The sequence below is a fragment of the Patella vulgata genome, chromosome 2 (genome assembly GCF_932274485.2).
Source record: "Patella vulgata chromosome 2, xgPatVulg1.2, whole genome shotgun sequence".
Taxonomy (NCBI): domain Eukaryota; kingdom Metazoa; phylum Mollusca; class Gastropoda; family Patellidae; genus Patella; species Patella vulgata.
Genome location: NC_065880.2, coordinates 28,247,390 through 28,535,191, shown reverse-complemented (window position 1 = coordinate 28,535,191; position 287,802 = coordinate 28,247,390). Strand labels below are relative to the sequence as shown.

At 36.1% G+C, this 287,802-nt stretch overlaps 4 protein-coding genes and 7 long non-coding RNA genes across 13 annotated transcripts; 8 read left to right on the top strand and 3 right to left on the bottom strand.

Annotated features, from left to right (window-relative positions):
* Positions 1 to 8,116: 8,116 nt before the first annotated feature.
* On the top strand, positions 8,117 to 21,960 carry LOC126809681 (uncharacterized). Its single transcript, XM_056099035.1, has 8 exons — positions 8,117 to 8,218; positions 10,784 to 10,868; positions 11,091 to 15,137; positions 15,932 to 16,013; positions 18,536 to 18,862; positions 19,078 to 19,278; positions 19,911 to 19,995; positions 20,321 to 21,960. The coding sequence occupies exons 3-8, from the start codon at positions 15,120 to 15,122 to the stop codon at positions 20,892 to 20,894; spliced, it is 1,287 nt and encodes a 428-aa protein (XP_055955010.1). The 5' UTR covers positions 8,117 to 8,218; positions 10,784 to 10,868; positions 11,091 to 15,119; the 3' UTR covers positions 20,895 to 21,960.
* Positions 21,961 to 23,707: 1,747 nt separating this feature from the next.
* LOC130010473 (uncharacterized) lies at positions 23,708 to 26,713 on the top strand. Its single transcript, XR_008786042.1, has 4 exons — positions 23,708 to 24,215; positions 24,760 to 24,840; positions 26,000 to 26,347; positions 26,648 to 26,713. It is a non-coding gene; the product is annotated as an uncharacterized LOC130010473 (long non-coding RNA).
* On the top strand, positions 26,712 to 29,737 carry LOC130010769 (uncharacterized). The gene is made up of 3 exons (XR_008786041.1): positions 26,712 to 26,790; positions 27,471 to 27,555; positions 27,910 to 29,737. It is a non-coding gene; the product is annotated as an uncharacterized LOC130010769 (long non-coding RNA).
* Positions 29,738 to 38,776: 9,039 nt separating this feature from the next.
* Positions 38,777 to 39,395, bottom strand: LOC130010929 (uncharacterized). Its single transcript, XR_008786216.1, has 2 exons — positions 39,206 to 39,395; positions 38,777 to 39,118 (listed from the first exon to the last, which is right to left on the bottom strand). It is a non-coding gene; the product is annotated as an uncharacterized LOC130010929 (long non-coding RNA).
* A 5,595-nt stretch (positions 39,396 to 44,990) lies between these two features.
* On the top strand, positions 44,991 to 97,028 carry LOC126809796 (neo-calmodulin). Its single transcript, XM_050534574.2, has 6 exons — positions 44,991 to 45,652; positions 68,663 to 68,772; positions 70,366 to 70,408; positions 88,947 to 89,090; positions 89,830 to 90,072; positions 91,037 to 97,028. The coding sequence occupies exons 2-6, from the start codon at positions 68,770 to 68,772 to the stop codon at positions 91,084 to 91,086; spliced, it is 483 nt and encodes a 160-aa protein (XP_050390531.1). The 5' UTR covers positions 44,991 to 45,652; positions 68,663 to 68,769; the 3' UTR covers positions 91,087 to 97,028.
* Positions 97,029 to 98,560: 1,532 nt separating this feature from the next.
* LOC126809619 (cytochrome P450 3A24) lies at positions 98,561 to 106,893 on the bottom strand. Its single transcript, XM_050534285.2, has 6 exons — positions 106,872 to 106,893; positions 102,406 to 102,574; positions 101,796 to 102,244; positions 100,936 to 101,315; positions 100,477 to 100,706; positions 98,561 to 99,116 (listed from the first exon to the last, which is right to left on the bottom strand). Exons 1-6 carry the CDS (start codon positions 106,891 to 106,893, stop codon positions 98,849 to 98,851), a joined length of 1,518 nt encoding a protein of 505 aa, XP_050390242.2. The 3' UTR covers positions 98,561 to 98,848.
* Positions 106,894 to 106,920: 27 nt separating this feature from the next.
* On the top strand, positions 106,921 to 115,894 carry LOC126809852 (uncharacterized). 3 transcript variants are annotated; one of them, XR_007674963.2, is made up of 6 exons: positions 106,921 to 107,061; positions 108,616 to 108,960; positions 109,677 to 110,009; positions 111,796 to 111,867; positions 112,440 to 112,524; positions 113,363 to 115,894. It is a non-coding gene; the product is annotated as an uncharacterized LOC126809852 (long non-coding RNA). The 3 variants fall into 3 exon arrangements; XR_008786048.1 differs by lacking the exon at positions 106,921 to 107,061 and adding an exon at positions 107,156 to 107,305; XR_007674962.2 differs by lacking the exon at positions 106,921 to 107,061 and adding an exon at positions 107,581 to 107,706.
* A 13,175-nt stretch (positions 115,895 to 129,069) lies between these two features.
* Positions 129,070 to 135,697, top strand: LOC126810616 (uncharacterized). The gene is made up of 4 exons (XR_008786207.1): positions 129,070 to 129,404; positions 129,688 to 129,720; positions 131,516 to 131,606; positions 133,353 to 135,697. It is a non-coding gene; the product is annotated as an uncharacterized LOC126810616 (long non-coding RNA).
* Positions 135,698 to 135,740: 43 nt separating this feature from the next.
* On the bottom strand, positions 135,741 to 139,842 carry LOC126810614 (uncharacterized). The gene is made up of 6 exons (XR_008786206.1): positions 139,758 to 139,842; positions 139,107 to 139,448; positions 138,640 to 138,684; positions 137,730 to 137,789; positions 137,290 to 137,389; positions 135,741 to 136,692 (listed from the first exon to the last, which is right to left on the bottom strand). It is a non-coding gene; the product is annotated as an uncharacterized LOC126810614 (long non-coding RNA).
* A 3,421-nt stretch (positions 139,843 to 143,263) lies between these two features.
* LOC126810617 (uncharacterized) lies at positions 143,264 to 152,279 on the top strand. Its single transcript, XR_008786258.1, has 4 exons — positions 143,264 to 143,295; positions 146,917 to 146,997; positions 147,798 to 147,897; positions 150,215 to 152,279. It is a non-coding gene; the product is annotated as an uncharacterized LOC126810617 (long non-coding RNA).
* Positions 152,280 to 157,772: 5,493 nt separating this feature from the next.
* Positions 157,773 to 199,538, top strand: LOC126810441 (integrator complex subunit 1). Its single transcript, XM_050535514.2, has 46 exons — positions 157,773 to 157,909; positions 159,006 to 159,269; positions 159,663 to 159,859; positions 160,635 to 160,772; positions 161,007 to 161,160; positions 161,460 to 161,568; positions 162,210 to 162,396; positions 163,265 to 163,410; positions 163,865 to 164,006; positions 164,133 to 164,306; positions 164,579 to 164,687; positions 165,016 to 165,136; positions 165,967 to 166,044; positions 166,533 to 166,690; positions 167,047 to 167,146; positions 168,007 to 168,098; positions 168,595 to 168,655; positions 168,845 to 168,920; positions 169,439 to 169,563; positions 169,948 to 170,077; positions 171,339 to 171,518; positions 171,995 to 172,144; positions 172,904 to 173,059; positions 173,782 to 173,886; positions 174,188 to 174,355; positions 174,528 to 174,639; positions 175,052 to 175,213; positions 175,491 to 175,736; positions 175,988 to 176,106; positions 176,336 to 176,398; positions 176,636 to 176,689; positions 177,567 to 177,662; positions 178,468 to 178,666; positions 180,478 to 180,631; positions 180,936 to 181,184; positions 181,852 to 181,939; positions 182,445 to 182,659; positions 183,084 to 183,213; positions 183,978 to 184,111; positions 184,508 to 184,697; positions 188,152 to 188,279; positions 189,321 to 189,523; positions 190,092 to 190,162; positions 194,597 to 194,688; positions 195,732 to 195,841; positions 198,600 to 199,538. The coding sequence occupies exons 1-46, from the start codon at positions 157,861 to 157,863 to the stop codon at positions 198,716 to 198,718; spliced, it is 6,303 nt and encodes a 2,100-aa protein (XP_050391471.2). The 5' UTR covers positions 157,773 to 157,860; the 3' UTR covers positions 198,719 to 199,538.
* The last annotated feature ends 88,264 nt before the right edge of the window (positions 199,539 to 287,802 follow it).

Here is a 287,802-nt window from a genome sequence, read left to right as displayed (position 1 = left end):
CAGCTAGATCCTTTTTTGACACAATCAAGAGTTCACATTCCTTTTAGTATCGAGTATAAAAACAGCATGACATTCTTAAGAGAAAAATGCTCACCAGTAGTACGGGGGACATAAATACCACCACCAATTAGTTGGGTCCATTTGATATCAAATGATGGCTTGCCGCATCACTGATAGGCGGTGTTACAACCCCTATTGTAATATTAACCCCTGTTGTAACAATAGCGATTGATGTAAATAAGGGCTGTAGTGTACAAATCGTAATTTAATATCAAACGCTATTGTAACAGTAAGGCTGATGTCCCCAGCCGCAATCCCAAAATAAATAGATGATAGTATTAATTTTTTTTTTAAAAATATCGAGCAATCGACCTGATTAATTATTTTTAGTCTAAGCAGAAAATGTTTACGATCGAACTCAGTCAAGGTTTTGACGTACCTGGCAGTGAAACTCTATGATAAGTTTCATCCCTCTCCATAAGTTAGAATCACAGTTATCTTGTCCCAAAACATCGACCAATGAAATTGCTTCGCTCTGCTTAACTTTAGCGGAACATGTTAATCAAACATTCAATACATTCATCTAATGAACAGCTACACCAAGTTTAAGCATTCTACTACCCCAATTAAAAGCAGGATTGTTACGTTCCAAAATATTGACCATACAAATTATTTATCGCTTATTGATATAATGAATCTATACTCGAAGTTTCATTGCTCTCACTCAATTAGAACCAAAGTTATCGTATTCCATAGTCTCAACCAGTTAAATTACTTATCTCTGCTTTGCCTTAGCGGAGAATGAGCATGATCGAACACAGTCAAGGCATTCACTGTCAATAGACACCTACACCAAGTTTGAACATTCTACCACAACTAGAAGGAGAGTTATCGTGTTCCAAACCGTCGACCAATCAGATTGCAGTCTCTACTTAGCCTAAGCGGAAAATGTTCACCATCGAACATAGTCAAGGCATTGATGTAAATGTAATCACAGGAATCTGACCTTCTATCCGTATATATATGCATACACCATGTCGTACCAGACAATATATAATAAAAAACAACAGGAATGCAATGCCTGTTGAAAACTCGATCTTACCTGCTCTCGCTTCGGCTCGTTTTTTTTTCAACAATTCGTAATGTCAGGCAACCAAACTTCTGTGATGTAATGAAACTATCTATACACGAAGTTTCACCACTCTCACTCAATCAGAATCATAGTTATCTAGTTCCAACGTCTCGATCAATCAAACTGCTTATCGCTCTGCTTACCCTGAGCAGTAAATAATCATTATTGAAATTAGTCAAGGTATTGTTGTAATGAAACTATACACAGGTTTGACCACTAATGAGAATCAAAGTCCCAAAGTATCAACCAATCAAATCGCTTAAAATCAAGACTCATAGATCCCATTATTAAACAGATCCACATGCTGAAATATTTTAATTCCCATTGAGAAAAATGGCAGCTTTTGTACCTAGGACACCTGTAGGAATCGAACGTGGTTACCTGAGAGTGAGAAAAGTATTACGCCATTAACCTATTACGCCCTTGCCTCAATGGCTATTCTCTTCCGGACAAACGTTTTCGGAGGAATTCATCGCATTTTGAAAGGTAAATAGTCACGTCGTAGGTGGATTTCGGTGGATTTTTAAAATGATATACAGGGAAAGGTGCTCAACAAGTTGGTACCAAAAAAAAATCCTTTTGGTTGGCCACCATATTGGCGTATCTTGAGTAGACTATAACGTCAATAAATAAAGTAAGGGTTAACGTCCTACTTTTCTATACCAAACGGGATATTGAAGATGGTAAATTCAATACACGGTATTTTATTTTAAAGTAATATTTTTTATAATCCCGAAAATAATTTCAGTGCTTGTGTTGGGCTGATTTTGTAGATTTTGCTTTTTACCTTTTTACCTTTTTACCAGTTAGCCTTATAATCATAATCCTCCTTCACTGCGCCAACTAATGGCTACATAAACACGTATACAATTTGGCCTCTGTAGTATGGTTAAATATGATTAGTATTTGATTTCCTACAATAATATTTCGAATATTCATTAAATGTATTGCATATCTTTTCACGTAAAAAAACGTTAGAATCTCTTGGAACGGATATTACAAGAAACAATGGGCACAAGAGCAAATAAGTTGATTTTAATATTGTTTTAAGGCATGGACTTTTTAACTCACGTTCACAATTATCTATACCATCAAAATACTAAAGTACTGATATAGCATAGATATTTTTGTTGTTTAAAATATTATTTTATAAATTGAACATGACAGTAGCAAATCTCTCTCATCGTCATCGTTATCTTACAACTTGACCACAGTTCACATAATATAGTATACGTGTATCACTTAGGGTACACAATTTATTAAATAATACCCATGAAATGTTAACTTAACCTATTAGGATGTTTAAATGGTCTTGCGACTATCTCTTATTCAAAGGGTTAATCTTTGTAAATTTATCTATAATCCCCTTAACATGTTTAATTTAGTGACAACTTGAAACAAGCTTACGTCTCGCTTTCAGCACTTTTGATGGACCAAATCCAACAGGCATCCATTATTGAACATACTCTTGAGGAATTTAAAGTGGGTATTTTTAGTCTTGTTCAGGGTAAATTATCGCCATTAATTATTGCTTCTAAATTCATCTCTCAAACTATTAATCATATTCAACACGGGCTTAACCGGAAATACACAGGCTTTCATGTGCTACAGACTGATCCAGCATTTTATTATCAACATGGAAAATATTTTTTCGCCAGGAGGCCGAACAATAAACTTTATCTTACTGTTAAATTTCCGATTTCGTCCATGCAAACCTCATTTAGGCTTTATAAGATTATTTCTCTTCCCGTGCCTTTAAAGGGACAATAACACTCTTGCTGGCTTGAAAGCTCCAGAAAATAAATAATATCTCTATCTAAGTACTAGATGTTTAAGTGTCCCACCTGTTGTGTAAATTATCCATTACATCCTATTTTACTTGTCCAGAGGGTTCGAAAATATTTTTAAATCGAAGTTTCATTTGAAAAGGTTTACGTTAGACGTTTCAAACCATTATGTTGAATTTTTCAAAATTTTTAAATAACGTGTGTTAAGATGAAATTTGTATCATCAATTAATTGAAATATTGTAAAATAGTACAATTTGTTGACCAGAATAAAGATTGGGACATATTATTCAGTTACAACAAGAGTGGTATTGAGCCTTTAAATGAATCAGCTGAACATGCTACACAAATTCTGGATCTTGCTACTTTGCTGTTTCATCAACTAATGGGTATTATTCGAAATTTGATACTAATGTGATACACGTGAACTGTGGTTTAATTTAGTTCCAAGTAAACTTCTGAACTGATGATAAGGTTTGCTTTATATACGACAGAAGACATACGGTCAGTATTCTTACTGTGCCAGTCTTTAATAAACGTTTGAACCTTCATCAGCCTATATAATTTATTTGGAACTCTATATTATTTTTAGGTGAGTTAATATTTCGTATTAGTAAAATTTGTATGTATTATTTTTTTGTTATTAAGGTTACTATCTTTATATTACGCATAGTATGTGAAATGTTATATTGAGAATTACATCACGTGATATATGCAATTTCATACATAGTTATGCACATACGTTTATTATCAAACGGCGCATACAATATGTTCTTTTGCTAAAGACATTAAATATATTTCGAATCGTAATATTGTAATTATGATGTATAATGTATTCTGAACCGTATTATAATAACTTGTCTTATCATTTATTATTCATGCATATTGTTTAAATATTTTGTATTCATTATATATGATTCTTACTGTGCCAGTCTTTAATAAACGTTTGAACCTTCATCAGCCTATATAATTTATTTGGAACTCTATATTAATTTTAGATCCCACAGAATATCCAGAATATACTGTGAGAACGTGAAAGATCCCCGAACTAATAGAACACTGAGCTACAACCAAAGTCATAACTAATACCAATTATTTAGCAAACGGATTCACGTTCTCAGTACTAAAAACAACAGTGTGGCAGCCATTCGACTCTAATCCTTGATCTAGAGAACGAGCAAACGCGTGTTTCTTTGAACTGATCTTTTCTTCCAAAATCTATCCCCCAAAAGATGACCGAATTTATTTATTAAAATATCTCCTTCTAAATATGTATTCTGTATTCACAGTCATTACCGATGGAAGAGGTTGCATAGTGTACACAACGGCGTGGAAATAATACGTATCTATTTAAATTTTAACTATTTAATGTACATACATATTCAGTGGATTATTCCAGATTTCTGAAGGCGATGGCAGGCGAAGGGGACAGGATTTTAAAATTAGATTAATTGAAATTAAAAGGGTACGTTATAGGGTTTGGAAACATACTTTATGCAGTTTAGGGACACACAGTAGAACGCTTTGAAAATATCGTATATGAAACGTGTTGGGTATAAGATTGTGTATTTTTAAAAAGGTGTTTCAATGTATCTTCAAAATATATTATAACCATATTCATATATATATATATATATATAATATTTGACATAGTATTATTACAAGTGAACTATACAACGCAGTATTGCGTGATGTAGGTTTTTAGTTTCAGTTTTCCATGTGATTTAATACTAAGATAGGAAGGAAGTCAATATGAAGTGCTATTACTCGCTGTGTCCGTTATATAGATATCAATATATTGAGAATTAAAGGGTGTTTGATCTAAGTCATTCTAATGCACGTTTTTAAAATGCAGAATTTATCTCTTTTAAATATCAGTACCATCTACCTATAACATATTAACAATGTGACACAATTTTATACTATAAAAACACCCGTTTGTTTCATTTGATATCTTTAGATGTCTAATTTGAGACCGCACACTGATAGAAGAAAATCCAGAATATCCTGTTCTAACCCCCCAAGCCCTACCCCCCATTCCAACACAGGAAACATGTTGATGTTTTGGCATATTCATATTTAATTTAAAGGCGGAAAGATAGCAGCTAGAGTTTAGGGGTGGTTTAAAGTGATGTGTCTAGTGGGTGGTTGCAGGTTTAGTAGCACACGTATACTACTTCCAATTTGTGTATCTCAAAATGTCCATGGTTAACCTCATATAAAATTTTGAGCAAGCCATTGACTGTTGTTCCGTCTTTGCTCGAAACGAATTTGCTACAACGTAAGTACCGGGAAAGGGGTGGGGTGAAATTAATGGGAAATCCAACTATTTACAATTACTGTATTGTTTAGTTCATGCCACCTTCAGTCATTTAACATGTTTTAGAAGTTTCCATGGATTTTGTGATTTAACAACGCGAAATGCGATATCATCTTAATGGAATAGCCTGTCATATTTTAATTTGAATGATCAAAAGTTAATGTGATTTGAAAGTCTCGAACAACAATTGCTTATCTCTGCTTCGACTCAGTAGAAAATGCTCATAGTAAGTGTCAAGGGACCACATCACACTTAAACAGAGAGAGAGAGAGAGAGAGAGAGAGAGATGGGGCTTAACATCCACTCGACATAAACTATGTCATTTCGGGACTAACATATGGTTCAATTTTATTGCAATAATTCTCTTGCGCGTAGGGTCTTTAGTAGTGGGAGGAAACCGGGTGACTCGGAGAAAACCCACGAGGTTGGACAGACGATCCTACTCCTTGTCACGTACAACCGGGGAATCGAAATCCCGCCAGTTGACTCAATAACAGACTTTATGATAAACAATTACACAAAACAAACCTCAAACAACAAACACAACATCGATATACAACAGGAGAAGATTATGCTTCCGGTATTCGAAGGTACAATAATACTTCCGGTATTGTGTATTCCATCATGCTTTCTAACCGGGCTTATTTTAACGGTCCCTTACGATGTCGGAAGTGACAGTGGACAGATCTTTCGCCACCCCCATCCAATTATAATGTCATGTCTAGCACATAGCTATTTCTATATATTTCTCTATATATTCAAATAATTTATGATTCAATACAATACTTCCCCGTTGATTTAAAGTCACGTTATAACATTGGCAACATCACAAAATCAATATTCCATCAATGACAAAAGTGATTTAAAATGTCAGTTTAATATCCAATTTTTTTTTAAAAAATCCACCAACTGTGATTAAAGGGTGGAACTGGATAAATACAATTAAACTGACCCCATGATTTCAGCTCTTTTTATATGCGACCTTTACCGCAAACTGGACATTGTTTATTGTGAACGTCAATTTGAATGCATCTTATCATGGCCCAGTCGACAAAATATAACACTGAATTTAAAATCATAAGTGCTATTGGTGTGTGTTTCTGGAGATTGCATATTTCACACATGTGGGTTGCTTGAACAAAGTTCATACCGGGAAGTTCAGGAAAATTCTGGCCTATTTAAGCGACAAAAACGAAAATACTGCTATTAGAGAAAGTGTAAGAACACATTGTCAAATCCACTAGAACATGCAGTCACAAGTCCAAAGGTCTAGCTCTAGTTTAAGCAGGCAGCTTATTTATCGCTTTAAAATGTAGAAATGTGATTAAAGCCATTTAACATCCTGGTCACAAGATACAACAGTATGCTGGTGCAAGTCGTTGTTATATAACTATACTAACCAACATCACAATAATATTAATTAGAATAGATATGTGTTTGATTAAAGTAATCCATGATACTAGCTAAAAAGGTAAGATTATCACGTATATTGGTTTTTCTCCGTTCTGGAAAACTATGGTTTAATGAAGAAGCTTCGTGGTGACTTTGTTAGGGGAAACATTCTTTGATATAACTTTTATTGTAAAGATAAGGCGTACGAATAATTCGTTGTAAATAACGTTCATTGGATTAACTCATTAAGAGTAACACAGAGTTCAGAATATACCGCAATGGTCTTGGTATTTCAATTATACCACTTTTCATCTGGTATTGACAACCAATATCCCCCCCCCCCCCCATCCCCCCACACCTGCACCAAACAAAAAACATATCAAAAAGTATCAAAAGTTTAAAACATCATTACTGTTTACGATGTGGAATGGTTTTATTATTATAGGACCATTATACCAAGGCATATTATAGGACCACCTCTTTTACCAAGAACTATTTTAATGGAGAAACGTGTTTTAGTGATCATCTTTCTTCTTCTTCCATCAGAAATAGGTTAGTTTCAGTATATATTATATGATTAATTGAATTTTTTTGCTCAATTATTCAAAGTGAATTAAAATTTTTTTTAGATAAAATAGAAACTTAATCCGAAGTCTATGTCAGGAGCAAGGGAACCATCGCAGTGGCGATCCAATTGATCTAATAATACGACTACAGTGCCACCGCCCCCCACCCCCACACCCACGCGTGCTGTGCATGGCCAGTGTGGAATGTATGTAGGCTAAGTGTGTTGTAATTGCTATTTGTATCTGTTTTAACACAAAATGAAGATATATGGCGCATGTTAATAAATTATTCCATTTTCTTCTTCCATTCTCGAATAGATTAAATGTTGCAGAGTACATAATTAACTCTTATATCTTAACAGATTCAAAAGGAAGTGATGCATGTACAAATGGAAAATGTAATACACACAGACTTATGTGTGATAATGGAAAACTTACACAGATATACCGGGCTTATTATGGCTTTACACGCTACGAGAAGACATGTACAAATTATTGTCAACATGCGATAGTTTCCATTTATGCAAGCTGCACTAAGGAGTTTAGAAAAGACCATTATAATGAGCTGATACAGAGATGTAACAAACAGCAAAATTGTAATTTTACTACTCCTGTCACGTCTAAGGGCATACCTTGCTCCCGGAATATGTATTACTATTACTACACATTTTCGAGGATATATTACAATTGTACAAAAGGTATGATTTGTAATCAATTTCCTTTCTTTCTTCAATAAATATAGCAAATACATGTACGTTTAGTACGTTTATAATCAAAACTACTGTATTTTGTGTCCCGCAGAAAATTTTCAAATCGATCTTTGGTTTTAAGGGGAATATTTTGTCAGTCTACAAGACTATTTTTAGTCATATCAGTATTTAATATGACGACTGTTTTAGTGTAATACATTGTCAATATTTAATCGAATGAAGAAGAAAAAAATAAAGAACCAGGCGGAATCGAAAGTGCTGATACCAGTGGTGCCCAAACTTTATCTCCCGAAACAGGAGTAGATTCAGCTGGTAAGTTGCGTATTAACAATATTGGACCATGGTTTAATCCTCTCTAATTTATTAAATGTGTGTCTGATATAGAAATTGTTTAGATGTAATTAGCAGCAATAAACTTACACGCTGTTTATCATTTTAGTTCTGGGTATATAGTCCTAATGTGCCGCTATTGATAATACGAAGTCAACGGTGACCTAAAATCATCCAAATATTTATAGATGGAACATACTAATTGTATATCTGAAAGTTACACCTTTGTAACCTTTTGGTTGGACGTTACGACGATTGTAGATATCTTTTACAAGACGTACCCCACCCCCTTCCCAATCTGTATTAAATAGTTACCCATTAATAGATTAATGTTAAGAACACGATAAGAATTGTCTGGCATAATATAATGATTATCGCTTAAGAGTAGATCAGTTCCAAGTGGAAAGGAACACGCAACCGTAACAATATGAACTGTGCCACCTGACGTTTGAGCTGCAGATGATCGTGACACACGATTCTTAGTCAAAACATCCGGGAAATAATTACAATAACCTAGACCCCTGCCCCTACTTATTGTGCAGACCTTTAGTCGCCAAAGGAGTAAAATTTTGGAATAGTCCAGTCAATCTAGCTGAAAAAAGGGTCCAACCCAAAACAAATTGCAACAGAATTTCTTTTGGTGGTATGCATTTCCGAAGGTCTCCTGTACATCATACTAAAAATGTTCCAAAATATTTTTGGTGGAAATGGGTCAAATTGCGTAATATGCTAATTAGCATAATTTCATATTTCAAAATTGATTTAATGCTATAATTTGGCTATCAAATGTTCAAATTTAATGGAAATTGTATCCAAACCCATGTTTTCGTGGCCAGGGACACAAATAAACACATTTAGAATATAATCACATAATTACCTGATGCACAATATGCAAATTAACATCCGCCATTAGTGAAAAACTTATTTTTCCCCCTAAATCTGAAACTTTTTAACTTAGCTCCAAGAAACCAGTACCTATGACCATAATTACAGTGTCAAGGGTGCTGAAAAGCACTAGAAGAACAGTACAGTTATATTGCATAATATAGAATATGCAAATTAGACACCTGGGCCATGACTGAAAAAACAAACTTTTAGTCCAATCTCAAAAACATTTGCAATAAGTATGACTTATTTGAAAAGCATGCTTTACTCAATAACTTCAATCAGTGCACTAATTTGTTTACGATTGTAATCATTACCGATTTTTATGGGGATTAGGAATCCAGTGAAAACTATTATAGTTCATTTAGGCGTTTGCGTTACAGAAATTATGGTCTTTAGACCCCCCACCCCACTCCAAATGACTTTCGTTGAGTACTAAGACCAATAGAAATAAATCAACGATATTCGTTTTTATACGCCCACATTTTCATGTGGACGTATATTGTCGTCGCCCCTGTCCGTCTGTCTGTCCGCCCACAATTTGTTTATCTACAAAAGATCTCGGTTCCTTTCAATATTGACATGTATCGCATCAAAACTTCATGGATTATGGCCCCTGAATGTACGAAAAATCATAATTTTTATCTGATTTTTATTAACCTTGAAATGCATGTTTATAACCCAAAGATCTTGGTTCCTTTCGATATTTGCGCATATCGGATCGTAACTTCATGAATTATGGTCACTGATTTTACGAAAATATCACCGTAATGACGGTTGAGTTCGAATGTCGTGAAATATCAAAGTTGTGGACCCTCTAGAGGTCACAATTTTTATATGATTTTAATGAAACTTGAAATACATGTTTATAACCCAAAAATCTAGGTTCTGTGCATTTTTAGCTTGTGGTGCCTCTAGGGGTAACAATTTTTATCCGATTTAAAAAAAAACCGTTTGAATATATCACCGGTACACCCTATTGATGGTTGAAAATCGCACCAAAACAGTCGGACAAAATGACCGCCCATCGTACGCAAATAGTGTAAAAGTATGTAATACCAAGGTTGTGGACTCTCCAGAAGTCACGATTTTTATCCAATTTTGATGAAACTTAAATATATATCTTTATATCCCAAATATCTCAGTCCATTCGATAAATATATGGTATATCAAGGTTATGGCCCTTGGTTGTACGAAAAATCACGTTTTTAGCTTGTAGTCCCTCTAGAGGTCACAATTTTTATCACGTTTACAAAAACGTTTGCATAAATCATTGTTACACCCTAATGAAGGTTGATTTCGAATTTTGTGCAAATCGGAACAAAACTGCCGGACAAAGTCACCGTCCCTCGCTCGCAAATACATGTAGTGTAAAAGTATATAATACCAACGTTGTGGACTCTCTAGAAGTCACGATTTTTATTCGAATTTATTAAAACTTAAATATGTATCTTTATATCCCAAATAATTCAGTCCATTTCGATATTCGCGCATTTCAGACCATAACTTTCTGGATTATGGCCCTCTTTTATTAGATTGTTCTCTATCCACATCTTGCAAAATGTGGGCGTATCTTGCCTGGCAACGACTGGTTGTCTCTAATGAGTACCAATTTTGAATTCTGTAGATTGTTGGTTCTATGTATTGTTGGTTGATTTCTAGATATACCCGTTATAGTAGGAAGTGTTACTGGATGTTTCATTTTGGTGATATTATTGGTTATAGTTATTCTGGTTGTAATAAAGAGGTAAGGGAAGCTGTTATCTTTCAGGTTGTGTTTCTTTTCGAACCACACCAGTCCTCGAAAATTATTATATTAAATACGTTTGTATATCTTAAGACAAACTGTAAAAGTTACCGTGATTAATACAAATATACTCTATTCTTACAATTCTATTGTAAATATTTATTTTATTTTCCACATAGCACACGTATGGATAGTCCAAGAAACTTACTTTATTTATTGCAGAAGAAGAGTTAGTCGTGTTATTGGTAACCATTTACAACATAGTGTTAGCCTGTCAAACACAGGATACGAAACTACTGGCGAAAGTTGCAATCATGTGACATTCACGCATGACAATTCGCCTTCTACACGAGGTATTGAGTCTGACGATTATAATCATTTGCATGACGCCAGGACCAACAACTCTACGGACAATGCTAATGACTATAACCATCTTAGAAGTGCGCCTGGTGAAGATAAACAGTTTAGTGACGACTACAACCATCTCGGTGACTTCACGAAGAACACCCACTTCGACCACAACGATGTCGGTGACTTAAGGAAGAAGACACACGCCGACTACAAACCCCGAGGTGATGTAAGAGAGAAACCGGATGCAGACTACAACCATGTCGGTAATATTAGGGAAAAGGAGATCCACGAAGACTACAACCATCTCGAAAAAGAAAGTGAGGTATAGGAGGTGAAGGAAAATGATGACTGCAACCATATTGGTGGCATAAAGGAGGAGAAGATTCACGCTGATTACAGCTATAATATTGTTGAAAACTAATCCAGTCACATGCAGCCTGGTGACTTAAAGAAGTGCAGATTCCTAATGGTGACCTTTATTACAAACAAATGCCGTTTAAAAGCGATATCTTTGCTTTGGTAGTCTCGTACTATGACTTAGTACTACTGCTATTCAGTGTATTTTATTACAAGGGTACCATAACTCAGCTAGTATAGCTATACTATTTTTCTGTAATTTTATTATTTGTTAAAGGGATATCTTTGCTTTGGTAAAAGATCTTTAGAAAAGACAAAGGCTTACGACATCACAGGCTACAGATTTTAGGCAGTGTGTCCACAGTTCAACACAATGCCACAGTTGCAGATTGGTATTAAGGTAATTTCGGTTGCTATCACCCATGCTAAACCTACAGACAGCTGGAGCTGCTCATGATCTGAGCCAAGCTGTTGCTGCTGAATCAGGCTTACAAAATATGTCATTGATGATACTTGTAATCTAACCGTAAATGTAGCTCACCCAGGTTCTATTAATTTCATTAGTGATAATTATGTTGATGAAGCACCACAGCCATGATGTCGTGCTTTCAACAAAAGATTTCAATCTTCTTTTAAACAATATTTATTCAATCAATATTTACATAATGTAAAAATACACATGGGATGTGAAAACAAGCCGGAGCTTATATAAATTACAGATATAAAAAACATTGTTTATAATTATACACATGATTTACATAATATGGTATACATTACAAAAGCAAAAATATTTACTCTCACCTAATTGAAATAGTTATCTTAGATTAGTACAAAATACTTAATATATAGAGGTTCATATACAGAAGGTAATGTACAGAGGTTAATATGGTTAGCGACACGATCATCTGATGTTGATTATAGCGTGGAAGGGTATGCGAAACTCGAGAGAAAGGGAAAGTCAAGTCTAAAGTCTTGGGCTAAGTGTTAAGGTGTTACGTAGTTGAAGATTGTCGTTAGATAGTAGTTTATATTTTTGGTATAAGCCTTCAGGATGGAAAAGGTATCATTAGTCATGATAATATTATCATAATATGTATCATCAAACAAGAGATGGTCGTGTAAAACCGTCCACATACAACACCAATCATTAAACAAGATATTCGCTGTATTCTACAGTTTTGATTTTAACTCTAAAATTTCTATCTCTTGTTGGGAAATTATATTGAGTACTGTCACTATAATTGACTTTTAATTATTTTAAGTGGTGATTGATTCATTTCTTTTTTCCTGTGTGAAGAATGCTTTTGGATTCCATAATCTTTATGGCGAAATATTTTAGATACCTCACATTGGCATAAAGTTAATTATTAATATTATATCCTCTAGGTTTTTCATTTTAGTACATATTAATTGTTCATAATATCATCTTATTAGTTATTCATACTTATTACTGCTTTTAATTTCATGTTGCATTTTCAATAAATGTCACCTTTGCAGTTTTGTTCAATTTCAATATGGTTTCCCCTTGTCAGTGGTGCAGAACAGAGGTCCCGTCTAAACATTGGAATGCACGTAAAAAATCCCTTGGCAGTTGGAATTCGATATAAAAGTAGGCGATAGTGCCGCTGCCCGGGCAAAATTTCTCTCATAGCACACTGTATGGCGCATGCCCGTCTTCATTAGCCCAGTATAGGAACAAAACAGTAGGACGTTAAACCCATTTCATTTCATTTCAATTTCAATATGGTGTTTGTTGTGATATGGAAATAGAGCATATACACAAAATAAAGAGTTTAAGACAACAATCAAGTGTACTATGTTTAAGAAACGTTCTGGTCCAAAATTTAATAATACTAACAAACGGTGTGGCCATTTACAGTTTACATTATTGTCTGTTCATTCATATCGCCATTGGTATGTGCCTTTGCCACAGCCACAGGTATACTGGTTTGCCGTTATATTCCAAATGTTCCACATAAGTAAATTATTTATTTCCATGTTTGTATATATAATACTGGAACCTATTGATGTTTGCTATATGCGAAATATGTAGGACGAAATATAGTTACATTTTACTAGGTATAAAATACATCAACCAAACAACCTTATAATTATCCATATCAAATTGCTTTTTAATAACCCAATACTATATTTCACACAAAATGTGTTACCATAAATTATGTGACTTGTGAAGTGAAGCTTTCTTGTAGGTATATAAGTATAAGATGATCTAACCTAGATCTCTTTCGTATTATACCATGGATATTAAACGAGAATAACACAAAATTGCAAGCCAACTTCCGCTTAAATTACTGTTAAATTTTAAGCTTTTAGTTTGGTTTATATGCTTTTGCTGACTATATATATATATATGTGTGGGGGGGGGGGCATATATTCGGCTGCTCGTGAAAAAAAGCATTCCTCTAATTTTTAAAAGCAAATGAAACGCCAAAAACTCCCCAAACCACCACTTCTTTAATGAATAAACCATTGGCATTTTACTTTTAATAATGCAGTTGAGTGAATTAAATATCTATCTTCAATACGTATCGCTTTATAAATACTACAATCTATCATAAAACTGGATTAATTAGAGAATGCGAATGCTCCATATCAACATATTATAAGGACAATCAATGAACGCAGATTTGTTCAGAGAGAGAGACTAACAAGCGGGGAATCGAAACCAAGCCCCCCCCCCCCCTCCAACTCCCCCGATATGTTTTAGTTTATACAATCAGCAATATACTGAAGCGATTTAAAAAGACAGAGACTGAACAAAAAATGGCCGGGATCGAAGCGGACTTATTTTCTCCTGCTTATCGTATTAATATTATGTGCTCGGAATATTTTTGTGTTCAGTGACTTGACATGTCTAATAATATATACATACATGCAGTTATTTCTATTTAGTATATATATTTCTATATAATGCTATACAAACCAGGTCATTGAAATAAAGTTTTTTATTTTATTACATCACTTCCTGATAGATTTAAAGTCACAGGACAACCTTTGTAACGTAAACGTCGAATAGTTTAATACGTTAGTTTAAAATCTGTTTAACGATCTACTGTACATAAAATAGTGGAACTGGATGCGATACAGCTAAATTGGTCTCATAATTTCAGTTTTTCCATAAACCGGCCTCCGGACTCTACGACCAAATGGATATGATCTGATACAAGCGTCAAATAGAATGTGCCTTATCACGGGGCAGCCGACAAAATAGCACACAGTTGTAAGAACATTCTTTCTATATATTGTTTAAGGGGAACCGTACAACAAAAATAAAAGGGGCGTTTCTAACTTATTCATCCGGTTCTGACTAAAAAGAAAATAAATACTGATATTTGTTTTTCACAGAGTTCGCTTTAAAGCGATGATCTGTTTGATGAAAGGTCGCTATAAAACCGTTTATAACATCCTGGTTGTGTTTACAACGATTGATACATCAGTGATGCGTACATTTTTTCTGTAACTGTGATAACCTAATGTAAAATCGCAATAGTTAGTTTTATTCAAGTTTTTAATAGGTAATGAATGAGACTGGATAACAAGGTAAGACTCTTTCTTGATTAACAATAAAATATATACCGCATTAAGAACGTTTGACTTGAAGATGGAAAGAATTACGACGAGCACCCTTATCTATAAAAAATATCTTCATGTACAATGGTTTAAAATGGCCAATTTATTAGTATTAAAAGGCCTAAAATACAAGATAAACTATACGCAAAGTATTTACTCGTGTGTTTTGGGGGTTGTGATGATTTGTAACCCCCCCCCCCCCAAAAAAAAAAACAAACAAAAAAACCCCAAACAAATCAATAATCTCAAATGTGTTTATTGAAAAATGTTATATCTCTATTTGAAATTAAATTTTAATATCTTAAATTTATTATTATTTCTTCATGAAGGCTTACGTTAATAACTTAATATAAATCAGAGAAGTTTTAGGTATTTGTCTTCCAATGAGTTCTGATGATATCTTTGCTAAGATCAGATTTGAACAGATTTGTTGATTTTTTGACACATAATTGGAAGGAACAGTTCAAGGCGCTGCCTTAAGAGATATGTTGGTAGGTAGTCGAGCTAACATGATTTGGAAGTTCCAGACGTAATGATTGAGTTCAGACCCGATTCAGTATTTACGACGGTCGTACTGAATGACAATTCTATAGGTGTTCTTACCCATTCAGCGCTCTGTTAACATTGTGGTAATATGTAATTTATCAGAGGGTCTGCGACATTTGACTCGACGTCAAACGTGAAAGGGGTACCCAGATTTGGTAATATCAATGTCCTGGTCATATCCATTGTATCACCCATGATAATTTTTTTTATTATTATAGGATTATTCATTTAACACCAGGACAATTTTAATGGAGAAACTGTTATTAGTGATTATCTTCTTTCGTCTTCCTTCAGAACTAGGTATATTTTATTTTTAAAAAAAAATGATTTAAAACGAACAAACAGAAACCTATAAAAGTACTTAAAAGATATTTTAATATCTTAAATACTTTTATAGGTTTCTGTTTGTTCGTTAAAAGCACGCATACCATTCTCATATATATTTTGTGTCTTATCTATTGTATCAGTAGTATAATGATAAACAATTCATGGAAAATACTGAATTGGTCGCTATTTCTTATTTCTTCCGCACTAATGTAGCGTAACATAAATACACACACAGACCACAATGAAAATACAATTACTTTTTATTACTATCCATAGTTTCATAAAGACCACAAAAGACCCGCCAAAACGCCACACGGTAATAAACAATAAATGTTACCTGTATATTTCCAGTTTGGATATTACATGCTATTGGATCAATTTACCGTAGTATATATAACTCCCTACCTCTATTTTACATTAAAGGGACAATAACACGCTTGCTGGCTTGACAGCCCCAGAAAATAAATAATAGCCTTATTCTAGGTACTAGATGTTTAAGTGTCCTATCTGTTGTGTAAATTATCCATTACATCCTATTTTACTTGTCCAGAGGGTTCGAAAATATTTTTAAATCCAAGTCACATTTGAAAAGGTTTACGTTAGGCTTTTCAAATCATTTAGTTGAATTTTTACAATTTTTTAAATTAGGTGTGATAAGATGAAATTTGTATCACCAATTAATTGGAATATTGTAAAATAGTACAATTTGTTGACCAGAATAAAGATTGGGACATATTATTCAGTTACAACAAGAGTGGTATTGAGCCTTTAAAGGGAATGTGGTTAAAGTTGCAATTGCAAATTTTCAAGTTATATTTTTAAAATGTATTAAATTAAAGCCTTAAAATAGATGGTATCCATAAACAGTCCTACCTTGTTAAAGAATAATCCTATTAATCCTATAATTCGCTATTGCCAGCTGAGAAATTGGCAAAAATATCATTTTTAACTTTAAATTCCAACGTTGGAAAATGGCTGCCCCATGTTGTCAATAGCAAAACAGGGGAGGTAATTGTGTTGTTATTTCCTGTGTCATAGATTTTTAAGGGTGGGAAATAATGCCCATGATCGTATAATAGTATTGAGCAAAAGACATAGAAATAATTATGTTTTGACTTTCTTAGAAAATTTGAAATTCTCGCTTTAAGGTCTTGATAACATGGTATGGTTCATTTTGAGACTAAACGTTATTATTCATTATAACCCCGGGCCCTAGTAATGATCGCTATACCATTTGCGCTGTGCATGGTCTGTGCGAAGATATTTATGTTGACCAGGATGTTACCAAGGATCGCATATGGGAATACAAAATAAAAACATAAGGTGCATTAATGCATTACACTATTTTCCTGAATCGTCGAATAAATTATTATCCATTATTTTCGAAATGTTGGCCCATTTCAATCAATATTAAAGATACATTATGGGAGATTAGATAAAGAGCTGTCAGTTATCACTATAATAGTTAAAATCTAGATAATGTAAAGCAAATTTGCTGAAAATTTTAGTCAAATTGATCCACTCTGAACCGAGATTTTAGCGATTGAATTTTCGGCCTAGCCTCGATCATCATTCCTAAAGTCGGAACGATAAAAAAACGTCGAACAAAAATCGGAACCTAATCAAATAAACATCTCAGAGTTAGCGATGACATCGAGAGTTGATTATGGTCTGGAAAAGTTAATTAATGTCTAATTAATAATTTAGATAACATTTCAGGCCCAAAGAAAGAACTGCAATAGACAGATTTATCTTTTGTATAATGTATGTTTAAAAGCAGTACACGGCATCATGTTCGCTATGGTTTCGGATGCCAGGTGTAATGAAGAAAGAAAAACACCCCCAACCTTGTGGCCACCAAACACTGTGAAAGTAATCAAAAATGGATGATTCACAAACGACAAAATAAAAAAAAAGCATGCAGAATCTACTGATGCAGGCGCAAACGACTGTCGTTCAATTAAACATGCATTATGCAAGAGCTAAATCTGTCTATTGCAGGTCTTTATTTAGGCCTGAAATGTTATCTAAATTATTAATTAGACATTAATTAACCTATCCAGACAATAATCAACTCTTGATGGCATCGCTAGCCTGCGATCTTTAGTGGATTATGAACCGATTTACTGCATAACTTTCCTTCACGATTTAACGAATAAGTGGAGAATCGTGACTATGCCGTTATCACGGCTAGCCGGAAATTTCAACCGCTTAGTTCTTGGTTAACAGTGGATCAATTTGAATGAAATGTTCAGCAAATTGCCTTTACATTATCTAGTTCTTAACTATTATAGTGAGAACTGCCAACTCGTTATCGAATCTACCATAATGTATCGTTAATTAATTGGAAATTAGATTAAAAATTAATGTAAACTACTATATACATTACTATGTGCCTTTAGATCCATTTTCGTCTGTTTTGAGATTCCCAAGAATAGAGCTATTATCCACTCAGCTATTGCAGACTACATAAATAACTCTTTTTATCTTAACAGACTCGTGGGTGATAAGTGATGCATGTACAGATGGAAGCTGTAATATACACCATCTTACTTGTAATAAAGGGAAAGGTATACAGTTAGGCCCTGCTTATTATGGATTTACTCGGTATGGGGTTGCATGTGACCGCCATTGTCGTGGTCAGAAAGTTTACAAGCCCTCAATTTGCTTTAAACTGTTTAGCAATGAAGATTATCATGACCTGAAACAGAAATGCAACAGACAAAAAATGTGTTACGTTACTACACCTGGCAAATCGAACAACATATCCTGCAAGAAGAAAATACACACCGTTTCCAGACTTTATTACTCTTGCGTTGAAGGTATTATAATCAAGTTTTCTTTTTGCAAATAGCAATAATATTAAAAAATGCATGATTAAGGCATGAACGTTCAGTAGGTTTATAAACAAAACAAACCCGTTAAACTGATCATAAGCGTAATATTTTGTCTAACTACATTGGTATTTTCAGCCATATCACTGTAACGTGATGTATTGCGATTGTTTTGAAGCCATACTATGTTAATATAATTTAAGCAACTAGACAAGAAACGGGAGAAACCGAATACACCGATGAGGGAATGTCAGGGTTCCCACTACCAACCAGCCTCAAAATTGGCGACATGACCGTCACTATAATTCACACAGTGGTCCCCACACCAATTGATGACTTAATGATCACGGAATCTACAGCAACAAGGGTTAGTACCAGCGGAGTAGACACAACTGGTACGTTAGGTATGTTGGATCATGAATCTATCTATTTTACATTCCTTTTGTTGACTTAATGGTCATTTAACGTGCACACAACGTTTTCTTCTATCCGAACGACTAGACGCTGTTCCTTGTCACATCATCTTTCCTGTATCACTGACAAGGTGAAACGACGCTGGCAAAACCAGAGGAAGTGAACAACCGCGTGGCTTACCGTCACAATAGGGGAGGGTCGGTTAGACTTATGTGCTGCAAATGATCCCGAGCAATGTACTCCCTTTTGGACACACAAATTAGGATCACTGGTCAAGTTTGTAACATAAATTAGTTACTGGAAAAAGAACACGAGATTGAATCCTTTGTAGCCCTGTTAAATAAGGCATTTATTTGCATTGAATTAGGGGTTTGGGATGGGTTATGCCAGGCTTTTTTTTAGACAAGATGAGGATTGATGCACCGAGCAGTTACTGGAATATCTACTATTTTTTGGGCAAATCATCCCATGAAGTCATATAACCAGGCTGCTTTCCTTACATGGCAGTACATTTTGCGCGTGGTTATAATCTTCGAAAAAGAGACAAAAAGTATGTAATGGAACAATGCTTGTCTTTATTCAGTGCAAATCATATACACACTTATTTTTGTTTAATTTCTAGATATACCCGATATAGTAGGAAGTGTTACTGGATGTTTCATTCTGGTGATATTATTGGCTATTATTATTCTGGTTGTAATAAAGAGGTAAGTAAACAATGTTAACCTCCGTTGGTAGCAGTATTTATTTTATTTCAATCTTGGATATTGTAAATTATACGTAATCTTGGCATAAACACCCATGGAGAAGAACCTATAATACGCAAACTAGTTATAAAGGCCTGACTCGTCATACGCGAAATGCCTAAAGAATGAGAAGGCGAGGAACTCAAGCGGCGGCTAGACCCCGCATGGTGATAGCACCACAGAGCGACAATATGCAAATCTTATACATTTGTATTATTTCGCAGTTTGTGTAAAACTTAATTCTCCATGGTTGCATAGTCCACGAAAAGTACTTTATTTTTTGCAGAAGAACAGTTAGTCGCCTTATTAGTAAACATATCCAAGGTAGTAGACTCGTGGAAAACCCAGGATACGAAACAACTGGCGAAAGTTATAACCATGTTATATTCTCGACAGACAACTCGTCATCAACAAGATGTATTGAGGCTGACGATTATAATCATTTACATGATGTCCGGAACAACAACTCTACGGACAATGCTAATAACTATAATCATCTTAGAATTCCGACTGGTAAAGATAAACAGTTTAGTGATGACTATAACCATCTCGGTGGGGATCAGGAGGAGAAGATAGATGATGATTACAGCCATATTGGTGTGGTGACGGGTGAGAAGGATGACTACAACCATATTGGTGGGATAAGGAGCGAGAAGATAAACGATGATTACAACCATATTGGTGCTGAAAACTTTCCCAGTCATGGAGAAAAGGATGATCATTACAATCACCTTGGTGATGTAAAGAAGCGAGTTTCTAATGGTGACATTAGCAGAGAAACAATTAATAAAGATGATTATCCTGATGAAACAAACTACACAAATATAAATATTTCTAATTACGAGAATTTTAGTCTTTAAACATAGAAAGAATTATATCCAACCCCGTACAATAAGTCCGTATTTCCCTTCAATTATCACACACAATTATGTTTAAATGTGTTCGCCCGTCTACAAGAGTTGTACATCGCGGGAAATATAATTCCTATTTATTTTAATTGTTGTCGCAGAAGTAATTCCAGATTTATTTTCCTTGACTGATATGATTATGAATTAAAAAACTTTATCGCAGTCCAACAGTTTCTACTGAGATTGGTTCTTGTCCGATTTTCCAAATCAGGTCAGGAATGGTTAATTATGAGTAACTATCATCCAAGAGAGGTAACTTTGTTACTAAACCTGGCAATATAAAATAATAAAAATTTAGGATTTTTCCCGCGCCACGTTACATATTATATGACGAGTTTGGTGGTATAAAACGTATTCTTCAAACTTAGTTTATTTTTTTATAATTTTTTGTTGTTAATTAACCATTTTGATTAAATATCGTCCATTTTTGGACAATATTTAATATTTTTTCACGACTTAAAATGTACTCAAATTGATTTTTTAAGTACACAGACCCCACTTAACAACGGTAGATAATCTCCATGTTTGAATTCAATCAAACAATTTGCCCAACACTTATAGGTGGCATTGTTTATATCCTCTGCAGAGGATGTCGAATTAGTTTTTTTCAGACCATAATATCTATAAATACTGAATAGGACGTTGAACCATTTTGGGGCTGATATTCCTTTTAAATTTAGTTCATAATATTATGCTTTTATTATTGTTTCTTAGGTATTAAATTATTATTTTATTATTACATATATATGATTATTGTTTTATTATTATTATTATTTTATTATTACATATATATGATTATTGTTTTATTATTATTAGTATTTAAACTTTTAATTGGGAGGATAACGGAACACACCCGATTAGAACACTGACTTTTAAACTTCCGTAAATCAACGAATAGACCCAATCATATATATTCTGTATACTTTATTGTTGATACTGTTGAATATAATAAAGAGTTGGTTATTTTCAGGGGACATTTTATTATTAATATTATTAAATAAAGAGTGTGAATGTTTTAGTTTCTCCCTCCTGTCAAATTCCGAGATAACAGATATGGGTGATTGTTTCTTTGTTATGTTTTCCGAACTAACTCCGTGAAACGGAAATATATTTTTCCAAGCTTAGCATGGTTAAAAACATAACAATAATGCAATTTGTCGGAACTTCCTGATGAACACCGGTTGTCTTACAGTGTGGATATGGGTTTTGGCTTCAACAATATTAAACAATAATTCCATTTTACGACAATAATTATGATATGCTTCACATAATTATATGGAAAAGTCAGGAGTAAGTGTCTGAAACTGAAAAAATAAAGTAAATAAGGCGAATTTCTATGTGCTCTCAAGTCTTTGAATTTGGCTGATATATTGTATATTCTACACCCTCGCTTTACAAGAACACCCCTGTGATAAAGTGTAATAATTACATGCAGCAGTTTAATTCAAATACCCCGTCATTGCAAACATGTCTACAATGGAGATAACTCCAGTGCTGCCATAGAAAATAAAGATATTCCATTTGATATTAGGCCCAGCTAACGAAGGTGGATATAGGGTTCATAACTATGAACTATTTCATAAATATTGTGTGTATTATTGTACATCTTCACGTTCAAATGCAAAGGAACGTTAAAAAGAAATACCCAGTATCAGATTAATTAACCCACAGTTACAGTACTATTATTTTTAAAAAAGAGTACAGTAAAGTGTCCTAGTAATTTATTAGAATTCTCATGAGAAAATTGTACCGTTAAAACCGTTACAAATATAATGCCCCTTAAAAGTTCCTACGGCAGATTATGAAACAGATTATGTCCACCGACTTCCCCCGTATCCACTCAAACGACATGTATGGTCATTTCGGAACTAACATATGGTTCAATTTTATTTCAATAATTCGCTTGCCCGTAGGGGACTTTAGTAGTAGGGGGAAACTGCAGGACCGGGAAAAAACCCACGAGGTTGACAGGCGACCCTATAACAGGGACAGACCTTATGAAACAACGTGCAAGCGCTAACCATTCGGCCATCCAACTCCCCGAGCCTTCATGATCCCGTAATTATATCTAATCAAAAATGCATATATAATTTTATTTATCTAATTAAAAATGGTTATTAGGTTCAGTTCTATGACCTATTTGTTGCCTATTATTTTATCAATACCTGTTCTGTAAGAAGGAACGGCATTGATGTTTTAAGGTTTAACTTAAAGCATAGAAGAAAATTTAAAAGGATTGAAATAGATCGAGTAATTGTTTTGGGACAGTCGCGCCCATTAAATAGACGTCGCAATTTAATTTGTCAAATCCCAATGAATAAATCTATAAGTAACATTATAAAGTTTTTATTGGTATGTGTCTAAGAATATATAGTAATAAATATTTTGCTGCGATGGTCGTAAAAGCTTGAAGTTTTTAAATTGTATAATGATACTAAATAGTGTTGATTTTTCTAAAGCCTGACAGTTCTCGATATAATAGTTAAAAACTAATGAAAAGAGCATATCTTGAAAGCTCCTTATCTAAATCTTGCATAATTCATCTTTAATGTGTTTTTAAGACTTTACGTGATTTATATTGCATGTGGGTAGTTATTTCTATTGATTGTATATCGGTTTTATCCCTATACAAGAATTGTCTATTCAAATACTGTGCGGTTTAATGTTACTTCCCTGTTGATTTAAAGTCACAAGATTGCTAACCTCAAAAACATTCATTTGCTTCTAATTGCTCTATGGAAAATAATGGCATCTTATACCGTTTCAATAAGCGTTTACCAGGTGGATTTATAATCACACTTGCCACTCGTTTCTTGTGATGAGATATTTCACATATGAATATAGATGTTGATATTATTGGGGTTTCAATGGATATGGATACGTCTCTAATTGGCACTTTGTTCTGGTTATCCTGGCCTTTCCAGAAAAATCTGCTTATTACCGTTCACCCGAATTTGGAAAAAATACAAACGGGTTCTCGCCATTCCAGACGGAGTAAGCACACATTGCTTCGTTGTCAACACATGTATCAGAAATTGCAGTCACAAGACTATCCATAATTTAAGAAGGCAACATATTGGTCCCTTTAAAACATACAATGACTTTTAAAACCTTTAAACGTCCTGGTTGTGTTAACACCACTATAAGACGCAGGACGTGCATGTATAACTGTGATACTCTGATATATAAATCACAATAATGTTTACTTCGGATATATACATGTACATTTGAGTCAAAGTTTTCATTAATTAATCAATAAGATTGGGTAACAAGGTAAGCATTTTAAAATTAATTATTCTCCATGTTTTCACATAGTTCAATGTCGCACAATGTGTTACATTAATTAAACCAGTTGCCAAACATTATGAACCGTAATTATGATGTATTATTAATCATAATTATAATATATTGTGAATCGTAATTATAACAACATGTATTATCATTTATTATTCATTGCACACATATTGTTTTAATATTTTGCCAGTCTACCAGTCTCCAATAAGAGTGTTAACATTCATTAGTGTATTATTTTTTATTTGGAACTCTACAATATTATTTTTAGACCCTCCCTCCACCCCGCACCCTCCGTCCCCCCCAACCGCATCCCAGTAGTCGTTTCCAATAGCAAGTACAGGACCAGACACAACTATTGGCGGTGGAAGAGACATAATTATAATTTGTAAATGCATGGCGTATGGAATATAAACCGGATTTGAAAGGTTAAATACACTGTATAATTATAACATGATTTGATAAAGACAAATTAGTAAAATATCAACAAATTAAAATATATCTCCATTTAATTTTGTTATTGTAGGATCGTCCATTTTACCAAGGAATATTTTAATGTGGCAACTGTTTTTAGTGATCACCCTTTTGCTGCTTCCAAAGGGACTAGGTTCGTTTTATTACTACACACATTTATTGTAGGTTTATTTGAGTTCATTTGCCTTGTTAGTATGCATTCGAAACTTACGCTGTTTGTCTTCAAACAGATACGAAGCTAGTTGACCGAAATTCTAATTCCAGCATGGAATTATGCCGCTTCCGTTTAATGGAATTGAGAGAGATTTTTCGACAAAAACTAGGTCATTTTGGGATTGACATATGGTTCAATTTTATTTCAATAATTCGTTTGCGCATAGGGGTCTGTAACAGTTGGAGGAAACCTGAGTACCCGCAGTAAACCCACGAGGCTGGACAAGCGATCTTACTCCTTGTCACGTACAAGCGGGGAATCGAAACCACGTCACTTGACTCAATGACAGGCCTTACGATTTCACGCGCAGGCATTAAACCACTAGACCACCCCTCACACACACACACACCATACTTGTTTATTTGGGCGACGTTTGGAAGAGTATTCTGTCAACGGTGTCAAGCTAATACAGTTTGAGTCTTGTCCATATTGCACATATCATCTAACCCATGATTTATGATTTACTAGGTGTACTCTGCCTATCATCTTGAGGCTAACCCATGATTTATGATTTACTAGGTGTACTCTGCCTTTTGTAATGTCAAATCCATTGATATATTCGAGGGAGCACAACACCTCGTCCCCGAACAACCGTTATGGGACCCTTTACGCTCATCATTTGGCTTTACAAACATGTGGTTATGGTCTTGTCGTCATTTTAAGACTAACCTGTAATGTATTATTTACTATGATGATGTGCATAGTGCGTTTGTGCCTAGACATAGTTTAATTTTAACTGCCATTAAGTCTATAATATTCTGGCAATATACCTTAAATGGGAACCGAGTTGGAGATGTCATGTCAGCAATGCTAGTGTTACCCTTTGCACACTGCATGGTCGCTACGTGTGTATGTAGATCAGGGTGTTACAGTGACCAGTGTTTGATTTATTAGTTAGGTTATACGTGTGCATGTACAGTATATAGGTTGTTGGTTGTATGATCTGAATTATTAACTTGTAACATAATTATGAAAACAGTAATATATTACACAAATTATTGAATTTCTTCTTACATTTTAAAGTTTTTGAAAAGAGTAACTGTTGCCGAATACAAAAACAACTCTTATATCTTAACAGACTCGTGGATAAGCGATGCATGTAAAGATGGAAAATATACTACACACAGTCTTACTTGTGATACAGGAGAACATATACAGCAGATAGACTGGGCGTATCATGGATATACACAGAATAGAGAGACCTGTAAACCTTTTTGTTCAAAAGGTTTAAATCCTCCATTATGCGTGTTTCAGTTTAGCAAAGATTACTACGATGAGTTGAAAAAGAAATGTATCAACCATCAAAGATGCAATATTACCACGCGTGTTCTGTCAGATGGTACATACTGCTCACTGGAAGGGGGGGATTACGATTACGACTACCACTATTACTGCTTTTCGAGTATTTATTACAGTTGTGCACAGGGTATAGTATTTAATTATTTTTTTCTTTTTGCATTAACTTTTTGCATTAATGAATGACAATTTTGCAAAACTATTACATTTTACAGAACAGCATGATTTCGTCGTGAACCTTTATAAACAAATCAAAACTGTTTTGTATTCAAATTGATATGTCGCTGGTTTTATGAAGGTGAACAACAACACACAATTGGAAACAAAGTTCAAATTGATACAAGGGTGTTTTAAATCATATTACTCAAACATGATACAGTGCGTCGGTTTTATTGTCATACTTTGTTATAAACGATAATTAATATTTAAGCACCTGAACAAGAAACAGAAATACAAGAAACCGAATATACAGGGTTCACACCAGAGGTCACCATGCTACAGAATCTACTACAAAAGCTTCTGGGACCAGCACAGTCCAGATTTTGTCTACAGAAAAACTAGAATATTCAGCTAGTATGTATAAACAATATTTGACCACGGTTATTTATCGAATGTTGACCTGTCTATTTTTCCTTTTTTAGATGACTTTTTTGATTGACAATTTCAAAAATTGCTGAAAAGCCTGTTTGATTTGGATAATAATCCCGAATTAAAGACGGAGGTATATGAACGTCAACATGTGTGACATGGGAAAGTGAATAACAGTATGCTATTATAGTGTTATGTATTTATATGTGTCTAGCTCATAATTCTAGAGTTTTGTCATGAAAACTAGCTGTGACACTAATATGGCTCTTTTGTAACCCCTAATGTGTCAGATATTTTAATACTATATGCGCCCAAGGAGCTGATATAGATTACGCTACTTTTTTTCAAGACCCACCCTATCCCATCTCTATCAAATACTTACTTATTGACAATAATATATTTATATCACAAGTTAAAAGTAACGTAATAACGAACTCATACATAAATTTTCTCGGTTACACCCCCTCCACCCACATACCACCCACCGGTTTTGTCAAATAATCCTAGTCTTAGACATAATAATAATGTTACTAACCTCACCTGGGTTCCACAGATAATAGGACAATCTCTATTGCGCAGGATATAGTATCTGTACAAACAGGTGGCATTATGTAAATAATACCGCGATGCATAAAAATTGATACATATTGTTGGTTAAATTCTAGATATACCCGTTATAGTAGGAAGTGTTACTGGGTGTTTAATTCTGGTGATATTATTGGTTATAATTATTCTGGTTATAATAAAGAGGTAAGGAAACAATTTTTTCGTTGGTATTTATTTCCTTTCCCAACTACCGTCCTTGAACATGTACCGTATATACTAATGATTACATTATGTTTACATATCTATATTACGTGTACCCAGGAGCAACGCCTTTGGAGGGACATTAACAGCACCATTGGTCACTGTATCTCAAAAGGCACGATTGCGCATTTAATAACAAATTGGGGAGGTAAAAACACTTTTTTAAATTGCTAGACGGGAATCTGATTTACGACTGTCCCATGGTAGAAGCGGGCGTTAACACCACAAATGAACGATCGATATTTATATTATTTTGCAAATTATATTAAATCGTCAGGTCTGCCTTATTTATTGCAGAAGAACAGTTAGTCGTCTTATTGGTAAACATTTAGAAGACAGTGCTAGCGTGTCAAACCCAAGATATGAAACAACTGGCGAAAGTTACAATCATGTTACATTCTCGAATGACGACCCGCCATCTACACGAGGTATTGAGGCTGACGATTATAATCATTTACATGAAGTCAGGAACAGCAACTCTACGGACAACGCTAAGAACTATAACCATCTTAGAATTCCGACTACTAAAGATAATCAGTTTCATGACCACTACAACCATCTCGGTGACGTAACGAAGAACAACCAACAAGGTAACGTAGGAGAGGTGCCCCACACTGACTACCACCATCTCGGCGATGTCAAGACAGAGGAGATCCAAGGTGACTACAATCATCTGAAATCGGAAAGGGAGCAAATGCACGTTGATTACAACCACAAGCAGATAATTGATGACTACAACCATATTGGCGAATTAAAGGAGCGGAAGATGAATGATGACTACAACCATATTGGCGAAGTAAAAGAGGAGAAGATCCACGGTGACTACAACCATATTGGAGTTGAAAACTATCCAATTAAGGTTTCCAATGGTGGCATTGATAGAGAAATAATACGTAAAGAAAATTATAAACTGAATTCTAATATTTCTAACTACGAGAACGTTTCTCTTTAAACATACAGGACGTATGATTAAGTAATAATTAAACTAACTCTGTTCAGTAAGTCAGTATTCAACATTAAATTTTTATACACCAGCATGTTGAATGTGGACTTGTATTGTCGGTTTCCGCCCGTCAAGACTATACCCACTCGATAGAGTTCCTAAATAAGTCTCCCCCAAAATGTGTTTATTGTTCTCCAAAGGTGGCTTAGTCGAGTTTCCAAATATGTTTAGGATTAGTTAATCTTGAATAAAGATAATCCCTATCCAGTGTTGTAAAACAACCGTGTTTTACACTGTCTGCAAACTGGCACGAAAAAACAAAAGGTAGCAATCTCCCTCGCTTTCGTTTTTAGTTATTGACTTTATTTTTATTTTTAATGATTCTTAACTTTATAAGTTTTGTTTTATTTATAACCTTGTTTTATTAACTATACGTTTTTAATTAGATATTTTTGTTTAAGAGGTGAGCCGATATTGTAGAATATAATAAGGGGTTTGATATTTTTATTTTCCTTAGAATTACCCCTTTTACGTTTCTGTCTCATTTCACCTATTTCCACGTGGTCTTAAGTCTTTACATTTGGTTAATAATTGTATAAGCTACACTATATACCACTAATATGCAGAGATAACATGACATATTAATTTCATATATTTTATTAACTTCATGCAACAGTTTCCTTGAAGTTTAATGTATTTTCTACAAGTTATATCATAAAACTATCACAATGATGGAAGAAATGGAAATTTATATATATTTGATAATTGATTAAACATTGAAATTACAATGTCAGCAAATATTTTATATTAATATATTCAAAACTTATCTGTGAAAACAGTTTAAACTTGGTGGTATGATATTCAATGCTAGAAAGATGATCACGTAATGGGGAGATAACTCCAATGTTGCTAAAGAAGATTCTGTCTATGAAAATGTTAAAAGTTTCCCTTTCAGTTGATCACAGATTCAACTAACGAAATTCCAAGTGTCCATAAATGTTAACTTTAGTGGCTGTTTGGTAAATATAATGCCATTTTGTATTATTGTTTTCTATAAACATCTACCACAAAATAGACGGTTGAAATAATAATCAATTCCTCAGTAAAATATGTCGTTAGTATAAATAGTACATCTTATTTGTATTACTGTGGTATATACACAAAATATAAAATCACAAGAAACTGCAAGTATTTATGTTCAATTGCAAATGAAATGAAATGGGGTTTAACGTCCTATTGTTCTGCTCCGGACTAGGCTAATGAAGACGGACACACGCCATACAGTGTGCTCATTCTGAACATCTGAGACACGCTACCTGCGGAGAAGTATCTCAGACACAGTCAGTTGCCATGATATCCATATCACGTGATCTACACATCACAGATCATGACATTGGCGTCAATGGGTCAAGAGGTCAACATTGTAAACAATAGGTTTATCTTCAGCATTGTGTCCGTTGCACCCATAAAGATTATATAATTCGTACAGTCCCAACATTTTCTCTCTTCTTCCAATGATTTTTCACAAAAATAACATCTACAACTCATAGAATTGACGTTGTCTTCAATGACCGCGTCTGCGAGGGTTGTTCATAGAGGCCGCCATATTGCACTATTTTGTGCGTCGGTCGGCACTCGGCAGACCTCGGCAGATTCCGGTACCTTACATCTAGCCTCGGCTGTATGACAGTAAGTGATATGTACCTACGCCTATACATTTGCGATGCGGCACTGGTTTACTTATAAGGGAAACTTGCCCGCGTTTAGAAAGAAGTTCTCAAAATTGCGTCGTTCGAAGAGTGTGTGAATTTTCAGTGCAAATTTGTCCTTGTCTAAAGAAAATCGGATAAACTTGAAAGATAAAACATTCTTCAAATACGTCGTCATCAATGACGTCATTGGTCGTCATGGACAACGCCATTGTAATCCGGGAACTTGAAAGTAGTTCTAATGGCGGACTTTGTCATACAGCCGAGATTAGATGTAGGGTACTGGAATCTGTTGAGGTTTGCCGAGTGCGTCGGTCGGGTCTATTTCAGATATACACAATCAATTCTGTTGATGTTTTTAGCGTTGGGATTGACTAATAGTTAATGTGTTTAATATTTTAAACTTTAACGCAAATTTAGAAAATAGCAAAAATCTGGCTGGGATTACTGAGCAAAATGGCCATTCACTGTATACGTGCGAAAAAAAAGCTAGCCACCAATTAATTTTCGTACGTTAGTTACGTACGACAGTGTGCTATGAGGGAAATTTTGCTCGGACAGCGGCACTACGGCTTACTCTTATATTGAATTCCAACTGTCAAGGATCTTTTACGTGTACGCCAATTTGTACACTGGACCACAGTTTTCCGTCCCACCCGAAAGACTAGACAGTTGTCCTTGCCAGGCCCTCCGCCCTGCATCACTGACAAGGGGGAACCACGCCGGAAAATCTGTATGAACTTTCTCGGCCAATGCAGAGGGATCGAACACCAGACCTTCAGGCTAGCGACCCAGCGTCTTACCCACTTAGCCACCGTGACCCCCCAATTGCAAAAGGAAAAGAGGATGCAATACACGACATCTACCAGTACGCTTTTACATATTAAGGGTAAACTCCCGTGCCCCACCCCCACCGTAAATACATTATAAATACGTTCATGCAAAAAGGGGAAATACCTGACCCATTTAGCGTACATTTTTAGCACCATTCTTTATACACCCCACCAAACCAACAGATATCATAGTGTTCCCTGTCAACCTCTTAATATTCATTTAGGAAAATCGTAGTGTTCTGGTCTGATATCCAGTAGCAGAATTCAGTAAGATCACAACCAAACTCCCAGAAATCGCCATGTGACTATTTTGGTATAATTTTAAATAGTGGTTACCATTGCCTTTATATCTATTGTTCTAGATTATATATTTCTACATTAAATTTTGTTTCTAGCTTAAAGTAAGGAATAAATACGTTTGTTTTAAACTGTATAAAATATAATCTTTAGGGAGAGGGGATCAGATGCTAGATTTTGTTTTAATTAAATGAAAGATTGATTGTGAGCGGTTTGATAGATTATACCTGTTTATTATTGTGACTTTCCAACAAACGATGGCTGCCACAGAGCACTGGGACATTCATCCTGTTTCATTTAAATCTATTTCAGAAAACTAATCTTGACTCTTCCAAAGACACAAGGAAGCCGTGGTGGCTCAGTGTGTATAACCAGCGGGTCTCGCTCCCGGTGTTGACCAAGAAAGTTCCTCGGGATTCGGATGGGACAAAAACGCGAGGTAACTTGTACACATTGGCGTGCGAGTAAAGGAACCCTTGGCAGTTGGAATTCGAAATAAGAGTATGGCGTAACGGCGTTGTCCGGGTCAAATTGCACACTGCTTGGTGTATGCCCGTCTTCATTAGCCCAGTCGGTGCAGAGATGTTCCTGGTGTTAAACTCCAATTCATTTCATATCCAAACAATCAAAACAAGACACAAAGATATATGTAGTCAATAAGTAAGCAGCAATCAGTCAATAAACTGGTTCGACTAGCATATCGTCCGACAATGTTCAACCGTACAACCTCTTCAGTTCCCCCACTAAGCTCAAGCGAATAATTGAAATTTAATTGTGCCACAGTATGTCCCGAAATGACCTTTGTTGTGTCGATTGGACGTTGAACCCTCTCCGGGATTAACGTATCGGCCAAGCGAAACTGATATATAATTCAACCTTAGACGTTGTTCAATGAGCTCCAAGTCGCGCCAAGAAAGATCAATTGATCAATTGATATTTCGTTCAGATAGCGGGTGTTCTGATGAATTGACAAGCGACATGGAATTTGAAGAATATTCTAAAGTAAAATCAAGGATGAATTGTGTATGGTCATCTTAGCCATACGAATAAACCCAAACTGGATGTTACACAGCTATACAACAGCAACTGTTGGTCCTACTCGGTCCATTCACGCAACCTGTTAACGTTGGGGGTGGGCACTGAGTCCAAAGTGTAAAACTGCGAAACAAAACGTATTAGTTCTTGAGTGTTCTCTAAAATACGAGAATAAACTTTGCCCGCGGATTACATGATAAAATAATTTATGCAGCTCATGCAGCACAAAGAAAAACCCTCCTATTCTACAGAAGACATTAAATTGAAAACATCAATTATCTCAACCTAAATCTATCTGCTAGTTCATTACTTTATAGTCCTGCAACTATGGCGGGAGCTTTAAATGTTATTACCGTAACACCTTCTCTACCTACAGCTACCTTACAATCCCTTATAAAATAAAAAAAAGACTCTTTCCCGGTTAAAGGTGCATTCTTAAATGTTCGCTCCATGAGGATTTTATCTCCACGAACTGGACTTATAACGACCGACATACCCTATGCAATGTGCTACTAGAGATTTTTTCTCGGACAGCGGTGCTAAAGCCTACACTTTATTTTGAATTTCAACTGTCAAGAATTATTTTACGAGTATGCCACGTGCACATCCAAACGACAATATCGTGTTCCTTGTCAGGCCTTTCGTCCTGTATCACTCACAAGAGGAAACAACGCTGGGAAATCCCGTGGGTTACCTGGTTAGAGAGCTCGTTCTATGAGTGTTGCGTGTAGGTTCGAAGGAAATCTATAAATATAAATGGAGAAAAAAATATGTTATATACATATTTTCATGTTACATCATGGCTGTTCCTACTATAATAGTTCAAAAATAGACAACAAGAAATGAACAGATTGAATATTTCAGTTAAATTACTGTATTCTGAGCGTATTTGCCGTATCTCGGCTAATGTTTACCATAAGGGGTCCAGATATGACAAAACACCACCTATTTCCGGTATGCAAATGAATCGGCAATTGGAAAACGTTGTTATTAAATTAACATCGGATAAAAATTTAGGTTATTTCAAACATTTTTCTATTCTATATTATCAAATTATTCGAAACGTTTTAATCATTTAAAAAAAATCAAATAATATATATATATATTATTTTTAAAAATCCTGTATCACGTGCAGATAATTGTGGGTTTTTTTACCATTATCCTCTAGCTTTGTAATGTTTGATCTTGAATAAACAAATTACGTCTGGGATATGATCTAAAATAAAGTAATCAGGTTTTTGTTTACCACATCAAAAATAAGCTCGGGGGCTACAAATTTTACCAGCATCGATGTTATTTTTAGATGGGGGGGTTGGATGGCTGAATGGTTAGCGTGCGCGCGCTGTATCATAAAGTCTGTCATTAAGTCGACTGGCGTGGTTTCGAATCCCCGGTTGTACGTGGCAAGGAGTAGGGTCGCCTGTCCAACCTCGTGGGTTTTCTCCGGGGCCTCCGGTTTCCTCCCACTGCTAAAGACCCCTACGCGCAAGCGAATTATGTAAATAAAAATTAAACCATATGTTAGTCCCGAAATGACCTAGTTTGTGTCGAGTGGACGTTAAACCCCATTTCTCTCTCTCTCTCTCTATTTTTAGATGTAACCATAGCCTTTAAAAGAAATCTAGATAACGCAAGGGGCGTAAGATACACCCTTGAAGCACTAAGGGCTTTAGGTGAACGAGTTGCCAAACGCGTGCGCTTTAGATCATAAGGTCTAAGTGTTGTGGCTTTGGTTCCAAAATTGCACTAGAGAAAAAGTATGGTCACCTGTCTTACCGCGTGGGTCTTCTCGTGGTAATCTGACTGATACAGACCTCTGGGGGCAAGCGAATTTTTAAGATAAAGATGAAAGTTAAATCACCCCCTTCTCTCTGAGCAATGAATCTTTTTTTTTCTTTTTTTTTTGATTTTGTGTAAATTGTTGCCCAATTTCCGTATTCTATTAGTTTAACGAAAGTAGAAATAGCAAAGGTGGGCGGTAAAATGGGGTTTAAAGTCCACGGGATAAAGTATATCTTTATTTCAGAAAACGATCCATGGGTCGTCTGTCAGACATGGAAAGCGGCGGACATACCCTAAAACCAATCGCCACATCCGGCGTATGATCCATGCACTCTTATCTTACTACATATCTTGGAACAATCATTGATCGTCTAATATTGTCTCTGGTTGTATTTGTAATGTCAGTCCTTGGGCCCCAGGTTGTATATCTTTAAATGTCACCTTGACATCCATACGTTGTTAATTTGTTATTTTATTCATGCCACAGCTAGTTTCTACATAAGTCATTCTCTCTTTCTCTCGATCCCACCAAATTCGTTAGTGCGAGTTTGCCGATAGAACTCGCTACGGCTAAATCTATTTGTTAAGGCTAGCTCAATTTTTGTCATTGTCGCCGAGACGTAAATACGGTTGATGACACCAAAATATATAACTACTTTCAGCACAACAACTATCTTGCTTCCAAGGATTCTATCAGTATACTAGAGTCTTGTAATGACATTCGAGGATGAATGACCAGAAGTAGGCTAAATCTTAACGATGACAAATCCGAATTTCTTGTCATATCATCAAAGTCACAATCCAATAAATTGTTTAAAGCGGATTCTATTCAGATCGATGATTGCTGTATATCTTCCAAGAAGCAGGCTAAAAATCGGCTATGTGACCGACGAATTTATGTCCCCAGTTCCCCAAATCAAGAGTATCATAAGGAAAATGCATTTTCAAATGAGAGCATTAGTAACATCGCATATGGACTATGTAGATTCACTTCTATTAGGAGCACCAGAAACAGCTTTAAACAGACTACAAATGGCACAAAACAATGCTGTACGTCTCATAATTAGAACACGAAAATTTGATGATATATCAGCTAAGTTACAGAAACTCCCAGTTCGAGCGAGGGTTCAATTTAAAGCTCTTGTAAATGTGTTTAAATTAATTTATTCTGACAATGCACCCAGTTATTTCTATACTCGCCGGCGATCCAACCTTTGTTCTTCAAGTGATCGTAACATAAGTATTGAGGATTCCTAAATATAATAAACGTTCTGGTGATTATGCTTTCTCCGTCAGAGCAGCTAAAATGTGGAATGATCTTAAAGACTAACTAAAAACATATTTATTTCAAAAAATGTTTTTGAACGGTTTTGTTGTGAATGCGCTTAGAAACACGCATGTGTAATGAAACGCTATATAAACCGAACAATAATAATAATAATAATTTAAAACACAGACGTTACACTACTCAGACACCCATCCACAATTTAAAGAACCATTAGTTGTGAAGAAAAGAAATTGCTCTGCCAATAATGGATTCAAATTGGCTAGCTCCTATTACATAACTAATGATGCAATTTCGTAGCCGATTGTTTCTTTTTAGATTGATTTGTCGATACGTCTATAATATATGCATTCACTATATAAACGTGGCTTTCGGGAACGTTAAGAGGGGAAACTGGTTATAAAGTGGTTAAAGCTTGAAAAGATACCTTCGGATATATTAGTGACATAATGCATATAAACACTGGGATTATTCACAAAAACATGTTTTCACTAAATAGCACCCGCATCTGTTCATTACTTGGATGTTGTTATGTAAGGGCTGAATCTGCCTATTAAAGGTATTTTCTCACTTGAAATGTTCACATCCCAAGCCCATAATCAACTCTCTGGAGCACTGGATTACTAAGATATTAGGTGAATTAGCACAAGAGTTTCCTCATATGGTCGTTAAACTGGAACATCGAGATTACATTTATTATCGATGTAATGGTACTTGGCAATCGAGAGTATTTAGCGTTCTTTGTTGTCAAAACTTCGAACATTTATAACATCGCTCAGAATAAAGTATTTTGACTGAAATTTGAAATATATTTATTGTTCCTTATCTGTTTTTTTTATAAGCAATATTTTATTCAGATTTGTATCTGAATAGGGATTGGGGAACAGGCATAGCCTATATTAAACCCCTCTCCCTAACCCCTCTGGTTACAACAAGAACCACCAGATCTTTATCTAAATCTTATATAATCCATATTTAATATAACCAATGATAAATTTAATCTCGGAATTTTCGAAAAGAAATATGAAATTGTAAAGTTACACAGTGCAATATATTCTATTCACAGGCACTTTGATTTTTAACTGTATGTGACGAGCATAAACTATTTGCTTCTTGTATGTATAATAAATCTTTAATTTAAATGCACAGCTATGGGTAGAACACAGATGCAGTTTTTAAGAGAAATGCCTAAACTTATTTTTTAACACATACCAAGACTGACATTTCGTCAAGCTGGTCATATATTTTTATACATGATACAGATTGATAATACACTATAATTTTACCTATCTAAATTTATTCTTAAATTTGTTAGTAAAGTTATCGGTTGTGCAGCTAGTGTTTTGATTATGCAGTTGAATATGCGTCAGCGTATATCAATCATATCAATGAATGGTTCCAATTTAAACGGATTTATCAACTATTCGCTGGGTTATATTGCCGACAAATACGTGAGAAAAATACATTATGAATGTGACAAATACGTGATAAATACATTATGAATGCGACATCATTTTAATTTTAATATATTATCATGCTGTCTTCTATCCACGAGCTTTAGAATAAGCTGGAATCTGAAAAAATTTCTTCAATTGTATTCGGTGTTATTGTCTTTGACTTAGTCAAAAATAAAGTCCATTGTAAACTGAGTCGGTTTGTGGATCTACATCCATGCGATCCCAGAATTGTATGCGGCGTTATTGTCCTTGACTTAGTCCAAAATAAAGTCTACACATTTCATTCGATTTTTAATATAAACTAAATCGGGTTGTGGGCCTATATCCATGCGATCCCAGAGTTATGTCCAGTTGTTACTTAAATTGAGGTTTATCCTTGTTTGCCTGTTGCCATTTCCGAAACTTCAAGTGGCCCTATGTTTTGAAGACGCCACAGGTTCAATATTTACTCAGAAATAAAAAGACGAAAGAAACGAAAGTATGTAACGAAATATGGCAACCTCAGTCTATATCGTAATTAGGCAGAGAACACATAAAAAAACTATCATTAACACATTCATAATATTAAAAAATACCAACTGCGAAAAGCGTATTTTACTAACCGAGGTCTTCATAAATTAGTAAAAGGTCTCAAATAGGTCTCTGCCAACAGTTTTTGTTTTGGCACAACTTTGATGATTTGTAATGACTTCAATCACCAGTTGCTCATTCAGCGCATTAAATGTCAAGCTGACCGGAGACAGAATGCAATCTAGAACAAATACCATCGATTCTATCAGATATTTCCCAATCCATCGTTGCTTCGTGAACCTTAAATTGCCTGTTCATTGATAAGCCTGCACGGTGATTATATAACCGCAGTCGGTATATCAGAATCTTGTTGACCTTAGCAGACAGAACAGAAAAATTATAGGTTAAATGGCAGTATCGTATCTATGTTACAACTGAATATATCAATATAACTGAAAGAGGGTTTTACATCTTACTATTCGACATCAACCGGTCAAATGAAGACAGACATATTCCATGCAGAGTTGTATAGAAGATATTTTCCAGGACAGTGGGCGTTTCCGCCTCTCTTCATGGAATTCCAACAGTCTCGTTTAGGCGTCCTTCCTTATCGGGCCCCCACCCTGCACCACTAACAAGGGGGAAACTAGACAGAAAATTTCGGATATTGAACCAGAGAGAGCTATAAATATAGCTTGCAGATAGGAATGTTAGGGCATAATGCGTTTTCCCGAAATGCAAGTATGTCACAATCATGTTGGCATTGGAGGTCTTGTAGGTGTTTCATCTGGGCCAGTTACTTTGTGGATATAACGTTTATTTTTATTTGAATAATGGATGTGGTCTGACAATATAGTCAGTATTATAGATATCACTTCATTTTCATTGTAGAACGTGAGAATTGGCGATTTAATATGTTGAATTTTGTTTCAATATGTTAATACAGTAAATGTGTACTGAGTCGATCCATCAATGACTTTGATTCCCAGGACATTTGTTAATTAGGATTTATGTATATTTGTATGTGTCCCTCCCTTCCCTTTAAGTGGACTGTATCTGCTTCTCATTTTGGTCTTGATAGTTGTTTCACTTTAATGAATCCATGGATGTTTAAATCTAAATGATGGCATTAGGGATGGTACTGTTTGCTCGCGGACTTTTAATAAGTCCAATTTTAGGAATTCCCACAGGAAATTGACTGTGATTTCTACATCAAATTATATTTTCATTTTTAATGGCTAGCTGATTTCTAATGTTATATCCAAATCGATGTATACGGTGTCAGGGTATGTGTAACATAATACATAAACTCATTTTATTAGAAATATACTTTAATGCTGGATAACATATTTACAGGTACAGATAATGCTGGATAACATATTTACAGGTACATATGGTGAAATCTATCTGGCTCTTGTCCCTAGGTCTGCGAAGACCTTATTTCCGGGGTCCAAGGGCAGACCCCTTGCCTCATGGTCTGAGGGCAAGTTCTCTACGTCTCTCTCTGCCCTCGTCTTATCTTGTTTTCCAAACTAGGCTTATTTATATCGGCTATGGTATGCCATAGTTAATACCATTAGTATTCAGAACAATGAGACTTAATTATTAAGATTCACACATCCTATCTCTAGACAATATGTGTTAATGCTTGTTACCTAAATCTTATATCATAATATACTTGTCGGCTAAACATTGTTTGAACAACCCATCACATCTTACATAATACTGTTAATGCTTGTTACCTAAATCTTATATCATAATATACTTGTCGGCTAAACATTGTTTGAACAACCCATCACATCTTACATAATACTATGTCATCAATCCCCACACATACAAATTAAATCTAACATGTACATGTACAACAAATAGTGCAAGTGCTTACATTGAATATGTAAAATAAACCATTATCAAAATACCCAACAGTATTTTGTAACATATGGTTCACGTCGGTTTATACTTTTAGGTCTTTTGGTTAAGAATAGATCTAATGCATGACCCTTCGTTGTGGTGAACGTAACTTCTTCCAAGCTGCTGTCTTATAGACAAGTACGGTGTTATTTGTTGGCAGTGCAGTAGTTGATTGTGATTTAATGGGTTTAGATCTCCCCCTGGCCTAGTGATTATTTCTTTCTCAAAAGATTGTCTATAGTTTGTCATGTCTTCATATCACTACTGTGTGAACTATAGATGCCATCGGTATTAAGACATTTGTAATTAGATAGTAGAATTTTAACAAAGCTCGATTCAGTGTCATTTTGTGTCTTTAAGATCTATCTCATGTTACTTTTTTCTATTATTAGTACCACTACGTATCCGGCCTTCCTGTCGACTGGACTGACATATCGGCTTCATAGGCTTTTAACGCTAGCCTTGACCCTAACCAAATCACATTCACATCTGTCTGCAAATGGAGTCTTGCTCCGAAAAGCATTTTCACGCTTCACGCTATCTATTTGATGGACACTTAGGAGAACGATGTTTAAACATCACAGACACGCATATGACATTAATGGTATACATATGCATATAATTCTAGCATTAGGTTCTACTTGAGTTTTAGCCAATTACATTGCACAAAAACGCTGAAATTTTTGCAAATGACATTGATGTTCGAATATATGTTAGGAACTATGATAATGAAAGCAGTGGCTATAATAATGAAGGTATTTCTACGTTTTATAAAAATCCATTCACTGCAAGTAAAGTGAAGTTTCAAGGAATTACAACAGTCCAAATAAATACAGGAGTCAATATAATTATGATGGAATGGGGTGCTATTTAGAAAGATTACTTCTTTATATCCTAATTGCTTGATACTACATCTGTCTTTCTCATCTCCTGGGTTTACTAGTTTCTCTTTTGTGTCGTTTGTAGCTCTAACGGCCTTACCAGATTGCGTGATATTAGTGTAATCAATAAATCTGCTTGTTTTTTAAACATCTCGACGGGTTTTAGAAAGCTAACGAAAACAAAACTACGAAAGAATAGAAAAATTTCACTTAAATATACCGTTATTTGAATTTTAGACATGTATCAGTATCCGGTTCACCCTAGATTTTAATTCTCCGATGGCTCAGGTAATATATAAAGGCTTGACAAGTAAAAATGCATAGTTGGAGTTGACATACAGCGAATTACAAAGAATTTCTATCGCAGTAGCACAAAAATTGAATTGTGTGTTTTCGGTAACTAAACTAGCAATATGGCAACGAAAGTATTTCTGATGAATCCACTGGGTGACGAAACGTAGATTTCGCACTTAAATCATTCTTTTATCATACCGTGAAGCTAAAACTCTGGCCGAAAATGAGGTCAGATCGAGAGAGGACATCGCAAACTATGTGTATGCCAATGTTCATGCTTTTGCAACAAAGTGAATGATTCTGTAAAAATCGCCCCGAATTTAGGCCATTCCACTAATGAGGCTTACTATCCCCACCCCCCACGAATAGTAGAAGAAAACCGAGGATGATGGCGGATGTTTTACAGTGCGTGGAGGAAAGGCTTATAGCAGTGTCGAAAATATTATACGCTTCAGCCTGCCAAGCCTATAGGTAAATCAGTCCGACACTGAGTATAGGGCAGTTTTTTCTTTAAATAGTAATTCTTTGGTTAAGACTGCAGTTTGTCATGCATTGTAAATATTACCTTAAATATTTAATATGTATCCTGTCGAGGTTAATTATATCAGCTGTATACATATTTCATGTTTCTAACAACCAGGAAAGATGTATAACGAATGCCTGTCTTGATGATTATGGTTGGGGCAGATATTAAGACTTTAAACCCCAACTTTATTTCATTTCTCTGTGACTTCCCTTTCCCATTGATCAGAGAATTGGATTTAATATGAATTGTATCACTGATGTTCTAACATCTAAATCAATGAATAACATTGCGAATAGTTGATATTCTGTGGCTTTAAAGTACAAATTTGACGTCAGCCTTTTATGTTGGCGTACATTATTTATAGTAGTTGAAATATTGGACCTGCGTGACGTATTTTATTTAAATGCGCGTGCTGGATAGTCTCTGTATTTTAAGATGAATAATGGTATTGTGCAAGACATTGCGTAATATATAGATATTGCCCCCTGGCTAACGTCCTCGTGCAATAGCAGCCTTCGGCTATTAAGTGCAGAGTAAAGTGAAGCCATCTTGTTGCAAATTAGCCTCGACACCAACAAGGCTAAACATATCTTTTTCCAATACAGAATAGTGGACCTTGGATACAAAAGTCCAAAATAAACTATATTACTCAAAATACACTATTCCATTGTCAGTACCCCTTTAAATGGTACACCCGTATGATATCATGTAAACGTAAATTTCAATTTCATCACTTTCTTGCCCAATCGCGGTTACACCTACAGACAAAACGATAAAATTTGGGGACAGCCAAATGTATTACAGTAGTCATGTCTTAGATTTTCGAGTTGCTTTCCTGTTCCTAAGTGAGATTTCCCCATCCTTACTACCACACTGTTGGGGTCCGCCATTTTTTTATGATCTTGAAAATGACCCTTCATATCTTTAGACGAGTGACGCGAATAATCGTTAAAGTGACAGCGTTTACAGGAACACTATATCAATATGTAAGTTTTCATCTACATCATCAAATACACGATTATGCCGTATTTCGTTTAATAATAAAACACTTCATTGTTTTATAAACGTAAACATTGCCTTGGGTAACTATCGTCGTCTCCGATTTCAAAACGTCATTGACCTTATGCTTACATCAATGAGCAATTCATAATACAACTTTTTAAATATTTAATTTCAACAACTACGGAATAAGATTAATTCATATCAGAATACAAATGAGGTGTCATTTACGTGATATTAAAAAAATAAATTATTCATGAACTTATTGTCGTAAACATCACTTCCGGTGAGCGGTAATTCGACACAGAAAGTTAAATAAAGATACAGTAAATACCTTTTGACTTATACTATCACAATTATCGATAAATCAGTTGGTAAATCGTGATGTTATAGCATGACCTTCATTTGCAAGAACTGTCACATTATTTAGTATTAGTATTATTTATATTGAGAGTTCTGTAAATTGATCAAAACAGAACTGTCAAAATCTAAGCTGTCGTGGCTGCCGTTGTCAAGTGTTGGTTAATGTTAGCAAAAAGGCTTGTTTCTACATTTTGGATAGATTATTATTCATTTATGTTAGAATTATTACCATTTTGAGGGTTTAATATAGAATTTGTTACCTGGATAATTTTTATGAGACAAATTCTTTTATATGGAGGAGTATCATTTGCAACACATATTTTCCAATCAATCATTCAGCTGGACATTTCCACATTCAATAGTGGACTATTTGTGTACAATCCAAGATTAAACAATGTATTAAGTGTGAATAGATATTGAATAAAATTAATCATAAAATATTTGACTGTAAAACTTAATAAATACGTCCAATGTTTAATTGTCAGTGTAACTTTATGCTTCCATGCACAAAGTTTGAAGGGTGGATTAGGAAATTATAAAATTGTTAATAACGTGAAAATTGTAATGATGCAGTATTTACTATTTTCCATACAGACCCGAAATATTTAATCCAAATAATGCAGAAGATGGTACTCCATACTAGAAGTCTGAAAGTAGTCCCTTGGGGATATTTGAAAGAAAAGTTTGATTATATGAACTTGGTTTGCTAAAATAAAGATAGTTGTAGTGTATATATTCAGGTATCTATGTGAGACTTTTTGATTTCTCATGTTGCGTTGTTTACCCTGTAGCTGCGCAGTGCTGAATGGTATATTTGCTTCATATTTTCCAAAGTTACAAATTCCCAAGTCATTATTTTTGATTTGCATCCATTTTTTTTATTGTTCAGTATCATCTCAAGTACATGTAGACAACAAAATACAGGCACTAAAGGTGTTGTGAATGTTTTTCAGAATCCCCCCCCCCCCCGCATTTTAGGTGATGTGACAGTTTTTGTCACTTTACCTTGCTCTTAAACTGCACATAACCCCTGTTGTAAATAATCCACTACAAGCGTATTCAACTTCTATTCACAGCAAAACGTTCAATCCCAAATTAAATATCTATTGCTGGCATGATTATGTCTACCTCTAAAAGTATTCCTTAGATGTTATTCAGTATATTATATTAAAGATTGAACACAGTATGTACTCTAATCCTGTCAAATATTCAAATATTGTAATTTAAAAAAGCACTATATAAGAATTAATTAAAGATGAATATATTTAAAATTACTTTATTCTGAGCAAAGTTATGAGTGTCTGACAATATAGTCTCGATTGCAAAGTACCATTGCTACAAGAATAAACAAATATCCTGTTTAACGTTAAATTATTAAATCGCGAGGGGTATTTTAATCCATTCAATTTCACGTTCATCCGTTGATCTGAATACCTAATTAATCATTTAATTCACATTTGAAGCGCTGTATCATAAGGTCTGTCATTGAGTCAACTGGCGTGGCTTCGATTCCCCGGCTGTACGTGACAAGGAGCAGGGTGGCCTGTCTAACCTCGGATGTTTTCTCCGCGTTCTCCGGTTTCCTCCCACTGCTAAAGCCCCCTACGCGCAAGAAAATTGGTGGAATAAAATGGAACCATGTGTTAATCCCGAAATGACCTAGTTTGTATCGAGTGTACGTTACCCTCTCCCCCTCCCCCCCCCCCCTCTCTCTCTCTCTTCTGGACCTGTGGTCACAGACTTTCCGAAAACTTATAGTCGACTTTAGCTTAATCTTTGGAAACAAATAATTACTCGTATGGAGCTTACCATCAATCCTCGTAATAACACATCTGATCAATCCATTTCTGTACTTTATTTTGCGCTAAATCAAACAGATTTACCTCCTTTAAGTCGACATAAAGACTTGACCGGGAAATATGTCCCAGCAAACATTATACGGTGTTATAATTCTGTTGTCATATTCACAAAAGAGAAATAAATTGAAATGGGGTTTCACATCCTATTTTTCTGCACCAACCGGGTTAATGACGACGTGTACGCAATAGAGAGAAAAATGGACGATAAGGGGTCATCACAAATGACATACGATATATCTTTTCTTAATTAATTCTCAGCTGGAAAAATTGTTGGAAGTCTTAAAACAGCGTTTCCTGATTCAAGCTGTCCTTTAATCTTTTATGTAATCATCGGCCAGCAGTTATGTATATTTAATTATTTCTTCTGTGTTATTGATCGTGGTCATATGGCTATTGGTAACTATAGTCTAGTCGGTATATAGAGCTACGCTATCCGTTGTCTGTATCAGAAAGGTACACTACTTCTAAACACATCATTTAATATTGTCGATGTTATAGCTATATCAGTGACAACAATAATAATATACGGATGAACTAATTTGTGTAGTGATATAAAAAAAACCCACCAAATTTCGGTAACCACCATAGAAAAAGCTGTACTTAGTCTTGTGTAAACCTATTATTCAGAGAAAGACTTATATTTTAGATGTTATGTAATTGTGCGTTGATTTTAATGGAATACATCCACTTTCTATAGACACGCGGCATACGTGCGTATAATGCATCAGTGATCCCAGAAGGACAAATTCGAACATCGAGTCGGTATTGCAGTACATGTAAACTGATAAATAACTTGCCTAGCGTTGTTAACACTACTAATAGACTAATATCTGACAATTGGCTTAGAAAACGGTTAGTGTTTTATGCTATGCACTGTTATGTACAGTTATAGTACAACTGTCATGTAATATATATCAATTTACGAGGCACGGAATATCCCGTCAAACAATAAGATAAATCAAAGAGAATTCTGGAATGACTGAGTGGAATCAAGCTAATTAACCTATATTTTGTATTAACTACACAGATACAGGATTTCTTAATATCAAGTAAATATACCCTTGTACATCGTGGAACAAATAATCACAGAGTACGTCACAGCCTGGAGTGATCTGATCTTAATAGACATATCCTGGTAGATAATAGACCAGTATATTGACTATAGTGGAATACGGACGGTGTACGGATCTCTCGGCAGAAAAAGTAGGACTTCGTGAACATACACGCTTATCGTGCTGGAAATATCTCGAGAGTAATATGAAGTAGTACACACTGCAGATCATAACAAATGCGTGACATTGCACTTTGAAACTACTACGGATGGTGGCGAGGGGAGTACCCTAATTGTGTCTAAAGGTATGTTATTCACATTTTTTTAAATCTTATAAAATCATAAATGTCTTCCTATTTTCATGACGGGATGAATTAAGTAGATAACGAAACAGATATTGACATTTTTTAACCTTAATTTCATTCACAATATCTGTTCATTCATTTCAATCAGCTCATCGATTCTTCTGCCGGACATCAGTGTACTACACGCTATATCACATATTATTGAATAAAACGTTATGATTCCGCCATGCAATGCTATTTTACAGACGCCTTAAATGTATCTACGCAGTTAAGGGTATAGGAACAGACACGAACTGATTTTCCCATCAACTTTTACAGTTCTGCTATACCGAGTTCATAAAAAATCTTAAAGGCTCAATACCACTCTTGTTGTAACTGAATAATATGTCCCAATCTTTATTCTGGTCAACAAATTGCACTATTTTACAATATTCCAATTAATTGATGATACAAATTTCATCGTAACACACCTAATTTAAAAAATTGGAAAAATTCAACTAAATGATTTGAAAAGCCCGACGTAAAGCTTTTCAAATGTGACTTGGATTTAAAAATATTTTTGAACCCTCTGGACAAGTAAAATAGGATTTAATGGATAATTTACACAACAGGTAGGACACTAACACATCTAGTAATTAGAATAAGGCTATTTTGTATTTTTTGGAGCTGTCAAGCCAGCAAGAGTGTTATTGTCCCTTTAAACCTTCATAGTAATGGGCCAGACTTACATCTGCGATAACCTGGTTATGATTCGAATGCATACCCCTCGATAAGTTAACAAGGTTTCGATTTCGTATATACCACATTTGGTAGGTATGTTGTTTGGGTAGTGTTTTTATTCAGATTCGTTCAAAAGATGCACACTGTAGGGGTAGGTAGGTTAGCAGGACCTTAAAAGAGCATGTTTTGACAGTTTCTTCCATTCTGTTTTTTTTTTCATAAAGCAAATAATAAACATCAATTATTATTATTTGTCTTGGGCGGTTCTAATAGATTTGAAAGAAGCAGAGAAGGGTTTAGCCGTTTTCAACCATTCAATCGATTCCAACCAAATTTATTTATTGCTACTAAAAGAACGTTTTGTAGGATTGTTGTTTTGGAGGTTCCTATAAAAGTATATAAATAAATTTAGACAACTTGTGATATTACGGATGACCTAAACCAACCTACCGACTGACGATTAAATCCACTTTGGCCCTTTTTTAAAGGTATTTTCTGTATAGGTTACATGTACGTCTAAATAGTTTTAAATAAAAGTAGCTGCCCATTAATATTTTATATAAAACAGAACGAATAACGTCTTGAATGTTCTAGTTGCTGACTTCTGGTTTGTGTTAATCTTGGTATGTACTAGTATACCTTACTATCTTTGTATACATTGTATATAATAATATATTTTTTGTTTTGCACTCTAAATTCCGTTGATAAATTGTTAACACTGTATTGAATAAAAGTATTTATAGAGCACGGTGTACAACTAAGTGGTGCTATTACATTTGGGATAATATAAAAATCGTACAAAAGTAAAGCAACAACATAAATTATAATCAGTTGTAGGTTCTTGCCTTGCTCGCTGGTTGGTATTTAATGCCCGATTCCACAATAGTGCTATTGTAGAAATTGTTCTTAACAGCATGATGAAGATTTTATTTAACTGCAATGGTGTCAATTTATGCGACAGAACGCTAGCTTAGTGACGGTCTTTTTGCAGCAAGATTTGTAGCTTATATCGTAGGTCTGCCGTCCAACCTATTCCATTGCATAGCACATTAAATAGTTTGTGCACGTCTTCAATTGCAATAACCTGATTATAGCAGAAAGGGGGGTCGTTAAATCTATTTTAGATATTAAACACTGGACAATTTGACTGAGGAAAACTACACAGCGATTAGGCAAGGTATCGAATACTTGTGTCTTTGAATAATAAAACACCAAAGAAACTATATCTCCATACTGCAGTCCACCCAGCTGCAGTTCGTTGCCGTTGCCACCATTTGTCTCGGTTCCTTGTGCATATAACGCAGGTGAAACGGTTACGTATCCATTTGGTCTCCCATTTTCACATTGCACATATTTCATAACAGCCGATAAGTGCTGTGAAAACATATTTGTTTATATCGTTGTCTGTACGGTGGGTATATCATGTAGGCCTACCATTTTATTTGGAATAATAATTAGATCGCATGTTATAATTTAAAAACATCCAGGACACAACGGATACAGTGTAGCAAAAGTATGTCTTCTCAGGGGATGTAAGACACGGGTAATGAAATGCATGTCATCACACGAATCCCAGAGCATGACAAAAGGACATTAAATTCACATTACATACTTTAGAACGTCGACGTAATGTAGGATAATGTAATGCTCAAATGCCCATTAGCCCACAGAAAAGAGTCACGGTTCTGTTCTAGTCAACGGACTTTTTAATTTAAAGTTTTGTATAGTTTCGTTGTATTATGAGACGGCTGGGACTGTGACGTAACGGGAAATCAAAGATATTTTTCAGTGAATTGTGTGGAACAATCTAGAAACCTTTTTCTAGTCTCAAGCATATATCTTAAAATATGTGACGAGCTTCGTGATTAAAAAAAATCACCTTATATCATGATAAATCTGTGTATTACTAAAGACGCATAATCCTCCTGCAAACCTTCAGTTAATAATATAATATTCTAGTTTATTACTACATTAAAATTAATAATATAATATTCTAGTTTATTGCTACATTAAAATTACCAAGAAGACAACAGTTTTCAAAAGAAATTGCATATTCGCGTTTACTCGGCTACTGAGAAATTGATGGAGAACACTTATGTAGACTCTATAGGCGATCCTCCTATCTACAATTTGAGTCGATTTTTTTTAACATCTCGTCTTTTGATTTGCATACCCTTTCCTCGGATAAAGCTATCTTAACTATACTTTCAGAATATTACACTCGTTTATTCTTTAAGTAAACGATCGATGCCAGAGCTAACCCAACCCAACCGATTTCTACCCTTCTCCTTGATTTGACGGACTATCTGACAGATCTCAATTCAAATGATGTAGCATCCCTGACATGTCTTTTCGTTCGTTAAACAGGCTCGTAGCTAGCCCAAATATATTGGGAGCGAGGGGGGGGGGGGCTTCTGGGGGCACCGATGTACCTACACTTGTCGCTCCACAGCGAACGGTACCGTGGACGCTCCTCATTTTGGAGAAGGGTCTAGGGTGCTCTCCCCCAGAAAATTTTGGAAAATAGGGTTTGCAACTATGAAAATGACTGAAAATTTCAATTTTGAGGCGCCCCCATCAATCAAGTTGTGGTGTTAATCGTGTGATTCATTGTGATTCATTATGAGGAGCCTCACCATTTGGGGAGCGCCTCATATATAACGACATGTGTGGCGACGTTCCCATAAAACTAAGTGACATTGGTTGGGCGCCCCACCAATCTCGTCGTGGGACCCCAACTAATGTCGGTCGGCTTTATGGGGAGCCCATACTGATGTGGGCACGTTGGTCGTTGGCTTCGTATTGCCTTCGACGCCCATTAAAGGTTTGCCTGTTGTTTTATGTGAAGTCTAATAAACGTTGATGTGGATTAGTTCCGCTTGTATCATGCTGATTGATAGCATAGAATAGAAGTGAATATAGAAGTCATTTGATGCTGAAAATGAAATAGAGTAGACAAGCTGCATAGATAAAGTCATGTCTGTTAAAATATAAAATATCTAGCGTACTTGTCAGATGTTATATCATTTAACATCGCTGTTCTCACATATTTTTTGGAGTCGCGGTGGCTCGCTAACCAGTTTCCCGGCTTTTTACGGCTCGCTCTCCCCTTCGCCCTGGTGTAGGATAGAAGGGCCAGGGAAGGATAGTGTCTAGCCGTTCGGACTGGACGAAACACCGAGGTCCCGTGTAAAATAACCCTTGACAGTTGAAATTCAAATACTAGTAGGCTGTAGCGCTCGTGTCCGGGCAAGATTTTCTTCATAGCACACTGTATGACGTAAGCCCGTCTTCATTAGCCTAGTCGGTGCAGAAAAATAGAACATTAAACCCCTATTTTATTTCTCCTATTTTTCTCCACCAAAGTTCCCTTACTTGTTTTTTCACAGTAACCATTGACTGATAACTCACCAATCGCCCTTACAAACAAAAGTTCTCAAAGATGATCTAGAAATTTATTGCTTACATATTTCATATTGTTCAAAACAAAGATATATTTGTTTAATATGTCGACCAGAGAAAACAATTATTCGGGTTGACAAGTCAAGATATAAGCTGACATAAAGCCTTTAAAGTGCTGGTATAAATGTATTTCTCTATTAAGTCCACAATTCTACTTGAAATGTGACATACTGGATTTGAATCAAGCCTTAAAGTAATATCGGGAGGTAAAGGTGCATGCTTCTTTAATTGTTATTTATAATTAGAAAATTAAACTAACTGGTGCGTGGAGAAAGAATATCTCCGTGACATTTTACAAAGGTCAGCTTACTCCAAGTCATCTTCAATAGAAGTCTTAATCTCGCTTTAACTACGTACATCTTATCCAGCCCTTAAAGTAATATCCTGCATATTTCGGCACTAATTTCGATTGGGTACAAGCCCAGCTTGAGAGCCTATCAGATTTCTCGATCGTCGCGAATACCAAGTCTCGCGCTTTCAAGCTAAAATGTCTAGCAGTGATAATCGAGTTGCAAAGTTCAAGGGTCGTTCAATGTCAAGGTTTCCGTGGTGGTCGTTATTTCACAACCTCTGATTGGACGCTACTGTGCTCTTTTAACGTGATCTTACCTCGGTACCAATAGTAACTTATTTCATACAATAAGGCAAATAATAATCGAGAATGAAAAATCCCGAGTTCTTCCCCGGCCAAGCCAAAACTCCTTTAACGGGGACGTGCATGGGGTCTTCTAGAATAGTAAGCATACCGTAACTAGAAAGTAAATCCATCCTTTTCACGTACAACATGTGCATCTATATGGTACTGAATAAGATGCGAAAGATTAACAGTTATAGAACTTGTGAAACATTAGTAATCTCTCTGTCACGAAACCTCCAGAAGCTATTAAACATTTCACTTAAGATATTAATATGAAGAAATATTGCAATCTTGAAATAATTCAGTTATTGAAACGACCTTATATGGTTTGTGTTCTGCAAAGCAGAGCAAATAATAAAATTACTTAAATGAATTATTTAATATTTGTATGCCGATGTGTGATTTTGGAATCTGCTAAACAGAACACTGTTCAATCTGGGTTCCCTGTTCCACACTTTTCAATCAAATGAATAATTTTCCAGTGTGTATTTTAATACATGTAACTGAAATAAGCCACCTTTGTCTTGTTTGTCTTTACGCTTTGATCGTTATGGTTCAGTTTAATATTAATAACACGCTAAAAAGTCTTTCGTCACGACTAAACACACTAAGTAGCTATCATTCAAGATATTAAATCTAACTATGGTCCTTCATTGCATTTAAAAAGCTGAAATTGTTTTTATAGAATGGGGAATTTTGGGTTGAGAGGGGCTCAAACCCAAAATCAAACAGATACAATAACCAAATCGAATTTAACGTTTATTAACACGTATAATTTTATTTAACACTCGATATTATTGATTGCTATCCATAACCACACTCGGTCAAGTCAAGACATTAACTTAATGAATAACTACACCAATTTTAAATATTCTAGCGCAATTACAATCTGATTAAAATACAGATCTATATTTCGTTTCGTTTTTTTATACTTTCGATGGCCTACACTACATGAAGTGCAGTAAAGACAAGTAAAACGAAATTTTGAACTATAAAAACGAAACGAAATTGGATCTGTGTTTTAACCAGATTGGCGAAATTAGAAACAGAGCCGGGAACGAAAAGCCAAAAACTGGCGATTTTTTCGTTGTTTTAATGTTCAGAAAAAATTGAATAAAAACAGAAACAATAGCCAAATCGAAATGGACGAACAGTTTTACCACATTTAATAATGTTCTATTAAAAAAAATCCCCCAAGTGATTCGTTCGTTCTTTGAGGCTTAACATCCGCTTCCACCTTTGGTGATATCGTATACAATAAGTTTTCCCATTAAATTACACACGTCCCTCCCGAATTGGACCAGTAAAACTTCCAATTTATCAAATCTGTAAAGATACAATAAGAACACCATTTCTATGAAAATATATAATTGAAATACAGTGTTATAGGAGATGAAGTTGGCCTCATGAAATACGGTAGACTATAAATGTAATGATTATAGTTTATCACCCGAGGTCTTCGACACTAATGTGCATGTTTATTTGAGAAGGCCCGTGATAGCAATCCATTTGGCGGTCGCCGTCACATCGATCCTATTCGTTGAAGAAGCTTACACGTTGATCCAAAGGGCCAACTTTGTATACCCAAAGAGGAGCTATGTTGGCCCAGTGTTTAAGGCGATGACCCACTAACCAGGGCGATCCCGGTGTTAGCCGAGGACGAACCACGGGATCTGTCCCTTTGTCAATAGTGCATGGCGGATGGCATGATAAGGAAAAGGGTTTAGTCGTTCGAATTGGCCGAGGTCCCGAGCACGTAAAAGAACTCTGACCTGGTGGATTTTGACGAAGAACAGGCGAAAAAGAGGGTTTCTGCACACGATGTCACTCGTAGCACACTACATGGCGTAATCCCGTCTTTAATAGCCCAGCTGGTTCAGAAAAGTGGGGCGTCAATTCCTATATTTCATTTCCGCCACTGCAATTGCAATGAACGAATGTCACAGAGGTAGTACATTGGACCCTATATCTATTGAATACATGTGTTATTGTAGACCGCCGGTAATATAATTTAGAAATGGCTTGTTGGTATTAACACATCCATTAAAGGTCATTTAATCAAAATAAATATGGTTACGCTAAAATGAACAGAAAGAATAAAATATCTTCCAGGCGGCGTTGCTCGAAGGGTTGTCAAAATCAAAAATAACATTGATTTGTCCACCGGGCAGTTTTAGCTGTTAAAAAACAGCATCAAAACATATTAAATGCGGTATACCAATCTTTCTTCTCTGATGGCTTTCTATCGACAGTTATATTGATAGTATTAAGTCATATTTATTCTAATATCACAAGTCTGGAATAGTTCTCCTGTCTATAATTATATCTACATAGACCGGAAAATAAACGACTACTTTTCCCTGTTCATGAAGACGAATGTTTAATCAAGTGTATATATATATATATTAAATTAAGAATTGGTGGATGGAATCAAATGTTGATATAAACAAATTACTATTGTAATAGATTATATGCGCGAATACAATAAAGGGAATCATCACTAGTCGAACACTACTAGTAGAGGTTAATGTTCTGGGATACGTGGATTAATAGACGAGAGTTCAAAATATGAAGCCTTGAAGGCCGTAAACGTTCTGGAATATGTTGATAATTAAGGCCGTAATCCTGATTTGGAGGCAGACCACTGACCCGTCTCTTTGTCTGGCAACATCATACCAAATTTTGATTGGGCTGAACGGTCTCCGACACAGACGGAGCAACATCTGGCAATATCTTAATTGCACCAAAGCTTGTATACAAAAATGCAATATCACCGTAACCAACCCCTTGGCGCTGTTGTCTTTCCGCCGAGAACATTCACCTGGACTTGACAGAAAGTGTCAATGCAAACAACCGTTCTTTTAAGATTCGAGACCAAAACGTTAGCAAAATTATTCATGCGAAAGGGGAGACCAAGAAGTTTAAGAAAATACGATTATAAATAGAAGGAACTACCGAGGTTGAGGAAATAATAGGTGGTCTGCCCCCATTTGGGCTAATCAGCGTTTAATATGTTCTCTATTCCCTCAGAAGAAAATACTGTTTAGCTCTGATCAGTGCCCAAGTTTATCTGAGAAGAAGTTAAAGAACACTTATACACCGATTCTGAAATTAAGTCTTTAGATCCCCATTACTTTGTACGATAAAAGATGATAAAATATATATTCATTTTGTCCGTACATCTTGCATGCTAGTCGAAGTCACTCAATACAGAAGGAGTTAAAGAACACTAAAACACTGATTCTGAAATGAGGTCCTTAGATACACCTCGCCTTAAATACTTATGATAAAAGATGGTAGAATACATGCGTAGTTGAAGCCAACCAATACAAAAATATCAGACAGAAATGACCCCCGTCGGCAATGGGCGATTGATTACAGACAATAATACTACAAATGTTAAGTAATCTGTATAGCAGTTCAACTGCTAAGGGACAAATCTGTCTGGTGTGCGCAACAAATTTCATTAAAAATACACTCAATCTTGTGATCTAGCCGTTGTTTTAAATCTAAATATTTTAGATTAGTTTACTGTTTCATGGTGAGTTGAGACGGACCACAGTGCACTGGAATTTAGAGACAACATGCATTCTACATTTATCAGCAATCCCATATGATAAATTACATTTATCAAGAACCTTTGGTATCAGGTGATCATCGGAATGAAATTAACAACAGAATATAGATCGTGGGTGTGGTATAGACAAAGCACGGAAAGAAGGAAAGGAGTACACAAAGTATGAACACAAACTTCTCTAATATAAAAGCTGTAAACAACTAGAACCCAAGACAGTGTAATATCCCGTTCGCAAACGACACCAGTGTTTTGGAAAGTGTTAGCGTCTCCTGCCAGGTGTACACAGCTGCCCAACTTTTAGCTGTCAAGAGAACGAGTCAGCAAGTAGAGTGTGTATGGACATGTTTAAAATGAGATTATAGTTTGTGCCAAATATGCAAGAAATGAAATGAAATGGCGTTTAACGTCCTACTGTTCTGCTCCGAACAGGGCTAATGGAGACGGGCATGAGCCGTACAGTGTGCCATGAGGAAATTCTGCCCGGACAGCGGCACTACGCCCTACTCTTATATCGAATTCCAACTGTAAAGGGATTTTTTACGTGCACGCCAATGTGTACACCGGATCTCGTTTTTTTGCCCCATCCGAACGACTAGACAGCTGTCCTTGTCAGGCCCTCCGTCCTGCATCACTGACAAGGGGGAACCACGCAGGAAAATCTGGATGAAGTTTCTCGCCCAATGCAGTGATCGAACACCCGATCTCCAGGCTAGCGAGCCAGCGTCTTATCCACTTAGCCACAGTGATCCCCCAAATATGCATGAACTGAGGCGAAGAGTCAATATAGTACAGTATAGTACGGTATAGTACAGTCCAAAACCCCCGAGGCATATACGATGCAACCCGACACAACATAATTATAATCCCATTGGGGTACATACAAGAGATTCGTTTGACGCCTTATATTGACACTTACCTGTTTCATGCTGTCTATGGGGATATGTCTTGTCTCAAAGATAATATTGTCTTCTCAGTTCGAAGTTTTAAATCTTCTTCTGTGGGAGCATAGTAGTCACACTACTTTCAAAAACACACACTTTGTAAATTATGTTCGGTAACACATACGCAAATTATTAAAGGACAATATTGGTGCCAGTCATTATCACATATGTGATAGAACTGGTTAAACACATTCCAAATATAATTTTAACACAGAGACCATTGCTACGATAGCTGAGTAATACAGGTTTCCTGAATCGGAAGTGACGACATGTGTGATAATGACTTGCACCAATATTGTCCTTTGACATCTGCATTGGGCAATAGAGGCATGAGTGGATGCCAGCCCCCTAATATTGGAACGAAAAAGGCTATTACACAAAAAAATAAAAGTTTAAAAAAAACTACATTATTTTTCGATTACTAGCACTTTAGCTTATTTTATTAAGCTCTTCAAATAAATAACATCAAATGACTGCTAATCTATGATATTTGCAGAAATGATCCAGATTAACATAAAACCGTATTATAAAACGTCGGGATCCTGCATTTGATCTGTGAAATAGTCCGAATAGAAAGGGCGATGCATGTCACGCTGGAATCATTATCATTGGTCTCAGAATGTGCTACGAATTTATCATTGGTTTCTAAATGGAATTGAATTTGGCATGGGTTTCCCAATGGGCATTGGTTTCCCAATAGACCTTGAATTTGTCATTGGTTTCCCAGTGGGTATTGGATTTGTCATTGGTTTCCCAGTGGGTATTGGATTTGTTATGTTCTCCCAATATATTCATTGGATCTGTCTCATACAGGGCTAGAACTACATAGACCATACATGACTACTACTATATAAAACATACACATGGCTATCACTATATGAATATGTATTTATAAATGCCGTACTAATAGTAACGTTGTGTATCTTGGGTAGAACGACTATTTATATAGGTTTATACAAGCTTGTCTGCGATATTGCATCGTTGGATGCGGATGTTCAGTATACCTATTTTGTACGTCTGCTCTATCTATATATATATATTTGTGACTGTCGTTTGTCTGTCTGTCTGTCTGTCTGTTCGGGGTTGGCGGCTACACTAGGTCTGCCCCGAGTCTGAAATTTGGGGTATAGGGGTAGCTCGGACCGGGGAGTAACATAGGCCAGGTGGCGTTAGTCTACCACTTCCGGTTTCGGAGTTATGACCCCCGAGCGAAGCCGGTCTGTTCGGGGTTGGCGGCTACACTAGGTCTGCCCCGAGTCTGAAATTTGGGGTATAGGGGTAGCTCGGACCGGGGAGTAACATAGGCCAGGAGGCGTTACTCTACCACTTCCGGTTTCGGAGTTATGACCCCCGAGCGAAGCCGGGTATCTGTCTGTCAGTCTGTTCGGGGTTGGCGGCTACACTAGGTCTGCCCCGAGTCTGAAATTTGGGGTATAGGGGTAGCTCGGACCGGGGAGTAACATAGGCCAGGTGGCGTTAGTCTACCCCTTCCGGTTTCGGAGTTATGACCCCCGAGCGAAGCCGGTCTGTTCGGGGTTGTCGGCTACACTAGGTCTGCCCCGAGTCTGAAATTTGGGGTATAGGGGTAGCTCGGACAGGGAGTAACATAGGCCAGTAGGCGTTAGTCTACCACTTCCGGTTTCGGAGTTATGACCCCCGAGCGAAGCCGGTGTGTTCGGGGTTGGCGGCTACACTAGGTCTGCCCCGAGTCTGAAATTTGGGGTATAGTGGTAGCTCGGACCGGGGAGCAACATAGGACATGTGGCGTTAGTCTACCACTTCCGGTTTCGGAGTTATGACCCCCGAGCGAAGCCGGGTATCCTGCTAGTACTGAATAAAACGTTGTACTAGTCATTTAGTCTGGATTGAAACCACTCTACGTCCTTATTGACATCAACCATCAAACGTGATACATTGATGTGTGACTAAAGTGGTACATTGATGCATGACCAAAAATCTTATCAAGTTTGACGTCTTTGCAGGAACGGGAGAGGCATTAAGTAATGATATATTGTGGAAATCTCGCAAAATGCATGGGATCAGAATATACAGGAACAGTAATCTATGTTAATTTATCGAACTAGAGGAGTTTAAATTGCATATTGTTTTCGAGTAGGAATAAAATTTCTCGGAATACATGATTCACTGATTTGTTCAATATCGTATTTTGGTATCTGTTTATATCCCGAGAGAAATGAAATGAAATGAAATGTGGTTTAAAGTCCTACTTTTCTGCTCCGACTGGGCTAATGAAGACAGGCATACGCCATGCAGTGTGCTATGGGGGAAATTTTGCCCGGACAGCGGCGCTACGGTCTAACCTTATATCGAATTCGATATCCTGGGTGACATCCCAAGTATGACAAAGGACATTAAGAGGAAAAGAAGACCTACACGTCAAGGTTTTTAAAAGTCACATTATTGTGTAGCAAACATTTAAATGTCTTTAAGGACACGGGGAGCGAGATTAGTAGAGCGACAAGATAAAATGGAGTAATTTGATATTATCTGACCGACATAAGATTTGTCCAAGTTTACACTAATACTTTTCATATCTCAGTTTGTAAACTTTAGAGGGCGATTTAACCTTGATACTACACTTCGCTGGCTTTCAATAAAATACACAAGGAGTTTCTTTTTAAGTACAAGGTGAAGTGTAGGGTATCATCTATTGTATATTAAGACTTTCTGCTTCACATGACATAATCATATTGCACACGGCGCGTATGTGAGAACGAAACACAGAGAACGCAGGTCGGTGCATTTTAAATACAAATTAACAACAAAGGTTGTTAAAATGTGAACTCCTCAAATGACAAATATGATATATGTCAAAGGACAAATGAAATTGGAAGTAAGTGACCTGCTCGGATTCCTTTTCAACAACAGAATTTGTTTTCATTGATGTAATGCTATAGTTTTGCATATTGTGTTCAATGATTCAAGTAAGGAGTTAGTGTGTCAATTACTGGATATATATATCAAAGGATAGCGGCTGACGTATATCAGTCAGTGGATATGCAAGGTAATGTACATATCATTCCAACGTTATTGTAGCCTATGCTATATTTCAATGAGAGAGAGAGAGAGAGAGAGAGAGAGAGAGAGAGAGAGAAATGGGGTTTAACTTCCACTCGACACAAACTAGGTCATTTCGGGACTAACATATGGTTTTAATTTTATTTCAATAATTCGCTTGCACGTAGGGGTCTTTAGCAGTGGGAGGAAACTGGAGGACCCGGAGAAAACCCACGAGGTTGGACAGGCGACCCTACTCCTTGTCACGTTTGAATGTGGTCATGGTACTCGCGTTTTATCTCAATCCTCATTTGAGGAGACGGATAATATAGGCTAAAACACACTTTACACAAAACAAATCCAGGTTTAAAGCCCCCCCCCCCCCCGTCTGTTGTCTTGGCTTGTCTTGCTCAACTTCTGATGTATTGACTATTTATAAATTACTTCGTTATCACACAACGGTATAGTCAAAGTTGAGCATTCATACCAACACCGATGTTATTGTTCATTGGATAAAGTTTATGTATAATCCAACTGGAGGTTTATGGGAGAAAACGTACTTGATCTTGCGACTGTACAGGGTGTCTAAATTTGCCAACATACATCTCAGTTGACACAGAGGGGTTAAATGGCCGAATGGTTAGCACGTGCGCGCGCTGTATCATAAGGCCTGCCATTGAGTCAACTGGCGTCGTTTCGAATCCCCGGTTGTACTTGACAAGGAGTAGGGTTGCCTGTCCAACCTCGTGGGTTTTCTCCGGGTCCTCCGATTTCCTCCCACTGCTAAACACCCCTACGCGCAAGCGAATTCTTGAAATAAAATTAAAACCATATGTTAGTCCCGAAATGACCTAGTCTCTTTCTCTCTCTCAGTTGACACCGAAGGTCACGGAACGCTGAATATCAATAGGGTTCATCCGCGCATGACCACAATGCGTGACACGAAATTTGAAAACGAGCCGTCAAAAACAGTAGCCTCTATCGCGATCACAAGTCAATTGTTGACGAACGGACGGACAGGGTGACGACTATATACATGTGGGCGTATAAAAAGGTAGAAAAACATTTTACTTTGAATTTGGTACGTCCACTAGTTTAAAAGTTCCCATATTCTGTTTCTCGTGGAACGTTGGAAGACGAGGATAACTCGTTTTGACAGGGGACCGTTTTTATAAACACTCCAACTATCTGCAAAATGCGATAAAATAATAAAGCTATGATAATGTGACAGCGTCCACATTGTTAGAAGCTGTTTTCCAATTAATGACGAAATGAAACATCTAAGTTATTACAACATAACTCTAATGCGACTTTTGATATAAAAGAACATTTGATATTTGCCTTCTGATTGGAATTTTATTCCCAAAAGCCAAACCTTTTTTCTATAAATATCACGAGTTTAACAACATTTACGTTTAGGAAATTAAATTGTAAACATCGTATTAAAGGGAGATTGCCACTTCAACAAGATAAAAAATGTAATTAATGGTATATAGTATCATATTCTAAAGACTCGGCTAATTAGCAAACACCCAAGGACCACCCCAACGACAATAATGAATCTTAATGAATTGGCAGGTCTGTCTCAAATTTTAAATTTTACATACAATCGTACAAGATCACTCCTTATGGAATCCTATAAACCCAGCCGTCAACCATTTTCCAAAAGCGCTATAATACCTTTTTAAGTGGAAATCTGTCCGACTTAAAAAAATATCAGCTGACTTCAGGAAGCTAATGGCTTTATAAAACAAAAGTAGACTCCAGGGCACTATGTCTCTATAAGACTCTCAAAAGTCTCCCGAGTGCTAATGTCTCTTTAGAACAAGACCCGAAAAGATTATACCTCTTTATAAAGAAGGCGATTTATAAAGTCCGTCTGTAGAAATGGCACCATAAATAACAGCTTTCTGTCATGTTCCAGTTTATGTTTCAGTTTTTCGTTGTGTATGCTAGCTGTATCTATATCTAGATCCATCAAGTAGGAAATCATGAAGATTAGCCTAGAAAAGTAAAATCCCTATTCGAATAGGCATTGCGAAATAGAAGCTTAAGCGGAAGGAAGACAAACATAAGATACTCGAAATAACCTAGTTACCGTTTTGAAATATTAAATCCAATTCCATTCCACTACCTTAAGTGACGGATCATCCTGCTTTCATTGTCAAGTGATTTACGAGAACACCGGTGAGTTGTTATTTCGTAAGTGTTGATGACCTTTAGGAACTAATAGGGCTAAGATTATTCTGGTTTCGTGTGTAGAAAAGTCATTTGATTGTAATAATATCAGACGTGTACTCATGTCTTATCAGATGACAAGTATTTGATTGTATTCTTAGAGCCGTATGGTGAACGATTGTGTTTTAACAGATGCAATCGAAATAACTGTTATATCAAAAAACGTCACCATTTATGGTAGGTTATATTTTAACCACGCAACAGGCATACAAGAGTACCGAGACAGATATGAATTTGAACTTTTACGTGCAGGCCATGGTGTACACGTGTAATCTCAAATGAAAAAAAAAATCACATGGTGTCATTGTGGTATTTAATGTTGTTTGTAAATTCTGACCATCTTCATTACGCCATGATCATATTGCTCAACTAGTGTCATACCGTGGCGTAGATTTGCTAGAAATCGACTCTAGCACAATCTGATTAAAACACAGATCCAATTTCGTTTCGTTTTTATAGTTCAAAATTTCGATTTTACTTGTCTTTACTACTCTTGGATCTTGAAGCGTTGTTATTTAACTCGTGTTCTGCTTGAAATGAGGGGGTCAGCCAATCAAATGGTCTGTCAAATCGAGCGTTTGACCTTTTTTGCGCGGAACTGTGGGTAGACATTAGCGGCAATAGAAATCAAAACAAAGCAAAAGTAGAGAAAAAAAATACATGGCGGTCGCTAATTGGTTAATCGAATGACTGACGTAATCGGGTCAAATGTCGCTTGCTTGGTACCTGACGTCATAGAACGTGAACTCTCACCATAACTTGTTAGATCTACACGTATTGTAGGCCATCGAAAGTATAAAAAACGAAACGAAATATAGATGTATATTTTAATTAGATTGACTCTAGCATGACCACACAGCCGACATATCTCGGAGAAAACCACCCCACCCCCTCTCCATACGATATGAATGTTGGGGTTGTGTACGTATCCTCGTACAAAAACAGTGGCTGTCACGTCCCTGTATAGCGGATTATGTATGACTGACATTTTAAAGATATTTTACACACTATATAGTAACCGGTAGTACCCATACTAACGATTTGGGGCGACATAGCTATACAAATCGTGATACAATACCACTTGTCTTTCTACCAAATATAATCATGTTCTATCGTGTTTGCAGGCAATTATAAGCAAAACGCTTATCTATTTTACTCTACTAAGCGCCATTGTCATACCAGTATAATTATTTAAAATTAGAACGTATATTACACTCGATTTTAACGTTGAACGAAGATATGGCAGACATTTGGAGCCAGAAAATTGACCTGCAATAGGCAAATTTCGCTCTTACATAATGCTATGAAAGACAAAGTCATTCTTCATCAAAACCAGAACTAAGCTAATTTATGATCACTGTTATGTAATTAGAATGTACTTCGGAGTAGATGAACGGTGATAAACAGGTAACTTCCAGATTAATGACATCGTAATATTATGTTACATGGATGGCAAAATGAGTAAAAGGGGAGTTAATTGGAGCGGTTGCTAACGATGTATTTTTTATATATTGTACCAAGGTTATAATCTATTATTGACATCCTCTAGCTGCTTATTATACTGCAAGTAATGTTATTCTATGGTACAGAGCGTTGCGTAATATGATATGTGGGTCGCAATATTGCATACAAAGTTACGTAACAAACGAGTCAGTTAAAAGAATTGGACTAACACAGAAGGTCTCTTTGAACGAGTAAGCAACACTATAATGTTTTTAGGGTATCTATACTAATTGATGTTTTTTTATACATATATTATATATTATTTCAATTGTGACAATTATTATTATTTTCATTCAATTATGACAATTATTATTTTCATTCTCTGATATTAAGTTCGATATTCATGTCTTGGTGATTTGGGCGTTCTTTCTCAATGTCAGTGGTGAATATTTTTATGTGATGGGAAGAGAATCCTACGTCCCGTGTGTACGTTGAAGTGTACGAAAAAGAACCCTTGGCAGTTGGAATTCGACGAAGAGTAGACGGAGACGCCACTGCCCAGGCAAACATTTCCTCATAGTACACTGCATATGTTTATATAGTATTAATTATCTAATATCAAAATAATTTAGGAATACAAACCATTTGAAACTTTAATTAGAAAATTTAAAATGCATTAAGAAGCGCTAAATCAATATATAGCAGGTCCGTAAGTTGGCTTTAAATGTTATATAAAATATTATTTAGACATTTATTGATATGGCAAGCCTATAATCAACTTTCAAGACCATCGGATGGCCGAAACTTAAATGGAATAGAACTCTGCGAGATTTAAAAAAATTGACGATCAAATGGATAATCGAGATTTAGTCTCCATTGTCAAGTATCATTGCTATGATAATAAACAATCTATATTACATCTTGTCAAAACTTCAGAATAAAGTGATTTGAATTATATTTTTTAATATATTCATTTTCAATTATCTTTTTTAAGACACCGATTGTGACGTTATCAGGGTAACGTCAGACACGGTTTATAAAGAACGCCATGTGCTGAAATGGTTACTGTCCGTACTCTGTCTGTAATCTTTGACACTAATATTAGATAATGAATAAAATATAAAAAGTTCCTCGACTTCGCTGTCTTGAAATTTATGCTGGTTATAATCGAATGTTTTAGTATCGCTATGATGAAACACTAGCTTCCTGTTATCAAGTTTTGCACGAGTATCAACAGGTACGTTTTCGCCGTCTATTCTTATTACGTGTTTATTCATTCGCAATGTACCAACATATCTTTTCCCATTTATCACTTTATTTCGAGTATCTGTATAAACGACTTACTTCCGCATTTTCTGATACATGTAAGTGATATCCCCTATATGCTAGCAAGTGCTACAAGTAGGATACGTGGCTTCTGCCATGTTAGTTCTACATCAATCAAGCTGCTGGATTAGGGCGACTTTTAGTATTGTAAGACATTTATAAGCCAATACGATGACGGTTGTGTCTGCCATATCGTTTCTGCTGTGGTCATATTTATTGCAGGATGAAAGATTGTGGGAAGTAAAAGCGTCATGTTTATGATCCCCTTTTTTAGTTGCAAATCGAAATAGGTCGTAGCTCCACTGTCAAGGCAAATTTTCCTTCACAGCACGCGGCATTAGCCGAGTTGCTGCAGAAAAGTAGGACGTTAGATGCAGTTACATTTGCTTGACTCTCAATGTTATGACATTGAAGAAACAGTTATATTTGTCTGATATTTCTCGTGACGCTTAATCTTATGATCTTCAAGAAACAGTTATATTTGTTTAATTTTTATCGTGACTCTCAATCTTATGATCTTCAAGAAACAGTAACAGCGATTTCTATCATGTTTATTCTAATGATCTTCAAGAAACAGTAACAGCGATTTCTATCATGTTTATTCTAATGATCTTCAAGAAACAGTTATATTTGCTTGATGATTATCATGACTCTCAAGTATCAATCTTATGATCTTCAAGAAACAGTTATATTTGCTTGATTTTTATCGTGACCCTTAATCTTATGATCTTCAAGAAACAGTTATATTTGTTTAATTTTATCGTGACTCTCAATCTTATGATCTTCAAGAAACAGTAACAATGGTTTCTATCACGTTCATTCTAATGATCTTGAAGGAATAGTTACATTTGCTTAATTTGTATCATACTCATTCTTATGACCTTGAAGGAAGAGTTACGTTTGCTTAATGTTTATGACACTCATTCCCTCGCAGTTCTCTTGTAATATCATTGCAAAACTATAACGTAAGTAGTGATTCACATACCAGTCTAATGCTATACGGATCTAATGGAATTGTTTTGTTTTGTGAGGTCAGATTCTTTTGGTTATCCATAAAATATATCGCCATCTGATAATTATTATCCCTAGGTGACTAAACGGACATTTTTATACGCCGTAACGCCAAATTAATAACCGTGGAATATTTAGTTGTATAACGGTTATTGCATTCATTTGATTTGTTCTTAATGTAATCAATAACCATTTATTCGGCATATTACATCAGTAACGATTTATTCATTCGGCATCATACATGTATATAAATAACGCTTTGTTCGTTCTGTATAATTGGAAACTATCCAGAAGAATTATAACTCAAGAGTATGGTGGCTGAAAGCGTCCATTTAGATCGGCGGGTTTCTCGATACAACGCGAGAGTCGCCCTTAAGCCAGCACGACGAAAAAGGCGCCGATCGGCGACTTTTTCGTCGTAATAGCTTAACGGCGACCCGCGACTTTCACAACACGAGAGTCGCGGGTCGCCGTTAAGCTAGTACGACGAAAAAGTCGCCGATCGGGTGCTGGCTTAACGGCGACTCTCGCGTTATATCTAGAAACCCGCCGATCTAAATGGACGCTTTCAGCCACCATACAAGAGCATTAATATTATAATTTAACGATGTTAACACAAAGATGTTGGGGACCCTAAAAGTGTAAATGTCTCTTTGCTTAAAGATACATTATGGAAGATTAGATAAAGAGCTGGCAGTTCTCATTATAATGTAATAGCTAAGAAATAGATAATGTAAAGGGAATTTTCAGAAAATTTCAGTCAAATTGATTCCTTCTGAACCGGGAATTTAGCGATTGAATTTTGGGCCGAGCATCGATCATTATCACTAAAGTTTGTACGATAAAAAAAACATAGTCTCGATTATCCATTTTTTGATTTAATCATGAATGAGCGTTGAGCAGCAGATCGGATTATAATTCAGTGAATATCGCAGGCTAGCGATGACATCGAGGGTTGATTATGTTCAGGATAAGTTTAATTAATGTCTAATTAATAATTTAGATAACATTTCAGGCCTAAAGAAAGACCTGCAATTGGCAGATTTAGCTCTTGCATAATGTATGTTTAATAATAAAACGGACATCTTGTCAGAGTGACTTCACCATCGCCACGCCAATATGATCATGGTCTATTCAACGACGTTGGTCTCACCTAGAGCAACAATACACAATTATATGAAATACAATTACTCTTTATTACTGGGCGACGTTTCGACTAGGCTTCTCCAGGGTTTATTAAGCAGTAACAAACAGTAATTGCATTCTATATAATTGCCTTGTGCAATTCCAATTAAATAATAGAAAAAACGGTTATCTAAATTACAAGCTACATGATTATATATTTCTTGTTCACTAGAAATATATACATATACATAAAAAATAGAAGGGCCCGTTAGGTTACCTAATTATTTTAGAAGGAATATATGGTTTCTGTAATGGAATGGTGTGTCTACTATGAAATATTGATTGCTTTTTTCATGAATGACATTTTACAAGGTCATGATGTAAGAATGGCGATCATGTGGTTATCAGATGTAAACAACACACTGGTGAATGAGTCTAGATGTAGTTAATATTATAGGCGTCATAAGTATAAAATTTTTCGACGCCTTGAGTTACTTTATTGAATTGGTTGATTAGGTTTCATTCAAGGATGCTGAGTGTGCATATAAACAGATTGATAAAACCATAAAAAATACCACCAGGGGCAAATGATTAGTTCAACGTATATATTATACCATTGATTAAAAAAGCACGGCTAAGGTTATGGTTTGGTTAAAGTGGTGTTACAGTTTTGGCCTTAACCTGAGCTACGTGTGTTGAACTAGCTTTCAGATAATGTTAGCACTAGTGTAATATTATCAACACTTGTGTCACACAAGTTTTACTTATGGAGTATTTGAATAATTAGAAATTAAGCTAACAAACTAAAGTTTATTCTGCAAAAAAGCAACATTAACTTGTGAATAATCCCTAGAATAGGTTTGCATGTTAAAAGAATCATATTTGTTTTCTTATATATAAGAAACGCAGTATGATTCTGTTAGTCCTAACTAATCATTTCGTAAGCAATACTTTTATTATTTACGAGCATGTTTCATGGTATCTTATTATGATATTTATTACTGTGAATACCGTTTTATTGATCAAAATAGAAATAATAATATATGACTTAATTTACATAGAAGTCTTTAATAGACAGTATTACTAAAATAATAAAAATTCGTCAAAGGTAACTCCACTTTAATGCCATTTCCTGTCTCTTCGATACAATTTCGCTATATGGTTTATTGTTTAGAAACTTGATTGATTTACTAATTACTATTCAATAGCTTTCTATTCAATAAACGTCTAAGCAATAACACCCAGCTTCATTAAAATCTGATGTGGAATAAAAACAAAATATTCCCTAGAGGTTTGTTTTAGAGTTTGAAAGACGGTAACTCGGATATATTTCAAATACAGTAGGGTTTTATAAGGTTGAGTTAGCATGGCGCCACACCAGTTCAACGCCACACTAACCTGTTTTGAACTATAACTCTGAACTGGAATTAACCTAAGTAATTGAGTTCGTGGCTCAATCTCGGTTTCATTTCATCTTTCGATAATGTACATAGATTTAGATCTAAAAGCAGATTTTCTACAGCCAGAAACCTACAAAGTTTATCTGTCCATCAACTTCTATTTAATATAAAACATGTTGAATGGTTCTGTGAAAACACTAAATCGATGAGGAGAGAAGTCAAACGGTGTTGGATATTAACGATTGATATGTTGAGTACAACAGGTTTATTAATGAATTATGTTATCGGTTATATTATTATGTTGTATTAATTCATATGTAGTTTAACGCATGGGTTTTAAACAGATTCCCAATGTAGGAAGTTGTTATAATATTATTCACAAAAACAACCAGGTTACAACAATTCATTAAATTTCATTTTATTATACAATATTTAACATTTATTAATATAGTATCTTTGTTTCGGTATTTATACATTTCACTACACATCAAAATTATAAACGATTTCAATTTAGCGCACAAGTTTATATTATAGCTGAACTTAAAACCGACAAGGTTTTTTATTTGCACATCAAAAGCGGATGGTACTTCCTAATATTTTCACTTTTGTTTTGTGCACTACATGTATCTACAGTTCCAAAAGTTTCAACCCACATGTAAATGTTGTTATTGGTACCTTGTTTGTTCACACTTTCTTGTTAACACTCTAGAATTATAACAAGACCTTTCTGTGTTCGACATGGTAAATTAGTCAAAGTAAAAACTGATAATAACTCAGAGAGCTAAGCCCCTAGTTACCAAAGTTACTCTGTAAGTATGACACTGGCTCCATAATCAAGGAGGTTCCGACCCAGTCCGGGTTTGTTCCCGGTGTTGGCCGAGAAAATTCCCCCACGTGATTTTCCACTTCCCCTCTTGTGCGTTGTGTAAGACGGAGGGTCTGGCAAGGAAATTCGCTTAGGCATTGAGATGGGACGGAAATCCGATGTCCATCTACGTACTGGAATCCCCGACAGATGGATTTAGACGAAGAGTAGGCGGAAACGCCGTGGTCCTGGAAAATGTTTACTCTTGGCTCACGTCACTGTGCCTAGTTGGTGCATAAAAGTGAGACGTTAATTAAATCCTATTGCATTGCATTTCCATTTATAGTAATGCTGATGACACAGAGCTTTTTATACAAATTATAATATAAGAGAAGTTTCCATTTTTAATTATAGAAAATGAGAAATGTGATACTTTTGTGTCTGGTAACGATCGATGAATCCTACGATAAACTACCAATATTTACGGTAATGATAGCATTAACCGATAATAGCTTTATACTCGATTTAACATTGCGTAATGTTGCCATATATGGTTTCTGCGAATGTATGTGTCTGTAGAGGGTTGGTTAACTGCATGACTTAGCGACATCAATGTATTAAATATAGGTATAAGTATTTATTCCATTCACAATTCATGTAATTAACTACATCAATGAACTTAAGCTATGTCGTAAACATAGGTATAAGTATTTATTCCATTCAGAATTCGTGCTATGAACTTCACGACCCCTTTCCAAAGATATAGAATATCCCTTGAACCACTCGCTCGCCAATATCACCCTTGTTTGGAGAAGGTGCCGTTAGTTTACCCAGCGCCAGATTAAGACCCAGATTTTGGTGTCCAGTAATATCAAAATATAAAGAATAATAAGCCTTAAATATTTTTTTTATTTTTCAAAATGAAACCAAACTTACTGTAAGATGTGAAATATTATTAATTGAGACAAGACAAAAACTATGAAAAACTAATTCAAAGTTCTTTAACATTTTTAACATTAATGTATCAAATTTGTCATGTACGAAAGTAGTAATTCTGTGGCGCCCCTTCCCATGATGACTTAAGCAGGGGCGTGGCCCGGCATTTGAGCAGCGGAGAGTCGAAGTTTGGCGTGAAATCTTTGGGCTTATGCGCAATTTTTATAAAGTCAAAAGCTCTGAGACAATATGTCTGCTCTTTTTTTTTTATGTAGCCTTAGGTTTAGCAATATCTCTCTCTCATTGAAGAATTCGGGCCAATATTTTACCATGATTATGTATATACTTATAATATTTATGTTTGCTTTCAGATTATAACTAGCGAGCACAACCCATCTATATTGAATGAGCGTGGCTTTTGCAATGTGTAAAGTAGACACTACAGTAGAGGAGAAAACGTAAAGAAGTCACGATTAGCATGGTATGTTGATGCATATAATATGCACGTTCATTCGAATCTTACTAATTTTTAGAGCGATTTCAGAATCTGGCTTCAATTGTCATTTTAACAGTTATACTTATGGCTATTTTTTTTCTAATTTCACTATTGGTTGTATAAGTTTAAAATCATAATAGATCGTAAAGTGGCTGATGCTGGTGGGGTAGGGGTGGGTTGCCAGGTGATCACCCCTTAATAACAGTATAAAAAATACACTTATTATTTTGTGTAACGTTGAGCTTTGTGTTGGCTGTGGTGATGTAGCTAATGCAACACAAATGCCCATTGTCACCTCGAGTTTTAAACATTTGCTCTGCTGAGCCCCCTCCACCTCCCCCCCCCACTAACCCCCTATCCAATTATCGTAGATCACAATACCTATGCTACAGGCCATTATTAGGTAACATTATTTTATACTGCCTGTGAATTGATTAATGGAAGAACACATTTATTTATGAGATTCGTGTCAGTACATTTCTTTTGTTGTTCTCACGAAGCACGTATAGATTTACTTTTTGTTCATCAATAAACTATACTATAGGAAATGAAACACAAGGTACATTAATATAAAATGACATTTTAGTATATTTACATAACGATGTTCCAGTAATATCAGGTGCGTTTGTAATAGTGCCGGTGTTGTGGCATATAGTCATACCTTTAGCTCATAAGTCGTACCCGCCGTGGCTTTTTTTTAGTAAGACTCTAGCTCGTTAGCCAGGAATTCTCTGGTTCTCGTCCGATGTTGGTAGAGAAACTTCATCGGGATTTGCCGGTGCGGTATCCCTTTGTCAGTTGTGCATTGCGGAGGGCCTGGAAAAGACCGGTCTAGTCTTTGGTCTAGGTCGAAAAACCGCTGGTCCGTGTACATATTTGCGTGCACGTAGAATAACCTTTAACAGTTGGAATTCGACATAAGAGTAGGCTATAGCAGCGCTGTTCGGGCAAAACTTCCAACATAACACAATATCTGGCATAAGCCCGCCATCTTATTTAGCCCAGTCCGTGCAGAAAAGTAGGTCGTTAAACCTCATTTTACTTCATTTCGCAAATCCTGTACGCATGGTGGTTTACAGCACTACAGAATCAGCCCCCCCCCCTCTTCTTGATCTAGCTATTGTATTCCCAGTTTAGTATATGTATGATAGCCAAATATAATATATTATACAATATCAATGAACTGTGAGACTACCACAAACATGTACATGTATGTAAATATCAATTACCATGTTACGATATTTGGGATAACTGAATTGTAACGGCTCATGAACAAGGGGATCCTGGGTTCGATCCCGGTGTTAGCCAAGAACGTTTCCAGGGTGGTTTCCTCTTATCAGTGGTGTAGGTGGGGGGGGGGGCATGGAAGGAAAGTGTCTAATCGTTGAGTAGGCAGAAAGGCCTCTATCCGTGCATTAAATCCGACATAACTCACTGAATCGCATATGCCTGTCTGCATTATCCCGGTTTGTGCAGAAAACTAGGACATTAAACCCCATTTTATGTCATAGCGTACTTAATTGACACAGTTTGATTAAATTATACGGTTTGATTAATTAATTGATTTTCATCTTTTAGAGCCACGACCAGTCGTTGCTGCTTTCAGACGAAGAAACAGCAGGTAGGCAGCTTAAATATTATACAAAAAGAATAATGATTTATTACATCTGATTGAAGCTGCTCTTAAATGATTCCCAAGTCCACTTCATCTAAGACACTTGACACAAATTCAAATTTTCCCATAAGCTAACCCCGGGAATTTTTTGATATTGCCCTTGGTTGAAGCGGGGGGCAGTAGTAAAAAAAACATCATACGTCAAGTCGAAAAATATGCACTGGACCTGGGTAGACCACCCACCCATTAAAATCTTGTGTAAAAAAATATGCACCATCATTTTTAAGAAAGACCACCCTAAAATCTTGCGCAATAAAATGTGTTCTTCACAGTTGCTTAATTGACCACCCAAAAATCATGGGCAAGAAAATGTGTTCCTCACAGTTGCTTATTAGACCACCCTAAAATCTTGTGCAAGAAAATGTGTTTCTTGAAATATCTCATTTTAGACAACCCAAAAGTATGTGCAAAACCTAACTACTAAAAGGCTGAGCAATAGAACAAATGACAAGACAATATGTTATAAATACAATATTTATATTGAGTTGATGTTTGACAAAATTCTGAGTCTGAATTATTAGCAAAGATAGTCTAAGACTGCCCATATGCAGAGACAGGCTAAAATATATGAACTTAGGCTTGTACCTATTCATTTATTGTGCTTTCCCATATCTACTCAAATCTACTGATCACAGGTTGACCAATTTTAACCAGAGTGTGGAGAAGTAAAAGATTACCCAAATCTCATCTCGGCATGCTGCGGTGTTGTGGGTAAAAATGATGTTGACCCTCTCCACACGACGTGTTTATTCGGAGTGGGCTGGCAAACCAAATTGACAGGACAACAGTCGATCAAATCACGGGATAACACTTGAATGAAATGATAAGGCTTTGAAATATTAATGAATATTTATGTAAATAAACATATACAAGAAACATGAGTTACAGTACAAACATAAACAAGTTGACAGTTTTCTTTGTTGACAGTTCTGATTCAATAATTAGAGTTCACGAGTCACGGAATTCACAGTTCACAGAGTTCATGATGTCTATGGAGATCCGCCATGTTAGAAAGCATGGGTTTTCACGAAATTAAAGTTCACTTTCCCGGAGGAATTATAAAGTTAATCACAGTCGCCACCTTACGACACAAAGTTCACCATTCACTTAAGTATCACAATTGTCCTAAAAACATAGTTACCAAACACCACCTCCGAGACAGGGAAAAAAACAGTATCGACACGGCATTGTAACATGCTTAAGGGTGAATCTTGCGTTTTGATTGGTGGATTAGACACTGTCGATTGGACAATATATAACACCCCTCTGTTTTAGCAAGGCGAATAACTGTGTATATAAATATTACAGTGTACTTTTTTTTTCATTTTGTGCTCAGCCATCTTCCTCAACTCAAATCTTTATTGACAAATATCTTCAATAAATTCTGCTCAAATGACCATCACACTATTTTCAAACTTCATCCAAACACATCTCTGAAATATATTAAATAGAAGAAAATCAGTCATAAACCGGCATCATAAATTATTCGTAACTAAGCAGTGTGGACTAAGCAGTGTGGACGATTTTGTTTTATTTTTTTTTTGCACTCTGCAGTGTTTACTTTAAAGTGGACAATTTAAATCAAAGTTTGCCCAAATTCTGAATAACATGATCCGCCTGATAATGAGTCATTAGTCTCAAGAAATTGTTTGAAAATATAGTCACTAGGGGAGGTGAAATAGCAGCTGATTTGGGCCTAGGATAACGGGAAATTATGCTAAAATTGACAATGACAATGACAATGTTTGACAACACGTCAGAACGATATACATAGCAAACACTTGAATCCTAGGCATCACATAGTTTTATAGGGTATTCTGAGGGGTGTATGCAAGAACTGCTCTCCTCTGAACAAGAACTAGCAATAAAATTGTGTTGACGGTCTGCAAATAAAATAATAAAGGCTAAAAACTCACCTATGTTAAAGTTATCAAAACTTCGAAAGTGTTGCCAAGAGTTATCCCTGTGTAGTCTCGGTTAACAGGCCGTAACTAATTCATTCACGACTGGCACTAAGGCCACACTAAGGCTAATTTACTAATCTTTTTAAAAATCTTCAAACGTTAAAAATATTTTATTTGAAATATCCGAATAGCATTTTCTTTCATAATTTATTTACCAGCGACCCAATTTTCTTACCCGGAAATGCTTTTTTTCTTTCAGAACTCTGTTAGACCACCCGGCCAATTTTCTTACCCGGAAATGCTTTTTTTCTTGCAGAACTCAGTTAGACCACCCAATTTTCTTACCCGGAAATGCTTTTTTTCTTGCAGAACTCAGTTAGACCACCCAATTTTCTTACCCGGAAATGCACTTTTTCTTGCACTTTTTTCGGCTGGCAGACCCACCCCACCCCCCAGTTGCTGTTTGCATTTTTTTTTTACAGTTGCCCCCTGGTTGAAGTTTATACATGGCCAGGCATAATATTCTTCTGATAAATGCGCACTATTATCATATATTAAACTGTCCTGTGGTCTTATGTTTTCCAATTCTGCACCTGTATTAATTAAATGGATAAAAAAAACCCCGGTGATTTCTAGGATGTCCACACATAATTATGAGTGAATTACCGATCGTCAGTATGACGACAATATGCGACTATTGCATATCGATGGCGACGTATGCAATGAATTTTTACTATGCTGAAACGTACACATCAGCAAATCAAACATCGCTGCAACCAAATATCTCGACGTCTGTTTATTGGTAACCAAGCAACACATGCCAGTGGTATCTGATGAAATTAATGGTTTAATGTCCCGGAATGTGAAATCTGACAACAACAATTAGCCTGAACTAACACAGTCATTAATTACAATGATCTATATGTAATTATAGAGCAGCCATTATCCTCAGTAGCTTAAACATATATTATTAACAAATGATTTTGAGTAAGAGAGACCGCAAACTAATGTTTCGGAATTTATAACGTTAAAGTACTTTGTCCCCCCCCCCCCTTTACTACCCTGACGGGAGAAACGTTAGTTCAGTGATTAAGGCGCTGGATCACTGTTCAGGATGCCTGGGGGCGATCCTGGTGTTGGCGGCGAAAGTACCTCGGTATTTCCCATCGGGGTGCCTGGAAGAGAACAGTGTCTAGTCGTTCAAGGAGCACGACAATCTGAATTTCCATGCTCACGTTAGCGTGCACGTACAGGAACCATTAACAGTTGGAATTCGATCAAGAGTAGGCGGAAGCGTTGCTCTCCGGGCAAGATTTGTTTCATTTTCACCACACTGACGACTCAACGATTGTTATTACATTTGACCGTACCATCAATCAATGCAACTCATTTAAAATGTTCGACAAAGCGATGGATTCGTATCGGCGCAGTTTTCATTGCCTTAGTTAAACATGATGAATTCGTATCGATGCAATTTTCACGGGCTTATTATAGTATCGGTGCTGTTTCCATGAGTAGAATGGGTTGGATGGCCGAATGGTTAGCACGTGCGCACTGTATCATAAGGTCTGTCATTGAGTCAACTGACGTGGTTTCGATTCCCCGGTTGTACGTGACAAGGAGTAGGGTCGCCTGTCCTATCTCGTGGGTTCTCCAGTTCCCCCACTGCTAAAGACCCCAGCGCGCAAGCGAATTATTGAAATAAAATTGAATCATGTGTTATCCCCGAAATGACATAGTTTGTGTCGAGTGGACGTTAAACACGATTTCTCTCTCTCCCTCTCTCCATAAGTAGGGTGTCCCACGCACCTAAAATTAGCTGTGTTTAAAGGGTTACATCACCACAACCTATGCGCACTATATTCTACGAGACTATAAACAACCATCGCACGTCAAATATTGAACACATCTATCGACTATTAAAACCGTAAAAAATATATTGTTAACAATAATATTTAGCTGATTTGTTGTTAGAGTAGCTTTAGAAAATTACGTTCATTTTTTTTAATTTGCTTTATTATGAAATATATCGACACGTTATTAGCGACATCTTTTGGTTTAGTAAAATTAATATCCCCAAAGCTCCTTCGTTAGACAACAATAACATACTAATAGTATTTTCCTTTTGCGTTTACAGGGTTCTCAAAACAATCGTTGAATTGCCTAACGTGCGTGTTTCTAAATTACATTTATTGATCTAGCGTTCTGTATGTTTCGTCGAAAATAGTCTTGATGGTTAATTAGCAGGAGAACGGTCGGTAGACTGGTTAAGGGGGACTAATTTCAAACCAAGGGCAGATAACCTACTTTGCACCTAAAAATGCCTAGATGTAATGGCGTCGTCTTGTAAACTTTTCAGTCTATGTTTTTATTGATGTTAAATGGTTATAACTTGTTAAATACAACACGGCCGTTTATTTAGGGACTATAAATGTGAGATGGTAAGTTAAGACTTGTTACATATATACATATTGTGGTATAATTGTTGAAATAATTAACAAAACTAACTTGATAATTTCTCAATTAACATTTTTTAAAAAGAATTTTAAACATTGATTTGCGCTTAGGGGTTTACAAGTTAGAAAAAAACCCAGAAATAAACCTGCGATCCTTCTCCCTGTCACGTAAAGTCCTGTGATCAAACGAAATTGCAAAGATAGCTGACTTAAAGTAGCTAAGTCTCTAACTCATTATCATACAAAATCTTCAACATTGAAAACACGATTTATTTGTCAAATTAAATCAACATTCATGTTGTGATCTTACCGGAAAAGGATGGGCTTTTGATATCCAATATTTAAGACAATATAAACATTTTACCATTGGTACACGAATCGTGTACCATAATGCGCTTCAGCCCCAGTTGTATCAAGAGACTCGAGGGACGAGGCTAAACACATTGCACCAAATCAAACGGCGTATGTAGACTGGAATAACCAGACGCTAGAAATTTGCACTCGCTTGAGACTGCTGGCTTATTTCGCCGAACATAACTGATTTGAAATTGGAGTAAAAACGGAAACCATTGAATGTAAATCAGTTTATATACATTCATATTACAGTATTATATGCGTTGCGACCCACTCTTGTCAATTTCTAGGTCCCAAATGTTAGCGATTTAGCTCCTTTAATGATTTACAGCTAGCAAGTTATACCCCAATCCCCAGATAGGTCTTCGTTACATCGTAGAAGACAGCGTGGCTGTCGTGGGCTAATTTTCTTGGGTGATTTAGGGACTAGTCCATTCAGATTTTGTGCTTCACTAATGTTTCTTAACTATCACAATTCCCAACGGGCAGTGTGTTTTACCTCCGATACACCATTGCAATAGACGTGACTAGATTGAGCAGTTCAAAACAATGTTGGCGTGTCGTGATTAATTAGGAAGAAACCTAGAAGGGATTATCGGTACCGTGTATAGTATTTTATAGTAACGATCTTACTCCTTTTGTCATCATGGACCATGTAATTAATTCTATAAATAGCACTAAAAGCCCCCTGCCAGTATTGTATAGAGATAAACTCAACGTTACATCTGTAATGTGATTTACGAGTCCTATATGACTGACACATCACCTATTACAGTCATTAACGTAGCTTTTAACGTCCCTATGTGCTTGTCAAATATGTTAAAAGGCCGTTCAATATATCTCCTATCGGTATGTTCCAATCACCCCAAGTAATTAATCAAACAGGAGGTTTACTTTGATGTTCAGATGGACTCGCCATGCAACCCTTGCTCTGTATCTGGTTAGGATTAGCGTCTTGGTAAAACAAGCCTGATTACGTCTAGAACAACTCAGTGCCTTCCAGCTAGTTTCATAAAGTTGCGACTATGAGTGGTTGATACCGATCACAAACGAAAAACCTGTCGACAAGAAGAGAACGCGAATAACGATTGGACCGCATGATTTCCAGCGAGCTTCATAAAGTTGAACAGTTTATTCCGGTCACAAACGAACTGTCCACGAGAAGAGAACGCAAATGATGAGTGGGCACCATATGGCGCTAGCGCCACGGGATAATAAGCGACCATTGTTGCTAGTAAGAAGCGACTGTCATACTTACAGATCCATGCAAGGACAGCATGTGTTTATTGTCACCTTGTTCTTACATCGAGTTTGATTTGTTGAGTTTGAAAATAGAAAAACTCTCATCGCTTAATGTATCTTTTCTTGATGCTAGTGTTCATCAATTGTTTTATGTCATTAAACTTGACAGAAATAAAACGTTTTTGCTACACAAGAAATAATTCGCTGAGAAGTGCTGTAATTATTTAAAAGTTCACAGCAATTTATCATCACTTCTTACAAACGTTTTCAAACTTTGTTAAAATGGAGGTTTAAAATTAGTGCATGGGATGAAAGACGCTATAAATAAATAGTGTCATGTGTAATGTAGACAAAAAATCACAGTTGGAATTGAAGCAGAATTGTGTTTTTTACGTCTACATCTAATGTAGTACAATATGCCTTCTGTCAGACGTGGAGAGCGGACGTTGTCAAACCGGTCGCCACATCCTACGTATGACCCATGCTCTTTCCTGACTACATATCTTAGTAGCCTCGTGCTCGTCTAGAATTTGTCTCTGGTTGTCTTTGCGTCCTCTTCATGTTGTATATTTACTTCTTACTGTTTTCTTAAGACGTTTGTCTTTCCAGGAATAACAATGCAACAGTTCGTTTTTACATTTTATATATCATAACTGCTTACATATGGTACAATGCATAATAGAATAAAGTCATTCTCTCAAACCTCATCCAGCCAGACTCGCTGGGCGAGTCTGCTGATAGAAATTGCTACATATTTTCCCTTCTGGAATCAAGCTGCTGTCTAGGAACTCAGATGGTAATCTCTCCGGAATCAAATGAAATCTGCCTTGAAAGTTTGCCATGATTTCTTTTATAGGACATATGGACATCACGCACAGAATAGCCTGGTCATGACCTTGGACCTGTGCAATTACTGATATGATTGGTTACTTTAAGCCAAATGATGCAATTAGTAAATTTCCAATCACATGTATTTAGTTGACAAATAGAACCAGCTAGAGGTTTTGGTTCTATAACTCTTTTTATGTGCCAACCTGTCACTTATATTTTTAGTGCATATTTAGTACAACTGGCCAAAGACATTAATTAATGAAATATGATACCACCATTAATTATAAGACCAAAAATTCCAGCAATATTGCTACACTAATGTGAACGTATATTGTCATCATCTTCGTCCGTCTTCCATCTACAATTGCTTGCAACCACTCAAATTTGCAGGGATCGTTTACCGTCGGAATTGAAGTAGGTTTCTTTGCACGTCCATATTTAAAGCGTACATATATAGTCATCATCTGTTTCCGTTCACAATTTGTTGTTTTAACCACTTACCGGCATGCTTCATTATGGCATAAGGGAGAGCCCTGTCGAAATGCAGCATTTTTCGATTGCATATCGAAATTTTGATACCTTAATCAATGTTCTCAATATCATTTTTAAACCTCGACGGAATTGCTCATTATAGTATAAGAAAAGGCGCTATTAATTTTGGGATTATACATTTCTATTGTAAACTGAATTGTCCTACCCTGTAATGTAACAAAGTGTTGCAAACCTCTTCATAAGCACATATTCGTGGTGTTTTAATTACAGACTTAATAAATTCCACATGTTATTGACAATGTAGATATGACCCGTATACATTTGTTTAGTCGTTCCTGTAATATACCCTGGTGTTGTCTAGCCCTTCCCTGTAATATTTTCCAACCCTACAATGCGATATACTCCGGTGCTGGCCAACACTACCGTCTAATACTCTAGTGTTGTCCAACCCTACCCTGTGATATACTCTGGCGGTGTCTAACCATTTGTGACATACTTTGCTACTGTCTAGGCATGCCCTGTAATATACACTTTAAAGTCTATATACCCTAGTCTAGGGTGTCCCACCATAAATAAATATCTCAAAATATTTCGACAATTACACCACAACATTTATATATATACCAATCCTTAAATCTGTTTGGCACATTTATAGTCACTAAATAAACGGCCATGTTGTACTTAATAAGCTATGACCATTTAATCATCCATAAATAATACATTGGGCCCTTATTCACGAAAACTTAAACTAGGATACAATCGAAATTTTAAGAAATACTGCAATTCGATTGGCTGACCAGTCAAATTAATTTGCATATATCCAATGAAGTTGCAGTATTTCTTAAAATTTCGGTTGTAACTTAGTTTAAGTTTTCGTGAATAAGGGCCCAGAAAGATGGTTCCGAGTGTCGGCCATAACATCCGAGCACGTGAGAGTAAAAAAAAGGTTACGTGCCCTTGTTTTGAAATTAGTCTTGCTTAACCAGTCTACCGACCATTCTACGTTTGATTAACAGGCCGGGATAATCAGGACTACTTTTTTCCGAAACAACAGAAAGCTGGAACAATAAATTGAATTTAGAAACACGCACGTTGGGCAACTCAACAATTGTTTTAAGAACCCTGTAAAAGTAAAATGAAACTACTGCTAGTATCATGTTCTTGCCTAATGCAAGTATTTCAGAGATATTATTTGTACTAAACCAAAAGATGCAGTTCATATTGGTAACGTTAATGATAAAGTAATTTAAAAAAAATAAAACGAACGTAATTTCTAAAGCTGCTGCAATAACTAATAAGCTAAATATTACTGCTATTCAGAATCGTCAACACTAGATTTTTTACGGCTGTAATAGTGGATAGATGTGTAGAGAATTGCACGTGCGATGGCTTTTTATAGTATCATCTCTAGCTCTGACTGTTATCATAGTGCGTAGTGTATGCGAGAAATCACTTCAAGATAAGCCACTGAAGCGTGTATATTCGCCGTGTCGAGACCAACTTTCTGCGCGGTGCACGGGTCACCCTACCCTAGTGTTGTCTAGCCCTTTCCAGTCATATAATCTGATAGTGTCGTACCCAGCACTGTAATATACCTCGGTGTCGTCACCCTAATTCATGTAATACTCTGAAATGTTCTTCGGGTATTGTTAAACCCAATAATATACATGGATCTTCCTTGTTTGCGGATTGATTTCTTTAATCTCAAAGACGGAAACCTAGCGTTATCGCCATTTACGTAATTTACGGTCTTCTTCGTGGTTTTCAAAGAACTAACCTGCGGTGGAAAGGCTTAATTAATTTCAGTCTATGGTTTGCATCTTGAGGTCGTACAATATTAGGTGGTTGCTTGCTTTCTTGAGAGCTTTATTATATCATGTCGCTTAAAAATAGTTGTCTCATTTGAATACTTTATGACTGAATGGGAATACACTCTAGTAATCTTCATTCACTTAGACGCTTCTTTACATAAGTATAATGTCCTCATTGTAGTTGATTAGCTATAACCTAACTACTGAATATCAACAACCACTGGGACCGTTAGACTAGGTCTATAGAATGGAGACTTTAAATGTTCAGATTGTAACACGTGTGCCAAATAGCCTTAGGAAAAGTATGGGTGGCAATCAAACGGCAGAATTAAATAGAGACATTAGTAGTGATAAGAAATTAATTTTCTTAGTAACGATTTATTCAGAAGTCAATATATTTCTCGTTACTAAAACTATAGAATTAAATATAGTTCTCGTTACTAAACTACAGAATTAAATATAGTTCTGGTAAATCAAGTTACATAATTAACTGTAGTTCTCGTTACTAAAACTACATCATTAAATATAGTTATGCTATTCAACCTACGGAATAAAATACATAATTAAAATATAGTTCCTGTTACTACAGAATTGAATATCATTCTGTTGGTAAATCTACAGAATTAAATATAGTTCTGGGAAATCAATCAACACAATTAAATATAGTCCTGTTACCCAGTTCTCTTTCTGAAGTTACAAAATTAAACATGCATGACATACTTTCTTCTGCTCTTTAAAACAGACCTGATAATTTCAGATTGTCAGAAAAATTAGCAAATGCCACTTAGACCAGGTCAATTTGGTATTCGTATAATCAATCTGCCAATTGATATATTCATAAACAGCACTGTTGTTGGTTTCGATCGCTGACAAAAATCCGAGAATAAAAGGAAACAGATCAATTTCAGATTGATTGTGAGAGAGAGAGAGAAAAAATGCCATCTCCTTTGAGAAATGTCTCTTTTAAAAACCAACCGACAATGAAATAGATTAAATCGATATTGACTTCAGAAGAAATCCGGCAACTAACAGATCTTAATGAATAAAACGGGAGACGTTCACTTTATAGTCCACGCAACTCAAACGGGTCATTTCGTATTTCATTGGCAGAGATCCGTCCCAATACACCGGTGGAATAACCTGTAGCGAATTGCTTTAAACCACCCTTTTAGAAAGGGGGGCCGCGGTGGCTCAGTGTGTAAGACACTGGTCCGGTAACCAGAGGGACTAGGGTTAGCTCCCTGTGTTGGTTGAGAAAGTTCATGATTTTCCGAAGCGATTGCGCGTTGTCAGTGGTGCAGGACGGAGGAACAGAGATCCCGTGTACGACATTGCCGTGCACATAACATAACATTCGCCTGTTGGAATTCGAAATAATTCATTTCGGTAACTGTTGAGATCGGCCCAGCACCTCGGTGGGCTACCCTGTAGTGAGCTCCTCCAAACCCTCTTTTCGGAAAAGATATTGTATTGCTGGACATATGGAAATATTACATCGTATCTTTGTAGAAATTTACTTATTGTTCAAATGTTTCTTAAAGTAGCAATTGGTCGATGTTCGAATTGACATCTCACTAATCTTTCATTGATACGGAATGTAAGTATAGTATAGTTACCACGAGTCTGTGTCTCTTTCATCTTCTGCAGCTAAGCATTTTGTAAATCCTTAGCTGTCATTATTTTGACATTTAATTATATAAACAGCTTTAGACACTCGTTTATTAAAAGTTTCATTTTTAATAATTCATCCGAGTTATCTTCGTTTTTGTTGGCAAACACACTACGACAGAAAGATCAGATAAGATTGCCGCTTCGAAACTCATTGTTAATTTATTATTAGTCGTAATTAGAGAGAAACCAGATATTCAGACAATGCGGGGCATTAGAGGTATTATATTAAATAAATACTGTTAGTAATTACCAAACCACCCCAACCAGCAAAAAGTTTCATAAAAGCAGAATAAGAAATAGATTTTTATAATGTAATTATGGGCACCCGGGACCGCCATCTACAACCACTACTAGTCACCTGGCCTTTATATAATAATACACAACTGAAATGTGATAAGGCGTTATTTATAATATCCTGTCGATCTATTTTATTTCTAATTAGACTCATAAAAATGCATGAATTAATAACGAGCTTTGACGCGACTCCCTTCCATCAATATCCAGTAACACATTATGCCGTCGCGCGGTCTAATTACTGAGAAATTACGTGAGAAATAACAATCTTTTCCCCAGTTCGAATGCACATTTACTCATATGCCTTTTTGCGCATGTATGTAATGTAATAATTAATGTACAGTGATTTCGCGCGAATTTTAAGTGATGTGTTTATGTATCAAAGGGTACATTATTCTTTTTGGACAGAGCAGGACAAAATTAAGTGCAGGCGCCTTTCCTCGTGTAAGACATACAAAAAGCTCCTTGGCCACCACCGCTGTAATAATATTGCTAGAATTTTTGCTCTTGAAATTAATGATGGCAGTATATTTCATTAATTAATATCTTTGGCAAGTTGGTAGATTCCCACATAGTGGAATTGTACTAAATCAATTTAGTCTGTAATTGACATATTGTTACATAAAAAGAGCTATTTAACCAAAACAGGTGTCTATAAAATACATAAGATTACACGTGAGTGGAATTATTCTAATTGCATCATTTAGCTTAAAGTAACCAATCATATCGTTAATTGCACAGGTTCAGGGCCATGAACACGCTTATTTATGCGTGATAAACGTGGGTGCTATATAAGATATCTATTTGAACCTTTCAAGTCAGACTTCCATTAGATTCCAGTGAGGGTCCATCTGAGTTCTTAGACAGTCGCGATCCTGGATAGGGTTGAAAAATGGTTTTAGCTGGTATTGTTATCTATTATGCTTGTATCCATATGTATTCGGCGATGCTATATAAAATGTAGAAGCCAACTGTTGCATTGTTATTCCTGGTAAGACAAACGTCTTAAGAAAACCATTAAGAAGTAAAATACACAACGTGAAGCAGAAGTAAAAACAGCTATAGAGACAAATTCTAGACGATCACAAGGCTACAGAAATATGTAGTAAGAAAATATGCGGTTTCCTCGCCCGCTCTCCACGTCAGACAAAAGACCCATGGTGCTACACCGCCAAGTTACTTAAACTTAAACATACATTATGCAAGAGCTAAATCTGCCTATTGTAGTTCTTTCTTTAGGCCGGAAATGTTATAAATACTATTAATTAGACATTAATTAACGTATCCATACCATAATCAACTCTCGATGTCAACGCTAGCCTGCGATAATTGTTGGATTATGATCCGATTTGCTGCATAACTTTCCTTCTCGATTTAACGATTAACTGGATAATCGAGACTATGATTTTTGTCGTACCGACTTAAGTAATGATGACCGAGGCTATGCGGAACTTTCGATCACTTATTTTCGGTTCATAGTGGATCAATTTGACTGAAATTTTCAGCATATTGCCTTTACATTATCTAGTTTTTAACTATTATAGGGAGAACTGCCAACTCGTTATTAGATAAAGAGCTGGCAGTTATAACTATAATAGTTAAAAACTAGATAATGTATAGGAGATTTGCTGAAAATTTAAGTCAAACTGATCCACTCTAATCCGAGAATTTAGCGATTGAATTTTGGGCCTAGCCTCAATCATCATTACTAAAGTGGGTACGATAAAAAGCATAGTCTCGATTATCTATTTTATGATTTAATCATCAATGAGCGTTGAACATCAGATCGGATTCTAATCCAGTAAATATCGCAGGCTAGCGATGACATCGAGAGTTGATTATGGTCTGGATAAGTTAATTAATGTCTAATTAATAATTTAGATAACATTTCAGGCTTAAAGAAAGACCTGCAGTTGGCAGATTTAGCTCTTGCATAATTATGTTTAATAATAAATGCTCTACATTGATTCCAGTTGCAGCTGTGTTACACTTAAAACGTGGTGAATGAATATATTTTTAGAGTTCAGTAATTAAGCAGGTATTAAAAGCTGTTCAAATAACGGATCACATTACTTTAATCAGAATATAATAGGGCTTGTTTTTTACTGTTATTATATGTTATTTATTGTTATACGGATCTTTATAACCAGTGTTTAATCATCATTAAAACGTTATTATAATACCAGCAGCAAATGATGAGCGATCTCGATAACCATGAACTGAAAGCTTTTAATGGCGTATTGGGAAAGTGTGTATGATGTACTACTCTTCTGTTTGCTCTGTCCGTATTTTAAAGCGTAGCATTCCTTCATTTGTCTATGTCCCTTATTTCGATTTAAGCATGTGCAGGCTTTTGTATTACTCCGGAAATGTTCATAGTTGATTGTGACAAAACCCATCCATAATGTTTTAAAATGAGTTCAACATTGGCGAAAGGCATAATCATACGCGACTGTCCAGCGTAGTTTAACCATCTCATTGATGCGGGATGGAGGTTCTGGCAATGCAAAGACTCTAGTCGTTCGGATGGGACAATAACTTCGTACACGTAAAAGAACCCTGACAGTCAAGATAAGTTAAAAACACACGACATGGCGTGTGCCCGTCTTCATTAGCCCATTTGTTGCAGAAACATAGGACCCTATGGTGTGATATTATATAATATAAAATGAAATGACACATTTTTAATAAGATGTAATCTGAATTCTTAGATATTTTGAGCATAATGTTCAACATAAAATATGTAATCTGGGATAGTCGAAGTCATGTAACTTAACTTTTATGATAAAATGCAATGTAGATTCTTGAATATTTTGAGTATATTTGAAAAATAATTTGATTTGCGATATTGTGACAACGAAATCAGGGCGACGTCGCCATTTTATAACAAGAGTTCAATTAATGTAACCTTGCGCATTTCCACGTTTTAATGCAGATTGCTTATTAACCAATTTCATTTAAGATAATTCTTTAATATACATTAAAACCATATGTTAGTCCGGAAATGACCTAGTTTGTGCCGAGTGGACGTTACCCCACCCCCTCTTTCCCCTCTCTCTTTCTGTCTGTCTGTCTGTCTCTCTCTCTCTCTCTCTCTCTCTTTAATAGACATTGAACAGACTCGAGTTGTAAACAGGTACTAGACCGTTATACGCCTACATTTTCATGTGACGTATTATGTCGTGTTCGTACGACCATGGATCTGATTAAAATTTAGATCTATATTTCATTTCGTTTTTGTATACTTTCGATGACCTACACTACATGAAGATCTGACTGGTTGTAGTAATAGGTCGCGTCAGATGTCATACCAGTGGCATTTGACCCTATGACGTCAGACATTTGATTAACCAATCAGCATTGATGTTGCTAATGGATTGCCCACAGTTCCGTGCACCACACGCCAAAAGCTCTGTAACAGACCATTTCATTGCCTTAACCCTCACATCATTCAGAACACGTCAATTATAACAACTCTTCCAGATGCTAGTGTAGTCAAGACAAGTAAAACGAAATTTTGAACTAAAAAATTGTTTGTTAGCTCTCTACACGTAACAAGTTTTATCTGATTTTGATCGCACTTACAAGTGTTATCAATCACGTTTTTAGCTTGTGGACACCTAGAGGTAACGATTTTTATCCTATTTTAATGAAACTGGCATGTTTATATCCTATAAAGTTCTCGGATGACTTCGATTTTGGCAAATATTGAACGGTAATGTCCTGCGTTAGTAGGATTGGTTTGGTGTTAGGAGTATTTTGGGTTTTCTCGTGATTTTTGCGTTTTTGAAAACGTATAAATGGGACGATATTACAAACTGCTGACGTACCTTTAAAGCAAAAAAGGAAATGAAATGGGGTTTAACGTCCTATTTTATTTTTGCACCAACTGAAGCTTATGGTAAGGGCGACATTTTGCCCATAGCAGCGATGGTGCATAATCTAATTTCCAACTGTTAATGGTAGCCAACGGTATACACGGGACCTCTTTTCTGTCCCACCTGAAAAACGCCGTTCCTTGCTAAGTCCTCCATAAAAGGAAAAATCGGACTTAAATATCACTAGGAAATTTGTCTATAAAGAAAGCGCAATCCAGTGGTTGATTTAGACTCTTAGGGGGTGAATTAGTGGGCTACATTTGTTTCAACTATATCCCTATTATATTATTAGACTGCGCGAATTAACAAGGCATTCGTTGTCCTATACACGTCTTCACACTGATTACAAAATTTAATTATTTTGTAGACGTATTTTTGTGTCAAGTCAGCTTGAACGAAATGTAATTTGTTAACTAATAGTTTGTACACATTCATGCGGAAAATCGAGCGAAATGGGAAAAGGTTGGCAGTTATGGTTTCATGTCAATAAACCAGTGTAGCGTGTTCTGTTTAAAAGTATATCGGATCGGGGGCTTTAACATTAAATTATAAATAGGGTTTGTCATATTTTATTACTTTCAAACAATTGGTAAACATAATATGGTTTATGGTGGAAAGCAGAGCTCTGCTTGTACACGATCCATGTTGTTTCTTTATATACGCATTTCGTCGTCGGTATATCCTCGCTCTACCATCGCCTCATTTCAACAGGTACCGCGACTCGTCGCTGAACTGTTCTCCAGCGTTACTGTAGCCATACCCCGAGGTTCTGAACCCATTGAAGGCGGATTTGACGGTGTCGGCGTATTTCAAAACGGCAGCTCTAACGTCTGGGCTCTGTTTCTCGAAATCATAACTAAAGATAAAATCCAAATTTTAGTAGATACTTCAATTTTGATTGGCTAAGCACTAAAATCAATCTAATATTATCCAATCAAATTACTAAAATTTGGATTTTATCTTAGTTAAAATTTTGTGAAACAGGCCCCTGGCTGGTAATCCCGTTTCACTTAGACGTTTACGGACTGTCTGGTCTGAGATCCTACGTCGTCCAGGAAACCAATCATGAATTTCTTTTATCCTTACATAATGAAATTAAAAACAAATAAGATTTATGGAAACAACGGTCACGTTTAAATAAAAAAAATATATGTAAAATGGGCTATCCATTTCTTTTTTTTTGAAGAGTATAAGGATGAAGACTAGATAATAACTTATTTTAGTGATAAATGGAATGTCGTTAAGACATGCGACGAGTATTGTGATATATCCGCCAACCAAGGGTCCCAATTCAATTAACTACATAAAGATACGATCCCTCAATATTATAGCCTCGATGCGTCATTTCAAGCAATGGGAATTCCTTGCAAACTACAATATTGTGAAAAATAAATGTCTTATAGGAATCCCGGTTCACGAATGGTTCAGTTCCGTTCAGTAATTATTCAGTTGTGTTGGATTGAAATTTCATCGATCTATGCTGTTCGAATGGACGGGAGATTATCTAGTATTATCTGGTATTTTGCTTTTGTTTTCTTAATTAAATTTTAAAAATGAATCAGGGTACATATAAGCGTGGCTTAAGCCGTGAACATTTTGATATTTTTGCGAAAACTGCAATTGACGCATCGTTACTTTAATGTGACCTTAAAATTTATCCTAAACTGGTCATTTTATCTTACAATGTGATACGTCTTATCAATATACGAGTATTTGTTTTATTAGGTAATTCTTGCTATAAGATCAGTGTTTGAATTTAATTGTTCAAGGCATGACCGTAAGGTATAAAATAAATAGTGCCATCCACATAAAGATGTATTCCATTGAAGGCACTATTTATTTTTTACCTTTCGGTCATGTCTTGATCACTTAAATTCAAACACTGATCTTATGAAAAAGAGCCATCTTTATTATATCAATACTCGTATATTGATAGTGTCATACTGATGAATAGATTTGTAGATGAATTAAAGAGTTCTGGACACAATGGGATACGCACAGAGATATATTGGTAATTAATATGGATGGCAGTTTTCGGTGTTTTCTTGCCTTCTGATAAAATAGGGAAGGAACTCAGTTGTGTTATTGTCAATAACTGACTTATTTGTCGCCTTAAAAGCAATTCTTTAAACCATTCTGTGTCTGGTTATAGCACCAATTTGTTGTAAATGTAATTTAAGGCAATTTCAACGGTGGAAAAGTATTGATTCTGTTAAGATCATCAGTCAAGTCAAGAAACCCGTCAATAACCAAAGCGCCCCGAGTTCATATAACATCAACAATTTCTTTTTTCCAGTACAAAACAATGACGAAAATGGAAATAAATACGTTTTATTTTTCAGTTAGAAACGTAATTAAGTTCATTGCTATTTTGAAGACTCATTCAGTTGGCTTCCTTAAAAACACAACATTCAATTTGTACGCTGTACTTTAATAACTGACGTTTTGGTTTAAATTGATTACTACATCATTATACCCTTTGGTATACAAATTTGTTCTACAAATAATAAGTCTGTAAAATATGAGGTGTTTATTGGGTGCCCGAATGGTAGAACGCGTGCGCTTGGGCTTACACGGTCTGTCATTTAGTCAGTTGACATGGTTTCGATTCTGCGCTTGTCAGTGACAAAGAGTAGGATCCCCTATCTAACCTCGTGAGTTTTCTCCGGGTCCTCCAGTTTCCTCCCGTGAACCACGGTGACTTGGTGAGTAAGACGTTGGCTCGCTAACCTGAAGGTCCTGTGTTCGATCCCAATATTGGCCGAGAAAGTCCATTTGGATTTTTTCTGACATGGTTCCCCCTTGTCAGTGGTGTAGGACGGAGGGCCTGGCAAGGAAAACGTATAGTCGTTCTGATGGGGCGAAAAACCGAGGTCCCATATACAAATTGGCGTGCACGTAAAATAACCCTTGACAGCTGGAATTTGATATAAGAGTAGGCCATAGCGACGCTGTCTGGGCAAATTTCCCTCCCTTATAGTACATTGCATGACGTATACCCGTTAAGCCCCATTTCATTTCATTTCCAGTTACCCCTCACTGTCAAAGAGCCACACCCGGAAAACAATTATGTTAGTCCCGAACTCTCTTTCTCTCTATCTGGAAGTCCCGGGATCGCTCGTTGTGTGGACTGAGAAAGTTCCTCGCGATTTTCTAGTGTGATATCCCTGTACCAGTGGTGCAGGACGGAGGATGGGCCTGATCATGATAAGGACAGTGTCTATTCAATCGGATGGGACGGAAAAACAATGTCCCGTGTACACATTGGCGTGCACGTAAAAGAAGCAAGGCCCGTTTGAATTCGAAATAAGAGTAGGCCATATTGTCGCTGTCCGGACGAAATTTGCCTCGGAGCCCATTGTATTGCATATGTCCGTCTTCATTAGCCCAGTCGGTGCAGAAACGTAGGACGTTAAATCCCATTCATTTCTTATGGTGTATTGGAGCTGCGAAACTAAAGCATAGCTGTTTTTCTAAAACTCATAGAATATTTTTGGTATATTTTTAGAAACAAAGCTCATAAAAAAAACAACATTTTTTGCTTTTTTCAGATTATAAAGAAGCATTTTCGTTATTTGATAAAGATGGCGATGGAACAATAACAACGGACGAATTGGGTACAGTGATGCGATCATTAGGCCAAGAGCCAACAGATCAAGAATTGCAGGATATGATCAACGAAGTCGATGCCGATGGTACGTTTGTTGTTTTTTGCATTACAAGGAAACACAATTGAACTTGTCTTCGGTTTTTCGATCCGTAAATTCACAAATTCAAGGATAATTACATTATAATTTAACCCCCCGAAAAAGTTGTTTGTATTAATCAGCCGTTAATCACGCTAAATGTTAAATAGACATATTAATTAATCTACGGTACTAGCCGCATTCTTGAATAATATTCCATTGCTTATCTCTCCATAAAATAACATACTGTACATAAAAGTTATTGTGATGGCCAACATCTTTAATAGTAACTGCATATATCAGTAGATTCTTTGAGAAATGTTGAAATTTATAAGATTCACTAAGTTTGTAGACTGTTTTAGCTCCAACCCATCCCAACCCAACCGTGATTGGCGATACGTAGTAGCTCAGTGAGAACGGCGCTGTCTCGGTAACCTGGGGGTTCCGCCCTCGATCAAGGTGTTGGCCGCAAAAGTTCCTCGGGATTTTTCGACGTTGATCCTCCTTGTCAAGGGGTCTGACAAGAACAGCGTCTAGGTGTTCAGGTGGGCCGAAAAGCCCAGGTCCCGTGTACAGTTTAACGTGCACGTAAAATAACAAAATTTCGTTAACAGCACACTGTATGGCGTATGAATTCATTCATGCATGCATTCTACTGTGGCCACTTTAACTGTTTACCTAGTTTATCCTAGTTTATCTATTTTTTCTTGTGTTGGTGTTTAAGAATTGTCTCTGTTGGTATTTATAGGTAATGGTACCATTGATTTCGAGGAGTTTCTCCAAATGATGAACCGAAAATTAAAAGAGACAGACAGTGACGAAGAATTACGAGAAGCGTTCCGTGTATTTGATAAAGATGGCAATGGATATATAAGTGCGCATGAATTACGTCACGTGATGACGAATCTCGGTGAGATATTAACAGATCACGAGGTTAACGAGATGATAAAAGAGGCTGATTTAGATGGGGATGGTTTGGTGAACTATGAAGGTAAAATCTGAACACACAGACATCATGTACTCCAGGGGAGGACTGGGTAGCTCTGGGCCCTCGGACCCACTGGTTTCCTTGGGTCCGCATCGCGTAGAAGAATACGTGAAATAACGAGAAAACCAAAACTAGATTATTTTTATCCCCGATTTAAGCTTTTATATTTTTCAGTGGATGAGAAGATGAATCTTATTTATTTTTTTCCCAATCTAGGCCAATGGATCCCTGGTCCCTCCGGGCCATCGGACCACGTCCAATGGCGCTAGGCCCAGTCCGATCTGATGTACATAAATCCATAGGCAAATGCTCGCATCTGGCACACCATATATTCAGTAACGCAACCCTTTAGCTGTTCGAGGCAATGTATATTGGTCGACTGTAATAAATAATATGCGCAATTAGCCGAGCTGCTCACCGAGTTAATATAAAAAGGCCCACATCTAAAACCTCTATTCACTTAAATCGTGCGTTGTCATTTTATAATCCACTTGTACAATTTGACCGAGTGAATAGCGAAAATATACACCTGAACACCAGTCAATTAGTTTTGAAGTTATGCTTTATGTGTGTACTGCACTACAAAATATGCCAGCAGCCGGAAAGGTGGTGAAAAGAATTGGAATTTTGCCTGGACATCGGCGCTACGGCCTATCTATAGTCTTAATTCGAATTTTAACGGTCAAGCCTTATTTATGTGCACACCCTGACGTGTACAGGGGACCTAAATTTTAACGGTCAAGCCTTATTTATGTGCACACCCTGACGTGTACAGGGGACCTGAATTTTAACGGTCTAGCCTTATTTATGTGCACACCCTGACGTGTACAGGGGACCTGGATTTTTTCGTCCCATCCGAACAACTAGACACTAATCCTTTTCAGGCCAAACCTTCTGCCCCGCTGACACTACTGTTTCCATTTTGATGTTCTGAATACATTAACTATTGTAAATGTTTTTGTTTCAGATTTTATGACATTCGCATCAGAACTTTTAACCAAACACACAAAATGCTGACAACAGCAACAACAACAAAAACAAAGAACGTTCTCGAAAATAACACAGGGAAGTGGTTTAAAAAATATTTCAATGATCAAGTTTAACACTATGTTTGTGTTTTAATATATTTTATTTTGAGCTTAAGTTTAATATTTAAATGAAACCAGTAATGGGGTTGTGAAAACTGCCTGACAGAAACAATGGTGATTAAAATATCAACGGATTGTGAATACTTCTGTTTACTTTAGCGTGTGAATATGTTCCTGTTATTTGTGTTTATTTTTATAATTTGGTTTACCAAAATCTTACAAGTGTACTTTTAACAACAGCATTCACTTTTAAGCATTTATCGTCAAAAGTCATCTTTGTGCATGAGTAATTTGTTATGTGTTACATACGCACACGGCAGACGTGTACCATCGTCACATGTGGATAATATTAACGGGGGGTTTTGCCGGTTTCCGTTTTGTCAGTGCATGCAAAGTGGGCTTAAAATGGAATTGCCATATATGTGTGGGTGGTCTACAGAGAATGGACGAAATTGATACGCCGTGACACAATGAACGAGGATTCCCGACTGTGCTGACAACAGGTTTACGTTTGTGAAGGGAGATAACTCAGCTTTGAATCTGGACTAGTAATCATCTCATTAATGAGTTCACTATTATAACAATCCATGTCTATATCATTTATTTAAATAGTCCGATGATCTTCATCGTTATAACGAAAAATAGCCCAAAATGTCGCAATTATCTGGGAGAAAGTTAGAATTGCTAAAAGTAAAAAAAAAAATAAACATATTACCAGTCTCAATCCACATGTGTAAGACTCCATACATGAAATAAGTGTTATCAATTAAACCTTTTCCCGAAAACTCAGCACTGAACATTATTATTTTAAAGGGTATCTTTCATTAGTTCGACTTCTTAATGTCATTCATTTTTAAGTTTGATACACATATGCATGCCGTGACTGGTGGAATTGTCATTTAAGTTCTATTGGTTATTATTCCTTGTTTTGAGAATACCCGCCGGCCAGTTCGTAGGAATATATCCATAGGCCAAACACACTGTAACATATATCGTTCACATAAAAAGGTCTGTGCTATAGATATAAAACGTTTATTCGTTTTGAGAGATCTGCTACCACGTCTTAGTTATTTGTGGTATTTACATAGAGGGGCATTTACAGGGTGGGACTACTACCTAAACTGTATTCTAGATACCTCAATGTACTTCGTTTTATTAACGTCAAATCGTTTTATTGTTTTGTATAAAACGTCACATCGTGTTATCGTTTTCTATAGAACGTCACATCGTTTTATCGTTTTCTATAAAATGTCACATCGTTTTGTATAATATTCACGTTCCGAAATTACAAAAAAGAGAAATTAAAACTCATTTTAATTAATCTTGACAAAACCACGAATCTCAAACCTTTTTTACTGATAATACTGTGTACTGCATTTTCATCTATGCAGTCATTAGCAGTCTACCAATAATCGGTGTTTTACGGGACCCAAGCATAAACTATAGTAATTAGTTATATTAATCTGGTTTAACACGGAGCCACGGTGGCTGGGAGGTTAAGACGCTGGCCCGCTAGCCTGGAGGTCGGGTGTTCGATCCCTGCATTTGCCGAGAAAGTCCATCTGGATTTTCCGACGCGGTTTCCCTTGTCAGTGGTGCAGAACGGAGGGCCTGACAAGGACAGCTGTCTAATCTTTCGGATGATACGAAAAACCGAGGTCCCGTGTATACATTAGAATGCACGTAAAAGATCCCTTGGCAGTTGGAATTCGATATAAGAGTAGGCGATAGTGCATCTGCCCGGGCAAAATTTCCCTCATAGCACACTGTATGGTGTATGCCCGTCTTCATTAGCCCAATATAGGAGCAGAACAGTAGGACGTTAAACCCCATTTCATTTCATTTCTAAAATCTAAAATGTTTGCGTTATTAATCTGGCGGAAGTATGTGTATATATATATGCATGTGGATGTCCCATAATTCCAGTATTTATCAAAATGGCGTGTGGAATGCAAATTAGTGTTTTTAAAAATACGCATTATAGATAGATATTTTATCGGTTTGTTAGCTATATATTTTTTGTCGGATAATACAGTTAGTACATTTAGCTTTTTTTAAATATAACTTTCATGTGACTGGGCAGCACGCACCAAAGATTCGTTTTTATCGGCGTGCTATTCTCCGGTGAATAAGCAAAGCTCATTACCAAAGTATATACAACCCGACAGACGTCTTCATTAGCCCGGATGGAGCAGAAAAGTAGGACGTTAAACCTCATTCAATCACAACCCGACAGATTTGTTCATTGGTCAAATTGGCCGACAAGCCACAAGGGCTTAACATCTACATTAACTTAATCTCCACAAACAAAGGCAACATTATCTGAATCTTAGTAATTTTATAGGGTATTTTATTAAGATGTACACGAATCTCGATGCCTTATTTCGTCGTACAGATAAGTCATATTTTAATCTAGTGACAAGTCAATTATTAAATTTCAAATTGTCAAGACATATTCTAAAGTGAAGATACCTACTGCGCTCATCATAACTAGATACGCTGGAATCAGACATGCCTCATGTTAATTTTACTTTTAGTATCGTATCACCTGTCAAAGTTTTATAATACTCCATCAGCCCACATTGATATCATTTTGTCATTTGAAAACCGTGTTATTATCAGAAATTGTACCGAGTGACACAACCAAACGGTTGATTTTCTCGTCAAACTTACAGTTTATAGATCGTTTGTGTACATGCGAGTGTGATGTAATAGACTCGTATATTGGGGTTCCCATACGGCCCACTAGTTGGTTAGTATGTTTGTGTCCTTCGTAGACCAAGCGCATTTTAGAAGAAGTAAATATACTTGTACATATACTTGAAAACGTATCACAAAGAGGAATTCAATTAGCATAATTCAATGTAGAAAATCGATAATTAGAAATACAGAACAGGTTGTCTAGATTTAGTTCTTTATTCAATAAATTGAGAAAGGAAGTACCAATATTGGTTTTAGAGGGCGGGCAATCTGGTTCTTTTGTGGCGTATATATCTAATTACACCTCGTAACACACGAGTGCGCCACGGCCCACACTTTGGTAAGCACTGGATTAATCTGTTCTCGTTTTCAGAAAAGTTTTTAATACACCGAAATGTCATTATTAAGATCGTTAAAGCAACAAAGTTATATCTGGGAGTACATGAAATTGGGTGACAAATTAGATTTGCTGTTTCTAGAAACATATTGATGCTTTAACACTTGTATTGTCTTGTTAGTAGTGATTTGATCAGAATATAATATCACTCTTTATTGCAATATAAACTAAATTAAACCGAATGTTAAGTATTATTTAAAGATACATCGTGTAAGATTTAGCTAAAGAACGGGTCGTTCTTGCTATACTAGTTTAAAAATAGATAGTGCAAAATGAATATATTGAAAATTTCATTCAAATTACTTTATTCTGAGCTAAGTTATCAATGTTTGTAGTTTTGACAAGATGTGGGCATTGATTGTTTATTATTGTAACCACGGTGATGGTTATTCGATGTTTAGCCTCGCTTCTCCATTTTTAAATTAAATGGTCTAAAGGAAGACCTGCAATAGGCAGATTTAGCTCTTGAATAATGTCTCTTTAAAGAGTGTAAGGCTCTATCTCAATAATATCCAGAGTATTACACGAATTATTCGTGTATTTCAATCAATACTGTAAATATATGGGAACCTGATTTCAAATATTTAAGACACGGTGAACAATTTTAAAAGTAGTAGACGCCGGCGTGTACTTTGAAATGAGGCGACTGAAAATGAGACAAGACTATTCAAATATTAGTCCCGATGTATTAGGCTTTATCACCCAATAATACATTCTACAGTAGATATCGCTTGTGTGATATATTTCATAATCTACTGCGATATCTCCTTACATGAATTTGATTTGAACTATTGTTATTCAATTGACCTTGATGGAAACACTGGGTCAATATAAAGGAATTTGCAATGGTTGAATTGCTGTCAAAAAATGATGTATCACTACGCCGCTATGTTCAGTAAAAGTGAAATCTACAGCAAAGAATTATATTTATCTATTTGTGCATGTAAGAAGGGATTGGGTGATAGTATATAGTATTTGCACATTTAGTGGCATTTAATAATGTTTAAATAACTGCAACGATATGTAGAGTATAATAGACGATTTGTCAGCATGGAAAATTGTGCTTATGTTTCTGTTTATTGTTTCCTGTGGCATATGGCCAACTTCACGAGATTGTAGTTTAGATTTATTAAACGTATAATAATAGTAGGAGAAAAACGTGAGCACTTGACTATTAAATATATTTTATTGTTGTATTTTCTGTGAGTAAAAGTTGTACATTTTGTGCGAATATTTATGTGTACAAATTGTACATTTGTTAGGTATATTTATATGTACAAATTGTATATTTTGTGAGTAAAAGTTGTACATTTTGTGAGTAAAAGTTGTACATTTTGTTTGTAAAAGTATAAAATTATTGGATTGAACGACTTTAGATATATTTAATGCGTGTGCCGGGAAGGTAGGAAGTATAAAGATGTTAAGCAAGGACGAAATGAATGATTTATATGTGAATTTAGCTTCGTGTTAATGTAACTATTTTGTTTTAGACAGGAGTAGGCCGAATTATTCCCTGTTACGGCCAAAATTCCGCGTACTCGCATTGCGCTCGGAATCACATACATAATAAATAAAACAGTCCCAATGTAATATTGTAAAAGACTCGTAGAGACTCTTAACACAAACCCATTCTTTAATTTGATAACGTGTTTAGCCTCCAACAATTGACTGATTTGTAAGTCAAAGGCTAACGGTAAGCCTATTAACTGGCCATAAATTATATTAACATTTGCGATATTTCGTAAACGCATCGATGACTACAGAACTTATGTCTAATCATTCATATAATATAATATAAGCCGAATAACTGCCAAAAGGGTAAGTCTGACTTTCTATTAGCTCGTGGTAGATATTTGCATTCCAGAAATTAATACTCTAAACGTTACCTGACCCGGGTCACAAACGATGAGTTAGTATGCTTTAAGTGACTAACCCGCTTTGATTCAGGACAAAATAAAGTAGAATATTCTGATGTGTTATTTCTATTATGATAAAAGTTTTGTTTTGATTTCATTTTTCTCTTACTGTTTCGAGAGTGGAATACACAATCGGTTGTATCTCAAAAGTGGCTTATCTATAGACATAAAATTCTCAACGAAGACATATTGTCATCCAACCCTATAGAACAAAGCAACATATAAAAATTAATGAAATCTACAATTTGTTTTATCCAAAAAGGTTGGATATGCCCAATAAAAGATATTCATTATATTTTAAATCACAAATTGCACCACTAAAGACATTAAGTCTCAAGAAAAACAGGAATATTGATCTCATTAAAATTTGATTACAGTTTTGTTTCGTTTATTATATCCTACATTCACACTACTCTATAGTAGTAGCAGTAGTAATAGAAGTAGTAGAATTGAACGTAAGGCTACGCCAATTTGATTTTCTGTTCTTTGGAACACCTTTCTTATTTCTTCGTGAAAAATACTTGGTTGTGCTGTTCAAAAGCTTTTAGTTCAAAATTTTCACACGATTTAAGTGGATATTTTTTTATCAAGTCCCTAAGGAATAGAAAATCAAATTGGTGTGGTCTAAATGACATCTGTGTCAATCAGATTCAGGTCTGCAACGTTAACTAAACTAACCCGTATTAGAGTAAATATATACGAGAGCCTTCAATGTTGAAATTAATCAATGTTAATATAAATATATGATTATACATGTTATTGTTACTGTTTGTTATTGATGTTACACTGTTATGGTTGTTCTGATTACTCACGTGGTTAATGTGAACCCGATGAAATAAACATGGCTTTGTACTTTCAGGTAAACGTTGTTGCCTTTTACTCAATAAATGGAAAACTTTGCTTGGAAAAACTGTCACCCACAAATAAACCTCCCCTTTTGCACCATTTAACTGCTGTTCTTCGACATTATCCCAGTTGATACGCAGAAAAGAAAAGTAGGACCTTCTTGGGTGTGGTAGTTCCAATACACTAAATGAAATGGGGTTTAACGTCATACTTTTCTGCACCAATCGAGCTAATGAAGGCAGGTATACACCATGCAGTGTGTATATAAAGGACATTGTGTCTGGACGGCAGTGTTTCCTCCATCTCTTCATGTGTCAAGGGTTCTTTTGTGCACGCCAACGTGTACCCCTTTTTTTTTACCCCACCTGAACAACTATACGCTATTCACTGCCAGACCCTCTGCCCTACACCTCTGACGAAAGGGTCCTCATTACATCGTTATGGTCGGGAAATCAAGCCATGGTTTCTGACAAATAAATATCAAATGAATTGAAATAAGGTTAACGTCCCACGTGTCTGCACCGACTGGGATAATGATGACTGTAACGAAGGAGAATTGACAAAACAAGAGGGGAGCCCGAAAACCCATCGCAGTTTTGTAGTGTGCGTCTACTGTACCATAGAGTTACTCAATCTGAGGTCCACGGGGGTGTAAATGGGACATCAAATGAAATGAAATGGTTGTTAACGTCCTACTTTTCTGCACCGACTGGGCCACTGAAGACTAGAATTCGCAATATAGTGCGCTATGGGGGAAATTATGCTCGAACAGAGGTGATACGACCTACTCTCATTTCGAATGCCAACTGTCAAGTTTACATTTGAAAACGACATAATTTTGTCCTTGTCGGGCTCTCCTGTGCTGCACCATTGACAAAGGGAAACCAAGCTAGAAAATCCCGGGTACCTTTCTCGGCCAACACCGGGATCAACCCGGGACCTCCTGGTTAGTGAGCCAGCTTCCTTCTCACCGAGCCACTGCCGCTCCCTGGGTAAATAGGGGCAGGGAGGTAAGATAACTAAGTAAATTCCGCATTAAATTGTTGGTATTCGGACAATGGATTTCAGCAGCTGATATCAGGGCCACATTTTAAAAATAGTTTTCGCTGAGTTTAGGACTATCAGTGATTATCCCTATTGGTACATTCATGTTTATATCTTAATTTAAGTGTTCAGATTAAGATGTGACATGTTAGGTTTTATCACATATTTTATGTGAAAAATGGTGGCAACCGTGATAATAAGGCAATTCTTACTGGATAGAGTAAATGCAGGTTTAGTCGGTACTTGGAGATCTGTAATGTGGCCCAAGGGGTCCGCGAGGGGAACAAACATGTGAACCAATGCTTTCCCGAGTGTTGTTTGGTTAGATCTCCAGTCTCTCCCCTACCCCTAAAGAAAGAAAATAATTCCATCAACCATCTCAAACGCTTGCAGTATTGTAAACAAAATAAAATAATTTATTAGACACATTAAATATAAATACAACAATGATAACTTTCTATAAAGTCATTCTAATACAATCTAATATCCTCGGTCAATCTTTGTCAGCAGTATTCACCGGTGTATTCAAAATTTGAGCGGTTATATTCCGACAACAAAAATATTGTTTTCTCCAATGTTTGTATACAAAAGAAACATCCCCCGGTCATGGGAAAGATAACTCGTCCCAGGCAGTTATGGCACAGTCACTGACTGAACAGCAGTCTATCACGGATGTCTTATTCTTCTGATTATCCTTTCTTCTTCTGCAACATGAATCACACACTAGAATGCTAACTATTTATTCACGAGAATTTCCCGGTCCTATTGACGGGTTACTCACGGACGGGTCACTCTTCGCTGATAGTATAATCTGTTTTAACTCGTTTTACAACCCTGACATTTACCGGATCTTTAGGAACGATTGCACCGCGAGCTTCAACGTCTAAAACTTCCTTCATATTATCTCCCTTTAATATTTCGAACTTTTGTAGCACTCTTGCGATGGCGATTTTAGTTTCCAGTATGGCAAATCTCATTCCTATGCACGCTCTAGGACCTGCGCCAAACGGTAAATATGTGTAGCCTTGGATCTCACTTCTTCTTCTTTGTGAAAATCTGAAAAGAAAATATACAGAACGGCTTAAACTAAAGAAAAATGATGTTTAAATTGCTTTGAGAGGTTTTTGAGCTTTACATGTAAACAAACAACACACCTGCAATGGTCTAAGAAACACGATACGCTAGTACACGTTTGTACAGATTACGAAAAGCATCGTCACATAGATGTTTTATTTCCTAGTCATTTTGTCCCCAATATAAGACAAATTGGAACAGTCGGATGGAACCGTCTTCATTGGATGGAATTAATTGATAGTATATTGCGTGCTTGTAATTTATTAACAAAGATATCAAAATATGACAGTATTTACGTACAATAGCTGCTATTTTAAACCTTACAGATTCCTTGGCATATAGTACAGGTTAACTAAAAAGGGGGGGGGGGGGTGGCATGCAAAAAGATTCAGCACTGTCGTCGAAGGTTTAAATGTTGGTACATATAATGAAATACGCGTGTCCATCAGTGTCCCCGATGCATGGCCCAATTGCATCCCATCAAAATACGCAACTGTCGGGTTGCTTAGATTATTTTGGATTCGGGTTATTGGGTTTGTTTGTAACGTTCTTTTTGCAACCTAGTAATTATCTTTGACAGTTTGTCACTTGAAAGGCAATGACCGAACTTAATACAAGGTATTATTGCCAAACAGAAGTGTAGTACTTTAAGGAACACATAAAACGCCGCATTATCAGATATGTGTTAAACCATTTTAGCCACCAGGAGTGTGATCCGAAGCGTTGAGCGCTCAATATTCAGTTACAGTGAGTTTGACAGTGATTGGCAAGGTCTTGGCGTGTCTGACCCCGTGTGTTTTCCCTGGGTTCTTGTGTTTCTGCCGAACGCTAAATAATCAAATAAAGGAATGACTAATTTTAGTCTCTCATTTTGCTTAGTTATGTTGAATGTCGAATGGTGGTTCAGTGAGTACTGTACGGGAACATTAACCAGGAGTCCGTCAAATGTTCATTCCTCAAGATATCTCCGCGTGGCGTCCCCGCCCGTGTCAGTGGTGCTGGAATGACAGGGCCTGGTAAATCAAATAACAGCGTAATAGAGTAGGTGGAATCACAGCTGCCAGGGAAAACTCCCAGTTATAGCACGCTGTATCGCATATTATGTGTCTTCATCAGCCAAGTTAATATAGAAAAAGGTATAACGTTTAAACCTCATTTGATTAATTTTCTAGTTTTGTTGTTTGATGTGATACTATCAAGGAATTTTATGTTTTGTATCCAAACGTTGTAAAGCTGTTTACAATTATCAACGAATCGAAAAGAAATCGAAACGACCCCCCCCTCCCCTTCCCATCCTTAATATTGATAGTGTTAATCTTACAAACGACTAAAGAAAACTCACCTTTCGGGATCAAATGTTTCAGGCTCTTGCCAGTAGGTGGCGTCGCGATGTAAAGCCCATATATTAGCCTGTATATTTATTCCTTCTGGTATTGTTATTCCGTGGTATTCTTTAGTCTCAGATGCCCGTCTTGTTACAATCAAAGATGCAGTTGGATACATTCGACAAACTTCATCAAAAACTTGATCAAAATACGATAATTTCTGAACTGATTCGTAATCGACTTCTTTCTGAAATAATAAGTTTACAAATTGATTTATGCATATTAATTTACTGCTCGAATATACTAAGGGTTGACACATAAAAGATTACTGCCAGTCACATGATTTGCCAGAAATTGCCCTTTTTTATTGATTGGTTCTTTTTCTCATTGCAAAATATGAGCGATACATTTTGTGAAGAAATGGGGATATAAAATGTGTATGTTTCATAGTTTAATGTAAATAGCATGATACCAACCTCGCCAATTTTTTCATCTATTTCTGTCAGTAATTTATTCTGTATATCAGGATTCATTGCCAGCATGTGACTCATAAAAGCCAGCCCAGTGCTTGTGGTTTCGTATCCAGCCAACAAGAACGTTATGCTCTGGGCTACAACTTCTCTATTTGTCATTGGCTCTTTCATCATGGCTGAGTCCAGATGTTTATGCCGGGCCTTTAGTTCCGGATAGAGCATAAGCTGCACCAGATCAACAATCTTTGTCCCCGTTCCCATCTCTCTCCTCATCTTGATAACATCCGTCATCTGTTGACGTAACCAAACAATAGGATTCATTCCAAATATAACCACAATATTCTTCACAGCGAAGATAAAATATCGTAAAAATGGCATAAACACTGAAAAAGAAAGTAGAGTACAGAAATAAGACACCGTTCAAATTCATTCGGATTATTGAAATGAAGGGAATTTGGAAAGAGTATTTTAGAAAGACTACAGAAAAGTTACCTCAATCTTAAAGACAGGTGCTTTTTGTAAGAATTTTCTGGCGTTTGTGAAGTTTTCTATAGTATGAATCGTGTGCAGGTCTTGTTTTTGGTGCTATGGAGACGAAATGGTTTTGAGTTTTTGCGCCCCCTTGAGATTTTATGCACCTTCTCAAACAGACAAAACCACGCGGTTTCAATGTGGTTTTAAATGCTATAATCATAACCATAATGCGCAACCAGTGTCACACATATACCGTCGTTTAGATGCGCTACAAATCGACTTTCTAAGCATGCTCTCTGCACAGCCCCCATCCCCTCCGCTAAACAAAGCTTGTTCCTCATGCAAAATCATGAGTCAGCACACCCCTACATGTAATTAGATATACTTACTAACTAATGGAAGTATGATAGATTTTGTCATTCCATCAAACAATGTCCGGATCTGTGTAAGGAATGGATCATTAGCATCTGTTTGAGCATCCGTTCTTAAACCAAAAGCACACCGTCCTATGACATCTAAGGTTAAACACTGGAACATGCTGTAAATATCAAACGACTCGCTCCGATCCGCCTTTTCGTCCAAGTTTGTGATCATCAAATCGGTACAATCGTTCATTATTGAGAACATTTGCTTCATTTTTCCAGAACTAAAAGCTGGGGTTAGTAAAGATCGACTCTTCCGCCATTGATCACCTTCCTCTAAAAATAGCCCTAGACTTTTCTTGGGTGCCAAGGGAAACGACTTTCGTCTTTTAAAGTTAGGGTAGTCTTTCACCAGGATATCTTTCAGCAAATCAGGTTCCCCAACAGTGATAACCGGTGTGTATCCCTCAAAATATCTGTAAAACAAGAACATCTATGGTTTAATTCATTACACACAAAACATTATTTCTCCTCAGAAATCACATTAAACCTTTTTCATCCTTTGTATGAATATAAAGTATGGACAACTTAGTAGCCAGATTTTTAAAATTTGTTTTTGAATGTTGAAAAAACTCACCCAAATATTCGTCCATACTCGCTTGTCCAGTCCTGTATAGCCTGATGCTGCCCCTTCTGCAATAACTCAGCCAGGTTGCCACAAACCAGGGATGGTCTGGGTCCTCGAATACCAAGGCGATGGAACTGGTTAAAATGTCTATGTAGATGCCTGTTAAAACAGAGATCTACTATTAAATACAATGGGTGTATACATATTTAAGTAGTATACACATGAATAAAAGACTTCGAACAAACTAAAATATAATTGAATAACAACAAAATGTCATGTATTGTTAAAACTGCCTGAAATAAGACAGTATCAAAATTTTCAGAAAAAAGGGGATTTACGTACCAGGAAATACCAATGATGAAGCAGACTATCAAGACCGTTATGAAAATGATTATTTCAAAGAAATACCCTTCTAAGTAATACATTGCTTGATCTAACAGGTTCGCAAAATTCAGTTCCTCCAAATGTTCCAAAAAGAATTATGATAAAATGGTAAACAGGAGACTTTTACTCAGTGGTCCAATAACAATCCACCTTTAGCTGTATCTTGTTCGCGATTTTCTTGTTATATGAACAATTCAATTGAACACTCGTCTTTAGTGAATTAACTCTGAGCACCTTAATTTTATAGTGATATTCTTTTTTCTAACGATCTGCATACAGGTGTAAAATAAACGAATCAAATTGATGCAAATAATGAACTGTTACATCCCACTTTTGATAACCTGAAATACACCAGTAAAATCACAAATCGGTCCAGCAGTTCGCACAGTTATTTAGTTTCCTAACCCAGTCTCAAACAATAAAACTTATATTTATACAGATTCCGTAACATTTCCATTCACGACCATACATTAACTGGAAAGCGCAAGTTTGACAACAATATCTGCCCCCATCCCTTAAATACTATCGAATATAGATCCTTGCTGATAACGACAAGTAGGGGTCTGTATAACTATTGGTTCATAGACCCTTGCGAGACCCAAAATGGAATCTTATCGGCGGATGTGCCCCTTCATCAACAGCTTATCAAAAATCTGTATCACTTGTGTTATATTTATAGGTAAATTAACATATTTTTAGATTCTTATCATATTTAGATACCTACTTCAAATAAATAGAACATAGAACCAAATAAAGAAATGTACTGTAATGACAATTTTTACACATAAAAAGGTTTATTCAACAAAAATAATGACAAATCTAATTGCATTCTTCGTATGGGAGATCAGTTTGATCTTAAAAAGAGGTGCCGTATCCGCCACATGAACTACAAAACGGAGCACTGCTCATGTTTTTAAGATACAAATGCTAAATTTTCATAAATTCCATGTATATTCACTTCCTAATCGCCATATTGAGCGCGTTCAATATTCTCAATGCTCTGGTACCATAATGATTAACTTCTGTAAATGTGGGAATAGTTTGTAAATATATTTTCCAGGGCAATATTTCCCTCTTCCCTTTCAACTGAGGATGTCAGATTTGAATGCATTATAAATATGCAACCTTTCCAATTTTCCTTTTACCCCCGTTCCTAGTATATTTGTGTAATGTGTGTATTAGCTGTAAGTCACGAGACGGGTAGATAAGTACTTGTTCTATTTCTATAACACATTGGGGGTTGGATGGCCGAATGGTTAGCACGTGCTAAATATCCTGTGAAATTATTCTTGTAGAATGAAATTAGAATTATGTATCTTAATTGTATTGTGTGAATAAAAATATCTACAAGAAGAACAAAAAAGCACGTGCGCGCTGTATCATAAATTCTGTCATTGAGACGAGTGGCGTGGTTTCGATTACCCGGTTGTACGTGACAAGGAGTAGGGTCGCCTGCCACCCCCCCCCCCTCTCTCTCTCTCCCTGTGGAAAGGAATATTATAGATTTAAATACACCCATAAACGTAATAGAAAGGATAGATCGAGAATATGAATTGACCAGTACTTCATTGGACAGATACGATAAGCGCAGTAAAGCAATAATATGTATAGGTATTCCGACTACGTACAGACATCTACAACAATTTATAAGAGTGCGTTTACATTAATTAATAGTTCCTATTTTTTTAGGTGACAGTATTCTTTAATATAACGAGACAAGAACAAAGAACTAAAACAGTGCTTTATTATTATAATGTTCCTTCGTCACCACAAGTTGTGCTATCCTGAAAAAAAAACCCTAATTTCTTCGAACTGTGTGATATTAAATCTCTGGAAATTGATTTGTTTTTTTTTTAAATATTCAGGAGTCATTATCATCATCATCATCATCATAATCATCAAAGCCTTGTAAACATTTTTTATTTTACATGCATTTCGTTGCCTTGCGTTAAATGGATGTACCGATGGTGACGATGAGAATAATGCAGATCCGTTAAAGGATTTATAGTGCAGTTATTTCTAATAAAAGTAGGCTGTAGCAAAGTTGGTATATATAATGGAAAGTAGAGACGCTCCATCTTACTAGAAATATAATGCATTGCCTTTACAAAATACCCATTGGACGAGCATAGTTATCACTAACTAGCAAGCTGTCGACTTGTTGTCTGCTCGGATGATGCAGGGGGTGATTGGTATATATGTTGATCGAATGGCTAGCGATTGTGAAAAATAATCGAAGAAATTATGGCAAATGGACAGCGAGTAACGACAAATACAAGCCAGTATGATCCCTCCCTCAAACAAGAAAGTAGTTTGATTATGTATTTAGAATCAATATATCATCAAATCAGAGGCATCTTTGAAAATAGTGTATGCGATTGAAGGTAATGGTTATGAAGCTTTGGTGATATTTATTCATTCTCAAAATCATGGTTTATCTTGGCACAAAAACCAAGTAGATTTGTATAGAATAAAAGTTATCCGAAACGTGTACGTTCAAGGCTGACATTACTCTGTAACAATCACTGTTACCAAAACTTAATCGACGCGGTGTGGAATTGTGGATGTTCATTTTAATGTCTTACAAAAATTAGCGACGAAGTATGATATTGTGGATGTTCATGATAATGTTTTACAAAACTAAGCAACTATAGGTATGGCATTGCGGATGTTCATTATAAAGTTTTACAAAATTTAAACATACATTATGCAAGAGCTAAATCTGTCTATTGCAGGTCTTTCTTTAGGCCTGAAATGTTTTCTAAATAATTAAAATACACATTAATTAGCTTATCCAAGCCAAAATCAACACTCGATGGCATCGGATTTCTCCGATATTAAATAGATTAGAACAGTTCAGCCATATTTCGATTTAAGCTAAAAATGGAGGAGCGAGACGTAGCTTCGAACAACCAGTACGATGGTTGAAATTATTGCACACTAATAAGTTGTTATATGAGACTGTGGGAGGATATCTGACAATTAAAAAAAACCCTGACTGCTACTAGATAAGAGAAAACGAGAACAAATAGAAAAGGTCCGTACATCACCATTAAGTATGGACTGAATAAAAACAAGGGAATGTACGGACTATTTCTATTTTTTCGTTTTCCCTTATCTTGTGACATTAGTGATAGGCTGCTAATAATGGTAGACATGTGTTGGGATCACGGTGGCTAAGTGGGTAAGACGCTGGCTCGCTAGTCTGGAGGTCGTATATGTTCGATCCCTGCATTGGCCGAGAAAGTTCATTCAGATTTTCCGGCGTGCTCCCCCCTTGTCAGTGATGCAGGAGGGACGGCCTGACAAGGACAGCTGTCTGGATGTGACGAAAAACCGAGGTCCCGTGTACACATTGGCATGCACGTAAAAGATCCCCTGACAGTTGGAATTCGATATAAGAGTAGGCCGTAGTGCCGCTGTCCGGGCAAAATTTCCCTCATAGCACAGTGTATGGCGTATGCTCTTCTTCATTAGCCCAGTTCGGAGCAGAGCAGTAGGACGTTAAACCACATTTCATTTTATTTCATTTCGTTAGACATGTGCACAACCGAGATTGACTGGGCACGACTTCGAGTGCGTTTATAACTGAAGGGAGGCAACTACATATACGCTTAAGACTTTGCGATGACACAAATACTACTACTACATGTACGTATGTGAATAATGAATAGTCGTAATATGACAATGCTCCTTATCTAGTGAGAGCCAATATTGCCCTTTAAGTTGTAAAGCTGGTGCTATATAATAGCGGTTAGGGGTCAATTCACTTTTTAAAATCAAAATAGAGAATACTAAACTTCAATGATAAAGGTGAAAGTCAATGCGATAGCAACGAATGTTGTAGACCACGTCGAGACAACTATCCAGCTGATATTACAGTCTTGTACATGAATGTTAGTTGGGGAGGGGCAGAATCTGAAATGCCCGGGTTACAGACGACGGTGTCGGTCGTCTGTGAGAGGCGAAGGCGCGGAGCTTGTCATATAATACATTCGACTGACTCAACATCAATATAATTTTCAACCATCAATTATAATTAAAATACAATAATGCGGAAAATGAAAGCAAAACTGATACTTAATTAATACATCCTTCAGATGATGCAACCATATATATAGACATTGAAATACAATAACCCGGATAATGACAGCAAAACGAATACTCCCCGATGAGTCAAAAGATACGGAAGATATCAAAACATCTCATAATATTAAGACACAATTCTCACGATAATGGCAGCAATTGATATATTAATGTTGATGTTATTATCATCTTCAGGTAAGGGTATTATTTTGTTATCCATGATGACTGTGATAAAAAATAAATTCAGTTTAAGAATGATTATTATATACATAATATGGTACCCAGTGCCGGACTGGGCCCACCTGTCCACCTGTCCGTCACAGGTGGGCCTAAGCTCATTAAAAAAAAAGTGGGCCTAAGTCTATCAAGAAAAAAGAAAAAAGAGAAAGAAAAAAGAAAAGGGAAAGAAAGGAGAGGGGGAGAAAAGAAAAGAAAGAAGGTAGGAGAGGACAGGACACAGGACAGGAGAAGAAAAGATAGAAAAAAATGACTGACAAACAACACAAAAAAAGAAGTGTACTACAAGGAAAGAACTTTATGAGTTTGACCTCATTATACCGAGAACCGTGTAATTCATCTTTTAACCTCTACTTAGTTCTTCATAAGTCATTATCGCCGAAATAATCGCTAAAAACTTGCCAGTTTTGATTTTTTCGCGAAAAATTAATCACTTCCGGGTTTGGATTTCACTTTCAGTTTCTCTTTCGATTCCTGCTCAACAAATATCATCATAAGCTTGTGAGGTTCACGAGCTTATGATATCATTCGTTTACTTCTGTGAGTTCGAAGATTCTCGCTATATTCTGTGTCAACAGAACTGTCAAATAGGCTACGTGTACTGTATGTATATTATAATTTGCATTATTTTCATCACGGAGAATAAAAGGTTTTTGTTTTTGACACTGAAGAGAATTCTTAAATTCATCTAATGATAGTGCTCTTAGGTCATTCTGTTATCCAATTGTATCAGGAAATCAAAAATTTGCCTTCTTCTGCTTGGTCTAAAATGCTTGGAGAATGGGTTTGCGGTTGTCAATTTTCAAAATTTTCCTGGGGGGAGAAGACCCCCAGACCCCCCCCCCCCCGGAAGATCGCGCGCCTTACGTGCGTACTTGTGTAGGCCTTGGTCAATGACCTGACAGGTGGGCCTTCGGCGATCAGTCCGGCACTGATGGTACCCTCAAAATCTTAACAGAAGGCAGGACATTAGGGAAGCAGGGAAGCAGAGCGGTTGTGGGGTTGACCTCTTAGCATAGCCTGGTAGTATGCACCGTGCGAGTATTCAATGATTATGATTATTTTGTATATGTATATGTTCCTGATAATAAATCTAGTATATTCACATTATATCCTTGTTCCTGTGAATGCAGTTCCATAATGAACTAACTATTGGTCTACCTTTAAATGAGCATAAACAAACTAAATAGAAAAACAGATAACAACTACATATAAAATACAGGGTTATTATCAAACGTTAATAAGAGGGGTGGTGTGGCGTGCGCTTTAGATCATAAGATCTGTCATTGGGTCAGGTGGTGTGGTTTCGATCTAACATTGTACGTGAGAGGAAGCAGGTTCGCCCGCCTAACACCGTGTGTTTTTTCGGATACTCCGATAACCTCCACTGCTAAAGACCGCCACAAACTTCAGAAATAGTTTATCTGAAGGTTTAAAGTTCCCATGGGGAATTGGACTCATTATGTAAGGTCAAGATTTTTAAAGTCTCGATGTAACATTTACTCATTCTAGCACTGGTAGTTGATGGTGTAAACAAGTATGGTTGTTACAGTCCATCAGAATCACCTTGTACCAACACTACATTAAGTTGTAAAGCTGGTGAAGTAATAGCTGTTGAAGACCTGCGTCATAAAATTACACTAGGGAATACTAAACGTCAATGTAAAGATGAAAGTCAATGTGATAGTAACGATTGTTGTAGAGCACGCCGGGGCGATATCCAAAGGACAGCTGATATTGCAGATCGACAAGAAGTTTACAAGAAATGTTCTCATATGCAGTCTTGTACAGTCGTTTCACCTTTTAATAAAGAAACAGACCATGGTTACGTAAAATATGTATATTTCTGTTTAACGGGTGAGTACATGAATGCAAGAACTATGATTTTAAAGGGTGGTATGAAATGTCTCCAAAAGTATCCAATTGGTCAAAAGAGTCCCCATGTACAGCACCCAAAACTTATGTTAGGGCAGCGATTCTCAACCAGTGTGCCGCGGCACATCTTCCTATGTATGCTGCGAAATTTTGAATGGAACTAAGAAAATGCGAAAAACCACGTGATCCCAATTGAGTATTCACTGGTGTCTACTGATAAGTTCATAGCTGTGTTTTTCTTTATTTAGTTTGAGTCATTCTATGTGTCTATGACTAGCCTCTGTCTAATGTTGTGTGCCGTCTGACTTACCAGGTGTGCCACTATGTTTTCATGTGTTTCAAGGTGTGCCTTTGGCAAAAAATGTGGTTGAGAACCATTGTGTTAGGGTAAGGATTGTGCATTTCACGTCGACCAGATTAGATTATATTTTATAACAATTTGATTAAAGCACACGCAAACATTATCCAATAAAATTTAAATATACAATAAATGCATTCGAAAATTAAGCTGTCATGTTTTACTCTGAAATCCGGATCGAAACATTGGCTCTAATTAATTAAAAGTGGAGACCGACATGTTTGCCTTTAAACGTTGAAAGGGATAAACTGTTCTCTCAATGTTTATATTAGAACTTTGATGACTATTTATTTGTCGAACGTATTATTATCGAATTATGGTGTTTGATTTTGTTTTAAAGATTTGAACACTATCAACATTTATGAAAATGTTGCAAAGAGTGTAAACGAAGACATTTTCATACATCTTGCTGGTAAATCTGGTTCACAGTCACCACGATGTTGTAAATTCATCAGTTCCAAACCAATTTCCATTGAAAGTCTATACATTAACTTGAGTAAAGAGACTTGTAAGATGATCGCATCTTCTTCAAGGGGTCTATCTTTGTTCAACTGTACAGAAGATAGGTTTATTATGTTGAGTGAGGTGTTAACGACCGAGGGGGATAAACAGATAGATATGAATAATATGTTTCTTAAATATGAGGATATTATTTGGATACATCTGAAGAGAAGTAGGTCTATAATTCGTTTTTAGGATTCTGTTATGATATATGTTTATTTGTATTAAGACTACTAAGATCTAGACACGGCTGGGTGAAATTTATTAGTTACTAGCAGGATACCCGGCTTCATAACTCCGAAACCGTAGTGGTAGACTAACGCCACCTGGCCTATGTTACTCCCCGGTCCGAGCTACCCCTATACTCCAAATTGCAGACTGGGGGCAGACCTAGTGTAGCCGCCAACCCCGAACAGACCGGCTTCGCTCGGGGATCATAACTCCGAAACCGGAAGTGGTAGACTAACGCCACCTGGGGTATGTTACTCCCCGGTCCGAGCTACCCCTATACCCCAAATTTCAGACTCTGGGCAGACCTAGTGTAGCCGCCAACCCCGAACAGACAGACATATACCCGGCTTCGCTCGGGGGTCATAACTCCGAAACCGGAAGTGGTAGACTAACGCCACCTGGCCTATGTTACTCCCCGGTCCGAGCTTCCCCTATACCCCAAATTGCAGACTCGGGGCAGACCTAGTGTAGCCGCCAACCCCGAACAGGACGGCTTCGCTCGGGGGTCATAACTCTGAAACCGGAAGTGGTAGACTAACGCCACCTGGCCTATGTTACTCCCCGGTCCGAGCTACCCCTATACCCCAAATTTCAGACTCGGGGCAGACCTAGTGTAGCCGCCAACCCCGAACAGACAGACAGACAGACAAACGACGGTCACAAATATATAGATAGATAGATAGATAGATGTCACCGACTTTGTGAAAACGGGTATACACATTAAGGTGAAGCCACGGCGGCTCAGTGAGTAAGACGTTGGCTTGCTAACCTGGAGGTCGGTCCCTGTGTTGACCGAGAATGTTCATCGGAATTTTCTGGCAAGGCACAACGTATAGTCGTTCGTATGGGACGAAAAACTGAGGTTCCATGTACACTTTGTCGTGAACGCAAAATTGCCCCAAACACATTGTATGGCGTATGCTCATCTTCATTAGCCCAGTCGATGCAGAACTGTATAAACCCCTTGTTATTTCATTTCACAAATTAAGGTGTGGTAGTGAAGGGGGGCAAAGACTTTTTAGAAAGAGATAATTCGTAACCATAGTTTTTAGGGTCAATGCGGGGTGGGGTGGGTGGGGTCTAGGGAATCTGGTTATTGGGACACGGCACTCTGTATAACGAGTGCTTGGTAGCTTCAGTCAATGAGCGAGGGTTAGGGTGGGTCATATGAATGCTTTAAAAGTATGTACAAGGTTATCTTTATTCATAAACACTTTTCTAACCTTTCTATATGCAAGAGCTAAATCTGCCAAATGCAGGTCTTTCTTTAGGTCTGAAATGTTATCTAAATTATTAATTAGACATTAATTAACTTATCCAGACCATAATCAACTCTCGATGGCATCGCTAGCCTGCGATATTTACTGGATTATGATCCCATTTGCAGTTCGACTTCCATTCATCATGAAATGGATGATCGAGACCATGTTTTTTTATCGTACAGACGTTAGTAATGATGATCGAGGCTAGGCCGAAATTTCGCTTAATGCTCGGTTCATAGTGGATCAATTTGACTGAAATTTTCAGCAAATTGCATTTACATTATCTAGTTTTGAACTATTTTAGTGAGAACTGCAAGATCTTTATCTTATCTCCCATAATGTATCTTTAAAATGTAGGATTTATGGTTTGATAGAAATCTGGTATTTTTGGTCGACAAATCATTTTTGAATGACCTTATCTCTTTTCCATCTTATAATATTGTGTCTACTTTCTTTTTATTAAAGATGATAGCTCAAAGTTTATAAATGTATCGTGTAGCACTTGTAATTCCAGATCTGCCTCGGCGTCTTTGACAGGTATTTTATAATTGTGTTAAATAAATTACTATTGTTCTATAACTAATGCAATCGCAACGCCACATAATAATATTGAACGATGCCACTATAATCAAGCTATAGATGTACTTTATTAGCCTAATGTTATATAGCCTGAAATTCAAGTAATACAAATCGTTATTTCGTTTTTAAAACTTAAAATATCCAATATTGTATTTATCAAAAATGAAGCGCTATAGATCTGTATTTTCAAATTTAGGGTTCACAGACCAAGTTGGAGTCCACTAAAACCCTAGGGGTCCGTCAAGAAACTGTGTGTCTTTGTGAAATTAAAAAGAGAGTCCGTGGCGATCGTCTTGCTATGAACTGATTAGAATGGCCAGTGTTACATGATATATCAAAGATTTACGTTCAAAGTCCTAACCTCCATAACATGGGACATGATGTAATGAGTAAATGCAAACGTTTGGACAGTGCAGATTTGAGTGCTCGGAAATTGGTAAAAAAAATATCCCAAAGGGTATGGGACTGGGAAAGGGTTGATAACCATTGCTATATAAGAACATCAATTATTATTTTTTTATTTATTAAAGGTGTATGGATCACTGTTATGGTTACTTGCATATTATTAATGCCAATAATATTATGACGAATAATTCGCGGTGTTTGTTTCGTCAGGTAAGCTATTCGTGCTTTTACACGAAGACTAAGTTCCGAGTTAAAATCTATCGAGTGGGCTAAGGAGACAACATCTCAGTCATTAGGGTACAGGCTGCGAGTATTTGCTTTATATTTATTTGGGGTGGTACATTTGTTTGAGCTAATTGTTAAAGGGACAATAACACTCTTGCTGGCTTGAAAGCTCCAGAAAATAAATAATATCTCTATCTAAGTACTAGATGTTTAAGTGTCCTACCTGTTGTGTAAATTATCCATTACATCCTATTTTACTTGTCCAGAGGGTTCGAAAATATTTTTAAATCGAAGTTTCATTTGAAAAGGTTTACGTTAGACGTTTCAAACCATTATGTTGAATTTTTCAAAATTTTTAAATAAGGTGTGTTAAGATGAAATTTGTATCATCAATTAATTGAAATATTCTAAAATAGTACAATTTGTTGACCAGAATAAGGATTGGGACATATTATTCAGTTACAACAAGAGTGGTATTGAGCCTTTAAAGGGCCACTATTTTTCCACTGCTTTTGACACAAATACATCCAGTTATCAATACAATGAATGAACATCAATACAATTAACGCTTAATTGAGCTGTTACGCACGGGTGCTGATAATAATAATCGGGGATATCGTATTTCTTCATTGGGGTGAAAATATGAAATATTAAAATATCATAATCTTTACTAGAAATATATATAACATCTATTTTTTTTTGTTGAAATTGTAACGGTTTTGGTCGTTTTTGTAACTACTGTCCACATTTTATTTTGGGAGCTTACTGCACTTGGTGTTGATCACTGACTAGTTTCTATTAATTATTTCTTTATTGTTTTCAGGAGCCGAAGAATGCCAAGGGGGTCGTCTGTACACCACAAAGACTCCCCGTGTCCTCTAACTAGTGATTATGACGAAATAAAACCGCAAAATAATGCACAGTCTATATATGCAGACTCCCCGTGTCCGCTAACTATTGATAACGACGAAATAAAACCGCAAAATAACGCACAGCATATATATGCAGAACCATACGTTGTCAGGTTAAATCGTGGATCTGGTGCAAGTGTACGCTATCATAAATTGTGGAACGATTTCCATCAAAATAAAGACATCAACACACGGCCCAAAACAGAACAGACCATCGGCTATGCCCAGGTGAATAAAACTGTACGGACCAGGGGTGATAACTCTAAAGTTTTCATACCGGGCCAAACCTATGATCATCTTGGTCAACGAAAGGAATCGTTCGAAAAAAATGGTGCATCTAATTATGACCACATCTCTCCAGATTATTCACAAAAATAATAAAACTTGATTAAATAATAGCGTTTTTCTGTTTCATCGCTGTTTTTGCTTCTGTTCACAGGCTGATTTTTATTTGATAAAAGTTATATTCAGTTATTTTAAAAACCATATTCGTTCATTTTAAGCATTTACTCAAAGTTTTCTCGTTTCTCTGTTTTGTATTTTCATGTATTTTGCTTCATGAGTCTGCAGTTAATGATCTGTTTTGTCCAACCTAATATTTCCGTTTTATTATGCGCGGCCTTTCATAATCGCAAAACCGGTTCCATGATGGTTGCGATGATATCATGCTCGGTTCCTGGGTCCTGTTTCACGAAATTTTAACAAAAGATAAAATCCAAATTTTAGTAGATACTTCAATTTTGATTGGCTAAGCACTAAAATCAATCTAATATTATCCAATCAAATTACTAAAATTTGGATTTTATCTTAGTTAAAATTTCGTGAAACAGGCCCCGGGTCCATAAAGAACGATCATACTTGCTTTATTTGGCCACACATTATTATTATTATTATACAACTCATGCATTTATTTACATCCGCCAAGTATTCTTGGTGCAAAACGGTAGGACATTAAACTCTATTCTCATTCCTTTCATTTCCCACTGTTGTTTTATATACTTGTTTATATAAGTGGGGAGGGGGTGGGACGCAAATACTCCTTTCTCCAGGTTATTGCACGCAAGTGACTATTCGGTTAGATACAATGACGTAACGGGATGAGGCCTGATTTACCTCTAGAACGTAGATTTTCAGAAGGAAAAAACCTGCTATGCTCTATACTCCTCCCTGGGTTAAGAGCTCCCCTAGTTGTGAGGGTCGCGATTAGTTAACTAAACAGTCGATCGTTTTTTCAAGTCCATCTCATTTCCGTTGTATCTGTAACAGGTAATTAAAAACGACGGTATAGAGTTTTTTTCACACACTTATTCCTAGTATCCATTATCCATCAAATAATTCACTGCTATCAGACCCCTGGGAGCTTCTAGGGCCTAGGCGGCCCATGGACACCCACCTATTATACTTATGTATTATTTTTATACCTTTTTATGCCTTAGAGTGTGAGTACACAATTAATAATAGGGTGTAACTAATTTTTTGGATGTCTTTATCAAAACGTGAGTGTTTCCGGTATTACTAATCAAAATAAATAATCAAAGTAACTCGTAGTCTATAATTCAGACAAATATTTTACGAATATTAGTCTGGATGTGTTGTCAACATTTGAGAATAATAGCTCATTGGCTAGATTATCTGGTCTTTTACATTATCCTGAACAAAGTATAAGGGAATTTTTTAAGTAACTTGACCTAAAACAAGATATCAACGCCCATGAAATTAATTTAAGAATTGCCATTTCATAAAATCCATTTGCGTTGCCAGTTCAATATCCACCATTCTTAACTTTTTTTTATTGTAAAAATTTCTCTGTTCATGACCATATATATGTTTTTAAATTAATTGTCGTCACGATTCATGTTTGTTTATAATAATGCATGAATTATAGGATTTGTGCTCTATTAACTTCGGGCTCGGGCCTATTTTACTTCCAATTTAGTATGACTTTCCATAAAGCTATGAAAAAAACTGTTTGTAATGATTTTAATATATCCTTGATTCAGTTTTCCTTAAACTGATTAATACATGAATAGTTACCATGCCATTGTGTTGAATTCATAACTCTTAAACCAGTAATGTATTTTCGAATATGTGTACGTAACTTCCTACTTGAATATAATACACCGACGAACTATTAACACACATAGCATTGACCGTTTCCTTACATATTATAATTTGAATTTAAATTTGTTTTATTTCGATTAGTACTTCGATTAATTTACTTAATTTACAATATTGAAACGGGTTGTAGTCTAATTAGTTTGGTAAACATTTTAACTTTAAGCGCCAAATAAAATAAATGACAAATAAAACGAAACTTCATCGAGTCTGGATTATACATAAATGAACGTTCATACTTAACTCTGCATAGATTTGTCAACCACCATTGACTGTGTTTTCAGGGTAAGGAATTTAGAAAAGAATTAAAATTTCACTTCATTGCTGAGTAATTTTATTAGCTAGAAATCGCTCAGAAAGCGTCCTCGACGATCTAGACGGCCCATGGACCCTTGCGTAAAATCCTGTGATGGTAGCCCCACTCCCTCCCATCCAAATCAAGAATTGCTTCCGCTGGTCCTGATATACGTGAAGTTTAATGGTCGAGTGCGAGACATTAAATAATATACTGATATTGCACGAGTGCGTTTAGCACGAGACCATTAAACAACTTAAAATACAGACACTATCTAGCACGTGCATTTCAATGAAATACGTCACGCGGGTCTAATATTTCAAATATAATATAATAATCTACGCCTGACACATTGTCCGTACCATTATTTGAATAATGGTACACCAACCTCAAAGGATGACGTCACATCTGTGTTTTAAACTTTTATGTTATACCTTTGCCTTTAGGTGTTAATGTAATAGATATTGTTTCGCATCACACTCTATGGCGTATGCCCGTCTTCATTAGCCCAGTCGATGCAGAAAAGTAGGACGTTAAACCACATTTAACGTTCTTTTAGATATCATTCGGTCTTCTCCGAAGGACATACCCACAGTGTCTGGATCGAGGCTGGGATGGAGATCATCATACGGCGTTCCTAGAGAGACGTACCATTAGCCGCCTCAGCTTTAGAGGCCGGAATAGAGACAACGCGTAGTGTTTCAGCCGTTAGGTCTAAGTTCTAGGCTTGGTAATTAAACTCAGACTGTACATAATAACTCATATTATGTACTATCATAGATGTTGTAGTTCCCTGTATTTCGTATAAACCTTATAACAACACAGGTTCTCCGGGTATACAACGTGAAAGTCTCATTGTTGGATATTCGTGTGTTTTTAGGACCGTAAAACAGTCATATTCCAGAAGAAATGGCCCGAGAAATCCCTCTCTAGCCATTGCTGTACTGAGACTGAAAATTTGACGGAGTGTGTCCTTTCTCTTCTTCCAATCAAATCCCTACTGGTTGCTTAACGGGTGTGGCCTCTTTAAGAACAAATCCCAGTGTTTGTTAGTGCTGATTTTAAGAAAATGTTTACCCTTGGATGCATCGGTAAATTTGGCCGTCGCTGCAACTCGCTATTGAAACGAAACTTTTTTGACTCAAATCTCCGATATAAATTCTATAAACGTGTCTGTTTGCACCAATTATTACTGCCTACCTTTAAGTATTCGATAATATTTATCAATTTTAGTGGAGAAAATCCATGAATTATTTATTTATCAAAAAAGAGCATGTCGTATAGCTTGTTGAAACACGACACGTAACATGCCAGCTCTTCTCTTTGTGCTGTGGTCCTCGGACAGTTGATTAAATGACTGAAAGATGGTTAACATATTGTTCGTCTGCTGTGTGGTCCAAGAGATGATAAAATAATTCAACGTGCGCGGCGATTACCCGATGTTCACACTGTAGCTTTTTAGATAGCCTCGTTTGTCACACAGTTTGTTATGCACTAGTTAATATAGCGTAATACATTTCGCGCGTTATGACGTAATGTAGCCGCGATTGTCACCAAACAAGTTACGATAACATATTTAGAGCTCTGGTTAATGTAACGTAGTAATGTATTGGTTGGTTTTTGATCGCACTGTTAACCATTCATAATTTGGGACAGACATTTGCAGTGAGTACGGCAGTCAGGGGCGGATTGGGACATCGGGCGGACAAAATATGAAAAAAATAATTTTGTCCAATTCGTCTAAAAAACCTTTTTCTGCTGAACATTATATGGGGGGGGGGGGGGGTATTGGGCCGGCCATGGAGCGATGATGATCATGTTGTATGTGGCCGGTGGTTTTAACTGGCCGCCACGCCATCACTGGAGTCTAGAATGGGCTGGTATAATAGACTTTCTAGGCCGTGTGTGCTGGGTGTGGGCCGAAATTCGGAATCCTGCAATGGGGATTCCGAATTTCATCAGAAATTGTCGATCGCAAATTTACTAATTATGAAGTCACCTGCACCCTGTTTGTGGGGATACGCCAGAAACGTAATGATAATACGTTAATTAATAATATGACGATATGATAATTTCACAGGTTGATGGTTGTAAATTACTTGCAGGTCAGGGTTTTGGTCTAAATTAATCGATTTATGAGATTTATTATTTGACCGAGATTATAATCAGATATGCCACCAAATCGCATATTTGGGGTTCATTTTTCAAAATTTTTCAAGGGGGAGAGTCCCCGGACCCCCGTACGGGCTCCGCGGTCAGTAAAAGGGACCGCCCCGACACGGAAGCCCCTGACGGCAGTTTTTAAATGGGATTAGGACTGCGAGAAGTATGTGAAATAGGATATATTTCACCATTTGTCATTAATTAAGGAAGTTTAAAGATTATTTATTGTAGCGCCCACGAGACGATATGCAGTCTTATCATGGATTTTTTAAGGGTATTTACCTTTCTATCATTTTTAAGTAAGTACATTTACGCTAATTATGTAATCATAGACATTTATTTATTTCACGAAAAAGACAAGTAATTACGGTATATTGCTGGAGACTAGTTTCGAAGTATACAGTGTATTACTTTATTATATAATGTATTATTTTCTAAATCAATTTTGTAGCTTGATGGATTTCAATTACTGATGTTGTCTTTCTAGTGAAGTTTCGCGGATAATTCTGCTAGTAATTAAATCCATCCATATATAGCTATGTAATTTGTCTAATTTATGACTTTGTATAACCATTCAGCTAGGAAACTGCTAGTATTTAACTAGCGGTTATCAGACAAGATACGCCCATATTTTGCAAGAGATGGATAGAGAACAAGCTAAAAACAAAAGCGTTTTTTCGTACAATCAGGGACCATAATCCAGAAAGTTGTGCTCTGAAATGCGCAAATATCGAAAGGGGCTGAGATCTTTGAGATATATTTTAAGTTTCATAAAAATCGGATTAAAATTGTGACCTCTAGAGGGCCCACAACCGTCGTATTACATACTTTCACACAATTTGCGTACAAAGAGCGACCATTGTGTTGGGCAATTTAGTTTCGATTTTCCCGAAATTCCAGCTCAATCTTCATTATGGTGAAATGGTAATATATTTAAATATTTTTTTTTTAAATTGGATAAAAATTGTGACCTCTAGAGAATTTACAAGCTAAAAAAGACGAGTTGTCGTAAAGTCTGATATGCATGAATATCGAAAGGAACCAAGATCTTTGGTTTATAAACAGGTATTTCAAGTTTCATCGAAATCGGATCAAAATTGTAACCTCTATAAAGTCCACAACCTTGATATACCATATTTTTTACACTATTTGAGTACGAGGGGCAGGGGGGTGTTGGAGGCGGGATGGCCAAATGGTTAGCACGTGCGCGCTGTATCATAAGGCCTGTCAGTGAGTCAACTGGCGTGGTTTCGAATCCCCGGTTGTACGTGACAAGGAGTAGGGTCGCCTGTCCAACCTCGTGGGAATGCTCCGGGTCCTCCGGTTTCCTCCCACTGCTAAAGACCCCTACACGCAAGCGAATTATTGAAATAAAATTAAACCATATGTTAGTCCCGAAATGACCTAGTTTGTGTCGAGTGGACGTTAAACCCCATCTCTCTTTCTCTCTCTCTCTCACCCTCTCTCTTTCTCTCTCTCTCTGTACGAGGGGCAGCCATTTTGTCCGGCAGTTTTGGTACGATTTTCACGAAAGTCGAACTCAATCAACATAAGGGTGTAATGGTGATATATTCAGACAGTGTTTTTTTTAAATCGGATAATAATTGTGACCTCTAGAGGGCCCACAAGCTAAAAACACGATTTTTCGCACTAGTATAAACATTTATATCAAGTTTCATCAAAATCGGATCAAAACTGTGACCTCTAGAGAGTCCACAACCTTGATATACCATATTTTTACACTATTTGTGTACGGGGGGCAGCCATTTTGTCCGACAGTTTTGGTCCAATTTTCACGAAATTCGAACTCAACCATCCTAGGGTGTAACGGTGATAAACTGAAATGTTCTTTTTTAAATCGGATAAAAAGTGTTACCTCTAGAGGGACCACAAGCTAAAAACGCGATTTTTCGTACAATTATAAACATTTATATCAAGTTTCATCAAAATCAGATCAAAATTGTGACCTCTAGAGAGTCCACAACCTTGATATACCATATTTTTACACTATTTGTGTACGAGGGGCAGCCATTTTGTCCGACAGTTTTGGTCCAATTTTCACGAAATCCGAACTCAACCATCATTAGGGTGTAACGGTGATATACTGAAATGTTTTTTTTTTTAAATCGGACAAAAAGTGTGCCCTCGAGAGGGACCACAAGCTAAAAACGCGATTTTTCGTTCAATCACGGGCCATAATTCGGGAAGTTACGATCCGATATGTGCGAATATGGACAGGAACCATGATCGTTGGCTTAAAAACATTTATATCAAGTGTCATCAAAATCGGATTAAAATTGTGATCTCTAGAGTGTCACAAGCTAAAACCTGATTTTTCGTACATTCTGTGGCCATAATCCATGAAGATATCGTCCGATACATGCCAATGTCAACAGGAACCGAGATCTTTGGGAGATAGACCTATATTTCAAGTTTCGTCAAAATAGGACAAAAATTGTGACCTGTAGAGTGTCCATAAAAAAATTTTTGGACAGACGAACGGACGGACGGATGGACGGAAGAACGGACAGGGGCGACGGCATAATACGTCCATATGAAAATGTGGGCGTATGAAAATAACGGAGCTGAATTGTCCTATAAGGTTTGTTAAAGAGAAATTTTAAGTACAATTCACAAGTCCAATGCAGACTTGTAGAAGTTAAAAATTTACATATGTGATAGAACTGTTATTTCGCTTTACTTCAGTCCGTAAAAATAACTGCTTTCCTTTATTTGCGCCACTTTCTGATTTCTCAAATCTTTGTTACGAATGTGTTTAACCAGTTCTTTCACAAATCTAATATAGGTGGACACCAACACTGTTCTCTAAGTGTTCAGATTTATTCATTTCGATTGAATTTTCGGCCTAGAATCGATCAACATTACTAAAGTCGGTACGGTAAAAAAACATAGTCTCGGTTATCCACTTTATGATTTAGCAGCAAATCGGATCCTAATTCAGTAAATGTCGCAGACTAGCGATGACATCGAGACTTGATTATGGTCTGGATAAGTTAATTAATGCCTAATTAATAAGTTAGATAACATGTCAGGCCTAAAGAAAGACCTGCAATAGGCAGATTTAGCTCTTGCATAATGTATGCTTAAGTTCATTATACGAAGTAGACTATTTGATTTCAACAATTTCCAATAAATACTGCCTGAGTTAAGGCCCTTGATCACTTTTAAAAATCTTGCCGGCCTCTAGAAACCAAAGTTATTATCCGATTGATATGGCCTTAAATATTTTGCATACTAAATTAACTGTGTGGACGATTTAGCTGTTGTGGGCGTATGTTTCGTTTCCGGGCAACCTATCTTTAACTAGTTTGAAAACTAATGTGCTTTGATGATTTTCTTGTCTTTGTTCCTTCAATGTGTTCGGTTTATTTGTTTGATAAATCTGTAGAATAATTTACACAAAGAAGTGTGTTCTTTTTATGTACACCATTACCAGTTAACGAGTGTGGCTAACACTTTCTTGGGCTATAAAAATGCTACAGACTGGTGTATACTTACACTATTATAGGTTCTATAAGGTCGTCAATGGCGCTGACTGAAATCGGGGCGATTCGTAGCCCTCGCGAATCATGGGCATTAGTGAAATGAACTGAAATAGGGTTTAACGTCCTACTGATCTTCCCCGACTGGGCCGATGAAGACAAGCACACAGTGTACTATGTGCTTATACGACCTGCTCATATATCGAATCTAACTGCCAAGGGATCTTTAACGTGCACGTCAATATGTACATCGGGCCTCGGTTTTTCGTCCCACCCACACAACTATACGTTGTCCAGTATCATTATGTATAGCATTCGTTGTAAAACTAATTCGGAGAGATTTTGATTTGACAGTTTTTACGTATTTTTGAAACAGGTTTCAAAGTGTTTTGGTGCTGTTATGCATGATCTTTTTCAACGTTTCAAAGTAAAAATTCAGTGCGAGCACCACCTACAGATAAATTTTTAATGTTCCTATCATTAATTAGAACAGATTTCGCTTTAGTTTTTATATTTTACGCTGACATTTATTGCTTTAAATCTTCCTAGTGCACTGAAAAAACCCTTGTGTTGGATCTCAACACAAGAACTTGTGTTAAAAATATTTAACACATGTTTGTGTTGTATTGCATTGCAATGACACAAGTTTGTGTTCTTTTCAATGTCTTAACACAAACTTGTGTACATTTATAAAATCTTATGTGGTTTTTTTCCCATATAATTAATTACGTCGACATTAAAGATAACATTTATTATGTTCCTTTATCACATTATGTTTTTTATTTATTGAGAAAATCTGAATGGGATTGGGGAACTGGATTAGGGATCTGGCCTAGCCTATATGTAAAACCACTCTTCCTGAATTTGAATGTCGAGTAATTCACTTGATTTATTTTTTAATATTTCTAATTATCTAAAAGGATATATTAATTATTACAAACATTAAGTAGAAATCGCAATGTATGTATCGTGCGATGCATTTAATAGCTCTTTTAAAACAACGTATTTTATAACAGTATACTGATATAAGAGATCAAAGTTTTAGTCAATTATTATCTAAATATAAACTATTTATTTAATTAGATATAATAAAAGATTATTCTGATTCTACTCTTTGTATTAGTTTTACATCTTGTCTAAGACAATATACAGAGACAGGTTATTACAATGTCTGCATTTGGAAGTGTCTGATTGATATCGCCCCAATAAACTTGACACATCTAAGACAATAACAATTGTGTTATATCTACGTTTTAAAAAAATGTTTGAATGGGCGTGGAAATAGTCGAGTTAATCTTTTTATTTAATTTAATTGGTTCATTAATCGAAATTGGAAATTTATTCTTACCTGTAAATGACCAATTAAAATGAATTACTCTTAAAACAAAGAAAGAAATATTTATTGAAGTAATTTTGCGGTATTAAACCCTGTGGTACTGCAAATGTTAACTGTATTATTAAGCATTAGTATCGAAAAAAGTGATATTGTTGTGAAAAAAGTTTGTTCAGAAAATAAGAATATCAGGTTTGTGATTTTGGTATTTTTTAATACAATGTATTTATAACGCAAATTTTTCGTTTCGGTTAAAACAAAATATACGTCCATTTTAATTGGCCGAAGGATGTGTGACTAATAGAAATATGGCGGGCGGACAAACTGACCAAACAGTATATTTCGAGGTATTTGAGGTAAGCTAATTTAATATTATATCATAACTGCATGTGCATAATTGTGTTTCTGTTTGATTAAATATTCAAAAAATCATTCTTAGGATACAACCTCGACACCAGTCCGCCCTGAATTGCAATGTTTGTTTTGTGTTCTGGGCGCCATTTTGAATATAATACAATCCAGCGATAGTGTAGTCTAATTCCTGTAAAAGGGAATCCGAATTTGTTAATTTTCTGCAATATCACATCGGTGGAAGCGGACGTTAAATAAAGCTATTTCACGTACAAAGACCTACAATAAAATCCAGGTGAATTGGGAAAAATATTCATGTATTTTCTTGATGAAGAGTAGCTATTTCAATTTGTAAATGCCCAGTCATCTTAGACAAATAATAATTCCAACTTCAAATCAGTTGTATTTATTCAAATCATACCATGAAGAATTGTATTTTTCCACTTGCATAATAATAAAAACTTGACTTTTATTATTTTATTTCTTCAGGCCAAGAGCATGGAAAATTGGTGATTGCCTTGTATCACTGCTAACTATAAATCACAGGGAGCCTTGGGCAGAAATGATAGTATGGTTCTCAGATATGTTACTGTGTACAGACTGAACAGAAAATATTTATACACTTGCTATTACAGTACTGGCCAAATTAATAGCAATTTTTTCTAAAAACGTTGCAGAAGTAATTCACTAAAATTGAAGTATGAATAAAATCATACACCGTGAATATATTGAACTGAATATTCTTACACATAACCATAGGCGTACGGGGAAATTTTTGACTGGGGGGCGGTGGTGGTTGGTGCCCCAAAAATGTAGTTAGGTTCTTAATATGTTACATAATAATAAATTCGCTGTTAAATTGGAAACATTCAAGAACACAATATTTTTTTATACAACTTTTACAAAGTACAATTGTGTGCCCAAATTTTCCCAGCATTTGGTTCCCAGCCCCCCCCCCCCCCAGCTCGTACGCCTATGCACATAACCATATTGACATCTACTTCACATTGCATGGTTGGTCGACGCAACGCCGTGTATAGATAAAGTTGCGACAACTGTGAAGCCAGGAATTTCATATGACGTCATGCAAACTTATTATCTATTTATATGACCTATTATATTGTTGGATGTCATAGATTTCAGCGAATAAGTGTATATAGGACATAAAACGTACATTTTTTAAACGAAAAGTATAGCTGAACATACTATTATTAGTATTATATAACAAGAAGCGCACATTATTGTTATATAGCCTTATTCTATAAGAAAAATCAAAATAAAAGATACACTAGATAAAAGTACTATTAAACCAGGGGCGGATCTAGGAATTTTGAAAAGGGGGGGGGGGGGGCGCTGCAAAATGAAGGCATTGACCGCGGAGACGGGGCTTGCCGCTGAGGGGGGGGGGGGGGTCCCCAAGAAAATTATCCGTCATTTCCTTGCATCTGTAGCCATTCCAAGAGCCATTTCCCAGACTGGTGTGTTTGAGTCGATGGTTCGAGTCATTTGGGATCCCTACAACGGGTTGGGAACGGACATATTTGAGTCTGAGAAAAGGCACTTTCAGCCGTAAAAAAGGGCACTGTTGAAAATTAGGGGGGGGGCGCCCCTCGCGCCCCCCATTGAATCCGCCTCTGATTAAACATATTTAACTTGCATTCGCTTTTAAAGGAGCTAAATCGCTAATATTTGGGAACTAGAAATTGTCACAAATGGGTCGCACTAACCTTGATGTTGACAAATACGTAAAACGATATGAACATCAAGGTGATATATGCATATATGCAGCATAGATAATTAAAACTTCTATTCAAGTTAAACAAACTGTATCTATTTATGTCTTACGTCGAGCTGAATACATTTTATGATTTATTGTCATTAAAACATCTATTGATGGTTAACAGTGTGTAACTAAAAGCTAAAATTGGATCTTATTATTGCCAATGATATAATGTACCTTGAATTTTTTATCACGAAGTCTATCGCATCCAGATATTTAAAGCGCGTTTATAATATATTCATTTTTTTGTATCGTAAAATTCATCTTCATTTGACGAACTACACCCAAACTACAGTCAGTGTAAACACGGTTTGGAGACTGTATCTGAACTACAGGGTACATCGAACTACAGTGTACATCATGCTTAAGAGACACTATCTAATGTCCAACAGGAAAAATGACGATTAATTTAATATCCGCCAATTGGTGTTGCTGCTATTTTGTATTTTCAAAATTTATCTTCAAATTCAGAGACATCGAAAACCATATAAAAGACATTGCAAAAGTCATATCTTATGTATCTTAAGAGATGCCCTTTTAGTCTACCAAATTTATGTTTTTTTTGTTAAATTGCCTTATACATGTATTACCAAATTCGGTAGCCCTTTTAAAAGAAATGCCCGGCACCACATGGAAAATACATTTCTTTAATTGATGTTTGTCAAATTCGATTTCCGCACATTTCGCGTACATTACCACGATATAATGGTCGAACATTACGTACATCAGATAAACTATTTTTAAAGCCCAAAACTGTTCAACTAGTCTCTTTTAGTTATCAAGCACCTGTTTTATGGGATAATCTACCATTTAGTTTAAGATGTTGTACATCTCTATATTCTTTTAAAAAACAACTTAAATCACATTTATTTAATGAGGCTTTTAACTCATTAATTGTTAACATGTCCATAATCTTGTTGTTTATTTATGATTACATTGTCACTTTGTAAAGTGCCCCTGAACATGTTTTATGAAAGGGTGCGCTATAAATATGCTGTAATAATGATAATAATAATAATATTACCAAATTTGGCGGCCATTATGAAAGAAACGCCCGGCACCATATAACAAATACTTCTTTTTTTTAATTTGACGTTTGTCAAATTCGATTTTTCGGCACATTTCGCTTTCATAACCACTCTGTGTTTGAGGAATTTAAAAAGAAATCAATTATAATCCAACGAGTAAATAGTAAAACACACTGATTACGAGATATCGATCTCAGAAAATTCCCCGATTTTGGGTATGATTTTGTTTGATATATTTATTATGCTCCCCCGCCCCCGCCGCCGACCCCTGCTCAATGAGTTATTTTACTTTTATTCTGCCATCTAAATAACTCTATACCCATGACTGGTGTACCAAGTTAAATCCACATCAAAACCCCATTTGTCGATAAGTGTATTTATAATAATCACTTGAACATCCTTGGAGAATTATATCTATTTAGTGAATATTAATACCAAAGAAAGAAAACAACTCTAAATTCTGAATATAAAGTCATCAAATTCTTTTACAGATCTTATTGTGGAAACCCAAAAGTTATATGTCACCATTGCCTTTTTAATCACATTTTTGTTTTTAATGTCAAATACCAAACCATCTCTAAAATTGTTTCATTATATAGAATGCAGTGTAATCCTAAACACTAAAGATTTGGCCTGAAAACTTGAAATAATATAGAGGGATCATCAATAATTAATAGTAACATTCGATAATTATAAAAATGTATTATTGTAGGATGAAATCAACCTTTATTTTTAAACACTTAGTGAACATTTCGAATGTTAATGCCTCTTTTATATAAAATGGTTTTATTAATTAATCAATTTTTGTTTTACAAATTTTTAATTTTCTCCATTTTGTTTGATTTTTATGCTATATTTATTTTATCTATCTATAATTATTTGCCTGTGCTTTATCTATTAGTTCCCATTCATATACTGTAGAAAATTTTGAATTCCTAATCTGTTAAAGGGACTATTTTTTCTTAAAAGTATTTCAATTTAGTGCATTATTAATGTCTTTAGTGCTTGGTTTGGTTGATATTAAATTTAGATATATTTAAAATGTATGTTTTGGGACCATGGGGTAGGGATATTGTGAACATATATATTATATTCTCAGTTCTTTTTAAGGTTAATTGTAAAAAAAAATTAAATAGCTTTTTTTGATGGGTGGGGGGATATTGTTATTATTGAACACAATTTTATTAGTATTGAAATTAACTTTGTTGATTAATATTCCAAATGTCTCGGTGCTTTTTTTTTCTATTTAAATAGCTACTTTTTATTTAATAATTGGGAATGGGGGGTGGGGGTATTTTTTCATTGTATAACACAATTTTATTAGTATTGGAATTAACTTTGTTTATTAACCTTCGAGATGTCTGTATTGGTATTAATTAGGCATTAATTTATTTTTTCATATCATTTATTGAATAAATAATAATTTAACAAACAAAATTATTATGTCATTTATCAATAATTACAGTTTAAACAGAACGAATGGAAGGGGTTGCATTCGAAAGGTTGCTATACTGGATATAAATTGGTAAAATACAACACAAGTTTTTGTTATACACAAGTTTGTACGAAACAACACGAGTTTCAGAAATTTCAACACAAGTTTCAGAAATTTCAACACAAGTTTCAGAAATTTCAACACAAACAAGTTTCAGAAATTTCAACACAAACAAGTTTCAGAAATTTCAACACAAATAATGTGTAGATTTTCACACAAGTTTTGTGTTGTTTCAACATTTAACACAAGTTTTGTGTTGTTTCAACATTTAACACAAGTTTTGTGTTGTTTCAACATTTAACACAAGATTGTGTTGTTAAATAGAGACACCTAACTTGTGTTGAAAATAACACAAGTTTGTGTTGTTTCAACACAAGTTTTTGTTCAGTGTGCTAAAACAGAAAATTTGACCTTTTGAACTCCGGAGTCACAAAAAACAAGGGTGAATTTAGCAAGTTTTACATTTTCATTGAAAGGGTGATTACTTTCGATCATTTTCAGCTTATTCACTTTCAGTACAAAGGGACCCATTTGACCTTTGGCCTCGAATATCTCGAAAACGCCAAAACGGCGGACTGATTACCACACGGCATCATATATTCTACGCGAAATTTTACTGTAGAAAAGTTGGGTCTGGTTTTGTGCCCATTTGATGGATACCCGAGCGCACTGAGCCTCCAGACCAAATTGCAAAAATTATAATTTATTAATTTTTAGTGTTTTATATTATAGCTATGATAATTGGTGCTGTTGAAAAGTATGGTTGTTATAATTCACCAGGTTCACCATGTACCAGTGTTACACTGGAATGTTTAGGCGATAAAGTTTTATCATTAGATCATGCTATCGAATTGGGAAAGTCAGATGATATATGTCAGAGTGAAGATCAATGTTTATGGAATTTATGTTGTATACCACAGAACAATGACGTACCGACACTTGCTGAATTTAAGTATCGTTTATCAGTTTTTACATCGTGTTCTTTTCAACAATCTTGTACTGTCACAGTTCCTTATAACCAGAGTCTAAAATATGACTATATCTCATATCCTTACACATGTTTAAAAGGTATGTATAAACTTGCAGTTTTACTATAATTAATTAACTCAAGGAAAATAATATTGCATGTGCGGTATTGTAGTAAAGGCGTGAATTTGCCTCTACTGTCTCATCTTTTTAAACACGCGTAACTACAAACTTTACTGTGTGATGTTGTTGACAACTGTGTATACGTATTATTAAACCTACATTATGCAAGAGCTAAATCTGTCTATTGCAGGTCTTTCTTTGGACCAGAAATGTTATAAGAACTATTAATTAGATATTTATTAACAAAACAAGACCATAATCAAATCTCGATGGCATCGGATACTCGAGATTTGAAATAGATTAGGTTTTTTCGTGCATCTATCGAGGGCATTATTGATTGTAAATCGACACACGCATGTCAACTAGCTGTAATGTATTTTGTTCTTATTGTAATAATTAATGTCCGCAAGTAGAATAGTGTAACATATTATTTATAGATATATATTATTGGCAGATGAAATCAACATTGATATGTCAGGGGATGTTGACATTAAGATGGTTAAGAAGCAAGTCTATCTGTATGGTAATGGTAGCAATAATCCATCATCAAGTTTAACTCGCGTCTGCAAGGTTCAAACTTTTAATCATGCTATAGCTGTAAAAGCTCTTTATATAAATTTGAGGAGTGAATCGTGTAATAAGATTAAAATATCATCACAGAACGAGACTCTGTTTAACTGTACAGATGAACAACTTGTTATATTAAATGAGGAGTTAGATATAACAGGAAACCAGATTGATATAACAATTCATGATCTGACACTACAGGCTGATGAATTCATCTGGCTGGAATTTCTTACGGGTATGACAATATTTATATAAATATAAATTTATGTATATAATATTTTAATATTTTTAACTATGTGTAAAGTGTAAATATATTTAAGAAAAGTATGGTAGATAATTAGGTATGTAAATAAGATATGAACATTATTTTTGTAAACAAGTTTTAATAATTACATAAATGGTTGACCTACGATCTGAGCCACATCGCTTTGGGTACTTCAATAAGCACAGCATTCAATATGTAACATTAACATTAGTTTTTATTAAGTAAGGCAATTACACGCCTGTAATATTTTCAGATGATGATGCTGACCTAGCTATAAAGTGTGAGGGTAAGGATAAGTTAAATGATGTTTTACCATTAGAATCTCGCTTGCTTTAATATTTTTCTGAGTAAATGTAGAGCAATATAGATTATAAAAACGAATGTATGTTCTAGAGATTAATAATACAAGTAAGACTATGTTTAAACGTTGCATTCAGAAGGAACTTATTAACAGTGACACAATGCAGTAATTGTTATAACAGTCCCAGCAGTAGTTCAGGTGAAAATATTTATAGTAATGAAATACAATAATATAATCTATTATCTAAATATCTAAACGTCATTTGGTCACTAACACTATCATCGAAGCCATTACATTATCTAACCCACATTTTGTTACGTGATTGTTCTAAATTACTGTTACGGCAGTAATAGGTATTAATTGCCCTGCTGAATCCAACTTTAACATTAGCACGTGCTGTGATGTCATATTGTAGTCCATCCCAAACTTAGGCTGCCTGAAAAACAGACCCTAAGCAAATAAACCGACATTTTGATTCCTACATCGACAATTTTAGTCGAAAACACTGAGTATGCTTTTAGTAATTTTTAGAAGTATTTTTTTCTCTTCTGTTGTCACATTGAATGAAATTACATGTTTATTTAGCCGCTGTATGTATGAAACATGTCAAACTAATCAAACCCGAATCACAAAATAGTCCTCTAATTATTCAATATGGCGGCGCCCATGAAAGATAATTTCACAGAGTCGGTTTTGTTTGCGAAGACAATTTAGGAGTATCTAACCTTGTTTTGAAAGATAAACAGATTGAAATTAATTCTAAAGACAGTTTACAATGGCAAAGAATGTATTGCAATATTACCCACTAGCACATATTATATATCGCTTTTACCGGAGTGGCAAAGTTGACATTTTGCCAGTGACATGTGTGTACATAAAACACGTGCTTGATCGGGTTATTTTTACTCTGTTGTGTACACAAAGCAGTAGTCCAGTCGATAAGTCCCACCCCAAAATGATCACGTGAGCGTTTTAAATGGCGGGCAACTAGGGCAGTGATCATAATCTCGAAGTATGACGTAGATGGATCGCTGCGTGCATTTTGATCGTAGTCATGTGAGCCCGCATGCCTCTGACAGCCGCCATGTTTTAGTCTTTTCGTTTACCCCTTTGTGATGTTTATTTTAGTAATTCGTCATCTTTACCCTAATGTTTGGATCAAATACAATGCAAGATAAGCTGTGAGAAACTGTCGATTTATTTGACTGACATTATATGCTAAAATAGTATGTTTTAATAACTATGTTTTGTGAAACACTGCAAGTAAACAAACTTTCGTAAGCCACGTTATGGCTGTAACATGTACATGGACAGTACACCGCATTTCCTTTGTTATGTCAAATTAAGTGCACATTTTAGTTTTCTAAAACGGACACTGTGCTTACTTTCGGTGCCATTATGGAATTTAAATTCAGCCCATCGGATGAAAAGGAGGGTACTGTTAGTATTCCACATCTAGAAGATGTAGTAATGATTATGTCCATTCCCAACATTGCTACGGCGATGTCATTAATGTAGTATTCAAAGACCTGATCAGCAAAATACAATCAGCTAAAGACAGTCTTAGACTGAGCTGATGTATTATGTGAAATGTAAATATTAATAGCATTTTGAATTAGATATTTTCTTATACGAGCAACACCTTCTAATAAAAACCTATTGGTATTTCATTAAAACTTCAATTCAGCAATTAATTAAAATGTTTGTGAATCAAATTTATTTTATTTTACATAGAAAACTATTCTTGATATGTAAAAGCCATGCTTTCCTACGTTTACAGATGGTGGTAAAAAATCAACTTTGATCTACGTCGTCGTTTGTTCAGGAGGATCTGTAGTCATAATTGTACTGGTGGTGATTGTGGTTAATAAGTAAGTCATACTAAATCATTGATGACTAAATGATATGAAATGAAATGAGGTTTAACGTCCTACTGTTCTGCCCCTAAAGTGGGCTAATGAAGACGGGCATACGCCATACAGTGTGCTATGCGGGAAATTTTGCCCAGGCAGTGGCGCTACGGCCTACTCTTATATCGAATTCCAACTGCCAAGAGATCTTTTACGTGCACGCCAATATGGTTTTTCGTCCCATCCGAACGACTAGACAGCTGTTCTTGCAGGCCCTCCGCCCTGCATCACTGACAAGGGCAAACCACGCCGGAAAATCTGGATGAACTTTCTCGGCCAATGCAGGGATCGAACACCCGACCTCCAGGCTAGCGAGCCAGCGTCTTACCCACTTAGCCACGTGATCCCCCCAATGATGACTTTATATTTCTTATATTTCTCGAGAATTGGCATACGGGGACCTCGGGTTTTCGTATTATCCGAACGACTATGTTGTCCGTTGTCAGCCCCTCTGTCCCGCATCACTGACATGGTTGAACGACACCGGAAAATTCTGATGATCTTTCTTTGCAAAGGGATCGAACACTCGACCTCCTGGTTAGCGAGTCAACTTCTTACCCGATTTGATTTGATGTGATGTGTTCTTTGAACATTTTACGTTTATGGATGAAATCGGCGATTTTGTGTTGACAGACTTGACATTTGTTAAAGTAAAATTATTAATCTAGGCGATATCTGTGTCTTAGTATACTCAATTCACCAAGACTTTTAAAAAACTTTATTACTCTGATGTGTAAAGTTTGAGCTATCCGTTGATCCTTCAAAACCAACATTACAATCCCCGTATTTATATCATTAGGTAAAAAAATAATACTACTGAACAATACAAAATGGTCATTGGGTTTTCATTACATATTGTTTGATGTTTTCATCATACGTTCTATATGGCCATCACAGAGATTATTCGGCCATTGAACCAACAACCATTTAAATTCCTTTAAAATAATTAATTTCCTTGTAAAAACTTTATAATGTAAAAGTAACAAGTTGTATTCAACACGAATCTTATTTTCTTATACTTCCTTCCAATATTTAATCGTATAGAGTTTAAATCACGGTTTTTTGGCGCCTTTATAGAACAAATGGTGAACAGTACATGTCAGCAATTTGTTTCTTGTTGCGCATTTTAAGCTTATAATATTGTAACCAGGATTACAACAGAATACAACTGCCACAAGTATTGCTGGCAGTAGTTGTGATTCCTGCAGTTAGATTTTTATTAGATTGGTTAAATAAAAACTTGTCTTACAGAATAATACTGAAATCCACATAGTTTATATATGAGATGGAAGTTGAATATAAGTCTAAAATAAAGGTCGTTGTATAAATTATGGCCTATATGTAAACTAGATATGTAAATTACGGATGTGACGCAATTTTCAGATGCCTGATAATTCTTTTATCAGGGACTGTGAGATGATATAAGCTCGAACTGCAATATGAACTATGTAGAAGCTAACCGAGTTGTCTCATTTTTAGCTCTTTGTCTAATAAATGAAGAAAGTTTCGCACGTATAGAAACACATCATTTCCTGCATTTGCATCACATCTGTATTATGCGAAACGAGTTAACACAACCCTGTTCTGATGTTAATTTATTCCATTTTGTTCTAGATCAAAAGGCATCGTGCTATTCTGTTATGGTTTCTAGTTTTGAAAATATATTTTATATTTGAACTCATTTGCAATAAATATTTCTTTTAAAAGGCGTATTAAGAGTAAAGGGTCAAAGGTGAATACGATGTCCCAGAATTGCACAACGGAACGACACGAGCCCATAGAAGAACTAGAAGACCCATCAAATCCATATGCAGAACCATGGGAAATGACATCATTATCAAGCACTGTCTGTCACTCTGATGAAGGTGCATCGCCACACTACTATACTCTGGAGAGAGATTGCAACATTAACAATGATGCCACCGAGATCCCTGATAGTACAGAGAAAAAATTCCTTACTCAACTAGAAATAAAAAGACGAGAACACGACCAGGGATACACGCAGGTGTGTAGGGGGGCCAAAATTCAAACATTTTGATGCAGCGAGAGAAACAGTTAAGGAGAACAGTGGTTCACCTGTCCGTGACCACATTTACTAATCACCATGTGTATTCTTTATCCTCCCAATTTCCTACCCTCTACCAAATTCCCACCCTCACGACTAGAGAAAGATGAAAATGTGTTCTAAACTCAATTGAGCAAAGCCGAATATGATGACTACAGTGTGTGTAAGAAAGGCTTATAATATTTTAGAGTCAAAAATATTATACACCTTTACTAGGTACCCTTTAAATCTTGAGGCCCTATGCTTCAGGTTACCAAGCCTATACGTTAGGTAAATCCACACTGACCTGACTATACATAAAGAAAAGTTAGGCTACTATATAATCGTAAAGAAATGAAATTAGGTTTAACGTTTTCCTTTTCTGTGTAAACCTGTCTAATGAGGACGGACATCCATACCATGTGCTATGAAAGAAATTTGGCCCGGACACTAGCAACTACTACACACTTCTCCTTGCCAACCCTGCACCACTGACAAGGGGAAACCCTGCTACAAAACCCCAATGAACTTTCTCGACAAACACCTCCTGGTAAGAGAGTCAGTGACATCTTCAATGAGCCACGGTTGCTACTTCGATTTAAAGAACTTTTTAGTGTAGGGGTCGGGTTGGGTGGAAGCAAAATGCACCTCTATGTACAAATAAGGCAAGTGCCCTGTTTTATTACTGGTCAAGGCGGAATATAGCCCAAAAGCATTTTCTCTATCTATGCATCCACTTTAAAATTTAATTTATACATCAGTATTAGCTGAGCTTTATTTTACGCTGCACACAGTATTATTGAATCACTTAATATGACTATCATTAATGATAATAACGTAACTTTTTCAGCTTACCCAGACGAAATTACTAATCATTACTATTATTCAAAACAGTACATCATAATATCCCTATTCAACGTCTCATTTTGACTTCAATCGCGGGGCTAGATCATAAGATCTGTCACTGAGACGAGTGGTGTGGTATCGATTCCCCATTTGTACGTGACAAAGAGTAGGGTCGCCTGCCTAGTCTCTTTGGTTGTTCTCCGGGTTCAATGGTTTCCCCTCACTGTTAATAAATCCCACGAGCAAGCGAATTATCGAAATATAACCGAACGATGTGTTAGTCCCGAAATGACTTAGTTTGTGTCAAGTAGACGTTAAACACCATTTCTCACTCTCTGCCTTTCTTTCTTGACATATTAAATCAAGATCTTGTCCAACCAACATCCAGTGTGGAGCTATGGTGCTTCTCTTTCAATTGCGTCTATTTACGAAGTTATCTTGCTAATCGAGAAGTTTACGTTCTAGGTGGTGCAGGGAGACACGAGATGATTGTAATTCAAACAGTGTAAAAGTTTAAACGGTTCAAATCATCATTCAATGCAACACTATTACAATGGATTGTTAAAGCTATGAGGAATCTTCAAATTAGAAGTGACGTTTGGTGTTTCAGAAAGAGTAAGCATACACGGCAATGTTTTCGAAATTTCGCTTGAGCTGAAAGATCTCCGCCACAGATTGAGCAACATGCTATGTCTTGATCAATAATAGTTTTAGTTATCATTCCTATTATCTAAATCTTTATAACGGCCAATTGCACAAAATGTAACAAGCATCGGATAAATATATTGAAGGGATTGATCGTCTCGATTTTTCTTCCAAGATTTGTCTAAGGGATATATAGACTATGACGTCATTTTTGCGGGTGATTTTCTGATCCGTGCACCCCAAATTCATAAATATTACAAATAACAATGTGATTTACATGCACGCCATTGTGTACACGTGATTTCGTTTTTGGTCCGATTCAAACAACGGTTTCTTTCCATGCCCGCCAACCCGCATCTCTGAAACATAGAAACTACGATGGGAAATCCTAATCAACTTCCTGTCTAATATGCAACTATGTCGGTAATAATTAAAAAGAAAATGGGCAGCTGGACAGAACTGGTCAGAAATTTATTTATCGAAGCAACGGATTAAAGGACATAATTATATTTATATTAACTTAAGAAAATAAACATTTGTAATTATTGATTACATTAAAAGTGTCATTATATATAATAGATCAGGTGTTATGTAATAAAATACCTTGATTCATAGTAAGTACATGTAGTGAGTGAAGTACAATAAACTATAATACTTACTTATTGAAGAACAATTACTAATTTATTTGGTCGACATTTGGAAGAATATCATTAAAAGGTTCAAAACATGTTACTTAATGTCTCTAAAGGATTATAATTAAATATAATTGAATGATGTGTAATATTTTTTTCGGTTATGTGTTATTCACATTATAAGTGACATAAATATCTGTTGTACATTATAAATAATAGAGTAAAGCCTATTTTTAACCCAATTTCATCTATGTACATATTTGCTCGGTTGATGTTTAAACATTCCAAACTATGCATGGGCTCCAGCTTCATAATTATTATGACATATGATTTGGATGCAATTAATTTGTATTACACTTTGGATTGTATTGGTATGGAATTGAGGGACGCTAGACGAATAGACCTAGTTGGGATTTTGTCTTTTCAACCAAGTTGGATTCTGGTGTTTTACACCATAAAAAAATGAGGTGTGCATATTATATATAACTGTCATGACCGTTCACATTAAAGAACATGTTTCATGTTTTAAATGTATATTATAATTTGAACAAACACAAAGATTCAACCGTCAAAGTCCGCTCTGAATAAAATCAGCTCCTAAATTTCGTTCAAAAGATTGCTGTAGTTCATTCCATTGGTTGTATTTGTTTGTTGTGGACTATCACCAGTTGCGGTTGTTTGTTGTGGACTATCAACAGCTGTATCTGGTCTACTGTCATCATATTGGTTTATACTGCCCATATTATAATAACCAGTTTGTTGTCTTGTATTTAAAGAATCATAAACAACAGTTGCTGTATCTCCAACCCTATTAAGTGTAGTGGTATAGTCATGATTGTTCTGGTTTACTACCTGATGAGATTCTCTTTTCTTAATTATCCTGGAATTAAAAAACAAATACATGATGTCCGTGGCACGTAGAATATATTCTAAACTGAAATATGCGGTCTTCTTGTAAGCGTGTAAGTATTTGACGATAAAGGGATAGTCCCAAATACGTTTTGGTGAGCTAAGCTTTAATTTTGTGTTAAGGGGCCTTTAAAATCTTTAACTCCGTCCCATATAACTCTCTGAAACTCTTTTTAACGTACATGTGGGATTGGAGGTGATTCCCAAACAGCACGAGGTGCCTGCATAACAATGTCTATGTACACGTGGAATACAGTTACCGTTTATTATTGAGTGACGTTTCGACAAGGCGGAAAAAGCCTCAATATTGTTTCTTGATATTTTCAGAAAAATTAATTCACATTTTCAGGCATTAATTTGAATACATTTTGTTTATATGGCTAACCATACAATGAAACCAAAAGGGGCGATGTGTCTCTGCTACTATTCAGGGAGATAATGTCTTCATACGAGTGTGACAGCTTACACAGATGACAAGTAAAATATTATTTTAGAGAAACAGTGTATGTTAGAAGAGGCAAAACAAGACCAAATTACTCCAACTTTTTATAAGTTTAAAACTATTTACCTTTTAAAATAGATAATCAGTAGAATTATAACACAAATACTGATAAATAAAGCTGTTCCCAAAATTCCTCCAACTATCGCCGCTATATTCGTCTTTAATTCTGTAAGTAAAGTAGAGTTTATATGAATTAATAACAAAATTACTCCCTCTTTATGTAGAATGAAGACAGTGTTATCAACTGGACTAATTTCAGTGATTATTTAATGTGCGAACACGAGTGACACTGGTCCATATACCCCTTCCAGGTAATTGAATCAGCCATGTGGATGTAAAACTTTTTTTTTTTCGTCCTGTAGAATTCTTTAAAAACTCAGTTCTCAATGTGCTGAACAACATTAAAGACAAGATATAGACACATGGGGTGGGTTTAAGTTCATGATACAATGAATCTAATGATTTAAAATTGAATATAACTTGATTTGATACTTTATGTCTGTTACCTCGATAATTAACATCTACTGTAGTTGATGTAACCTCTAAAGGTGGTGTTAATACCGTTGCTGTAATTGAAAAAAAAAACGGGTTACCTAGTGATGAAGTCTAATAGGGATATTGCTTATTTTTTTAAAATGGGATTTCCTATTTGTTCAGGAGCTACCAACGCACAATACTCAACTGCATCAATCATTTGGCCTTATGATATCACTCATTTTCTACCAGTTAATAATTCGAGTTCTTTTGAAGAAAAAAACCCAATTATTTTAAACTAAATGTCTGTTACCTTGATGAGTTACCTCGACTGAAGTTGATATAACTACTACAGATGGTGTTGATATCGTTGCTTTATTTGAACAGAACAAAGTAGATAATATTAAGCTGTACAGTTTAGTAGTGTGGCGCTAAAATTATAGAAAGAGGGGGCAGCTTACCAATTGTTGAAATACTGTTACCAATAATCTCAAGACTTTAAAATAAATTGTCCGGCAGTGAAGGGACATTGCACATTGATTAAGTAAAAAATAACACTCAGCAGCTAGTAATCCACTAAGGATAAGCGCACTCTTTTCGGGTCACGATGCGCATGGAATGGAAAGTGTACACCACATCATAAGATATCATAATCTTTCACTATTTGTACTTAAAAATGACTATTTCAGTATTTATAATAATAGTGGTTAGAGCAATGTATACAAACATCTGATGTAAGATATCGGAAACTTTTAATATGTGCTTTCGTGCTGGTCTATGGCCATTCCAGTTTTGATGATGATAATATCAATCAATCCCAAATAGAACAGGCAGATACATATCTACTGATGTTTTGCTACTTTCTTGTGTATGTATCTATCTGCCTGACACGCTAGACGCTAATAGTGTGACTTTTACAGTAAAATATATAATTGAACTTACCCTGATCCATAACTTCACACTTTAAAGATATGTTAGCATCGTCATCTGAAAATGTAACATAATAAACTTACTTGGGCGAACTTGTTTTATATTGCATTCTGCAAGGGTCAAGGGTTATTTTACGTGCACCCCAAGATATTCCACACAATAAAACTCGTCAGACCCTTCTTTCTGCACCACTGAGAAGTGAAAATATCTCGGGTAACTTTCTTTTTTTTCAATAAAGTTATACAAACGACCCTAACCCTTGTGACATAAAATCACGCATGCATTTTATTTCGTTACATTTCGCATAAAGTTTTATTTAGAAATGTAATTTTCGCAACTTTTTTACATAAATAATATTCATATTTTATTACATACCTAATTATCTATCATACATTTTCTTGAATCTATTTACCTTTTTCATACAGTTAATCTAAACATATTAAATACATAAATCTATATTCTATATAAAATTTACATACCTACTACAAATTCAAGCGAGATAAATTCATCTGTCTGTAATGTTAGACTATGAATTGTTATATCAATCTGGTTTCCTGTTATATCTAACTCCTCATTTAATATAACAAGTTGTTCTTCTGTACAGTTAAACATAGTCTCGTTCTGTGATATTCTAATCTTGTTACACGATTCACTCCTCAAATTAATATAACGGGCTTTTACAGATTTAAATTGATTTTTAGTTTGAATCTTCCAGGAACGAGCTAAATTTGATGGTGGATTATTTTTACCATTAAGGTACAGATGGACTTGCTTCGGAACATTATTTTCGACTTCCGCTGACATATCAAACTTGTTTTCATCTGCGAAACAAATTATTAAAACAAAAAATAAACTATCAGACAGGAATAAGATTAAATATAAATGGAAACCATCAACTTTGTACATGTCTTACACAGATAGGCATATAACTTTTCAACCAGCCTTCGTACCTTTTAAACATATGTGTAAGGATATGAAATATAGTCATATGTTAGAGACTGGTTGTAAGAACAAATTACATGTTGTTTTAAAATATATAACAAATGTAAGGCCTATATACGATCTTAATATTCTTAATATTATTTTCTTTGAGTTAATGAATTATAGTAAAACTGCCAGTTTATACATACCTTTTAAACATGTGTAAGGATATGAGATATAGTCATATTTTAGACTCTGGTTATAAGGAACTGTGACAGTACAAGATTATATAAATAAAACTTTAATTTTACTTAAATTTTTCAATACTGTTACCTATAATGTATAGAGATTTACAAGAAAAATCTGATTAAAGACAGCTCCTATTTCGTTTCGATTTTTATAGTTCAAACTTTCGTTTTACTTGTCTTTACTACACTAGGAGCTGGAAAAGTTGTTATATTATTGGCGTTCTTGTTGAAGTGAGAGATTAGCCAATGACACGGTCTGTTACGGCGAGTTCTTGGCCTGCGATGCACGGAACTGTGGGTAAACCACTAGAAACGTCAACGCTGATTGATTAATCAATGTCTGGCGTCAGAGGCTCAAAAGCCGCTTGATCTACCCCGACGCGACCTTCCAGTACAACCGTTCAGATCTTCGTGTAGTGTAGGCCATCGAAAGTATAAAAAAAACGAAACGAATTAAATATCTGTATTTTAATCAGATTGATTCAAGGAATGAAGAATATTTACTTATGAATACTAATATTCGCTTTGGGTACATCTACTCAACCGGGTGGCAATGTAAGTTAAGTTCTCATTTATTTATTCAGTTAAATAAGATTACTTTTATGAGAGAGAGAGAAATGGGGTTTAACGTCCACTCGACACAAACTAGGTCATTTCGGGACTAACATATGGTTTAATTTTATTTCAATAATTCGCTTACGCGTAGGGGTCTTTAGCAGTGGGAGGAAACCAGAGGACCCGGAGAAAACCCACGAGGTTGGACAGGCGACCCTACTCCCTGTCACGTACAACCGGGGATTCGAAACCACGCCAGTCGACTCAATGACAGACTTTATGATACAGCGCGCGCACGCTAACCATTCAGCCATCCAACCCCCCGATTACTTTTATAATCACATCTGTATTTGGGGCGTATAGTCGCCATCCTGTCGGTCCGTCTGTTTGTCAACAATTGCCTTGTCAACCCGATAGGCTACAATTTTTTAATTGATCATTTTAACATTTGTTGTGAAGGAATGTGGCCACGAGAGGAGTAGCCTATCGATATTCACCGTTCTGCGACCTTTCGTACTTTCATGTGGACGTGTATAGCCGTCGGCCCTATCCGACCGTTCGTTCGTGTGTCTGTTCACATTTTGTTTGTGGACACTCTACAGGTCACAATTTATTCTGGTTTAAACTTGAAATATAGATGTATCTCCCATAGATCTCGGATCCTTTCGACATTGGCATGTATTGGATCGTAACTTCATGGATTATGGCCCCTGCTTGTACGAAAAATCACGTTTTTAGCCTGTAGACACTCTAGAGGTCACAATTTGATCCGATTTTGATAAAACTTTAAATTTATGTTTATATCCCAAAGATCTCGGCGCCTTTCGAAAATCACGCATATCGGAACGTAACTTCCTGGATCATGGCCCTTGATTGTTCGAAAAATCACGCTTTTAGCTTGTGGACCCTCTAGAAGTTACAATTCGGATTTAATTTTTTTAAAAAAAAGTTTAAATATATTACCATTACACCTCAATGAAGGTTGAGGTGTAACTTCCTGGATTATAGCCCTAAATTGTACGAAAAATCGCGTGTTTTTAGCTTGTGGAACCTCTAGAGGTCACAAGTTTTGTCTGATTTAAAAAACAATGTTTAAATACATCACCGTTACGAACACACTTATGATGATTGAGTTCAAATCTCGTGAAAATCGGACCGAAACTTCTTGACAAAAGCGGTTACCACGTCCGCGCTGTATTATAAGGTCTGCCATTGAGTCAACTGACGGGATTTCGATTCACCGGTTGTACGTGACAAGGAGTAGGATCGCCTGTCCAACCTTGTGGGTTTTCTCCGGGTCCTCCGGTTTCCTCCCACTGCTAAAAACCCCTACGTGCAAGCGAATTATTGAAATAAATATTGAACCATGTGTAAGTCCCGAAATGACCTAGTTTGTGTCAAGTGGACGTTAACCCCCACCTCTCTCTCTCTCTCTCTCTCTCTCTCTCTCTCTCTCTACTTGACCAAATGGCTGCTATTAGCTTTTGAATTTTAGACCTGGCTGGGTCATCATTACTAAAGTTGATACGATGAAAAACATAGTTTCGATTATCCATTTTTGGATTTAATCATCAATAAGAGTTGAGCAGAAGATCGGATTCAAATCCAGTAATATCGCAGGCTAGCGATGACATCGACAGTTGATTATGGTTTGGATAAGTTAATTAATGTCTAATTAATAATTTAGATAATATTTCAGGCCTAAAGAAAGACCTGCAATAGGCAGATTTAGCTCTTGCATAATGTATGTTTAACGAATCCGTTTCAAATTGGGTGATCACGAGAATTTGAAACTTGATAATGATCCCTTATGGCAGGGCCATGGTCATGTGGAGAGGTCCTCAGATCCAAAGAAAGTTCCTCCGAATCCGAGAAAAGATTCCTCTGTGTCGGTCTACATTCGAAAGGCTAACAACAGTAGTTATTTGTTTTGGAATTCGTTCAAACAAATTTCTGCTAAAATACTATACAATTCATCCTTTAGAATTGCAATAATTTTTCACTCAATCTCTGGAGGCACCCCAGTTGGCGCGGGCCATTTTTCTTTTGTCAGCTTTTTTTGCAGGGGTGGGTGGTTAACAACAACAGAACCACTGTCATATTACAATCCTCCATATGTAACGAAATGGCGCAAAAAGCATTGCCAAAGAAACTGTGTGACTCTTTATACACCTTTGCCAAATGCCGTGCAATAGGGTTTAACGTCATACTTTTCTTTACCAACCGGGCTAATGAAGACGGTCATACACCATATAGTGTTCAATGGTGAGAAATTTTGTTCGGTTAGCGATGCTACGATTTACTATTATTTCGATTTTCAACTGCTAAGAGTTTCTAACGTGCACGCCGACGTATACACTTGTCGGTTATTGCCCCATCCGAGGGGGGTTGGATGGCTGAATGGTTAGCGTGCGCGCGCTGTATCATAAAGTCTGTCATTGAGTCGACTGGCGTGGTTTCGAATCCCCGATTGCACGTGACAAGGAGTAGGGTCGCCTGTCCAACCTCGTGGGTTTTCTCCGGGTCCTCCGGTTTCCTCCCACTGCTAAAGACCCCTATGCGCAAGCGAATTATTGAAATAAAATTAAACCATATGTTAGTCCCGCAATGTCGAGTGGACGTTAAACCCTCTCTCTCTCTCTCTCTCTCTCTCTCTCTGCCCCATCCGAAATACTCGATGACGTGCTCTAAAGTGTTCTAAATCTCATATACATGTAGTTACATGTAATTTTCAAAATGAAAAAAACAGGGTACATTGGTGTGCACGTAAAATAATCCTTGGCAGTTGGAATTCAATTGTTGTCCAAGAAAAAAAACTCTCTTATGGAACAATTTATGGCAAATAGCCGTCTTCATTAGCCTGGCTCGAGCAAGTAAGTTTATTATGTTACATTTTCAGATGACAATGCTAACATATCTTTAAAGTGTGATGCTATGGATCAGGGTAAGTTTAATTATATTTTAATGTAAATGACACACTTGTATGCATAGGCGTACGGGCTCGATGACAGTTAGGGGGGCAGAACGCGATATGCCCGAAAAAATTTCGGGTTTACAGCCAAATGGCTGACCGGAATTCCAAACAACCAATCAATCGTCGCTGGGTTCGGGGGTATACCCTCCCGGAAAAAAATTAAAAAAATTTAACCACCGCAAATGCGTTTTCTGCTATTCTAGCACGTGTAATCTCCAAAAGTATCCAATGGTTTTGTAACCGAATTCCCACTCTGAATTCCAACCATCCAATCAGACTGTTGCAATTGCATTCACAAATAATAATCGATGCCCGAAAAATGTCGCATAAAGTAGAGTGACTCCAGGCAACATTTTTTAATCCATAGTCAACTCTGTACAAATTCGTGGTATTCAATTAAAAGAAAAGTAAAATTAGTGTTATATTACGGCTCGATAACAGTAAGGGAAGCAAAACTAGAAATGCCCGAAAAAATTTCGGGTTTACAGACAGCGGCGCCGGTTTTCTTCGAGAGGCGAAGAAGCGGAACTGACCTTGTATGGACCCCGCAAGAAAATTTTGGAATATTTGACAGCCGCAAACGCGCTTCCTGCTATTCCAGCCCGTAAAATTAGTGTTTTATTAGGTTTCGGGCACTTTATTTTGCCAAGTAGATGAAATAAAATTTTTTTGTCACTTTACCCGTCTGCCCGAAAAGTCAGCTTGCCCGAAAGTTAGGGGGGGCAGCTGCCCCCCTGCCACCCTGGCTCGTACGGCTATGCTTTTATGTCAACTTATAGCGTTTAACTTGTTAAATGTACAATCTACTTTAAAACCAATGCTACTTTCTCTTTTCATGTATACATTTTAACTATATAACAATCTGTGGAATCGATAAGTTTTTCTTTTTACAGGGATTAGCTAAAAGCTTTGCAGATTTGAAACTGTTTCAAACATTTTGTTTTTGTTGTTGCAATACTTCTTTCCATGCATAAAAAAAAAACAAAAAAAAAAACAATAGAAGAGATCTAAATGCTTAAATTTTCACCTCGGTAATGTCCCTGTTGAGCTCCAACCCATTCATTTTAATAAGCGTTTATCTTTATCATCTTCGGGTGATTCCTACCAAATTACAAATAAATCTCTTTAACCATTCGGAAGGTTTGTAAAGGGCGTATAGCTCTATTCTCTCAAAACTCAAAATAGTAATGTAAAGGAATTTAAATAAAGTGATTTATATTCAATTTCCAAACTTTATAATACATGTATAGTATATTCTAAGCATTTTCTTTTCGGTGAAATACGTGAACAAGAACCCGAATTGTTGTTTAGGTTAGCTTAGTGACAGCTTAGTCGATTCTACATGTTTTTCCCCTTTATTCCCCTTTCGACTACATATCGCATTTTGTGCAAAATGTTTACTGTTTTGTCAGTCAGTTAAGTCTATTTTAGAGAAAAAGGTTATTTAAAATCTGAATGCACAGGCATATTTAATAGATTGGCTTGTGTGGGTCACCTACTTTTTCCATTGTAAGGAGCAGAACAGTAGGACATTAAACCCCATTTCATTTCATTTCGGTGGAAGCGGACGTAAAATACAACTAACTCACACACATTTAAAACTATACACATACTTATGGAAAACAGCTACTGATTTATTTCTGCGACGTTTCGAAGAGTATTCTCTCAACGTTTTCAAGCTAATTTCTTTACATTTTCAAATGTTGTTTTACATGCTCGGCAGAAAGGTCTGAACCTAGGCCTTATTAGCCAAGCGGGGACAATCATATTCCTTTTAGAAATGTTACCTTGGCAAATTACATAATTCTACAATAGTTATGAGGTATTATTACATAAACTCTGTCAAAATACACAATACAGTTTTGTATTTAATGTTATTGTTCCAATTTATGTAAATTAACATCAGAGAGAGAGAGAGAGAGAGAGAGAGAGAGAGAGAGAGATGGGTTTTACGTCCACTCGACACAAACTAGGTCATTTCGGGACTAACACATGGTTCAGTTTTATTTCAATAATTCGCTTTCGCGTAGGGGTCTTTAGCAGTGGGAGGAAACCGGAGGACCGGGAGAAAACCCACGAGGTTGTCACGTACAACCGGTGATTCGAAACCATGCCAGTTGACTCAATGACAGACGTTATGATACAGCGCGCACGTGCTAACCATTAGGCCATCCAACCTCCCATATTAACATCATGGTAAGTTTACATGTACTCCATTTACATACATGTAATTTACCTTGGATGTAACTCAAAGCCATTAAAAACGCAATGCCAAATTCAAAGTTTATTTTCTGTAACAACTTTTAACAAATGTACATAACAATTGAAAAAGTCGAGATAACAAGCATCTGTGGATGATTTCATAAAAGAATTCACTACAAATGCAAAAAAAAACACCCAAAAAAACCGAAACGTCAGAGAACCATGAAACAAAGCAGGGGTCAGCTGAAGTCAATATCGGGTATGTCCACCCTGAGCTCTTACACATGCCTGCAGTCGCCTTGGCATGGAATGGCACAGATGTCTCACTACACGCTGTGGGATTGTTTGCCAATTATTTTGGAGTGCCTGTGTCAACTCTGCAACAGTTCGTGGCGGCACGGCTTGAGTTCGAACCCGTCGCCCAAGTTCATCCCAAAGGTGTTCGATCGGGTTCATGTCGGGAGACATATCGGATCAATCCATAACACGGACATGATGAGTGTTCCGAAAGTCTCTTGTCAACCCCATGGCAGTGTGGGGTCGGGCGTTTTCATTCTGGAAAACCATCTGTCGACGGACGAAGGATGGCGTCAACATAATGTTGAGCGTTGAGATAACCTTGGACCACCACCAACTGGGACCGGAAGTTGACGTTAATAGCGACCCAATCCATGACGCCATCTCCCCCGAAACGAAGGGGGGGGGGGCTGACAAGGACAGCTGTCTAGTCGTTCGGATGGGACGAAAAACCGAGGTCCCGTATACACATTGGCGTGCACATAAAAGATCCCTTGACAGTTGGAATTAGATATAAGAGTAGGTCGTATTGCCGCTGTCCTGGCAAATTTGCCCTCATAGCACACTGTATGACGTATGCCCGTCTTCATTAGCCCAGTTCCGAGCAGAACCGTAGGACGTTAAACCTCATTTCATTTCAATAATTCGCTTGCGCGAAGGGATCTTTAGCAGTGGGGGGAAACAGGAGGACCCGGAAAAAACAAACGAGGTTGGAAAGGCGACCTACACCTTGTCGCGTACAGGCGGGGAATCGAAACCACGCTTCTCCACTTAATGACCTTATGGTAAAACGCGCACGCGTTAACCCTTCGGCCACTTATTAATCAACCAAGCATGGGTTACTTTATCATAAGGGATAACTTTATGACCAAGAATTTACTTGCAATAACTAGCTTTGAATTATTTGAATCAATCACTCTACTGATCTCACGCCGCCATGTTATGGCTCCAAGTCTGTCTGAGAACATCTGATTTGATTTGAATCCACTAACAATGAGGCTGTCTGTTGTTTAATTTTACTAAATACTATCTACATAACACTTGTTGAGTGATATTATTCATTATTTTAATAATATGGTTGGATTGTTCTAGTGGTGGCGACCGGGGCAAGATGTGGTGAATGTGTTTCTGTTAAACCAAAGTCAGTAATTCGCGCAAATGGAAGTAATCAAGGTAATCATACGAATGACAATCAATTTAAAATCCACCTGACAAATTATTGTAATGTAGAAAACTCTAAATCCAAATTCTACCAACCGAAGGTGGCTTCTCTGACTTGAGCCGAGTTACCCATTACCACAAGTCCAACTGCACATTAGGGGATCACGGCGATTAAGTGGCTAAGACGCTGCTTCGGTAGCCTGGAGGTCGGGTGGTAGATCCCTGCATTGGCCGAGAGGTTTCATCCAGATTTTCCGGCGTGGTTCGAATCTCCCTTGTCAGTGGTGCAGGACGGAGGGCCTGACAAGGACAGCTGTCTAGTCGTTCGGATGGGACGATAAACCGAGGTCCTGTGTACACATTGGCGTGCAAGTAAAAAGATCCCTTCACAGTTACATGTATAAGAGTTGGCCGTAGTGCCGCTGTTCGGGCAAATTTTCCCTCATAACACACTGTATGGAGTATGCCCGTTTTCATTAGCCCAGTTCGGAGCAGAACACTAGGACGTTAAACCCCACTTTATTTCCAACTGCCCATTAGCATAAGCTTAACTGCTCAATATCATTGCCCATTATCAGGCCAACTGCCCATTACCACACATTCAATTGCCCATTACCACAACCGCTAAAGATAAACATTAATTTCTTAAACCCTAGTTTGTCTATTTTCATCTGAGTTACCTGGTCCAAATACACTCTATTCCACCATGACAATTAATTTCAAATTACTGTATTAAACGCAAACTCAGTATTTTTAAATTCATGTCTATTCCTGTTGCTGACTACCGTGATATAATTAAGATATTATTACAGGTGGTGTTAAAAATTTAACTTGGATTATCGTCGGTGTAAGTGTAGTAGGCGGACTTCTTATCTTAATTGTACTGGTGGTGATTGCAGTTCACATGATAAAGTAAGTCTTATTTATCTTTATTAACGTTAGTTTTCTTATTGTGACCCATTACAACCGCAAACTGGGATCGTGAATAGCTTGTTGTCTCTACAAGTATTTACAGCCAGAATTTTATTACGAGGGCTGACTGAAAAGTTCTAATCCTGTCTGTGAAATACCTGCACAAAGTCGATAGTTTCAATTTATTTTTCTACATAGTACCATTCGAGGTGTACACACTTTTGCCAACGATATTACAAGGCCTGGATGCCGGTCAAGAAGACATTTTCTCCAGCTACCTAAAAAGTCGTTCACGTCTAACACGACGCCATCATTACTAGGAAAAACATTGAATTTTGGATTCTGGTTGAAAGTGGTGAATTCGGGTCTCATCCATGGTTACAAATCTGGCCAAAAAATTATCAGGATCTGCTTCAAAACGGTGCAGACTGTCACAGGACGTTAGACCCTGACACGTTTCTGATCCGCAATTCCTAACTTGCTGGTGATAATGTGCTCAATCCGCAAATAAGACACGCCCACACCACGAATGGCCAATCGTCGATTAGCCACCCGGTAATGTTTTCTGGATTGGTTGCTGTTAATGGCCTCTTCCAGGACGCGCGTCATCGTCAAGGCTCTGCAGCCCACTTCTTTGCTGTGGAAACGAAAGGGACATCATCCCTAAAGTCGGCATATATATGTGTTCTTTCAGTGGGTAAGTTCACAAGATGGTCTGATACGAAGACAATAACAACACTACAGTTGCAGTTCTTATGTCTATCAATCATCCATTGATTGTACTTGTTGGTGGCACATGTTTGTTTCAACCCAATTGATCTATCTTTTTCAGACTTAGAACTGTTCAGCCAGCCCTCGTGTATGCATAGCCCATCATGGCACTTAACAGTTGCCATTTAACTCAAAATTAAATAGACTGGGGTGTTTTAACGGGCCAAATCTCAAATGGTCCAACATTCAACCAACTGTTTCTTTATTTGGGGTAACAATGAGGTGTTACAAATGTGAAAAGAAACAAATTTCCCTGCAATAAACGAAAATGTCTCCCTGGTATACGTACACTCCGCAGCATATATTTTTTTTATGTCATTTACCTTGTTTCACAATAATGGATATTTCACAACATTAGAGATTGAAAGCGTGAACTTGTGTGTGTAAAATGCTTAATCTTAATCCTGTCTGTTTCCAGATTAAAGTTATTTAGAAATATATGTATGTCTGAAAATTATGATGTAAAGATGATTACTTTTTCAAATTTAGAATTATAGGTATTTAGGAGATATGTAATATTTAGGAGATACTAAGAGGATACCCGACCAGGGCCCAAATTCGCCCAGGGTGCAGATTCGACTGGGGCGCAAATTTACCTGGGTCCCAAATTCGCTCGGGGCCCAAATTCGATGGCCTAAAACATACACGGTGTCAAGTTGGTTAATTTGATACCACATAATGTGGGGGTGGAGCGCGGCGAAGAAGCATAATGGGCGAAGATGAAATGAAATGAAATGGGGTTTAACATCCTACTGTTCTGCTCCGAACTGGGCTAATGAAGACGAGCATACGCCCTACAGTGTGCTATGAGTGACATTTTGCCCGGACAGCGGCACTACGACATACTTTTATATCGAATTGCAACTGTCAAGTGATCTTTTACGCGCACGCCTATGTGTACACCGGACCTCGGTTTTGATCCCATCCGAACGACTAGACAGCTCTCCTTGTTGGGCCCTCCGTTCTGCACCACTGACAAGGGGGAACCACGCCGATGGGCTATCATACATACATACACACATCTATATTATTTATAATATAGATGTAAGAGAATTATAGTACACCCCTTGAACTGTAGTTAGTCAGATGAATATTTGAATTTACGCGCTGAATTTCAGTATTATTTTGGCAACTTTCATCATTTTGTTCCGTTTCGTTACTCAACAATATCTCCCTAAAGGGTCACGATTCGCTCTGAATAAAAACGAAGTCTCCTGTGGTCAGTTTTGGATATACATTAAAATAGGATAAAAGTGGTGATACTGTAGCTTATGGTGTTGTATAATAGTTTACAGTATACTGAGTGGAATACGATTGTTTTATTGGCAACACGGCCTCCTGCATTCAGAAAACATTACTATTGTAATATTCGATATCGGTTTATCTTTTTCTGCCACACATCTAAACTATGTGAACGTTCCTTTTGTGTTTTGGTGTTGGTTTGTTCGACAGAGTTTAGTACAAGACTCGTGGTACTATTCGGGCATGGTTTCTAGTTTAGAAAGGTGGTTGTGACTGAATTTATAATGACCTTTTCTTCTTCCAGAAAGCGTAAGAAGAATAAAACCAATAGAGATCCCAACAGAAACAACCAAACCACACACCCAAACCCATATGAGGACCCACCGGATATCACTTCATTTCCGATGACTTCCAAACTTAACAACACTGACAGTCAATCTGAGAAAGAACCCAAAGCTAATAGTGATACTGACGACAAAATCCTTTCTGAATCAGAAAAAAAGAAAAGAGAACACAACCAAGGATACACCCAGGTGAATAAGACGTTTCGGATGTATCCTGAATTACCAGAACAAAGTCCGCAGCATGATTCAGAGAAGATCAATAATAAGAGTACCTCCAGGGATTCCATTGTGGATCCAACTTATAATCATCTTGGTGAAGCGAGAAAACCAGAGAACAGTGGATCCTCTACCTATGACCACATTTAATAACCGATATTTGCACACTTTATTTATTCATTTTATTAAAGATGCATTATGTAGACTGTTTAATATCGCAGCAACGGTACTTGCCAAACGGCACTAATTTGCGATTATCCATTTTATCGTTATTTTTTTCTTTAATCTCGCGAACGTTCTTATCATTTTAAATCTCTGCCTACAGGTGTTCTAACAAAGTTGATAATAGGCTTGTCATGTTAATAATAAATGTCTAAATAAGATTGGAAGCCAAAATAAAGATATGCAATAGGCAGATTTAGCTCTTATATAATGCATATCTGCGGATACTTATACTGTTAGGCTTTTTTAGATTTATAATTGCTAATCGTTTTATTTGATAGCCTGTCGGTGTTTTGAAACACACATGTAAAATGATCTTATATATCTATATTGTAGATGAACAAGAACCCATAGTACAAAGTTTTGTATATCGCATTATTGAGTTTATAGTCCAAAGATATATTTTTATATTGCATTATAAAGTTCTTTAAATCTACAATACAAAATAATAGTCATGTTTGTGACATTGATTACAATAATTAATACGTCTCCTACTGAGTGTGTTAACATTATCAGCCCATACTAATATTAATACAAAGTTATTTTCGTATATTGCATTGAAATCTTAAACAATGTTCTATATAACATATGTTTCCCTGCTTTCAAAACTTGAACAGTAAATGGGTTGTGATGACTGAAATTTAAAACCCTCCAATCGTTTTTACTTCCCGATTTAACAAAACATTGTAGCCTATTTCTTTACCTTTGTCGTTTGATCTGCAATCTTAAACCAAACAAAAGATGTCTTGTAAAATACGGGACAACTATTTCTGGGGTGATTTAACTTAACGTCCTATTAATTTAAAATCTTGAGTATATTTTAGTAATGTCATATTCTATCACTAGCTTGCATTACAAAATTATTTATTGTATTATTCAGTCGCGCATAATACATGCTTACCCTTTTAATATGTCTAATAATACCAATCGGGTTAGGTTATATCAATGTATACATGTACACTATATCTGAATAATTCATATTTACATTATACCTGAATAATAAATTTTTACACTATACATGTTCTTTAAGAGACGGACATACGCCATGTTGCGGTGGGAGGGAGGGGGGTGTTCCCAGACATCAAATTCCGACTGCGCAGGGTTGTTTTACGTGCACGCCAGCGTGTTCGTGGGACCTCGGTTCTTCATTCCACCCGAACTAGACGCTGTTCCTTGTTAAGCCATCTGTCTAGCACCACTTACTGGAGGAAACTACACCGGAAAATTTCAATGACCCTTCTCGGCCCCGACCAACACCGGAGTCACACACACGTCATACTCAAAGACCCGCTGGGGCTCCCTTTTTATATCATATGAGACACATCAGAGATGCAGAATAATTGTTGCATTATAGTTAATGTTCATTTATTATTTCACTATCGACACTTTAATATTTTAAGAATTCCACGATTACAGTATTGTTATTTCTTTATTGTTGCATAATCCTATTTTACTAATTGAGTAATTATTATTTTTATCATTGTTTAATTTTTAATACTATAATATTAAATATTTATTTATAGTTTTTATCATTATTATTGAATAATAACTATTTACATAACCGCTTGAGATATTAAAGATAGTATATATTAACAACCGTATTCTTATTATCTGTGTCAGTATCTCGAGTACCCAAGGGTTGCAATCAGAAAGTAAAGCCACACTCACGTACATATATCAGTTTACTGTCAGTACTTAACGGACAATGATATTATTAAATTCTACGATTTTCCGGATTCATTTTTTTTTCTCGAACTGCAGATAGTGACATAAAATAAAGCGACTGGGGTATATGTTTATAGAAGCTGGGGTAATCTAGATATAGAAAGGCTAGCAGATTATTGGAATAATTATTTGTTAACTTCAAGGCACAGTTTAACGTCAATTTTTAATTTTGGGGTGATTTTGTCCGTTAACCTTACGAATACAGTGCGACAAAACTTGGATTTGTTGTCACGTTGGAGATTAGACTGGTATAATACAGTCTATGGAACGAAACTTAAAATAAAAAGAAACGAAGTATTATTAATATACAATGTATACGAAAGAACCGCATACGATCATACGATCTAAATGGGGGATGAGGTGGGGCTCTAGTGATCTACTAAAAATTCTTTCCTCAATACGTTAGTCCACACCATAATAATTTCAAATATTAATCTTGTGGGAATCACAAAAACAATCATAATTTTGTCTGTAAATGCAAGCTTCATGCGTATAGCTAATGGTCTCTTTATTATAGGATGTTTTTCGTCACAGTAATACGATAAAACAACCTGAAATTACAATGTTTGATCGATATTAGCGTTATTGAATTTTAAACAATGAGAGTTACTGAAAATGAGAATTGATTTGCGATAAGAAAGGATTAATCTAATAGGAAATATACATAACTAAAAGTGTGTATAGTCAGGCAGTGGGCCTTTGTTCATAAAGCAGTTTTGATTAGAAAAAGTATGAGAAAACATTTGTAAAAATATTAAGGCAGGATCACGATCGGTATTTACAACTAAGCGACTATATATATTGTCAGCCGATAACTTCAGTCAGTTATCATTTAGTTTATTTTAAAGATTGTGTGTACTTTACATGTATCATCTTCTAATATATGTTTATTCCCAGACTGCTAGTTTAATGTGGTTATACACAATTCCCAATGAAATGACCCCCCCCCCCCTCCAAAAGAAAAATGCGTAAACAAAGATCCCCAAACAACATTTGAAAGTTTGAACAAGTGGAAATAAGTGCTTAAACTGTACTACTTTTAGATAATGTGAAGTATATACGGCATACACATTGACGGCACATTTTAAAGGTTGTTGATTTCCGTATCGTTTCTATTTTATGTTCATTGAAGCTAAGTTAAAATAGGTACACAGTGTGGAAGAGAATTATTTTAAGACAGATATAATTATTATAACGAATTGAATGAATTATTGCCTTATATGGTTCCCGCGTTTATGTGTATAAAATAGTATATTTTCACTGCCTCATATACGTTATATCCATGGGACGGGGGGGGGGGGGGCGAGCATAGGGGTCCCATGTTTGCTGTGCAAAATGTTTTTTTAATGTTTAAACACTGATTTTGCTGGACGTACAAATACTGATTTTGCTGGAGACACAAATACAATAAATATGTTTCAGTTTTCATCAACCATTTACATTTTTATTCTAGTGAGTGGTTGTGCAAGTAGGGACCCCAGTGCAGTACCCCTACGTTATCCTACAGATGCACATAACATGTAACGCAGTGCTATATTATCTACACCTAAAGTTCAAAGATAGGACAAAATTTGTATCCACTATAACAAGCTAACAAACACTAAGACATAACATTCAGATAAACAGTGATCCAGATCAAAAGGGTTGTCCTTTTAATTGGAAGTCGAATGCAAGCAAGTTCGTATCCAACAGATCTTCACTGCATGTTAACTGCATGGTTCTAATCCATATAAAGGGTCACTTGTCGTTTTGTGGCAATTTTAAAGTAAAAATTTTATTTGTTTTTTGTTCAACAATTTTATTTTTCTAACACAGAAATCACGCTAATGAAAGAAGATCGGCAGGCCTAGCGTTGTCTTCAAAGGGCTAAGGCTTTAGAACCTTATTTTAAAATGCATCATTTTTCACCAAAAGAAGCCCTATTTAAAATACAAACCTATGCAAAAAGCGATTTCGGATATGTGTAGCGTATTTGTGTCGCTTATGTGTCGCTTATAAACAATTCTACAAACAGGGGCGGATTCAGAGGGACCCCCCCCCCCCCCGGACCCTTGCTCAGATACATAAAAATTTTTGTTTGTAAAACAAACTTTTGTAAAACAACCTTTTTATATGAGAAAAGTGTCATAAATGTGCTTTATCCTTTATCGTCAGATGGTGCGACAGGATGGGCACTCAAAGCGCTAGAGAGTGATATAGACATATGTGATATCACAATTAATGCTTTGCATCAATAATTAAATTGAATCACAATGTCGTCGTATTAATTCATAATAAAAATTGACGTCAAACAGGATGTTGGATTTCTCTGTTTAAAAAACTCAATGTGTATGTATGTACGCCAAAATGACGATAGAGACCATGTATTTCTCAAAAAAATTCAAGCCGAGGGAGGGGGGATACATTTTCTCAGGAACCTGGCAAACACCCTCCTACAAAAATTCCTGGATCCGCCCATGAAAAACATATCTGTTCTCACATTATGGAATGGAGTACATCTATATATTGAATATCCATAGCACCATTCACAGGTAAGTTCCATTAGTTCTTTGAATTGATGGGATTATTACCATAGGCCTATGGGCTTGATTAATATTAAGGGTGCAGAGCCTGGAATGTCTATCGCAACACCAATAAAATGAATTGTCAGACCTTTTATGCTCCTTAACGTCGTCAGGTGTGTAAAAATAAAAGATATGCCAATGATAATATACGCATCACTTTTTTTCCCAAATATTTTATTACTAGATGGTTTTGCATGTATAATATATGCAATACTATGAACTATTGTTTCACACAATGCTCCCAAACGCAAAAAATATCGGCCCGTGTGCACAAAAAAAAATTGCACGAGATGCACATGAAAAACCCAATATTCACGTGCAGCATTGTGTGTGAGCCCTTTAAAAGCATGTTTTCAACTTAATGTGCAGTACATGAACTGTGAAACGTCAATCTGTCGTAATTTGTTGTTGGACGTGTGAAGGAATCGAGCTAGAGATGCCGAGACTTAATGAAAATCAACGGAATGAAGCCATGGGAATGTCCAGGGCAGTCATGTCTACACGTGCTATTGCCAGACAATTCAATTGTCATCAGTCCACTATTGTAAGGTTGGTGGAACGTGTTCGAGTTCGAACGTGGACCAACACGTGACCGTCAACGTCCTGGTCCACAACGCGTTACAACCCAGGCTCAAGACCGCTACATCCGGGTCACTCATCTGCGTGACAGATTCCGCCCAGCGACTCGAACAGGTGCAGCAGTCGTCGGAAGACAAGGACCAGTAAGTGCCAACACCGTAAGACGTCGTCTAAGAGAAGTAGGACTCCGTGCACGACGACCTTATGTTGGAGCTATCCTCAGGGGTCACCACCGTCAGCGGCGTTTGATATGGGCTCAAGGACACCAGACATGGAGAAGAGTAGACTGGCAAAGTGTGCTCTTCAGTGATGAGAGTCGCTTTCATCTTTATCACGCTGATGTGGCTGCTAACAACATCAATGTCTTGGGGAACATCTTGCAGACTGCTGCGTCTTCGAAACGAATCGATGCGGTGGGGGGAGTGTAATGGTGTGGGGGGGGGGGCCTTCACATTTCATCACCGGACCGCCCTACACATTTGCAGGGGTCGCGTTAATGCTAGCTACCGTGATGATGTCTTGCAACCAATTGTTGTTCCGATGTTTCGAGCGCACCCACAACTTCAGCACTTCCAACAGGATAATGCACGTCCGCATACCGCCCGTTTTAGTATGGACTACCTGGCTGCTAACAATATCAAGGTCTTGGATTGGCCAGCAATGTCTCCGGACATGGCACCGATAGAACATGCCTGGGATGAGATTGGACGCCGTCTGTATCGGAGACCACAGATGCACACAATTGCTGCTTTACAAGCTGCTCTTGTCCAAGAATGGAACAATTTGCCCCAGCGTGCGTAAGAGCCCGTGGAGGACACACGCGCTACTGACATCTGTGTCGTACTTTTGGTTTTGACCCCTCTGACTTTGTACCGTTGATTACAGATTAAACATCCATAAGTGTACAAATGTGTTGTTATTGATGTGTTCCCATTTGAATATTGTTCATTCAAGCAAAATAAATAAGATATGTTTACAGGATCATTTTGTTATACGAAAAACTAAGTGATGCGTTTTCCATGGCGCTCAGTATATATAATATAAAGAAGACGGTGTGTGAATTTACGTATGTATAACACCAACGCTAAATATATGGTTGGTGTAATTGATTATTTTTACATTTGGATCGTACGTAACCTTTGTTTACCAGAAGCCTTAAGGGTGTTTCACTGATATCCTCTCACCAAGATAAATCTAGAAATATCAGATAACTATATATATATATATATAATGGTCTCGTGACGGATAGGCGTACGGGCTCGATGAATGATAGATGGGAGAGGGGCGGCAAGACCAGGGGCTAAGTGAGATGGACGCAATGACGCGCTTTGCGTCATGTTTTTGAGCTTTTGCGCCCCCTCGCATATGGCAAAAATCATAATCATAACGCTTAACCAGTATCAAACATATAGCGTGGTCAGATATGCTACAAATCGACTCTAGCATATTTCACACGGCCCAATAGTACACCTTCCTGCAAACTCATATAAATACTGCTTTTTGTGGGACCCGGACGGGATCTTGTTCTTCATGTAAAATCATGGGTCACCATGCCCCTGGGCAGAACCTGATATGCCCGAAACAATTTCGGGTTACAGAAGATGATGACCAACGACGAGCTTTTTAACCGAAGCAACTCCGATATAGGCTATTGGAGCTGGAATTGCCGCGGCTGCTGGCACCAGGCTTGCCCCTCCAATAGCTCCTCGCACACTCTTTTAAATTGCGCTCATTCTTGCGAAGTAATATAAGATTAAAATGTTTACATGTAAGTTTAAGATAATGTAAATAGATAATTTGAAGAATCTTTATTGCCGAAAGTTGGTTCCATCCTATTTGGGAACTGGTTATATTTTTTAGAGTTTCTGGTGGATTTCGGTTGAAAATTAGGACATCAATGCGCAAGATAAGTATGTAAACTGGCACGGTGTGCGAGAAAACACCAAGTCAAATTTCACATTTTGAAAACTGTATAACTTGGCCCCATTTATTAAAAAAAAAAAAACATAGGTAATAAACGCCCTTCAAGATAGTTTAGCTCTTTGTGGATAAAACGGATTAGAATCTACATGTTCAAAAAACTTTATATATAGGGCTAGACATGCCGGTAGTTTTAATTAATGTGTTCAAATGAATAAGGGGTGGTGCGGTTCTATTCACAAAATGTAGGTTATTCCCCTTGTTGTTCTTCAGTCACGGAAGATGAAAACGGTGTACCGGTATTATTGAAATGGCCGTCAAATGGATATTTTCTAATATTTAAAACGAATTATAGGACAACAATATTATTGAGTTAAACAATGGACAGAAATAAAGCTCCTCCTGGGAAGCGACCTCTCAAAGGAAAAGGTAATGTCATTTTGCTTAAACAAACAGTTACGACTCAATGGCAAGCTATAGAAAGCTAACAATACTAGTTTGTGTTTGATTACTCTTGACTGATTCGCGAATTTAGTTATCAAGTCATTTCGTCTTAAAGTATTTTAATAAATATTATTAAAAGTTCCTTTAGCTAGTCCTGTGAGTCTCAATGACTCAGTCCTTAATGATGCATATCTTTTAAAACGTTCAAGATGTCTTCATTTAACTACTATGTAGTAATTTAATGTATCCACTGTTTTCTTCAATTTCTTATGACTTATGATGTCTTTTCAAAAGGCTAGTTTGCCAATTTTGCTAAATTAGAATTTTCTCACATTTAAAGGAGCTAAATCACTACTATTTGGGACCTAGAAATTGACACAAACGGGTCCCAACGCATGTAATAATGTCAAATGAATGTATAAACTGATTTACATTCAATCGTTTCTGTTTACATTCATTCAGTTATGTTTGGCAAAATATGCCAGCTGGTTATTCCAGTGTACACCAATGTTGCGCATGCTCTCCAGATAAGAATATGGCGTCACTATTTGACATGACTTGTGGAATATGTCTAGCCTTGTTCTTCAAGTCCCTTGTTACATATCCGCTGAAACGCATTATGGTACACGTTTCGTGTACCAATGGTATAATGTCTATTTTGTTTTAGATATCATAAACCCATCTGTTCCCGGTAAGATCACAGCATCAATGTTGATTTAAATTGACAAATAATTTGTGTTTTCGATGTCAAAGACTTTGGATGATATTGATCGAGTTATTAAGAGACTTAGCTACTTTAATTTAAAGATATGGCTCTATTCTTTGATATCTTAAAATAGATGAAAATGGGCCTAAAGCACATATTAATGTAATACGAATGTCTACAAAGTGATTTATATTCAGTTTTTCAATTTTTATTGTAATTTCTAATCAATTATGTTCCATGAAATAAGTGAAACGTCCAAATTGAATGGCAGTCGTTTACACTTGCTAAGATATAATTTTATTATTATTTTGTCGTTTGTGAATCACCCATTACTATGATGGTCTTAATTGATGTAATATAATGTATTATTTTCAGGGCATTTACCATCTGGAGAATTTGTTGCCTTAGGTAAAACTTCTGGAGCTACTGAGGTCAGGCGATCAACTAGCCCTCAGCCCATTGGACGAAAAATCCAGTCAAACGAACGTAAAAGAGAAGCACCCAGTAGCTCTTTATCGGGGACAAGTAAAAAACCCAAATTATCACCACAGACATTTACACCTCTTGGACGATCAGATTCAGATAAACGAAGTTCTCCAGCACCTGTTGTTCATCAATATGAAGAATCGGCCATTGATGGTAATATTTAAACATACATTATGCAAGAGTTAAATCTGCCTATTGTAGGTTTTTCTTTAGGCCTGAAATGTTATCTGCATTATTAATTGGACTTTAAATTAACTTATCCAGACCATAATCAACTCTTGATGCCAGCGCTAGTCTCCAATATTTAGCAGATTGGAATAGATTTTTTGAAAGATAATTACTACTATACAATGTAATCTGATCTACTTTCTGTGACAGTTATATTCTGCCAGTGAGAATTCTGTTTACACCAAAATATGCTCGATACGATCTAAACATTGGCTTTGAAGAAAATATCTGTCCTATTACCATCAATAGATGTGATTCAAGTATGTATCTTTGTGTCACTGTATCTTACTTACTGCCATATTTTTTTTATTTTTGTAGTAAATTCTGGAGATCTATATAATGAGATAGTAGAAGCTGAAATTGATGGTGATGATGAGCGGGTAGAGGGTTTATTATGTGGTGCTGTAAAACATCTGAAAACAAATCGTTCTAAACCAGATCAGATTATATACCTCACTACAATGTATCTGGCCAAAACTAAATCAGCTTTATTCTGTAGTGAAGTTGTTATAGATGTAAGAATCTTTGATTTATGTTTATTTTTGTCATGTATTATTTAAAACAATAATTATATATCTCTCGACTGTATAAGTATGTGCAGGTGCAGGATGGAAGGCCTGGAAGGGGACATTGTAGCTAGTTGTTTGGATGATATGAAGAAAAACCGAGGTCCTATATTGGTCTGTATTGTGTATGTAAAGAACCCTTGACAGTTGGTAAAACTGCCCTTGTAATTAACACACTGCATGGTTTATGCCATTTCTCTAATTCCTGATGGTGCAGAATAGTAGGACAGTGTGATATTATTTTGGCACTATTTCAACTTTTTACATAATGTATTTTTAAGAAATGAATTGAAAAAAAAAAGTCCTCAAATAGTAAGTGCAGGGAGACTGCACCACACACTAACAGTTACACAAGACAAATTTACAGACAAGACACAATATTTAGATATCACAAACAAACGTACATATCAGATTTCATGAATTGGTCCGGGGGCTAGCGATAGGCGTCCACTGCTCTATACAGTCCTTGCCCCTGTAGTGATACAGACTTCACTCAAAAATGAAAACTAATAATACTGGACCACAATTTCATAAAAATCTTAAAGTTTGAACCTCCCTTCATTCACCAGGAGAGCCGAACCTGCCTCAACATATATACTTTTACAACCTCCACACTTATTTGGCATCATTTCAATGGGTGTATATTGTGGCTTTTGCCCTGCTACACACCCACCCTACTTTATCACTGATCACATTTTAATATCTCTACAAAATTATATTTCAGGCATTTTGCAGTTTATTGAAAAGAGATATGTCTATCAACTTTAAGTCGAAAGGCAATCCACTGGTTTCAGTTTTTGCGTGCAATGTTTTACTGTCAGCTTTTGCTGAAGAAGAAAATTGGCCAGATAATTTTGTCAAGGTATGTAGTTTTGCTGGCATTATGTATCTTTTAGTATCAATTTATGTACTTTTTCACTTATCTTGTTCTTCTTCTTTGGGTTGATGAAACTGTGCATGATAGTTCCTTGGACAATTGTACATCGTTTGACAGACTTGAAATTTTGAGATATGACGTCACAAAATGGCTGTGATGACATCATTCTAGACTCTTGGGCACTTGTGTTATTTAGTATTTTCCATATTTTGATTATAGGTTTATGTGGAAGATTCACTAGGTGAAAGAGTCTGGGTTGATAGAGATGATTGTAAAAGTTTTGTCGATAACATCCAGACAGCCTTTGGTACAAAGATTCCACCTAAGAATTTATTGGTCGGTTCAGGTGATTCTAAAGAACAAACCAGCCCCTGTAAGAATTTGTTTTGATCTATTTAAAAAGTAGTTGAAATGCTAACAGTCATGTAAAGATTATTATCAATGCCAAATGAATGAAAAAAATACATATTTAATAGATTTTTTTTATTGAGTTTGTAATGTTGTTGAGCTAGCGATAATATAGTGCAATTATTTTATGTTACTTATGCTAGTATATTTTGTCCTGTTAGATAAGGCACTATAAGTTGATGTTAAATGGCATTATGATTTATTATATACAAAGATCTGTAGCAAACTGATGTTATAGTGTCAAAAGTATGATGTTATTTACAGCAAGTCCTCATGTCAATCTATTTGAAGATGAAGATACATCTAAAGGATCAGAAGGTGGTGACAGTATTAAAAGTAATATGTCTGAAGATACCACACCTGTCTTTCAACGGTTAGTTTTCAGTTTGGCTCAGAAATTTAAAATTTGTATTCCCTTTTACTTTCCCTTGTTTGGCCTTATGTGTATTCCCTTTTTTTCCCCTTCTCTTTGCACTATTTTTAAGTGGGATTAGGCAATACCCTTAAAATGCCAGAACTTTTCTTAGTTACTAAGCAAGCAAGATTTATATGGCGTGGAGAGAAATCATAGCTTATGGTCCTCCTGCTCTTGCTATTAGACCTCCTGTCCTTTTCAGATATTTTTCATCAATAGTTGCAGACCTAAATATTGTACAAATATTAGAAAGCATGTCTACACAACCAGGAAAATTATTTTTGTTACCAAAACAATTATCTGTCCAAATTTAACTCAAAGACCATAATATGTACAAGTTTTTTTCATTACCTAATGATTTGAGGAATACATGTACAAGGTATCAACAGCAATCTTTTTGAGATTGACACGTTGTAATAATTTACTTCTTTAATTAATTGCTGACGTCGTATAATTTTGCTTTTTCTGGTTATTACAAACGACATACTTTCGGGTGAAATTGTGTTTTCGAGGCGAAACACAGTTATAGTATAGTCATACCTGTGAAAATATATTCTGTTATCACTGATTTTATTCATTTATTAATTATTTTTTTCTAGATATCCATATCAGCAGGAACATATTGAGTCCTATATATTAGATTTAATCCGTGAACAATTAAATCGTAGACAACCCATGGATTCTACGGCAAGAAATTTAATACGATTAATGTCAGCTACATGTGGTTATAGTGAAGTCAGAACAATGGCCAGTCAAAGATTAGAAATGTGGCTACAAAATCCTAAAGTAAGATGTGTAAAAGATCATGTTAATGTCTTAGTTGTGAATGAAAATACTTCATATTGATTAAATGAGAGAGTGGAATTTCAGGAATTAATTAAATAAGAGAGTGGAATTTCAGGACACAGGTTTGACAACCATAAACAATTTGAAATAAATTCATTGGACTAAAGTCATATTTTATATACAGACAGCATTAATATAAATAGTAATATTATGAGATTGTAATGAATGTTCAACCAATATGACTTTCACCCCTCGTTGAGTAACTTTCCTATTACCAGTATGCTACAGGCAGAATACACTCAATTTCATGACATAAAAGCACCAATGTGAATTGTATTTTACAGTTTCAGATACCAATAATAAATCAGGTTATAAAATTGCTGACATTATTGTTAAAATGTTTTTGTTATTTATTTTATTAGATTTTTGAATGTTATGTTTTAAAAAAAATATTTGAAGTTTCGTGTATATGTTAGCTATTTATGTACACTTTTAGAAGTGCATACAGTAAATGTTTGAACTCTTGTCATAATGCTATTACTCCCACTTGAATATTTTATTTTATAGAAAAAGGGTGTCAGTATAAGATAAAATGAAATTTATAAGACAGTGATAAAAAGGTTGTGTTTAGCTGACTCTTAAAGAACGCATGAAATATGTTATTAATAAAATGAAATGGTGTTTGTAAGGTTCTACTGTTGTGCACCAATGAAGACGGGTTATTAATGTAAATAACACCTTCAAAAGGAACATATTTTGTTCTCACAAAAATTAATGAAATCTGACTTTTTAGGAATACATCTAATATCTGAATTTATTTGTGTGAGTGTCATGTATGAGTTATATATGATATGTATTTTTATTACAGTTAGCGAGAACATCGCAGGATTTGTTGATGTCAGTTTGTATGAACTGTGTCAATCATGATAAAACTGATCTAGAAGTTATCGCACAGTTGATTAAAATACGTCTTAAAACTAAACCACTGATTAACCATTATTTAAACTGCATGAGGTAAGATTTACAATCAGAATATCAAAATAATGAAATAAGTTTTAAATTTACTCTTTCAATTGTAATAATAAACTAGTTATATGTATGAGCCCAGTCCGTTTCCACCAGACATCTTTTGGCCATCATCAAGTTTTAGCAACTTAGGATTCCTCTCCTCACTCCTGATGGGTTCAGTAAAAGCTGATGGAGATGTGCCTTGAGAGGTGTGTATTCAGGGTTATTTAAAGAATATCCATTAACAGACACTATAACATTGATCAGTTTTGCTTGAATTTGGCCAAAATAATATAATTCTGCTGTTGTATGTTGTACATATATAGAAGGAAAAGCATATGATTTGGATTGTTGTATAGTTTTTTTGTTTTTTTTAATGCTTACCTCAAAAATGTCCACAAATGATATGTAAAGGACAGAACTGAGAAACATGAATGATGTTGTGAGTTTCTAATTTCAGGGAATTATTATCTGGTCATCCGGAGAACTTAAAGATGATCTTAACGCACACAATTTATAATGAGCTGTCTAACGCTCGTAACCCTAATAACATGGCCTTATTAGGAGTTATATTCACATCATCTACAGAGCAAGCATCAAAGGTTTGTACTGATTCTTTTATTCTGACTTGAATAAATCATTAATTTCTAAATCTCAACTCCACACTATAAATCCCTTAAACAACTTCTAATGCCATAAGTTAATGGAAAGTTACATTATTATTTCAGATTTTAGCAGAGATTTTCCAGGATTTGTTAACCAATAAAGATGATTATTTAAGAGCTTTACGAGCACTTTTCCGTGAAATTATTCGGTCTTTACGACATGAGTTTAGTTTTCCAGCATTCTGCTTAAGTTTGATGTCAGAGCGAACTGAAGCCAAGTTCAGTGAGATAGACATGGTGAGAGAGACTTTAGTAAAAGGTTATACTGCATAGAAGGGGGTTTGTGTGAACTTAATGTCAATAGTGTTTCACTACCTGTTATCATTATGCTTAAATAAATATATAACACTGTGTTAAAATAAACATATACCATGTATAAAAATCAAGATATTAAGATATATACATATAATTATGGTGAAATAATCATATACTTTAATGACCTAGATGTGTTAAGTGATGTTTAAACACAAATTCTCCTTTTCGTAGTACATACTTTTATTTACTTTCAGGAGCGCTATGTGATGTCAATAACAGATTTAATAACACTGTCTATATTATTAGGCATATCACCTGCTATAAGAGAGGCTGTGTCTGCTGTGGCAAGAGGAGATAACAAAGGTACTTTATTTCCCATAAAATATTTAAAACTCCAAACATGGAAGAATAAGTCATTTCATATTTACATCGGCTTCACTTTTACATGACTATTTTTTTTTGTCTAAGACAAAAATATAATAATAATTCTTTTAGTTTTTGTACAAGACAAGCAATTTTGGATGTTCTTAATTGCGTGATACAGTCATTACAATAGCCTACATATTTTGGACTTTTCATATGGGAATGAACTAGATTGTTATTCCCGCCCCTAAACCAGTTATTTATTTTTTATGCATGTTTTAATTTTATGGTGTATGATGGGTTGTTGAATTTCTATATAATTTTGCAGACTTAGAAATTCTGCAGACATATAAAAATCAAGTGGCTGTAATACAGAGAGATAGTGTCTGGTGGTTACATACAGTTGTGCCGAAATTACTGGAAGGGAAACCCACAGAATATGTTCATTGGTAAGATATGATATGACTGAAACCACTTTGTACCTTTATACCTCAGATATTGTGAGCATATGGAACAATCTATTTGAAGACGATAATAATCTTTGAATGGCATTAAGTAACTGGATAGAGTAAAAACAAAACACAAACAAATGGAAAACAGCTACTGTTGTATTTAAGGCGAAGTTTCGAAGAGTATTCTCTCAACGTTATCAAGTTACATGTTTTATTGTACTCTATCTGAAATTGTATATCTTTATATCGTTTTGTTTTTATGATTCTGATTTTCTTACATAGAATGACCAATCTGTGGTCGGCTACGTTTTTGCACATGCTTAGATCATTGAACGATGTCTTGGTTTGATTGGAGCGGATGCACAGTTTCATTTTCTGTTTAAATAAAGTACATGAAACTAAGAACACATTGATGAAATTTATCACATGTAAAGTAAAATTGAGTTTGGTAAAATATGAAATATGGACTATTATACTATTGAGGAAAACGAAAAAAGAATTATAGACTATTTGGCTTTTTTTGCATTCAGAATAATACAAATTATTTGTTGTGTTTTGTTAAACCTCAGCTTACTTCTGTTGTTCACTATTTCATATGATATCAAACAGAAGTTTAACCAAATGGTGTAACACAATGTGCGGATTGATTTAGTTGTGCAATCTGTAAATGTTTCTGGTATACTCCATTCATCTTTGTCAAAGCCAAGGGTTTTGTGACTAGGAAAGCTGTGAAATGGATGTAAAATATTACACTGAATATTACTCAACAATTAAGCAGGAAATCTGTATATGTCACTCCATTATATTTCACTTCTATATTTTTTCAGTTTGCATAAAGTTCTGTTTATGGAAACACCTGAACATTATTATAACAAAGATAACTGGCCACCAGAAGGTGATAGAAGGTGTGTAATCTTTAATATAAGTATACTATTTCTTTATAAGGGTAACACTCTGTACTTGTTAACAGAAAAGTGATGTATTATATAAGCATGACGTTTCGACAAATAACCACATGTCATTGTCAAGGTTAATTGTCAAACCATCATGCTTATATTATTATAACAAATAATTGTTTCTCATTATAAAAATGTCTTCTGTTAATGTATTTCTCAATTAATAAAGGATTCTGTAGTTGTTATTTATTAGATTGAAGACAATTCAGTTTGAATATTGTTATCTTTACTCATGTAGGTTATGAATACAAAATATTATAGATCTCCCTAAACTAAATCTGTGTTGAGAAAAATGATATTGAGTATGTCAATCAAACAAATTCAATGTTTTTTTTAGATTATTTCATTCTCTGAAGTAATAAGATTAGAATGTTATCTGCGATATCACTCCGATGGAAGCCAACATTAAATAGAAAGTTTATAATTCTATTTTATAGTTTAATGTTACGCTTAGCGACAGAAGTACCCGTACTGGAAGACACATTAATGAGGGTACTGGTGATTGGTTTGTCAAGAGAATTACAATTTAGTGCTGCAGATGCTGTAGAATTAGCTGACCAACTTATTAAACGTGCTGCTAGTCTATATCATGAATGTAAATATATCATTATTTCACTTTATTTTTTGTTTGTTTGAAATATGTGAAGTAGGTGAGGTGGCAGGCTATGCAGATTTTTATCAGATATTAATTAAAATATCCGTATTTCACATGCTGGTCTAGTCTCCACTATTCACGGAAGGCCAATAGCAATTTTTAGTATCTTAATTTGACAAAAATAATGGCTGAAGCAAATGTTATTTGGTTCTGTAGTATTTGATGAATCTATGAAAACAAAATGTAGCTTGTTGGCAGATACTATATCTGATACTTTTATGGGGTTTGGGTTTTTTTTTACAATGTTATTGTTATTTCCACTACATCAGCCCATTCTGTTGTATTGTATTTTTTAGTTGGAATGGAAGTATTGCAAGTTGAGAGATTAGAATTAATAGATGCCTTGTTAAATCTGTGTACTTATAGATACCCAGAAAATATAACACTACCTAAAGGGTTAGTATACTTAAGGATATCAACACATATCATTTCGACAAAAGATGAGACCTGCCCCAAAAAAGTTTCAGAATTATCAAGCCTTGTTCAAACTGACGACAATGACAAGCATGTTTATATATTCTAAGACGATAATTCTAGAACAAATATGCATTCTAAAGACCACCCTCGGTATTCCCAGTGGTATCATTTCGTTCTACTCCGCTAAACCCTGGGTCCATTCATGGGGGAGAAACATGGTCAAATTATCCGCCCTTGATAATTGTTCTGTTTTTATCGACCATTCCAAAAATTCCATAAACATAAAGCTAGTGGACAAAGGGAGGTAATTCGCATAGTGTTGTAAACTTTGTCAAAAACACTTTAGGAACATCTTTTTGTGCATATGTCACTTCTTTGATATTAAGGACGGCTGAGTTTGAATTTCGTGAAAATCGGCCCAAAACTGACAGACAAATTGGCCGCCCTTCGTTCTCAAATAGCCCAAAAAATATGGTATATCAAGGTTGTGGACCCTATAGAGGTCACAATTTTTATCTGATTTTGTTGAAACTTGAAATGTAAGTTTATAACGCAAAGATCTCAGTTCCTTTCGAAATTTGCGCATATCGAATTGTAATTTCCTGAATTATGGCCCTTGATTGTAGGAAAAATCACTTTCTTTTTAGCTCGTTCTCCATCCATCTCTCGAAAATGTGGGCGTATCCTGTCTGGCAGCCGCTGGTTAGTTCCTCTAAGACCTACATGTGTTAACTGGAGATTGATAACTCTTTCTCTGTCAGATTTAAATTTGATTTTCTTATTTACAATTGTATTCTATCTACTTTTAACATATCGTTATGTTTTGTTTCTTTATTTAGATATACTCCACCTAATCTAGCAATATCTGCATTATATTGGAAAGGATGGTTAATGTTACTTACCTTAGCGGCTTATAATCCGAGTACATTTGGTATGTGTATACATTTATTTTCTAACTTATATTTGATTAAATTTTATCAGTGTGTCAAAGTACTACATATAAATCTGACAATATTCAAAGTTTTGCCAAATATATGTGGGGGGGTTGGATGGCTGAATGGTTAGCGTGCGCGCGCTGTATCATAAAGTCTGTCATTGAGTCGACTGGCGTGGTTTCGAATCCTCAGTTGTACGTGACAAGGGGTAGGGTCGCCTGTCCAACCTCGTGGGTTTTCTCCGGGTCCTCCGGTTTCCTCCCACTGCTAAAGACCCCTACGCGCAAGCGAATTATGTAAATAAAATTAAACCATATGTTAGTTCCGAAATGACCTTGTTTGTGTCGAGTGGACGTTAAACCCCATTTCTCTCTCTCTCTCCAAATATATGTCTCTCAATCATTGACTGTTTGAAAACTTGAGGTCTTGATGTGTAACTGCAGGATTATTTTTATAACATTAACAAAATGGTTATAATTTTTTTTTTTGTAGGTGTTGCTGCTTGGGATAATTATTCTACATTAAAATTAATGATGGAGATGGTGATGACGAAGTAAGTTTGAAAAATATTTTCTCATTTCATAAACTATCTCAATATAATATATTTTATATGATCACTATAGGATGTGAACGTTGCTCTGGATGTGTCCTTCGACCATGTAGACAACTAGGACAGTGAAGGCCAAGCTACTCAACAAACATTATACAAACAGTATGTGTACACAATGTTTATATATTTCAGTAATTATAAATTTCCTCCACCAACGACAGCAACAGATGAAAAACTGATAGATGATATTAAAGCTAGAGAAAGACAGGTAGTACATCTACATGTAAAATTGACTTTTATTGCCAGATGTTTCAGTCACTAGCTAGTCAGAAAATGTGGATACCATTGGATATAATGGCGAATCACTTAATCGAGTTTGAAAAAGCTAAAATAGGCTCTGTAGGTTTTGTTATTAATCAACTGGATATGTCCTGTCAATAGATATTCCATTCTACTATACTAAACTCATTATTATACTATGGATTAAGGGGGGATCGACAACACTCTATTTTAAAGAGTCAAAGATGTTAGTCAAACCAATTAGGTCTGGAACATAAAATGATGCAGGTGATGAGAGTATAAATATGAGGATAGTGTAGTCCACGCTCAATAGAACTGGTACATGAGTAAAATAAAGCAGGAGTTTAATACAACTCTGTGTCTTACAAATTATCTTCATCTTTATTATACTTTTATATATACCATTTCAAAGTTTATAATTAGGACTTTTATAACAACTGGATATCATGGATTCTTAACTTGAAGCATATTTTTCATATTTTGTAGATAAATCAGAAAGAGATCCAAGAGATATTAGAGTTTGAGACACATTTAGCTGCTGCTACAAGTAAAGTTACAATAACAGAAGCTAATAGTTTATTAGTGGATCAGCTTACTACTATGGACCCTGGGTAATATACTCATTTCATTTCATTTTGTCTGCATGTGTGAAAGACTAAAAATGTAGGTCACTGCCTCAGAAATCTACTATTTTCATCACCTACGTCAACATCCTTGATTGATTTTTAAAAACTGCAAATACAATTTTATTCATTTTTGTGCACTTAATTAATGATAACTAGAAACCTGAATTTGAAAGGACCAAACGTTTTGTAATGTAGACATTATTTTAAAAAAATATTTTATTTTATTTGTTTCTTGAGTATGTCACAGCAGGTCCCAGGTTATATCCCAGGGATCGTCTTCATTAGCCCAGTTGCCCATCTTCATTAGCCCAGGTGATTCAGAAAAACAACGTGTTAAATGATATTTCATTTATTTGTTGTTTTTTTTAGTGGAGTAGCAAGATGTCCACCAGCTAAAGTATTAGACCAGTTACAAGTGTTAAACATGTCGTTAAAGATTGGACAGATGTTGTGTAGAAATCGTAATCCTGATTTTCTTCTAGATGTTATACAGAGACAGGTAATTAATATACTCTTCCCTCTAATATATAGATAGAACTCAATGACCATTGAATATCGCTCAAAGAATGCTTGCGCAAGGATACACTCTCTTGAATCATTGAATAACCTGAGCGGTATTCAATGGTTATTGAGTTCTGTTTTTCTTCTATAGCTAAATGCAAATCTCAAAATACATTGTGCTATGCAGATTATCAAAAAAAAAAAATCATCATAGATTCTGCCCTTTTTTTTTTACAAAAATTGTGGTTGCCTAGTGGTGACGTCATTAAGGTTTGACGTAATTCTGAAAGTGACGTCATTCTGGACCAAAGTAGTATGTGTCCAAGGCATTGAATACAACCATAGGTTATCAATGGCTGTATTCAATGATATTTGTGTAACAAAGTACTCTATGACTTTCATCAAATTAAACGACCATTTAGGTGCTTAGAACTTTATGACCTCAGTTGATTTTTGAAAATATATGATATTGACTTTTCAACTCTGTATTAACTTCTCTTAAGGCACAGACTGGCTATGATCTAATTAAACATGTAATTAAACCCATACATACATATGATCTGTGCACACGCTCCGCATTACTTCAAAGGAATACGAACTGGTCAGTAAGCATACCATGACGAGATAAAAGAGACAATTGCATATATGATCATGAGTTATCTATTGTCCGAGGGTATATAATGACGAGTTCACTGACAGTGAAATAAGACAACTAAAGACGACTAGAGAGCAGGAGAAACGCGCAGGGAGACGGAGAGACCGGCGTATGGACTCACCTGAGTTCAGCCGCTGCCTTGGCAGAAGGGCAGAATGGTGGATTTCATATAGTTATATGTGTTCCTGTCATAGTCTAGTTCCTGTTTATTAGTTTAAGTTCCTGTATCATGTTGTATGTATGTAACTGTAGCTGTTTTATATACCTGATGTAAATAAATCCTATATTTATGAAACTGATCTCTGTTATCACTAAGATAGTGTTACAGTGATCTGTTATGTACTTTGTTACATTTGCTTGTATTTGCATGTAGATTGTAATTGAGATTATTAAAACAAATGATCTATTGTTTGTCAGTATTGATCAAATATTTCTAAAATCAACACAACTGTTTTGAAGATGACAGTTTAAATCAAAGAAACTAATGTAAACTTCAAATGGCCATATCTTGATGTCCCTTTAAAGTTGTTATACCTTATGTTATTCTGAGCCGGTTGTATCTAGTTTATATACAATGACTTTAATGTTTTTTTCATATATCAAGGGTACGTCACAATCTATGCCTTGGTTAGCCGAGTTAGTTGAGTCTAGCGAAGGTTCATTAGATGTATTACCTATACAATGTCTGTGTGAATTTTTACTACATGAAACAGAAGAAGAAGAGAATAAAATTGATATTCTCGATGAAGATTCTCAAAAAGCTGATAAATATAGAAAAAAACAGGTAATGTTATATTATACAGTGTCAGTAAAGTACTCTTAATGTTTGCAAAACACTATATTAATGCTATTTTCCCCTTGTTGTAGGCTCCTCATGAAAATCCTTTTAATAATATTATTGTTTATCATCTGATCCCCACACAAAATAGTTTTAAAATTGGTGACAATCTCAGTCTGTTCATACATAAACTAATTATAATTTGACCATCATTTATTTTGAATCTGAATAAACCCCAAACAATGCCAAGTTTTGAAAATACCAATTCATGTTCTAAATGTTGTTGTTTGGGTTTGGAAATTAATGGGAACTACCGGCATGGTAACCATGGAGATGACACATCACGATTCTAGTTGATCAAGTTGGCAACTCTAGTATCTATATACATCGTCTATAAACCAGAGGGTTTTATGTAAAAAAAAAAGATCAGTTATACTATAAATATTATGAATTATCTTATTCTCATCTTTATTTCTATACAGAAAAAACTAAAACAGAAGCAGTTATTGGGGCGATTACAGGCATTGGTTCATGGTAAAGTTTCTGATTCAAGGACTATGTTTGAAGTATTGGACTATTTTTTACAAAGATTGTCTTCCTCACAGTCATCTTCTAGAACTCAGGCAATTAAGGTAAAATACTCACATCTAGAATTTAGCCACACATCAGTCAGATAGAACAGTCTAGAATTTACCAATACCCTACAGTTAATCAAATGATCAGTTTTGAAAATAAGATAGTTTTATTAAATTCAATGTTATATACAGGATGTCCTGGACTTGTGGACTGGTAAGACTCTGGTTTTACTGAAAAATTAGTTTACTGGTAGACACAGATTTCCCAGTCGGAGCAAAAAAGTAGGATGTTAAACCCCATTTCATTTCCCACACAGATTTAAGAATTCAACATGATTTAAGGTTTTGACTGAAGATCTGTGAATATCTGTTGTTTCTGGTTTATTTTTAACAAGGCTAGATCAGAGTAGTCTTTAAAAATGATGCATTCATTTTGTTCAATTCAAATTAATGTACCTTAAAATACAGATGTGACGTCACCCTTTGATGTTGGCGTACCATTATTTCAAATAATCGTACGGGCAACTTGCCAATCGTACCTTGTCAAATATTAGACTCGAGTGACGTATTTCACTGTAAACGCACGTGCGGAGTGTCTGTATTTTAAGATGTTTAATGGTCTCGAGCTGAGACATTGCGTAATATATTGTAAAAACACTCGGACCTGACGGTCCTCTTGTTGTTACAATATATTACTTAATGTCTCGCTCTCGACCATTAAACAATACATATTCCTGGTTATGTAGCATTAAGAATTTAGGTGTTATCCATGGAATTGATTGTTTAAACATTTTTTATTTTATTTCATATTTTCAGGGCTTATCTATGGTGGTATCTAGGTCAGAACTAGATAAAGATGTTGCTATGGAAACTGACGAAGAGGAGACAACACACACCTGGTTGTTAAAACATTTACCATCTGTTCCATTGTTCCAGGAAGTGAAAGGGCAGACATGTTTAGCCCTCAGAAATGTAAGTCATTTGGTTTCTGGTTGTGGAGGTGTTTTTAACCACAATTTTGTATTTCGACAATTGTTAAATACTTTGCTTGAACTACAAGGCTTGTTTGATTCATGGAGCCACGGTGGCTAGGTAGCCTGGAGGTCGGGTGTTTGATCCCTGTATTGGCCAAGAAAGTTCATCCCGATTTTCCGACGTGGTTTCCCCTTGTCAGTGGTGCAGAAAGGAGGGCCTGACAAGGACAGCTGTCTAGTCCTTCAGATGAAACGAAAAACCGAGGTCCCGTGTATACATTGGAATGCACGTAAAAGATCCCTCGGCAGTTGGAATTCGATATAAGAGTAGGCGATAGTGCAGCTGCCCGGGCAAAATTTCCCTCATAGCACACTGTATGGCGTATGCCCGTCTTCATTAGCCCAGTATAGGAGCAGAACAGTAGGACGCTAAACCCCATTTCATTTCATTTCTTGTTTGATTCATCCTTTATATATGTTCATGCCTTACTTTGATATTTTGAAGAATCAGTAACTGAATTTAGAATTAGAAGCTAACTTCAAATAAATTCAATTCAAACATACCCTAGTATTCTTTATTCAGCGAAATGAAGATATATCCTAGTTATTACCAATCCTTTGTTTCTATTGAATACAATAGTTCAAGTATACCACAACAGAATATAATTTTAGTCATTTTGAAACTGTCATTAACATATTCTTCAATTTGTATTTTTTCAGGCTTGTCAAATAGAAACCAGTCCTAATTTAATCAGTGCTTACATTATCTTCCTGTCTCTTTATGCCATGGACCAATCACTACAAGATCTAGATAACCTTGCTCTGGTAAGACCTTTTTCAATGTTTAAATTTAGAAAGAAACCAATAAGCATTGCACATGGACAATTTCCACAAAATCAAGTAATGACAGTAAGTTGAACTTGCCGCATGAGAAATGACAAATCCATACATGAAGAGATATGTCTCCAAGAGTAGTCGATCCTGATTGTCAATATTTTGGATGATATCGGGTTTTCTTCTCAGCTGATAGTACTTTTGGAGGTTGTAGTTTGGAAGGGATTCATGATCATTCAAATGATGAACAGAGACTTTAATATTTGATATATTTAATTTTCATTTTATTCAGGATACAGCTCAATTAATTGTAGAAAGAACATCAATCATTAATCATATATTACCAGCGGAAGGTACAAAACGTACACCAATGGAAGAACAGACATTGACAGCACTGGTTAATCTATACATGACCTATTTAATCAAGGCTACAGAACAAGATAAAGAAGCTTATAATTGGGTAAGGTTTACTCGTACTTTTTGTGGATTGTAGCAGTCATGTGGTCACTGGATGACAGTTTATGAAGTTGGAGGGCTAAGCCTATGCCACTGATAATAACAATTTAATTTTTGACTCCAAAAAGAGTAATATATGCTGTAAGAGAAACTAAGTTAATGTGTCTTATTTTCAGTCTAATACGCAGGACCAGATAATATTACAGTGGGAGTCTGGAAGATCAGCCACCATGCATATATTAGCTGTACATGCTATGATTATATTACTGACGTATGGGGCACCTGATGGTAAGCTTTATATCTTTCATACAAAAAGTAACATAGTTGCAATTACTGTAGTAATTTATGCATACCCATAGAAATAAAAACTACAAATTGTTTGTCTCAAAATGATCAAAGTATTATGTTGATGAGACATTAAACCCTATTCCTTTTCCCATGAATGAGTCTTTTGACAAGATCAAATGTGGTTCTACTTTCAATTTGGTGGATGCTTATCTGTTTCAAGTACCAGTATAACTGTAGTTTTAATATTTTTTGTCATAACATAAGCTTATTTATATTTATTATTAATGACACAAACTTTTTACAAACTACACGATTTGATTTTGAAGCTTGCATTTTAACCGACTATAAAACATTTAATCTTTTCATTAGATGAATTGTTTGTTAAGAAATATGCGTTTCATTTTCATTTTAGCTGAGAATAATCGCTATGATGAATTTTTATCAATGTGGTTTCCTGAAAAAGGAAGTTTACCTACAGCCTTTCTCTTGGATACTTCTGAAGAGGCATTATTACTTCCTGATTGGCTAAAATTGAAGATGATTCGTTCAAGTGTTGACAGACTAGTGATGGCAGGTAAGGAATATTACGTTATGTTTTTGTGAAGTTGTTAAACTTTAATGATAATTTTTTAAAAATGGAAAAAAATGTATCTGACCAAGCCGGAAAGGCACTATTTTCTGTCTTACAAGTATCTAATTTTACTCAATAACCATGATCATTTTACTCAATCACCATGATCATTTTACTCAATCACCATAATCATCTTATAATTACTCAGTTACCATGATCATCTTACTCAATCACTATGATCATCTTACTCAATCGCCTTTTTTTCTTCTATGATTTTCAGCTCTAGAAGAACTAGAACCAGCCCAATTGTTGTTGTTTATTCAATCTTTTGGTATACCCGTTAGTAGTATGGGTAAATTATTACATTGTTTAGATCGCGCCATGGAGACAGATGCAGAGAGTTTACAACAAGCTGTAGTGGATAAAGCTTATATGGCTCAACTTATTGAGATACAACACATGCGCGGAGCAGAAGGAGGAGATAAATTCTACCAGTTATTGACTCAAACCAGTCCTAGAAAATCAGGTAAGGATCTTATAATTTATATATTTTCTGTTAAATCTGCATACCTGGTAGTCTTATCTCACAACTTTGTTACTTTTTGTAGGAGATCCCCGGTTCAATCCAGGTGTTGGCCAAGAAGTTCCTCGCAGTATTTCAGCATAGTTCTCCCCCTTGTTTCATACCTGACCATAAATTATTTGAACTGACAGAAATGAGGTGTTGAAAAGAAATCTAGGGATATAATTGTAATTATTTTATTTCCATTTATGTAGCAAAGAAAGCAAATGATGTCATGGAAAGTGAAGAAACTGGTAAACCATGGCTAATAAAAGCAGAAAGTTCTTCCAATCTTGTTTATGGTCCAACTGAATTAGTGCAGATTCTTTTACAGGTATGTGCTACATAGTCTAGTCAAATGTTACACAAAGGATTTTGTTTCATGTATAATGAATGTGTTAATCTAAAAGTTTTTGATGATACATGAAACAACATTTAGCACTATTGATATTGATATATTAATATATTAAAAACTGGATACATCCACAACCCAAATGGCATATATTTTGCATAAACTAGATTATTTTTAATTATAAACATGTTTTTTTTATATCTTTTTCCAGATATTTTCTGTACAGAAGTCTTCTGACCCGCAATCTGTTAGATTACTACAAGAACTAATTAAGGTTGGTGATTGACTAATGTTACATTTTAATTTAGTTTTATAATATCCAGCTTTAGATATATAAAAGTAACTTTGACAGTTTCAATAGTTGTTGGGCTTAGATTCCAATGCTTCAGTGGAGATTTTCAGACAGCAGTCATCTCACTGACCCTTTCTTTGAGTGTAATTTAATTGAAATTACAAAGAAGTTACCATCATATTAATTCATTTATTTAAATCTTCCCTTTCATATTTATAGACTATTTCAAGTGAAGGAAATAAGGCCATCGAACTGATACAAGTCATTTTAAAGGTATATTAGATTTTACTTGTAATTTTTACAGTTTATTTGTCTTCCCCTTTTCTTGTAACAAATAACGATCAATAAGTCAGAGATTTGACAAATCAAATGTCTAATATTTCTGGGTAATTGGTCCATCATTTTTCACAATATGTGGTCGCATATTGCCATTGCCCCAGTCTGCGGTCCGTCCGTCTTGTGTCCACAATTGCTAAAGTTAATATCAGATTGACTTTAAATTATACAGTGCTTAAGGCCATGAGACGAGGGAGCCTAGTGATTTTCAATGATTTCCGATAATTACTGCCAGATTTATGGACCTTGATCACTTTGATAAATCTTGCAGATGCTCTAGAGACCAAAGTTATCATCTGATTGACTTTAGATTGATACACAGAAGACGAACACGTACATGTGTATCGATTTTCAAAGAATTTTGATAACTTGAACAGTTAAATCCATGATTTTAAATGTTTCGTATACTAAACGTTAGCATGGGACAGAATTAAATGCCAAACAAATTCTAATGATTTTCTGATAATTACTTAATGAGTTGTTACTCTTAATCAGATTTTCGTTTATTATAAATGTTTCATTACCGACAATAGACAAAATATGCAACAACTCTTGTTGACTGCTCGGATGACTTAGCTGCTGTGGACGTATCTTTTGTTGTCTGGCTTCCTATCTGCAGATTTCACAGATTTTCTGTATAACAGGTTTTGATGTGTATCTTGATTTAAATTTGACCAATCACAAACTGCATATTATTAAATATCTTTAAATCAAGTAGAAGTTGAGTTAAGTTCCAAAAATACATTTGAAAGAAATTTTGATTAGATGGATGCATTGTTTGTTTCTATAATTTCTACATTTTATTCATTCACAGATTTTACAGTCGGCTAAAGGATCAGAATTCATGAATCAACTTTTTACTTTATCTACACGGTCTTGCCTGTTGTTTAAAATCATCATCTCAAAACTGGTAATGTACAATTACCTCTTTATTGATAAGCAAAATTTAAAACTAGATGATATTTAAAAATTCCAGCCCCTTTAGTGGAAGCAGATGTTAAATATATTCATTTACGTAATACATTCATATGCCTTGAAGAATTTTGTTTGATATGAGTGTATATTGTATACTAACGTTTGAAGTTTGGACATAAAACTTGGTTTCCATTTCATCATGGAAGGCCAGATTTATCTGATAAGATGACAAAAATTCAATGAATTGTTAATTTCATTGGATTAACACAGTAAACCCAAAGTTGAACTAAAATTTATATTTTCGGAACAAGGATTGAATCTTATGAAACTTGCCCCAACATATCAGATTGACCCAATCCTCTATAGGCCTATTATATTTTTACCTAAATCATAGAGGCTTAGCTCCTGTAAGGAACAGGTAAACCCTGAATATTGACCATAAACAGACAGTACTTTACATATACATATTAATGGCTTTCTGATATATGTAGGGGGGGGTGGATGGCCGAATGGTTAGAAAGTGCTTGCTGTATCATACGGCCTGTTATTGAGTCAACTGGCGTGGTTTCGAATCCCCGGTTGTACGTGACAAGGAGTAGGGTCGCCTGTCCAACCTCGTGGGTTTTCTCCGGGTCCTCCGGTTTCCTCCCACTGCTTAAGACCCCTACGAGCAAGCGAATTAATGAAATAAAATTAGCCGTATGTTAGTCCCGAAATGACCTAGTTTGTGTCGAGTGGACGTTAAACCCCATTTCTCTCTCTCTCTCTCTCTCTGATGTATGTATCTTTTTCTTTTATAGGGCAAAAAATCAGAAGCATTGAAAGACGTTCTACAAATATTGAAAGACTACTTCCAAGGTCAAAAGTCACCATTGATGTCTGTGATTGGTCAGTATTTTAAAGGTGAAAGGCCAGCCCAGGACCGGTCATCAACTTCTTCCACCAACCCAGATCTTTATAAAACAAAGAGAAAATTGGACACAAAAAAATTCATATCAGGTATGAAGATTTTACTCTTGAGCTCTCACTGCTTATCTCTAAGTGAACTACAAAATATTTATATGAGCATTATAAATTGAGCTGGTATTTTATTTGCAAGTGCGATTGTTCTGTCTATTCCATGATGCCAAGTTAATTATGTCTAACTATGTCGTGTTTGTAAAGATTCTCAGGTTTTGTGCTGTTACTGTAGAGCATGAATTTGCCCTCTATATATACTATTCAAAAAAAGTAGGGGATATTTGATTTTTAAGTGTTATTAAAGTCACCTAATGAAACTGACGAAGAAACAAATGACAAAATGAAATGAAGTTCACATTCATCGATTTATTCCAAATTATCGTTAGACTAAGTAAGGCACAGACTGACCATTATAAGGGTAAAATGATACCCGGGGTCAAACAGCAAAGTTACCACAGCATCACAACCAAGTCAGTAACGGGTAATTCCTCCTCTGTTTGCCAAACAAGCATTGATCCGACGTGGCATACTCCTAATGAGACGTCTAAGGTCATTTTGGTCCAGATTGTCCCATTCCTGTTGCAACGCAGCAGCAAGTTCTTGGACATTGGCAGGACGTTGTTGACGTTGACGTAACCTCTGTCCAAGCATGTCCCAGACATGCTCGATGGGGGAGAGGTCGGGACTCAGTGCTGGCCAAGGTAATGTGGTGATGTTCTGTTGTTGGAGGTAACCTGTAACGATCCTGGCCCTGTGACATCTTGCGTTGTCATCCTGGAAGATGAAACGGCGGCCATGACGTCGTGCGAACGGCACAACATGGACTGCCAAGATGTTGTCCCGGTAGTACTGGCCTGTAACACGCCCTGCAACAACATGTAAAGCCGTTCTTCCAGCAACAGTGATGCCTCCCCACACCATAACAGAACCACCCCCAAATCGATCATGTCTGATGACGTTAACGTCTTGGAAGCGCTCGTTTCGACGACGCCACTCCCTCCTACGTCTGTCCAAAAAATCAACAGTGAACCTTGACTCATCTGAAAACATCACATTGCTCCAGCGTCGATTATCCCAGTGTTGACGATCCCTACACCAACGCCGTCTTGCCTGAATGTGATGATCTCTCAAACAAGGGATCACGCGAGGACGTCGAGCGCGAAGGTGACCCCTATGCAGTCGATTCCGAATCGTCTGGCCACTCACTCTCACACCAGTGTCTGTTTGAAGACGAGCGCTGATCTGATTTGCTGTGATGACACGATTTCTCAAGGCCAAGGTACGGATAAATCGATCCTGGGCTTGAGTTGTCGCCCTTGGTCGACCTGAGCGTGGTCTGTCCTGTACAGATTGTGTATCACGGTATCTGGACCATAGCCTGCTTATGACAGACTGAGAAACATTCATCGTCCGCGCCACAACCGCCTGTGTTGTGCCGATCTGTAGCAGGCCAAGGACACGTAACCTTTCATTTTGGGTAAGCCGACGCATATCAAAATTTGTTTTCTGGTCACTAAAACAATTAAACTGATGTTTCCACCCTGGAATTCAATGCCACAATGACTGTAACATTCAAAGTCAGAGTCGTGCAAATCTTGGGTTGGACCCCCATGATGATCCCAAGCATCACCTGCATTCCATGCGGTAGCTATTGGTGCGTTTGGGCGTCACATGTAACTGGAAATGTTTCTTCTGTTAGGTTCTATAGTGACTTTTTTCGTAGTCATTTGCATATTTTAGTATTATGCCCCCAAAATCAAATATCCCCTACTTTTTTTGAATAGTATATTTGTCTCAAATTGTTTCAAGTATGGTGGTTGGACATTAAACCCCATTTCTCTGTTTCACAGGATTAGAGAAACTTAGTAATAGTGGTAGTATTAAACTAGAGAAACTTGTTGATAGTTGTATGACAGATACAATACAGTCATCATCATCTACATCATCATCATCATCTAATGCAGCCAACATGGCTACTGATATCATCTTATATTCACAACAAAGGTAAATATCATCTTTATTAATATTGTTGACATTCATTAGCTGAAGTCCACAGTTATTGTTAATAATACTGTAGAGAAAACATCTTATTAATCAAGACAACAATTCAGTTGCATACATTTTGGATAGAAATTTGCTGAGTTATGGCCCTTTGTTGCAAAATATTGTTAGCGCAATCCAGCTACAGTTTAAAATTATTAAGGGATGTTAAATCATTTTAAACGATCATTTAAATGTATTTTAGCCTGTACATCCATAGCAAGTCCCAGAATTTGCATTTAATTTATGATTTTGTTTATTAATATAGAAACACTATTTCGCAATCAGCAGCATCTCTACTCATTGATTGGCTAGAATTATTGGAACCAGAACTTATCCAATCAAATCCCACCTTGCAGCAAAAACTCATATTTGCTAAAGGTGTAACCAATGGAAAGTCTTGTACTAGAAAACAGAATCATCCATATTTATTGGCACTGTTGACACATCAAGGAAGCTGGAAAACTTTAAATAAATGTATAACTCAACTATTACAGTCACATGAAACAGAGTCAAGGTAGGGTATAAACAATTCGGTTAGATGGCCGAATGGTTAGTACGTGCGCGCTGTATCATAAAGCCAGTCATTGAGTAAACTGGCATGGTTTCGAATCCCCGGTTGTACGTGACAAGGAGTAGGGTCGCCTGTCTAGCCTTGTGGGTTTTCTCCGGGTCCTCCGGTTTCCTCCCACTGCTAAAGACCCCTACGCACAAGCAACTTATTGAAATAAAATTAAACCATATGTTACTCCCAAAATGACCTAGTTTGTGTCGAGTGGACGAGTGGATGTTAAACCCCATCTCTCTCTCTCTCTCTCTCTCTCTCTTTCTCTCTCTCTCTCTCTCCTTTGATTCATTTGAGGGTGGGTGGCCAAATGATCCAACAAGCAAATGTATATCATAAAGTATGCAAGTTCTGGGTTCAATCCCACTATTGTACGGACAACGAATATGATCACCTGTCAAACACACGTGCAAAAGCCAAAGCAAAACAGTATGTTAGTTCATAAAATGACCTAGTTAGTATGTTGTGGACTTAAGCCCCATTTCTGTCCCTCTCTGTTTTATTTTGAAGATAATAAAATATTGTTGCATTTAGTTGATGGACTAGTCTCCATATGTGGAGTAATAAAAAAAAGAAGGACCATATAATATTTGATAATTCCACTTTATTGTTTTTCTAGTTTTGATCCAACAGCTGTACTAGATTTTCTATGGGCTTGCTTACACATTCCAAAAATATGGCAGGGTAGAGAACAAAGTTCTAAAAGGGTAAGTCAATGTTTATATATGTAGAATGAAAATTGATAGTTCTATCATAAGATGTTTATAGAATATGCCTATAGTCCATGTATATGTAAATTGGTAGTTCGGAATATGAAGGAATTGAAATAACATTAAAGTCAATTGAGAACACTGTCCATCCCCGTTGATTTGATCCTGTCATTTTCTTTGTCAATTGTCCAAAGGGTCAGTAACTGTGAAACAGTCAGTTAAAAGGAGAATATGCTAGAATTAACAGTAAAATGTAGAATTTAAGACAGCCACACACAAACACACATTATGCTTAATAAGTAGAGACTGAATTTTATTGAAAAAGATCATTCCAAACAATCCTTCAAGTTGATCCTTATTTGTGTTTGATTTTTAAATAATGAAAATTTTTATTACCCTTCTGTTACTTGATTTAAACAATATTTCATTTACTGGCTACCAAAACAAGCTAATAGCTTATGTTAACCATGTTGAAATGAGTATATTGAATTATCCCATGCAGACTGAACTTTATGAAGATGTGTTGGGATTAACCGATCAACAGATTCTATCTGTCGTAGATTTTATTATTGAAGAAACATCACATGATCAACAATCAACCAATGAGAGAATAGATATGAGTAAAAGAATGGAGTTGTTAATTGTGAGTTTATGTGGCAACGATAATAAAGTGAAACTAGTTGTGTCACATGTACAAAAAAAAATTACAGCTAATAGGTGAGTGGGTTAATATCACATGCCAGATCCTGCTTCAGTAATATGTCAGTTTATTAAAAAAAAAATGCTATTGTGGGCCTTCAAATGCTTTGTCTTCTTGTAAAATGTGTTAAAAATAACTTAGGCATTACATTGAACATTTTACTGTACAATTCGTGTCAAGTAACTTTATGTACGTATGACTAGTTGTTTTCTATGCATTAGCATTAGACGTTGAGTGATAGGATTGTTGAAATAGCAGCTAAAAATAAAGTTAAGTTTAATCAGATTGAAAACACAACATCAAAGCAAAGAATAAAGGAATTTTCCCTTCTCTTCAGCTAACATTTCTTTGCCCTTATGTATTTAAGCCTCACTCACATTTTGACTGTCAATATATATATATGCTTAAGTTTTTTTTGTTTTTTTTCCATGACCTTTACAGTATGAGAAAGAGAGAATATGAAGTATTGTTACTGGAGTTATATTTACAATTTCCTTATTTATTGAACTGGTTATCTGATCCTAATGTTCTCCTTACACAAATTTACAACTCAGAACAAGGCCAGAGTCAGGTCAGTAAATAATAATGTAGTTTTAACACAAGTATTTCTTGTCTTTTACACAATTCCCTCCACTTGAAATTGACCCAACAAATTTGTGGTGGAATATGATACAGATAACACTGTAACCCAGGTATCGTTTAATCTTGTGTATCTAGCACTAATTTCTTTCACATTCGTAATATCCAATCTTTGTTTAAAAATTTGTAAAAACTGTTTAAAATCACCATAAATCGTTTAATTTGTACTTCTGTCCAGTTTAAAGCTGACCATTCAATTTTGATAATGAATGTCCAATTTACAAGTGTTTAATTTCTCAATCATTATTAAAAAAAAAAAAACCCAATTGGTTAATGATGTATAATGATTAATTTTTGAACAGTGATCAGGAAATTAAATACTTGTAAATTGGACACTCATTATCAAAATTAATCAGTCAGCTTTAAACTGGACACATGTACAAATTAAACGATTTATGGTGATTTTAAACAGTTTTTATGAATTTTTAAACAAAACAACTGTGATAGAAATTAGTGCTAGATACACAAGATTAAACGATACCTGGGTTACAGTGTAACATTCAATACAGTACAGGGGTTTGCTCCCTTCTTCAAGTTGTGAAAATAAAGAAAAAGTTTGTCTAAATGAAAATGTGTTCAATTGTGATTTAAAACTCGAAAATAAGGTAGATCTTATCCAAGCAAATTGGAGCTAACTGAGCAATTTAGGAGGCCTGAATTTCATATTTTTATTATATTTTGTGTTTTACGCTATAGCTTGATGGGATTTCACACAGAATGATAACAGCTTTAGGTCGAGCACGGGCTGGCAAGGCAGCAGAGAGTCGTATGTACGACGCTAACATAGCTTGCCGCAAACTGGCATCAGAACATCCCTTACTGATTCTCAGGTACATTTTTACTTACATTAGTTTTTTCAATATATTAATGCATTAGTAGATTTGGTATACTTAATCTTTCTGGAATACCTGTCACAAGGCTTATCAGTGAAAAGAATGTTGACATTGAGATTAATATTTTACACTTTGTGAACTCTATTGATAAGCTTACAAATGTATTAAATTTCTACTTTTAGTGTTAACCAATGAAAATTTTATTTTAAATCTCCAAAAATTCTATTGGAAATCGGCTTCCATTCTTTGAATACATACATATAATTATATTAGTTCACTGTAAAATCGAAAATCTGTAACTTATTATTTAAACTTGGTTGTTAACAAGTAATATTTTTTTGTTTGACCCAAATATTTTATTATTATTATATTTTCATTATTATTATATGTTAGGCAATTACCTATGATAGCTGCATTACTCCAGGGAAGAACAGAGTTACATTTTACAGAATTTCGTAACAAGAATTATTTGTTGTTATTTTCACACGTCCTTGGAATATTAGATATACTCCAGCCTCAGATATTTACTTGTCAACAGTCAGGATTAGCTGAAATATATGATGCTTATTTTAGTCTTATAGAGGTAAAGATTTATTTGATAATAGATTTTGATTGGACACAATCAATTCTGTCTAATTCAAATTTGACCATGCTTTCGTATTTTTGTCATTTACGAGGGGGTTGTGCGCGTTGTATTATAATGTCTGTCATTGAGTCAACTGGCGTGGTTTCGATTCCCCGGTTGTACATGACAAGGAGTAGGGTCCTCCCACTGCTAAAGAACCCTACGCACAAGTGAATTATTGAACTAAAATTGAACCATATGTTAGTCCCAAAATGACCTAGTTTGTGTCAAGTGGACGTTAAACCCCATTTTTCTCTCTCTCTTTATGTCATTTACAGTGAGGTATTTAATGTGAAATTTGTGCACTATATATGTCATTTATAGTCAGGCCCCAAGTTAACAAAGCATTCTTAGACTTAAGTATAATTTACTCAAATTTCAATCACTGTTTATATTGTATATCTAGAACTAATTTTTTTCACATTTGTTTAACATAAAATCATTTAAAGGGACTATCCCGATTTGAACATAAATAAAAGTCTGAGTATTTATGAAATTTAAGCGCCAAATTATAGCGGAATGGTGTAGTAACCTTGTCTCAAAATTTAAGTTCAAAATATTGAGTCGTTTGCGCGTGAACGTCAAAAGTGCTTATCCGGACACGTAACCCTTTTAAGATTTCGGGTACATTTTTTCGTTGGGTGACCTGTTAATCGAGTCCCGTTTCTTGAGAGGTCTATACAATGAATGACCCATGTGCTGTGATAACGAAAGGTAAATTTCACCTTTTTCTACAAAATAAAAGTCTTTTTTTATCCAGACACCGCATAATACAGCTTGGGGCACCGGTCTCCATTTCCAGATGAAAACTGACGGGTTTAAGTTGTTTGAAACGTATCGCATATGTTGAGTTAGTTGCTCGGTCCTACTGTAGGCGATTTTAAGGGATTTTAACACAAAATTAAGCAGTTTTATTCTCCAAAATATTATCGGGATTGACCCTTTAAAATCACCCAAAATCATCTAATTTGTACATGTGTCCAGTTTAAAGCTGACTGATTAATTTTGATAATGAGTGTCCAATTTACAAGTATTTAATTTCCTGACCACTGTTCAAAAATGAATCATTATACATCAATAATCAATTAGGTTGTTTATTTTTTAACAGTGATTGAGAAATTAAACACTTATAACTTTGACACTCATTATCAAAATTAAATGGTCAGCTTTAAACTGGACACAAGTACAAATTAGATGATTGTTGGTGATTTTAAACAATTTTTTTACGAATTTTTAAACATAGATTGAATGTATGTTAAAAAAATTCATGCTAAATACAGAAAATTAAATGATACCCGGATTACAGTTGCTTATGAGAAATGTCTTTGATCCAGAAACACAAAACTTTGCACATAGTTTCTTATTGATGTATTTGATACATTAGAAACAACAAAAGTTTTATAAAGGGCTATGTTTTAGTTAAAATAAGACAAATAATTTTGAGTAAATTCTTAACTTAAGTATGAGAATGCTTTGTGAACACGGTGCCAGGGCTCCATTTCACAAAAACTTAAGGTAAAATCACTAAAATAGATTTTAACTAAAATCAAAATCAAATTTGAAATTTTAAGCATTTCTCGAAGATCAATTGTAAATTAAAATTGAATTTTGATAGATTTTATATAAAATTGATTGCACCTGAGCAGTTCCATTTTTCGTCAGCTGGCATACAGATTTAAACAAATGTGCTTCTGAACTGAAAACTGTTGACAGGTTGAACTAATGGTTACAATATCAATGTTTTCAGATGATTTGTCATAGAGAAATGAAATTAACGAGTTTATTGCATATTATTTGTTTCATTATGTATCGGTGGGTTGGCCTTGAACTTGCATGCTGTTTTCGTGACCTTGGCATTTGGTTTACTCTCAGGCTTCAATGGAAATAATGCGTATCGATGAACTGAATTTCGTACTATTTTGGTATTTTGGATAACAGAAATTATTGAGAATTGTCAATTACAAACATATAATATGTGTGGGCATGCTTGGGGAATTTATGAAACACACCCAATATTTTTAAAAGATGAATATCTTACTCAATTAAAATAAATTTTTCCCAAGATAAAATACCTTTGGCTTCTAAAACTTCTCTGATTTATGTTATATTATTAACATAAGCCTTCATTAAAAAATAATAATAAATTTAAGATATCACAATTTAATTTCAAATAGACCTATAACATTTTTCAATAAACACATTTGAGATTATTGATTTATCTTTTTACAAATCAATATAACCCCCAAACCATATGAGTAAATACTTTGCATATGGCATGCCTTGTATTATACAGACCTTTAGACCTTCTAATACCAAGAAATTGGCTGTTTTAAACCATTACATATGAAGATATTTTATATATAAGAGTGCTGTTAAGCTATGGGAAATTTGATATGTTAGCATTAAAGGCAAATTATGCATTGCTACTTTAATTTATTGAAATACTGGTATGCCATCACTTTTGCAAGTCATGAAACACAAAATGAGGCTAATTTTCATTATCTGTCAAGTTTGTCATACTACAATTAGCAACATGTTCCTGTCTTAAATTGGTATAAATGAGAATTTTGTTAGATTTCTTTTTGTTTTCCCAATTAAATAATATTTCCTGAGAATAAAAAGACATAAGATATGTTTATTGGCTCGACCTTATTACACTTGATATATCTCTCTATGGTATAAAATATAAAGATTATATAGACAAAATGGACCTCACTAATGATGCAAACAACACTCATTTAATGTACCTAGTTCATGATTATATAAAACTAACAAATAGTTTTGACAACTAGCAAATGGTTAGACTGTAATATTTCTGAATAGCATACCATTGCTTAATTAAAGCTGTTTTTCTTTTGAAATGTATATTTAAAATATGTCAAAATATGCAAAAAAATTGATAGATATTGCACTGCAATATTTATTCAATTCACTCTCCTCATCCTCAAATATTAAAAGTGTTGTGTTACTGTTACTGACCTAGTTTCAGGACAACCTTTTCTGAAACCTTTGTGTGGATGAAGCTGCCATGGTGGTCAGTCATTATTGTAAATTAAACAATTGATGTAGTAGCCAGTTAGAACAGCCTGTAATAATTATTTACATGTTTATTTACATTTTGTTTTATTAATATTATCTGTTTAATTATCTCCACACCAATAAACACTTTAACTTTCTATATCTTTAAATTTCTCATATATAGGCTTTTAGCAACATATATAGTCCTGTCGTTATGGACATTTTGTGAATAAAATATTGTTTAAACCAAAACATTTCAAGGGTCATACGATAGGTCACCGAAAATACTACTATCAAGTTGTTGTAGCAAACCTGAGCTCCCCCCTAGCAGAATCTTTATCAAAGCTACTGCCTGGGTATTTTACCTTATATTTTTTTTAATTTCTGATTTCAGCGACATGGTAGAGATAATCGTCAATTAGGAGGGCTAATTGTTAAATTTGTTTCATTTCTTCAAAACTTTGTCAGCTTTGATTCTCAAAAAGCTGTGAAATTGTTACAGAAATATGTCAATATTCTAAGGTATATGAAATGGTTTCAAATAAATTAATCCTATATTTGCTAAAAAATAAGTCTAAGTAGAGACTTAGATGCTAAAATCCCAAGAGGGATTTAAAAGGGTATTTATAACTTCATGGGAAGTAAATGTATTTTTTTACAGACAAAGACTGTCAAATTTTTTAACTTGATTCATGTTTTATTTACATATAATTATTATGACATATCACTGTAAAGTTTATATCATTAAAGATACATTATGGGAGATAAGATAAAGAGCTGGCAGTTCTCACTATAATAGTTAAAAACTAGATAATGTAAAGGGAATTTGCTGAAAATTTCAGTCAAATTGATCCACTCTGAACTAAGATTTTAGCGATTGAGTTTTCGGCCAAGCCTCGATCATCATTACTAAAGTTGGTATGATAAAAAACGTAGTCTCAATTCTCCATTTAGTGTTCAAATCATGAATGGAAGTCGTACAGCAAATTGGAACCTGATCCAATAAACATCGCAGGCTAGCGATGACATCGAGAGTTGATTATCGTCTGGATAAGTTAATTAATGTCTTAATTAATAATTTAGATAACATTTCAGGCCTAAAGAAAGACCTGCAATAGGCAAATTTAGCTCTTGCATAATGTTTGTTTAACTTACAAACAATAACTCTACAAATGAAAATATATGACAGAAGAAGGTCAAAGTCGTCATTTTATATACATTATACGTAATTTTTATTATTATTAGTGAGTTAAAATTGTTAGTAATCAGTCAACAGTCATTAAATAGGTTTTATATCACTAAGGTGTTAAAACCGTGACTATTAGTTAGGTTTGTGTATTCAACAGTGATGTTTATTAGAGTTAGTCACACTTTAGTTTAAGAGAAATGATCATATGATTTAATGACAAAAAATTTCAATAGTAAAAGGCCTAGGTTCGTAAGTCAATGATATCAGTTTAGCTGTGTATTTAGTCTACACAGACAGAAAAATAATAAAAACTCATTAAAATTTATTCATGTTATAGATCCACTTGTAAAACATTCTGTATGTTATGTCTTCAGTTCTGTGTCGCAAGTTTACCCAAGTATATCAGAATTAAAAGCTTTATTAGCCAGTTTAACTCTACCACCATCTAGTCAAACAGAGGCTGGACCAAAGCAAGAGCGGACAACTCCCATGGTATCAACAAGTCATACAGACACGTTATGGACACCAGCCCAATTGGCACCATTCTTAAAGAAATTCAGAAAGGGTACTCTAGAAGGTAATATTTTTAAATAATTTATTTGACCAGCCATACTTTTTCTGCACTTATTTTGCTAACAGTTTGTATAAAAATTTATTTCTAGGGCCAAACTAATTGAATTTGTAGTTCTGATTATACTCCAAGGACCCCATTAGAAATAAACCTAGTTTTAATTTAAGCAGGTTTTTATGGGTTATCCTCAGTAGGCTGATCATTCATGACAGCATTACTTTTTCTCTTATCAAAACTTTCTTATCTTATATCATGTAACTTTATATTATCACCTCTATTGTCATGTTTGATAAAAAAAAATTGATAAACTTTGGGACTTGATAAATATATAGCCACATGACTTGCGTGAACAATTTATTGTATGGACTTTCAAAAATTAAATATTTGGATCTAAAAACTTTTGAGAAGAGCAACCAAGTAAATTTGGTTTAAATTATTTTTTTCACCCAAGAAATAGGAAGCAAAAATTTGTAATAGATGTTCCATAAGAACAGAAATTAAAATTGGTCTGGCCTAGTTTATGACTATTGTCAACAATTTTACTAAGAAGTTTTTCATCATTTGTGTTTTGCAGAAGTTCTGCAAGTATTACATGATTTAGATGAAACCAGTAAAAGACGTGTAGAAGTTCTCAGCCATTTTGAGGTAAGCTCAAATATTGAGTGTCCTTTTATAGAAGATTGCAGTGGATAATGAAATAGTGAACAGTAGTTCAACTTTATAAACATAGACTAGGAACAAGACAGGATGCATGCACAAATATATTTTGACAGGATTCTAAATAATATTTTTTTTCTGTATATATAAAACTAACAAAATGGAAATTAAAGTGAAAAATATCCAAAGATCATGTAAATACTCTAACTTCGATCCAGTATTATTAAAATGTTCCTACTAGCACTTGTTGATCCCAAACCTAAGACTTGTATAATTTTGACTTTTTCACCCATTTTTGACTATCTGCTTATTAAACCACTAGATTGATTTCTACCAAATTGGGTAGTTATATTGCTGAGGTGGTACTTATTCATTCTTTATGGGAAATAAATATGAATGAAGTTCTTTGTCTGTGAATCTATGCAGCCATGCATGAAATATGTATGTACCAAAGCAGATTTGATACTAATGACACATGAATAAGATTTTATTTTCAGAGCTACTTTTTTTGGGCCCAGAACAGGTCATGACTACACAAATTACACAAACCTCTGTGCTTTGCTACCAGCAACTGCAAACATGTTTTTCTGTGTAATGAATGAATCAATGAATGAATGAATAAATGGGGTTTAACGTTCTACTGTTTTGCTCTGAACTGGGCTAATGAAGACGGGCATACGCCATACAGTGTGCAATGAGGATAATTTTGCTCGGACAGCGGTACTACGGCCTACTCTTATATCGAATTCCAACTGTCAAGGGATCTTTTACGTGCACGGGACGTCAGTTTTTCGTCCCATCTGAACGACTAGACAACTGTACTTGTCAGGCCCTCCGTCCTGCATCACTGACAAGGGGGAACCACGCCAGAAAATATTTATTTTATTAAAACCTTAATTTAAAACAACATCGCCCGACCATAGTTTAGTTTATACCTGTTTAGAGGTGTTGTTTTCTACATGGTCTGTCATAGAGTCAAGTTACCTGGTTTTGATCTCACACTTGTTCATGACAAGGAGTGGGGTTACATGTCTGACCTTGTGTGTTCTCTCTGTGTCCTCCAGTTTCCCCCCACTGTTAAAGAACCACTTTCGGCCAGCAAATTTTTGAAACTGAAATTGTACCATTTTGTCTTTAAATGACACAGTTTGTCTTAAGTTGACGTTAAACCCCATTTCTCTCTGTGTCCTCCAGTTTCCCCCCACTGTTAAAGAACCCCTTTCCACCAGCAAATTTTTGAAACTGAAATTGTACCATTTTGTCTTTAAATGACACAGTTTGTCTTGAGTGGACGTTAAACCCCATTTCTCTCTTGCTGTTGAGATATTCAGATTTTAAAACACAATGTTAATAGGTTGGACTTAGAAATGTTGTATTATTTCAATTTTTATAGTTTAATTCGTGATTTCAGGATAAGTTTTTATGAAAAAACTAATTGGTTCTTGCGCATTCAAAACTTACTTTTTCTACTTTCAATAGATTTCAATCAATATAAACCCTTTAGTCCTTTATGGATTAAAATTTACATTGTTCATACAAGTTTATGTCAACTTTAATAATCTATTCTAGAAGTAGTATGCATTGTTCCTAAAACCAGTTAAAAATTTATCTAGAACATTATATGCATTGTTCCTAACCCTAGTTAAAAATCTATTCTTAGGAGTAATGCTAGTATTGTTGTTGATAAAACTATTTTACGGTATTTTTTTTTAAAGCCCAGTGAGTCAGCTATGACTCAATCAATTATAACATATTTATATTAATGTAAATATATAGGTTTTAGTTAAACCTAAACAAAGGGTATATTGTATTAAAATATATAAACACATTTACTTAAAGATACATTATGGGAGATTAGATAAAGAGCCGGCAGTTCTCACTATAATAGTTAAAAACTAGATAATGTAAAGGGAATTTGCTGAAATTTTCATTCCGATTAATCCACTCTGAACCAAGAATTTATTGATTGAATTTGGGGCATAGCCTCGATCATCATTTCTAAAGTCGGTACAATAAAAATCATAGTCTCGATTATCCATTTTTTGATTTAATCATCAATGAGTGTTGAACAGCAGATCAGGTTCTAATCCAGGAAATATCACAGGCTAGAGATGACATCGAGAGTTCATTATGATCTGGATAAGTTAATTAATGTCTAATTATAAATACTTTAGATAACATTTCAGGCCTAAAGAAAGACCTGCAATTGGCAGATTTAGCTCTTGCATAATGTATTGAAATGTAATAGGATGTAATGTCTTTCTTTTCTGCACCGACTAGGTAAAGGGACAAAATTGCTCTCAATGTAATTAATTTAATGTACTGATTTATAATAATAACCCCAAGGTGAACTTTATATAAAACATCCAACCTGTTTTGAGAATAGGATATCCCAGATATATGTTAATTAGTGACCCAATATTTTGTCAAATTTGCACTTGTCTCAAATCCTTGATGATTCATTAAACATACATTATGCAAGAGCTAAATCTGCCTATTGCAAGTCTTTATATAGGCTTCAGATGTTATAGAAATTATTAATTAGACATTTATTTACACGACAACCTTAAAATTAACTCTGTAGAGCACGGATGGCTTTGATACAGTTTGGATTTAAACAGCCTCGTCCATTTAAAATTAAATCAATAAACTAACTAGGTTCTGAAATTACCGAGTTGTGTCAAGTGGCTATTAAACCCCATTTCTCTCTCTATCTATTCATGGTAAACAACTTTTAGGCTATGTACATTTATTGGTCAAAGCTGTGCGCAAGTTCCTTTATTTATGTATTCTGGTAATAATATCACTTTAAATGCAGACAGGATGTACGGTTTATGGTTGATTTTAATGTTGAATAGATTGGTACACTTGGTCGTGCAAAGCTGGATGTTGTCTGACCAAAAGACACATTTGGCATGTACATCTAGAGCAGTATATAGAGATAGTCTGACCAACTACGGCCATAGTCATCATTTTACTAGCCAATCGTGACAGTCAGTTCTTTTGATGAATAATTCATTTCGGACTGATACCCCCCCCCCCCCCCAAGGTCTCGTATGAATAATTTGTGTTCAAATTAAAATTGGAATGTGTCTAGCCATGTGACCATGTCAGACCCTCCCTCTCTCTCTCTCTCTCTCTCTCTCTCTCTGGCTCTTAGTGTATATATATGTAGTTACTGTTTATAAATGCAAATAAAGATTACCAATGGCCTCAAGCGAACATCTTATTCAATTAAACTTAGAAAAAAAAGTGCAAGTCAGACCTAATAATCTAAGGAATTGATGTGAGAACAAACACTAAAGACTTGTTTTTTTTTCTTGTTACATTTTGGCATGTGTTCCATCTTTGTCAAGATAATGATATTTGAAAAGTTGTTAATCTTAAAATGAGCAAACAATCATCTTGATAATTCAATTGCTATTGAGTCAGTTATTATCTACAGTGTCAATTTAGATATAAAAGTATCATTATAATTCAATTGTTGATTGATTGAATTATTATTTGTAATGTCACAATGTGTTTTTGATGACATTTTAGGTTTGCTATAAGACAAATTGGTTTAAACTTATATAGATGGGTAAATTTAAAGATCCATAACAAAAAATTAGGTTTTCTAGTACGGTAATTAGAAATAACACATTGCCTTATTTTTTATAAAAATTACAAAACAAGAACAATTTTATGAAAATTAATGGACAAATGTCACATCATGTAATATTGGGATTCTGTTCTAATTTCTTTCTCTATTTGTGTAAAGATATTGATGTATTGAGACCATTGTTTAATGATCCAATCTACACAAGAGTGATCTAATGTGGCAGAGTGGATCTGAAATTTCTACTGGGAAAACTTGCAAACGGTGCAGTTAATGTTAAAACATAGTTAATGCAATCAAATAAATGTAATCAAATAAGATTAAAGATTTTAAATAAATAAAACTTTGACGGATTCCTTAACCCAGCAATAGTTGATGTTTCAAGCTGCTGCAGCAACAACAATACAAGAAATGTACGTCATTGCAGCAACCTGGAAAATTTCAAATTAAACTAGCTAAATTGAGGTCCCTTTTACCAAAGGAACATTTCTTATATAATGTTTAATATCTCATGAAGCAACAAAAAGATCTTTAAAAATAAAAACTACATGCTTCTTTTTTTCTCCGTATGTGTGGTCTAATGCGTGTTCTTTAGATCACAAGGTCTGTCATGGTTTTAACTTGTGTCGTTTCATGACAAGACCTATTGGGTTGACTTTTCAACTTTTGGGGTTTTAACTTGGTCCTACAGTTTCCTCTTACTGTTAAAGATCACTGCAAGTAAATTCTAAAAATAAATTGTACTATATGTTTAACCTGACGTGATCTGTCTCTCTATGTATCTCTTGTTATTTTTTATCTTCTGTTTTGTTATTATATTTCAGACAGAATTACAGAAATTGATGTATGATGTGAATGATAGATGTCGTAATACAGCCTTTACACTCATCATGAGACATATTCGTCAAAACCCTAGGTAGATAGACAAAATGAAATACAATTGGGTTTAAGGGAAATATTAATACAGCCTACTCTTATTTCCAATTCCAACTGTCAAGAGTTCTCTGACATCCACGTCATTGTACGTGTACACCGAACTGCAGTATTTCGCCCATACAAAAGATTGCACTCTGTCCTTGCCAGACTCTTCATCCTTTAACCCACTGATAAGGGGAACTATGTTGGAAAATCCCAAAGACATTTCTCGACCAACACTGTGATCGGACCCCGAACCTCCTGGTTAGTGCTTCACTCAACACGCAATAGTTATACACATTTATCTTTTCTTCGTCCTTGATCTATTCTGTTGTATAACCACACGCGCAGACATTAATAATGTTCTGTAGCGTTTTATAAAGTTATGCAATTGTTATAAAACAGTGATGATTCAGACTAATAATTCATTACAACGTTTATTACAACATTTGTGATTAAATGGATAACTTATATAACACACCTAGAAATCTAGTAATACGATGATCATAAATCAATACTTTATAACGTTGGCTGAGAGTTGGGTCAAGGGCAAGGCCAACATTCTGTAATCTTCAAGTCTGGTTTCCACATGCCTGGAAGATGAAAAAAAAAAATTTCTTTTGATTTAGCAAATGTATAAGATTGTATGACTGAAGAAACTGTCAAAATTATTTCTCTACCTTCTTTCCATAAGCAAACATTGAAATGTATAGTATTCTCAAAATAAGATGTTGACCAGACACAATTACATTCTTATTACTGAACAAAAGATCAGGGGAGAAGACTGGGCCTCAGGCCATCCTACAGGGTCAGAGGGTACTATTGGCAAAAATATGGACATATATTTCTTGGAAATATATAAAATTCATTTTCGCATTCACAGAAAATTATAATGGCCTAAATCTGATAATAAAAAAAAAGAAGTGTGAGTGGGGTGCAGAAAGGTGAATCAAGCTAGTTTCGTTTTCTCATTCTACAAAACATCTTCACCGTGATGGACCCCAGAAATACCCAGATTAATCACATTTCTATTATGTTATACAGGAGATGCAGTGAGTTTGTGCCAATATTTTTACAATGTATTGAAAGTCGTAACCCAGATGTTATCCAATCAGCTTTAAGTAATCTCGCTGAATTTACTGTTCTTGCACAAGGTAAGACTTTGTCAAATCTCCTCATCTACCTCCAGTTCATTCACTAATAACTGTGGATGCATTGAGCAGTTTGTTGGAACAGCTTTTTATCTAAATCTTACATATAATGGTTCCTGTTCTTTAATGAATATATATTATGCCCAAAACAATCAACAGTCAGTACATTAACATCCATTGAAATAAATAGAAAAATGTTGGGGTTTTTTTTTTATCAAAAACTGTATACTAGATAATCTTAAAAAAAATGGAAAAATATCATCTTTTGTTTAATAATCAACAAAATTTTAACATAACATTAGTTCAAGTCTATGTGCTACATAAATAACTTGGATATTTTTCTTAGTCAATAGAAATATCATACTTTCTAATACTGATATGTGTTTTGTGGAAATATATGACCAAAGAAATATATGACCGAATTATTGCTCAAAGTAGCTTATCTTTAATACAAATAGTTTTCAATTGTAAAATGTTTCATAACTTGTCTATACCTGTGTGACACAGTTATGTTCAGTAAATAAGGAAAGTGAGAATCAAGTCAAGGATACAGACACATACAGTGCATCTGATAGTGATACAACACGTTTCCAAGATTTCCGTGAAGTCTTATCAAATCAAATGTCAATATAGATATAATATAGAAGAATCTATAAAACAGCCACAAGAGACTAACATGAAGAAGTGAAAGTGTATGTCTGTTTTCTGGTTCAAATAGTTAAGTTTTTTTAATCAAAAACAAAAATAAAGTTACTAAATAGATCGACTTCGGTTCCTAAAACGAAAGTGGAGTAGGGTGGCTGAATGGTGTATTGCATGCACTTTAGATCATAAGGTCTGTCATTGAGTCAAGTGACATGGTTTGGGTCGTCTGTCCAACCTTTTGGGTTTTCTCTGTGTCCTACGGTTTCCTCCCATTGCTAAACACCCCTATGCGCAAGTGAATTATTGAACTAAAATTGAACCATGTTAATCCCAAAATGACCAGGTCTGTGTTGGGTGGATGTTAAACCCAATTTCTCTCTCTCTGAAAACGAAAATTTAATTCCATGGAGCTTCAAACATTTTTTAAGTTATTTAAACATATGTTAAATAGTTTGTCTTGGGTGCAGTCCAAATATTTTTGAGTTAGTACACTTGTCTGGTGTAAAAGTGTTAAAAAAACAGGGCGGCGGGGGGGGAGATACAGAAGGAGAGAAATATTGTCGATGAGCCAATCAATTCTGGTTTCCTTCATTTATTAACCTAATTGATTTAAAGCTTTCAGAACATTTATTGGATTAATTAAGCTAGTAATTAATTAGCCATTGCCCAAGGTCGTAAGAGTTCAATATTTGAACCAGAAAGCAGATATACCCGAAAGGAACTTGACGAGATATATTTTGGAAAAATCGGCTTGATTCTGTCTTTATTTGCATTTATGGCTGATGAGTATTTGAAGAAATAAAATTCATTATTTTTAGAATTACCCAAGTTTGAAAACTGACTATAGTTTATAATATAGCAATGACTATAGTTTATAATAATGATATAGTTTATAACAATGACTATAGTTTATAATAATGATATAGTTTATAGCAATGACTATAGTTTATAATAATGATATAGTTTATAACAAAGACTATAGTTTATAATAATGATATAGTTTATAGCAATGACTATAGTTTATAATAATGATATAGTTTATAACAATGACTATAGTTTATAATAATGATATAGTTTATAGCAATGACTATAGTTTATAGCAATGATATAGTTTATAGCAATGACTACCCAAGTTTGAAAACTGACTATAGTTTATAATATAGCAATGACTATAGTTTATAATAATGATATAGTTTATAACAATGACTATAGTTTATAATAATGATATAGTTTATAGCAATGACTATAGTTTATAATAATGATATAGTTTATAGCAATGACTATAGTTTATAATAATGATATAGTTTATAACAATGACTATAGTTTATAACACTGCAAGGTTTCAACAAGACTTGATTTAATTTTTTTTTTATGATTCAATAACTTTACAGAATTAATATGATGTATACGGTACAATAACAAGCTTTAACACAAGTCATTATTGTTACCATGTTATAGCACTGAAAAACTGTATGTATGTGGTTTTTTCTGTCCCAGCTGTACTCGAAATTGCAGTTTTCCAACATTTCATCTTCTCTGTTACAAGCAAAATCAATGTTTAAAAACTATGACTATCAATAATTGTGTAAAGCAATAGTGGGCAAACTAAAACTATGAATATTGCTAATTCTGTAAAACAAAAGGGGCCAAATTAAAACTATGACTCTCGGTAACTGTGTGCTTAAATAAAATAAATATAACTTTTGCCTGCTGTATGACTATATTCAGTAAATCTATATATTTCAAAGAATTATTTAGCATTTTGATTTTGATCAGATTGGAAACGTAAAAAACATGTGATTAACAAAATCTGGCAATAGAATAGATAAATTCCCCATTTTATTCAAAGATTTTACCAGAGTTATTTATTTAAATAATTGTGTTTGTGTTAATAGAATGTGTGCAAAAAGTTAAAATCCTGTTATGAATGTCATTCCAGAATGATTTTTTTTTTTTTTTTGTAAAGAAGAGTGCAGATCAGAAAGATCCTGTTATTGATGTATTTTGTCATATTTTCTCAATGACAAATTTGTATTTCACTTCCTGTACAAAACAGTGATTTCCTGATAGAAGTCCTACTAACCTAACCTTGAATTTGTTTTTTTTTTTCTTTCAGAGCATGCTCAGACCATCTTACAGAAGACTTTTTTAGTGGGAATCCGTTCAAATGTGGAAACTAGTTCCTACATCAGTGAGACCATACAATTACTCAATCTCGAAACGGCGCAATCATAGTGACAATTTAAAGTAAAAATCATCAAATCAAATAATATTTTGCTTCAAGATGGAAAAACAGCATGCAGAAAAAATCATCAAGAGAGTAATATTTAAACAGCCAGGAGTGGAATCCTTGAAGAAGATGCACCAAAATATTTTGGATCAATTTGAAGATGGATAAATAATGTGCCAACCACCATATAATATGTTATAAGATATTATTGGAACAGATACTGTGTTATTAATAGATGGACAAGTGTGTCATTATAAATAATTAAAGGTTACTAAATACAATCTAAAAATTCTGTAACTAATTTCAGAAAAATTTAGGATGGACAGATTTCAAGACTTCATTTTTAGGAGGTGCTTTATTGTATTTGGTTCCAAATGGACCACAACTGATCATGTCTAAATGTGTTTTTGTTATCACCAAAAAGCTATAAAAGTGGTTCTCAGAAAAGATGGTGTGAAGTCACACTGCAGAACATCTGGGCACCTCAAAGGTGCAATTGATTCAAAAGATTCCCTAAAGTAGCTGTGTTATGGTCTAAGCTTATATACAGTGATCTCAAAGGAGCAAAATGAGGTCATGGTCACATTTTCTGAAATTCGCTATAAAAAATAAAATAGTGATGAGTAGTGACATTGCATGCACTATTTAGAACTAACTGGGGCAACCTGATGGGTAAGGTTATGAGGAAACTGCTGATAAATTTTAATAAAGTAAGTATCCTCTGAAAACCAAACATGGCGATTGTTTATAACTCTATGCTATGATAATGTTATACATACATGTTTATGTCTACATTTAATTGAAAATTAAAAAAGGTGAAAATTTGTTGTTGCTTTGAAAGTAAGTCATTCTCTCAATGTTTTGTTAAATGTTGTATGCTGGTAGGAAGTCTCTATGAGACAAATCTCAATGGTAGATTCCTGGAACACCACCATACCTTTGGCATGAGGTACCTCAAAGGTTTTCTCCAGCTCCTTCCATTTCCACCCACTACAAAAGACTCCTTCACTCAAGCGAAGTATTGAAATAAAATAAACCATGCGTTAGTCCCGAAATGACCTAATTTGTGTCAATGGATGTTAATCTCTCTCTCTCTCTCTCTGTATAGACACGTATACATAAAAACATTTGGATTGATCAAAAATTCACTTTGAAAGTCTTCCGCTCAGTGACATATAGACTTTTTCACTATTTAATAATGAGCCTACATCATTCAGAATTAGAGAAGCACCCTTTTGAACAAGCATACTAACATAAGCATGATCCTTTTAAATGTTGGAAGTTTGATTGAAATTGTGCTTAAACAGTCAGTTTATCAGTTTCACTATTGCCCGTCCAGTCCTATCTCACAATTCAAAACTTACAATAGAAAATAGAATTCAATGGGGTTTATTGAAGTCCCGTCAATTTATTTTGAGATTGATGTACAGAAAGTATATTTCAGTGGTGCAATGCATGAAGTGGGGAGAACTATGCTCCGACTGCTGCATTTCCACCTACAAAGAGATCTGTTATGTGCACTATTAATCGTGTTTTTATGCAATTTGAATGACAAGACACACTGGGAGAGAAAGACAGCATGTCGTCAATCTTGGATTATCCATTAAGCAAAATAAATACAGACTGGATGCACCACCGAATCTTCCACTGCTGGTGTATATTGCAGAAAGTGGCGCAGGAACCTGGTCGGCTGGGTTGCCGTTCGCCGACCAGTATTTGCAGAGGGTTGGCCAACCCAAATTTTTCGAGTGAAGTTTTAACGTATGTACTCATCTCATTCACCACTGTTCAATTGACACTTTTAAAATTCACCACCTCACAACTGAAAGTTTGCAAACGGTGGGAATATTCCCGCAGACATACTAGAAAATGAATTTAGGATACAGCAATTTCAAAAAAATTCCCAACGTCATATTGTGTCGAAAGTCAAAGAACTTAAATATTAATTTAAAATGTTTCAGTGACTTGTGTCTGAAAAATGAAAGTGCTTGACTCGATACAACTGACAGAAACAGGGAAAATATATGACATCTTTAAACTACTAAATCATAATTTGGGGGTGGAGTTCAATAGCTCCAACGTGGCATTATCTGGAGGTTGCTATTTTGATTGGATAAAGGAACTAATTTAGATACGACACGGGGGAGATGATATCTCTGTCATTCGTGATCCGATAATCTTAGAAATATAGGATTCTTTGTAATGCTCCAATATAATGTTGTTGTTTTTTAAAAAATTGCATCATCTTGTTTGCAAGTCATTTATTGGCCATTTATATGTCAAATTACGAATGGGTAACACGCGTTCGTATAATTCCAGTCAACTATCGCGTAAAAAATAAATACGAGATTAACCAGAACACAAATAGTCATATACAAAAAGTGTATGAGTGACAAATGCGACTAAATGTATCAGTATCTTTGTTTAAATAAAGAGACAGTACAAAACAGACGCTTACAGCCAGCTTTCAGATTCGACAGTATAAGACTAGAGGTTAAGACACAAATCTGATGAATCTATCCAGCAGTAGATTTATTGTAATGATTTCAAAGGGATTAAATAACTTAACTGCGAGATTTGAGAGAGAGAGAGAAATGGGGTTTAACGTCCACTCGACGCAAACTAGGTCATTTCGGGACTAACATGGTGTAATTTTATTTCAATAATTCGCTTGCGCGTAGGGGTCTTTAGCAGTGGGAAGAAACCGGAGGACCCAGAGAAAACTCACGAGGTTGGTTCGCGACCCCACTCCTTGTCAAGTACACCCGGGGATTCGAAACCTCGCCAGTTGACTCAATGGCAGGCCTTATGACACATTTGGCCATCCAACCCCCCGATTTGCGATTGAAACATTCTGAATTATTATAGAGTTCTTGCTTATTACTTAATGAATAATTCCACCCACCAAGCTTTAACAAATACCACTGAGAATTTACCAATTCCGTCTTGTTTCGACCGCTCCCGCCCTGCCATGTATTCATTCAATGTAATTCCATTCAATTCAATTTTATTAAATATGAATGATATCCAATACCGTATATAAAATTGCTAAAGCGCTACAACAGATAATAATATATGAACCCATCCTACTCGATCAACCTATATTTCAAACTGTCAGTAAGATGGAACAAAATTCTGGAATCCTCATACAAAATATAGTAGCAAAGTATGTAGACTTATCGGGATATTTTGCCATTGTTACGGTACTGGAATTCGAAATAACCTCGTGACCGGTCATAGCATATAAGATTGATTATCATATAAAAATCGTCAAAAAAACAAGACATACCGATAATGTTAGATTCCCACTATCGCGATTCGCTCTACGATTGAAATAGTGGTTTTAATCGTGGAGTAATCGCGGTGATCCTATCAGGTCTTATCATATTTTAAGCCGAATAAAATGTCGCGCCAAAAGCAGATTTACAACTCGGGACACTCCACACTGGCGCTAGACACAGTGATTATTACACTGATTTTAAATATATTTCCATTAATAAATTTTGAAAAGATCATTCCCGGAAAATTGATGACACAAATAATTATCAATGACTTTATTTTGCTGATTTCCCTAAAAGGTTTTTATTTCCCCCAAAATATATATGTTTGGTTTCATTTTACCCGTCTACCCGAAAAGTTGATAAAACAAATAATGATCGATGCCTGAAAACAGTGGCACATGGGATTTTGTGCATTTTATTTTGCACCATGGGTATTTTTTTCCCCTGGTCCTCCGCCCCCCCCCCCCCCCTGGTTAAGACCCCGCGCAAACAAATTAAAATTGAACCATGTCAGTCCCGAAATAACCGAGTCTGTGCCTAGTGGACGTCAATAAGAAACCCTTAAAGGGAGGGAAATATACAATTATACTAAAACAACAGTTGATTCTAATAAACCCTTAATCTTCATTACGAATACGGAATAAGAACAAAAAGTAAATAAGAAAATGTAAATAAGAAATCATAATTATTGATATATCATTAATCTCATTAATCTACAACTCCTATATGAGGATTAAAACAGTTAGCATGTAACAACCCATATTATAATAATTATTATTAAAGGATTTGAAACAATTTTAACATATATACTAGTAACGACATAGTACAACTGTACTGATTATTGATTAATAATAGTTTCATAGGTATTAGGTTTAACTTTGAATGGTTTCCGGATGAGACGAAACACCGAGGTCCCGTGTATACATTGGAATGCACGTAAAAGATCCCTTCGCAGTTGGAATTCGATATGTAGGCCATAGTGCCGCTGCCCGGGCAAAATTCCCTCATAGCACACTGTATGGCGTATGCCCGTCTTCATTAGCCCAGTATAGGAGCAGAACAGTAGGACGTTAAACCCCATTTCATTTCATTTCATTTTGAATGGTTTCAGTGCAAATGAACTCATTTGACCTTTGACCCCGAATATCTCGAAAACGCCCCAACTGCGGACTGATTACTACTCGGCATCATTTATTCTACGCAAAATTTTACTCTAGAAAAGTTTGGTCTGGTTTTGTGCCCATTTGATGGACACCGCCCCGCGCTGAGCCTCCAGACTATAAAGTTGTCAGTTTATTATATATCCCGTTCACTAAATTCCTTTCAATTGAAAAAACTCAAGCAATTTAGCGATAGTTATAATTATATTGTTATTTCTTTCACGTTTTGATGCAGTTAGCATTGATTTTGTTTTTCTGGGATTTATTGCCTCATTGATTTTACACGTTTTAGCTAACCAAGTGAAGATCATTTTGAAGATTGTTGCGGAAATAGACATATTATCTCTGAACAATTCAGGACTCTGTCATAAGAAAACAGATCTATCTGGCTTGATTTGATATTGAGCGGAAAATCTTTTATGAACACAAAGAGAAAGAGAAGACCTAGAATCGACACCTGTGGAACTCAGCGTTGCACCGTGATACTAGAAGGGCTAATTGATCCTAAACAGACTTTTCAATAAAATATTTAGATTTTTTTTATCTAATCAATTCACCATTATCAAACCAATTATCTGTGATTCGATCTAACATCACATCCAGTGGCTTTTCAATTATATAAATTCAATAATATTGTTTAAATTTTGGTAGTAGTACAGTCAAAGGAAATTTGTCATTAGGGTGCACCTAATCATTTACGTAATCATATATTATATAAGCCAAAGAAAGGGGTTTATACGGTTTGTTCTCGGAATGCCGGCTCTTATATAATGCATCTGTAATGTCGTCACTTACGTTAGTGAAGTAATCATTCATCACATTACGATGTCGTTTACATCATTAGTTGTTGATTTATTACCTGTATTGGAAAAAAGCAATTGTTGGTTTTAGACTGTATATCACGAATATATTTCCGGGTGATTTTAGATTGCTGTCCAGTTTCAATAAAGTCCTTAATGAAAGTTCGTTTGGAATTAGTAATGAGGTTTTCGGATTTATTCCTCCCCTTAAATGATCGTCTCACCTCTTACAGGTTTTAAAATAGCCTGATAGTTTTAGAGCATTTTTTTATTTCTTCGTTAACCCAAGGCCGAAGTAAGCTCGCATGAGGCCCCTGGCTTAAATAGTGGAAAGGGGCCATATGTAATTCTGTCCACACTCACAAAACTACGTGATTTGTCACAGAGATAAATAAAATAATAACTAAAATCATGAAATTATAAATTATATGCTTCACTTAAACGTGCAGAGATAGCACAGAAATTTGTAAATTTCCACTGTGGTCCCTCAATATAATGTTAACCAAGATAGGTTAAACTCTACTGTAAAAAATTGACATTTATTTATGGTACAGAATTGGTTTTGGAACTAATTTCAATATTGAGGCCCCCTTTAATATTGGAGCCCTTGGCTGCAGCTCAGTCCCCGGGCCTGTGTTAACCACATGGTCATCAACTGACTCGATTAATTCAAATAGAATTTCAACACGGTCATTTATAAAATTAAATAGCTGTTTTTTGGTGGTATTTTGTTTGAAATAGCCAATGACAAAATACTAGGAAAATGCTCACTGATACTATATCGAGGATCTTTAATTGCAACATTATTATCTAGAATATTTGTGTAACACAGTAGACGAATCTCTAAAACAATATTGTGCAATTGGTGTCGTAATTTAATCCCCGTATTTTGATTATGTTTTGTTTTCCCATAGTTATAGAATAGCAGCTGAATAATCTATATTACATAAATAGATTGGCTATTATTTATAGAATTGAACTGGTTTCAAAGTCATATGTTGCTCTATATACAAGACATATTCTGGGTGGGGTTAAATCCAAATAAATTCAACATTTAAATGTCCATAATCCAGTTATTTTGAGTATTCCAGATTTTAATTTACATATAAGATTAGGCCTCCGCCATTTTATTGTTTGATTTATTGATTCCGATGAACATGTACACTCATTACTATCCATTGATTTCATACCATTTGTCACCAGAGAGCGAAAGAGAGAAAGAGAGATGGGGTTTAACGTCATTTCGGGACTAATATATGATTTAATTTTTATTTCAATAATTCGCTTGCGCGTAGGGGTCTTTAGCAGTGGGAGAAAACCGGACGACCCGGAGAAAACCAACGAGGATGGACAGGCGACCCTATTCCTTGTCACGTACAACCGGGGTTTCGACACCACGCAAGTTGACTCAATGACAGTCCTTATGATACAGCGCGCACGTGCTAACCATTCGGCCATACACCCCCCCCCCCCCACACACACACACATTTGTCACCAAAAGTAAAGGTCTTATTGTTGATTTAAATAGAAACAAAATTTTTTGGTAACCTGGACAGGATGACAGTGTCGGATTTAGACGAAAAAAGGCCCTAGGCTATCCTAATCCAGCGTGATCACGACTAGATGGAGGTGAAAATGTGTTTTAAACACAATTGACGGATGTCAAGAATGATGGCGGATGTTTAAGACTACAGTGCTTGTAAGAAAGGCTTATGGCAGTGCAATGTCAACAATACTATACGCGTTGGCCAAGGGCCCCTAAATGTTGAGGCCATGGGCTTTAGCCTGTCAAGCCTATAGGTAAATCCGGCACTGTAGGGATTTTAAAAAATGTTATTAGAGTATTGTTATTTACTGGTAATTAGCTGTTGGGTTGGTGCATACACCCAATTTGATATTCCTTCTTAACACGGTCTATGTTAAATTTCTTGGCATTATCTGGACAATTTGAAACACTTGGCTATTCATGTCGCTTATTTTCTCGACAAACATGCAGTGAAGATCAGAGTTGTTAGAATAGATTGGGTGAATCAAATCAAGTGACCCCATTTACAAAGGGGGGTGGGGGTATAATTAAATTTCCGGATGCATTATGACAGTATTCAGAAACTACAATATTGTTCACAACTTCCGAGAATCTATATTCACATGACCGCCTTTTGTTGAAATAATAATATCTTTATTTGTGAACGTTGAATAAACTATTCACTTAACAATAGGCAGTTATATAGTCTACTATAGTCTGGGAAGAAATCAAATACATATAAATCTAGCTGTGATGAAGAAGTGAGAAACATTGGGTTACCCTGACATTACCTTTTCATTACCTTAAAGGGCCATGTCCACATAATTTAACATGACAAAATGGTTAGTGACTGTTTGGTATAACAAGTACAATAGTACTATATGGACCAGGAACCGAGCATGGCGTCATCGCCGACATCTTGAATGTGTGACATATCAATAATCAACGCCCAAGTAACAAGCATGCCAAGTTTCACGTCGATCGTACATGAATTGGTCCAACATGATTAGTAGCACTTGGGTCCCAGTTCCTGTTCCAGAAATCCACTTTTGACACCCCTTGAAGTTAGCGGTTAACAATTTCAGAATCTTCTGCCGACAATGGGTTGTTTTTTTAGTCTAGATTATCCAAACACGGCTGTTTCAAACTGGCAAATAGCATATAAATATTACCGCTAGTTGCTGGCTTCTCCAGTTATTAAAATAATAACTGTTGATTTGATTATACATTTATATAAATAGTGTTGAAATGGCGTCAAATTGATTTGACGACGTGAATTAGTATTGAAATGATATGCAAAACATGTGACAGCTCAACCTGGCCATCAATCTGTTTCACAGAGAATTACGAGTCTTCTAATATCTCTGTAAAAGATGACTGCCTTTAACACGTGCCGTCACAGCACGCGGCGTCAATCATTGGCTGAATGGCCACCCGATTAGATTTTATTACATACTTCGAGAAGGTATTTGTTGAGTAATAAAACCTTCTAGTAGTTTATCGAGGGCTGGCCGCCCTTACCGCACGGTACAAATATTATCACCACTAGAAGCAACAAATTCCAGAACAAGCCAGAACTCATACCAAAATGGCCACTTTATACAAATGAGTATTTAGGGGAATACTAACCCGAACCCTAACCCTGACCCTTTTAAGAGAAGTAAAAACTAAATTAGACCCAAGTTCAGTCTTTTAAAAAGGGTTAGGGTTCGGGTTAGTTATCCCCAAAATTCTCATTTATATAAAGGGCCATTTTGGACTCCGGAAACACCCGAACCTCGATAAACTACTAGAAGGTTTTATTTGTACCGTGCGGTAAGGACGGCCAGCCCTCGATAAACTACTAGAAGGTTTTATTACTCAACAAATACCTTCTCGAAGTATGTAATAAAATCTAATCGGGTGGAATGGCGCGTGCATTGTTTACATAAGACGTTACTGCTTCAGGCAGAATGCTGCCTTTTAGACATTTTAATACCCATTTACACTAATTAGGAAATAATTTTTAACTACAAATGCGTCAAACGTCTTTATTTATTTTTCTAATACATCAAAAAAATGTTTTAGAATTTAATTTGTCGGTGGAAAAAAGTTAATATTTGAGACTCATTAAGTCGCATTGATGTCATCCTTATCAGTGATTAAAGCGGCCTAGCGAATATTCACTGCTGATCAGTGTGCCTGGTCATCTGTGAGAAATGCATTATGCAAGAGCTAATTCTGCCTATTACAGGCCTTTCTTTTTGCCCCATATGTTATATTAGACATTTATTAGCATGATTATTCTTGGTGGAAATGATAATTTCACTTCAATGTTTGTTTTTGTCAATTGGCGATGCATGCGGTATTTCTTTTGTCAGCAACCTTTAAGAACGTTACTGGTTAGATATTTTAAAACAAATTCACCAAGGGTGGATCTAGTGGGGGGGGGGGGGGCGCACCTGGCGCACGCCCCGCTTTCTTGATTTCTGACTGAAAGAGTCACATTACAATTCATATTTTAGAACCGGATTTTTGTCTCGGGTCACTGGAAATTATATTTCTGGGTTTCTAGTTTTCGAAGTCTTCCGGACTCTTTTTAAATGGTTTCAACATGAAACCGAGAATCAAATAGATGTATATAACTTGACACAGGTTCACTGGAATGACCTGAACCGAACCGGTACCTAGTTAAAGTTGCTAAGTCTCTAACTCAATATCAGTCTCTTGACTGTTGATACTTATCGTGTCCTGCTGATTCTACTAACACCATCTTGCTCGAATGGTGACAATTAATATGTCCTGATGATACTTATCGTTTTCATTTGGTTTTATCTACCGACTACAGAAAATATTTTTTTTTTTTTTTTTTTTTGCAATGTTACCCTCGGATGCTTTTCATTTCTCGTTTTAGATATTAGACTTCAGAATTTCTCACTCTTTCCCCCATCCACAATTTTGGGTTCGCACACCTCCCCACTACTATCAACATCATCAAATAATTGCTTCGCTAACCACATTACACTACATTACATTACATTACATTACATTACATTACTTTCTGTATATTAACCCCCTTTGTACTTAAACTACGATATGTCCGATATAATATTGCAACATTGAGAGTATACATTTTTCTTTGTAAATTTAAACTGTTATATAATTTATGATTATAATTTCAAACACTGTATTTATATTGTTGTAAATAGGGAGATGAATTTATATAAGCCCCGGCTTGTTTTCAGATCCCAGATTTATATATATTATATTTATATTATGTAAAGATTCATTGAATAAATAGTGTTAGAAGAAAAAAAAATATCATCCAAAGTCTTACACGTTGAAAACACGAATTATTTGTCAATTCAAATCAACATTGATGTTGTGATCTTACCAGCAAAAGGTAGGCTTCTGATCTATCTATCTATCTATATATATATTTGTGACTGTCGTTTGTCTGTCTGTCTGTCTGTTCGGGGTTGGCGGCTACACTAGGTCTGCCCCGAGTCTGAAATTTGGGGTATAGGGGTAGCTCGGACCGGGGAGTAACATAGGCCAGGTGGCGTTAGTCCACCACTTCCGGTTTCGGAGTTATGACCCCCGAGCGAAGCCGGTCTGTTCGGGGTTGGCGGCTACACTAGGTCTGCCCCGAGTCTGAAATTTGGGGTATAGGGGTAGCTCTGACCGGGGAGTAACATAGGCCAGATGGCGTTAGTCTACCACTTCCGGTTTCGGAGTTATGACCCCCGAGCGAAGCCGGGTATCCTGCTAGTATCCAATATTTAAGACAAAATAAACATTTTACCATTGGTACACGAATCGTGTACCATAGTGCGTTCCAGCGTCATTTGTAACAAGTGACCAGAAAGAACGAGGCTAGACATATTCCACAACTCATGTCAAACGGTGACGCCATATCTTATCTAGAGACTGGAATAACCAGACGCTAGAAATTGCTATTCAGTTGAGACTCATGTCGTATTTCGCTGGACATAAATGATTTTGAATTAGAGTCCAAACGGAAACAATTTAGTTTAAATCAGTTTATATACAATCAGATTACATTATTATATGCGTTGCGACCCATTTGGGTCAATTTCTAGGTCCCAAATATTAGCGATTTAGCTCCTTTAAACCTCTACACGGAACTGTTATTAGATTGACATAAGTAAAGGTCGTTCAATTCTCTCTTAGTGTCTAGGTTCAATAACATGCAATCAAAGCCATAAATAATATATTGTATCCTTATCGTAAACTTCCGCTTCTTTGTGTAAGCCACAAACTTAAATAGAAGCTATTTTTTTGTTGTTTTGTTGCAGTATTCGAAATCTTGTAAACACTATTGGGACAGACTTAATATGATTTATTATTTTATCAATTGCAAGCACATCGAATGCTGGCCGTGCCTAAACCATTCTTATTAAAATAACATCTTTATTTCGTTTCGTATTTAAGGTTCTGATTTCTTGTAACATCGGTTGTGTTATTGTAAAAGAAGAATTATTATTTTCACCAAGAAAATTAATTTCAGTAATTTTGAACACTATATAACCATAGAGTGATTTGACCAGACACCTTTCTATTTGTTCTTTACAGTGCATTACGCAGTGCATTAAATCCCGTTAAACTATAAAATGCGGAATGAAAATCTAAAAAACGAACTGGAAACAAATATAAATTATTGTCAATCCTGATCGGTTAGAACCAGTCTTAAAACTCCCGAGGGATAAGCTATTCGGTTATTAACAAATTATGATGTAAATGCGCTTTTTGCTTGAGAGGCGTTATAGATAATAGTTTTTTTTGTATACCAATATTTAATTACATATACTCTCATAATGATATTTTAAATAATGCTTCCTCTGGATAATTGTTACAATTTCTATATACATGTTGGGTGAAATTTGTAGAATCAACTTTTCGAATATGTGACTAATAATAAACTTTGGACTATCAAATTGATTTACGCGATTCTGTATATTTAATAATTAAAGATACTTTATGGGAGATTAGATAAAGGGCTGTCAGTTTTAACTATAATAGTTAAAAACTAGATAATGTAAAGGAAATTTGCCGAAAATTTCAGTCAAATTGATCCACTCTGAACCGAGATTTTAGCGATTGAATTTTCGGCCTAGCCTCGACCATCATTACGAAAGTCAAAGGATGGCGTCACATCTGTATTTTAACGTTAATTAATGAGTATATAGACAGATAACGAAGATTACTTTACAGTCTTGTAAGAAATGAAATGAAATGGGGTTTAACGTCCTACTGTTCTGCTCCCATAGTGGGCTAATGAAGACGGGCATACGCCATACAGTGTTCTATGACGGAAATTTTGTCCGGGCAGCGGCACTATCGCCTACTCTATCGCCTACTCTTATATCGAATTCCAACTGCCAAGGGATCTTTTACGTGCATTCTAATGTATACACGGGACCTCGGTTTTTTGTCTCATCCGAAGGACTAGACAGCTGTCCTTGTCAGGCCCTCCGTTCTGCACCACTCACAAGGGGAAACCACGTCGGAAAATCAGGATGAACTTTCTCGGCCAATGCAGGGATCGAACACCCGACCTCCAGGCTAGTGAGCCAGCGTCTTAACCACCTAGCCAGCGTGGCTCCCAGTCTTGTAAGACTATAAGTCTACTTGGAGTCAGGTTTTTTGGGGGGGTTACTTCTTCGATTATTCACATGTCCACCAGACTTATTTTGCACGCATCAATATATAGGTTGACATCTGGTGTACTCCATCAAGATATGCGACGTAGATCTAATTTAATCTGGTAAGTTAAAATAATAGTATAAAAAGCACATTTAAAAAATATCAGTAAATTGACTGAAAGATTAATGGTCGCAGCAAACGAATGTGAAAGTCGACAATCTGATGCATCATTCAAGACCCAAAAAATAAAAGTATGGGTATCAAAGTTCTACGTATACTATTTGAAACACGTGCTTGATTGAGCGAAGCACTATCATTATGAAAGCTTGTAGAATATTGATGAGATGTAGATGTCACATTATAGCTTTGTGTGGGTGCAATCGGCTTCTTTTGTCCAATAGATTTTAGGTATATAATATTTATATAACATAGAAAATCAAGATTAATGGTCGCAGCAAACGAATGTGAAAGTCGATTATCTGATGCATCATTCAAGACCCAAAACACTCGACACATACTATTTCATTTCGAGACTAACACATTGTTCAATTTTATTTCAATAATTCGCTTGCGCGTAGGGGTCTTTAGCAGTGGGAGGAAACCGAAGGACCCAAAGAAAACCCACGGGATTGGACAGGCAACCCTACTCCTTGTCACGTACAACCGGGGAATCGAAACCACGCCAGCTGACTTAATGGCAAACCTTATGACACAACACGCACGTGCTAACCCCCTCCCCCCCTGAAGCACACCCATTCTTTCTTTTTTGTTCTGTGTGTTGCTTACAGGCCACAATAGATCGTCTTGGAACGTGGAATATGTATTCCTTATAGCCTAAGGACGACAACTATTGATTTTGGTGCATGCCTCCATTCCCAGGTCCATTCCTAATTTTTGTGTTTATCGTATACTGGCCGCAATTCTGAATGGATCATTTTGAAACTTGGCACATGTATTCCTTATAGCCTAATTTTGGTGCATGTATCGTCCCATGGGGTAGAGCCCACTTTTTGTGTTTAACGTCTGAGGCCACAATTCTGGATGGATTATCTTGGAACTTGGTATACTTATTCCTTTACCCTAAGGACGGCAACTATTGATTTTGGTGCATGATCCACCCCCCTTGGCGATGCCACACCCACGTTTTGTTAATATTTCGTCTGTAAATAATCTACAGGTTGCAATTATTAACAGATTTAGATCCAATTCAGTATGACCCATCATAGGGTTGCACCTATTTATATTGGTCCATGTCCAACACCCAGGGGCAAAGCCACGCCCAATTTTGGTGTTTTTGTCTACAAGCTGGAATTCTGCATGAATCATCTTGGAACTTGGCATATTTATTCCTTATACCGTAAGGTGGCAACTATTTATTTTGGTGCATGTCCCGACCCCAAGGGGTGTCGTACCACACCAACTTTTTTGTTAATATTTAATCTGTAAATTCTCTACAGGTTGCAATTTTTAACAGATTTTGTTTAAATTCAGCGTATCAATCATTTCAATAACAGAGTTGTGTCTATTTATAATGTTTCATATCCAACCCCCGGGGGCAGAGACTCGCCCAATGTTTGTGTTTATCGTCTACAGACTGTAATTCTGAATGGATCATCTTGGAACTTGGCATATTTATTCCTTAAGACAGCAACTGTGTATTTTGGTGCATGTCCCGACCGCATGGGGCTGTGTCACATCCACGTTTTTGTTAATATTTTAGTCTGTAAATTTGGCAAAACAAACCCCAAACGCCTAGCCTTCTCTTTGCCTTTTGTCATATTACAGTTATTGCAGCCACTTCACATTTCATGCTATTTATTTTAAAAAGTACCTTATCAATCAAAGCAGGATTGTGGACGTATATTGCAGCGGTAGCGATGCTCTAGTTAAAAATATAAGTGCAGTAACAACCAAAAATTCTTATACCAAAGTGTGTCCATTTTATTGATCATTACATATTTGAAGAGTTGAAAGAGGAATGTAAATATTAATCGTGTGATATGGACAGATGAACTGTGTGAATTTATAACTGCACGCAGGGATGATGAAATCGATTATATTGTTTACACTTTTATAAGGATATGATATTCATATCATAACCGGATTCCAACTTTCATTTAATCATCATGTTAAAAAGGTCTCAATCTAATATATACTGCGAATCGACATCCAAAGTGTCGATTGTGGGTGATCTTTGGGTCGAGTAAAAAGGACAAGAGAGTTATCAATGATAACAAAGTTCGACTATTTTCCAACTAAAGCAGCATTAGTCGTTACATATGTACATCAAGAATTTATGATAGCTGAGATCGCTTTTCGAGTTTCGCATTGTACAATGAATAATCTAAGTTCTCTTGCCAAAATAAAAGGTTTTAATTGATACTTTAAAGAAAGTTTTGTTTTGTATTCTGCAAGATTTGTAGATTATTGTAATACCATGACTTAAATTAATCCAGTCACCTATGATCCAATTGTGCACGCCAATCCCGCTTAAAACGCAACGGGTGTCTTCATTTCAATAAAGCGAACAACGTTGAAAGTTGTTGCCTGTATAGAGCACTAAAAAGGTTTTGTAAATCTATTAGAGTACTTTCGGAAGTAAGTAATTAAACCTCAAGAGGGTCGGATAGTAATTGAAAACTTTGAAGTATTTAACATTTTTGCTATGACGCAGAGTAACTCCATGACTAAATGTCAAAGTATCGTTCAAAAACAATAGACGCCTTCTTATTAAAATCCAATTTAACTTACTAAAGATCTAAAATACTTTTCCTAACTACCAGTAGCTACTTTACGATTTATATGATTACCGTGTCGACTGGTTATCCACATCAGATAATTTCCATTTTGGGATCAATTAGAAATACATGTGCCGTTTTCTGGTGAATACTGTAACTGTCTACATATCGTATGACTTTATGTAAGATACTATACAAGTGCACTTCTTGTGTACTTTCTTGAATCCCCGTGGTTGAATCAATGAAGATTTTGTTGGTTGTTAATGTTTCTCTGTTCTTTGGTTAACAATAATCAACATAACTTACAGCAGACAATTAATGTAACAATTATTGGTTCAATGCTTTAGAGTAAATAAGCCCCAATGTGGATATGGGAATTGACATAAACTTGTGTCTCCAAATATCCAAATACAGGTAAATCAAGTCTGTCTTTATAAGTGATGCGATCTGAAGTTGATCTCCATGTGACAGGTTTCTAGAAAGCTCCCCTCTAATTCTGTCATTTGGGTCTATTATCCCCATGCATCGCCTAGGGCATTAATCCTACAAATCTATCGTCTATACAAACTTGAAACGCTTTAGCCCCTAGACGTTAATACATTGGCGTACAGGCCCCCTAACTTTCGGGCAATCTGACTTTTCGGGCAGACAGGTAAAGTGAAAAAAAAAAATTATTATTTCATCTGGTTGGCATAATAAAGTGCCCGAAATCTAATAAAACACTAATTTTACTTTTCTTTTAATTGAATACCACGAATTTGTACTGAATTGACTATGGATTAAAACATTTTGTCTGCAGCCACTCTACTTTGTGCGATATTTTTCGGGCATCGATTATTATTTGTGAATGCATCTGCAACAATATGATTCTATAGTTGGAATTCAGGTCGGCATAGAGTGGGATTTCGGTTACAAAACCATTAGAGAACTTTAGGGTTGCTTAACTCACGGGTTAGAGAAGCAGAAAAACGCTCCCCCCCAACTATCATCGGGCCCGTACGCCTATGTTTAGTTACAATTTATAAGGTCAATTTAAAGTGTAAAACAAAGAATACTGGAGACAGGTGATTAAAGAAATATATAAGACAATATGAAATAGATATAAATGGGGGGTAATTAAGGTGGATTAAGATCCATAAAAATATTTTTTACTGCATTGAGTAATACTGTGCGGAATAACACGACTTACTAAACATTTACTATCGGGTCATAATTCACCCTACTACAATACTCATTTACTATTTTATATAAGATACTCATAGATACTGATTTACTATTTTATATAAGATACCGATTTACCATTTTATATAAAATACTAATTTACACACCATTTTTATATAAGAAACTCCTACTGTTTTATATACGATATCCATTTACAATTGTATATATATATATATATATATATATAAATTTTAATCGTGTTGACTACTAAGGCAATAATAGCTATTTGAATTTCTGTTCTTCAGGAACACCTATTAAAATACCAATAAAACTAATTTAAAAACAATAAGTATCTTGTCGATCTCCTCATTTCTAATTATTTAAGTATTAAAATTTTAAAAAAATATCACACAAGAAATAAGTGAGTTATTTATTGAAAAAAGATCCCCGAAGAATAAAACATTAAAATGGCTTGGCCTAAAGTAATATAAGATCAGATGTGCCTGTCAGTTAATTGTTTCGGGTTGACGAATACCATCTGTTATAATCTTAACATTATCTTTAACTGAATTTATTATGCTTAATGTTATTACAATTTCGCATTTATTTGACTACTTAATGTCCCGTGCGCCATTTTAAGCTAGAGAAATCCCCAATAGGAATATCAGTCCATAAATGGTTCAACTCCGTTCAGAATTTACAATCGCCGCCATCTTTTATTGGTAGCGCAGAAACGCGATGGGCCTAATTTAAATCCGGTTGAATTCACACCGTAGATTAACTAGCGTTGGTATTTTAATTTTGTTATAGATGCATTATGTAAGATTTAAATACAGAGCAGACCGTTCTTGCTATAATAGTTCAAAAATAGATTGTGCAAAATGGTTTTATTGAAAATTTCAGTCAATTTACTTTATTCTGATCAAAGTGTTTGCGGTGGCAGCCTCGCATCTCCATTTTTAAATTAAATCAATAAACGACCGAAGCGTTCTAATCTACATCAAACCGGAGCTATTTTGTTTTCTTAATTATTAATGTTAAATAATCAATCCAAGTACATTTTTAGCGTGTTTTCAGCTGTGAGTAATTTGATATTTAGTTTAGATATGTTATTATAATTATACATTTAATACATTTATTACTTTGGCTTCTTCATGTTTTGATAAAGTTATTATAATTATACATTTATTTAGATATTTTATTCATTTGGTTACTTAAATATTTTTTAAAAAATTTTCTTTGGCTACTTAAATTTAATGTTATTATAATTATAATTTTGAAGAACACAAAAAGTCAGCAAAAAGATATAAATAAAGAATATATTTCAAATGGGTCCCTTGATTCTTGTGGCAACTATGACGTCAATAATGTATGAACGAACAACCGGTTGACGAAATGGTTTATGTGGTATAAATCTAAACTCTGATTGGGTTATTGGCAACTAATAGCGCCAAGATTTACATACGTAGAAATTTGCTGTAACATTCTCATAACGTATGTATTTGAAACCCGTAAAATATTCATGAGGTTTTACGTGGGTGAAACTCGTAACTTATTTATACATATTTCTCAATAGATTTTATGAATTTATATAACATAAAAAAATCAAGGTCAATGTCAATGCTAGCAGTAGCACACGACATATTGCTTAATACTGAAATCTATTTTTGTAAAATGAAAAACGTATAGTTGGATATCGTGAAAACAGGCGTATTTTGACTGATCTATTTTACATAGATATAGATTACGGCAATGTACAGAAACAAATAGAAAGGTAAATGGCATTTTCTATTGAATGCGGACATAGCCAAAGATACAAATGGGCCAGGGGAAAGAGTGGGACGAAACGTAAAATCAATTATGGGTGTGTGGACTATAGAGTCAGTACACTGGGTATTGATCGAGTAGATGAATGATCCATAGTTCCTTTAATGGTAATACCAATATTATGAAAGTTGTCCCTTTCCAAAGATTTCAGTACTAGCTAGCTGAGTAAGTGGGATGGGGGTGTCACTCTTTTGTCCCCCCATCCTTGCAAAACCATGTTATGGTTACGACAGTTCTTTTATTGCGACCCATCTGGTTTTATATATCACACAGTAACGCCTAAGCGTGTAGGCGACCAAAAGTGGACAGATCTTTAAAATACTTCCTTATTTTTTATATGAAATTAATGTTTGTCCATTTAATAATTTTGTCAAGAAAAAAGATAATTGCAATTATGATTTTAAAACTGGTAATCTATTCAGATTGTCCGAGTTAATTCTGTCATAAAGGATGGAATGTAGTATAATAAAATCCCCAAAACATTTGTTACTATCAGTTTTAAGGAAGCAAAATATATTAGTAATAAAATATATCAGTAATAAAATATATTAATTTCTCGTGATAAACAAGTTCAACCTCGTCTAGTACAACCTGGTGGTTTCCAGCCATCTGATTCCGGTGACAAACAAAATGAAATGATATGGAGTTCGACGTCTTTCTTTTCTGTACCGACTGGCCTAATGACGACGGGCATGCTGTCATGTAACAATATTCCGTCACAACAGAAATGAAATGAAATGGGGTTCGACGTCTTTCTTTTCTGTACCGACTGGGCTAATGAAGACGGGCATGCTGCCATGAAACAATATTCCGGTGATAAAAGAAATGAAATGAAATGTGGTTCGATGTCTTTCTTTTCTGTACCGACTGGGCTAATGACGACAGGAAAACGTCATGTTATGAGGGAAATTTTGCTCCGACAGTGGCGCTACGGCCCACTCTTATTTCAAAATGCAACTGCCAGAGTTTATCTCCCATTCCGAGCTAGAATACTCATACCTTACCAGGCCCTTCTTCTATATTACTGACAAGGGGAAACCATGCAGAAAAATCCCGGGGAACTTTCTCGGCCAATACCGAGCCAGCTCATGAGGAACTGAGTCACACTGGCCCTCGGTGACTAACGAACTATATACAAGAAGAATAGAACACGTGAACTTGTTTGAAACTTGATGGTCAACGACGCGCACTATTTCATACAGTTTTCGAAGCTTCTATCCAAATGTCACAAGAGAAAATAATTGCAATTCTCTTTTTAAAAAAAAACAATAATGGCAATTTATAAGACTGCTAGAGCTTAGCTGTCTTGACATTTAACATAGACTATCCCAAAGATTTGTTACTGTCAACTTTAAAGAAAAAAATATTTTAATCGATCAAAATTAACAAACACGTGTTTACAACGTCATGTTCAAGGGCATGGACTGTTCCCACACAGCTCTCATGACCTACATTAAACAAGTCAAAATAAAATATACACATCATCTAAAATCTACATTTCGCAATCTCCATCATATGGAATGCAATCCAAGAACACGTGTTCACAGTGAGTTTCAAGGGCACGCACTGCCAGTCATGTCCACGGTCGATACGCCAAACACGACATAGAAGTATATAATAGTACATAACCATGGACCGTACAATATAAAAACATTTATATTTTAATAAAATTTCGTCGTTTTTCATAAAATGGTCATAAAATGGAAAATTATCATAAAAAAAATCATCCAAACATTTTATGACCCCCAAGCTTTACTGCTCTCTTTCATTTTCTATTTGACAGTGTTCAGTCAATGTTATTTGGGTATATGAGCATAAGAGAAGATGACTGCGACGCATTAATACCACCAGTGCTACTGGTGGGACGTTCTTATCCGCAAAGTTCTAGTAGAACAGATTGCTGGGAGCCCGGCCTAACTGAAAAGTGTATCTATTTTCATCTATATGGTATCAATGCATGTATATCTGGTATCATCAGAATGTAAGTCTGCCGGGTATCTGGTTGTGGGTGTGGTTGTGAGGGCTGGGATTCTGGGCATGAGTTCTTGGGCTAGATTAGTCCACAATTGTATCAAATGAAAATGGTACAGCAGTGTACCTTACAACTTCAAGTGTTACAAAAACACCCCGACAGACATTTCTAATGGTGGGGTACCCCCGACAGTGTTATGTAATTGCCAAACCACAGCTAGGCTAGATTATCTGAAGTCTGTAACACGGCGACAGTACCACCTAAAACTGCTTGGAAGTTGTTGAGCAACACCACAGGAATCAAGAATGACCACTACAAGACCGTTTGACGACACGGAAATCTCACTTAATATTTTTAAAACTGTCCACTCGTTTTTCGAAATCACAAGAAGGTTCCAGGGACAACTATAACAAACTCACAGTATTTACATCTTCATTTGTACATTGTTTATAAAATGTAAATACATGCATCCATATCTGACAGGGAGAGGGGTTTAATATAATATATGCTAGGCCTGTTCCATGATCCCTATTCAGATACAAATCTGAATAAGAATATTGTTTATAAACAAAAGTGTGTGGGGTGGTGTATCCCCGACAGACATGTTCAAAATGCCACGGCCCCAAACTAGGGCTAGATTAACTGAAGTGTGTAGGCCTACTAGCTAAACCTGCTCGGAAATTAAATTGTTAAGCAAACACACACACACACACACACACACACTCTCCGTCCCAAAAATTACGCTTCATCAGCTGGGTCAACCTTATTGAGAAATTTGGGTATCACATATTTTCAGAAGAATGTAATGTCAATGGGCGTCCTCGCTAAAGATAAGGGGAGATAATTTATACCGGGCGCTGTACATAATGCGGCCCAACGTGACGTTATTGTTTACTTCTGCTCATTGTTTTACGCTACATTCGAAGCAAACAAGTCTGTAAAAATACACGTAATTTTTTTGCTGTTGAAAATGGATTTCGATCTTGATACTTCAAAATACGGTTCTCTTATCATTAATGAGTTGAAGAAAGAGTTAAGCAAACGAGGAGCGAAGCTTTCCGGTCGTAAACAGGAGTTGATCGAACGGTAAGTTTTTAAAGTCAAACTCAATGACGCCAATTCTGTGATTAGCTCACATATACCTATTAAATTTAAGGCTAAAGTCGAATTGAAAAAGTTAAGGATATTTGTTTTAAAAAAAATAGGACTACAAGCATATATAAATCAGTGTAGGACAGGAATGCCGTTAGGCCTATCGTGAAGCGTTAGCCGTTAGGCCTACAGTTTATGACAAATTATGATGCCTATAGTACAGGCCATGGCGGGGTGCTAGTTGACTCGGGACCAGGTTCATTCGAATGTCTAGGCTTAATCAATAATAACAATAGCCCAACACCTTGTATTTTGTCTTTATTTACTAAATAATAAAGGGCTTGCAGAAAGATATTTTGATAATTGTTTCTAGGCCTACATATTTTATTTTCACATATCTCCTGATATATTATGTCTTACTCTTTATTAACTAAATTTATTTCTAATCAGAATAGGCCTATGCCGTCATAGCCATAATATTTCTAGTAAATTAGTAAATACATTTAATTATTTATTTATATATATGATATTTTATATTTTTAGGCTAGAGGCATATGAAAGAAATTATAATTTTGGTAAAACTGGAAATACAGATATTCCTTTAGCATTTCAAATGTTGCTTGCTGGGCAGTGGGCGGCGTGGGTTTTTTAACAGGACATTATGTGCCATCAATAATTACCCTAGTTTTGGGAAATTTTCTCCGAAAATCCAAAGGGGCAAAGTATCGAACGAGATCTCGAGATGGCCAAATTTGTATTTCTTTCCACTGGTGGTACATAAAATTTACCCAGGTGATAAATATGTTTGAAACTGTTGTTTCAGATATTTCAAACATATCTGAAAGTACAAAATTTGTCCAGTTCAGTCGAAGCTTTACCAGAGTAAGAACAGTTGGTTTTCTATGCTTACATTTCTTACATCATGATAATAATAGTTCATACGATATGCTGCAGGTCCCAGTGAATGCAAAAACATCAAGAATCGGTCGTAAGATTCACATCCGCTGTAGTTTAGCATTTTTTTTATTATCATGCTTGTAAAGTTCAACAGAAAAGTGGCCATATGAGTCGGTTTGTACACTAGTATTACAGCTTTTGGTTTCCAATAAAATGTCACATTCCACGGGGTCGGGCACCTCAGAAACAACCCCAGCTTCTGCGCCAATATCTTCCACCAAAATATTGTCGTCATTGCTGAGAAGTAATATTGGGGAATCTGTAATACTCTTTCGGTTTGCTCTCATGACAGCCCAGTGCTGTCTGTTTACTGTGCTGACTTTAACTGGTTTAGTCCAGGAAAACACAGATCGAACTGAAGCCCCTTTCAATCTCTTAACGAGTGGACATGTTCCTGAAATAAATAATAAATGCATCCTGCATCACTGACAAGGGAGAACCACGCCGGAAAATCTGGATGAACTTACTCGGTCAATGCAGGGATCGAACACCCGACCTCCAGTGAAATAAACCAACAAGAAAATTTTATAATTTGTACGGTAGTGTATGGCGTTGCCGGAGTCGGAAAATACAATACAAATAGCCCCCCCCCCCCCCCACCCGAGTCTTTCACTGAATCACTCTTTGCTGCAAACTCGCTAAGTTTATCAGTCTGTATTGTCCGTCTGAATGTGTTTTTTTATACAGAAAAGGGGCAAATAAACCATAATATTTGAGATGACATTATAAAAGCGTAGTTGCCGAAGTGTAGTCACTCATTGCATGTGAAATGCTCCGAACACACGATGCTTTATTTATTCGGTTCCCATGCAGTGAATTCTACGAATGGCAACTATCCATTTTCTTCGCAAATTTGCCTCCTTTGGGAATACATGTCCTCCCCTATTCGAACATTTTGGTACACAGCACAAAGTTGACGGCATTGTTGTAAAACCAAACGAAATAAAATAGCTCGAGGCGGGTGTCAACATATGTAAACAATGGAACTCTGCAGCAGATGAGAGGTCACGTGGAGCCGAGAAGCCAGCTAGCGGCACCTGGTGGGAATTCCATTAGCGAGGACGTCCACTAGGAGGCCAAATTTATAATGGTGGGCTCATGTTTGAAGGAAAACTCATAATGTTCCCTTAAACGGCGTGTAATATACATGTATTGAACTATGGGTTGTCGTTGTCAATATACATGCATAAACATGAAAAGAAACATGTCCAGACCATAAGGTATTCCAACCCGATGATATGCCTTCACTTGTATTCTTATAAGGACATAAATTATACACGGTCAAACACAATCAACTATCGGACCATCGTGAGTTGAAAGCATACTATGTTTATAAAGGCTAATTGGGGTTTTCCATGCAACCTCGCTTGAATCACTGGAATACTCGCAATCAGTAGAACAGTCTGATTCTTCTCTTTTCATCCGTATCATGCAACCGGCTGAACTTTGTCTTGACTGTTATTAGGTCACTCATACGCGCCGGTAAAGCTGGGGTTTTGTACGCTCGTATAAAGCTGGCAAACATTTTCCATCCCTTATTCCCCGCTGTTGTCTGGTAGAGACGTTTGCCCTGACGGCTGTCATTGTGGATCATAATGTATGCTTGACAATTCTCTCTCCGTAGCTTCTGTTTGAATGGCACTGTAATTTGTGTTCTTCCATGGTATACAAGGCTTAGTTATTTTGTTGAATTTGTGACCCATAGTGGCGTTTCGTTCTGCCATTATACATTTCGCCATTCAGATATGAATTCTGCGAATCTGAAAACTTATAGTTTAATACGTTACAAACATCGTTATGTCTTGCCAAAAATGACCATCCTTTTTGAACATGACCTCAACCTGGAATACTTGTTGGTCGGAACATGTTTTTATGTTTATATCTTAAAGTAGCCAAGTCTCTAACTCAATAGTAAGTGCAGGGGGGCTGCACCACACAAAATATACACAAAAACAAATACACGGACAGGACATCATACTCAGGAAAACACAAACATACAGACAATTAAAAAAAAGTGAATGGATCCGGGGGCTAGCCGTAAGCGTCCACTGCGCTGTACAGTCCCGGGTCTGTAGTGACACAGACTTATCCAAAGTCTTCGACATTGAAAACACGAATTATTTGTCAATTTAATTGGTGTTGTTATCGTATCGTGAAAAGATGGACTTCTGATATCCAATATTAAAGACAAAATAAACATTTTACTATTGTTACGTGAATCTTGTACCATGTGTTTCAGCGCCATTTGTAATAAGGGACTCGAAGAACGAGGCTAGACATATTCCACAAGTCTTATCTGGAGAGTATGTGCAATAAATACTATCGGTGTAGACTGGAATAACCCGACGCTAGAGTTTGCCATTCGATTGACACTTCTGACGTATTTCGCCGAACATAACTGAAATTAGAGTAAAAACGGAAATGATTGAATGTAAATCAGTTTATATACATTCATATTACATTATTATATGCATTGCGACCATTTGTGTCAATTTCTAGGTTCAACATATTAGCGATTTAGCTCCTTTATGTAAATGACACCGAAAATCTATATTTGTTTATACTGGACACCTTTTAGGGGGACTTTATGAGCTTCGATTTTGAATTTGGAGCCCTAGCGGAATTAGCCACTTTTAGGACGAATATCCAAATTCATTGGATTCAGCGTGTCCAATTCTGATAGAAACCACAATTATATCGAGGTCCGAGAGAATCTGTTGCGAATTTTACCTCACTAAATTAAAGTAAATAACAAGAAAATGTCACATGTCAGCTATCTTGAATATTTAAATTCATCCAAGGGTGCCAGAGTGGCATCATCCAGATCCTGAATCTACACATTAAAGATATATAATCCACTCAAAACCTACATTTCAATATATTTGTTTCCCTCCAAAATGAACTTCCATTTTGAAATTAGCCATCACTTTCAGGAGGAATACCCAAGCTCATTGGATTCAGCGGGTCGTATTCTTATAGAAACCATCTTCAAACCGAGGTCCGAAAGAATCTGTCACATATTTTACCCACTAAATAACCAGAAAATGCCTCATGTCGGCCATCTTGAATATTTAAATTCTAAATCTACACATATTGAAGATATATAATCCACCAAAAAATGTTAGGTGGACTATATTTCCATGTCAAGACTTAAAATGGGGTTTGGCAACCGGACTTTCTCCTAATCGATGTTGATGCATACAATATTTTAAACACCGATGGGTGGTATGTCAGTGGGCATTGAGTTGAACCACTACTTATTATTCTTCCTACGATCCCATAATCTTTAATAGGCGGAGGACTGGGAAGTCCTAACTAGCTTAGTTTTCAAAAGTCGTTGCAACTCACCGCTGTGGAAAGTTTTAATATTTATTTCTCGAGAAATACGCCTAATGTGTTGTAAACAAAACTGCCACACTCCAATTTATGTGCCAGAAACGTTTTAAACAAATAATCTAAACAACATATTTTGTCCTCGCAATAATAAAAGTAGTGAGACGGCGAGCTTTCAGCCAATGAAAATCTAGTAAATAGCGAATAACAGTAAATACACGTGACTTTAAGGAGAATTTAATCGATCACTGTCGTTGTTTTCCTATAATATAATTAGGTCGATTTTTTTACCCAAACTCGTTGTAAATCATATTTCTAATGAAAAGAAAGTGCGCGCTATTAATACTGGTATTTACCGGTGTCGGCTAACATGTAATAAGTGCATAAATGTGAAAGATTTAGGTCAGCAATGACTCATTGGGTAGAGTGTCCAACTGACAGCTGCTCACCACTTGGTGACTATGTGCCGTGTTTTCGGCAAGGTTGGAAATACCTTTTAATATCAATATACCCACAAAACGGAAATTCCTAAAGCCCGACCACATCCATACCAAAGGCACCCCTAATAAGGTTTGACAATGTAATAACAATTAACTGATGTTTTGTGGACAGTTATTTGTGTTTTCTAAATTAGGACTCTTTGAAATTAATGCATAGGTATAATACAGGCTGTGTTCTAATAACTGGCTAAAATGTCCCTTGTTTGTCCATTCCCCTATTTTAAAAAATATATATAGACTACTTGGTTTATTTATTAAAGATAATTGGATTATAGAGCAGGCAAGCCCAATCTCCCCCCCAAAAAATACAGATATAAATATTACAATCAAAACATAATGAAATTACAATAATAAATCAAATACATAAATATACACATATATATATTACATACACTCACACACCCATGTACACACTACACATACACTAATTCATTGATAATTAACAACTGAGAAAAAATTTACCATAATAGACTAAAATAAATATGGATGCTGCACATGTCTGATATATAAAGAAATAATTAAGATTTTTAATACATGCAGTTCAAAAATTAAACATTAAATATTACTGTAATGACTTTAATTGACAAAAGTACTGATTTTAATGAAAATGAATATGGAAAAAACAGTATGTACAAGCTCTGTTGATAAGATATGAATTTATAAGCTTGAATCAGCATACAATAGGTATGTAAAAACATATATACAAAGTCATTTTAAAATTTAATAAAACATGTTGATTTTGATTTTATAATTATACTAAATCATTCATGGACTAAAGTGTACAAAATATGCATAATGAATTTGTTATGGTTAATATATGTTATAGCGAGTTCAATGATAGGTTCAATATTAACAAAGATTACTTGAATTGTAAAACTGTTCAAAATTTAAACTCGACTAATGATACAGATTTAAAACATTAGTTTTACTATAAAATAAAACAAAATTATAATCTGATGGAATAACTTGATTTTAAAAATATCAGAAATCAAGATAAAAAAATCACTAAACTTCAGCCGATCATAAGGGACAGACACAAAAAAAATCCCTGATGTAAGAGTTATAACCTATGTGAGAATGTAGCATTCAACTGAAGATAAAATCCATGCTCCCATATATTGCTTTAATTTTAGTAATGCCAGGTTAAAGGTGTACAAAGAATTGGGGATAGAAAATCATTTTAAAGAAAAGGAAAAATAATAATACTTTTTAAACAGATATTTGTTGATGTAATAATGAAAATATATATATTCATTTTTTTTTATTGAGAAAGTATTGAATATTATTATAGTTTTTACATTCAACATTCTTCTTCATCATCATGATCATCATCATTATCATCCATAGCCATCTCTGTGGGTGTAGGTGTGGAATTTTGACAGTCTTTACATCCACATAGATCTGTAAAGGAAAGAGCAACAACTTTATCCGAACATCTACAATTAATACAATTGTGTGATAGATTAAATTATCTTTGCTCAATTAACAATATATTACCAGTAATATAGTAACTTAGCTCAGACTTCCTGGGTGAATATTAATTTCTAAACTATAATTCTTGCATGATATTTATACTAGAATATATCGCCTAAAACTACGAAGCCCAATTAACCGGCCCACTAGATCCCTACATCTAAATTTTTTTTGAGCAATGCAATCTCTAAATGAAATCAAAATCTAAAATTGCTCATTTAAATAGCATTTCCGCCTGTAGGGTCAATAATCTTTGCAGATCTTTTCACGGCTTAGACTTATTGCCTTTGATTTTTCTGTAAAGGCTATTCCAAACTATGCTCCCACAAGACGGCAGGTTTTGTTTTATACCAATCACCGACGGAATATAAATTTGACAAAGTTCCATGGAACCTGACTAAAATGATTCTAATAAGAATGTAATTTTAAATATTATGTGCTGTACTCCATATTTCTAATATTACTTTATTGAAAATGATATTTCATAACCCTTGACATTGTAATTAATGACTAATGTAATTTGTTAGTTATGTTTCATAAAAATGTTTTGCCCTTCACCAGTTTAGGCATCGGTTTTGTTTTAAAACTTGAAAGTTTGCCCACCACTGCAAGTACTTTATATATTTCTTAACAACCAACGTGAACACTCACAGCCTCGAAAAAATTTAAATACTAAGACTAAGAAAATAATAATAATAAAGTAACTACGTAAAACAGGGTTACTTTGCCATATTTTTAAATTATTTCATGTAGTTCTCCTCATGCAAGACTTTGCTGAAGTTGATATCCATAGGGGAGTTTGAGCCTTTGGGGGGCCTACCTGTCAATCATAGAAAATATCCCCCAAAGGCTCATTCTTCCCCCCCCCCCAAAAAAATTTATTTTTTGTTATGGCAAAGAAACCCCTTAGGTTGGAGCTATTTTGCCCAGCCCTACGTAGGCGACTATTGCAACATGCATTACTCCATAGTCGTTAATGTTAACCCACATAAAGGGTTTCTTTGCCGTACTGACTGTGTTTTAAAAAATAAAAACAAACACCTGGCTTTTATTCAAGAATGTATTACAATGTTTTTAATCAGCAAACATAAAAATAATCTAAAACATTTCGTAAACCAAAAGAAATTACAAACCATACAACCTGTATGGACTTTGCTTGAAAATAAAGTAAAATTTAAAATGCTCATAACAATAAACCAGTATTCCTGGATATCAGACGTAGAACTTCACACTTAAACTGTAAATGCAGACATACAAGTATTGGACCCGATTCTCACAACCACTTTCGACCAACGGCCACAGTGATTATCCACCTTCCACTTTTGGTTCAACATTCTTGCCATTACATAGATGTAGACTCAATAGGCACATGAACAAATTTTTTACTATCAACAAATTAGTTCCTTGACCTACATGACCTACACCATAAGATGCTTCAGAAATTTAGCCTCAATTTCATCCATGAGTTCTTCCGGGATTTGAAAGAATCTCGTGCTTATTTTCCCGAACGGGAGGAGATGCAAACTAGGAACTATTCCCAAAATATGCTTGACTGGAACCCAGCACTTTTCATCGCTACCGCCCCAGTGAAATTTCTGGCTTGGACCTGAAGGCATCATGAAGAAAATTTCTACATCATTATTTTCATCAGATACATCAAGAACTTTGCCTATCCACCATTTATTTCCATAGACGGCAGCAACAAGTGTGTTTTGACCAAGGTCATTCAGGTTTTTCACTTCTCTGAGCAAAGTACTAGCAGTTGCTCCTGTTGTGTCATTATCAATGCCTGGAACTTGTTGCGTATCACTCATTTTGGATGTCCCTGGTAGTGTTTCTGGATCCTCTGCAAGTCTGACTTGGAAATGTTGGAGCATTCACTTCAAGTTGCCCACTTGGCGAGGCACTGACTTGACTAACTTGTGGAATGGGATCATTGGAGGAGTCTGATCCATGGGTCGTGTTGTTATTGACATCACGCCCTTCTTGCTCCTTATTCAGCCTACCAGGTTTAGTTTTTTCAGACATTTTGCTTTCTTTGTTTTTTTGAGCCACACATCATAACTGAATGAGAGGATTTTGACGTGTTCATGATGCGGTCTACATACTTGGAGCCTCGTTTCGCAATCACTTTCTTTCGGCCTGGATCGTCCGACAGATTTGATTCATCGTAATTGAAAATGTTCTGTGGTGGAACACCATCAGTAGTTTCAGCCAAGTTGTCGAAGTACTGCTCCATTTCATCAGGTGTGACAGTGGCACGGGCTCGTTTCATGTTGTTCGCATTTCGGTTAGATAATGTTTTGTTCCGTTGCAAGAAAGACTGGCAGAAGTCTAGTCCAGGATAGTTCTCTTTGAACACTGGACATTTTCTTCCACTTTTGTCCAGGTATGACTTCACCATGCATCGGAAATCCATCAAGTCAAATGGGAAGCCCCACTTCTGGACGGTGACTAGAGCAGCACAAAAGAGATCCTCCTCTGCTTTTGAGAATACAGTTGGACGGCCTGGTTTGTTGAGGTGCTTCTTATTAACTTTGTTTTCCAAAGTTCCTGCTGCCTTTTTCACACTTAGGCGTTTACTTTGGACTGCTCGTATGGCATTCTGAAGGGCATCTTCAGTGTAATTCCGGTATGACCTGCTGCCTACTTTTCGCTTTGTACCATTTTTGGAAATCCGTGCAATCCTGAAAATAGAAATTGGAAAAACAGTTATGATATACGTACATGTAAAACAGCTTTTCCAGCATTTTCACTTAGTTCGCAATCAGTTGGATTACTTTTAAAACCCATTGATACACTTTAAATTAATTGGGGCAACTTTGCCATATGGCAATGTAACCCCTAGGAAATATGGCAAAATTAGCCAAATATTTTGTTTCAGAGGTTTGTAATAAAATTCTTCTTGAAACTTAAATTAATTGAGATATATTTGTTCTAGAAGTGTTATGCGACATGATAAAACTTACCTTATTCCTGAGACCCTCCTGGACTCTCCTTGTGGGAAGAGTGTTTCGGGATGACAGGTGAGCTCCACTTTTCCCACCATGTGGCACCTCGTGACCTTGACCTTTGCATAATCATTTTCATAAACAATTTTTAAAAATTCCCAAATACCATAAATACATCATATTGCACAAAAATCAAGTCACTGATAAATGCTAAACAAAAAAAACTGATAAAATAGCATTTTCATGTTGAAATGGCAATGTAACCCCCAGGGGGCAAAGTAACCCCGTTTTACGGTAATAATAACATACAAACATACCTTCGAACACATCTCGATACGTGATTGCAATGTTTTTTTCTTCTTCATCCAAAGTCTGCCACTGTTTTGAATATTCCACACAATGCCTCCAGGTGTTGTCGTTAAAAACCAGTAACTTGCAGGGCTGTGTTGCATTCTGATGAATAAGGCACTTCATTTTTCTGGTCAGAATGCCAGAACAATGTGTCCTTGTTGACTATAAACGCCATGATTGAAGGATCGGGGCTAATAGTTTTCTTTATTTTGATTGGCCAAAATGGCACTCGGCTTTGATCATAGTGCGTATTCCTACGCGTGTAATGTTTATTTTTTAGGTGATTAGGTTAAAAAGAATTCCATTTTTAAAAAATAATTATTCAATACTGGCACATGCTAAATGTGTGGAGATCTGTTTTTTCAAACGATTACAAAGAGACGTGTAATTTAAAAAATTAAAATCTCCCACAGAGGTTGTTGCAACGAACTTGAACGATAAATGTCTTCGGTCTTTCTTCTATAATAGATATTACATACTCATGAAAATATGTAATACCCAAAATTCTCATTAAGTCTGACCCAGCTTATAAAGCCAAATTTTTGGGAAGGCGAGGGTGCGCGTGACTGTCGTGAGAACCCCACCACACAAACTCCCTGGCAATGGGCAGTGTGATCCCTGGTGCGCTGAACAATGTCCAAGCAGTTTTAGCTGTTACTGACTTCACCTAGGTCATTTTGAGGGTGTCTGCCAGGGGTAACCCACCTCAAAATCTGTCAGTGGTAATACATGATCCCTATGAGGGTACTGAACAACTTGCAAGCCTAGTTGCGGAGCGTGATATTTTGAGCTTGTCTGTCGGGGTAACCCACCATGCAATCTGTCTGGCATACTTCATGGTGGACCAGAGATAAGTTATTTACTGTCAGTGCAGTTATATAAAAGTATTTGATAATGATAAAAATATAAAAAGTCTTGAAATAAGTCTTGAAATAAAACATTATAAAAATTGATAAAGACATCATAATGAACTATGGCTATAGTTTGGCTTTCGACTTGGGGGTACTTGTTCGAATGTAACTTTGGGACAGTTATTTATCCCGAATGACTGCCACAAAATAATAGTGCAATCAATAAAATGGCTGACAAATTAATGATCGCAGCAAACGGTTGTGAAAGTCGACAATCAGATGAATCATTAAGGTCAAGAGTTCTACGTACACTGTTTGAAACACTCGGTTGATTTATAAAAGCTTTTTCCCACCGGTAGATTTTAGGAGTTTAATATTTATATAATATAAATAAAACAAAGACAATGGCAATGTTAGCACTGGAATAATTCGCTTACATAAAATATTACGTATTTACAATTTGTTATTTTTAAAAATATTATAAGTGAATAGGATGCAGTAACAAGCTAAAATGCTTATATAAAACTGTTTCCCTAATAATGATCATTATATATTTGAAGAGTTAAAAGATTAATGTAAATATTTGTATGATATGGATAGATGGAATGTGTGAATCTAAAACTGGAAACAGGGATTATTTAATCTACACTTGGATATTTTTATAAGGATATCATTACCCTATTAATCATCAGTTACCAAGGTTATAATGGTCTCAATTTGAAATATTTTTCGAATCGATTTCCAAAGTGTCGATTGTGGGTGATCTTAATTGGGTCAAGTACAAATGACGGGAGAAAATTTAATGATCACAATGATCAAGCCAAAGCAGCAAGGGACGTCATTAAATATGGACATCAATAATTAATGACCCCTTTTGAGTTTCATATTGTACAATGCATCATCTGATAAGTTTTTTTTGCCAAAATAAAATAATTATTTAGGTTTGAATAGATAAATTTAAGTAATTTTTGTATTGCATTCTGAAAGGGTTGTAAATTGTTTTAATATCTGGAATTAAATTACCTAATGTGCTCCAACTGCGCAAACCAAATCTCCTTTATAACGCAACCGATGTCTTCCTGCCCGTAAGGTGAACAAGCTGGAAAATATATAATGGAAGTTGTAACCTATATAAAGTACTAACAAGGCTTTGTAAATCTATTATAGTAATTTCGGAAGTACTTTTCTTCTTTTCTACCAGTTGAACAAACTATTGAAACCTCAAGAGGGCCAGGTAGTAATTGTAACCTTCAGAGCATGTAACACGGTTTCGCAATGACGAAGAGTAACATCCAGAATACAATCTAAATATCGTTCAAAATCAAAAGGCATTTTCTTATTACAATCTCAAATGAATTACTAAAGATCTAAAATACTGTTACCTGCAAAGTATTTGTCAAGTATATGAGAATTTAATGTAGGGTCACTAATTACTAATTGCTTGATTGCACCAAGACTCACGAATTTAACAACTTCGCACGCTTTTCGCATGAAACCCAAATATAAGGCCTTTAAAATCCTGGGGTTCTCGGTTTCAAATTCAGTTGCACATGTAAACACTCAACCAGCCACGTGATGCCACATCTGAACGAAAACCAACACAACAACGCTATCGGCCAGTTTCAAGCAGGTGAATACCAGATAGATGTAGACAGGACGCTGAATGTTTCCCAGAGTATCATTTCTCGCCTTTGGGATAGGTACCGATAGCGAAATTCAACACGTGACCGTCCAAGCTGAGTCCAAACAAGAGTGACCCCACCTGCCCTGGATTTTCAAATCCGGTTACGTTATTTGCGGAAACGGTTCACAACAGCAACCTCTACTACAGCAGCAATTCCTGGACGGCGTATGATCTCAGACCAGGCAGTCCACAGACCTCTACGCCGAAACCGTCAAATCCGACTTCAATGGATTCAGACATACAGTGTATGGCCACAGTAACGTTGGAGAACAGTTTGGTTCAGCGACGAGTCGCGGTTCCTGTTGCAAAAAGGCGAGGGTATATCGACGACGAAATGTCACTATGCGTTTCTTTTTATGAGTATATAATAATAATATAATAGTTTATTTTCGTTTCGTTGTCACAGCGTTGGATATAATACTGTGAGTTACTATACTAGGAATTTATTAACTTTAGATATTAATATGATATCAATCATTTCATCGAGGTAAAGTGAAAATATAAATGGAAACGTTCAATATGATACATATTTGTAGTAATAAGGTATATACTATACAGGGATGGTTGGACTGTATTGGGTGGGTCTTCAATTTCTGAAGACAAAATAGATAAACTTTGCAACATTTTGCAAAACTGTCATGGATTTAGTTGACACGGCCCTCTCAAGGTTTTGTTATGAACTTGCAATTAGATGTTTGCTACTCATGTAGATAGATGGTCATTGTATATGACAGTGATGATATGTCCCTATAGGTCTGAAGACGGTTCTGTGGTCCTTTCTTATATACAGGGCATATCATCGCCGTACTCCATTCCACTGGAAATGTGCCAAGATCGAATATTTTATTACATATTACACTAAGAATTGGAACAAGTATTAATCGTGCTTCTTTGATCAATTCTATGCATGTCCCATCAATGCCAGAAGATTATCCGCTTTTCATATCAGAAAGACATTTATTTCTCTGTCTGGGAAGTAAGTTCTTCAGTCACAGTCGTCACATTGCATATCATGGGTCGAAACCATATATGAAATGTCTTTATCTTCGGGGTCAGAGTCGAAATAAGAAAGGCTCCTAAAATATTCTAACCAATGGTCTGCTTTAATAGGAAGGGGATTTGGACGATTACCAGGAACACTTTTAATATTTTGACAAAACCTACTTGGATCTCCAATACTCGATGTGATCAAATTTTGTGAAGGACATGTGTTATTTTACTGATGCACACATCTTTACACTGCTGGATGCATAGTGTGTAGAACCTCCAATACTCGATGTGATCAAATTTTGTGAAGGACATGTGTTATTTTTACTGATGCACACATCTTTACACTGCTGGATGCATAGTGTGTAGAACCTATCTCTAAGTATTGACTAACTGGCTTATGTGTTAGTATATCCATCAAGCAAGTAGAAAAACGTAATTGTGGTTACTATTCATGGAAACTCGTGAGAAATATACGTGTTGTCACTTACATGAGACCTATATACATGACTAACTGGCTTATGTGTTAGTATATCCATCAAGCAAGTAGAAAAGCTTAATTGTGGTTACTATTCATGGAAACTCGTGAGAAATATACGTGTTGTCACTTACACGAGACCTATATAGCAATGAAAAGAAATGTAATATGGGTACTATATGGGACTCATGTGGGGTGCAAATAAATGTAATATGGGCTTGCATGGGACCCATATGGGGTGCAAATAAATGTAATATGGGCATAATATGGGACTCATATGGGATCTTGTACCAAATAAGTACAAAACTATTTATATTTGGTTTCATGTTTTATTATTATGATTTCTCAATTAGGACGGTTGAAATTCGTTGAGATCTCCCACCATCCCGTCTCTTGAATTTGTCAGGAAACCAGTTCAAACGACTAACTGCAGCTTTGATTTCCTTGTTTGTGGTGTTTCAAAACATTGGATTTTTATCTGACTGGATCTGTAATTCAAAAGGAAAGCACATTAGGTCTATTGACTATTGATGTGCAACCTGACAAAGCAACAAAACTCTTTCCATATGATCACCCCTTAGACCACAAAACACATACAATTCAAATCTAAATTGCACCAGAAATTTTCAGAGGGTTCAAAAAGACTTTTGATGAACGATTGTAAAAACATTAAAATAAACCCCATCGTACCAGAACTATTATTGATTTGCATTTATTTCCAACAATGACGTATCATCAATATTACTTACTAAAACAATGGTAGCTGCAGCATGTGCCCCTAATTCACGCTTGCCTTTTTATCCTGTCCAATTGTAACGGGGTTGTGCATAAGTGACACTGAGATTCTTCATGATGTTGTTAACGATGGACAGGACATCTCTGCCACCTAATCGTTCAAGTCGGTTTATCTTATACAGAACGAAAAAACGAAAAAAAAGTAAGTGCACTACATTACCTGCAAAATATCACATATTGAACGAAACTATTCTTCCATAAATTCACATTTATTTTAATGCGAGGTGTCACGTCTTAAAACATGCACACACCATGGGGCCCAGGCCCCCCCCCCCCACAAAAATCACATGGTCGGACCGAGGACGCCAACGGCCGGTGACCTAGTGACGGGGCCCCTCCGATGCTCCTCCACCGGAAGTCCCTTGGGCCATATTCCCCAACGTTGAAGCAATATTGAGAATATATCTGTGTATGATGATATCTAATTGTTCTGGGGAGAGATCTTTCTCCAAATTCAAAATTGTCTACGATGGGTCAGGATAGGCTAGTGTATTTGGCCTCTGAAAGCGATATCCTGCGCACCATCAATGCCGAAGAAACCATTGCAAAATTCGCGAGGGGCAAAAAAAGAAGAGTGTTCATCCATTGATCATTATCATTGAGCTCTAACTCAGCGTCACTTGACCCCGTATAACGCGAATTATCACTAACTCGAACAAAATTCGTTGAACGAATATTTTCTTTCGTTTTCCTTTTATAAAACATCGAATAACTCGGAAACTGTAACTCGAATTATCGCATAGCTCGAACCAAATTCCCGGTAAAATCCTTATCGAAGTCTTATATTTACATCGCCTAACTCGAACTGTAAATAATGGATCTTGCAGGAGAGTATGCCTTGGCAACTTTCCCGGAAACTTGAAGATTTGAAAAATAAACGCTTTTTGTGGCTTTATCTAAGGGTGTAACACATGCACTTTTATTGTCGTGAGATCTTCTATCGGATCGAACAAAATAACCCGTCCCCATCATTTTGAGTCGCGCGAATTTTGCCTCAGATTGACGTACGATTGTATATAAGCTGTTGTTGTTGTTGATATTTGTTGTGGGTATAAGCTGAATTTAATGAGATGCACGTTCGTCAAAAATCGGGTCCGGCTTGGTCGTAACGTTACGGCCTCCATTCATCAAATCATCGTGGGGGATATAATACGATTCCGAATCAAGTGACCCCGTTATTTATCACTGAGCGACTTCACAATTAGGTTTGATGTAGCTCTGCTCACTTACAGTGGCGGATTTAACGGGCTCCAGCCCCCTCCTCTAGAAATGCCATCATTTCATAGCACTCGCATGGATTGCTCCACTGAAATAACGCCAGAATGCGCTAATTTTGTGGCAGAATTTTGCGGAATCCCGTTCCACGACGTGCGCGTCTGCCTCTCTGAGACCGGCGACAGAACGATTAGGCCCTACTTCGCCCTCGCGGGTAAATCTTTCGAAGGCAGGTAAATCTGCTTGCAGACGACTAGGGTTTGTGCGAGTCGGGGTGTCGTACTCGGTAGAGCGGCCTGTTGTGGCTGCGATGCGTTGAGACTTGTCCCTCGACTATGAGATTTGTCCGCTTCAGACGGACAGAGCTCTCTCTCTCTCTGTATATTTGTTTTTCTCAGCTACTTCTTCACTTCCACTTCGCGCGCCCCAGCCGAGGGTCTCCTGGCCAAGAGAGAAGAAGAAAGAGAAGAAGGGAGGGCGAATTTTTACCCGTTTGCCCGACGGCCCGTGTCTACACGCAATCGGTGTGGGACTTGTGAGAACGAAATGACGGACCGGGGAAAAAGAGACGGCCAAGAGTGCCCCGTCTCGAAATTTGAGAGAGATGCGGCCGAGCTGGATTTCCTCAGGAAATCACGTTTCCGGCCTCCAATTCTGAAAATTTCAAAGGGGGCACCCCCCCCCCCCCGAGAACCCCTTGCGGGGCTTCGCGTCTTCGGCGCTCGCGGTGGCCGGCCACAACTCCGCGGTCGTTAATCAGGGCCCCCCCACATGTTCCAGGCCCCAGGGCCCCCACCATGGTTAATCCGGCGTTGCTCACTTGCCAAGACACCATAGTGGCGACTGTCTAAGTTCGTCTGCTAAGATTAAGAAGACGGCCAGTTCAACCTGCGGTGAAGTTCAAGCTTCATTAAAAACACAATCACATATTTAATATGTTGTTTTATTGTTAAATCTATGACCTAGTTATGAATCGCGATATGTATCTATCGTGGCACATGAATCGCAATACGTATCCTATCGTGACTGCAGTCGCAATACCCAGCACTAGTTGTCAGTAGTCGCTTAAACCCGTCAGTACTTGCACCGTACGTCAGTATTCCTAAACTCGATTACCCAATCAAAATTCATAATCTCCTGAGCACTAACGCAAAGGTGCTAATTAACTGGTGAGATGAACAGAATTTATTCCCATAAAAGTTTTAATATACAAGACCTACTAATGTATGGACTATTCTCTTTCGTTCTAAATTATAACACCGAGAGAAATATTAAACAAATATATGGCGTGGTTGCTATGTGATTTTGTTTTAGAACATAACGATATCTTTAACTTGCTTTTTCTCAAACTACCTAAATTCAAACGGATATAGCTCAGTCAATTGTATAGTTTAATATCGGTTATCTTTTAAAATAAAGAAACCGAACTGCAGTCGCCTTGACACGGACAATTCGTGAAACGGTCGGATTGACGTTTGAATTATCGGGTTATAATATGTTGCAAATCTGAAGATACCAATAATAATGTATATAGATATTCAGACGATTGTTCAGTTCTCAGAATTTCAGCTTGTATGTATGCATTGGTATGTGTATGAAATGCGTTATTTACTATCAAATTATTTCTCAAATGTAAATAGATATTCACATGATTCTTCAGAATTTCAGCTTGTATGTATGTACATGATATTCATTATTTCTGTTATATGCTATTATATTATCTGTTTCAATAAAATTATTGAAAACAGATTTGTGTCGATGATCTTTTTTAACCATTAGTTGTGATTCCAAATTTAATCCATACAGATATCAAAGTGCCGCACGTCCCTAAACATGTGCCAATCCGCATGTAACGATAATAAATATAAATTGTAAATTAAATAACACTACACATTGTGCATAATTCTGAAAACTACGGCGGTAATCGAAATCGCACTCAAATACTCCTGTTGTTCACTGCCATCCATTATTGTTTAAAAAAACATTTCCCCGTTTCAAGAATATTAATAAATAATATATTCAGAATGTAGCGACGATTTAACGGGCAAGTTACAATTTAACTGATACTAATCACCTATAGTAACAATACTCATTAGAAATTTATATAGTTAACGATTTCACGCTCTACTGGCGTCGGGTCCAGTTACTGACGCACATCAAAGATAACTGGCGGCTTCACTCAGATAGTGAGCAGTAGTCCCAAAACTGACGTTTTCTTAATCAGTCACGGTTTTTCCAATTTCTCCCGCACACGTCTGGCTAGTGATATGTTCGGATAAACTCACGTTTGTTTAATTAGTCACGTTATTTTTGAATAATGACACAAGTAAGGAATACTAACCAATTAACTTAAATACTCACCTTATGACTATTACTGACCATTTATAGGAATACTGACGCACGGTGCAAGTACTGACGGGTTTAAGCGACTACTGATAACACATATATTTCTCACGAATTTCCATGAATAGTAACCACAATGAACCCTTTCTACTTCATATACAGATATTCTAACACATAGGCCAGTTAGTCAATACTTAGGAGATAGGTTCTACACACTATGCATGTTACAGTGTTAAATTTTTTACGCAATACAAAATATAAATCCAGATCAGATTTGAAATTAGTTATTTAGAGAAGCGTACTTGTTTTGTTCGAGATTTCCACATTCTGATCAAACCACGCTGGTTGTTCCGATTGTTGATATCTGGTAGATCTATTTCTTGTTATACGTGTCTCTGTCGCTCTGTAAATAATATCGTTGAAAATATTCACAACTGAGTCTGCACTTAAAGACATGTCATTGCGTATTTTCCCAAACTGGGCATTTGAATAATTATCCTTTTTATCCATTCTAAATAGTACGGAAGCGTAACAGGGCCACATATTTTTTTTATTATTCTATTTTCAACTTTTCAAGTTACTAACTTGAATTTTCAAGATACTAACTTGAAAAGTTGAAAATAGAATAATAAAAAAATATGTGGCCCTATTACGCTTCCGTAAAATAGTTATCACTAATAGTTCATTTCCTTTCAGCATTTACAAAGATATGTGGAATTGACATTTTATCGATTTATGCTGTTCGGACGGAGAAACGTGATGGGCCGATAAATCCGATTGAACCCAAGTCGGGAGATTATCTAGCGTTGTTTTCTTATTTAAATGTTAAATAATCATATACAGTGTGTATTAAGCCGTGAGACATTTTTTTTTGGCTACGTAAAGGTTAGATAATGTTATTATAATTATACATTTATTTCTTTGACTACATAAAGTTTAGATAATATTATAATAATCTGGTTGAAAAGAAGCCATCCATTCAACAAAGACACAAAACCGAAGAATGACACGTGTACCCGTACAGTTAATACCACGGACAATCCCACCTCGGCCAATAAACGAGAGACATATACTAGTTGCCCACTTCCGATTTCCAAGGCATATTGCAAACCTTGACTGTCATATAAATAAACTATTTGGTACTAACTCGTACCTAAACATATTTAACCTCTCGGGTGCCATGTTGAACCACACAGCATTAACTTTGGATGGCCGAATGGGCCTCCCACTGCTAAAGACCCCTATAAGCGAGCTACTGACCCCGGTAATATATTCGCCAACCCCGATAACCCCGCCAATTAGTAATCATTAATATAAATAAAAAAGCCCACCAATTGAGTCTCCCTCGTCCTTAGAGTAGATTAAGGGAATAACCCAAAGGCGGCCAAACATCTCTCCTTAGCTCATATCGCGGATAACTGGTCTAATTTGGCTCACATATACTGGATGAGACAGTAAGGGGGCCCTCTGCCAAGGGGGCACCATGTGCCATTTCAGGCCCGATGACACTGGTTCGCGATTCTTGTTGTCAAGCGATCTGGTTGAGTGAGAAACGGGGGTCCGACGGAAATATTGGACAATTAACACGACCGCTGTCAACCAGAACTAATATTTCGGGTTTGGAGTTATGGAATCGTTGATATCGTTTTTTTTCTGACCAATCTATATATGGTTAGAACTTTAAGATGTTTTACCACCACATCTCAGAATGAATCGGGAAGTACACCAAAACATTATCGCCAAAATCAAATTTTTTCGCCACTTTCACAGTTTTATCGCAAATTGCCCCCTGACAGTTTGAGTACTGAACGCAGCCATCATACCACAATGTTTTATTGCTATTTGGATCTTTTAAAGTCGATAGACAGTATAATTATAGACTCATTGTGAAAATCTCAATTTCGATCAAAATGTATATTTTTCACTTGTTTTGTCTGTAGCTCACTATTCATACTCCTCGCAGTGTTTCGTTGGATTATCCCTAATCCCACTCAAACACTACTGTAATGAAAGCAAATTTTAATGTCTGTTCCAAATTATGACTGGTCAAAAGTCCGATTAACAACGAATACTTAATTGCGTAACAATATCATTCGGCTTTAAACAGAGCTCCAGATATGTTTACATAATGTCACGTCATGACTCACGAAATTTATTACGCCCAATTAACCAGTGCATAGCAGATTATTACAGAAAATCTATTTGATCATTGAACGGGAAGAACAGGCACACTCCCTCAAAAGCTCAGGAATCAGAAGTCAATCCTGCAATGGCCAGAGAGGGATTTCTCTGGTCATTGCTTCAGAAATATGCTCATTATTAGACTTTAGGCGTTCCGTCGCATTTCACCCCACGGGTCACATATCGTTTCTACTTATGTATTTTCACCACAACAATATACTGAAGAATTGGGTCCATGTAAATGTTGTAATTATCACTGTTATAAGTCGTCACAGATTCATAGTACTTTACATGATAACGTACTAAACATCTTCATTCAACATACATGGAGATTTTCAATGAGAACAGGCACAACTTCAAAGATTATCAAATGAAGATATCTCGTGATTAACTGAGTGGAGAACACTAAATAGGACTGTTCCATTATATCTATGGGGATTTTGTTAATTAATCCTCTGCTTTATACTGTCTGAGATATGGGTATATAAGATGTTGCTGTCTAAGTTTCGTTCGTTCGTTTCTATGGTTTTACGTCCACTTCCACCTAAGGTGATATCGTAGACAAAAATGTTTCCTAAGAAATTTACTGGAGGAAGCCGTAGGGATTAGGCTTGGTCCAGTTTAATTTGAGACATAGTGTCTTAGCAGAGATTGCCCAAGTTAAAAATCTCATCGAAAGGAGAGGTGAAAGTTAGGGGGGGGGGGGGTTAGTTTGGGGAGATTACCCCTATATACAGCCGGGATGTGTATTCATTAACGCCTAACTGGTTCCATAATCCCCAAAATAAAAAAAAAACAACAACAGACTACGGAATTTATTTGTTTTGTAATTTATTTAAATTTATGATCCAATTAAGAATTTGTTTTATAATACAATAACAAAGACAGTCGCTGTAGTCATATTGTCCCGTGTCCTTTGGATCAGAAAAAATTGGAATAAGGCAACAGTAAACCTGTACAATAATTCGCTTTCTATGCAAACAACAAGATGGATGTAACATTGTTACCGACGGCGCTACTAACATCTGTGACATAAGAGATAATTAATTGTCGGCTTTTATGAAACGATATGGTTTCGTAGTGGTAATTCTGGATGTGATCAACAACAATGTTTCACTCCGAAGCAACTGCGTCGATTCGTCTTCGTCTCTGGTCAATATATACTATTCAAAAAAAGTAGGGGATATTTGATTTTTAAGTGTTATTAAAGTCACCTAATGAAACTGACGAAGAAACAAATGACAAAATGAAATGAAGTTCACATTCATCGATTTATTCCAAATGATCGTTAGACTAAGTAAGGCACAGACTGACCATTATAAGGGTAAAATGATACCCGGGGTCAAACAGCAAAGTTACCACAGCATCACAACCAAGTCAGTAACGGGTAAATCCTCCTCTGTTTGCCAAACAAGCATTGATCCGACGTGGCATACTCCTAATGAGACGTCTAAGGTCATTTTGGTCCAGATTGTCCCATTCCTGTTGCAACGCAGCAGCAAGTTCTTGGACATTGGCAGGACGTTGTTGACGTTGACGTAACCTTTGTCCAAGCATGTCCCAGACATGCTCGATGGGGGGAGAGGTCGGGACTCAGTGCTGGCCAAGGTAATGTGGTGATGTTCTGTTGTTGGAGGTAACCTGTAACGATCCTGGCCCTGTGACATCTTGCGTTGTCATCCTGGAAGATGAAACGGCGGCCATGACGTCGTGCGAACGGCACAACATGGACTGCCAAGATGTTGTCCCGGTAGTACTGGCCTGTAACACGCCCTGCAACAACATGTAAAGCCGTTCTTCCAGCAACAGTGATGCCTCCCCACACCATAACAGAACCACCCCCAAATCGATCATGTCTGATGACGTTAACGTCTTGGAAGCGCTCGTTTCGACGACGCCACACCCTCCTACGTCTGTCCAAAACATCAACAGTGAACCTTGACTCATCTGAAAACATCACATTGCTCCAGCGTCGATTATCCCAGTGTTGACGATCCCTACACCAACGACGTCTTGCCTGAATGTGATGATCTCTCAAACAAGGGATCACGCGAGGACGTCGGGCGCGAAGGTGACCCCTATGCAGTCGATTCCGAATCGTCTGACCACTCACTCTCACACCAGTGTCTGTTTGAAGACGAGCGCTGATCTGATTTGCTGTGATGACACGATTTCTCAAGGCCAAGGTACGGATAAATCGATCCTGGGCTTGAGTTGTCGCCCTTGGTCGACCTGAGCGTGGTCTGTCCTGTACAGATTGTGTATCACGGTATCTGGACCATAGCCTGCTTATGACAGACTGAGAAACATTCATCGTCCGTGCCACAACCGCCTGTGTTGTGCCGATCTGTAGCATGCCAAGGGCACGTAACCTTTCATTTTGGGTAAGCCGACGCATATCAAAATTTGTTTTCTGGTCACTAAAACAATTAAACTGATGTTTCCACCCTGGAATTCAATGCCACAATGACTGTAACATTCAAAGTCAGAGTCGTGCAAATCTTGGGTTGGACCCCTATGATGATCCCAAGCATCACCTGCATTCCATGCGGTAGCTATTGGTGCATTTGGGCGTCACATGTAACTGGAAATGTTTCTTCTGTTAGGTTCTATAGTGACTTTTTTCGTAGTCATTTGCATATTTTAGTATTATGCCTCCAAAATCAAATATCCCCTACTTTTTTTGAATAGTATACATGGAATCCAGAGATTGATTCCGTCACATTGTTTTTCATTTCAAGTGCCATCAATTTTATTTTCAAACGTGGAAGAAAAATCAATAATTCTAATGTTATAATTAACATAATATTATATTTGAGAAATTATTTCGTTCAAACGACCTTGCAAGATATAGTCTTGCATTATAGTCTACTTTAATATGTCATATGTTTTTATATGGGTTATTGCCATCTAATAGCGGCAAGGTTTGCCTACGTAGTCATTTGCATTGCTCAACACGGCATTAACATTCTCATAACCTATATGTATTTGAAACCGTATAAATTACTCATGGGATTTTAACGTGGGTGAAACTTGTGGCGTATTTATACATTTCGCAAACCATCTTCTATTTCCCAATAGATTTTATGAATTGATATAACATAAAAAATCAAGGTCAATGTCAATGCTAACACTGGAGTATTAGCGGCCATAAAATATTGCTTAATAATGAAATCTATTTTTGTAAAATGGAAAAACGTATAGTTGGATATCGTGATCACAGGCGTTTGATTGATCTTTTAAGGACTATGGATTAATTAACTTATTTCTTTATTGTTGTCGCATTTCAACATTTGTATAATAAATAATAATAATAATAACGAAATTTATATTGCGCAACAATTCATCCCACTTGGGGATGCTCTAGGCGCATGAAAGTGTTCACAAACTTCACGTGGGTTAATTATAGTGACTAAACAGTCAGGTTTTCACACTTGATTTGAAAAAAGACAATGTTTCACATTTTCGAATGGAAGGTGGTAGCGAATTCCATAAAATTGATGCATTATACTGAAATTAACATGCGTATCTTAAAAGCGATATTTGCTTCACAAATCAAACATTTGTCATATCAGATCTGTGAACTGTAGCATTGTTTAATTTAATTGTACTTTGATAAAATGATAAATTTTCTTTTTGAAAATAAAAAAAAAATTACATTTACATTTCATACAACCAAAAAACAAATCTCGAACAATTGATTTTCAAATACAAATCTCCCAATACAAATCTTACAAAACAAATGTCCAAAAATATTTCTCCAAATTCATCTAATCTGAATATTATGGCGACAGGACGCTAGTAGTGGGCTGTCAAACGGCTCCACCAACCGATACAACAGTAGCTGCACTATACGGTTCTTTGATGATATACATTCTTTCTTATAATTTAAACATTTATATAATAATTATTAAACTCTTAATACAATTATAGTTTTAAACAATATACTAATAATTTTGTAAACAATTTCGTAGGGGAGAGAGAAAGACGTATCGACATTGTTTCAATAAACGTTGCATAGCCTGGAGGTCGGGTGTTCGATCCCTGCATTGGCCGAGAAAGTTCATCCCGATTTTCCGACGTGGTTTCCCCTTGTCAGTGATGCAGGACGGAGGGCCTGACAAGGACAGCTGTCTAGTCCTTCGGATGAGACGAAAAACCGAGGTCCCGTGTAAACATTGGAATGCACGTAAAAGATCCCTTGGCAGTTGGAATTCGATATAAGAATAGGCGATAGTGCCGCTGCCCGGGCAAAATTTCCCTCATAGCACACTGTATGGGGTATGCTCGTCTTCATTAGCCCATTATAGGAGTAGGACGTTAAACCCCATTTCATTTCATTTTAATAACCGGGCATTTAAATATTTACGTGTTTCAGTCATTCGGTCGAAAACACAGGTGTCTGTAACGTGGAAATTATTTCAAAACTAACATTAAACTATGACTAAGTATATGTCTATAGTCTGTTACGCCCATCTTCGTAAGCGAAATTATCAAATCACTGGTCTGATTTCAATTTCTAACTGAGGGGCAAATAACTCGTCTGGAACCGATTCTCTTTCAGTAGATATAATAATACCAAGGTTGGAATTAAATAATTGGACTACTCTAGATTCCGTTAACCAGTGGCAATACTCACTAAATTTCGCTAGATAGATAGAAGTCCTACTTCTCTTAGACAACGTCTTACGGTGTTGGTGGCACTTACTGGTCCTTGTCTTCCGACGACTGCTGCACCTGTTCGAGTCGCTGGGCGGAATCTGTCACGCAGATGAGTGACCCGGATGTAGCGGTCTTGAGCCTGGGTTGTAACGCGCTGTGGACCAGGACGTTGACGGTCACGTGTTGATCCAGTAACTCGAACACGTTCCACCAACCTTACACCTTACAATAGTGGACTGATGACAATTGAAGTGTCTGGCAATAGCACGTGTAGACATGCCAGCCCTGGACATTCCCATGGCTTTATTCCGTTGATTTTCAGTAAGTCTCGGCATCTCTAGCTCGATTCCTTCACACGTCCAACAACAAATTACGACAGATTGACGTTTCACAGTTTAAGTACTGCACATTAAGTTGAAAACATGCTTTTAAAGGGCTCACACACAATGCTGCACGTGAATATTGGGTTTTTCATGTGCATCTCGTGCAATTTTTTTTTGTGCACACGGGCCGATATTTTTTGCGTTTGGGAGCAAATATCATACATACAAAACCACCTAGTAATAAAATATTTGGGAAAAAAAGGTGATGCGTTTTCCATGGCGCTCAGTATATTAATATTAGTAATAAATATTAATATTGTTTTCTCTTGATAAACAAGTTCTACCCCATCTAGAACAACCTCGTGGTTTCCAGCGGGCTTCGTCAAAGTTATGGCTAGGAAACACTGATTCCGGTGGCAAACGATTTGGGGTTCGACGTCCTACTTTTCTGTACCGACTTGGCGCTACGTCTTACTCTTCTTTCAAATTCAACTAACGTGCACACCAATGTGTACCCGGGTTTTTGTACAATCCGATTGGCCAATACCAGAAGCGACTCCTAGTCACCGAGTCACACTGGCCTCGGTGAAAAACGAACTGTACACAAGAAGTAAAGAACAGCTGAACTTGTTTGAAACTTGATGTTCAAGGACATGCATTACTCCATACAGTTTTCGAAGCTTCTATCAAAATGTCACATCGAAATTAACACGGTTTTGTTTGACATATTTACAATTTTGCCACAACAGAAGATAATTGCAATTCTTTTTTTTAAACATGGCAATTTATAAATACCCCTTGGATCTCAACACAAGTACTTGTGTGAAAATTATTCTACACAAACTTGTGTTGTTTTCCATTGCATTAACACAAACTTGTGTTCTTTTTAATGCATTAACTTGTGTAGATTTATAAAATGTAATGTGTACCGTCAACAAATATTTTGTGTTTTTAAAACTTGAACTCCATACAAAGTCTTAATTCGGGAGTCCACAAGTATAAAAAAAACCTTTTTTACTCAGACATTATAGCCAGACAGACTTGAATGCTAATTGGTGTTTAGATGTCTGTAGTTCAAATAAAGTTGTTGATTTGTTTTTATTGGCCCAATAAACTGGTAGCTCAATGGAATACATGTGAGCATGCCCGGTGTGATTTTAACAACAAAATGGTTTAAACTCTTATTTAATGTAATTGGTTGATAAAATCAACGTACTCTAGGCCACATTTTGTCTGCGATATCACCTCAGTGGAAGCCGACGTTAAATAAAGCGATTTAACACGCATACATTTACCATTAACATCGTGCTGAAATGATTTTTGAGCAGTGATATAATTGACAAATGTAATGGTCACAGAGAATACAAGACCGCAGGTTTGTAAATATTTATAAAAGAAAATAATACCATGTATTTAATTTAGCATTGATAAATGTTTCTATGTATATTAGTATTTCGTTTCCTTAAAAAAAACCCAATTTTCCCGGAAGTTCATGTTTACAATGGCGGGAACTGAAAAAATTTCGGCATGTTATATCTGAATCTGTCTAATTTTTCTGCAATCGTGCTTAATTAACATTAGTTGTTCGGCGCTACGATGTTGTTCAAATACTTATATTACAGAATCACATTTAAACCTAGGGAGGGTGGATTGGCGGGGGAGACCCGGTTGGTGGCCATCTTGATTTATGATTTTTTATAAACTTTTTGGCAAGAGTAGACATAAACCCGGGCACGGACTAGAAGAAAATAACCCTTACACTTTTGTGTTAGTTGATATGTAATCTAATTTCTGTTAAAAAAAACAAACCCTTCTTTAATCAATAATGCAGATCACACACACTCCGTTCAACCTCTGTGTAATATTATTTCACTGATTCAGTCACAGTCAATAAATGATAGAACCAGAATCGGTCTGTGGATCTTTCTCTATAGTTTCATTATTTTTACCAGTCAGTGATGCTATGTGACTCTTTCCATCTTCCAGTTTTAAGCAATTATTGAGAATATACCAATTGCTCTGATTGAAGAAAAACTGGTAACAATTTCATTTTATTTTTATATTTTCTATTTTTTTTTTACCAATGTCCCATAAGTATTAGTTATATGCAATAGAGAGAGAGGGACATGACATAAACAAGGGCTTACATGTACTTGTATTTGCCGAATCAAGTAGTCCAAGTTGTGTATATATATATGCTATGTCCTACATACATACCTATAATCAACTACGACGAGTAGCATACTTCCGTGTTCTGATCTACTTACTGGTGCTAGGTCATTTTGGGACTAACATATGGTTCATTTTAATAGGATTTATTCGATTTCACGTAGGGGTTTTAGCAAAAGGGGGAAACCGAAGGACTCAGAGAAAACTCAAGAGGTTAGACAGGCGACTCTACTCCTTGAAATCGAATCCATGCCACTCGACACAATGACGGTCCTGGTGATTTCACGTGCATGCATTAAACCACTAGACGATTCCTCCGCCCCCTACCCCAACCCCATAACGAATAAAAGTATGGCTGTTTCATATATACTATTCAAACAAAGTAGGGGATATTTGATTTTGGGGGCATAATACTAAAATATGCAAATGACTACGAAAAAAGTCACTATAGAACTTAACAGAAGAAACATTTCCAGTTACATGTGACGCCCAAACGCACCAATAGCTACCGCATGGAATGCAGGTGATGCTTGGGATCATCATGGGGGTCCAACCCAAGATTTGCACGACTCTGACTTTGAATGTTACAGTCATTGTGGCATTGAATTCCAGGGTGGAAACATCAGTTTAATTGTTTTAGTGACCAGAAAACAAATTTTGATATGCGTCGGCTTACCCAAAATGAAAGGTTACGTGCCCTTGGCATGCTACAGATCGGCACAACACAGGCAGTTGTGGCGCGGACGATGAATGTTTCTCAGTCTGTCATAAGCAGGCTATGGTCCAGATACCGTGATACACAATCTGTACAGGACAGACCGCGCTCAGGTCGACAACTCAAGCCCAGGATCGATTTATCCGTACCTTGGCCTTGAGAAATCGTGTCATCACAGCAAATCAGATCAGCGCTCGTCTTCAAACAGACACTGGTGTGAGAGTGAGTGGCCAGACGATTCGGAATCGACTGCATAGGGGTCACCTTCGCGCCCGACGTCCTCGCGTGATCCCTTGTTTGAGAGATCATCACATTCAGGCAAGACGTCGTTGGTGTAGGGATCGTCAACACTGGGATAATCGACGCTGGAGCAATGTGATTTTTTGGACAGACGTAGGAGGGTGTGGCGTCGTCGCAACGAGCGCTTCCAAAACGTTAACGTCATCAGACATGATCGATTTGGGGGTGGTTCTGTTATGGTGTGGGGAGGCATCACTGTTGCTGGAAGAACGGCTTTACATGTTGTTGCAGGGCGTGTTACAGGCCAGTACTACCGGGACAACATCTTGGCAGTCCATGTTGTGCCGTTCGCACGACGTCATGGCCGCCGTTTCATTTTCCAGGATGACAACGCAAGATGTCACAGGACCAGGATCAGGATCGTTACAGGTTACCTCCAACAACAGAACATCACCACATTACCTTGGCCAGCACTGAGTCCCGACCTCTCCCCCATCGAGCATGTCTGGGACATGCTTGGACAGAGGTTACGTCAACGTCAACAAAGTCCTGCCAATGTCCAAGAACTTGCTGCTGCGTTGCAACAGGAATGGGACAATCTGGACCAAAATGACCTTAGACGTCTCATTAGGAGTATGCTACGTCGGATCAATGCTTGTTTGGCAAACAGAGGAGGATTTACCCGTTACTGACTTGGTTGTGATGCTGTGGTAACTTTGCTGTTTGACCCCGGGTATCATTTTACCCTTATAATGGTCAGTCTGTGCCTTACTTAGTCTAACGATCATTTGGAATAAATCGATGAATGTGAACTTCATTTCATTTTGTCATTTGTTTCTTCGTCAGTTTCATTAGGTGACTTTAATAACACTTAAAAATCAAATATCCCCTACTTTTTTTGAATAGTATATGATATTTGCATATAAAGATAGTAGAGACTTCAGTCTTACTAGAAAAATACTGGATTCCATGAAATGAAATGGGGTTTAACGTTCTACTGTTCTGCTCCGACTGGGCTAATGAAGACGGGCATTTGCCATGCAGTGTGCTAAGAGAAAAAATTTGCCCAGGCCTACTGTTATATTGAATTTCAATTGCCAGGGGATCTTTTAGGTGTACGCCAATGTCCCATCCGAACAACTTGGCAGCTGTCCTTGTCAGGCCCTCCCTCATGCACAACTGATGAGCTTTCTCGGTCAGCGCCCTACTCCCTCGGTCACAATGACCCTCTAATTACCGCGATAGTCAAATCTTGTGGCAAACAAGGATTATTAAAATCGATTTTCACGGCTTGGGTTGTTCCTTGGGATTAAAATGTTTATAGAGGATTTGAAACAGTTTGTATATGGTAAGGTAAATTTAAATGTTAATTACATGTCATGAATTTTTTTTCAGTTCCATTATTGGATGCGTAAGCAAATCACCCAGGAACAGATCATATAATAAAAGAAAAATATGGAAGAAATGGCTGAAAAATGATGATGGAGCAGCTTGTAAATGTGTTCTTGGTGGGTAACTATTCAATTCTAATAGAAAGGATTATTGTTTTGGTATTTTGGAATCTAAAATTCAGTTTAGTAAAACTGTGCGCGTACATGTATGTGCACAAACAGAATCTTAATAGATATGATGTCTCATCTGTGACAAAGCAAACCAACACATAAAACAAATGTAATTATATTAACACTTTCATTTTGTAACTAAATCAAAACTGTCTAGTCAATTTAAGTCAACTAATACATTGCATTTTTTTTCAGTTACCGGTACCCACCTCGGATGATGAAGACTGTTGGAAATGGCTATTGATATCATGAAAATGTTTTCTCGCAGAGCTTGCTAATCAGACAAAGGCTATGTAAGTACCATTCATATTTGTTTTTTGAGTCAGGAACAGGTTGTATACACTTGGTAATCTAGTCCTTCTACTATTTCAAATACGATCAACACTAAAGGCTGTTTTTTTTGACAATCGCATTGGTTGATTTTCTTCGAGTTTTTATATATTAGGTAAAAATTATAAGATGGATACAATGTTATACCCTTTCATAACAAATATTATAAAGCGTTCAAATGCATGAATTTGTAAAGGCTAAAGGCGGTAATATATGAAAAATATCATATTAAAATACTGTCTGCAATACTGTATTCACAAATGCCTTAGTGGTGCTAATTGATAAATCAAATGATTAGATTTTCATTGTTATTGTCATTATTTCAGGAAACGGTTTCATTTAAAACCGAACAAGGGAAATAATATACAGAAGATAATGTAGAAGTCGGAAAAAATACAAACCTAGATTTAAGTGGAAGCAAGCCATCTTGTTTCTACAGAAAGAGATTACAAATATTTTTCTGGTGCCATGGCAGAAACTGACAGAAATGGGTAAAACAAGACTCTGTCAGAATATATCATATTTGGTAGAAACTTGGATAGCCAAGAAAGTTCCATACATTGCTGTGTGTATATTTTTACAGTAGATAGCAGTTTAAAAATGATGGACAATAATTTTACTTTTCAAATAGATTTTAAAAAGTTGTATTCAAATTGTTGAAACGAAATAGAGACTCAATATGTTGCAAAATGAATTGTTTATTTAAACATTCCGAACCATAGAAAGTATATTTATTGCCCACTTTATTTATTTTTCAGGTTAGAAAATTCTTTTAAGAGTATTTGATGTATGATAACAACAAGAGAATCCAACCATATAATTTGGATATTAAATGAAATGAAATGAAATGGGGTTTAACGTCCTACTCTTCTGCAAATTTGGATATTAAACCATCTAATTATTTTAAAATTCTTAACAAGAATGCAGTGATTGTGAAAACGAATACGTTATCTGTTGCATTTGAGGTGTTATTTAATTATTTTTTTTGTTTGTAATGTTAAATATCCTTCACAAACACAATTATATTTTAATGCCCTCCAGAAATTGTGTAAAAGATAAACTGTAAAGTGACCTATAAAAATCACTTAGAATTTGATCGGAAAACATAAAGTATATATAGGCACTATCTAGAAACCAACTATAGATCGAATATACAAAAAGTTCCAAGGTACAATAAAGGTGACTTTTCCTTGCTTATAACATGAAATATGGCTTTATATCCTACTTTTCCTTGTTATGAAGGTAATTCTGTCCTGGCAGCATTGCTACAACTTACTCTTTTATTAAATATTTTAACTGTCAAAGGTTTTTGTAGTGTATATGAGACCTTGAATTGTCATCCCATCCGAGCGACTATACATTGTCCCTTGGCATGTACTACACCACTGAAATGAGGGATCAAAAAAGGACCTCCATGTAAGCAAGCCAACGCCTGATACTCACTGAACAACCGTGGCTTCTCTTGCTTATGACTTGTATATAAATATGTCTCTTATATTTCATTTGTTTGAAGCTTTTCAGTTATTGAAAGTATTTCAGTTTGGTGTATAATTAATGTCTTTAGTGCTTGGTCGGGCTGTTATTAAATTTAGATATTTTGTTTTTATTTTATACCATAATTTTATTAGTATTGGATTTACTTTGTTTTCATTACTCTTCGAAATGTCTGTTTAGTATATGTCTCTTGTATTTCATTTGTTTGAAGCTTTATTGCTTAGATTGACTGTTATTAAAATATTTTTATTGTATACCACAATTTTATTAGTATTGGATTTACCCTTCGAAATGTCTATTTAATATTGATTTGGCATTAATTTAATTTTTCATATCATGTAATGAATAAATAATATTTTAACAAATAAAGTTATTGTCATGTCATTTATCAAACATTACAGTTAAAGAGAACAAAAGGAGGGAGTTGCATGGGAAGTGTTGCTATACTAGATATAAATTGGTTGTGTTGTTTCAAACCAAGTTTGTGTTGTTAAATAGAGACACCTAACTTGTGTTGAAAATAACACAAGTTTGTGTTGTTTTAACACAATATTTTTTCACTGCATGAATGAATATAAACTCTAAATTACAAAATAGAAAAATATAACAAAAACAATCAGTACTGGTTCTAACTTAAATTTGTTTTCAGCTCTTCCAAAAAGAGTTATACTCTTCCACGATATCCATGAACTATGGCTATAGTTTGGACTTTGATTCCAGCGGCAGGGGGTACTTATGGGACGATGTTTATATACAAGTCGGCATCTCGTAAATCCTCGAAGAAACTAATCAGCAGCATGGCGGCGAAGAATAGACCACCAAGCTTTTATCCTTTGATTTGATGTACTTTTTCCGTACATGAATCAACAACAGTCATCTTCTGTCCTTCCTTTGAGCGCATGAAACACTGTTTGCAGTTTTTCTATGTGCGCCTTTTCTGTCCCTAGATCACTTCTGACCGTTTGAGGGCAGCAACCTACATGTTTCACAGTTTCTAAAAAATATGAGACGATGGTGGCCGGGTTGTTATTCGTAGTGCCAACCTCAAGCCATAGTATTCTCCTGGAGAAGCGATCAATAAGCACCATGTAGCCTACTGCAAAGCCAAATGGCTTGAGTAGCCAATTGGCTTGAGTTTATCATAGCCGTCAATACGCCAAAGAACATTTGGTCCCTGGGAATGATATCGCCGCCTTAAAAGTCGCCTTCACCTACGACGTTCACATACTCCTCGCAGTGTTGCTTAGAGCTAATCCCACTAAACACTGCTTTAATGGAAGCGAATTTCTGTTGCAAATTATGACTGGTCAATAGTCCGATTAACAACTAATAGCTGACTGCGTAACAATATCGTTACATTTTAAACAAAGCTCCAAATTGGACCAAATGTTTACATAACGTTACGTCATGACTCGCGATTTTATTATGCACAATTAACCAGTGCATAGCAGAATATTGCAGAAATACTAATTGCGTGACAAACGAGGCTATCAACACGAATACAATGTAAACAATACTGTATGGAGACGAAGAATACTTTCACCGTTTTTAACCTTAAATCCCTGTCCAAAGTTTTAGGGTAGACCCCAGATTAAATGAAGGGCTGTCATGTTGCTGTACTTTGGATAGATTTGATTGAACGGGAATAATACACACACCCCCTCAAAAGCTCAAGTATCAGAAGGCAATCAAGCAATGGGCAGAGAGGGATTTCTCGGACCATTGCTTCAGGAATATGCGACGTTCAACGCCTTCTTCATCTATGATGCGCATAAATTCCATGACTATTTTCCGTGAAATGACTAGTCCATACTCCTTTTTTATACGTTTCCAAACTGTTTTGTATCCTAGACATTTTCCACTGTGTTCTGTAACGCATATGATGACATCACATATTTGTAGGTTTTGTCCTGGATCTCTCCTACGTCTGAGCCCAAGATCAAGCAAAATCCTTTTCAAATGTGATAGACTAAGGACTAAGGTGTGTTGCCAATATTTCATTATTTGTATAGCCTTGTCGAAAGTAACCACCAATCAGCATTTCTCGGTTGTTGACATTTGTCATCAGCAGGGCTGGGGTGTATGGCGGAAGGACCATATTGCTGAAAAAAGAACGCAAGAAAAACGAATTAAACAATGTAGGCCAATAAAAAAATTATGTTCAATGATATTGTCAATGCTGACTCAGATTCAGGCCACGTATAGGCAGTTGATTTTTTTTCACGAACCAAAATGACACTGGTCATATTTATATACATGATTGTCCCTATTTCAAGTCACAAAAAGCGCTTAGAGTTAGATTCGATCCCCCACTTACACAAGACACGAGCCGCAAGCAGTCGGGGACAGCCACCAGTGACGGTAACCCCCACGTGGACGACATTCACCCATTTAGCAGCTTAAGTACACTAACCTGTTATTTTTAGCTCTTCACCAACTGCTGTAGCAAAAAACAGGATACCGAGTAGCAGAGTAGCTCACTGCAGAGGAACTCTGCCCCATCCGCTTCAACGAACGCTGATATGCAACCGATCACCAAATTGTTCACATCTGCCGAAGCAAACCGGAACTGGAATATTGTTATTATACTCTATCTAATTAGTCAAAAGCAAAACCCGACGATCAGATTAGGAATTTAGAATTTGGAATGAGACTTCTGGGCTTTCGTACATGACCCCTGTCAATATTCATGGTGCCAAATCACAGTTTATATGTAGATAACATTATAAATAGGTTGAAAATACAAAAATAAGTTGGAATATTATCGCATAATGGCTATCTTTCAAATAATGTCGTCCCTAACTATGAAGCCCTATTCAGAAAAAAATGTCACAAAAATAAAGCTTGTTCCACGATTTCTTCCCGAAAAGTCGACGGATTTACAGTGAAGATCGGACTAACATAATGCTAGGAGCAGACGAGTGTATTTTTTCGCCTGATCGCGGCGATTAAAATTCGCCATCAATTTTCAACGGATTTAATACGATTGAAAGTTAATGATTTAATTAACTAAATGGATAATCGAGACTTTGTTTATTATCTTAACAACGGAAGCAACACTGATCTTCTAACGGCGATAACTCCACTCAGAAAGAAGTAAATTGACTGAAATTTTCAACATATTCCCTTTTCATGATCTATTTCTTTAACTATTACAGCGATAACTGTCAGATATTTACCTTATCCTACATAAAGCCCCTTTAAGTCCATGGTATTGTTTCTATTTTTGTAAGACATCGTTACATTTTCAATAACACTGAAAACAAAAGGAACAGTCTGAAAATAAATGTCATGGGATTTCGCTTGGAATCCAATCACTTTCTGTTTTACGTCTGAGTGGTTTTAGTCCAATGGTAATTTGATATCCTTATTTGAGCAACAGCATAGTATAAGGCTAAAGCACGTAGTTGAATCAGCAGGCGATAGTGCCGCTGCCCTGGCAAAATGTCCCTCATAGCAGACTGTATGGCGTATGCCCGTCTTCATTAGCCCAGCATAGGAGCAGAACAGTAGGACGTTAAACCCCATATCATTTCATTTCATTTCTTTAAGTTCAAACTGCGTTGAACTGCATTTAACTACGTTTAACTAAGGTCTACTACGGTCAACCACGTGCGTGACCACAAGATGGCTTAACATGAAGAGGCGAGGGGTTTCGAATTCGTCAATATCGTAAAACTTGCATAACATTTTTGCCTATTTCACTATTATTATTATCTTCTTTATTTTGGGCCTGCCCAACCTCGTGGGTTTTCTCCGGGTCCTCCGACTCCTAAAGACCCCTACGCGCAAGCGAATTATTGAAATAAAATTAAACCATATGTTAGTCCCGAAATGACCTGGTTTGTGTCGAGTGGACGTTAAACCCCATTCTCTCTCCGTCTCTCTCTATCCCTCTTTATTTTGTCCATTATCAGTGGTTTTCTGGGTGTTCATTCAGACGAACTATTAAACGCGCACAACCCATGTAATAATAATAATCAGCCACAAAGCCCAAAGACAATCATCGCATTTTTTTCTGAACAACTTGCAAGATAGTTAAACTTTTTTCGAAGACATTGGAAGTGAATTGTAAGGATTATATACCCTATCGTAAATATATGTAGGTGCATTTCCTTGATTTTGTATAAAGTATTTTGGAGAATAGTTATCAGCAGGGTGGCAGTTGAGCCATTTGAAAACATCCCGCTTAGCGCTGCTAGCCATGTGTATTTTATTTAAATCTAAAATCATAGACTAATGTTGGCCATAGGTAATATTTTCCTGTCAAAATAAATGAAATAGGTTTAACGTCAACGTGCTTTAAAGGAAAGTTTGCTCGGATAGCATTGCTTAATATTTATGTAACAATTCCTCCCTTTCCTAAGTCTGTGAAACAGCCATAATAATTACAAGTATAAGTCTAAGCACATTGTGACTGGTAAAGTTTACCATAAACTGAGACTACGATGCTCTTTAACGTCATAAAAACAACTTTGGTATGCGAATTACGTTATAAATTTATCGTCTGCTTCATTGACGTCATTTATAATATATGGTTGATTTAGATGCATTTGACATGTCCCCTATACACATATAAAATGTGCCACAAGATAAAAAAAGGCAGACACATACAAACTAAATGAATAATTGTGAGAGCACATGATCTTAAAGTAGCCTGTGTGTTTGTAGCCTATTGTTTACTAATTGGCAAATAAATAAAATGGTTTCAGGGTAGAAGCGAAATTTTCTATAGCATTCTTAATTTCTTCTGGAGAAGGATTTTCTCTGTCTTGTAATTGTCTGTTTGGTATCAAAAGGTGTCGGAAATGCCGTCGAATAACTCTACGGTCAGCCATCTTTTTGAAGCAGAAACAGACTTAAGGTTGGTAAGCAAGCCGTATACCTTGCTTGGGACTTGTGCTTAGATTGACTATGTTTAAGAACAAAGTTGTGCTTAAGTTTTTTCTTGGAACGCATAATAACATTCTTGTGCTTACAATGAAGTCTACTTAAAATCTTAGCACAAGAACGTTCTTAAGAATCTTCCGGGAACTCAAAATAAGGTAAGTTTACTTAAATGCAAAGTCTACTTAAATCTAAGCACAAGAACGTACTTAAGAATTTTCTATGAATCGGGCCCTGTTTTAGGAAGGTTATGGTCGGGTGGAAGAAGTAGTGCAGTCTTAGTACAAAGAAATTTGTAGAGTGACATTTCATTGCCAAACACAAAATCACGGTGATGTTTTGTAAGAAAATCTTTGTGCATGTTAAGACACAGAGAAAGTTCACAGCAAGTAAAATGAATTTTTTCATGAAACTTTATCAAAATCAAAACCCTTTCATAAAGTTTATATAAAGAATGGCTACTATTTGCAATTGCTATCATATTTTTGTTCGGTGGGACGTATCAGTCCCGTCAGGGAGATTTGTACACCTATATGGGCTCTGGTACCAATGCCTTTTTTTCCAAATTGATGTGACTTTTCCTTTGTGAATTGGTTGATATTTATGAATATAGATGACACAGAGATTCTAAATTACAAATGGTCTGTGAAATGATATACGTGTTCAGAAAATCGTGGTCGATGTGAGGTTTTTTCTAAGAAAAACATCGAATCTCGCCCTCAGAGTAAACGTGTTACATGTAATGTATTCATATGCTGTAAGAAATAAAATAATGTTTTCTAGATTTTCATAGTGCGGTTGGAAATTAACTATACATTTGCTTTTCAAGTTAAAATTGTTTACGCCATTAATTGAATGAATTTAACTATGGATTATTGTTTCAAATTGTTGGGAAAATATAGTTTTCTTTGTTTGTCTGTTTAGTATTGCGGATTAAAGTTATGATGACAATACAGGTTTCAAGAATAACTTAAACTTTTTTGCCTTTTTCGAATTGAAAATAACTTACCCCTTTACCGTCCGTCGGGACGTTCAAGTCTCACCCCCACCCGCTTCGGCAAATTTTGTAAGTGTAAGGAGGCTAAAAAATCTTTCAAAAATAATAAATCTCCTGGAAACGACGGCTTAACAGTGGAATTTTATCGAGCATATTAGGACATAATTAAAAACTACGTTTTAAACTCATATAATTATAGTTTTGAAACCGGAATACTTTCACCGTCGCAAAGACAATCAATAATTAGACCGATACCAAAACCTGGAAAAGATAAATCTCTGCTACCTAACTGGCGACCTATAACATTGATTAATGTAGATGTTAAAATCATAAGTAAAGCTCTTTCAAATAGATTAAAACACTTTTTAGAATTATTAATACATCATAATCAAACAGCTTAATTTAAAACGTAACCACTTGGGCCCGAAAGGGATAATTAGGATCTTGTCAAATTGCTTTTATTGGAGATAAACGATTATGAATATTTTGAACACAATAAGATATTTTCTGTCTTAAAACGCATCTAATTTTAAAAGTATTAATCTTCCTATGATCTTATTATACAAAACAAAAGACAAGAAAGTAGTTAAATCTGCCATAATGCTTTTAACTCAAGCTAAATCCTTCCTCTGGTAGTATAATAAATACATGCTCCTCTCTTTCGGGAATTTAAAATAAAGTACGCCCCATTGACATTTCGGTAAAATATACACAACACAAAATGGGGTCCAAAATTAAACAAAAATCAATCGTTTTCTTTTAAATCAAACTGACTCACCTCTAATATTAAAATGGTTCCATATCTCACAAATTTTCTTCTTTAAAAGTACACAGTTCATTATATACTCTTCAAAAAAAGGGGGGGGGGATATTCAGAAACAATACAAAACTGTCGAAATGCACTGCTGTTTTTATTAGAAGTAACAAGTGTATGTTAATAACGGGCCAATTGCCTACACATGAACATAAACAGTTCATATGGGCGGGATATCTGACGGCCTCGCTTCACTCGCAAAGAGATACACCGTCAAAAGTGAAAATGGACGTTTTTGATTTTTGTCTTAATAATGAGTAATTGCTTCACCAATCCTCAGACATTCAGCAATTCGTCGTGGCATGCTCCTAATCAACCGTCCAATCACGATTTGGGGCAATCTAACCCACTCCTCTTGCAGTGCCACGGCCAATTCTTGCAGTGACGTCGACAAACACGTCTCCCGATCAAATTAAACGTAACACATTTAAGCAAAGCTACGCTAAACAGTAAATCTTATTGTAAAATGGTTGTAGTCCTAATGACCAAAGTCCAAATGGATAAACATAAGGTCACAGGTCAAAACAGAAGATCTTTATCACAGGGTAGTGCTACACGACCATCATCTTACACAATGAGATACTGTCAAAATAAAGTGTTGAATTCGGTTGATATCCTGTCTTTAAAATATGCCATCACCTAGATTCCAATACTTCAGATGTACTGGCCAGTTATCTGTTTATTAAAATTAATAGGTTTAAATAATTATAGATTGTGTACTTTAGGCACTGGTGTATACACACATGTATACACACAGTCTAGACCAGAACTCTTCTCTGGGATTATATTTATTAGTTCACTGCATGTTTTAGCTTTAAAAGTCCAGATTCGCTATTTTAGCGCATTAAAATCACTTTCAAACTACAATATTGTGACAGATAGGTATATCAGTCCAAATATTGTTCAATTCCGTACAGTATTTACAAAGATATGTTGAATTGACATTTTAATGTCTGCAAAAGCCATAATAAATTTGATGTTTTAGCGAAAAATTGTCCATGAAATGTATTACATTCTTCCACTGTTCGTTGGAATCCGTTAATAGTTTTACTCAGTTATGGTCATTTGTTGACTTAAAATCAATGAACATTCTGCTTTTTAGGTTTTTTTAGTTTTAGGTTAAACTTTAAGTTACATCTAGTGATATTCGATTGAGGTTTGTACACTCCCAATTCAGTGAAAACAAAGCCAACAGTGAGGCTCCCGCCGCAACGGACAGACAGATTTTAATAGTGCCCTGTTTGATCCGATCTATTTGTATTTGGATGATATATTCACAGAAATGTATCGGTAATATTTCCTCATAATGCGTGCTTGTTTATTGAATATAAACTTTCATTATTAACCTCCCACATAAATTTGAAACTATCACGTATTTAATTAAGCTATATGTATTGCAATCGGATTGATTGATGTCACCTTCATCTATCTAAATAAAATCAAAGTGTTTATGTATGTGTGTTCGCTAACCACGCTTCGTCGCCGAAACATTTGTGGTATCAAATTACACTAGGGACCGGGTATCATTCAGATTTGATGAAAAAAGGAAAGAAACTGAGCTTACCATCTATAATCTAATACACATATATTCAGTTAATAGATTACCATGCAGAAAGTATTAAATACCATAAAGATTCATCAAATAACGCCCAGTTTGTGCGTTTAGTTTAAGAAACACCATTTAGTTTTGACATCGGTCATCTAGTTTATGACCATTTAGTTTAGTTTTGATATTGGTCATCCAGTTTATGACCATTTAGTTTCATAAACTAGACAACCGATGTCAAACTAAACGGTAGCACAAACTGGGCGGTTTTTGATGAATCTTGATGGTATTTAACACTTTCTGCATGGCAATCTATTAACTGAATATGTGTATTAGATTATAGATGGTAAGCTCAGTTTCTTTCCTTTTTTCATCAAATCTGAATGATACCCGGTGCCTAGTGTTAACCAGCATGACCTTGTGAATGTTTTAGGTCACCGAATGTGGGCCCCTGACTAATTCGTCTGGCTCCGGGCGAACCACGATTCGTCGGCGCGCTCCACCCCACATCAACCAGCATGACCCCGTGAAAATCTCTATTCTTTGGACACTAAAATGGGAGAAAATGGGCCAAAGCGCACATATTGATGTAATACAAATGTATATAAATTATTTTATTGTAATTTCTAATCAGCTTTGTTCGTTGTCGTGATCAGTCTAAATTGAATGGTCGTTTGTGTTTGATTAGTCCAGACTACATAATATGAAGTACGGTTTCACATTTTACTTAGGCACGATGGCCCAGTGAGTAGGACGTTGGCTGGCTAACCATTAAGTCCCATGGTCGAACACTAGGTTGATAGAGAAAGTTCATCGGGATTTTCAGGTGTGGTTCCCCCTAGGACAGAGGGTCTGGCAAGAGACAGTGTACAGTCGTTCGGATGTAACAAAAAATGATGCCCATATGTATACATTGGTGTGCATGTACAAGAAAAAAAACCCTGACAGTTGGAATTCGAAATAAGAGTAGGCCAATATATCGCCGCTTCGGGCAAAATTTCCCTCATAGCACACTGCATGGCGTATGCTCGTCTTCATGAGAATCTGGCAAATATTAAATTAGAGCTTTACGCCCTTTAACTGTCACTCGTCCTATGAAAGTTCAATTCACTGCTAAAATATTAGACGGTGGACCATGGCTAGCTTGTTATGAGAGAGAGAGAGAAATGGGGTTTAACGTCCACTCGACACAAACTAGGTCATTTCGGGACTAACATACGGTTTAATTTTATTTCAATAATTCGCTTGCGCGTAGGGGTCTTTAGCAGTGGGAGGAAACCGGAGGACCCGGAGAAAACCCACGAGGTTGGACAGGCGACCCTACTCCTTGTCACGTACAACCGGGGATTCGAAACCACGCCAGTCGACTCAATGACAGACTTTATGATACAGCGCGCGCACGCTTACCATTCAGCCATCCAACCCCCCAGCTTGTTATGATTAGTAATCGAGCAAGCTCAATATGGTAGGTATAATAAAGGCAAATTTTTCTTTTAAATCCACTTGAGGGGTTACGACATTCAACAAGGGCATGGGGTTAAATTTTAAATACCTGTTTCCAAATAACCATAGACTTTGATTATTATTGAAAACGTAATGTTTTGTATCAAGTGCCGTTTTAGACTCGTCCTACATTCGAGTTCAGTATGAGAGATCTTTAGAAATCTATTCTTGTAATTTTGTATTCCAAAGCCCTACACGTACATACTAAGCCTGGAGCCACGCTGACTAAGTGGGTAAGACGCTGGCTCGCTAGCCTGGAGGTTGCGTGTTCAATCCCTGCATTGGCCCTTGTTAGTGGTGCAGGACAAGCACAGCTGTCTAGTCGTTCGAATGGGACAAAAAACAGTGTTGGCCGAGAAACACGTTCACGTGCACGTACACGAACCCTTGACAGACGGAATTCGAATATAGTCGTAGCGCCACTGTCCTGATATCACAATGCATGGCCTGTCCGTCTTCATTAGCTCAGTCGGCGCAGAAAAATAGGACGTTAAACCCCATTTCTATCAAGTCTAATACCACTTTGTGAGTTGGTGTTCTTCAACGTGTCGGAACGTCAAATATATTTTTATTATTAATTACCATGGAATAACAGTTTCAAAGAAAAAGCAAAAGTTGTATGAAGATAAACAAAATTCCTAAGTCACTACCAGTCAGAAAAAAAATGCAGCGAAGCATGAGAACACGTAAAGACTTCCGTTTGTTGAAAAATGAAATGAAATGAAATGGAGTTTAACGTCCTACTGTTCTGCTCCTAACCTGGGCTAATGAAGACGGGCATACGCCATACAGTGTGCTATGAGGGAAATTGTGCCCGGACAGCGGCACTACGACCTACTCTTATATCGAATTCCAACTGCCAAGGGATCTTTTACGTGCACGCCAATGTGTACACGGGACCTCGGTTTTTCGTCCCATCCCAACGACTAGACAGCTTTCCTTGTCAGCCCCTCCGTCCTGCATCACTGACAAGGGAGAACCACGCCGGAAAATCTGGATGAACCTTCTCGGCCAATGCAGGGATCGAACACCCGACCTCCAGGCTAGCGATCCAGCGTCCCACCCACTTAGCCACATGATCCCCCCCCCCCGTTTGTTGAAAGACCAAACGTATCACCACTACGACTGATAATAAATAACGTTAATTGATTCTTTATCATTGGAATCTTTGATCTTATTATTAGATACAAGATCGTGTATACGACCTTCTGGCTCTCATTGCACACCAAATGGCAGAATGATTAAATATTACTGTTAATGGTAATGGTAGATGTGATTAAATATCAAGGAAATAAAAGATGCATTTGCCTTTTATTGATATGGTGGGCCGATTTGATTTTCTAATGCTGAGTGGGCCGAATTTTTTACGGCGCACCTACCCACCCCACCCCTAGGAAAATATGTTTGTTCGCCCCTGTAAGTATCTTATACTAATCCGTGCTTTTGAAAATTAACAAAAGTATAAATAATATATAATTTCTCCCTTTCGTTAAATTAAAGAAACAGTTTAAAATCATTTGTTAATAGTTCTTAATTCTTGAATATATAGTAGCCAGTGCCGGATTGAGATGAAGAAACACCATAAGCTATTGCATTTATTATTGGATGATTACAAATATTTAAGACTATATTGCGTGAGCGAAAGGCTTATGACCGTGTCAAAAATATTATAGACCGTGGACGAAGGCCCCCCCCCCCCCCCTGATATTCTTGAGGCACTAGACCTCATTGTTTAAATCATGTGTTCTAAAACGATGATCGTATTCAATAATTTCGTTTAAATATAACTGCAAATTGTTTTCATAGATTACATACCCCGGATCCATTCACTTGATTTGCAATTTGTTGATTAATGCTTGCAATGTCTGTATAGTTTGTCTTTCCATACATTTGTGTTTTCGGTTTTGTTTAAGAAAATTGAAATTGGTCCCTCAACGTGGTGTTACTATGCATACTAAATTGCCTTAGGACATTGTTGCTGAATTACCGACGATCTGTGTGGAATTCAATATAATTATTGTTAGTATCCTAACTGCTATCGCTGAACCGGGGATTGTTAGCGAAACCACGTCTATAATCTTTGCATACTGAATGATGTCTGGACAGCTTTTAACACACACCGGAAAGAGACAAACGCCAACAGCATTGCATGAACCAGAGAAAGGACATCACATATTATTAATTTAGGCCATTTACTTCTTTATTAAAGGTGAAATCTGCTTTAAAGAGACGGTCTAGCCATTGGTCATTGTCCCATACTGGTAGCAGTGTGTCCCTTTTATAAGACAAGGGTTGGATGGCCGAATGGTTAGCGCGTGCGCTTTTTATCATAAGGTCTGTCGTTGGGTTTACTGGCGTGGTTTCGATTAGGGTCGCCTGTCCAACCTTGTGGGTTTTCTCCGTGTCTCCCCGCTAATGGATGTCTTGTGACATTGATGCCATTGAACTAATTTATTACATTGTACCTCATAGTTCACTTTGATATTGCTGTGTTCGGATACCACCTACAATAAAGAGGCATTTAGTGGTTTGGAGTCTTGTTCGAGATGTTTTCCTAAAAATCTCATTCAATCGTATTGTGGCTGTTAGTATCGTAATAATAATGGTTTTTAATGCCCATTTGAATCAAAGACAGGCTGAAGAAACAAGAAGCTTTCTATATAACATCATTTATAACAAGAAGCTTTCTTTACCAACAAAATTTATATTTACATACAATTATCGTCTTTAAATGAAATGAAATGCGGTTTAACGTCTTATTTTTCAGCATCGACTAGGCGAATTAAGACAGACTCGTCTTTAAAACCATGCATTCCATCTGTTATTTTTTTTAGCTCTATTTCAGACCACATTTTTGGCTATTCGATTGTAATATTTGCAAGATAGAGGTGATTGATGTAGTGTTTATATATAAATACTGAATTTGATAAAAGAAAATGTTTCTGCTACGAAGCTCTTTGATTGATTGGGCATCCCCTACCCCCACCTATACCTCTAAAATTCAAGTGACTTTTTATTAAAAAAAAAGCCCCAACAACAATAAACTGACATAAATTTGCACCGCACTTAACTTTCAACACAACGTGTTCTTGTCATCCCTATATAGATGATACGAAACACTATATGTTGCACTGTCCACATTTTTGCCAATGTCTGATTTCAAACTAATAATAATACATTTACCAACTAACACTAATCAACGGAGATTTAAATAAATACTGTCTATGAATTTATACATTATCTAAAAGACTCCAATAACCCTTGAAAAATAGAAAAATACTTGTATTTATTGAAAATTGCTCTCTGTAGCACTTTATAGTATTGTATTGTCTTTATTTTTGATTGGTTGATTAAGAGAGAAAACGACCAAATAGAGACAATATCAATATGAGCCAATATAAGCTGCGGTTATATATGTCATTTCTTCATCATTTTGATCACTTATATCACAACCTAGTATAGTATTGTAGAACTGAAATAGAATAGTACTGAAATAGTTGACTGGCATTTCCGCTTGCTCTTCATCGAAGTCTCTTAAGTGTTCTTTAACGTGTACACGTGACCTGACTTGTTCATCCCATATGAGCGTCCCGAAACCTATCCTTGCGAGAAGCTCCGTTCTGCACCACTGAAAAGGGACAACCACGAACGTTAAAAGGATTTCCACAGATCTTATAAAGATTGGTATTTATAGTACGCATCTGTGATTGTCACATGCCGAGGCAATAAAATATCAATTTTCCGCGTAGCATTATATGAATGTATACAACATGACTGACATTTAATTTTATAAATATTTATTGTAAATTCTAATCCGTTATGTTAGGCGAAACATGTGAGCAGTACGAGTTGACATTTCACTTCTGCAATGGTTTGTAGTATGCACTAATCTTAAATGTCGAGGTATAAAATGCCAGAGCTACTATCCTTATAATAAAATATTGAATGTAGCTAAATTGTTAAACATAAAACCACTAAGATCATGCTAAACACCCCCAACAACTACTACTATTATTGCTGGAGGTGATATCGCTCAAGAAACGAGCCAGCAAACAAAACCCAATCAGACAAACCTGCTGACACACAAACTAAATAATATGTCTGTGACGACTGTTATCGCAAATTGAGAGTATGGCACGACGTATTGAGTATTGGTTGTTTTTATATATCCCACATTTTAACATTTTTTATTATACTGCTCTAATTTTACTAGAGCAAGACAAGAAACTATACTATTACTACCAAGTACTCACCGGGAGATTAGAACGCCATTATACGGAAACGACCTTCTCGCTTCCTCGACAAATATGGAAATATTCACTACAGTTCAGTTATTCATAAAACAATCCAATAGATTTATGTTTTAACAACAATCGTGCTCCACATATTTCCACTTACCGTCATCTGTTTGACCATTCTTGGCGCGGATATATTAGTTTCTACTCACCTTCTAGATATATAATGCATATCGTTTCGTGCTCGGTATACTTTATACTTACCGCTTTTTTAGTTACCATAATGGTGATACTTATGATACCTATAACCACATTCTTACTTATTACCGTGTTATTACTTACCACCTACTGTTTGATGATACTTACCGTGTAAACTTGCGGTTTGTTTTTTACTTACCGATTCTTGTTTGTCTACGCGTTATGTTTACTCGCCGTTTCTCGATTAACCACGCTTATCATTATACTTATCTAAATTGGCCATACTAAATGTGTACTGGTGGGTTTCACTTGACGTGTTTCGATTGTCATAACTTACCATCGATGTATAGATATTTAACTTGTTTTAATGCTAATAGTTTGATGTTTAGTGCCTCTTGATAGGTGGTAATACTTGTCCTGATTCATATCGTGTACTTAATATTAAATATTAATGATTAATATATGTTTTTTTTTGCCAACTATGAAACGCCATCGAACGCCAGATGCCTCACATTCGAATAATATCTTCTTTCTCCTACCACAGCCAGAGTTCCGCATACCCTTTCCGTACTATGAACATCAGATAATCATTTCGCTAACCCCACTACGTTTCTACCACATTCCGTACTTGAACTAATTTATACTATAACCAATATAACGTTTTGATTAATCAAATGAGAGTAACGCTTTTACCTTGTAATTTTATACCAGTTTGTTATTCATGATTACAATCTTATACAATGTACTTTATATTTTATTGAAAATAATGTCCCAGGGAGATGAATTTATATAAGCCCTGGCTTGTTTTCAGATCCCACAATCATATAGTGTTCTTTTATAATATGTTAATATTTATTGAATATATAGTGTCAAAAAAAAGAAAAAAAAAGGTTACTTTATTTTGACGGAAATTTGATCATTGACTTTAATAAGTATAGTCTGGACGTTGAAATGTTTTTATACACCGGTTTTATATATCCGGTTCAGTTCATTATTTCTGTTTTAAGTGACATGTAAACGGTTCCCTGCTTCTTTGATCTAAGGAAGAGAAGGGCTGATCTATAGGCCTGCTGTTTCTGGCTGCTATTGCAAGATCACGTTTTTATGTCACGTAATAATATATACGAGGGCTGGCTGAAAAGTTCTAAGTCTGAAAAGGATGTTGTTGTGCCAGACCATTTTTTAAAGCTACCCACTGAAATCACCAGAAATGGACACAACTGACGATAGGGCAGTCACCAAGTATCCGCAACTTAGAGGACTAGCCCCAACACAGGGACATGTTGACATGGTCTCCCTTCCTTTTCCACTGTAAAGATTTGGGCTGTTGAATTTAAGCGTGATAGAAAGAGTCTTGGCGATGACAAGTAACCATTCAACCCCCCCCCCCCCAAAAAAAAACAACCCCATTACCCGGGTGCATGACATGGCGACGATTGACCACCCGACACATTGCCAGTGTTGTGGGTATCTCTCATGAAAGGGCTGAGCAAATTATCACCAAAACGTTGGGAATGACAAAGTTTTTGCAAGATGGTCAGATATCTAAACATGGATGAGACCTAGTAATGATGACGTCATGTAAACAACTTTTTAGGGTGACTGAAGTAGAGTGGCCCACAGACTCAATTATCTGTACTATATGAACTGACCTGTTTTAACAGCGTGTTGTCACGCGGATCAAAACTTCGTTTATGAGAAAAGTGCTCTCACGGGCTCGCTCGTGCACTGTAGGCAGAAAACAGTCGCCCAAAATAGACATTCACGTGACAATATTCATTCACTTATTTATCAATGAAGCCACGTAAAAAAAAATATTCTTTACTCGTTGGACTTTTAAAAATAAATAGTTACGAACTAGATTAAAATTTTGGCTAAAACTCGGCGATCTAATTTCTAAGTTAGTTGATTGTTACTAATGACGTATATATTGTAACGGTTCTCGGTTCAGAGTCAACTCATGTAGTTTCGCCCTTTTTCTATCTTTTAAATCCACTCTCGTGGCAACATACCGACACTGCAAGACTGTGAAAGTTACTTTTATTTAACCGTAAAACTCTGTTGTTATTGGGCTCTTTAGTTACTTTAGAAGTTACATTGTTGCTAGCTCTAAATACGCAGAAAAAATTTGAGACTGGAAATTAATTGAACGAAATTATTTTCCCTAGTCTCGATTAACCAGACGCGTATGATTAAAATAAAATTACGGTACTGGTCACACGACTCTGATTCTAATCATTTTAGGGCGCTGCGAATTTGGCCTCCGGTTTTGTGTTAAATTTAATAGGAGGATGTGCCATTATGGCTATGCCATTATTCATGGTTAGTATCCTTATGCATTTGCCATTTCTAACATGGTGGTTACAAAACGTTTCAGTTATTATAAATCCAGCAACAACTCATTTTTCTAGAACTAATATATAACCAAAACGACGCGCATTGACTGTTTCATAATTATTAAAAATATGAAAACGCGACACGATGCGTAAATTGTGCGTCTTACTTTCGAGAACAATAGCTATAAAACAGAAATTTCCAGATTGATACATAATACGACACAACCAACCATAAGTGGTAATTCAAACACAAAGGATATATTTAAACTTAAATTTCTCGTAACATTTCACTAAAAGATCCCTATTGTAGAACTTCCAACTTATTATGTAGTCATTGTCATGCTGGTTGTTTTTAATAACAAAATTTTCCCGTCATTTTTCGAGACGCATTGTCACGCATCGACTTCTATTTTTAGATTATCTGGTGCCACAAATAGCCCAATCATATCAAAAAGCATGGGTTCAATTTATTTACGGTTTATTCTATAATTTATAACACAGTTTAGAGCACAATGTGTAGGAGTAGCATTTTTGACTTCTAAGTAGATTCTTATACGGAATTCCGGATGCAATGCTAGACATTTGGACCACTGCTGCCGAACCGATTTGAAAATGCTTAAGGCTTTTTTTCTTTGCGCATGCCGTGTGCTCCTCTGTTTTTGATGTGTATGATTTTTATATTTGTGATAATTTTTTGAAACAAAATAGGATTATTATAAAGGATATTTAACATCTACAATATGGGTACGGTAAGCACTCTCTACATATAGCGTTTGTAAACCACGAAATTCACCCCTTATTAGAAAGTTTTAACCATAGTCTATTGCATGTAAACGTTAAAAAAATCAGCCCAAAATACAGACAACCTATCTCTCTCTAATTAAGGGCTGCGCACGCGTACAAATGTTAAATTCAATCGTTAATTTTACGTACCTAAAAAACGAAGAATACCGACTGCGGAAATTAAGAATTCGTTTTCCAGAGCAAAATTTGAAACTTTAATGTGACCAAGAAACATAACTCTTTTTGATGAAAAAAGCTACCGCTGTAACCACTTGGGCGATCAACTTTTACATATATGTACACCTCGAAGGGGACTATGTGCAAAAATAAATAGAAACTATCGACTTTGTATTTGTACAGGTTTTTCACAGAACTTGTCAGGCGAATGACTTGATTTAGTTATGCGCGAAGATGAAATGGAAATAAAAAATGTCACAAACTGTTTTAATGTGATATAGAACAAATTATAGCCGGTAAAAGTTTCGTGGCCGCTCTACGTTGGACACAACTTTACTTTGCACCCCACCCTTTCCAAAGTCCTGTTTCCCCCCTTGTTGATGACTCGCCTGTCTATGTGTATGCTGCCTACGCCTGGCTTCAATAGAAATTTCAAACAAACGTAAAACAATAAACGAGTTTTCATTGAACTGTCTACTCTCTTGGATTGTTTAATGATTGATCACAAATAGGTCTCATCAGTTTAGCTCTAATTTTTAACGGGGGAAATAACCTTTCAAACCGGAAATTACGGGAACACCGATTGACCTTGATATACTTATTATACCGCTTGATAGCCTTCTGGCCTCTCGCCGATGTATTCAAAATGCTGATCTTTAAAGAATAGAACTAAAACAATATACAGGAATACACTCTTGAAGTGGTAACGATCCTATAATCCAATTAGAGTATGATAGCACCAGCACAGCGTGAATGAGATGAATTACGCGAATAACATAACAGAAATTTCTATGAGTGAGCGTTTAACAATAGAAGGTTCCATAATCCGTTACGGGTAGTGACGCCGCCATTCTAGTCAGTAGGTCCAATTAGAAAATTGAAAATTTCAATAAATTTCCCGGCATGTGAGGACATTCTTGTGAACGAAAGAATCAGAAATGGGACCAAATCTTGAGACCTACATGTTCTGTGAGAACTGGTTTGTACAGTCTTTCGCCCCACGACCCGCACTAGTGAGTGGGCGAAAACATAGTAAGACCACAGAGGAGTGGAAGAATGATGACATAACGAAATTGAGCGCCGTAGATGCGAAAAAGTTTCTGATATGTAATATAATGAGCTTTTAATTTTTTGGGGGATGGAGGGGTTTACTTTGTCTCGCGGGGACGCTTACTCGGTCTAACAGGTGGAGGAGGAGGAGGGGGCACTGTCCCCTTAAACCCGCGCCTGATTTTAGTAGTTGGCAGACATCAATCCAAGTGTTATTACAAGCTTAAGTGATAAACATCTTATGTGCATTGTGCATCATTTTATTTTTCAATGTCATTATATAACACATAAGGTGTTTGGAAATTCGAGTGAGTCACCTTATTTATTTCGGGAGAATATCGGCTACCTTTATTGATGGATCGTAAATGTTGGCAGAAATCAATTCAAGTGCTATTACAAGCTTCATTGATAAACATCTTATGTGCATTGTGCATCATTTTATTTTTCAATGTCTTTATATAACACATAAATAGTGTTTGGAAATTCGAGTGAGTCACCTTATTTATTTCGGGAGAATATCGGCTACCTTTATTTATGGATCGTAAATGTTAATTATATTTTGTAAGATAGTGTTATATCCAAAGTATATATAAGCATACTTTCCTCATGCACGGAAGCAAGTCTATCCAAAGTATATGGACATGCATAAAGAAAATAGACGAAGAGTGCCACCAGTCGAGAAAGGCGCCATTTTAGTAGAACACTGTCATTTATAATTCCATTATAAAAGATGGCTCCACGCGTAAAAACTGTGTGATTTGATCACATATTGACTATAAACATATTAAACTAAAAGTTTTCTTCAAATCCTCTTGAACTATTTTAATCTAAAGAAAACTACTACATGTCAGAATCTATTACAGGTATTTGTCGTTAGTTGCTTCCCATTTACCATAAATATCGAAGCCTAAGTAAATTCCTACCAATTTCGTTTCCGCTGTTTAATGGCAGTGTCTTCATGTTCTCTCAATGTTTTTTTTACCGTTCGGTTAGCCACTAGATCAACACATATGGAGCCTATCTTACGACCCATGGGTGTTTTATCTTATAAATGCTTTCGCGGGAATCTATATCATGACTAGGTAGGTACATCACTAAATTGTAGCAGCCGACGCGAGTCATCTTGAAAGAACAATCATTATAATTATAGAAATTATTCAAAATGTTAAGAACAATTTGAAGGACTTAATGTTGTTATTAATTCTAGGCAGGTTATGAGGTATCACATTTTGTCGAGAAAACGTACATAGAGATTAGGTTTTATATAAAATACTGCAGAGACTATAGATGAAATTTAATGGCATAACACAAATATTTATAATTCTGCTGTAAGTGAATGTGAGCTTTATATAGCTATAGGGAGTGATATATCTGATGAAAATAAGTGTTAATTTCGGGTCCAAATCATGATTGACACCTCAATTTTTAAACCATAATCCGGAGGAGGACCCCGCCACCTATTCACATATCCTGGATCCGCCACTGTTGTCACGTCGGATTTCCCGCCTTCACAATAGAAAAGCGATAAGCATATATGCGATTGTATTCTTCCTATATATCGATCTACGTACAGGGTCGTCTAATTATTGTACAAAAGAGACTGGAATCGACTCCGTATGTTTCATTGGTCATCAGCTATCATAGTACATCGATGAATGATCTATACAGCGTTCAGTACACAGCAACGGTTAATACCTATTCTACTGAAACGACTACTATACAGTTCAATTTGTGAATCAAAAACACACGGATGTTACATGGAAACTACTTTCTCTCTTTGGAATTTAAATACCATTTCACACAATTTTTATTTATTTCTGATATAAGAGATAAACTCGTGTTCTAGAGCGGCCGGTCTATGTGCAGCTGGGGCCATATCATCTATATTATCTATTCCGGTTTTTACCCCGAGACGATTGATATCTATTTGGCTATTAACAAAATGTAGTATTTTTCACACAATTTAGAAGAACTATTGAGGATGGTTACTGAAAAGTTCTTCCGATAAAAAAAAAAGTCTTTTACAATGTAATTGGGAAGAGCTTTTATATAGAACTGTGCCTTTTCATACCGACATTAAAATGGAATCGAATATAACTAACAACATTACCTCTCAACTTGCCTCTATAAACTACCATCCCTACTGGAACAATATCCCTATGGAAAATGCAACAGGGGAGTTATTTTGGCACCCACATTGGAGACAGTGGGGTCCCATTAGTGAAGTAACGAATTTAATCACGGCAGTGGTAATGATATTAGTTTTTATACTAGGAACTACGGGAAATTGTACAGTGGTATACTTATTCTGCAGGTAGGCTTTTTTTGTTTAGCAAATTAATGATTTTATTGGCATGTTGTATACGGTTTTTATCGAAAAATTAAAGAATAATGTACCTGCGGGCATGGGGGTCTAATCACTGAGCCTTTTATATGGGAGGGACGGGGCCGTGACTATATGCTTATGGAATGGTTTATTTCGAGTTCAGCACAATAAGAATAGTATGGTGATCGCACCATGTAAATATACGCATTGCATGCTAAATTGATTAACTTTGAATTGATAATTGAAATAATTAATTTTTCTGAAATATTCGATTTTGTTTGCAACTAACAGAAATAACTTTATTTAATGAAGTTGATATATCACAGAAGGCAGTGCGGAGCTTTCAAATCACGCATTGCTCTTATGATTTTGACGTCTCTGAATCCCAGTTGATCTTCAAGTGGAGATGAGAGATTTAATAAATATGAACACCAGTCAGATTTTCTTTTAAATAACACGGCTAAACCGTATGTGTTTACTATATAAAAACATGCATATAAATACGACAACAACCTGTCTGAAATCCGTCTAAAACCTCAGGAGCCCTGTGTGAATTCCCGTCTGCTATAATATTAATCGATCGGTTCCTTGGTTGGTTTTTGTCTCGTTTCATAGACTGTATCAAAACAGTTCAAATCGAGTAACTTGCCATAATCTATTGTCACCATTCCGCAAGCATCATCTCAAGCTCCCAAGAGGATTCTAATCCCATGAAGGTGCGATCGAGAGGTTTTTTTTATACGCCCACATGTATATTGTCGTCACGCCTGTCTGTCTCTCTGTCCACAATGTTTGTGGACACTCTACAGGTCACAATTTTTATTCGATTTTGACGAAACTTGAAATATAGGTCTATCTCCAAAAGATCTCGGTTCCTTTCGATATTGGCATTATCGGACCATAACTTCATGGATTATGGCCCCTGATTGTACGAAAAATCACGTTTTTAGCTTGTGGACACTTTAGAAGTCACAATTATCATCTGATTTTAAGGAAACTCGAGATGCATGTTTATCACACAAAGATCTTGGTTCCTGTCGATATCGAACCGTAACTTCCTGAATTATGGCCTCTGATTGTACAAAAAAACGCATTTTTTTGCATGTGGTCCCTCTACAGGTCACAATTATTATCCGATTTAAAACAACCCTTTCGAATATATCACCCTTACACCGTAAAGATGGTTGAGTTTGAATTTCGTGAAAACCGGACCAAAACTGCTAGACAAAATGGCCGCCCCTCGTACGCAAATAGTGTAAACATATGGTATATCCAGGTTGTGGTCACAATTTTCAATGCAAGTTTATAACCCAAAGATCTTGGTTCCTTGCGATATTTGCGCATATCTGATAGTAACTCCCTAAATTGTCGTCCCTGGTTGAACGAAAAATCACGTTTTTAGCTTTTGGTCCCTCTAGAAGTAACAATTATTATTCAATTTAAAAAAAAAACGTTCGAATATATCACCGTTACACCGTAATGATGGTTGAGTTCGAATTTCGTTCGCAAATAGTGTAAATATATGTTATATCAAGGTTGTGGACCCTCTAGATGAAACCTGAAATGCAAGTTTATAACCCAAAAATCTTGGTTCCTTGTGATATTTGCGCATATCGGATCGTAACTCCCTGAATTATGACCCCTGATTGTACGAAAACTCACGTTTTTAGCTTGTGGACACTTTAAGAGGTCACAATTTTTATCCGATTTTAAAAAAATAATTTAAATGTATCACCGTTACACCCTAATGATGGTTGAGTTCGAATTTCGTGAAAATCGCTCTGAGACTGCCCGACAAAATGGCCGGTCCTTGTAAGCAAATTCTGTACAAGTATTTAATATGAAGGTTGTGGACTCTCTAGACGTCACAAATTTTGTCCGATTTTAATGAAACTTAAAATATTAAAATATATCTTTAAATCCAAAAGATCTCAGTCCCTTTCGATATTCGCGCTTTTCAGACCATAACTTCTTGGATTATGGCCCCTCATTGTACCAAAAATCGTGGTGTTATTTTTTTGGGGGGGGGTTCAGCTTGTTTTATATCCATCTCTTGCAAAATGTGGGCGTATCCTGCCAGGCTGCCGCTGGTTTTATAACCTATAACATTTGTGTATAAAGTTTTCTATAATACATTGAATAGCTCCTCAGAGGATGCCCAATGCAATATAATGTATGTCTAACAATATGATAGCAGCCAGACCCAAAAAAGCTCTGTTAGGTACATGTTTATTTCAAATTATGATTAAAAGGGAATTGCATTATTAGACATAATCAACCAATCAGCTAATTAATAACCTGATGCTTATAGGGATATAAAATACATGGGCCTTGTTTCACAAAAATTTAAGGTAAAATCACTAAAATAGATTTTAACTAAAATAAAAATGAAATTTTAAATTGTATGCATTTCACGAAGATCTATTGTAACTTAAAGTAGCTAAGTCTCTAACTCAATATCATCCAAAGTCTTACACGTTGAAAATACGAATTATTTGTCAATTCAAATCAACATTGATGTTGTGATCTTACCAGGAAAAGGCAGGCTTCTGATATCCAATATTTAAGACAAAATAAACATTTTACCATTGGTACACGAATCGTGTACCATAGTGCGTTTTAGCGTCATTTACAACAAGTGACCAGAAAGAACGAGGCTAGACATATTCAACTGGAGAGCCTGCTTAATAGACTGAAATAACCAGACGCTAGAAATTGCTATAGACACATGCTGTATTTCGCTGGACATAACTGATTTGAAACTAGAGTCAAAAAGGAAACAATTGAATGTAAATCAGTTTATATACAATCAGATTACATTATTATATGCGTTTCGACCCATTTGGGTCAATTTCTAGGTCCTAGATATTAGCGATTTAGCTCCTTTAAAATGCAATTTTAATAGATTTTAGTTAAAATTGCCTGCGCTCGCGTATTGTACATTTCTTCCCCATGCAGGCTCTTACGGCACCCGATTAGATTTTATTACATACTTCGAGAAGGTATTTGTTGAGTAATAAAACCTTCTAGTAGTTTATCGAGGGCTGGCCGTCCTTACCGCACGGTACAAATATTATCACCACTAGAAGCAACAAATTCCAGAACAAGCCAGAACTCATACCAAAATGGCCGCTTTATACAAATGAGTATTTAGGGGAATACTAACCCGAAGCCTAACCCTAACCCATTTAAGAGAAGTAAAAAAGTAAATTAGATCCAAGTTCAGTCGTTTAAAAAGGGGTAGGGTTCGGGTTAGTTATCCCCAAAATTCTCATTTATATAAAGCGGCCATTTTGGCCTCCGGAAGCACCCGAACCTCGATAAACTGCTAGAAGGTTTTATTTGTACCGTGCGGTAAGGACGGCCAGCCCTCGATAAACTACTAGAAGGTTTTATTACTCAACAAATACCTTCTCGAAGTATGTAATAAAATCTAATCGGGTGCTTACGGTGTAAGTAAATACGCTTCGAAAATAAAAACTTTTGACCGGTTGAACTGACGGGTACAATGTCAATGGGGAGAGTTTCATACGTTGTAGCAATGTTTGCACATGGAGAGACAGTCGTAGCGAGATGAAATAATGAGTTTATTGCCTATTATTCGTTTCGAAATGTATCAGTGGGCTGGCCTTGGTATTTGATTTACTCGCAGGCTTCAATGTAAATAATGTGTATAGATAAACTATATTAAATCGCTTGAATTTCGTAGTTTTATGTTATTTTTGATAACAGAAACTATTGAGAATTGTCACAAACATATGATTTTGTGACTCAAAACGACTAATCTAGGCTGTAAATTGTTGTCGAATTTTAAAAGTATTTAACAACTTTGAAACTAATCCACCAAATAGCCAAGGTTCCGATGCCTAGATTTGAAATGTCATCCCATACTGTTTTAAAAAATACTTTCAAATTACCAAAGTGCCACACTCCTTATTTTGGATAATGCCTACCTATCTTACTAAATTAAAGCTGTTATAAGAGCTGTGTCATTAACGAAAGCCTTCATTAAGGAATAATAATAAATTTATGTTATTAAAATTTAATTTCAAATAGACTTATAACATTTTCAATAAACACATTTGAGATTATTGATTTATCATTTTGCAAATCATCATAACCCCAAAACCATATGAGTAAATACTTTGCATGTGGCATGTATAGTATTATAGGCCTGTAGGCCTTCTATATAATACCAAGAAATAGGAAATTTTAAATCATTGTTGGCCTACACGAAGATATTTTTTTTTTATAGATAAGAGTGCTCTTCTTTCCATGACATTAAGATATAAAGTGAGTTCAGATTGTATTTTAGTTTTTTTCTGTTGTTTTTTTTAGTCTATTAATTATCTGAAAATAGTATAATTTATACTTGAATCATATGGCAATATATAAAATAGTAACAAAGAGTTGTGTTTACTCGGGTTTTGGGTGGTTTTTTTATTTTTTTGTTCTTGGGGTTTTAATTTGGGGGTGGGGCGTCATCTAATTGCTTAAATTGCAGCTATATTTCCTATGCTATGAAAAGAAATTAAATGAGAATTGTTTTTGTGAATGATAGTATGTTAAAATTATGTGACCCTGGCCATTGGCAATATTATCATTATTCCAAAATCTATCTATATGTCGCAACAGATCTAACAATGTAGCCCTAATCGATGTTTGTTAATGTCGTGATTTTAAGTTAGAAGAGGGTGACGGCTATCCTAAGTAAAAATTAATTTGAGTTAAAATTGCCCCTAAAATAGTTTTGTGAAACGCCGCTATCTTAAGTTAAGATAAAATTTTAACTTAAAATATTATTTTAGTGGATTTTATCTAAATTGCTTAAAATCGTTTTGTGAAACGCATCTATCTTAAGTTAGGATGAAAATTTAATTTAAAACACTTTTAAGGAGATTTAAGTTTTTGTGAAACAAGGCCCTGACCTATTGCAACTCCTAGTGGGACATGGTGTAACGTTTCCAGCAGTTAGCTGCTCTAAAGCGAGATGCAGATTGAGAGAGACCAGAAGATATTTTAGGTTTTAGTTTTATCTAGATTTATTGCGTTTGCTTATATTTGTAATATCATAGCTGCTGCCGACTTTGTATCCTGCTTAAAAAAAATATATCGTAGAAGAACATTGGAAGTCATAGTAAAGTGATATTGAAGTTTGTGCCAAAGTCAAATGTATAGGTACATAATTGCAACAGTATACACGCCACCCATACCTAGACGAATAGTGGTCGCCAAAACAAAGGTTGTGTAGCATGTAATAGTGTTACACGTTGTATTCGGTAAGTTTGTGGTGTAGCTTCCATATTCGATCGGCGACATAAAAACCCAACAAAACAACCGGATAGTTTTATTTATGTATATAAATATTTGCCTATTTGTAAGAATGTTAGCTATACCGAGTAAATGGTCTAAATATGTATTTTATGTTCGATGGTATTTTGCATCTTAAGTTAGAGGCAGCACCCCCTGCAGGTGTCGGTCAGTACTCCATCCACCAGGGATTAGATCATGTGTGTCCGGATCTTCGCGGACCACTTCTGAAATTGCGTGTGGGTATCTGATGAGGTTGTGCAGGACACAGGCGTACATGCTGATCAGGTTGATAGTGTCGTGGTGCTGATGCATCGTCGTCAAGAAGCAACAGAACCTTTGAGACAAAATTCCAAAGGAATTCTCCACGACACGTCAGGCACGAGACAACCTGTAGCTGTAAATGCGTTCTCGTAGGACTTGTGACCGATGGGAGAATGGTTTCATCATTCAGGTTCGGAGAGTAAAGGCGTCATCCCCTAAGAAGTGATAGGGCACTGGCTGGCCATGATTAGGGAGTGGTTCTGGTTGAGGCACTCCAGCTCCGTTCTCTTCTACAGCATCATGCAGGGAACAGTTACTCCAGTTCCTCCATCCGTCGCACCACCCTCTGCCCCAACATCCACATAGAGGAACTTGTAGGTAGCATCTGCCACTGCCATCAGAACAATGTTGTGGAAGCCCTTGTAGTTGTAGTAGTAAGAGCCAGCATTGGGTGGCTTCTTCATGGCGATGTGCTTGCCGTCCACAGCCCTCAGACAGTTGTGGTAGTTCCATCTGGAACTGAACCTGGCAGTAACTTCCTTCCACTCCTTAGTTTTGGGGCAGCGCAGCACTTCGTCCTTGTAGACCGCGATGATGGCTTTATACACCTCGGGTATGAACTTGCAGATGTACTTGTTTCAACCCTGAAGCTGTACTGCAGACTTGGATAGGAATTTCCAGTGGCTAGGAAGCGGAGGGTGACAGCTCGCTTGAGTCCAACTTGAAGCGGTTCCCTCATAAAGGTGGGCTACTTCTGGAGGCGAGGGTTTAACTTCTCAACCATCTCTTGGAACAGGTCAGTTGTGATTCTGAGGTAATTTTTGTAGCCCCTTTGATCTTCCTTGTGGAGTTTAGTCAGTAAACTGTCATACTGTCCAAACTCTTGCCTTCTGGTCAACCATTCCCTGACCCACACTTTCCTTTGTGTCTTTCTTCGATGTGGGGTTGCCTTTTCTTGCTCTTCTGCCTCTTCCAGCCTTTTCTGCTGCTCTTGAACAATGGCTAGAGCAGCTGTCAGGTATAGACATCTTCTCTTCCCTGCAATGATTGTGTCTCTGACATTCAGCATGTTGTCTCTTCCACAGCCAATCCAAAAATGACCAGGGGTTGGGGAGGCCCCCTTTTTATATGGCGTGCCCAAGTCGGCACGACACCGTCCGAATTGCGCAAACTCGTCGTGAACTATGCGTGAACTAGTCGTGAACAGTGATGGAGCCTCCCAGTTCGTGCCCCAAAATGGCACGACTTGCCACGACAAAATCGTGGCCAAAAGTCGTGCAAGTGTCAGCCAGGCTTTAAGGTTTTGTTTCAATTTACGAACTTCAAGAACCGTCTACAATTTATCTAGGAATCGGATAAAGTTTGGATTCGTGGCATTCGTAGACCACTTGAAAGAGGGGCAAAAGGTTAGACGGATTTTGGTTGGGAATTTATAACAACTACTTATTGTCGACTTCAGTTTCAGTACGCCTTCTTTCTGATACAAATATACTGCAGTATTTTATTTTACGGTAATCCTTACAGTTCTGACTGCCCTGGCCATCAAGACAAACCCGACCTACTCATTACGTCTTAAAGTCACTGTCATTTGACTCACACTGACAGATGTCCGACTAGGTAATTGTATCAAATCACAGACAAATAAGAGGTTAAATTCCTGTCCGATATAATTTATCTACGGTTCACATTGCTGGATGACAAAGATAGCGTTATCATATTTATTCTGCTCCAGGTATCTCTACATCCTAGTTGTAGTGTAAGGATATTAAAGGGGACATCAGGACTCAAAATATTGCACAAAGTCGCTCCACCGTGTCGGCTAGATGTTTGAATTTTGCATATAATATTTTCGTTAATTAGGATGAGGTTTAACATCCTACTTTTCTGCACCGACTTGGCTAATAAAGACGAGCATAAGGGATACGGCCTACTGTTTTTTTTCGAATTCCAACTGTCAGGGGTTCTTTTACGTGCACGCCAATTTGTACACAGGACCTCGGCATTTCGTCCAACCTGTATGATTCAAGTTTATTCTCGAAATAACTAAATAATGGATTAATACATTGCTTGACATCTCGCGTAATTTTCATCTTGAAATGATACGTAATAATAATCATTATTTCCCATTATCCACCTTCACATATACACATAATATGTTACATACACACGTCACCATGCACGTGAAAATCCATTATTCAAGGGGTTATATTTTCTGTGCTTTGGGGTTTCCCTTTTTTACTGCAATATCTAAAACAAATCTTGTGTACCTGTCAAACGCGAATCAAAATAAAAAATGAATACCGTTATGCTAAACTATTATTCAAGGGGTTATATTTTCTATGCTTTGGGGTTTCCCTCTTTTACTGCAATATCTAAAACAAATCTTGTGTACCTGTCAAACGCGAATCAAAATAAAAAATGAATACAGTTATGCTAAACTATTGTAAATCCATAAAATGATACGATATGATACAAGATTTACGCTTTATCCCAAAGGTTATCATGTTATCTAGAGCTGATAAAAGGTGTTCTGGGCCCTGTTCTTTGAAATCTTAATTAAAGACAAAATCAAAATTTTAGTAGATACTTCAGTTTTAATTGGCTAAGTACTAAAATCAGTCTTAATATTATCTAATCAAATTACTAATATTTGGATTTAATCTTAGTTTAAATTTCGTGAAACAGTCCCCTGAAAGGAACATGGTGGTGGACATGCAATACTATGAATAACCATGATCTAATTAACTTTGAGAAATATTATAATACCGGTAACCAAAAAAGGGAAACAAATATTGTAAGTTTAAATGTAAGAGAAATTTCTACTACTACTACATGGTGCTTTAACGTCTGCCGGCAATTTATGCAAGTGTCCCATTTTGCGCAGGCGCAGTTGTAATGTTCATGTTTTGAGATGGGTGTTATAGTTTATAGAACATCTAGGCGTTAAGGAAGTATGGCGTTAGTTTTAACCATTAAAATTAAAATGGAAGAAATAACAGTCACATGCATCACGACAATATTTCTATTTTCGAACTACAAGGTCTAATGGTTCCGGATTTAATAAAGCCGTCGATTGATTATACAAATAAAGGTTAACGCAACAATTCTTATATTGTTGTTTTTCTTGTTTCTATCTATCTGGCGTCAAAATTACTACTTAAAACGGAAGCCAGTGATAGCCCCAAAAGGCATACGTTTTGTATTCCTCATATCATGTTGCACTCTTATGACTTTCTAATGAAGAAAATGAACGGCACAACAATGTCTTCTTACATCCGGTTTCAAACCATAAGTGGGTTTCAATTTCCGCTGTACTTCTATATTTACACAATATTATGACGAGAAATTAATTTGGTTTAATTCCATAGTTTTATGCAATAATGGTAAAATTGGTTATGTCAGAAACGTTAGTAAAATACGAAAGTATTTATCAATTGACACAAAGGCCTGGGTTTGTTCGCGTGTCACGTTTCGCTTGGATTTCGTTTAAATTCTGTTATACGCTGTAAAATCATAAATAAATTGGTAAAACCACCAAATTCAGCAGATTGACATAAAACCGAAATATCATTTTCACATCACATTTTGTTGTGGGCGATTATAATCAGTAGAACTATTTCAAATCCGACTGAATCCATGCTGGGAGGTTATCTAGCGTTGGTATTTGGATTTTGTTTAATAATGGAGATTAACGCTCCTCATTTCTGACATAATGGAAGATTTAAACAGGGATATCGGGTCTATATTAATTATATCGATTGCATCTTTAGACGCAGCCACTTGGTTTAAATATCGATGGTAAACCTTTGAAATAACATTGTCCTAGAATCCGTTTCGAAATTAAATCTTACACCATCCGTGAAGATAAACGAAGTAACAAAAAATGATGAACAATGTAAATCCTCCTTTAAATGTTAGTCCCAGAGGTTTAGAGTGTTAACAAATTATACAGATTAACCTTGTCCAAATTTATAAATTATGCGGTGCTGTCAGTTGATCCCAGATATTTAGAGTTAATAATATCTTTTACCTTACAGAAATATCAGTCTGACAAAATATGCTTCCCCGTAAGATTAGTTAGCTATAGTGCAGGGATTTAAAATCATTAACCTTTAGATAACCCAGTCAAAATATCATATTTCTTGCTTTTAGTAAGCCCCAGAGATTTCCGTAATCATAGCTAATTGAATCGTCCGCAAATGAATAGTGAGACATATTAAGTTAGGTATCTAAATTATGTATGGGGCGTACTTTACATTATAGGAGATAAATGCGAATAGTAATGTCGTTTATAAATATATTGTATAACTAAAAACGGTCCCGAGATCACCTCAATTCAGTGTTCCAGAATGGAATTGTTATCAGAACTGAGCGCTTGCATTTGACCTGTTTACAAAAATCGCAATGTAAACGGTGTTTAAGAGTCGGATACATTTTATATTTCAAATAATAGACCATAAATATTTCAGTGATTGGTGAACTAGGCGAATCTTAGTGTAGACCACACTATTATTTTATCACCAAGACATTGCAGCCTAACGGGTTTCAGCCAATGACGAGTTTGATGGTAGAGACTAACTATTGCGTATTAAATGACAGTCTGATCCTTCAGCAACTGCCAAACAGAAAAAAATTGCCTAAAACAATAACCAAGGGACTTAAAAAAAAGCCAAGCCTAACATGTCATTTGGTGCAGAACACTTCGCAGTTATACTGACATTAATAGCTTTTTCATAATTGATAAAATCAAACCCATCGTAGAAACTTTAGATAAAATCAATCAAAAACTTGATTTTTTTACTTTGCATACAATGCTTCAACATTCATATCTTAAAGATAATTTGGATTGGTTTGTTGATAAAGCTTTTAATGGAGCTTTCGGGAAAGGCAGAAACTTGACGGCCATTTACTCAGAAGATGCTAGATGAGGTTGGGGATCAGATAATACAACAAACAATTGGTTTACCAATGGGAGCTGACCCCTCCCCATTCATGGCAAATGCACATTTCCATAAATATGAATTCTGCTTTCAGGATCATAAACGAGAAACTGATTACAAAGTAGCTAAAGGTCTAAACTATACCTTCCGATACATTGATGACATAACACCTATCAATGATAACGGAACTTACAACAAATATAAAAGTGAAATACATCCCCCAGAACTAATATTAAATAAAGAAAATTATTGCACTATAAACACACCTGTTCTAGACTTGGATATTAATACAATTAACAGTAAATTGAACCATAAAATACTATTTCTTTCCAGAATAAAATCTCTTTATTTTAAGTGCACTGGCAATGGCGGAACACAATTACGCATTTTAAAAGAAATTTCGAAACTTTCATTTCTTCTACATACCGTGTTTGGCATTATACTTAATGTAACCATATAAAAATTATATTACGTCATTACAGTTACCATCCGTTCTTGATATGTCCATATCTTCTTCTGTATTTAAACATCTGTTTCCTATGTACAATTTAATTTTTCTGATCAAATATTATATAATTAATATATAATTATATAATATTCTACTGTAACTTTAATCTGATGATCGTCTCGATTGGCTCGCCCTAGCGGGACATTCGTTTATAATTTTAATTATTTATTCCGAGTTATCGTCGTTAGTGTTGGAGTAAGCAACAACCCCCCAGAAAACAGCAATTCATGTTTTGACTAAAATTAAATAGTAATAAAGTATATACAAAAATACACTATAACAGTATTAAAGCGTTATCTTATCTGGAATATCGCCCTTTTTAGTGTGGTTTTTATTACATTTTAACTCTTGACGTTATTTGGCGACCTACCGCCGTTTACATCATGTCATTCAGTTAGCAGACGGCTCTATTCGATACGGTTTGCACTCTCTCCGTTTGCTTCTTTGTATTCAGTATTGTTCGTTTTTTCCTCTGGTTTTGTAGTAAATAGAACATATGCCCTAACTTTATAGTCAATATACCTCAATTCTTTTGAACACTTAAAATGTTTCTCACTATAATAGACCATAACGATATGGTTACTTGTATAGGTAATTTTTTACTATAATATATTAAGCTAACATTCATATTTCATGTGGTATATAACAGATCATGACCCGTACTAGTATTACACAATGTTTTTTCTCTGGGTTATATTCCTGATTATTTGTCTTTCAAATTTGAGTGAAGTCTGTATTACCACAGGCCCGGGACTTACAGTGCAGTGGACCCTTACGGCTAACCTCTGGACCAATTCACTTAATCTGATATGACGTTTGTTTGTGATTTCTGCGTATTGTGTCTTGTCCGTAGTTTTGTTTTGTGTAATTATGTGTGGTGCACTTACTATTAAGGAGAGGCGTTGGAACTAAGATTAGTACAGTGTATGACAAAAGCCAGGTTGACCACATCGACTTCTGGGCATATGAATAACTGACATATATTTTAGTGAATAATAGATGTTTCCGCCTTCAACGTTTCTAAGATTGTTATCAGAATATTCGCCTTTTGTACTTTCCGGTGTAGTTTCGTTGTTAAATAATCAATCTGAGTATATTTTAGCGTGGATTAATCCATGATACATTTGATTTTTAGCGGGATTTACGTGTACGCCATGTCGTGTGCATCGGTTTTTCATCCCAACGCACACTTTGCTTATGACCCGGTCATACCGGGCTGGCGTCCTTACTGCGTTGCTGCGATCGTACGGCTACCAGAAAATGTACAAGGTCGCCGGCAAACGTGAACACAACGCGAGAAAATGCCCCCTCCCCCCCCCAAAAAAAAAAAATTAAAAAAAATTAAAAACTTGTAAAAGGTTTTTAGCGCGACATGTGCCATTATACCGCTTCCCAATGCGCGCCCGTCACGACCTCTCCGCGCTTATACCGTTTCTATTTAGATCTATTGGCTTGGCAACGGCTATCACTACTGCGCGTGCGTTCCTACCACGTGATCACGGCGACTATATAAGCTGGTCAGAGAACCAACAATAAAAGGAATGAATAACATAAATAAAGATGTAAAAACGCTACCATACCGGACAACATACCCAAATGGAAGGAAGAATGGACCAGGACTCAAACTCACCAACAAAGCCCCAAGGTAGAGTTGCACCGCCCTGCCATTCTACCGGACAGAACGACCAGACCAACCCAATCGACCCAAAATATATATATATGTACATAATATGTCTATGTCTGTGAAAATGTCCGTCTTTGTCCATGTCTGTTCCGTCAAATCGCATGTTTGTAAATGTCTACTGGCACCTGTTTCGTCCTTTGCACATGTTATCCTACTGTTGTTTATTGTCCTATGTACATATATACTATTCAAAAAAAGTAGGGGATATTTGATTTTTAAGTGTTATTAAAGTCACCTAATGAAACTGACTAAGAAACAAATGACAAAATGAAATGAAGTTCACATTCATCGATTTATTCCAAATGATCGTTAGACTAAGTAAGGCACAGACTGACCATTATAAGGGTAAAATGATACCCGGGGTCAAACAGCAAAGTTACCACAGCATCACAACCAAGTCAGTAACGGGTAAATCCTCCTCTGTTTGCCAAACAAGCATTGATCCGACGTGGCATACTCCTAATGAGACGTCTAAGGTCATTTTGGTCCAGATTGTCCCATTCCTGTTGCAACGCAGCAGCAAGTTCTTGGACATTGGCAGGACGTTGTTGACGTTGACGTAACCTCTGTCCAAGCATGTCCCAGACATGCTCGATGGGGGAGAGGTCGGGACTCAGTGCTGGCCAAGGTAATGTGGTGATGTTCTGTTGTTGGAGGTAACCTGTAACGATCCTGGCCCTGTGACATCTTGCGTTGTCATCCTGGAAGATGAAACGGCGGCCATGACCCCGTGCGAACGGCACAACATGGACTGCCAAGATGTTGTCCCGGTAGTACTGGCCTGTAACACGCCCTGCAACAACATGTAAAGCCGTTCTTCCAGCAACAGTGATGCCTCCCCACACCATAACAGAACCACCCCCAAATCGATCATGTCTGATGACGTTAACGTCTTGGAAGCGCTCGTTTCGACGACGCCACACCCTCCTACGTCTGTCCAAAAAATCAACAGTGAACCTTGACTCATCTGAAAACATCACATTGCTCCAGCGTCGATTATCCCAGTGTTGACGATCCCTACACCAACGACGTCTTGCCTGAATGTGATGATCTCTCAAACAAGGGATCACGCGAGGACGTCGGGCGCGAAGGTGACCCCTATGCAGTCGATTCCGAATCGTCTGGCCACTCACTCTCACACCAGTGTCTGTTTGAAGACGAGCGCTGATCTGATTTGCTGTGATGACACGATTTCTCAAGGCCAAGGTACGGATAAATCGATCCTGGGCTTGAGTTGTCGCCCATGGTAGACCTGAGCGTGGTCTGTCCTGTACAGATTGTGTATCACGGTATCTGGACCATAGCCTGCTTATGACAGACTGAGAAACATTCATCGTCCGCGCCACAACCGCCTGTGTTGTGCCGATCTGTAGCATGCCAAGGGCACGTAACCTTTCATTTTGGGTAAGCCGACGCATATCAAAATTTGTTTTCTGGTCACTAAAACAATTAAACTGATGTTTCCACCCTGGAATTCAATGCCACAATGACTGTAACATTCAAAGTCAGGGTCGTGCAAATCTTGGGTTGGACCCCCATGATGATCCCAAGCATCACCTGCATTCCATGCGGTAGCTATTGGTGCGTTTGGGCGTCACATGTAACTGGAAATGTTTCTTCTGTTAGGTTCTATAGTGACTTTTTTCGTAGTCATTTGCATATTTTAGTATTATGCCCCCAAAATCAAATATCCCCTACTTTTTTTGAATAGTATATATGAAAACCTAACCATCCTAATATTTCTCACTAATCACATTGTAAATTAATGCACCTTGTACACATAACACGTCATTGTCTGCGATATCACCTCGGTGGAAGCGGACGTAAAATACAACTAACACTAACTAACTTGGAAATTTCAAGATGACGACATACACACCGATGTATGAACTTTGAATCGCCTGTTTTTACAGCAAGTCGCACTTGAAAAGCATGGTCGCTATAGAAGCGTAATGCAAGCTTGGTAACCGCACCATGGCCGTATTAAGAACCCCATAAACTCAATGGAAACCCTATAAGATCTCCATACGCGCATTGGGAGCAACAGTGGTGAAAACATCGCCATGAGGACCCCGAACGCTGGGTGGGGTCGTGGCAGACACGCGAGGTTTCTGCGCATGTACTACGTTCATAGAGATGTTTCCACACTTGTCTCGCGACCCCACAGCTTTCGAGGTCAAATCGCAGAACCTTGGCGTTTGTTTTGAACATGCTCAAAACAAACGCCATGACTCAGCGACCATGGAGGACTCCGCACGATGTTTCGCGTTTCCACCCCGCTTATGGCGATCTTCACACGCTTTGAGACCATTTTCCGTCTCGAGGAATGAAGTGAAACCCAGGCTTGCAATATCTCAAAGAATCTATTCAATCAACAACATGCTGTACAGGCAAGTGACAAATTAATTCGCAGTTGTTATAAGAATATAAATAACTATCAACCCTCACAAACACTTTCAGTGCAAATGAGCTCATTTGACACTGAATATCTCGTAAACGTCCCAATGGCAGACTGGTTACCACTCTGGTTTTGTGCCTATTTGATGGACCCCCCCCCCACCCCGGACTGAGCCTCCGGTCTATAGTGTCCTGTGGCTAAACTGTCAAAAGCGACATAAACCTTACAGCTTATAATATGTACTGCCCGCGTGTATTTGGCTCAGTGGGGCAGAATAATTATATCAAATCAGGGAAAACAGGAGACCCATTTTCCCGTTAATGTACCATGTGAATTA

Bases quoted from the DNA above. Each gene is read 5' to 3' on its own strand.
- LOC126809681 (XM_056099035.1), top strand. The intron at 19,279-19,910 runs GTATGTTGGATC...TTTAATTTCTAG, and splicing joins AGACACAACTGGTACGTTAG to ATATACCCGATATAGTAGGA. The intron at 19,996-20,320 runs GTAAGTAAACAA...TATTTTTTGCAG, and splicing joins ATTCTGGTTGTAATAAAGAG to AAGAACAGTTAGTCGCCTTA.
- LOC126809796 (XM_050534574.2), top strand. The intron at 70,409-88,946 runs GTAGGCAGCTTA...TGCTTTTTTCAG, and splicing joins TTCAGACGAAGAAACAGCAG to ATTATAAAGAAGCATTTTCG. The intron at 90,073-91,036 runs GTAAAATCTGAA...TTTTTGTTTCAG, and splicing joins TGGTTTGGTGAACTATGAAG to ATTTTATGACATTCGCATCA.
- LOC126809619 (XM_050534285.2), bottom strand. From the start codon at position 106,893: ATGGTTGCATCATCTGAAGGAT. The intron at 102,575-106,871 runs GTATTAATTAAG...TGTATTTAATAG, and splicing joins GGTTGCATCATCTGAAGGAT to TAGATCTCTGTTTTAACAGG. The intron at 100,707-100,935 runs GTTGGTATCATG...TTATTATTTCAG, and splicing joins TAGATGAAAAAATTGGCGAG to AAAGAAGTCGATTACGAATC.
- LOC126810441 (XM_050535514.2), top strand. From the start codon at position 157,861: ATGGACAGAAATAAAGCTCCTCCTGGGAAGCGACCTCTCAAAGGAAAA. The intron at 168,656-168,844 runs GTAAGTTTGAAA...TATATATTTCAG, and splicing joins ATGGAGATGGTGATGACGAA to TAATTATAAATTTCCTCCAC. The intron at 176,107-176,335 runs GTATGTGCTACA...ATCTTTTTCCAG, and splicing joins TAGTGCAGATTCTTTTACAG to ATATTTTCTGTACAGAAGTC.